The sequence below is a fragment of the Podarcis tiliguerta genome (genome assembly GCF_965153285.1).
Source record: "Podarcis tiliguerta genome assembly, chromosome: 16".
NCBI classification, from domain to species: Eukaryota; Metazoa; Chordata; class Lepidosauria; order Squamata; family Lacertidae; genus Podarcis; species Podarcis tiliguerta.
In genome coordinates, this window is record NC_139549.1 from 33,829,521 (window position 1) to 34,113,331 (window position 283,811).

General features: G+C 45.4%; 1 protein-coding gene and 1 long non-coding RNA gene across 4 annotated transcripts; one reads left to right on the forward strand and one right to left on the reverse strand.

Annotated features, from left to right (window-relative positions):
• Window positions 1-5,861: 5,861 nt before the first annotated feature.
• On the reverse strand, window positions 5,862-36,958 carry LOC310666907. 2 transcript variants are annotated; one of them, XR_014506089.1, is made up of 3 exons: window positions 36,749-36,958; window positions 13,278-13,448; window positions 5,862-6,052 (listed from the first exon to the last, which is right to left on the reverse strand). It is a non-coding gene; the product is annotated as an uncharacterized lncRNA (long non-coding RNA). The 2 variants fall into 2 exon arrangements; XR_014506090.1 differs by lacking the exons at window positions 5,862-6,052; window positions 13,278-13,448 and adding exons at window positions 31,054-31,144; window positions 31,416-31,537 and having other exon boundaries at window positions 36,749-36,908.
• Window positions 36,959-37,043: 85 nt separating this feature from the next.
• GALNT9 (polypeptide N-acetylgalactosaminyltransferase 9) lies at window positions 37,044-234,410 on the forward strand. 2 transcript variants are annotated; one of them, XM_083418303.1, is made up of 11 exons: window positions 37,044-37,927; window positions 77,561-77,741; window positions 111,001-111,167; window positions 112,870-113,044; window positions 122,527-122,724; window positions 132,206-132,323; window positions 202,925-203,110; window positions 208,483-208,620; window positions 213,448-213,543; window positions 231,956-232,123; window positions 233,942-234,410. In XM_083418303.1, the coding sequence occupies exons 1-11, from the start codon at window positions 37,687-37,689 to the stop codon at window positions 234,086-234,088; spliced, it is 1,815 nt and encodes a 604-aa protein (XP_083274429.1). In that variant the 5' UTR covers window positions 37,044-37,686; the 3' UTR covers window positions 234,089-234,410. The 2 variants fall into 2 exon arrangements, with proteins under 2 accessions (XP_083274429.1, XP_083274430.1); XM_083418304.1 differs by lacking the exons at window positions 37,044-37,927; window positions 77,561-77,741; window positions 111,001-111,167 and having other exon boundaries at window positions 112,897-113,060.
• Window positions 234,411-283,811: the final 49,401 nt, after the last annotated feature.

The window sequence follows — 283,811 nt, forward strand, 5'->3', positions numbered from 1 at the left end:
AAGTCATGAAGAGAACCACAGGACGTCCCAATTTACATCGGAGAAATGAATGCGAAATACTGGCAGTGAGCAATGGACAAGGTCGTGGCCGTACCTGAGAGAAGGAGCTTTGAAGGGAGACTGCAGGCGGACATCTGCTGCATTGCAAGTGATGGGGCAGTGGGGAGAGAGAAGAAAATGAGGGAGGAAACATTAGGCCACCTTAGGCGCACCGTGCATTGGAAGTGCTATGAAGATGCTTTGAACAGGAATGGCTTCCCCTCAGGGATTCTGGGAACTGTAGTTGGTTAAGGGGACAGAGAGTTGTTAGGCGGCTTAGGCTTAGGCTTAGGAGTAGCGTAGGGTAGGGTAGGGTGGGGTAGGGTTGAGTTGGGGTAGGGTTAGGGTTCCCTTCTTGTCAGGGAACCCTGGGAATTGTAGCTTGGGTTAAGTTTAAGGCGTAGGGTTAGGCTTAGGCTTAGGCTTAGGCTTAGGCTTAGGAGTAGGGTAGGGGTAGGGGTAGGGTAGGGGTAGGGGTAGGGGTAGGGGGTTAGGGTTAGGGTTCCCTTCTTGTCAGGGAACTCTGGGAATTGTAGCTCTAGTTAAGGGTTAATGTGTAGGGTTAGGGTTCCCTTCTTGTCAGGGAACTTTGGGAATTGTTGCTCTAGTTAAGGCTTAAGGGTTAGCGTTAGAGTTAGAGTTAGTGTCAGGGGTAGGGGAAGGGTTCCCTTCTTTTCAGGGAACTCTGGGAATTGCAGCTCTGGTTAGGGGGTAGGGGTAGAGTTCCCTTTTTGCCAGGGAACTCTGAGAATTGTAGCTCTAGTTAAAGGTTAAGGGTTAGCGTTAGGGTTAGAGTTAGGGTTAGCGTCAGGGGTAGGGGTAGAGTTCCCTTTTTGCCAGGGAACTCTGAGAATTGTAGCTCTTGGAGGGGAACAGGGGGTCTCCTAACAACTCTCTGCACCCTTTTCAAACTATAGCTCCCAGATTCTTTGGGGGAAGAAGCCATGAGTGTTTAAAGCGGCTTCATAGCACATGAAATGGTGTGGGTGTGGCCCTGGCCTCCCTCACCCCACTGGCCCTTATTATTGAGGAATCGAAAAGATTTTCCCATGCAAATCTCTCAGAAACAATGTATTTCATCTGGAAAACTATTTAATAAAGATTACTTTTTATTAAAACCTTTGAATGTGTTTGAATTGTGTTTGAGTACGTCGAGAATAATTTCACTTGGAAGCAATGCCCTTAGATTACAGAATCATGGAAGAGTTAGACCGGACCACGAGGGTCTTCAAGTCCAGCCCCTGCAGGAATCTTTTGCTCTACGTGGGGCTCAAAGGACGGCCCTGAGACTAAGGGTCTTGTGTTCTACTCAATGAGCTATACGGATTGATCTAAATAGCAAACACCGATTATTTATTTTTTACAATTTACAGTGGTGTAAAATAAAGGGTGTAGGAAATGAAATGATTGTTGCCTTTTCATTGTTTAAGGATGTTTTGTTAAGACTTTTGATTCAACACACTTATTTCAATATACAGTTGTACCTTGGTTTTTGAACTTAATCCGTTCCGGAAGTCCGTTCTTAAACCAAAGTGTTCTTAAACCAAGACGTGCTTTCCCATAGCAGCAGGGGACTCAATTTACAAATGGAACACACTCAACAGGAAGTGAAACATGTTCTGCATGCAAGGCAAAGTTCACAAACCAAAACACCTACTTCCGGGTTTGAAGTGTTCTTAATCCAAGTTGTCGTTGGACTATGACTCCGATCATCCCTGGTTCATGTGGTTAAGGATGATAGGAGCTGTAGTCAAGAAACATCTGGAGGGCACCATATTGTCAACCATTGCTGTGTATCCTCATATCCTTCTTCAGATGATAGGGAGGCTGATTACAGAGCTATGGTACACTTGGACAGTGATCACAGAGCATGCAATCAACACTGAGTACATGGCAATTCCCTGCACACATAGTAGGTCTCTGCCCCATAAAAGTTGTATTCTGCATGCATTCCACCATGATCATTTTGGTTTTGCTCCTGTATTGCCCATTCATTCTGTGCCCCTTCCCCTTACAATTTCCACTTTCCATGTTTCTTAGCCCAAACCCTCTCCACGCAGGAACCCTGGAATATGTCTACTTCTCCAGTGATAATATCAGTAGCATCTGATTTATGAAAAATGCATAAGTGTGACTTGGGAACAGCTTGTGCTTTCACACTAAATAAAATGGAAAGACAGAAGAGGGAACTCAAAATGTCTATGAATATATTTGTGTAAACAAATGACTGTCATAAATCTTTTTGCATGATTGCTTTGCTTTGTGGCATATCCCGGGGGGAAGTTCTGCAGGGGGAGAAATGAAAGGAAAAGAAAACCCACAACCTATTTCTAGAATGAGAGAAATGAGAAAAAGAACTGTCTTTGCAGATGTAATTATGCAGTTCATGTAGAACACATTTGTCTGAGGGGAGAGAGGGGAGGATGCAGTTCTCAAGTGTTATTGTGATTGCCACTGGGGCTCATGGGTCCTTTGTCAGTGCCTTGCCCTTTAAGTAAGCCTTGATCCATGCTACTAAGCACCAGTCAGGCAATGGTTCTTGTGGAGGCCATGTTTGGACACTGCCTGGAGGCTCCACCTGTGGGAGCAGGAGCAGGAGCAGGAGCAGGGCAGGGCACTCTCATTCTTCTGCTTGCTGGAAGGGAAGGAGTCTAACTGCAGAGACTCTGCTAGAATGAAGAGTGGGGGGAACACTGAGGTTATAAAATGTCTCAGGAAATGGGAGACACAAAGAACAGGCTGGGATAGCTAGGCCTGAAAATGCAGATCTACCAGACCCTCCAAGTGTCTCTACTTTCCAGGGACAGTCCTGGATTTACAGAAGCCATCCTGGTTTCTTATTTGATCCTGGAATGTCCCACTTTTCCTTAGGGTGTCCCTATTTCCATCAGAGAAATGTTGGAAGGTGTGGTAGGATGTCACTATATTCATCGAAGAAATGTTGGAGTTATGTAACCCCCTGAGCCAAGGAGATAAGTAACTAAACAATCTTTAGAAGACATCTGAAGGCTGCCCTGTAGAGGGAACTTTTTAAAATGTTTAATAATGTTTTTAATATATGTTGAAAGCTGCCCAGAGTAGCTGGGGCAGCCCAGTCGGATGGGCAGAGTATTAAAATTATTGTTGTTGTTGAAATGGACATCACTATTTTCCTTGGAGAAATGTTGGAAGGTATATTATTATTATTATTATTATTATTATTATTATTATTATTTCTACCCTGCCCATCTGGCTGGGTTTCCCCAGCCGCTCTGGGCAGTTTTTAACATAACATTAAAAACAGAATAAAGCTTCAAACATTAAAAACTTCCCAAAACAGGGCTGCTTTCAGATGTCTTCTAAACATCTTTCCAACATCTGAGCGGCTTCCAACAGGAGCTTAAAAATACATCAAAACATCAGTCATTAAAAAACTTCCCTAAACAGGGCTGCATTCAGATGTCTTCTGAACATGAGATAGTTGTTTATCTCTTTGACATCTGGTGGGAGGGCATTCCACAGGGTGGGCGCCGCTACCAAGAAGGCCCTCTGCCTGGTTCCCTGTAACCTCACTTCTCGCAGTGAGGAAACCACCAGAAGGCCCTCAAAGCTGGACCTCAGTGTCTGAGTTGAATGATGGGGGTGGAGATGCTCCTTCAAGTATACTGAGCCAAGGCTGTTCAGGGCTTTAAAGGTCAGCACCATCACTTTGAACTGTGCTCAGAAATATGCTGGGAGCCAATGTAGGTCTTTCAGGACCGATTATATATGGTCTCGGCGGCCACTCTCAGTCACCAGTCTAGCTGCCGCAGTTTCCGGGTCACCATAATCCAGATACTCTGTTTGGCAGTCATATGGATAATTAATTCTGCTTTCTGCATTACGAATCTGGAAATTAATCCAGAAGAATGGCAAATCAGACTGGAGACGGGGCTCTCCATTGATCAACAGGTATTATTTTGTCTTCCTTCTTTGAGACAAGAATTCTTTCACAGCCCTACCTTGAACCCAAGACCTTCTTCATGCAAAACACATGTTCTGCCACTGATCCATGGATCCCAGTATCTAAAAGAAGGAGATGTATCACTCAAGTGGTATTCTGCAACCAGCTGCAAGTATGCTCCTTAATGGCTGAGAGGGGGCAGTAAATGAAAACTGTGACAGAGCTATTCATTAAATGCACAGCAGTTGCTTACCTCAAAATTTTTGCCGGCGCATATTTTCTGTTGCTCATCTCTCATGCTGCTTGGGACAGAGAGCTAATTACTGTTGACTCAGTTCCTGAGCTCAGCAAACTGATGAAGTCAGAAACTCTGCCATAAGCAAAGGGTTCTTCCCCCTCGTCCTCTACTTAAATGCTTATGTCATGTGATTTAGATTTTGTTGCAAGCATCAACATACTCGGACCTCCATTCTAACTTGGAGAGAGGGAGGAACCGGCTTCAGTTCACATTTAAAGGTGAATCTGCTTTATCTGCACTTCCGGAAATGATATGTGAATCAAAATTCATACTCCTCTGAGTTTTGCAGCACAATTCTACAGCCAAGTCATCTATGGTGAAGTGTGTATGAAAAGGCATATATTACTGGAAATAGCATACAATGCGGAATGTATTTGACAAAGCTATATAAAAATTGTGTATATTAGGAGAAATTTGGACAACAATGAAGACCTCCCCCAGGCCCATTGAGTCCTGCATTCTGTCCTTGCAGTGGCCAACCAGATGTCTATTTAGCACCCACTAGGGACACTGGTGGTGCTGTGGGTTAAACCACAGAGCCTAGGACTTGCCGATCAGAAGGTTGGTGGTTCAAATCCCCACGACGGTGTGAGCTCCCGTTGCTCGGTCCCTGCTCCTGCCAACCTAGCAGTTCGAAAGCATGCCAAAGTGCAAGTAGATAAATAGGTACTGCTCCGGCGGGAAGGTAAATGGCGTTTCTGTGCACTGCTCTGGTTCGTAAGAAGCGGCTTAGTCATGCTGGCCACATGACCCGGAAGCTGTACCCCGGCTCCCTCGGCCAATAAAGCGAGATGAGCGCTGCAACCCCAAAGTCGGCCACGACTAGACCTAATGGCCAGGAGTCCTTTACTTAACAAGACATGGGTGCAAAAGTTCTCACTCATGTTCCTCAGTGGCTGGCATTCAGAGGTATACTGTCTTTAATACTGGAGACAGCACACGGACATTGTGATTACTAACCACTGAAAGCCTTATCCTCCATGAATGTCTAATATCTAATCCCCTTGTCAGCGATTCCACATATTGTGGAAGCAAATGCAATCATTTAATTGCACCCAGTGTGAAGAAGTGTTTCCTTTTGTCTCTTTGCACACTTCCACTCTTCGGCTTCAGAGGATGAACCTGGGTTCAGTTGTTATGACGGAGGAAGAAAAACTTCTGTCTTACCCTCTTTTCCCACACTTTGTATATATTTGTACATCTATATCATGTTCCTCTCATACTCACTTTTTGTTGCTCCACGTAATTTGTTGTACATGAGCCGAGGTGTTGGAGGGGGTGCCAAGCATTGGGCACATATTTACACATGTGGTGGGCATGCCCAGGAGTCCAAGTCTTTTAGAAGACAGTGTAATATTCCTGTTGGTTAATATTATTAAGTACTCACACATACACATAACTAGCACTTCTCAACCTCTTTATGGAAGATGAGTCTATTTCATATAATAGAGAATTAATGGGATATGTACTCAGTGCTGCTAGACCTACCACTGTGAAATTTTTGAGAGACATGACAGGTGCCACTGTAGACTACTGGCCTGCAGAGATGCGGGCTATTGCACTGTTAGAAACATTGGTACACAAACTGAGAGTCACAAGAGGTCAAAGTAAAAATGATAACTTTATTTCAATCCAATATGATTTTGTAACCTATGTGAACACCCAGGAACATGATCATTCTCCACCTGTGGCTTTCAAATAGATTTGGCTGATTTGACATGCTTATCCTTGTCCTTTGTTTTATTGTCTTTGTGCCTCCTAGGTGGTTTTCTATCTTGGTGGGCCCAAGTGTTCTGTAAGACAAGCAAAGAAACAAACTGATTAATCCAAGATGTCAAAACATTATTCGTCATTATACTTACCTGAATAGACCCGGTCTTCCATTTTTCTGTATTCTTTGTAACTTCACTCAAAGCTCTGTTCTATTATCTTATATTGATCGATTGTTTGCTTTATATTTGCTGTACAGCTAAAACTCAATAAAACTTGTTATAAAAAAAGCCTCAAATGTTGTAACTTGGTAAGGTGTTGGATGTGTTTGACAGGTAGTAGATACTAGATACTGGCAGTTTTTCAAGGTTATACTGAGTTTAACTGAGAAAGTTAATTCTGAAAAGATAATGATTCTAGAAGTGAGTTTCTACGATCTCTTTGGAAATGTGCAGGTGGTACCTAAAGTTTGAATGCATTTTCCTGGCATGGGAATGAGCAATTCAAAATTAAGATTTATGAACTGGAATCCTGAAACCAGTTTCCAGAACCTCCTTTGTGTTGTTCTCCTGCATTCTCATTGTTTGAGTAAGGCCCAGACCACTCAACCATCACTTACTCTCTTTTGCCTTAGAAAACATCTGAATCTGTGACTAGGGCTAAACCCACAACTTATTTACAGGAAGGCACTGTCTAACGCAGAGAAATGCTGGAGATGTATTGCTAGAAATGCCTCACTGAGAAACATATTGCGTGGACAGGTGGAGTCCCCAGATCCCGAGCGGTCCCCCCCCCCCCCGTCATGTGGACTCAAGACAATGTGCTATGGGATTAAATTGGCCACAACTTTATTAAATTTCAAATGTGGGTAGACCTTGGCTCAGGCATTGGACGTTCTCCCTCCCCAGTCCTCAGCCGGGGACCTAGGGAGCATCAGGGTTATCCAGCGTGTGGGGGGGGGGGGATGGGCCTGCTCTGGAGAACATATGTTCAAGCAGAGATAGCCGCCCCCATTACGCCGCCGCTGCAGGGGAGACCAATGACGACCTTTCGCCGTACGATCAAAGCCTCCCTTCAGAAACCCCTTTAACGGGGAGCCCTGGTATCGCCGCCGCAAAGAGGAAGATGGACTAAAGGATTCCGCCCAAGGCCTGATACCGCCAAAGTTGTGACGTTTTGCTACGGGAAAGGCAAAACCTGCCAATGCAGGGAAATTCCTTTCCAGCCCTTTAACAGCGACCTTAACGTAGCAGCACCCGCATACCTGTGAAGAAAAGTTAACCTGCAAAACCTGTGAAGTAAAGTTAACCTGCAAAATAAGACAGTAACTGAGGGTGGGTAGGGTGGGAGAAGCTCTGGAGCCAAGTCAGGATTCCCAGGTAAGATCCTCCCTCTATTGTGTGGGCAGGTAATCCCTCCCCTACCTGGCCTGGTCTCCTTGGCAACCCTTCCCCCAGGTGGGATTGGACAACTGACTGGGGTAGGCAGAGACCTCCAGGTATCCCACCTGAGGGAAGGCGAAGCCAAGCCTATGCTGATGGAGACACTCCAGATCCAGGGGCTGCGCGCGTCCATGCAAAGGGCGCCCCCCGTTTTATGAGGGGAGCAGTCATTGTGGGCATGTCCAGTGATGGAGTCATTTTGGTCAAGTTCATTATTCATATACCGGTAATTTTCTATTGGCAAACTCCTTAAAATCTGAGGATCACGAGAGTATAAGATTCTAGTCCTTATGACTGTTAATATGAGAGAAAGAAAGATGCTGGAAAAGGTGTAGGCAATACTGAATAGGATGTAAATTTTGATATGGAGCTTCAGTATCCTGAAAAAATTCCTTGCTCCTCCCCAAGACCAGCAATTCCAGAATAGATTGTGCAAAATTATTACAAGCGTATAACAGATACCCAACTGGAGAAAATGTGCATTTGTACAATTTGCCTGATATACACAACTGAAGAATCTGTCTTTTGGGGAGTGGGGTGGGGGTGGAATATGGATTACCTGTGTGTATCCACACATCCATTCAAAGGTACACAGAGCCTGTGTACCCCTATCAGTACAAAAATTTGATGAGGCTCGAGTACCCAGCCTAGGCACTCAACATTCAAACTGCACCTTTCCATTCCATGTTTATTTCCAGATTTATGAGCCATATTTGTAAATTCTAGTTACATGATACATTTTATGTGCATAGAAAAGAATGTATACACTTGCCTGAGAGTAGGACCCAGTAATGCACACTTCTGAGTAGGTTCACACTGTCAGTGCCAAACGAGAAGCAAGGCTGCTTGTGTGGTCTACAGAATGGTGTCTGAAATGCCTCCTGGAAACAACTGCTAAATATCAGGGCCGGCCCTAACATTAGGCAGTGAAAGGCCATTGCTTCGGGTGGCAGATGCTAAGGGGGAATAGTGGCAGCCCTCTGAAACCTGAGCCTCATGGTCATGCCCAACTGTTGGAGGATAGAGATGTTGCGTCACATGATCTGCGCCCGCCTCCTGTAGTAACTACTCTGCTACCTTCATGTGCAGTAGAGCAGGCAACTTAAACCTTTTCAGACCCAGGAGACCCTTTTAATCCAAACATGTGTTGTTGGACCCATTTGTTAATATTTACTATATATTTGCACTGTGGCAATGCTCTTGTTCTGACCCACTTTGGATCAGGCCACAGCCCATTAGTAGGTCCCAACCCACTAGTTGAAGGCCAGTGTGGTAGAGGATAACACCAGTCAACCACCAATCTAGTTGGCTTGTGTATATGAAACAACACTGTATAGTCAGAGACCTCCTAACTAATGAACTAAAAAAAAAAAAGGAAAAAGGTAGAGAAATGTTTTTAGCATCCGAGAAGGAGTGTGTCCCTGACTCTATGTAATCACCGGCTCTAATCAAGGGAAGTGTTGATTTAATAAACCTTTTGCCTCCACTTCTTTCTCCAATTATGTCTCTGTGTTTGATGACCAGTAGCCAGCTCTGCGTCAGTTGATATTTAGAAAGAACTTTCAATCAAGCATTCATTCCTGGGCAGTGGCAAATAAATTTACCAAGCGACTGATGCTCCATCTCCTCAACCTTATTATTATGATAAATATTGTCATCAATTATTCCAGCATGGACAGCCCTCAAGGAAATGGTCACAAGCAGAGAACTTGTGGGTGCATGGAATAACAATGATATGTACTGGGGGGGGGGGGGGTTGAGTCGTGTATTCATTGGCACCATTTTGCAATTAAGCTAATTCATATGCTTTTTGAATTAGGCTGTGACTTGGGGGGAATTAGCACAGTAATGGCAGTACATAGCGATGCTCTCATAAGCCAGTATTTTACATGACACAGGTCCAGGTTTAACATGTATGGAACATCAGGAGCAGCTGATCATGAACTGAAGCTCAATTGGAACAGGAAGGTCTCTTACACTCCTTTCTGTCCAGGAGACAATGGCTAGTCTTGGTAGGCAGAGCCAATCTGTGGCCTAAAGGTACTTCACTAATCAGCTGTCTCCTGAAGTTCAGTTCTTCACCACGTGGGATAGTTGCACCCAGAAGTTTCTGGCTGTTCAGTGAATGTCTGTACAGTGGTACCTTGGTTTGCAACCGTAATCCATTCCGGAGGTCCGATTGTAAACCAAAACAGGTTGTAACCCAAGGTGTGCTTTTGCCAATAGGGCCTCCCCCCAAAAAAATTGGTTGTAATCCAAAAAAAGGGACACACACTTCTGGGTTTGACGTGGTCGTAATCCAAAATGGTTGTAATCCAAAGTGGTTGCAAACCAAGGTACCCTGTATAGCAATTAGTCATTTATTTGCCCACTTTCATAACACTGGAACATGGAGTCAACAAAAGGGACACTTCTCCATACCGAAATATCTCCCTGGATGTATCAGGATTCTTCCACTGAATTCTGTTCAGCTATGTGTGCACTTGGTTGCAGCTCTCTGTTCTTTCCATTCCGTCATGTCTTTTCTACACATCTGTGTTAGTGGTACATGTAGCAGTTATAGGAAATCTGTATACCTGAAGGAGCGTCTCCACCCCCATCATTGAGCCCGGACACTGAGATCCAGCGCTGAGGGCCTTCTGCCAGTTCCCTCATTGCGAGAAGTGAGGTTACAGAGAACCAGACCAGAGGGCCTTCTTGGAAGTGGCGCCCGCCCTGTGGAACGCCCTCCCTTCAGATGTGAAGGAAATAAGCAGCTATCTTCTTTTTAAAAGACATCTGAAGGCAGCCCTGTTTAGGGAAGTTTTTAATATTTAATGCTGTATTGTTTTTAACACTTGATTGGAAGCCGCCCAGAGTGGCTGGGGAAACTCAGCCAGATTATTATTATTATTAATCTGTGATGATTCTGTGGGAATAGGGCATCCGAAATACTACGCAAAGGGTTAATGCTGTAGCATAGAATCTTGTGATGTCACATACTGATGCAGGGGTGTGGTTTTTTTGCAGTTAGTTCAGTTATCAATTTTTGTGCGTGTTTTAACTGCGACAGCAGTAAGTGTGCTGCACTATGCTGCTGCCTGCCTCAGAGCCAGTCTGTAAATATTAGCTAGTCTCAGACATAAATTCATGTAAATATGTTCCAGTAACGTAAGTATCACCTACTTCTCTTGAACATTCAATCTACAAGAGCAAGTACAGCAAGTAAAAGCCATATGTTATTTTTAAACTTTAAAGGCAAGTGTTGCATGAGTGATTTTTCTAGGGGGGAAAGAAGACTATTTAAAAGGGTCAAATGATTTGGGGCAACTTCTGCACATCTCTGTAAAGTATAACCAGTGCCGGATTTACGTATAAGCTAAATAAGCTATAGCTTAGGGCCCCACTCTCTAGGGGCCCCCAAAAAAATTTAAAGGAAAAAACCCCTGGATGTACATTTCCAAAATATGAGATAAAAAACAAATAAAACCTACATACAGCAACAGTGGCAAATGGCTTTAGATATCTATTAGGCCCATAAATTACTATATAGAATATATTCAACACAAAAAACAGTGACAATTTGTTGTTGACAAAGGACAGCTGGACATATAAAGGGCCCCATTACCTTCAGTAGCTTAGGGCCTCGTCAAACCTAAATCTGGCCCTGAGTATAACTACGACAGATTCTAGACTCCAATCCCCATTAACCCCAGCCAGCATGGCCAGCAGTCAGAATTGACGGGAGCAGCAGTCCAGTAAAATTTGGAGGGTCACAAGTTTCCTGTCCCTGCACTGAAGAAAGAGGACAGAGTCTGCAAGGCTATAGGACTGAGGAATCAAAACCATCCAAGGTTGAACCTTTATCACATCTTCAAAAGCAATATGGAACACTTGGTATTCATTCAATGGTTTGGTTTAATATATTTCTGTTAAAGCTAAATTGAGTCAATCAGTGACACAGAGGGCATGTCACAAGTCATGTAGGGATGGTGGCATATATTCGTTCATGTCTCTGAATAATAGCACATCATGAGCACCCTCTCTTCCAAGCTTGGCTTGCCCAGTGGTTTCCTGACCATGGATGAGAGCCTCAGCATGACAGCTCTTGAGCCTCCAGCCAATCTGCAGGTGTATGTACTTATGGGGTGAGATACATGAGATACATTAACAGACTAACACTTGGAATCTCAGCCATGCCATACTGTCAGCAGGTCATAGCTCCATTGTGATGGCAGAACTGCACTGGAGCTTTGTTTACTAAACCTATGGGATGATCAATTGAAAGGTTTCAGATCTCAGGAACTCTTGACATAGATGCTGGTGACTGCCCAAACATCAGTTTTCCCAAAATGGAAAACTTTACCGTATTTATGACTTTTGCTTTGGTAAAAAAATATGTGAAGTTTTGCTGTTGAAATGGAACACTCAGGATGAAATGGTGAAATCAGCTATGATTAAATGGGCACAAGATGTTGGACATAATATAATGATGGCTGACTGGGAACAGTTATGGACCAATTTACGGCATGTAATGCCCTAAGAGAAAACCTAATGAAAATGATTTATAGGTAGTACATGACACCAGTCAAGCTTGAAAAAAATTATCATCTGCCCGACAATAAATGTTGGAAATGTAAAGAGACTGAAGGTACATTCTTTCACCTTTGGTGGACATGCCCAAGGATTAAGACATTCTTGGAGATGATTTATAATGAAATGAAAACGGTATTCAAATATACCTTTCTGAAGAAACCAGAGGCCTTTCTCCTGGGCATGGTTGGCCAATTGGTGCTAAAGAAGGATAGAACTTTCTTTATGTATGCAACAACAGCAGCAAGAATACTTATCGGGAAGTATTGGAAGACACAAGATTTACCCACCCGGGAAGAATGGCAGATGAAGTTGATAGACTACATGGAACTGGCGGAAATGACTGGCAGAATCCAAGACCAGGGAGAGGAGTCGGTGGAAGAAGACTGGAAAAAGTTTAAAGATTATTTACAGAAATATTGTAAAATTAATGAATGTTAAAAGAGTTTTGGAATGAAGTTATATGGCTTTAGTAGAAATGTTATAAGGATTTAAATATAAATAGATTAATGGAATTTTAAAGGTAAAATAAGGTTAGAATGTGTTAGGATAATTATAGGATAGATAACAGAGGAAGATGGAAAGGAATTGCTGAAACATTTGACAGAAGTGGAATACAAAAAGGGAGGTGTGAGGAGGTCGGTAAAATAAGTGAATGAAAGATAAGATATTGAAATTGTTTGAGTGTTTTAAATTAGTTTTGTTTGGTTTTGTAAGTTTAATGTGTTTAGTGTTATGTATTGTCTTTATATTGTATTGTATTTTTTTTTCTCACTGTTTTTATTTGGTTTTGTAGTGTTTAAATTGTTCAAAAAGCAATAAACATTATTTTAAAAAAAAGAGAGAGAAGAAAAAAATATGTGAAGTTTAGCATTAGCTGTGGGGAGGGAACCGCTCTCATAAATCATATGTTGCCAAAGGTTTGGAGGACCCTAAAAGAGGATGTTGGTGGGATTTCTCTTATATGCAACAGACACACAGGACTCCCTTTTCACAGTACAATGTGTAACTTGGTTTTCCTAATGATCTTAAATACGCCACCAAACTAGTCAACTTTTGTTTTCTTTCTTTCTTTCTTTCTTTCTTTCTTTCTTTCAACACATACACACACACACACACACACACTCAGGGGTGGGAGACTTTAGGACTAGTGTCAAATGTGGTCCTTGTTTCATTGAAATGCCAATTTATTGCAACCAAACTGCAGATGTTTTGATTAATAACATCCCCATGGACATTGAAAATGAATAAATAAAAGAATGATAGAATTTGAAAGAACCAAAGACCCTCTTACCTGTGGGCTTACCTGTGGGTTACCTGTGTGATCTACGTAATTGGCAAATTCCAATTCTCTTTAGAATACTTCTGGCTGTCAGTTTCAGCAGCCTAAAGAAAGCTGCTCTCTCTTTCAAAATAGTGGCATTGAAGTGATCACCAGCAAATGTGGATGTAAAGAATGAAGGCCCTGTGTGTTATAAACCAGACAGATTACTTCCTTACCCTTTCGGTGTTCTGAGATATACGTTTGGACAGCTACTTGGGGAAAGTAACCAAACACAAAGGCAAACAGCTTTTGAAATATACGAAGCAGAGCCTTCAACATTTTACCTGGATCAAAGCCGTTCTCAAAAGGGAATTGGCGTGGCGAAGAACAAGCATTCCGGTGCATCAGGCTGATCATCCCTGACAACTTATTAGGAAACACAAAGCAGGGAGGATGGAAACAGTTCATAAGACTGATATGTTTTGTTAGCCTACAAATAAAAAGGCTGTCTAGCAGCTGAAAGGGATGGGATCACAGGCAAATGTGTAGTTTACCGAAGCAGGTGTCATCAGCCCGTTGACTCAATCAGAATCTGAGATGGTATGGCGGCCCCAAACTGATCAGGAGGAAGCAGCAGCAGCAGCAGGTGGAGGTCTGGAAGGCTGGAACCCAAGGCTGGAGGAGGTGTCAGAGAAGGAGAAGCTCTCTACTCTGCCCCTCCAGTGGAGCATAGAGCCTCATTGGGGAGTTGGGAGGACTATGACCAGCCAGATGGAGGGGCTGAACAGGAGGCAGCTGCCATGAAGCTGGTGGCAAGGCACCAAACACAGCCTTGCCACCGAGAAACAGGTGCCACCTTCATAGCTGGGATCAGAACACATCCAGCCTGACAGTGCATGTGCACATGCAGCAGATTGGTAGGGTGAGAGAGCCCCATGACCTTGCTCACCTTGTCTTGTCTTGAAGAGCTTGGTGGGAGGATGTGTCAGCTGTTGGGTGACTTCATAAAATCGGTCCAGGTGTGACCCTTTTGCCTTGCTCTTGTACTTTGGAATCTTGACTTCTGGATCTTCTGCTTGCTGCTGCGCCCTGTTCAGTGGTACCTCTGGTTACATACTTAATTCATTCCGGAGGCCCATTCTTAACCTGAAACTGTTCTTAACCTGAAGCATCACTTTAACTAATGGGGCCTCCTGCTGCTGCTGTGCCGCCGGAGCACGATTTCTGTTCTCATCCTGAAGCAAAGTTCTTAACCCAAGGTACTATTTCTGGATTAGCAGAGTCTGTAACCTGAAGCGTATGTAACCTGAAGCGTATGTAACCCAAGGTACCACTGTACTGCTGTTAGGCCAAATAAATATCTCCTCCTTACTCTTAAGGAAGATCTACTGTTGTGGTGTTTGGGGACGGGAGTCTGGCAGCAGGGAAAATAATAATGATTTGTTGACTAATCTGAGGGCCCCACTTTATAGGCAGGGATAACAGGGAAGAGCCTTGTGGTGCCTTAAAAGTAACTCATTTGTTAAGTCATAAATCTACATGGGTCAGAGCCCACTTCATCAGATATTTAGAGTTTAATCTTGAGTTCACATGGATGTAAAGCGGGGGGATGCTCTTTTAAATGCTGTGGCACCCACAACCACCAGTTTTTGTTCAGTCACATACCCTATGCCAGATATTTTGCATTATGCCACACACATCACAGCAGTCATTTTGTGGACCCCCCAAATTCAAAACTCCAGGAATTGAAATAAGAATTTTGGTGATTGTTTGGTTGCATATTTTGGTGATTGTTTGGTTGTATATTTTAATTACAGAATTTGCATTTGAGCATTTTAATAAGATTAATCTATTGTGTGTCTTAGTTGTGCATTTTAATTGTGGATTTTTACATCCAAATGTGTGTGTTACTGGTTTTTATACTTGCCATCTACGTAAAAGCCTGTTTTGACATTAAGTGGTATATACATTAATCAATAACAATAACTCCAACAACATCCCAAAATTTCTGTTTGGGCATTTCTGCTGCGAGCTGCGCAGAAATGGAACATTTAATGCTAGGCTTTTGATAGTGACAATGTGCTGGCAATAGGAAATTGTAGTTATTAACTGAGCACAGGAACATGGACAGCTTTAAGGCTAAGCCCTTTCACCTTTTTTGTCTTGCTAAGAAGTCATGCTTTCTGGTAACATATGAGCATGCCAGGGGAGGAAACAAGAGTGAATAATACTTTCTATTAAAATATGGCAGTGTAATATGATAAAACACATTGAGCCATTATTCAAGGCAAAACCCTCAGAAAAATAGCTCTCTCCATTTGTTTTCAGTGCTAAACAATTGAATCCATCCTGAATCAGGTACTTAAAGTCAGCGCTGCTATAAATCAATGAAGAAGAGAATTAAGTTTCAATTGACTTTCCTGACCTTGAACATCAAACAGGAACTACTTGAAAAATGGAGGCATTTGGCAATCTAAAATTCAAATGTGCTGCAATCAATAGATGTTTTTTTTTTCCCCCCAGGCAAAAGGATGTTTGGAGCCCTTTGGTTGCCTAACCGTATTAGTCTTTGAAAGCTGGGTTGTGGTTTTGTTGTTTTTTAGCAAGGGAGTTGGACCAGCTGCTCAGTTGCAACTCTGTGAGTAGCAAGAGACAATATTTGCCTGGGAATGAGCAACACACGTACGCACACACACACATTCAAGTTTCTAAAAGCAAAGCTGTTCTTTTGCTATTTCTGGTGCTTGCTCATCAATATAGAGGGGAGCAGGGAGAACAAAGCTTGGAACTCGTGGGCTTCGTAAATACAGGTGTGGTAGCAATAGCTGATGTCAATGGAATAGATGTCACAGGCCAGATGTCACCAAACTTTTTTGACCAGTGAGCACATTCGTAATTTGAAGAGGTGGCCGGGGGTGCCAGTCACAAAATAGCTGCTAATGGGAGGCAGTTGACATAACACAAAGTGGCTGCCATGGGGAGACAGTAAAGTGTAGTGTCAGGATAGGACCTGGGAGACCAAGGTTCAAATCCCCACATGGCCATTGAAATATACTCAGAGTCACAAAGTGATTTCATGCTCTTTATCCAGCTCATAGTGGTGAGGAGGAATGAATGAATGTCCCCTCAAAGTATCTGCTTTATATACATTATTTACACAATGGGCTGCACATGATTGGCTAATTCCGGAAATTCTACTGTAAGCCAATCAGGTTGTGGATTCACTTCTATCTGGAGCATGATTGGGTGGTTCCTGCCAACCAATCATACTGCTGCATTGTTCTAGGACCAATCAGACTGCTGCATTCTGAATCCTATTGTTCTAGGACCAATCAGACTGCTGCATTTTGGATCCTATTGTTCTAGGACCAATCAGACTGCTGCAGTTTGGATCCTATTCAGCTCAGTACATAACAGCCATGAAGCTCACTGGGTGGCCTGGGCCAGGCACTGCCTCACGGGGTTTTTTTTAGAAATTTAAATGGTTAGGAGGAGAACTGTGCATGCCACTTTGAGCTCCTTGAAGGAACACAACAACAATAGCCACCCCTTGCAACCTATTAAGAAGTCAGACAAGGTTATTATTATTATTATTATTATTATTATTATTATTATTATTTACATCCCGCCCATCTGGCTGAGTTTCCCCAGCCATTCTGGGCAGCTTCCAATCAAGTGTTAAAAACAATACAGCATTAAATATTAAAAACCTCCCTAAACAGGGCTGCCTTCAGATGTCTTTTAAAGATAGGATAGCTGCTTATTTCCTTCACATCTGAAGGGAGGGCATTCCACAGGTTCATATGGGTTCATATGCAGCCACCCATTAGGAGCTGAGTAGGAATTCCGAGAAGGCCCTCTGGTCTGGTTCTCTGTAACCTCACTTCTCACAATGAGGGAACCGCCAGAAGGCCCTTGGCGCAGGATCTCAGTGTCCGGGCTGAACGATGGGGGTGGGGACGCTCCTTCAGGTATACAGGACCGAGGCCGGTTAGGGCTTTAAAGGTCAGCACCAACACTTTGAATTGTGCTCGGAAATGTACTGGGAGCCAATGCAGATCTCTCAGAACCGGTGTTATGTAGTCCCGGTGGCCACTCCCAGTCACTAAAAAAGTCTACTCTAAAAAGTAGAATTTAAGGGATTGTACCCGACTGCTTCTCTGGAAGCACTTAAAACATGTCTTGCTATGAAACCTCAGCTGCTAGAACCAAGCAAGTACCTAGCAAAACTGATTTGCAAATGATAATCATTTTTTCATAGTTCTGAGTGCTCGACAGCTACAGCATGCCAGCAGAACATGCAAGCCCATAGCTCCTTTGACTGGAGAAGCTTACATTAAACTGTGCCACTAGAACCAAGCAGAATGTCTCAACAGCTTTTCAAATTTTAATAAATTTTGATAGCTTGACCTTCTGGAGAGCTTCCCCTTGCAAGCAGATCACGCAAACCCATAGCTGTTTCAGTAGGAGATGGTTAAACTTTAGCTTTTATTAGTTTATATCACTGACAGTCTGGCCTTCCTCCATGGAGCTCAAGATCCATACAAAGTAAGGGTTGTATCCAACTAAATTCTACTCGGCATGGAAACCTACCCCAAAATTCCTACTCAGCTCCTAATGGGTGGCTGCATATGAACCCAAAATGTTTCATAGAAGGAAGGAAGGCTTAAATGTGCATCTGCCCTCCTCCACAGCATCTAGAAGAGAAAACCTGGGGAAAGACTGCAGCTCAGTGGAACAGCGTCTGCCTTGCATGCAAAAAGTCCCAGATTCAATCCCTGGCATCTCTTCGGAAAGACTTCTTTTCTGAAGTGCTGGAAAGCCACTGCCAGACATTATAGACAACACTGAGCTAGATGAACTAATGGTCTGGTTCAGTATCAGGTGGTTTCTTGTGTTCCTGCACTTAGGGGCAGGGTTATAGCTCAGTGGCAGAGCAGCTTCATGTAGTTACTATTGGCAAAACCTATTTGGTGTTTCGCAACTTTCTGACTAGTTGCAGGACCTTAGCCAGACCTAGCAGAGTAAATGCAGAATCCACAGAATCAATTGGCGACTTGGCTGCAGACAGGATAGACGAAGAAGGAACCAGGAACTTGTAGTTAGGTGTTTATTATATGCAGTGGACTATTTACAGGAACAGAACACGGATCTTTAGCTAGCTCTCTCATACACGACTCACAACTCGTACACTGACACACAGAACTCTGACCCTCTGAACTAACACATTCCAGTTAGTAGGCCATTAATTATCACTCCCTTGAGAGAGCTTGACCAATCAGGGAGCTGCCTCCATGCTTCTGTTATCACCAGGCAGACTTACTCCTTCACATGACCTTTTGGTTGTCTGACAAACCTTAATTGCCTCTGTGTGAGTAGCTGCACGTACACAGTTTCCCAACAGTTACAATCTTTGGCATCCCCAGTTAGGGCTGAGCGGGTTCCCTGTCTGACACCTTGGAGAGCCTCTGCTAGTCAGTGCAGACAGCATTGAGCTAGATGGACTATTAGTCCAACTCAGTATCAGGCAGCTTCTGGTGTCTCTATAATCCCAATCAATCACTGGGAGAGTAGCAGCCAAACCAATTCATCAGTTCACTAGTGCAACTCTGATTATTATTCTTTTTCAAAATGTGAGCCTCATGAATGAAATATTGAAATATTGACCCATATCTTTTTGGATCAGGATATGGTGGTGGACCAGGAACTCTGGGGACAGGGAAGAAACCTCATGTAGATATTATATATTTTCTTAATGGCTTGCATTGCAATAAAATAGTGGTAGACCATGGTAGTTGTTGCTCTCTGTAGCTCCTGTCTGTCGGATCTGCTTGACATAATTTTCTACTTCCAAGTTGTTGCCATCTCCCTGCCTGCTACGTATGCATGTGTGTATATATAGAAACAAAAAATTCTTTTTTCTTTGGTTTGGTTTTCCTCCTGCATTCTTCATTTCCACCCAGTCCTGGAAGGTTTGTTCCCTTTTCTAATCAAGTGAGTTGCTACCCTGAAAAACAAGAGTAATGGGGTGCCACAAGGCTTTTGTCTGGAGATTTTTCATACTTGTGAAAAGAGCATCATAAATAACTTACTAGAGCCAATTGGGATGTGGCTGGTTCACCACCCCTGGGTTAAAGGGTTTCTTCCTTGGCTGCAATCCAAGTGTGAGGCAGTGTGGTGCAGTGGTTAGAGTGTCAGAGTAGGACCAGGGAGAGCAGAGTTCAAATTCCCACCTGGCCATGAAGCTCACTGGGTGACCCTCGGCCAATCACTGCGTCCCAGCCTAACCTACCTTGCGGGGTGGATGTGGGGATTAAATGAGGACAAGAACGATGTATACTGCCTTGAGCAGCTTGGAGGAAAAGGTGAAAAATAAATGCTTAACAAATAATAAAACCTTTGAGCCATACTGGGATGGGTGGGATAGACTGGGCAGAGGTGTCACTCTGTCAGCACAGAACTCTCCATTCCACCAGCTCAACATGCAGCCACAAGTGCTACTGGCAGGATCTCTGTGGGTGGCAGCTTGCATAAAACCACCAAACAGTGTCTTCCACACGCAAGGAGGGGCTTGAAACAGCCTGGGACCTGCTGGATCCCCAGCTGGTCTCATTGCCATCTCATGATGGTGCCAGGACCTTTTCAGGCTAACACAGTAATCTGCCTGCCCTTTTGTCCTGGCCAGTGTGATAGGCAGGACTTTGGACGTGGCAGCGACCACAACAACCATTAAGTCCATCCACTCCCTGGTGTGTTTGGGTTCTGGATAAATCCAATGCACAGCTGTAATCATGGCATCTTGCAGGAACAAAATCCATCACATAACTCCGAGGTATTTGAAGAAGTACTTTGTCAAGAAGTAACGGGCTAGCAACTGACCTCAGGGGCCAGGCGCCTGGTATGAAGATACATCTTCCAGATGTTGATGTGATGCTGCATCCACCCCTGACAGCTGTGTGGACAAACATGGGGAAATGCAAGAATATCATCTGCCCATTTTCAGAAGAAGAGCATGTCCATTACGGTTTGCTTACTGAACTCCCTATCTATATTGATTATTTGCAAATTGTTTTGAGATCTTCCAATATCTCCCAATGCTGAAATCTGATGTGAGAGTGGGCCCTATGGGGCGGGGTGGGGAAAACAGGCCACATTATCCTGCATGGATATTTGATCTCTCCCATCTATGTTATGGGAGCTGCTTTAGTGCCATCAAACACTCTTACTCAAGAAGCAAACAGAATCAGTGCTGTTTGTTCACTGATCATGTATCAATTTACAGTGCTGTTGCATGCAATTAATGGCAATTAAATGATGTTAAAGAGGATTGAGCTAGTGCTAAATCTATTTCCTTCCAATTATCTTAGCATCATGGTCCATAATACTGGTGTCTCTGTTACCCCCCCCCTCCCCTGAATAAGACATTTATTGTAATCAGCTGCATGGCATTAAGCTTTCCCAAGGTAAATATTGTTTTCAGATCCTCATTTCCTTTAGCAGCAAGAAGCAGAGACAGCATGTGTTGTGGCTAGAGTGGCAGATTAGGAGTTGGGATAACTCAGTTGGCAGAGCATGAGACACTTAATACCAGGGCCATGGGTTCAAGCTCAATGTTGAGTGAAAGATTCCTGCATTGCAAGAGGTTGGACTAGATGACTCTAGGGGTCCCTTCCAACTCTACAATTCTATGATTCCATGATTCCTCAGTCATGCTTGCAGAACGCAGCTGGGAAGATGAGGACAACAGTAGAGTTCATTGCTATTGGCCCTGGCACCACCTACTGTTGATCTTCCAGCAAACTGCCCTACCAGTCCTAATGGCCACCAGCCACCATTAGGTGAGTCCCCCCATAATTGAACGTAATTGCCTTTGCCCCTCTCCCTGCAAGTTGCTAACCAGCTGCAAAGTACAACTTTTTCTCTCTTTTACTTGCTGAGAAACATCATTTTTATTTAGATTTGCACTGAGCAATTGAGTTAGTGGAGTAGTAAAACTGGGAACAGCACTGGGCTTTATAAGAAGTGCCAGTGAATTATTAATAATAATAATAATAATAATAATAATAATAATAATAATAATAATTTATTTATACCCCACCCATCTGGCTGGGCTTCCCCAGCCACTCTGGGTGGCTTCCCAAAAAATATTAAAATACTGTAATACATTAACCCTAACATTAAATGCTTCTCTAAACAGGACTGCCTTCAGATGTCTTCTAAAAGTCTGGTAGTTGTTGTTCTCTTTGACATCTGGTGGGAGGGCATTCCACAGAGCAGGTGCCACTACCGAGAAGGCCCTCTGCCTGGTTCCCTGTAACTTGGCTTCTCGCAGTGAGGGAACTGCCAGAAGGCCCTCGGTGCAGGACCTCAGTGTCCGGGTAAAACGATGGGGGTGGAGACGCTCCTTCAGATATACTGGACTGAGGCCGTTTAGGGCTTTAAAGGTCAGCACCAACACCTTGAATTGTGCTCGGAAACGTACTGGGAGCCAATGTAGGCCTTTCAAGACTGGTGTTATATGGTCTTGGTGGCCGCTCCCAGTCACCAGTCTGGCTGCCACGTTCTGGATTAGTTGTAGTTTCCGGGTCACCTTCAAAGGTAGCCCCACATAGAGTGCATTGCAGTAGTCCAAGTGGGAGATAACCAGAGCATGCACCACTCAGATAGGGTCTCAGCCTGCGTACCAGATGGAGCTGGTAAACAGCTGCCCTGGACACGGATTTGACTTGTGCCTCCATGGACAGCTGTGAGTCCAAAATGACTCCCAGGCTGCGCACCTGGTCCTTCAGGGGCACAGTTACCCCATTCAGGACCAGGGAATCCTCCACATTCAGGACCAGGGAATCCTCCACACCTACTCATCTTTATTTGAGGATGAGTATTTTTCTATCTCATAGGAGGGACTTCAGCACAATGGTGGAAAGCACATTTTGCATACAGAAAACTCCATGTTCAATCTCCAGCTTAAAAGGACCTCAGGTAGCTGTGCTAGAAAAGAATCCCACCTGAGACCATGGAAGTCCACTGTTGGTTACCGCAGGTAGGTAGATCTGATGTGGTTTAAAAGTAGCTCCATATGAGAGATGTTTGAGCTTTTGAAGCTGGTAGTGCAGGGGCACATTGTTGCTTGGGAAAACTGATGCTGCTTTTAAAAATAGCACTGTCTGCCTACTTGCATGATACCTCTTATTCAGCTTGTATGTTTGTGCACTTGGGACAGAGAGGAATCCCCATATAGTGTGAATTATGCATGGAAGATTCCTTGGGTTAGATGTGGATGCTCTTCTATATACTGTATTGTATTTTTAGTTCTGTGGGTCCCATGCTCACCTCTGCCTCCTCCACATACGTTTATAATTGCTCTTATGGGTTTGGCATAAAGGTGATGCACTGAATGAAATTTAGAAGTGATGAGAGAGGTTTGCCACACAACTAAGGTAAAGATAAAGGTACCCCTGCCCGTACGGGCCAGTCTTGCCAGACGCTAGGATTGTGCGCCCATCTCACTCAAGAGGCCAGGGGCCAGCGCTGTCCGCAGACACTTCCGGGTCACGTGGCCAGCGTGACAAGCTGCATCTGGCGAGCCAGCGCAGCACACGGAACGCCGTTTACCTTCCCGCTGGTAAGCGGTCCCTATTTATCTACTTGCACCCGGGGGTGCTTTCGAACTGCTAGGTTGGCAGGCACTGGGACCGAACGACGGGAGCACACCCCGCCGCAGGGATTCGAACCGCCGACCTTTCGATCGGCAAGTCCTAGGTGCTGAGGCTTTAACCCACAGCGCCACCCGCGTCCTGCCACACAACTGGTACTACTTAAATGTTACATTTTCTATTCATTTGCTTCTGTTTCTTGTTTTTTGGTGGTTAGGCTCAGGGAAAGGGCCAATGCTCAGTGGTACAGCAGCTGCTTTGAATGCAAAAGCTCCCAAGTTCAATCCCCAGCATCTCCAGGTAGGGCTGGGAGTGAGCCCACATGAAATTGATGAGAGCCATTGCTAGTCAGTATAGACAATAGATGGTCTGAATCAGTAGAAGGCCACTTCCTATGTCCATATGGCATAGAGACAGATAGTAGAAATACACTGCATGATTAATTCTCCTAAGAAAGAAAGACCTTGTGGAAGACACTCAGAAACACTTGAAGAAATGAGAAGCACGGTGAAATACTTTCAATTAGCATTTGATGGGGACATGATTTGATTTCATGTTGGCTGCCCCATAGCATAATGGAACATCAGCTCTGTGTGCTAAAGCAATAAGATGTTGGTGGTGTGGATTATGATGATTTAAGTTTATTAGTCACTTGACACATCAAAAGTCTCTAAGCTGTGATCCCTGCATTGCAGGGGTTTGGACTAGATGACTCTTAGGGAACCTCCCAACTCCACAATTCTGTGATTCTATGTGACTTAAAAAAAAATTAAGAGCAGAAAGCATGGCATAAAATGGGAAAACACAATGCACAAAAGCCATACAATAACCTATAAACCAAGCAAAATAAAATAGCAGCAAAACTTCAGCAGCAAAACAACAAACCACCGATAGGCAGGAAATCATCCTCATCCATCAAATGCCTGAGAGCAGAGAGATGAAGTTTTGTTGTTGTTGTTTAGTCGTTCAGTCGTGTCCGACTCTTCGTGACCCCATGGACCAGAGCACGCCAGGCACTCCTGTCTTCCACTGCCACCCGCAGTTTGGTCAGATTCATGTTTGTAGCTTCGAGAACACTATCCAACCATCTTGTCCTCTGTCATCCCCTTCTCCTTGTGCCCTCCATCTTTCCCAACATCAGGGTCTTTTCCAGTGAGTCTTCTCTTCTCATGAGGTGGCCAAAGTATTGGAGCCTCAGCTTCACGATCTGTCCTTCCAGTGAGCACTCAGGGCTGATTTCCTTAAGAATGGATGCATTTGATCTTCTTGCAGTCCATGGGACTCTCAAGAGTTTCCTCCCACCACTGAAAGAGTGTTAATGATGGTGTCAGGTGTACCTCACTGGGAAGAACATTCCACAAGGATGAGCTGTAACTAAAAAGACCTTCTCCCTTGTTTCAAGCCTCTGAATCTCCCTCAGAGGTGGAACTTGGAAGTACTCCTCCGCTGAAGATGGAAGGGTCTGAGTAGGTTCATATTCAGAGAGGTGCTCTGAAAGCTGTTGAGATCAAGAAAGTAGAGAAGGCATATTTGCTCTATATAGTTTCAGGAGTTTAAACAATGTGAAAGAGAAGGAACCATACCTCAGTGCAGGGGTCAGCAAACATTTTCTTTTCTTCCCAAGTGAATTTTTATTGTTTTCCTTACATATTCTTTTCCAACAAATTGTAATAACACCATACATTCCCTTTGACTCTGCTGAGTCGCGACCCCCCCCCCAACTGGTATATTTATCCTCTTTCCATCGCACACATCATTCTCATATTAGTACTATTATACATTGGAGGTATTATGTCAATCCTGCTAGTGTCTTGACCTCTTTACAATTCTTCTTTAAATATTCAATAAATTTACTCCAGTTATTTTGGTATCTTTGATCTCCCTGGTCCCGGATCCTCCCTGACAGTTTGGCAAGTTCTGCATATTCTGTCAACTTCGCCTGCCACTCCTGAATAGTTGGTATATCTTGTACTTTCCATCTTTGGGCCAGAAGGGTTCTCGCAGCAGCTGTAGCATCCATGAACAAATTTTGATCTTCCATTTTAATTTCTGTTCCTATTAAGCCTAATAGACACGCTTCCGGTCTTTTGGGGAAAGTATATCTAAATATTTTTTTGAGTTCATTATAAATTGATTCCCAATTTTTTTTTACCTTATCACAGGTCCACCACATATGGAAATAGTCCCCATCTGCCTTTTTACATTTCCAACATTTCCTTTCTTTTTTCCTATACATTTTAGCTAATTTTACTGGCGTCAAATGCCATCTATACATCATTTTTAGCAAGTTTTCCTTTAGAGTCATGCATCCTGTAAATCTCGAACCCTCCTTCCATAATCTTTTCCACGCATCCAATTCAATGTTATGCCCAATATCAATTGCACATTTTATCATTGATTCCTTTACTTCTTCGTCTTTTGTATACCATTCTAGCAATAAACTATACATTCTTGATAAAATTTTATCTTTACAGTCTATTAACTTGATTTGGAATTTCGATTTTTTATCTTCGAACCCATTTCTCTTTTTATCTTCCTTTAATAAGTCACTGATCTGGTGGTATTGCAGCCACCCTGTTAACATCTTTTCAATTTGGTCATATGGTTTGAGCTTTATCCCTTGGTCTGTTTTCCTAGTAATATCCTCATATGTTACTCTTTCCCCTTCCATGTTTACTTTTTTTGTTGTCAACACCTCAACTGGTGATATCCACCTCGGTGTCTTTCTTTCCAGGAGGTTTTTATTCCAATCCCATACTTCATATAAAGATTTCCTAATCACATGGTTTAGAAAACCTTTATGTACCTTTACTTTGTTGTACCATAGGTATGAATGCCAACCGTATCTATTGTTGTGGCCCTCTAGATCTAATAGGTCAGTGTTTTCTAAAGTCAGCCAATCTTTTAACCATACCAAGCACGAAGCTTCATAATATAAAGTCAGGTCTGGTAAATCAAAACCTCCTCTCTCTTTCTTATCTACTAGTATCTTCATTTTTATCCTTGGCCTTTTCCCCTGCCAGACAAATTTTGCTTTTTTTTTTTTGCCAATCCTAAAATTGTCTTATCCCTTTTACCACTGGTATTGCTTGAAATAGAAATAACAATCTAGGTAGTATATTCATTTTTATCACAGAGATTCTGCCTAATAATGACAATTTTAGTCTGCTCCATATATCCATATCTTTCTTAATTTCTTTCCATACCACCTCATAGTTGTCCTTGTACAGGTTTATATTTTTTGTTGTCATCCAAATTCCTAAATATTTTATTTTTTTAGCTATCGCAATTCCTGAGTCTACTTGTAATTCTTCCATCTCTTCTTTCTTCAGATTTTTTGCTAGCATTTTCGTCTTGTTTTTGTTGAGTTTAAACCCTGATACCTTCCCAAACTCTTCCATTCTTTTTATTGCCTCTTTCACACTTTGTCTTGGTTCTTCCAACATTAAGACTAGATCATCTGCGAAGGCTCTTAATTTAAATTCTTTTCGTCCCACCTTAATGCCTCTGACTTCTGATGATTCTCTTAGCTTCTTGTTCAAGACCTCTAGGAGTGTAATAAATAGCAAGGGAGACAAAGGACATCCCTGCCTAGTACCTTTAGTTATCTCAAAGTTATCTGATATGTTGTTATTAATTATTAACTTTGCTTTTTGGTCCGAATAGATCATGTCAATACCTCTCAAAAAAAATTCACCAATTCCTAATACTGTTAAGTTTTCTTTCATGAAATGCCAAGAAACATTGTCAAATGCTTTTTCCGCGTCTATAAACATTAGTACTGCCTGTTTCTCATTTCTGACTTCAAGGTATTCAATTATATTTATCAGGTTTCTTACGTTGTCCCTTAGTTGCCTCCCCGGCAGAAAGCCTGTTTGGTCTTTGTGTATCTCCTTATTTAACACCATTTTTAGTCTATTCGCTAGTATATCCGCAAATAGCTTATAGTCGTTATTCAATAACGAAATTGGTCTGAAATTTTTTACATCTAATATATCCACATCTTTCTTCGGGATCAGTGTAATATAGGCTTCTTTCCAGGTGTTTGGCATCCTTCCTTCTCTTAAGACTTTATTCATTACTTCACTTAGAACAGGTGTCAGGTATTGCGATAGTGTTTTATAATACTTTGCTGAGATACCATCCGGTCCTGGAGCCTTCCCTATTTCATTTTTTTCATTGCCTTCGTGACCTCTTGTTCTGTTATCTCCTGGTTAAGCATTCTTTTTTCTTCTTCTGAGATTTGATGCAATTTATGGTCATGGATATACTTTTCTATTCTCTTATTGTCTTCTTTATCTTTCCAATAAAGATCTCTATAGAATCTCTGAAATACTTGCCTAATTTCTTTTGGGTCCTCAATCATTTTATCCCCATCTTTTATTTTACAAATTGTGTTCTGTTTTTGTCTTGCTTTTATTTGTCACGCCAAGAATCTCCCAACTTTGTTGGCCGACTCAAAATTTTTTTGTCTCATGGCTTTTATTTTCCATTCGATCTCCTGTCCTGTCAGCAAACATTTTCAGCAGGGGGCCAATCCACTGTCCCTCAGACCTTGTGGGGGGCCAGACTATATTTTGGGGGAAAAATATGAATGAATTCCTATGCCCCACAAATAACCCGGAGATGCATTTTAAATAAAAGGACACATTCTCCTCATGTAAAAACTTGCTGATTCCTGGATCGTCCGTGGGCTGAAATGAGAAGGCAGTTGGGCTGGATCCAGCCCCCAGGCCTTAGTTTGCCTACCCATGCCTCAGTGGATAGTAGTTCAGCTCACTGGTTCAGCATGCAGAAGATGTATCAGGTTCAACCCCTGACTTGTTTTCGAATAGCAGACATTGGAAAGACCATTGCCTGAAGCCCTGGAGAACTGTTGCCAGAGCAGATGGAGAGTTGACTGTATCAGCATCCATGTCACTTCCAGCTCTCTGATTCCTTCCAAATCTATGATTCTGTAGACCAGGGATAACCTATGTGGTGACCTCCAGATGTTGTTGGAAAACAACACCTCTCATCCCTGCCCATTGGCCATCCTGCCTGAGCCTGATGAGAACTGGAAACGAACATCTGAAAGGTTCAACTTCTAGGCTGCCTGTGCTAGAGACATCAAAATGGAGCTACATGAACACATAGTCTGTCAATCTCCCATGGTCTGCTGATTTGTCTTCCCCCAGTTGTCAGTGGCACTCATCTATACCTGTGCCTGAATCTTAGTCTTTTCAATTTCATTTGGTACTTCCTCAGTTGACCAATGAGGTACTGTAAGGAAGAGACATCAGTGGTGGTCCTTACCAAGGTACTGGGGCCCCAGCATGCCCAAGGATGCCAGGTTCTGGAGAGACATGCCCTTTAGGTTTCCATCTCTTTTCTATTCCATGATGGGCGCTACCTTCAGAATCACTTGCAAAACCTTCACCATTAGCTGGTATGGATTCTCTATTTTCAGGTTGTGTCTAGGCATGATACTGCTAGGTTCTTGAATTAGGAGCATTGCCGGCATATTAGGTTCAGAAGAAATAAAAGATTTAGTCCATCTGCTTGTTTCATCTCTCCCTCGCAATCTCTTCTTTGTTATACTCTCGGTTTCACAGTCCATCAGGTTCCAGTGAGTTAAACCCAGATTCTTGCAGTGTGCCCTCTTGCCCTCTTCCACCTCCAAAAACAGCTTCCCTTTACTTGCAGCCTAAGGAAAAGCTGAGCAATTTGGTGTGAGAGACAATTACCTTGGCTGTTTGAAAAGTTCTCCCTAACCTTTTGTCACAAGTTGAGTAACCTCAGCCTTTCACCCACTGCTGCTTTCTGCATTTGCTTCTGCCAGGGGACCTCATTAATTGTATTGAACAATGCATGCTAACAGGCAGTAATGCTTTCTCTTTCTTCCAGAAGCTTGTTTGCTAAACAGCAATTGAAATGTCTCTTTTAAGTATATTTAATGCCTATCAAAAGTGCCACATTGATTGTCTTGTGAGAGCTGTTAATTCACATGGGACCTGATTCCGTTAGTTCCTAGACTGGCAAAAGCTCTATGAAGTGAAGTGAATGGGTGGGTGGGTGCATGTGATTCTCAAGCAAATGGTTATTAGCCAATGTTACTTCTACCCAGAATAGACCTACTGATATTAATGCACATGATTAACTTAGTTCCATTAATTTTAACGGGTCCACTCTAAAAAGGACTAGCATTGGACACAATCCAAAGTCTCCAACTTGCTCACATGTTATGAAATGAGCAAGAGCATGCTTACTCTATTACATATGGTAGGAGTTGATATCAAAGAACCTTGTGACATCATATGGACTAGCAAACTTATTGTGACATAACCTTTCATGGTCTGGAGTCCACAGGGGAATCTAGACCATGAAAGCTTGTGGTATAATAAAACTGTTAGAGCAGCATCCAAACAAATAAAATGCTAATTGGTCAGAGGAATAACTTCATGAGCAATATATTACAACCCTTATATTACAACCCTTATTATCACCCATCTGTCAATACCTCACAGGCCAATGGATGCTCTCTTCTGTGGAGAAAGGATGGGGAAAGTATTTGTATCTTTACTATATTTCCTATGTATACATGCAGTGTTCGAAACTCCCATTGTTCTAGATACATTCTACAACACGGAATTTCATTAGCATGAGCATTTTCTGAGCTCTGGGTACACTGCTGTGCCTAAGATTTCTGAATAAACTGCAAAGTGGAAGGAAAGGGGGACCTTTTACTGCCTCCCCACTTCCAGCTACTCTCTGAAGACTGGAGAAGAGACCCTCTTAAGAATATTAGGGGGGTAGGCAGGGGAAGGACTAGACCATGTGAAAAATGAACATAATATTTTAGCTGCAGTTCATTCATTTTCAGCTTTGTTTCCTTGTTATTAAATAAAACTTGCCTAGACATTCCGTTGTTGCGCCCATTTAGCTCCTAGCTTTCCTATCTCAGTTTCTACATGTATCTATCACTGCACCATTTTATTTGACTATTTCTCATGATTATCAAGGCAGAGGTGAAGGAAGGACAGGCAGGAATAAAAAGGAGGGGACTCAAGTCTATAGTAAATGTCTTGTTATTTATTACATTTATTAGATGCATTCTCTCACTGCAGGGAACTCAAGGCATCTTTACAAAAACTAAAACTAAATAAAACTGATCCAATCATTAAAGCCGGGGTGGAGGTGGGGTTGAAAAGAGACCCCACCACTCCCCAAAATTTAATAAAGGTAAAGGGACCCCTGACCATTAGGTCCAGTCGTGACCAACTCTGGGGTTGCGGTGCTCATCTCGCTTTACTGGCCAAGGGAGCCGGCGTACAGCTTCCGGGTCATGTGGCCAGCATGACTAAGCCCTTTCTGGTGAACCAGAGCAGTGCACAGAAACACTGTTTACCTTCCCGCCAGAGCGGTACCTATTTATCTACTTGCAGTTTGATGTGCTTTCGAACTGCTAGGTTGGCAGGACCAAAATTTAATACTCAACTGTTAAATCCTGTTTTAAGTAGACCTCTGTTGAGGAGCACAATTTCCTCTTGGATGTTGTATACGGGGGGTGGGTTGCCTGCTCTAAAATTCACCTCCATCACTGCAGTGTTTAATGAATCCAAAGAGACAAATCCCAACTTTAAATTTCACTACAGTCACAGCTGTAAAAACTTAAAGTCCCTTACTTGACACATTTCCATTGATCTCAGAGAAATTCTCAGGAGAAAATTGGTTCTGGATTAAGGCCCTGGAATTAAAATGAGCACTTGGTGGGTACTGAAGAGCTCTCTATGTGACAGACAGCTGAGAAAGTGGTCTACATATGCCAACACCCAAATCTCTCTCCCCCCCCAACCATCAATAATTATTTCCAGACTCTCTTCCTATGCGGATAGGTTGAGGAGCTGCAACGGGCATTCATCTGTCTCAAGAGACAACTGAATGTGCCTCCCGGGGTGAAACAATGGAGAACTACAGTACCTGCTGTTGCTGCAAAGACCAGTAACTCATAACTGCTGCCTCTCATGTTGTTTTTGCTGCATTTAGCAGTCCCAAAGTGCAAGCCAGGGCAAAGTGTATGGAGGTCCTGGGTTGTCCAGAAGACAAGACCCCCTCTCAGTCTCACTGATCTGGTCCAAAGAAAAGCAGAGCAATGCATTTGGCACCAGCTTGGCTGCAGGAAAGATTCTTACAAGGCGCTATTCAACCATCTTATGGACTCCACTCTGGATTTCTATAGGGTTTACTCCTTCTCCCAAAGATGTCCTGCAAGGCAGTGGGTACAGATTTTTTCCTTCAGGTTTACTCCCGAAGGCTTTACATGAATGAGTATAGCTGCAAGGCAGTAGAGGTTTAGGTTCATGATATTCCTTCTTCTAAGTGGGCAACCTTCCCAAGTTGATGAGTCTCATCTACCCATCCCATCCCTCTACCGCACATCCAGAAACCACCTTCTTGACCATTAGACCCACTATTAGTCTCATCTACTCAGTCTGCCAGGGCCTGTCTTCACATGCAGGGCAAGTCCCTAACTCACCAAGGATTTGAGAACCCATCAGCTACCCTCACCTGGTTTAGGCAGCCGGTCTAAGCCATTTCCCAGGGTGTGGTCACTGTCGCATGCTGACAGCTCCCAGGAATCACAGCTCTCACCTGAAGCTGTAGTAGAGATAATAGAATTCAGTTACTGAAAAGCCATCTACTTCCTCTGCCACTAACCCAGTGCTTTATTATCTACTTAAGGATTTTCCATGACATGATTGCTTTCTTCACTTATTTCTATTTTACTTTATTGTTATTCATTTTATTTATATCACACCCTTTTATCCAAGGAGCTCAAGGTCACATACACAGCTCTCTCTTCTCTTCTCTTCTCTTCTCTTCTCTTCTCTTCTCTTCTCTTCTCTCCTCTCCTCTCCTCTCCTCTCCTCTCCTCTTCTCTTTTTAATCTTCCAAATGGCCTTGTGAAGTAGGCTTTGTTTGAGAGACAGTGGCTGACCCAAGGTCAACTAATGAGCTTCATGGCAAAGTGGGGATTTGAACTCACATCTCCCAGATCTCATTTGGAGGGTGGGCAGGGAAGCAACAACAACCCCAAACCTTTCAGTGCAATAGAAACTGATGGCTGCAATCTTTAACTCACCTACCTGGGAGTAAGCCCCACTGAATTCCATAGGACTTACGTCTAAGAGAAATGATCAGGGTTAGAACAGTACAGCCAAACCTTCTCACTGAAAGGCTACCTTACGTTTAAAAAAATCAGGCAAGGAAGGTTTATGTGAGGTGCCAGTGGCTTGATTTGAATTAATTTTAAAATTTTATAATGAATGATTTTAGAGTGTTGTTTGTGTTGTACTTTTGTACTGTTTTATTGTTGTTAGTCGCCCTGAGCCCGGCTTCGGCTGGGTAGGGCGGGATATAAATAAAAATTATTATTATTATTATTATTATTATTATTATTATTAGTATTAGTATTACATGCAACACCCCCTGTATCTGCCATCTAAAATGCTCTGCTAAAGAAAGACCCTTGATATTGATTGGATAAACAGGTCCTTCTTGTTGCTCCTGGCAAGGAAGAGTACAAGCTATCAGGCTCTTAACTGTACCACCTACCAGCAGATGTTGCTGTAATATTTTGAATGATTGAAAGGCATCAAATAAATAAAAGACCCTGGAGGATTCATTCAAGATATTTTCTGGTATTTAATGAATGCGTTTCCAGCAAAATGCTTTGTAAAAGCATTAGTATTGTGACTAGGGTGGGGAAATGCCCACAGATGTTTATGCATACTAGAAAGATATCCATCCTATATATCAGGAATGGGCAACCTGTGGCCCTGCAGATGTTGCTTGAGGACAAAGCTCATCATCTATGACTACGGGCCATGCTGGCTGGGGTTGAAGGGAGTTTGAGTCCCACAATATCTGGAGGGCTGCAAGTTGTCCACCCTCATTATATACTAATAAACTCATTTTCAGAATATGAGTCCTTATACAAACAAAACGGCACCACATATACAGGAGGGAAGGATCAGCAAGCCCAGGGTACCAAAAGTTGCAGAAAGGTACAGACCCAACAGCAATGCTGAAAAAAAGTGAATTCCATGCTAATAATAATAATAATAATAATAATAATAATAATAATAATTTATTACTTATACGCCGCCTATTTGGCTGGGTTTACAACATCTGGGTGGCTTCCAACAGGAGATTAAAAATACATCAAAACATCAGTCATTAAAAAACTTCCATAAACAGGGCTGCCTTCAGATGTCTTCTGAACATCAGGTAGTTGTTTATCTCTTTGACATCTGGTGGGAGGGCATTCAACAGGGCGGGTGCCACTACCGAGAAGGCCCTCTGCCTGGTTCCCTGTAACCTCACTTCTCACAGTGAGGGAACCACCAGAAGGCCCTCGGAGTTGGACCTCCGTGTCCGGGCTGAACGATGGAGGTGGAGACACTCCTTTGGGTATACTAAAGGTAAAGGTACCCCTGCCCGTATGGGCCAGTCTTGACAGACTCTAGGGTTGTGCGCCCATCTCACTCAAAGAGGCCGGGGGCCAGCGCTGTCCGAAGACACTTCCAGGTCACGTGGCCAGTGTGACATCGCTGCTCTGGCAAGCCAGAGCCACACACAGAAACGCCGTTTACCTTCCCGCTAGTAAGCGGTCCCTATTTATCTACTTGCACCCGAGAGTGCTTTCGAACTGCTAGGTTGGCAGGCGCTGGGACCGAACAACGGGAGCGCACCCCGCCGCGGGGATTCGAACCGCCAACCTTTTGATCAGCAAGCCCTAGGCGCTGAGGCTTTAACCCACAGCGCCACCCGCGTCCCCTTGGGTATACTGGGCTGAGGCCATTTAGGGCTTTTAGGGCTAGAGATCATTAGAAAAGAAATCCAAAATGAAACTGCCAGTATCTTAATGCTGTTATACAAACTGATGGTGTCACACACTTGGAGGACTGTGTAACAACAGTTCTGGTCAGCTCAGATCAAAAAGGATATTGTAGAATTGGAAAAGGTTCAGGAAAGGGTGACAAAAATGATCAATGGAATGAATCCTGTTGGAGGAACGATGACAGCGTTTGAGACTTTACCATTACAAGAACAGGCAAGTAAGAGGGGCCAGATAAATGTATAAAAAATTGTGCATGGTATGGAAAAAAGGGACAGAGAAAAGTTTTTCTCCCTCTCTTATAACACTTCAACTCAGGAACATCCAATGAAGTTAAATGATGGGAGATTCAAGAAAGACCAAAAATAGGATTACTACTCCACACTGAGCTTAGTTAAACTACGGAAATTGCTCTCCCAAGAGGTATTGATTGCCACCAACTTGGATGACTTTAAAAGAGCGTTAGACAAAATCATGGTGGATAGCGCTATCAATGGCTGTTAGCTAGGAGCCAGCAATCAGGGCTGAATAATAAGACAGCAATCCTAACCCCAATTACATGGGAGAAAGCCCCACTGATTTCAATGAGACTTGCTTTTGAGCAGATATGGTTAGGATTGCAGCCTTCGAAAGAATCAACGGACAAGCAAGGTAATGGAGCAAGCCAGATACTAGGCTCAAAGGATACTGGCATTCTTGAAATTCAAGCAATGCTTAACTGTTAGAAGACGCCTTCTCATAATCCTTCATGTCTAGCTGAGTCAATTAGCTCTGAGACTTAGGGTTCTAAAGCTCCTAGCTTGGACTGCTATAGTTCCTACCACCCTCTTAAAACAGCCTGAAATAAGATAGGGAGAAAAGAGGATTGTGAAAGAAGGCAAAAGATGACCAGTGGTATGACCATTGCAATTCACCCCAAAGCGATTATGTATTTTTACATTCTTTTTCAAGTAAAATAACACAAAGTCCAGTGTCACCAGGAATTTGCCACTAATTAATATATATCGTACCATTCAGTTCATCTGGCAAGATGCCAGATGCCACCTAGTGCTTTGAAATTTAATATTCTATTATCATCAAGTTTCATGTATGAAAGCCTATATAGAATGGATGAAAGCCTACATAGAATGGCTTCAGCTATTATTTATTTATTTATATATTGCTTGTTGCTTTATCTTGCCCAAAGCAGCCCAAAGTGACTTACAACCACCATAGTAGACCACCATAAGGCAATGGAAATCTTACATTCCTTGTCCCAGGTGACCAATAAGCGTATAGTGCATGGGTAGGGAAACTAAGGCCTGGGGGCCAGATCCGGCCCAATTGCCTTATAAATCCAGCCCATGGACTGTCCGGAAATCAGCATGTTTTTACATGATTAAAATGTGTCCTTTTATTTAAAATGCATCTCTGGGTTATTTGTGGGGCCTGCCTGGTGTTTTTACATGAGTAGAATGTGTGCTTTTATTAAAGATGCATCTCTGGGTTATTTGTGGGGCATAGGAATTCGTTCACCCCCCCAAAAAAAAATATAGTCTGGCCCCCACAAGGTCTGAGGGACAGTGGATCGGCCCCCTGCTGAAAAAGTTTGCTGACTCCTGTGGCAAGAAGAGAGAAGTGGGATGGGCCAGTTGTTGATGGACTGGTGCTAGATCAGGGCATTGTAGCTCTTCACAAAGCATATTTGGCAAGCAGCTGCTTTTGGGGGGTAATATGGAGCAGCCTTAGTAGCTGTGCTGCCTGCTTTAGAAGTCTGCTTGATTCTAATACATACTAACTGCACAGTTGTAAACAAACAAAAGCTAAAATAGCATAAGTCTCCAGTGTGCTCTCTCATCCAAATTCCACTGGCACTGCTCCAAGATTTCTCACTGCTCAGGGAAGCAGTGAGAAATCTTGAATAGATGCAGTTGTTTACTCTCATGTCAAACAAGAATTTCACAAGTTGGCATTTGTGTCATAACTGCAGCCCCCCCTCCCCCAAAGCACCCAATCATTACCTTAGCAGCTTGCCAGAAGTAGCCAACTCCATCGGCATAGAGAGCAGTCATGGATGACACCTGGAGGGCACCATGTTGCCTATCGCTGAGCCAAGCAGTGCATACTCCCCCCTCCCAACTCGCTTCAAGTAACTCTTTTTCTTATATTGTAAGCATTGCTTTTATTCTAGTTCTGTGTCAATAAAAATGCACAGGGTGTATTCATTGCCTATTTAAAATATTTGTATACCATTTTTTTTTGGGTGAACCTCATGAAGCACTTTACTTAAGAATACTAAAACTGTAAGTAGGAACGTGTGGTGTAGTGGTTAGAGTGTCAGACCAGGACCTGGAAGATCAGGGTTTGAATCCCCTCTTGGCCCGCAGAGCTCACTGGGTGACCTTGACTCAATCAATACCTCTCAGCCTATCCTAGTTCACAGGGTTGTTGCAAGGATAAAATGGAGAGGAAAGAGCCATGTGTGCCACATTGAGCTCTTGGAAGAAAGGTGGGGTATAAATGCTAATAATAATAATAATAATAATAATAATGTGATTATATAGCAAGGACAAATCTGCCCCGCCCCCAGATCAAGTAAAACAATAGAAATACTTAATTAACTGGCCAATCATGTCAGTTCTGCCCCCCCCCCAAAAAAAAATCCTGGCTATGCCCATGATAGTGGTCAAACCTAACAAATGCATATTCTTGCTATTTAGCAGGAGAAAGGGCTAACACCGCAGAGCTGTATTACTCACTGGCAGAGACTTCTCCCTCCCTAACCCCAGCTGCGGGGAGGGAGGAAGACACCTTGTGCATGTTCAGAGGCACTGTGTTCCGACTTCACAACTTTTGAAGTAGTGATTTTTAAAAGGGGGCCTCCTCACCAGTGAATCGAAGAGCTGGCCTCGCTTCACCCTCTTCCCTCAATGGCTTTGCTCCCTTCCAAACCCAGCGCTTTGGAAGAAACTTCCCAACCAACCACCTACCCGAGAAAGGCATTTTCAAGCAAGACGCTCTAGCTGAAGCGAACAGTGAGCCTGCTCAGCTCAGCCTCCCCTCCTGTGCTGGGATAGGTGTCCCAGACGGGCTTCCTCGGCTGGTGGAAGACGAGCGAGTGAAGCGAACAGGCAGCTCGATTATGTGAATGTAGATGAGTTTTTCATCTCCTCGGTCCTCGCCCTCCCTTTCTCTCTCTCTCTCCCCCCCCCCCCAACCAAGAAAGCACGTGACTTCGCACCGGCGCTCTGCGAGAGGGAGAAACGATGCAATTGCGAAACGCACACACACACAAGGAAGGAGGCTGCGATCAAGTGCGACGCCTTTTCTCTTGCTCCAACGTTCCCTCCTAACATCCTTTTTCTCTCTGGATGTATGTCTCGCTTCTTTCTTGCTGCACGAGCCGGGCTGGCCTTGTGAGGAGGGCTGCTTGGAAAGCCTGGATCGCGCGCGCGCCCGCCCGCTTGGTCGTGTCCTTTACTGTCTGTACGACCCCCCTCCATCTCCATCCCTATCCCCTGCCCCCATCGCGAGAGCCTCCCTGCAACCTCCCTTCCAGAGCCGCGAAGAAGGGTCCTCTCTTTGCCCGCAAAGCCGCCGCCAGAGAGTAGATAGGAAGGTGACTTGAGTCCTACCAGCTGCTGCTTGCAAGAGGAGGAAGCGGAGAGCGCCGTGGTGCTGAAAGGACAGCTCCTTCTTCAGCATCGCCTTGGCTCTAGACATCCGCCGGTCTCTCTCCTCCCTGCCTCTTTCTAATCAAGGATAGGGGAGAAAGAGGGTAGGGCGGGGGACTTGCCCAGACCTCCCTCCCTCCCTCAGCTCTCCCCCCCACCTTCTGCAGGCAGGTGCTTCTGCCTTAGATGCTGCTGCAGCTCCGAGGGCACCGGCGACCATGCCTTGATGCCAGCCACCCTCCGCAGCGGTGTCCATGGCGGTGGCAAGGAAAATAAAAACTTTGTTGACTGTGAATATTTTGGTCTTTGTGGGGATCATCCTCTTCTCGGTCTACTGCAGGATCCAGGATCGTTCCCAGGAGTTGGTGCAGATTGTCAGGAGCGCCGACCGGCGGATGAGGAGCCGGAATACCAAGGTGGGAGCCCTCCTAGACAGAGAGTCCATCCTGCAGCGGCTGGACCACCTGGAGGAAGTTGTGTACAACCAGCTCAATGGTAAGCCGGCAGGAGGATGAGCACAAGTGTCTGGGGGTGGTGGGAGGGTTCATAAAGGGCTTTGGGGGTGGATTTAAAAGTACAACCTGATACTCAGCTAGCTCTCTGTGTGTGTTTGTGTGTTTTTATCATGCAATGGTTAGACCACGTGGAGTTTTCTAAGGCTTGGACAAATCACATGATGCCCCTGTTGAACAGGTCAGTGGAATACCCACAAGCCTCACAGGTACAGGAGGTGTGTTTAAGATAGAGGAGTTGCTGGAAAAGGGGACAATATAGGATATTTTGATTCAAGCATCTTCTGAGTACTGCCTCTTGAATGTAAAGCTAGGGTAACTCTGGGGCTCTGCTTAGGCAGCTAGGGTAACTCTGGGGCTATAGAACTTGAGCACGAAGTGGGCATATATCACATACTCATAGTTTAGGGTCCTTTGTTCTTCTTTATACCTAATAGCAGCCATGATTTATTGCATTTATTGAAGGGTCTAACAATGTCGATAGATAATGGCCAATAATTTTACAATCTCTGTAAGTTTCAAGTAGATCTGCATTTTGTGTAGGCCAATGGTGAGACAAGTGGATTTCTTTATTTTCATAAAAACTGCTTGTTTGCTTGCTTTTTTTTTTAACCACTTCAAACAAACCTCAGAGAATCATAGAATTGTGGAGTTGGAAGGTACCCCAATGGTCATCTAGTCCAACCTCCTGCAATGCAGGAATCACTGCTAAAGAATCCCAGACAGATGATGGCAAACCAACCTCTATTTATGGACTCTTCTTCACTGGAGGTTTTTAACTTTCTGAAACAGCCTGTTTCACTGTGGAGCAGCTCTTGCTTTCAGAAAGTTACTTCTAATGTTTAGTTGGAATCTCCTTTCTTGTAATTTCAAAGCAGTTCGAAACAAAGTGGTTTACAAAAAGTCTGTGTTCAAGACTCACTTGTGCCACATAATCATAGTTTGCTACTGCAGTACATGAACTGCTATTCCTCATCTGTAAAAATGGGATTGCGTGTCCCCACCTGCATGCATATCACTTGAATTCTTATCACATGTTTATGCAACACTTAGGACTGGTTCAGACATGCATCACTTCATCTCACCATGCTCAGGCAGTGAATTATAAACTGACTGTGGGAGTGACAGCCATGGTAGTACCAAAAATTATGGTGGGCAGTGTAAGGCATGATGGGGAACATGGAGAACCTCCAGATGTTGGTAGGCTACAACTTCCATAACCCCTGACAATTGAACATGCTAATGGGGGATGATGGCATTTGGAGTTCTGCAACATCTGGAAGGTCACTTGTTCTCCAACCCTAATGCAAGGGATGATGCCGTGGACCCAGCCCACAGCCCATTGGGAAAGAGAGGCTTCACTCCCCCAGTTATGGGGATGTGCTCCCATGGAACTGGAAGGTTCCACAAAGAGTTGTAGTCTAGTTGTTGCCATAACATGTGGGTGGCCTCACATCACCAGAGAGCTAAGAAGCTCCATATGGTTGGTTGACTCTAAGGGTGCATGTAAGAGTAGGGATGTGGTTGATTAAGGAGAAATATTAGGGGGCTCTGTTTGGGGTACAGAAGCAGACCCAAGAGGGAGGCAGAGGAGGATCCCAGTCTGGTTCAAGCCACTTTTCTCAGTCCAAGGCAAACTTTGAAGTGCTTGGTGGTTGCTATCCTAACTGCATACTGACTTCACTGGGCAGTGTGATACAAATGTTCCGTCTGTGGCTATTGACCTGTGCTGACTCATTCACATAATCAAATTATGTATTGGTTCCACAAGATGTGAAGAAATACCAGTCATGAAAGGCTCACAGATGATGGTGTAAACCATCTCTCTTGTAATCAAAGCCAACATGAAAGTTCTGGCTATGCTGTTTGATCTCTGATGTCCAGTGATGGCTCACCTCTTGATAGAAGTCACCTCTTGATACTGGAGTCACTTATTGTGATGAACATCAGCAGGCATGAGCCAGCCATACTGACCTCTCTATTGGCACTGCAAACACAGTACACATTGTAAAGCACTTTGCAAGATTAAAAATGTGATAGAAAATATAGTAGCAGTAAAAGGTTGCATTGTTATGTTGAAGGTGGATGTTTAACATCCTTTGTACTCTTCTTTGAGTGCCATTTCTGTATCACTTCTGCTACCATTGTTCCTAGTCCTCATGAAGGGCAGAGACCAATTTTATTTTATGAAAGTATACAACAGCTTTTTATTAATCCTACTTGCTGTCCCCCCAAGTTTGGGTTTGTTTTTGGTTTTTTTAAAAAAAGATCTCATTAGTTGTAGAGATGAGAAAATGTTTATTTATGGGTTAGAAACAAGATGACTAATAAAACCTGTTTATGTTACACCCCATCTTCCCTGTCCCTGATGCCTCACAAGTGCATTCTGATTTTACAGATATTCATAAGCAGCTAAATATGAACCCCTAAGGGAGTTACAGCATACAGTAATGAAATTTTGCAACAATTTGGGAGGAAGGAATGTGTTAGATGTAATGTTTTGCCTCAACTCATGTTTAGCGACCAATAAAGCTACATAGGGGACACATGCTGGCCACATGACCCGGAAGCTGTCTGCAGACAAATGCCGGCTCCCTCGGCCCATAGAGCGAGATGAGCGCAGCAACCCCAGAGTCAGTCACGACTGGACCTAATGGTCAGGGGTCCCTTTACCTTTACCTTTTAAAGCTGCATAGATAAGATTAAGGGCACATTTGTCATATGCAGAAAGTTGATTTCCAGTGCAATACTAAATGGAGTTGGGCAGGGTATGTGTTTCAAAGATCACCCATCTCTTCAAGAATCCTGCATGCTTATGGTGGGTGGCAGACTTATCACATTTTCCCTACATGGGGGTACTCTTCCCCCACCCTTAGTTTCAATGGGGAGAAACTTTGCAGCAGATGCTGGCTGGCATAGAGGGAAAGCCTGATCCTCAATGAACGAAAGTGCGGTTTTCATTCTTCTGTGGGCCTAATACCAGCTACCACTAGTGAAACAACTACCAGTGGTAGCACTATGCCTGTGGAACTTAATAACAGACATGCAGTACCCCTGCTGAAGCACTTCTTCAGTGGAAGAGAGGCACCTCTGCTCAGACCTAAATCCCTCCAGCTGCTGGATCTGTGGGATAGGATTTCTCTGGCCAACAGGTGTCATTTCAACTTTCAAAAGCAATGAAAGTGAAATGGTTAAAATCAATGGTTATATTTCTGACGTTTTTGCATAACGCAGTGCTTTGCTTGCTGGTATATTTCACAGTGAAGTTGCACTGTGACGCCTTTGCATGAGGAGGCTGTGCAACAAAGTTTGTTGAAACTTTGGTGATTTTTTAAAGACATGGATCAGGCCCTCCAGTGCGTGAAGAGGGTACTCATGGAATGATCCATTACTGCTGGTGGTTTCTCTTTTTCTAAGACCCAAAATGAGAACTTTGCAAATAATATTTGGAGGAGGAAGGTGTCCACTCTCTAGGTCAAGACGTAGAATATGGATGGGAATTCTGTGGCCCTCTAGATGTTACTGGACCGATTTGTCCCAGCCTGCTTGGTCAATGATCACTGATGAATGTCTGAAGGGCCACAGGTCCCCCAGCCCTGATGTAGAACATCTAAGTGAAATATTTGTCCATGCTTAGGTGCTCAGAACACTAAGGCACACAGATTTCAATATCTGTAATTATAAATGTGTGGATGAAGAAGGAAGGACTCCCATCAGGTATTAGATAGGCAACCTATGGGATGCTACCTGGGGATTCAGGTTGTGTGTGTGCCAACACACTGCTTTGGTAAAAGACAGGAACTGCTATTGCACCGGACTGCTTACATGAAGCAACTAGAGTAAGTCAGGTGGTACTCATTAAGCCCATCATTGGGTTAGTATTGCTAATAAGGATACTTGGCTCTTGCTGCCCATGAGTTATCTTTGCTTTCCTTTGCTTGCTTCCCACTCAACAAGAACCAGTTGTAACAAGAGGGCAAATGTGGAAAACCCCTTTAAGAAGAACCGTTGACCATAGCACCTTATCTAGCTCCACATACCCTAATTTGTAGCAGCTGGAGGAAAATATTCAGATGTATGCAAGGATCTCTGTGCACCTACTCACACACTTAACATATCTATACCATGCCTTTCATGGAATAATAGCATTAAAAGCTACCTCAAAGGTAATCTAATCCAATACCATGCCAATACAGGAAATCCATGGCTGTAGCATCCCAATTAAAATGTTCACAGCTGGCTACATGAGAGAGAGAGGGAGAGAGAGAGAGGGAGAGGGAGAGAGAGAGATTGTAATAACGATGCAGGACAATAACTACACACAGAGACCATTCTCCATCTGTACAGAAACACACACACACACACCCCTGAGTAAGATGGGAGCCCAAGATGAAGCATCCCAGCTCCAGTGACAAAGAGTCAAGGGAACAAGTGACGAGAGGGAAAGTACCACCTATTTAATTAATTAATTAATTAATTAATGCATCAGTTTAAACTGTGAGGAGACCATAATTAAGGGCATTGTATGCTGGAAGCTAAATCCTGTAAAAACTCAGAGATTAATCCTAGAGGTATTAAGCCTGTAGAAACTTCGTTTCCAGCAGGGAATCTTGATGAGCTACAATAAACCTAGATAAAATCCCAATTTTTATAGAGAGGGTAAAAAAAAGAAAAGAAAAAGAAACCCACTGTCATGCAGTGCAGACGCAGCTAATGGGAGATTCAGATTAGAATTAAAAAGGTAGACTTAAGCTTTTGTGCAAAGCTCAATATAGCCTTCAGTTTCAGCTTAGATGCTATCCTTTTGTTTATATGATTTATAAATGCCCTTTGTTCAAGTGACAGGGTGGCTTAAAACAAAGTATGGAATAATAGAATCATAGAATTGTAGGGTTGAAAGAGACTCTGAGCGTCATCTAGTCCAACCCCCTGCAATGCAGGAATCTCAGCTTACCACTTTACTGAAATCAAGATACAGTATGTCCACAGCATTCCTCCGATCCACCAAACTTGTAACCTCTATCAAATGAAGAAATGAGATTTTTCTAGCATGACTTGTTTTTGAGATACTAGTGCTGGGTCTTAGTAAACATCCTTTTCTAAGTCCTCACAGACCGTTGAATTATCTGTTCTAGGACCTTTTCTGGTATCAACATCAAGCTTTCCTGTCAGTAGTTACCTGTGACTTCTTTTCCTTCTTTTTGAAGGTGGGAACAACATTTGTCTGCCTCCAGTCCATAGGGACCTCACATGATCTCCAGTTGTTCTCAAAGATTATAGACAGAGGCTCTGAGATTACACCTGCAAGCTCCTTTAGTACCTTTGAGTGCAGCTGCTCTTCAGGCCCTGGAGATTTGGATTCATTTAAAGTAACTAGCTGTTCCTATCTTTTTGTATCTTGGGCTTCAGCTCCCTCCTTGTATCATTTATTCTGTTATTACCAGGTTGGGCACTGCTAGACAGAAATACAAAGATTGAATAGAATAAAAAAAAAAAAAAAATTGCCAATAGCAGAATCACTCAGGACACTCCTTCCAGACACCTGTTTCCCTAAAATGTGTCTCAACCAGCTGTCTAGAATTATAGAGAAGTGAAGCCAGACCCACTGCAATAGGGGTGTGTCAAGGCAGAAGTTGGGCGCAGGTCAGAAGTAACTCACAAGGTGTCAATGAAATGAACAGAAGAGCTCAGGCCTAGTGAGCACAGCAACTCTTCCCAGTAGGTCCTACCGCCCCCCCCCCATGAGGCAATTGTGAGGACTGAAGGCTCCCACTTTCTAAGTTTCCTCCTCCCCAGGATCCTTCCCAAGCAGGGTTGCCATATGTCCAGGAATTTTCCCAGACATGTCCTTTTCAGGGAGATGATTAGCTAGCTGGCTAGACAGACAGACAGACAGACAGACAGACAGACAAATACCATATTTTTCTGTGTACAATACTAAGTTTTTTTCCTTTAAAAAATGTCAAAAATTTGGGGGCATCTTATACACGGATACATCTCCCCCCATTTTCTTAAATCTGAGTCCCCCAAAATAGTGGACGTCTTATACATGGGGGCGTCTTATAGACGGAAAAAGATGGTGTGGGTGGGTGGGTGGGTGTAGTGTGGGTGGCTGGCTGTGGTTCAGGCTCTGGCATACCCTCCAACATTTCTCTGATTAAAAAAGGGACACCCCATTCCATAATGATATTTTTACTATTTACACCCCACACATCTTACTGGGTTGCCCCAGCCATATAAAAACATAAATCATTAAACATTAAAAAAAACTTCCCTATACAGGATTGCCTTCAGACAGCTTGGGGGTCAGATAACACCATACCTCCCAACATTTCTCCAATAAAATTAGGGACGTCCTAAGGAAAAGCGGGACATTCTGGGATCAAATCAGAAACTGGGATGGCTTCTCTAATTCAGGGATGTCCCTAGAAAACAGGCATTTGGAGGGTCTGCTCTGGCTCTGGCAACCTGGGCTCTGGCGTGGGGCTCAGGCTTGGTGGCAGCGGAGGGGCTATCGGGTGATTGTCCTAAAAAAACCTCATCTACTTTTTGTGTCCGGATTTTTACCTCTTGAAATATGGCAACCCTATTCCCAAGTAACCTGAGACTTCTTTGCCTTATCTGTCTTTGCTCTACCCCACCCTCTTCATACCTATGCAAGTTCTGAGAGATAGTGGGGAGAGGAACTGGTCACATCAGGAGGAGGAAACTCCACTCATTGTCATCCCACCACCAATCCCCTGGCTCCAAGCCTTTTTCCCTTGCGGAGTACCCCAGCTGGCTCCTTCCACACTCCTCTGCATCTAGCCAGTCCATGACAGCATGCAACTGAGTTAAATGAGTTAAATGCACATTTAAATATGAATTTACCCACTCTGCACTTTCTGAAACAACATACAAATCAAAACTCACCTATCCCTCACAATGTGCACTTCTGTGAATTTTGCAGTGTGTTTCTCCAGCTAAGTAATGTGTACAGAAAAATGCACATACTAAGGTCAAGTGTTTGTGAAAATGCATATATTGGTGAAACTAACTTCAACATATTTAGGGAAAATGCTTGGCCAAAAAAATGCATAGATTAGGCAAAATTGCATACCAGCATAAGTATATTGGGAGAAATTTGCACTAAAATGCTGATTGATATTTATAAAAATATTTTCTCTGTGTGTGTACACACACACACGGACTGTGGAGGCAAAGCATTAACCATTGTGGCTAGTTGCCATCAATTGCCTTCCCCATAAATTTGTCAAATCTTCTTTTAAAGCCACCTAGGTTGGTTGCCCTCACTGCCTCCTTCAGGAGAGTTTTGTAGTTGTGAGAAGTACTTCCTTTTATATGTCCCTGGTTTTTCCAACATTCAGCTTCATTGGGCATCCATGACTTTTAGCATTGAGAGAAAAAGAAAAGCTTTTCACCATGCCTTGCCTATTATGCACTTCTATCATGTCCCTCTTCACTCTCTTTTTCTATAAACTGAAAAGCCCCAAATGCTGGAACCTTTCCTCATAGGAGAATGTTTCCATCCCTTGATCATTTTAGTTGCCCTTTTCTGAATCTTTTCTGAACTCAACAAAATATCTTTTTCGAGCTGAGGAAACCAAAACTGTACACAGTATTCCAAATGCGGCCATATCCTAGTTTTGTATAATGGCATTTTGATACTGGCAGTTTTATTTTAAGTTCTTCCATATGCTCCCTAGCATAGAATTTGTCTTTTCAAGTGCTGCCACACAATTGGTTGACATCTTCATCATGCTATCTACTATGACCCCAAGGTCTCATTCCTGGGCAGCCCACACTCTAGACTTGGCGCCCAAAGTATTCCACTCTTTTTGCTTAGCTCTGTGTGCAATGAGTGCGAAATTATGGCCAAAGTAAGCAAACATTCCTGTCCTCCCTAACACTGTACATATGGGATTAAGCAGACAGATTTTGGATTATTATAATGCCTAATTATGCACCTGTGAAATTTGTCACACTGCTGATGGAAGCATTCACCTCTATTCCATTATTACTTATCCCTGCCAAGAACAAAGGTTTGCTTTTGACCAGCAAGGACCCCGTGTCATTTAATCAAGATGTGATTTGCATTCCTTGGAAATAAGACTGCAATCCTAAAGTGGGGTGGGTGGGATTAACCACAAAGGTGGTCAAGGGCCTTATAACCTGCCGCTGACAAGGTGGAAAGTGAATTAGCCTTTGCACTGAATCAAACTTCTCCCCCATAACCATCTTGAGTGACAAACATACACCCAACAAGATGACTCTTGATGCAATGTCCTATAGCCTCCCCAGAAACAGATTAGGATGGATATTTAAAAAGAAAGTATTATGTACTGAGCTGACGAGGATATTTCAGAAAGGCTCCCCACACACAGTGGAAACCTAAAGGATGTTTACTCAGAAGTAAATCCTAGAGAGTTCATCTGTAATGAGGACCTTTAGATTTGTTGGCTTAATTGACTAGATTTTCCTCACCAGGGTTTTGCATTTAACTGCATAGATAATAATTCAACAGAGGGTGGGGTTTTTTGGTGGCGGCGGCAGCAGCGGTGGGGGTGGGGAGGTTGAATATCTCCAACTCATGCATAATCCTTTTATGCCAAAAGCAATTGAAAGGGTCAGCCAGCAATTTTACTGTAATTGCTTCTCCCCCACTCCCCCCTTTTCACCTCTTCCAGTAATACACAACAATCAATACGCCATGTAATTAGATTTCATTCAATCTGGAAAAGATGAAGAGAGTTTTCATATTCTTGTTATGCACCCACTCCTCACGCCTTCCTGCCGATGGCTTTCTTATTAGACCTTTTTGGCCTATTAGGGGCAGCAGGAGGAAAAGAATAACTTTTTTTAAAAAAAAAAATTCCGGCAGATTATCGCTCTTGCACATCATAATAATTTGATTGTGCTCTCTTTGGGAGGATTAAATACAGATGCATTTTTTGGGGCTTGATGGATGAATCGTAAGTGTGCTGCATAGAGGGAAGGAAGAAGATGCTACATTCCAAGCAAGGCCACTGGGGGCGTCCTTCACAGGCCTCATTTAGCTGTAAGAAGAAAAAGAGGGGAACTTTAATAAGAAGAGCAGAAGGTTCTGGGTTAAATTCCTGGCATCTCTTAATAAAATGAGTTCAGCTAGCAGGGCTAGGACCCTGTGAACAACCCAGTGTGGTGCTCAGTGCAGAATGTAGTGGATTAGGCTCAGGGGTCAAATGTGGCCCTTGAGGCCTCTCTGCCTGGCCCTTGGAATTCTCCCCAGGCCAAATCCCGTTTCTCCAGGCCACAACCCTCACAGTCTGCTCTGCACCCTCCTTGAGTATTTTTGCTTGTTTGGAATGTGTCCTGGAACACTGATAAAGCCTTTTGCTTGCCTAGATGAAGGGTGTGTGTGTGTGTGTGTGTGTAAACAAGCCTACTGTGCAAAGGTAAAAATTGATTGCTCTGCTCACAATTGCCTCTAGCAGTGCCCACCACTGGCACGTGAACCACAAAAAGCCGCCCAGGAGGGAATCAGAAAAAGGTCCCCAAACTCTGGACTAGGTGAACTATGGGTCTGGGACTCATGGACCTCCAAAGCTCCTTTCAGATGGCAATTGGAGTAAACTGTACTGAGCTAGATGAACTATTAGTTTGGCAAAAACTTTGAAGGGTTTGCTCTAAGCAAGACTAGCACTGTATGCTAGTTGACTTCACTGTAACTTGGCTTTAATCATTATCACGTAAAAATATGTACATCAGAGCATCTCATTGGCTACAGAGTATCAAGCTATGTCAGAGTGAGGGCAACACATGGCACTCAATGGAAAGTACCATGGCCATCACAAATAATCTGCTCTGCCCCCTAACTTTATATCCTGCTAACACAACGAATGTCTTTCAGATGTCCGCTTCAACCATTTGCAAAAAAATATATTGCAAATTGGACATTACCCATCACTAGCAATTTTAGGATTCAGGCAGGCAATGTGCTTAACTTGGCCATTGGCCTCCCTTTCTTCCGGTCAGAACGGCTTAAGATAGGGGTCATCAAACTTTTTCAGCAGGGGGCTGGTCCGCTGTCCCTCAGACCTTGTGGGGGGCTGGACTATATTTTTTTTTGGGGGGGGGGGATGAACAAATTCCTATGCCCCACAAATAACCCAGAGATGCATTTTAAATAAAAGGGCACATTCTACTCATGTAAAAACATGCTGATTCCCGAACCATCTGTGGGCCCGATTTAGAAGGCGATTGGGCTGGAGCATAAAAGCCACTCTGATGCCTCAAGCCACTAGCCCATTTTTTCCACAGTAGCCAACCAGATGCCTATGTGAAGCTCGCAAGCAGAACCCGAGGTCAACAACAATCTCTCCACTTGCATTTCCCAGCAGCTGGTATTCAGAGGCATGCTGCATTTTTAAGGTGCACCCTTTCCTAAGCCAGGAACTGAAATCTGAAATTGCCATAATATTCTATATCAGAGGCACAAAGAGGGAAACAGGCACCCCCAATATTAATGCCATGTGCATCAGATTCGTTTTTTGAAAAATGAGACAGAGAAGAGCGGCACTAAAAGCAGGAGAGACGTGTTCCTTGATAAGCATTCCTTTGAAATGCAGGAGAGCTAAACCTTATGCGCAGAAGAGACGGTTCCATCCTGACTGCTGGCTTTGCATTAAGGAGGAACCTGTCACTGCTATGTATTTTGCCTCAATATGCAATAGCATCCCTGTAGCAAAGGGAGACTCACAAGTAACACTTCATTTGTTTGCTGGGACGTACTACTGAATTGATGGGATGTGTGTGGCACTGTGGGTTAAACCACAGAGCCTAGGGCTTGCCGATCAGAAGGTCGGCGGTTCGAAACCCCACAACAGGGTGAGCTCCCGTTGTTTGGTCTCAGGTCTTGCCCACCTAGCAGTTCGAAGGCACACAGTGCAAGTAGATAAATAGGTACTGCTCCGGCGGGAAGGTAAACGGTGTTTCCGTGCGCTGCTCTGGTTCACCAGAAGCAGCTTAGTTATCCTGGCCACATGACCTGGAAGCTGTACACCAACTCCCTTGGCCAATAAAGTGACATGAGCACCGCAACTCCAGAGTCATCCGCAACTGGACCTAACAGTCAGGGGTCCCTTTAGCTTTACTACTGAACTGAGGCAAGCTTGAAGCTTTGAGGAGCTTTGCAGATAATTTGAAGGAAGGTTCCTGAAACCCCACTGGGAGTCTTTACTCAGTCTTACAAAAGTGTTGTGTAAGTACACTTGTGGAATCAGGTCTTTGCACATGGGAAAGTGAGCCACCCTAGGGAAGTGGAGACGTGTTGTTAGGGGCAACACTGGTCTTGCACTTTCACTCTAGACAGTGGATCCCTTAGTTTGTTCAGGAGACAGAATGCCCCGCCTTTTAATTTCTGCCAGGCTTAGACCTGAAATCTGTTTTTAGTTGCAGAGGTCAGAACTGGCATCCTATTCCTGCTAGCACTGAGTTGTGCAGTTTGGATTCCCAATTATTTTTCATTGTATTTATATCTGGTCTTTCTTCCAAGGACCTCAAGGCAGTTTCTCTGTACATACAGCACAATCTGCTCCTTCCTCTTCTTTTAAATTGCTACTACCACATGCTTATTTAATTGCATTTATACCCCACCTTTTTTTCCAAGGAACTCAAGCTGGTGTGCAAGGTTCTCCACCTCCTCATTTAATTCCCGCAACAACTCTGTGAAGTATGTTAGGCTGAGAGGTAGTGGCTAGCCCAAGGTCACCCAGTGAGCTTCATGGCCAAGTGGAGATTTGAACCCTGGTCTCCCAAGTCCTAGTCCAGCACTCTGACCACTACACCAGGCATCAGTGGTTCCATCCAAAGCGGGACCTTGCCTAGGCTTGACCAGAAACAAACATTCATGAGGCCTGGTTATTTATTTCTTTATTTATCAGTCATGTTTATTAGACTTCCCTTTCCACAAAATTTCTAAGGACAGTGAAATACAGTGGTACCCCGCAAGACGAATGCCTCGCAAGACGGAAAACCCGCTAGACGAAAGGGTTTTCCATTTTTCGATGCGCTTCGCAGGACGAATTTCTCTATGGGATTGCTTCGCAAGACGAAAATGTCTTGCGAGTCTTGAGATTTTTTTTCGCTCCCCACCCCCTTTTTCTAAACCGCTAAACCACTAATAGCCTTTTAGCAGCTAATCCGCTAATCCCTTAAACCTTTGATAGTCGCTAATAGCCGCTAAACCGCTAATAGCGCTAATCCGCTAAGCCGCTAATAGGGTTGCTTCGCAAGACGAAAAAACCGTTAGACGAAGAGACTCGCAGAACAAATTAATTTCGTCTTGCGAGGCACCTCTGTACAAATTAAAACATCAGCAGCCATAAAACCACAAAATCACAAGGTCATAAGAATAAACAGGGCAATACATAGCCACAATACCACAACACATTGCAATTAAATTGTTAATCCATGTATGTTGAATGGAACAGATTGTGGCCCCCAAAGGGAGTGCATCCCTTGAGATCAAAACGGTTCCCAGCCCTGCATTATGCAACTTCTACCTGGTTGCAAATGCCCCATTTCTGGCGAGGTTATCTAGGAGGCTGTGACTAGTCAGTTTCAAGTGTGTCTGGAGAAAGCCAATTATCAAACGCACTTCAGTCTGTTTTCAGGACTGACATTGGGACCAAAATTGCCCTGGTCACTCTGACTGATGACCTTCATTGGGCGAAAGACAGATGGAGTGCGGCCTTGTTGATTCTCCTTATTCTCTTAGCAACTTTTGACGTCGTTCTGGACTGGTTCTGTGAATTAGGAGACTGAGGCACTGTGTGGTGGGTGTTCTGTTTCTAAGGGATGACTCAACATGATGGTTATGTTCTGCCTCTACTGTTGGAGACACTTTGCCTTTGGGTATCAGTTGCTGGGAATCACAAGTGGGTAAAATGCTATTGCACTCAGGTTCTGCTTCTTGGCTTCCCAGAGGCATCTAGTTGGCCAGTATGATGAAAGGATGCTGAAATAGACACGGGTGGCGCTGTGGCTTAAACCACAGAGCCTAGGGCTTGCAGATCAGAAGGTCGGTGGTTTGAATCCCCGTGACAGGGTGAGCCCCTGTTGCTCGGTCCCTGCTCCTGCCAACCTAGCAGTTTGAAAGCACATCAAAGTGCAAGTAGATAAATAGGTACTGCTCCAGTGGGAAGGTAAACGGTGTTTCTGTGCCCTGCTCTGGTTTGCCAGAAGCAGCTTAGTCATGCTGACCACATGACCCGGAAGCTGTACCCTCGGCCAGTAAAGCGAGATGAGCGCCACAACCCCAGAGTCATCTGCGACTGGACTTAATGGTCAGGGGTCCCTTTACCTTTACCTTTATGGCTGGATCCAGCAGAGCTAGACTTACATTCCCATCACTGAAGGGAAAGCCTTGTCTGTGTCTAGTTCCTTGTATAGTCCAGTTATGACACCTGGAACTATGACGTACCAATATAAGCACATCTTTGGGGATGATTGTGTTGTTCTCCCTTTACCACTGAGCAGTCAAGATGGCGCTGCACCCTGCCCAAACTGGGATTTGCACCCACCTCAATTTAGAAATCACCCAACCAGGCTCCATTTATCCGGGATTATGGGTAAGGCTTCCTGTCTGGAGCGCTTCAGTTCCAAACAAAGCATGAGTCGCCTCTGTTTGCTATTGGAAAGGAAGCATTGAGATTGATGGCAATAGTTTGTAGCCATTTGCTTATGGAGGTCGCGTGGAAATAGCTATCATCTCCTGAAAGATGAGGCAAATGAATCAAACCGATGCAGCTGCTATTAAGAATGGCTTTGGCCTTAAATATAATAACATTCTGCCTTTTCTGGTTTGATGGAGGAGTTTTAAAAGGTGGCTGTTGTTTTGCTGTATTTTCAATGGTTCAGAGAGTTGCTAGCTGCTGACCCTCCAAGTGTCCCTATTTTCCAGGGACATCCCTGATTTAGGAAAGCCATCCCAGTTTCTGCTTTGATAACCAAATGTCCTGATTTTCCTGAGGATGTCCTTATTTTCATTGGAAAAATATTGGAGGGTATGGAGTTATCAAACTCCTATGCCATTTGAAGGCAATCCTGTACAGTTGTACCTTAGATCTCAAATGTCTTGGCTCCCATACAAATTGGCTCCTGAACGATTGAAACCTGGAAGTGAGTGTTCTAGTTTTCAAATGATTTTCGGAAGCTGAACACCTGGTGTGGCTTCCACGGCTTCCGATTGGCTTCAGGAGACTCCTGCAGCCAATCAGAAGCTGCACTTTGGTTTCCGAACATTTGGGAAGTCAAACGGACTTCCAGAACAGATTCCATTCAACTTCCAAGGTACAATTGTATAGAGAAGTTTTTTTAAAAAAATGTTTAATATTTTATTTTATTTTGATTTTAAATGTGATCCAAATTGTATTTTAAACTAATCATTTGATTTTGTGTTTTTAATGTATTATATATTTGGTATTAGCCACCCTGAGCCCTGTCTTGTCCAGAGGGGTTGGGGTATAAATAATTTTATTATTATCATTATCATTATGTTTTTATATATGTTGGAAGTTGTCCCGAGTGTTGGGGGAACCCAGTCAGATGGGTGGGGTATAAAGAGTAAAATTATCGTTACGGAGGGGATGTCTCTATTTTCATCAGAGAAATGTTGGGGGGACCTGTTTACTTACAAGATCGCTTTACCCCATATGTGCCCACTTAGCCACTTCAATCAGTGGAGATTTGCACAACTGCAGGTGCCACATCAAGCCCGTTCCACATTTGTAAAAGAAACTCGGTTGTTTAGTGAGACAGTGCCTGCACTTTGGAATTCCCTGCCTATTGAAATCAAGCAGACGTTATGCTATACAGTACTTTCTTTTCAGTGTCTGCTAAAATCATTTTTATTTAGACAGGCCTACCCAGATGCTTCGAAAGTTAAGGTAATTTAAATCTGTCTTTCAACTTTCAACTATTGCATGTTTTAAACTAGGGTTGAGAGTTTTTCTTGTTTCATCTTTTTGTAAACCGCTTTGAGGTTTCTTACAATCAAGTGGTCTATAAATTTCAAGAAATAAATTAAAAAATATATCAAAAGTGTTGGGCACCAAATTCTTTGTGATGTAATATATATATATATATATATATATATATATATATATATATATATGTTTTCCATTTAGTAATATACAATCACATCATTATTATCCACTTTAGAGGCCATTGACTTCCTTCCCTCCCACCTCATGGCTTTCAAAATTAACCTTTATATCATTGCATTTTATGTGTTTTCCAATTCTAGTTACACTCATTACACTCATTACAAAACACCTCAAAATTTAAATAAATATTAAAAGGGGGGGGGTTCGCATTACAAGTCTTCAGGCAACCCTGCTAGTGATGTTAATTGCTTACAATAATCCTGTGATGCACTTTATTTAACTTGGAAAAGCACTTTGAGATTGTAGTTCTGGGTGTCTAGGGACGCGAGTGTGCTGTGGTCTAAATCACTGAACCTCTTGGGGTTGCCGATCAGAAGGTTGGCGGTTCGAATCCCAGCGATGGGGTGAGCTCCCGTTTCTCTGTCCCAGCTCCTGTCAACCTAGCACTTTGAAAGCATGCCAGTGCAAGTAGATAAATAGGCACCACTGCGGTGGGAAGGTAATCGGCATTTCTGTGCGCTATGGTTTCCATCACGGTGTCCCATTGCATCAGAAGTAGTTTAGTCATGCTGGCCACATGACCTGGAAAGCTGTCTGTGGACAAACGCCGGCTCCCTCGGCCTGAAAGCGAGATGAGGGCCACAACCCCATAGTCATCTTTGACTGGACATAACTGTCCAGGGGTCCTTTACCTCTACCTCTAGGCACCTGCATTTTGGAATGAGCTTCACTGAATGCAATGAGGCTTACTTCCATGCAAACACGCACAGGATTGTTCTGTGTGAAAACAATCACTTTGTGCAGAACCAGTCTTTGCCTGAGTTGGGTGGAGACAGCCTCATATTTGCCCCAGATTGGGCTGGGCCTTCTGGCATGATCCTCAGAGAAAGGCCAATTGACAGCAATAGGTCTTACTACTGAGTACACTTGTAGAACATTGTGCCATCAGTTGTCTGGAGGAAGAGGCAATTCTGTTGCTTTCTGCCTCTCTCAGAAAGCCACTTGGCAGTCCTTGGCCTTATCAAGGAATACTTGCTAACATTTTGTTCTGAACTGAAGTGTATTTATAGCAAAGAGCAATCCTGATTTTTCTTTTCTTTTGGGGAAAAAGTTTCTTCCTATAAATATGCTTACATGCAGGTTTATTTCAGAGCCTTCCATGAACTCAGTAGGTGGCTCTGCACTGTTAAGAAAGGATTGAATAAATGGAAAAATCCCAAACCCAGAATTGTCTCTCGTTTCTGTAGGCATCCTGGAGTGTTTCTCCATAATAGCCACTTGAAGGGGGAAAGAAAGAAATTAAGGATAAGGAGCCACTAAAGAGCAACCTAAAAAATCAAAGCAGACCTTTTCTGAGTTATGCTTCATTATAATCTACATCAGAAAATCCTAATGAAAGCTGAAGTGAGATATGCCTAGAATAAGAGGTATCCTAGTCCCTTCTTAGGATACCGCAGGATAATTTAGAACAGTGGTTCCTAACCCTTTTTAGGCCATCTCTCTCTGGACTCCATAAACGCATACCTAGTGCCACCTACCCTACCCTGTAAAAACCATCATTCAGAATAGCGTATTGCACAATATACCGTATTTTTTCCTCTATAAGACTCACTTTTTCCCTCCTAAAAAGTAAGGGGAAATGTGTGTGCGTCTTATGGAGCGAATGCAGGCTGCGCAGCTATCCCAGAAGCCAGAACAGCAAGAGGAATCGCTGCTTTCACTGCGCAGCGATTCCTCTTGCTGTTCTGGCTTCTGAGATTCAGAATATTTTTTTCCTTGTTTTTCTCCTCCAAATACTAGGTGCGTCTTGTGGTCTGGTGCATTTTATAGAGCGAAAAATACAGTACTAAGGATGATAAAATAGCACAATAAAATTCAAAACAATAACAAATAATTGCACCTTTACTCAACATCCAATTAAAATTATTTAGCTTAATTGATAAAAAAGATGAACCTGATCCAGTGATCTAAAGCATGACAGTTATTTACACCTCCAGTGCCCCCTGCCCCTGTACGCTTGCCTCTTAGTGCCCCCCAGGTAATCCAACCACCATCCAGGCGGTGGGACCACTCACTTTGGGAACTGTTGATTTATATCAGCAGGGAGGAGTCTGTGACCTTCCAAATGTTGTTGAACTCCAACTCCCATCAGCCCCAAGCAGCATAGCCAATGGTTAAGGATGAATGCAACTGAAGTCCAAAATTTGGAAGACCACCAGTTCCCCTCCCATGGTTTTGTGAGCTTTCCCAGCCCTGGTGCTGTCCAGATGTTGTTGACTTCAACTCTCATCACCCTCAGCAAATATATAGGGAGGGGGTGTGACATGCAGAGAAAGGCTTCAGGTGACAATTTCAGGGTCTGGACAAGTTCATATATGGAAGATGGCCCTGGAGGTATTGGGGCCATGAACCGTGTGAGGCTTTAAAGGTGAAAAACCAACTCTTTGATACAAACTGGCAGCTAATGCAGTTGGGCTAGAACCTTCTTGTTCTAATTAACAGCCTAGGCACCACAGTCTGCATGACTTTGCCTCTTTCCCCCTCTGTTCTTCCTCTAAATGTTCAGAAACTCATTGCTTATTGCTTCTCCATGGGTCGGTCTCTCTCTCTCTCTCTCTCTCTCTCTGTGTGTGTGTGTGTGTGTGTGTGTAGCTTGGGAATCAAAAATCCCAAACATTAGTTGCACGCCTAAGCCAAAGAAATGATCTCATCCATATCACATTGTTCTTACTCCAGCCATCCCCAAATGTGGATTGTTCTCTTCTTCCCTCAAACTAGGCCAAATATGTTGTCTTCTTGCTTAGACTGGGTGGTTTCTTTCTGCAAGGTGCTGGGGTTAATTGGTTGTTTTCATTTGGCTTCCTTCCGCTGTTTTGTGTATTTTATTTGGCAAAAAGGCTTCGCTGCCCTTTTCGAAATTGAGTTTATTTTCTTCCGCCACTCCAATATGCCCGTGGGGTATACAGCTTTGATAAATAAAGATGCATTTTTATTATTATTGTATTAACTCATTTTTCCAGTCAGCTTTGTGTTGCGAATGGAGTGATGTGTCCCTTTCTGAGAGTCTGCTGGAGCAACTACAGTGATAAGGCTGAAAATAAGCCCAGCTGAGATGGAATTGTGCAACCCAGAGATTTAGTGTACCTTGAGATGATGGAAATGTTGCTGTCACTTCTTGAAACCCAGGCGGCAATTCCTGCCTAATCAGCCAAATGTTCAGCAAATCAAGTGATAACAACACAGTGTTGCACTTAGGAAGGAATTCTGCAGGGTCCATCGCTCCGGTGCATTGAATGGGTCCTGCCAATCGTAAACATCCTCTGGGCTGATATGCAAGCTGGGCTCATTCATATGACTGGTGAAATTAGGATGGGAATTCCTTCATCATGCACCAAACCTAGGGATGGAGCAAATACCGTATTTAAAAGCAAATACCGTATTTTTTGCTCTATAAGACTCACTTTTTCCCTCCTAAAAAGTAAGGGGAAATGTGTGTGCGTCTTATGGAGTGAATGCAGGCTGCGCAGCTATCCCAGAAGCCAGAACAGCAAGAGGGATTGCTGCTTTCACTGCACAGCGATCCCTCTTGCTGTTCTGGCTTCTGAGATTCAGAATATTTTTTTTCTTGTTTTCCTCCTCCAAAAATTAGGTGCGTCTTGTGGTCTGGAGCATCTTATAGAGCGAAAAATATGGTAATCTGCTTTGCACATTCTGAAATAAAACGCAAATTGAAACAGAGCCACTCTTTGAAATTCTCACGTCTCTGATTTTTCCCATGCAGTTCTCCAGCGAAGTACCACATACAAAAATGCATACACTAAGGTGAAATGTGCCCAAAAATGCATATATTACTGAAAACAACATACAAAGGTACACAATATTGCAAAATTGTGTTTATTATTCATAAGGCCTTTTTTTGTTTTTAGAAATCTCAAATGTGATGAATTGAACTTAAAACTGGAAAAATAAACTGTGATGGACAGATTCTCCCATCCATAACTAATGCTCAGCTGCTCAAGGACCACAGCCAGTTGCAGCTGTGGTGGTTGATGTTTCAATTCGTCCCCTTGCCATATTTAAGTAGAGGGGATAATGGCTTTTGCACCCACAACCCTGGCTGGGGTGATGGGTTGCCCTATTTTTATCTGGTAAAAGAGACTGGAGGTGTGGATTACGCAAGGACATAATTAGGTTCCTGAGGCTCATGCTGAATGAATTACACCCAATCCTCAATAACCTTCAAATTCCTGACACACAGACCAGCCTCTCTTTAGCTAACAGCATCTTGGGACAAGATGCATAACCTGCATAGAATTTACAAGTCCCCATCTCATTTTAATATGAGTGCAAGTTGAACGATGAGGGCAATTGCCCTAGACTTCACACATGGAGTGAGCCACATCATCATTACATAGAAAACTTCCTTATACTGAATCAGACCACTGGTCCATCTAGCTCAGTATTGTCTACACTGACTATCAGATGCTTTCAAAATGTCATGTCCTCCAGATGTTTTCAACTACAAGCCACCACATTTTTGTTCATTAGCCATGCTGAGTGGGATTGATAGGAGGTGTAATCTAAAATATCTGGAGAGCAGCAGGATTTCATTCCTCTGTCAAAAAGTTGAATGGTGTCAAGGTGGGAGCTTGGAGCCAGTCAGCAATAACTCACAAGACGTCCGTGAAGTTAAGAATTTTATTCAAAGAAATGAAACCGCTCAGGTCTAGTGAGCACATCAACTCTTCTCAGTAAGTCTTGCCCCCCAATGAGGCAGTTGCAAGAAGGACTGAAGGTCCCCACTTTCCCACAACTCTCTAAGTCTCCTCCTCTCCTGGGTCCTTGCCAAGCAGCCTGAGACTTCTCTGCTTGTTCTGTCTTTACTCTGCCCTCTTCAAACCTCTGCAGGTTCTGGGAGACATGGTAGGGGAGCTGGTCACAGCAGGAGGGGGAGACTCCCTGGCTTCTTCAGCCTCTTGGCCACCCTCCTCTCCAGCCTCCACTTCTGCCTCTGATTCTGGACTGCTCTCTGCCATAGCTTCTTCCTGCTCACGGAACCCTGTTGGCTCTTCAGCTTTTGACACCTCGTCCTCCCCATCTGCTCTCTCTTCTCTTTCTGAGCACTCACTGTCGTCCCACCATCAATCTCCTGGCTCTGAGACTTCTTCCCTTGGGGGGGTTCCCTAGCTGGTGCCTCCCGGCACTCCTCTGCACCCAGCCAATCCATGACAGATGAAATGCCATATGCCAGTGGTAGCCAGCACGGTGCCCCACAGATCTTGTTGGAATCCAAAACCCCATTATTGTCAGTCAGTGTAGCCCATGGCCAGGGATGATTGGTTGTCTCTTCTCAGCTGAATGCATTGAATTTGCTTTCTTATTATGTATAGCTGCTATCTTACATCTACCATGTTCCTTTTTTAAGCTGGCTGGTAGTTAGCTGTAAACATGTGCCCAGCTTATCAATGACTCCTAAGTGGTTGTTAGCCCTTTGCACATGCCCCCCAGTTGGTGAATCTTGGGGTTCTACTAAACAAACAAGCAAACAAATCTGAGGTCTTGGATGGCGGTAGACTCTCCTTCATTGGATGCTTTTCAGCAGAGGTTGGATGGTCATCTGTCAATGAGTCTTTAGCTGTGATTCCTGCATTGCAGAGGGTTGGACTAGATGAGTATTTGGGTCCCTTCAAACTCTACAATTCTATTATTCTGTGACTCTTACCCCTGATCTGGGGGCTACTAGTCACAAGAGCTAATGTTGGAAACCACTTCTCCACTTGAACAGGGCTCTGAGATATTAGACCACAGGTGCAGCAATAACTCAATATGGATAGCTCTCATTTTCAAAACCATAAAATGGCTGGTATGTACAAGTCCTAGAATCTCTGACAATAAACAACCAAGGTCTAACTTGCATCACTTGTCAGCAGAGGAGAATAGGCTTCATCCTGCTCCATGAATTTGTGTCCTGTGCCCCCACCTTGTATTAACAGCAGGGAAGATGATAGAGGGAATCAGATAGGCTACCATTGTCTCATACAATCTTCTCATTCCACCTTTCACATCCATTTTTATGTCCAAATGCTTACACAGCATTGCAGTCTCCACCATAAACCCTTTTTGCAGTAAGGAGCATTCAAAGCACACTGACTGCGTACCTAGCTCCCAAATTAATTGATCTGAAAATAATTAAGTAGGCAATTCGTGTGCAGCAGCTACTGCTAATTGTCCCAGAGAGGCCCATTTCACTGTTTTTGTGATCCTTTCCTTGTGGGTGGTATGTTCCTTCTGTCTTCCTATCACAAGGCAACAGAGCGAGCTCACGGGGGTCGTAACTATCACTTCTTTGATTCATTTTTATAGTTTAAATCCCTTGCAGGGCTTTGCAGAAAATATCAGCGTCCAAATATTATCTGTAAGAGTAAGTAAGCCAACAGCAGACCACTTTCCTCATGACAGATATGGAGCTTTTGGGATGGCCTGATCTACTGATTCCAGCCCATTGCAGGTTGGCTGGTGCTCAAATCATAGACTGGTTGAGAAGAAAGGCTCATAGCTCAGTGGCAGAGCATCTGCCTTGTATGCAGAAGGTTCCAGTTGCAATCCCTGGCATCTCCAGTACATCCCCAGTCCGAAACCCTGGTGAGCTGCTGCCAGACAGTGTAGACAATACTTACTCAAGACTATTGGCCCATCTAGCTCTATATTCTATTAAGGCAGTTTCCTATGTTCCTTAATCAAGTGCTAACATGGATGCACCTATCCATTCTTAAGGAAATCAGCCCTGAGTGCTCACTGGAAGGACAGATCGTGAAGCTAAGGCTCCAATACTTTGGCCACCTCATGAGAAGAGAAGACTCCCTGGAAAAGACCCTGGAAAGATTGAGGGCACAAGAAGAAGGGGACGACAGAGGATGGGATGGTTGGACAGTGTTCTCGAAGCTACAAACATGAGTCTAACCAAACTGCGGGAGGCAGTGGAAGACAGGAGTGCCTGGAGTGCTCTGGTCCATGGGGTCACGAAGAGTTGGACACGACTATACGACTAAACAACAACATGGATACATATTTGGGGAAGGGCTACAGCTCAGTGGGGGCACAGGTGGAGCTGTGGGTTAAACCACAGAGCTTAGGACTTGCCGATCAGAAGGTCGGCGGTTCACATCCCCGCATCGGGGTGAGCTGCCATTGCTCGGTCCCTGCTCCTGCCAACCTAGCAGTTCGAAAGCATGTCACAGTGCAAGTAGATAAATAGGTACCGCTCTGGCGGGAAGGTAAACGGCGTTTCCATGCACTGCTCTGGTTCGCCAGAAGCGGCTTAGTAATGCTGGCCACATGACCCAGAAGCTGTACGCTGGCTCCCTTGGCCAATAAAGCGAGATGAGTGCTGCAACCCCAGTCGGCCACGACTGGACCTAATGGTCAGGGGTACCCTTTACAGGTCCGTGGCAGAGCTAGGGTTGCCATATCTTGAAGAGCAAAAAAAGAGGACAGCCTGAGCCACTGCCAGTCCGAACTAGGGAAAAAGGTGTATGGGCATGGGCGCACAGGGCCACTGCTGCTGCGCCCACACATCTCTTACCCAGCTCAGGCTGGCAGTGGCTGCAGCATGCAGTGAAGCCCAAGTCCAAGCCCCAGACATTTCCTTTAAAATGTAAAAATCCACCCGGATGGGCATGTTGACCCTCAAAAAGAGGATATGTCCAGGTTTTACCAGACATATGGCAACCCTAGGTTATTTGCACACAGAAGACCCCACCTTTGACCCTCGCCATTTTTCCATGCTGACAATACTGAGCAAGTTGGACCATTGGTCTGACTCAGTATCAGGCAGTTTCCTCTGTTCCTTTGTTAGAAGCCTGGCTTCATTAGAGAGCCAGTGTGGTGTAGTGGTTAAGAGTGGTGGACTCATAATCTGGTGAACCGGGTTCGCATCCCCGCTCCTCCACATGCAGCTGCTGGGTGACCTTGGGCTAGTCACACTTCTTTGAAGTCTCTCAGCCCCACTCACCTCACAGAGTGTTTGTTGTGGGGGAGGAAGGGAAAGGAGAATGTTAGCCGCTTTGAGACTCCTTAGGGTAATGATAAAGTGGGATATCAAATCCAAACTCCTCCTCCTCCTCCTCTTCTTGGCTGCCCCCCCCCATGCTTAGGGGTGTGTAACAAGAACACCAAAAGGGGGGTGGGTGGAGTAGAGTTAGGGTAGCTGCCCCTCACATTTTTCACTTATTCTTATTGCAGTGCCTGAAGTGGGCTAATGTTTCTGTATAAAGTGATGGCCATTGCATTCCCTCCCCTAAATGTCAAAGCCAATTAATCTTTATACAAACGATAAGCAAGAAAGGAGAAATGAAAATGTTCCAGGCTTTGTTGCTCCTTTTAAATAAAACACTGTGCCACTTTCTTGCTGACACTTTCCTTTCCTGCTTATTCTCCTTCTGTGCTATTGCAAGACCAAACTATCTTCTTTAGTTCTCCAGTTTTATTGTGACTCCAAAATGTGATCATGCTCAATTTTCTCTTTATTACTCATATTACTCTCAATTATTGTTGTTTATTAGTATTAGACCCAACTGATGCATTCTACCAGAAAAAGGATTTCTGCTTGTGCCATGCTCTGATTCTGCCCCAGAGAGTTGAAAGAGCTCCTAGAACAGATTTAGGGGCTGCATGGGGGGAAGAGGCAGGATCACTGGTGGAAGAAGAGGAGTGTGGGGGGAGCACACCGCCCCCAGCAGCGCAATCCCGGTGGGGTGCCATTGTGGCCTTATAATGGGAGTGGAGAAATTCCAGCTTAGGGCTAAATCTGACTCACCAGACTCTTCTCAAGCCATGCCTCCTTCTCAAGCCACACCAGTTACTGAACTTGGTCCATCCCCTCCTCAGCTGAATTTGAATGTTTGGAAAGTGTCCTTGAACTGCAACGATGCTTGTCTTTTGCCTGGATGAAACCTGGAGTGGTATCTGTATGTAGGTAGAAACATGTGACCTTTCCATGACTGGAGCATAGCCTCCTGTGCAAAGGTAAGAGTGACGCCCCTTGCTCCACCACCTTCTTCCTCCATCGATGGCATGTGGCCCTCGGAAGGCTGCCTTCTAGGGAATGTGGCCTCTGGACTGACAAAGGTCCCCCATCTCTGCCTTCCTCTGAAGGTGGGGTATGGATTTAACCTCAGCAAGAAAGCACTCAATGGACATTTCTCTCCATCCTGCTCCAGTGCCTTGCCTGCTATCGCATCGTCTCTCCTTGCAGTAAATTAAATCATATTCCGATTTAAAAGAGAGAGAGAGAGGATGAATAGTAGAGAAAGGGATGTCAGCCCAGCCTGCACAGGAACAGATAAGGCCCAGTGAATGTGTGCAGGAGTGCGATAGCGGAATAAAGGTGAGGGAATAAGGGATGGGGAGCATGGGGAGGGAGCAAGAAGTAGGAACGGAAAGATGAAAGTTCTGTCTGAAGATCCCCGGCTTCAAAACAGCAAAACTCTGCAAGGAGACAGAGTGCACAAATGTATTTTCCTTGATCTGCACAAACCTACAAGTGTAAAGTATAGAGACTGTCAGGGAAATGAGGGTGTGGGCACGACTTCGAATGATTGGAGAGGGAGACAGTGTGCAGGTATGATGGGGCTGAAAACAAATCCTGGCGCAGAGAGACGCTCCAGATTTAGGAACGCAGTAGAAAAGGCTTGTGTCATATTTAGGGGATGTCTCACTCCAGGAGCCAAGGATCAGGATTGTTGAGCATCTGCTGAGGGCCACACTCTGGAAATGTGACAAATGCTTGGGAGTCGTAGCTGTGTGAATCGTAGCTACAGCTCCTTGGACTTTGGGGGGGAAGTAATGTGCTTCAATTGTGTGTTGGAAGTTCTTTAAATGTATGGATGTGTCCCTAGCTGGTTCTGTCTTTGGCTCTTATTCCATCTACCATTGGGCTCCCTGCCGTCTGCCCTACCAGTCTCAACGAGTGTGGCGATCACACACAGGGCCCCCGGACGTTTGATGGTCTATTGACCCTGTGCCACCACTGTGTTTGCTTTCTTCGCTGCCACCACCCCGCTTCTCACGGGGACACACAGAGTCCAGACAGTTGTTAACATTAACAAATAATCAAGTTTATTTTTAAATGCAGGAACAAGCGTATGGTTTCAGTTTATTTTTCTCTTGTCACTTTCTTAATCTTAGTTCCTAACAACTCCAAACTGATTATTCCAACTATCTATCTGACTCAACCTAATAATTCCTCTCACTCTCTCACAATACAACTCGACCAACCCACTGCCAGTTCCTCCCTCTTCCTTCTCCAACTCCCAAACCTCAACTCCCAACTCCCAAACCTCAACTGACTCTCAAACAGCTCCCACTGTAACTTTTACTCCTCCATTGCATTCTTACTGGCCAATCACATCACACCCATTTTAACCCTTTCCTTATGACCCATCCTAGGAGGCAAACGCCACAACGAGCATCAGTTACCACTGGATGAAGCCATAGTTCTCATCCAAGTGCCAACACTTCTGAGCTGGGGGAATAGACAGGTGAAAAAACTATGGTGACAAACACAAGGTTGATTGACATGTTGTATGCACCATCAGGAGGGTTGTAGTAGCAGCTCCTGCAGTCACATCAGCAGCTTGCATTTAATGCATGGGGCTTCCCCAAAGAGTCCTGGGAACTATAGTTTGCACCTCGCAGAACTAGAGTTCCCAGCACCCTTAAGTTACAATTTCAATGATACTTTGGGGGAAAGCCATGTGCTTTAAATATGCTTTGAATGTATGGTGTGGATGTAGTGTGTTGCTGCTCCTCCATATATAGGTTGTAGCATCCCTTGTGCCCATTAATTTATTTTATTGCATTTAAATTCCACCAATTCCACCTGTTCCTCCAAGGAGCTCAAGGTGTTGTATATGGCTCTCCCCCTCATCATTTTATCCCCACCACAAACCTGTGAGGTAGGATAAGCTGAGAGGCAGTGACTGGCCCAAGGTCACCCCATGAGCTTCATGGCCGTGAGGATTTGAACCATGGTTTCCCAGGTCCCTAGTCTGACACGCTATAGGGACGCGGGTGGCGCTGTGGGTTAAACCACTGAGCCTAGGGCTTGCCGGTCAGAAGGTCGGCAGTTCAAATCCCCGCGACGGGGTGAGCTCCTGTTGTTTGGTCCCTGCTCCTGCCAACCTAGCAGTTCAAAAGCACGTCAAAGTGCAAGTAGATAAATAGGTACTGCTCCAGCAGGAAGGTAAACGGCATTTCCGTGCGCTGCTCTGGTTTGCTAGAAGTGGCTTAGTCATGCTGGCCACATGACCCGGAAGCTGTACGCTGGCTCCCTTGGCCAATAAAGCGAGATGAGCGCTGCAACCCCAGAGTCGGTCACGACTGGACCTAATGGTCAGGGGTCCCTTTACCTTTACCTTTACCTTTAGTCTAACACGCTAACCACTACACAACAGTGTCTGTCACACTAGCTATGGGCTGATTTGTGGATTTAGCATGCATACACAGCAAGCAAGCCCATTACAATAGTCACTTCATCAAGTCCGTGAGCTGGCTTCGCAGTGAGGTATGTTTAAAGTTGCCGCTGAGACTGAACCTTCACACCAAGTTCAAACTGAATTTGGAAGTTCCTCGTTAGCCTAAACGTTTTGAGGGATTTCAGCAGAAGTGGGGAGAGTTTGGGTCAAACGAGTGACATCCCTTGGAGCTTTTATATGCAATTATGTTGTCACAGGATACTTCCCCCCCCCCCTTCGCTAGAGACAAAATCAAAACATATATGATGGTGAGGTTCCTGAAGTTCAAAGAAAGCCAGCGAAAAGTTGAAGGATGCTAGCAAATTTTCCTTAGGAGACTTTCACATATCCCTAAGTGCTTTCTACACGTAGTTCTTCACACAGCACATTCCAGATTCATATAATGTGCTGCCACAAATGTAGTGAGGGCAACAGTTTTGGGTAGCTTTAAAAGGGGGAGGGGACAAATACACGAAGGAGAGGTTTATTATAGGGATGGATGGAGCTGTCAATTTTGGTTTCTCGCAGTTTCTCATTCTTCTAGCCTTAAGCTCAGTTCTCTACATTTCCACATCAGTTTACTTTTTTAAAAAAGTCCTCATGGAAATTTACCAACATACCATCCTTCATCCGGGCAAGCAAGAGACATGATCACAAATCAAGACATTCCCAGTCCAGGGCGAGGGACCCTCAAGGAGTGTGAGAAGCAGGGCTGGGGAAGGCTGTGGCCTGGGACAAGTCTTTATGGCTTGATGGAGAGGTCGGAGGGCTGCCTTTGGCCCTGGGCACTGAGGTTCCATAGCCTAGTTAAAGCCAGGGCTTTTTTTCAGCTGGAACTCGCTGGAACTCAGTTCTGGCACCTCTTGGGTGAGCACCATTGCCATTTTAAGAGAACGAGGGAGGTGTTCATTATGAATTGCAGCACCTCTTTTTCTAGAAAAATAGCACCGATTAAAGCCAACCTACTACTGTGAAAGATCAGCAAGCTCAAATCACAGTGTATTTGGTTGTTTCCTTCTTATTTTAGTTTCTTTACAAGTTTGGAGGCTGCTGTCAGAATGCCTAGCTGCCTGGCTTCATCTAATAATGAGGGGCAATGAAATATTTTGCTTCGGGGTGCAAGCTGTTTACCTGTAGGGTTCAAAGAGATATGTTCTTTCCATCCACCACAAGCCTCTCTGTTTAATTGGCCCAGGCTCTTCACACTGCTTTTGCTTGGCACTGGAAGCCTCGGGTATCAGCCACTGCCAGAGGTCAAATAGGAGACTGATGGCATTCTGAATCTTCGTTTCCTTGCGGGGAGGGGAGGGAACCTGGTTGCCTAGCAGCACAGATGAGTACCACAGCATCACTTGTCTCCTCTCAATGTTGAGGCCATCACCAAATCCAGAATCTTCTGGCTGTTTCCTTGCCCCCTTCCTGATCTGCAGAAAACTATGAATTATAAACACTCTCCTGATTCATATGAGAGGTGGGTGTCTCAAAATGAAGAAAGGGAAGTATTGGCATGAATTATTCAATTTTGTTGAAAACAGATATAGAATTTTCTATAGGTTTTTTTAAAGAAAAAAATGTGAGCTTATGACAGACTGATGACAATAAAAGAGAAATGCTATATAAAAACCTTTAACAAATGCAGTATTATCTACTAGGGATGTGGTTGCACCCACAATCCAATTCAGAGCCCATTCCAATGCTTTGGAATGGCCCTGATCCGATCCAGAATTATCCAGGGCCAGCCCTACCTGGATCTGTGCCCCAAATCTTATTCAGGAGTCTTGTATTGCATTTAATTAGAGTTTAAAATGTCCTCCCCTTCTCCTCCTCAGTGCAAGGCCACCCCCTTTTGACAATCCCAGATCAATTCAAGTAGACCCAATTTGATCCAGGCCTCAACCCATTCCAGCCAAATCCCAGGTTGACCCAAATTGGCCAAATTCAGTTTGGGATCTGGGGTTGAGCTGGTATGCACTATTATCTACCCCATAGAAATACAACACAGATGGGGAAAAGAGCTGATAGCCTAGCCTTCTCATAATAACTGATACCCTCTAGGTGTGGCCAGAAGAGGATACAATACACCTGCGTTTCACAGAAGGCAGTCATATATTACAAGGGCTATCCAGCCCACATCCAGTTTAGAGAACATTAAGAAGAGAGATTTGAGACCTGGGAGTTGCCCACCAAGAGTGAGTGACTGCACAGCGGACTAAGCAGGCACACGGGTCACTGGGTCACAGCCTACCCTACTATAGTGAGATCTGCATTGAATTCCTGTTAAAATTTAGACTGGGTGCTTCTAAAATTGCATCTCTACAAGAGATGGGGAGCCTGTGGCCCTCTAGATGCTGTTGGACTACCATTCTCATTCGCTCCACCCACCATGTCCAATAGTCAGGGACAATAGAAGTTGTAGCCTAATGGGATCTAGAGGACCACAGGTCCCCCATAATGATCTACAGTGCAGTGATACCTCTAGTTATCAACTTAATTCATTCTGGAGGTCTGTTCCTAACCTGAAACCGTTCTTAACTAGAGGCGTGCTTTCACTAATGGGGGCCTCTCGTTGCTGCTGCGCCACCGGCGCACGATTTCCATTCTCATCCTGGTGCAAAGTTCTCAACTCGAGGTAACTCTTCCAGGTTAGCAGAGTTTGTAACCTGAAGCGTTTGTAACCTGCGGCGTTTGTAACTCAAGGTACCACTGTATATATAAACATTAACCTAAGCAACTGTGATGTGTTTCCTCTTTTTTAATGATGTGTAATTGGCTCCCCAATGCCGAGGTCTCAAAAATCCTTAGTTGGTTTCTGGTGCCAGCCTTCATATGAAGGTAGTATGACCTATAAGGAGTTGCCAGCTCCTTTGCAAATGGAGACTTTCATCCTACCTCCCCTACCTATCTGTTGTTGACCTTCATGATCTTCTGATATTTGTTTATCTTCTTCCAAATTATCTCTTGTAATTAGAATCCTTCTCCTCATCTCTAGGGGCCGCAGGCTTCAAATGAGGATTGCTTAAAAGCAATTACATTTTGATATTGGAGATCTGTACACATAAATGTTGTATCATTTCCAATTAAAAATAGTAATGAATTTTGTCCACAGAGACAGCGGACTGAGCGGAGCTATTGTTTCTGTTGGTTCCACCGGGATATAACAAGAATGCACAAACATCTGTGTTGTGTGTGCACATGCATGCACGCACACACACACACACACACATGCCATTGTGTGTGGGTGCTGTTTCACCTTTGGACACAGTTTGAGTCAGAGTTCCAAACCAGAAACTGCCTTTGAACTGAGTCATAGGAAAGGTCTCTGAGCATGTGCAGAATAGGGATGGATAAGGATGAGGGAGACATTCACTTTGGTTCACCTTTTAATGCCAATGCTAATTAAATTGCACTGCCTCAAACAACATGTGAACCAAAGCACAGCTTTCCTTCAAAATTTGCACAGCTACAAATTTTCCAATGAAGTTCTCCAACCCCAAAAGGTGTGTAAAAATACTTACGTTGGTGGAAAGTGAGCATACAATGCATACATTAGTGAACATAATATACAAAAAAATCTTATAGTAGTAAAGTTTTATGCAAAAATATGTATATTCAGCAAAATGGTATACAAGCATGTATATATTTGGAGAAATGTGCAGTAAAATGGGGGGGGGGGAGTGCAAGATGATGTGGAAATGTCAGGAGCTGAACTTCAGACTGGAAAGATCAGGAACGAAAGTGGGGGATGAAATCCACAAATGTGTATGACTCCAGGGATGGTGGATTAGTCAATTTCCAATCTGTTTCAGTTTCTCATGTGTTCAATTATGTGCCCACTCCATCCTGTTTTATGCATTTTTTTAAAAAAGCACCCCCAAAATAGATTTAAATTTTACTCATTTTCTCCTAAGTTCTTCATTTCTGTTTGCTGTTGTTTTAGCCCAGGTGAACTTCCTCTTTCTGATGGCCTTGCTTTGCTAGTCATGGTCCTCTGGTCTTGGTCCTCTGGCTGGGGGTTGAGAGGCTCCTCCATCATTCGGCTCCTCCATGATAATATGACAGCAACAATCACAGATAACAATGGCTCTCAAAGTGAACCATTTACAGTGGGATCAGTTGTTAAACAGGGTTGTGTTATTACCCCAACTCTTTTCATTATTTTCATTGTCATGATCCTACACTTTGTCGAAGGGAAACTCCCCACTGGGGTAGAAATCATATATCGAACAGATGGAAAGCTCTTCAATCTGAGCAGCCTGAAAACAAAGAGTAAGGTTACTGTAACTTCCATCATAGAGCTTCAGTATGCTGATTACAACGTATTGTGTGCATGCTCAGAGGATGACCTCCAAACCATCTTAAATACCTTCGCAGAAGCTTACAAAAAGCTTGGCTTGTCACTCAACATCCAAAAAACCAAAGTGCTGCACCAACAAGTACAAAATAACCCTTTTGCAGTGCCACAAATCCAACTCAATGGTGTAACATTGGAAAATGTTGATCACTTCTCCTACCTAGGCAGTTATCTTTCTACAAGGGTCAACAATGATGCTGAAATCCAGCATCTCCTGAGCTCTGAGAGTGTGGCTTTCTCCCAATTGAAGTGCAGAGTGTTTGAGGACTGGGACATTTGCAGGGAAATCAAAATGCTTGTTTACAAAGCTATTGTACTACCAACCTTACTCTATGCTTGTGAAACATGGACCACTTACAAACGCCATCTCCAGCTTCTCGAAAGATTCCATCAACAGTGTCTCCAAAAAATCTTACACATCACTTGAGAAGACAGGCAAACTAATATCAGTGTACTGGGTGAAGCAAAGATCACCAATGTTGAAGCAATGATTCTCCAACATCAACTTCATTGAACGGGTCATGTTGTGCAGATGCCTGATTATTGTCTTCCAAAGCAACTACTCTATTCCGAACTTAAAAATGGAAAGTGTAATGCTGGTGGTCAACAAAAGAGGTTTAAAGACTGTCTCAAGACAGTCTTATCTAAAAAAATATAGTATAAACACCGACAGCTGGGAAACACTGGCCTGCGAGCGCTGCAGTTAGAGAACAGCCTTTACCAAAAGTGTCATGGGCTTTGAAGACATTCAAACTCAGAATGCAAGGGAGAAACATGCTAAGAAGAAGGCACGCTTGGCAAATCCACACTGTGATCAACTCCCGCCCGGGAACCAATGTCCCCACTGTGGAAGGATGTGTGGGTCCAGAACTGGCCTCCACAGTCACTTACGGACTCATTGTTAAAACCGTGTTTATGGAAGACAATCTTACTCGGCTACGAGTGATTGCCAGAGAAAGAAGAGAAGAGAGACCAGAGTCTTACTCCTTTCACCTTTGCAACCCCACCACAACTGGCATATGGAGCATCAGTTTCCAACTCTGTTTCCAACTCTGTCTATTGGATGCAGCCAGGTTGGTCTCTCCCCGTTGCCATGCTGCTTTCTTCAAGGGAGATGTGCAGCCTCCTAACAACCCCCCATTCCCTGGCCAGTGTCCTTCGCTCTCTGCAGTTGCAGGGCAAGTGTAGAACTTTGTTCATTTTCTAAGACTCTGTAATATTCTTCTACCATCAAGGCTCATAAATCCTGCACAAACTCTCTGCTTAATGAAGAAAAAAAAGAGGTCCAGAACTACGGAGACGCTCCGTAAAATTATTGCTTTGGAGGCCATCCAAAAAATTCTCTTGTCCCTCAGACAGAAGAAAGAGAAAAAAAGGTCACAGAATGCATTACTGGCTCAGCATGCCAATACTGAAAGTATGCAAAATGAAAACCTTTGGCAAGCACATATACTGTACTCAACGGCATCCAGGCAAAATGACGTTATTTCAGCTTCGAGATTGCTACCTATTTTACAAGAGGAGGTCATATTGAACGTACAAATGAAGATGGAAATGCTTCCGGCTTATGACTCAGCCTAAATATTAAGCAAAGACGTGATTGTGAGATTTGGAATTGTACATTTGTTCAGTTTGGAACTAGCACTGAGCCCAAATCCCCTCCACACACAAGAACTGTGCCACCCTGTGAATAGGTTTGGTGATCCAGGAACTGCATGGAGAGCAGACAAGTAAGTACCTTTTTTAACAGGAAAGAAAAATCTATACTTGGAAATTTACGTTCAAATATGCCCTTCATCAAAATGATTAGGACAGCAAATATGGAGGATAATACTATTAACTGTTTATTAATATTGGCAACAACAGCAACTAACAACAAGAAGAATAAAGCTTGTTAAATTGCTTATTGCTCCAGAAGGTCTCCAAGCGACTCACAACATATTTAAGAATCTGGTGGATCAGGCCAGTGCCACAGCTAGCAAAGGAACACACTCTAAGCATCTCCAGTCCTCTTGACTGGAGGCCCAGTTGAACTTTACTGAAAGATGTGCAAGTTCATTTGATTTTATGCTGGCTGGATTCAATATTGCAATGTTTGTTAGTTTCCTTTGGCTAGCTATTGATTGGTGCTTCCATGCTTCTTCCTGACAACTTCAAACATCCAGCAGCACAGTGGCAGCCTGATGAACCATAGAGAAAGGACCATAGTTCTGTGGTAGAATATCTGCCTTGCATGCAGCAGGTCCCAGGTTCAATCCCTGGTGTATCCAGATATGGCTTGGAAACCCTGTAGAGGTGCTGCCAGTCAGAGTAGTACTGAGCTCATGAAGCTGTGGTCTGACTCAGTAATAAGGCAGCTTCCAGTTTGCCTATGAACAATGAAAACAGTTTTGAGTTCAGATTGGATCGGTGGGTGTTATTTTCCTTAAGAAAGATCAGATTAGTAGTGAGCAGCTAAAACACCAGATTTTGCAGAAAGCCAAATGCAATCCTTATAATTATGTATGGCTAAGGTGGGCCACTTAGTTTCCTCTCTCCTAGGAAAAATGATAAGCTGCTTTTCACCCTCTGTAGTCTCCGTGTTCATTGTGCTACAGCTTTGTTCTCTTCTTGGCAGAGCCACTGTTGTTCTGTGAATACAGTGGTGCCTCGGGTTACAGACACTTCAGGTTACAGACGCTTCAAGTTACAGATTCCGCTAACCTAGAAATAGTACCTCGGGTTAAGAACTTTGCTTCAGGATGAGAACAGAAATCGTGTGGCGGTGGTGTGGTGGCAGCCGGAGGCCCCATTAGCTAAAGTGGTACCTCAGGTTAAGAACAATTTCAGGTTAAGAACGGACCTCCAGAATGAATTAAGTTCTTAACCTGAGGTACCACTATAGTTCTTTGCAGTTAAATATACACTTTTGTTCCTGCTTTGTTACAAAGGGGGGAACAATTCCTGTTCTGTCTGTGGTTCAGATTAAATAAGTTGATTTATGGGTGACTGTTTTATAGACAACAGAACATTCTGGACATTTTGTCCTCTCTTACGTTTGAGAGGTATAGAGAATGGAGACCAAGATGATCAAGGGTATGGAAGTCAAGCCTTATGAGGAACAGTTCAGGGAGTTGGGTATGTTCAGCCTGGAGAAAAGAAGACTGAGAGGTGATATGATAGACACTTTCAGCTCCACAGGGTAGGATGTGAACCAATGAATACAAATCACAAGAAAGGGGATTCTAGTTAAACATTAGGAAGACATTTCTGGTGGTAAGAGCTGTTTGGCAGTAGATTACAAAATATGGTGGAATCTCTTTCATTGGAGGTTTCTAAAGAGAGGCTGGATGGCCACGCATCAGGGATTCTTTAGCTGTGTGATGGCCTGGGACTCGGGCTCGGACTCAGAACCAGAGGAGTCTCAGTCTGCACCAGATCCTTTGCCTCAGGCATCATCTGAACCAAGTCTGGGGCTTGATCCTGAAGAGTTCCAGTCTGCACAGGTTCCCCTGCAACAAACACCAGCTGGGCCGAGTCAGGGGCCTGAGCCTGCCCTGGCTCCAGATGTGTGGATTACCTCGTTGCCTTCAGCTGGGCCATCACTTACAGCTGCTCCACTACTGCTTTGGTCAGGGGAGGCTGAGGCTGCCTCTGGGTCTAGTCACCCACCATTGTCTCCCAAGCTGCAGAGACTAAGGTCTGAGAGAAGGAGAGAACTGAGTACTTGCAGGAGGAGTGCTCGCCTTTGGGCGAAACAGGGAGGTGACTCGCCGGGGGATCAGGACCGGCCATTACCCCGACAAAGATAAAAGCCTGTCAGACCCCGCCCCAGGTTGCGAGAGCAACATTGCTGTATGCCAGATCTTGCCTGAGATCCTGTACCTGTCCTTGCCTGGTTTCCTGCCTCTTGTCTTGCCTTGGCCCTGTCAAACTGACTCCTAGTAGAACCTTTGGATTCTGGACCGGTCCTGGACTGCGTTTCATGGGTTACCCCCGGGCCCAGCACAAGCTGCAATTCTGTGCTAGATGACCCTTATGGTACCTTCTGACTCTGCGATTCTGTAATTCTAGGATTCTATGACTCCCTTCTCTGAAACACTGGAGAACTCTATGATTCTGTGAATCTAATTGAACATGCAAGTCTTGATCAGTGAAGCAGTGCACCCGCAAAGTGTGCGACACCCCCCACCCCAATAACTTTTGCTGCTATTATTAATACTGCTTTTCATTTCTTCTCTTTGATCTCAAAATGCATCCAGCATTTCGCCTGGGGAGGAGACACATACTACAGCACTAATATTGTTTTTAAGTGACAACAGCCCGCCTATCAAGCATTTGGGAAGCACTGCAGAAAGCTTCCCAAACACTGGGGAATAAGTGGTTTCTGCAGAAACTGGCTGTGCTTGTGTGTTCCAGCCACTTCTCATACTATGCCCCACATAGGACATCAGAGGTCAGGCAGGTGGGTATGGTTTGGAGAAAAACAGCCTTGCGGGCCAGATTGGGGCCTGTGCTGTGCCAAATCTGGCCTGCAGCCTGAAGATTCCCCACCTCCAGTTCTAAGCCTGATGGACCAATGGTATGACATGGCATAAGAACACACCCTCCAAAGGTCCCTGTTTTCCAGGGATGTCCCTGATTTAGAGAAGCCGTCCCAGTTTCTGATTTGATCCCAGAATGTCCCACTTTTCCTTAGGACGTACCTATTTTCATTGGAGAAATGTTGGAGGTTATGAAGTTATTCGACTCCCGAGCTGTATGAAGGCAATCCTGTATAGGGAAGGGTTTTTTTAATGTTCAATGTTTTATTATGTTTTTATATATGTTGGAAGCTACCCGTAGTGCCTGGGGCAACTCAGTAAGATGTGTGGGGTATAAATAGTAAAATTATCATTGTGGAATGGGGTGTCCCTATTTTCATGGGAGAAATGTTGGAGGGCATTTTAAAAAGCATTCAGTGCTCCAGTGCATCCACTTCAAGATTTGGTCCCATCCACTACTGGGTTCAGGCCCACCAGCAAGTGCCCCCCCCCCATAGATCACCCCAGAGAGAATGTGGTCCTTATCAGAGAAAAGGTTCCCCTTTCTTCTAAGCATATTGTGCACTCCCTCGCAATGTGTGCTGAATTGAAAGCACCGTGATGCAGAATCACTGCTGGCAACAGCTTCACGTTTAGTGGCTTTTCTGAATTGTGTCGTGGTGGCGGCAGCGGGCAAGAGAAAGAGAAAGCATCAAATCTCTTTTTAATTGTTCTTCACCCATCAGCAATGCTCACTTTTGGTGTTGGTTACAGAATACAGAAGCGCCTGGCTGGTGCTTGTGCCCGCTCGACAACCCCGGCTAGTTGATTATGGATGCTGTAAGCAAGCTCCAATGTTTCATAGGGAAAGAGGCCATTTCAGTGCAGTTCAAGTGGATTAGGGCTGGCTAGTGGCAATTTCCTAGAAATGAGGAAAGTAATGCAAGGAAACCAGAATGTGCGTCATGAGTATGGCTGCATTTTTTTAAAATGAGAGAGAGAGAGAGAATGCCTATTTTTTTCCAGCCGGTGGAAGAAAATAGAAATGATAGTATTAAGCTCAGGATAGCAAGGAGGCAAGAAAAGAGGTTTGTGTGTGGATTGCACTGCAGAGGAAGGCAAGAAAATCTTGAACAAGGAGGTCTAAAGTTTCAGGAGATGTTCCCTCCCCACCCTCCTCCTGTCCAGCTTATCAGGCTTGTCCTGGCTCAGAAAGAACATTTGGTGTTTAATCAATTAATCCAAGGTGAGGGGAGCCAGCAAGCCAGATTGATACCTCCTCCCACCACTCCCAAGCCAAGTTTGACAGAAGAGTGGAACCACCCACCTGGCAATCACCTGAGGCCACAATCATACCAGGTGACCCTTTCATTTGCCCACAGCAGCCTCCAGACCCTATTTTGGAAGTGGTTTCTGAAGTCATCTTCAAGAGCCTGACTCAAAATGCTGTTTTTGAAAACACTACTTTGAAAAGAGCTTTGCAGTCATGGGCAAATGGCTGGCAGAGGAAGGATGATATAGATGGGTTGTTTTCTAGAGACCTGGGGGAGGACTCCAGTTGGGTGTAGATCTTCAGGAGGGTCTAAGCCTGTGGTGCTTTTTCACCTCAGCCATCCCTGCTTTGAGAGCCACAAGCCCTTCCTCCCTCCCCACAGCCACTCGAACCTATATCGGATATTTCCATGGTGTCTATTGCAGTGCCCACCCCTGCTTCTCCAGATGTAGGTGTTCTACCTGCCATGCCTGCCTTGCAGAGAGCAAAGACACCCCCGTCACCTAAGCCCCAGAGGTGCCAAAAGAGGTGTGAAAAGGTGGAGCGGAATTCACCTTCTATAGCAATCTAATGCTTGGCTAAGGAGGGCACTTGCTGCACTAAGTTGAGCCCATCCCTGAACCATTTAAATAGGATACCAAGGGGTGAAGCCATGTTGGATGAACATATAAGCTAGATCACCTGCCATGCCTTTGTGTTTCTGTGCCTTGGATCAACTCTGTTACCTGCTGTCCCTCCAGCCAGCTATTCACATAGGTATTGCACTGATGTAAGTGTTAATGCCTTTGGAAACATCCTCATTTGAGTTATTGTTCTTGAACAACTGGGAACCAGGACGTACAATGTCAGCGGTAGAGCAGGCAGTTCAGGCCGGACTGGAATGGTCTCACAGGCCAAATGGGGAGGCCTAGTGGAACTAATATGGCTTCCAAGCCAGAGGCTCCTCACCCCCAAATGAGTCGGAAATTGCCAGAAAATGTACCAACACTAATGTTTAATTTTATTGGATCTGATCTAGAAGATGTGGGCCTACTAGTAAACAATAGCAAATCATCTGCCTACAGAACCTTTTAAAATCCCATTTGTTCACATGCAAAAAATAAAATAAAAATGGATTTCCCTGTTTTGCGTAATGGCACATGCCAATAGCTCCAAATGTAAATCAAAGCAGAAATATGACAGTCTCATTTCCCTCCTATTTAATGTTACAATTTATGAGTCACTTTTCCATCAAAGGTACTCAAAGCATCATCAAAAAGTTTACTAGAAGCCTATGATAAAAATGACAAAAGAACAGCAGTAACAATCAAAATCATGAAAAATTGATCTTCAAATGAAGGGGACAGAATCACAACAAATCCCTAAAACATTATTATAGAAAACCTGACAGATGTTTGCTAAGTAGTTGTGATGCATGCTAGAAATGTGAGGAAAATAGAGCAGATTGTACACATGTATGGTGGACATGTAAAAAAACCTGAGGTTTCTAGGGTAGGTGGAATCATTAAACGTATACAGGAAATGATTATTATATGGAGGGGGGGCATCCAGCCTGAGGGTCAACTTTGGACCAGTATAGATCCCAATATGGTCTGTGTGGCCATTTCCACCACCAAACCACAAACCACCATATGTGACATTAGGCAGAGCTGCTTTGGCAGCAAAGCTAAGTACCATGTGGGGAACTAAATCATGCAGCCGATCCCTGCAGACAGTAGTTTTGCCAGTCCTGTGCTTGGCACTGTCTAGCACAGAGCTGGCAGAGTCCTGCGCTGCAGATTCTGAGCAGCTGGCTGCTGGGCACTTGGGAAGCACTGCACAAGAGACCCAGATGGGTGGATGGGACAGCAACTGTCAATCATCTCGCATAATATTGAGAGATAGGTTGTCCCACTGTTATGTCTTGAGTGTGGATCACAGAACAATAGGCAAGTAGGATTTTAAAATGCAGTAATTTGATTGGCCCGTAGGAGCTGTCCAATCCGGCTCCAAGAGGGGAGTTTGAATTAGCCTCTCAGGTGTGACTGATGGTGTCAATAAAGTATATATAGCCTGGGATCTGGGCGGGACATCACTGATTCACTCCTACAGGATGATTGACTGTTTATACTATGAGTTGAAATAAACACAAGATAACCTCTCCACTGAGTTTATTTCACCCACCTATCTGTCCAGATAGACCCATGGGGGCTAGGGAGAGATAAGGATCTGGTCTGTGAGACCCAAAGTTTCCCCCTTCCCTGTTATATAACAATAAGTCATTTCATGAATCCTTTTGGGCCTATCTTAAAGAAAGCATGCCATTAGATTTCATTGGATCATGTTCACTGCAGCCACATTCTTTTGGGTTAATTTCGTTTTAAAAACCACAATGCATAAAGCACTGTGCATGCACATTTTGCCACATATTTCACTTCATATGTATCTTCTGAAAGGGGGAAGAAATCTTGAGAAGAAATCTTGATGTACTGTGGTTCCTACAAAGTGCAGGGTCACTCACTCATGTCAGTAAAACACTACACAGAATCCAACCCTGAAGTACTTTTACGGGGTTTTCAGAAACTTTACCCAGATCTGTGAATTACTAATATAATATTTATTTTCTTACCACATCTTTATCCTGTAAATGTTGAGTGTTTTATGGCATAGGCTGACTGAAAAGATGTTCAAAGAGGGGTGGGGAATAACCCTTTCCCCCAGGTATAAAAGTGAGAAAAGAGTTAAATCTTCATTCAGAAGATTAAAACGAAAAATCTGCCAAGATGTTTAGGAACTACTGGGATCCGTGTTAACTAAGATGCATCTAATGATTGCCTATATCTTCTCTGCAGGTCTAGCCAAGCCAATGGGATTAGTTGAAGGCCCTGGAGGCTTGGGCCAAGGGGGGATGGCTGCTACCCTGAGAGACGATAGTCATGAATCTGAAACAAAGTATGAAGAATATGGTTATAATGCCCAGCTAAGTGATCGGATTTCACTGGACAGGTCTATTCCTGACTACAGACCAAAAAAGTAAGTACACTTTTATTAGTGGACATGATTCTGTTTTCTTTACTCACATTGGAAAGCTCCTAAAGGTTTGTCTAAGTGTTAGTGTAAAGGTAGCCTAGATCAATGTTTCCCAACCTTTGGTCTCTAGCTGTTTTCAGACTACAATTCCCATCACCCGTGACCACTGATCTTGATCGCTAGGGATGATGGGAGTTGTAGTCCAAAAAGAGCTGTAGACCAAAGGTTGGGAAACACTGGCCTAGATGGTGCCCTCTTCATATAATTAGACTCCAGCTCCCATCAGCCCCAACCAGCATGGCCAATGATCAGAGATGATGGGAGTTGTAGTCCAACAATATCTGGGTGGCTCTAATTTGGCCATCCTTGAAGCTAGCAGATGATGTCCAACTAGCTAAGCAACTAGAAAGGTCAGGTTATAGGACAATGGAAACCTGAACCAGATGTCTACTGGTAACTTACCTGTGTGTGTCACCATTTGGAAATTCAGTCTTCTCAAATGATAACTAATATGAAAGGCAGCATGTCTCCTACTACCAGATGCTAGGAAATAACAGCAGGAAGGGGCTATTGCACCCATGTCCTGCCTATAGGGTTCCTCAAAGGATCTGGTTGGCTGCAGTGGGAAACAGAATGCTGAACTAGATGGGCATTAGCTCTGATCCAGTAGGGCTCTTCTTTTGTTCTTTTGCTCTTCTCTCCTGTCTGCCAAGAAGCTAACCTGAATGTGGGAAGCTAACCTGAATTGTGGGAAGCTAACCTGAATGTAGGCCTGGAGAGTGTAATTCTCCTGTCCCCTCAGTTAGGGCTGCCATACATCCAGAATTTCCTGGACATATCCAGGATTCGTCCATAGAAAATGGTGTCCAGGAAAACCTGGCTGAATAGCAGCCTTTATCAAAAATGTTGATTTTTTTTTTTTTAACTTCTGAAAAAGTGCTGGAACAGAAGGAAATGAAGGAATGAGAATCTTTCGGTTCTGCTGTACACATTGGTGGCATATATGCACACATGGCCTTTTGGAAATGAGAAGCTCTTTTATCTCGTCTGATTGGCTGAGGGAAGGGTGATGCTGGGCAGCTGGCTGACTTGGGATGATGGTCTGCTTCTCCACTGAAACTGACAAGGTAGCAGGAGAGCCTTGTCAGTTTCAATTTGTTCAGATTCCTTTTAAAAAACATTTGTATCTAACCCTGAGACATATGTGGGCTGGAGGTTGGAAGGATCAAATGACTCATCTTTAATTGTACTTCTGAGAAAAGAAATATAACGAAAGAACTATATAGCCAGGATCTTTATTCAAGCCAACTTTGGCTTTTTGCTTTAAAGTAAGGCTACATCCACATTATGCATTGAAAGCACTCCAATACTACTTTCGGAATCATGGCTTCCCACAAAAGAAATCCTGGGAGTTGTATTTTGGTAAGAATGCTGAGCATTGTTAAGAGATCCTTATTCATTCTCCGAGAGCTACAATTCCTAAAGTTCCCTGGGAAGAGGGATTGGTCATTAATCTGCTCTGGGAATTGTAACTCTCTCGAGGGAATAGGGTCTCCTAACAAAGCTCAGCATGCTCAATCAACTATATTTCCCAGAATTCTTTGGGGGTAAGCCATAAAGTGACTTTTATCTTAATGATTTATTTCAAAAAAAAAAAATATTCTGCTTGATTGTTTAAAAAAAAACACCCCCAAGAGAATAAAACAATAATATTATCAGTAAAGGTAAAGGTAATGAGACCATTAGGTCCAGTCGTGACCGACTCTGGGATTGCGGTGCTCATCTCGCTTTATTGGCCGAGGGAGCCAGCGTACAGCTTCCGGGTCATGCGGCCAGCATGACTAAGCCACTTCTGGCGAACCAGAGCAGTGCACAGAAATGCTGTTTACCTTCCCGCCAGAGCGGTTCCTATTTATCTACTTGCACTTTGACGTACTTTCAAACTGCTAGGTTGGCAGGAGCAGGGACCGAGCAACAGGAGCTCACCCTGTTGCGGTGATTCGAACCACCGACCTTCTGATCGGCAAGTCCTAGGCTCTGTGGTTTAACTCACAGTGCCACCCACGTCCCTTAATATTATCAGTAGAAACAGTCAAAAACAACTATTTAAAACATAAAAAAATAAAACCAGCAAATTAGAACATACTTCAACAGTCTACATGTTGGGGTAGAATTGTCTAAACCGGTGGTTCCCAACTGGTGATCCAAGGACCCCAGGGGGGTCCACATAACACACCCAGGGAGTCCACGGCACTATTCACATAACAAAAATCACCATAGACATATCATATACATTTTTCAAAAGTAGGGGGTCCACAGCTTGGCTTTTGAAAAACAGGGGTTCTGCAGTACTTAGCTAATTGGGAACCACTGATCTAAACAAAGAAAAAATTCTAGCAGTTGCTGCCTGATGTTCAAACAGCGTAGCAGAAAGACTCTCCTCCCAGAAGGGAGGGGAGTGGTTGTGGACGGGAGCCGCAACCCCGCCCACGCAGGGGCGGGAGCCCCTGCTTCTTCCGGCTCACCTGGCCGGTGCCTCACGCCCAGGAGGCGGCTCCCACCTGGAGCCGCCCGTAGAGGGGGAGGGCTTGACCTTAGTATATATGCTGGGGCCGGCCCCCTCCTCAGCCTCTTTCTACGTCGCTGCTTCGAGAGTCATCAGCTAGGAGTCATCACAGCCATCACAGGGAAGAGCCACGAGGTTTGGAGTTGGGGGGTCTGTGTGTGTGGAGGCTTGCCTTTTAACTTTAGGAGGCTTGCGTGCGCTCATTGCTTTACTGCTTTTAAAAATCCAGGTTTGCCTTGCTGTGTCCTCCTTTTTTCCATGTAAAAACCTACTTTTAACCTTCCATTTCCCCCCTCTCCTTGATTTGTTTGTGCGGTCTAAGTGCGAATTACCTTTCTTAAGCTGCAGCTTGCTCCCTTGCCCAGCACATGCCCCCGGTGAGGTCTGAGTGTGAGTGTGGCTCCATCTTTCTTTTTCCCTTGTCTCCTCGCGTGTCTTCCCTGCCTCTGCTTGGTAGCTGAGCTGTGCGTCTTATTTTAATTTTTGGCCAGGGTGCTTGTACATTTCCCCTCTATTGCCCTTGCCTGTTCAATCGCATGGCTGGTCCGGGTGACTGCATGGTGCTGATAATGCCAAGGTTGCAAGTTTGATCCCTGTATGGGACAGCTGAATATTTCTGCATTGCCTGGGTTGGACTAGATGATCCTCAGGGTTCCTTTTCCTGTTCCTCTCTAATTTTAAGTTGTGTGTGTGTGCTTGCAGCGTGTGTTGGTGCCTGCCGTTTATTGATTTATTACTCTTCTAGCGTGGGTTTAATTAATTTACCCTGCCATCCCTTCCATTGGTACCACTTAAATCGGGAGCCCCCTGTAAATTTTAAAGGCGGCCGGGGCTTGGGAAAGACTGTGCGCTTAAACCTCACCCCTCTTGGTTTCTCTAAGCCACCCCCCCCCCTCGCTTGATGTTTGGGGGATAGAAATAAGGCAGGGCTTGGGGTGGACAATTCAGGGTTTCTGATCGGGGAACCATTCCTCAGCACTGCACGTTCATACGTTTAGAACCTTTGAAGGTGTGCCTTTGCCTGGTTCTTGTCATTGGCTTCACTTGCCAGTACAGGCTCCCTAAAGAAAACCACTTTTAAACAACAACAACAACAACAACAAAGGTTACGGCTTATGGTACCTTAATGAAAAGTCCAGGTTAATACACTGTTTATATTTCCACTCATTTTGGCTCACTGTACAGGATAGCTATTTTTCCTTTTCTTCAAAAAGATTTTCCTTGCCCGGCATGTTCATTTTCCCTCCACCCCTCCTCCCTCCCAACTCTCCCCCCCCCCCCACTTTCCTTCTCTGCCCTCCACCCCTCCTCCCTCCCTACACCCCTCCCCTTGCAGGAGATACATTGGTCTTTGGACTTTCCTCTGCTTCTTGCCTGAGTAATCACAGTTGCCAGACAGGTTTTTCAACTGCTGGGGCAGGCTTGATTGCTCTCTGAGTGACCAGCATTTTGGGAGGCATTGTCTTTATGCACCTGGCAGTTCAGCAGCTCTAGTTGCATTGTCAGTTTAACTAACCAGCAGTTTGACCAATTACAGTCTTTTGTCTGTTTAAGCACCCTTATTTCCCTCAACTGGTCTCGAGCCACCTTGTGGGCAAAGATTTACTTTTCTTTGTTGGGCAAAGTTTCCTTTGTTTGATAAAGTTTCTCCAGCATGGCCGCTGGTGTGGAATCTTATTGATTTCCTTTGTCTTATTTTGGCTGCAGCTTTTGAGCATCTCCTTGTGAGCAGTTATTTTCAATTCTGTTTGATTACTTGGCATTAGGCCTATAGGTTTTTTCGCCTACCTCGTAGCAATCGTCACAACTTTTGTGGTATTGGTGGGTAGGTTAGGCATTGGATTTGGGTGTTATGCTGTGTGGGAAGGCTAGGTGTGGCCATCGCCTACGCCTTCGATTTGGGTATTCCGTTAAAGGAATCCGGCGGTCGTGTATTCTGTCCGATGCCTGCTTGGCTGGAGGCCATGGCACGACCCCGGTGACATCAGGGGTGAGCCTATAGTTGGATAGGCATCAACTGGCTCCGCCTACCCTACTGATGATTCAACCCCTCTGCTGTGGTCATCCAATGCCTAAGCCAATACCTTTGCATTGCAGTAACCAATAAAGTTGTGGCCTTTTCCATGCCCATAAACCTTATACCACGCGTCCTTGTGTGTTTATTTCCACCTCACGGGGGTTGGGGGTCCTCGAACCACAACATTTATCTGATGAACATAGGGACGTCCTATTCAATAATAATAATAATAATAATAATATACCCCCACACATCTGACTAGGTTTCCCCAGCCACTATGGGAGCTTACAGCACATATAAAACCCTAGTAAAATGTTGTACAGGGGTACCTGTACAACAGGTTACAGACTTCAGGTTACAGACTCGTACCTTGGGTTAAGAACTTTGCTTCAGGATGAGAACAGAAATCATGCGGCAGCAGGAGGCCCCATTAGCTAAAGTGGTATTCAGGTTAAGAACAGTTTCAGGTTAAGAACGGACCTCCAGAATGAATTAAGTTCTTAACCCGAGGTACCACTGTACATTAAAAACTTCCAGATACAGGGCTGACTTCATATGTCTTCTAAAAGTTGTGTAGTTCTTTATCTCCTTGACGTCTGATGGGAGGATGTTCCACAGGGAGAGCAATGTCAGCCCCTGAACTGAATCCTCCACTAGCCTTGACAGCAACGTTCATCAACCTGGAGTCCTCCAGATAGTGTGGGCTACAACTAGGGCTGCCATATTTCAAAAAGTGAAAATTCAGACGTATGGCAACCCTAATACAACTCCAATCAGCCCCAGCCAGCATCATGGTGTGATGCTAAGGCTGATGGAAGTTGTAGCCTACAACAGCCATGCTAGCTGGGCTGCCTTGCAATTTAAGCATGCTATCTGCTCAGATTTTGACATGTTGCCTTTTTCTTCCTGGCTACCTGCAGCTGGAGTGATCTCTCCAGAAAGCCTTGCAGAGCGTGCTTTATTTAACCTTTTCTCCCCCCACTTAATAAGGCACTTTATTTAAACTTTCAGCTGTGCTTGGGAAATCCCCAAAGGTGGTTTTTTGGGGGATTATTATTAGAAATTAATTAAGTATTCTTTTCAGTCTTGCCTATGGAGAACAGTTGAGCAGTGTCACATTCCTTGGGCTGCATTAAGACGTTTACCGATTGTTATTATGATGACAGGGGAGGACGGACATCTCCTTTGGAGGATATTGGAAGGATCTCCTTTGGAGGATTTTGAAAGCCACTTAATGAAGGAAGTCCTTAAATGGTGTCAGCGTTAAACACAGTTTGCCATACTGGTCAAAGAAGAGATGCATGAAAAATGTGGCACTTTGGTATAAGTTAGTTTATCAATGCATGTGCAAGGCAGTCATGGAGAAAATCCCATAAAAAATTGGTATAGTTAAAGGGCCCTAAAGTCACATCCATGCTATAGAGTGAGATGAGCGCCGCAACCCCAGAGTCGTTCACGACTGGACCTAATGGTCAGGGGTAAGGCAGTGGCATAGCGTGGGGGTGCAGGGGGGGCCGGCCGCACCGGGCGCAACATCTGTGGGGGCGCGTTCACTCGCAGCTCTCTGCCCCTACCTCGAGTGCTAAAATCCATGGGTTAGGGGGCGCAAATTACTTGCCTTGCCCCGGGTGCTGACAACCCATGCTACGGCACTGGGGTAAGGTAAAGGCAAAGGGACCCCTGACCATTAGGTCCAGTCGTGACTGACTATGGGGTTGCGGTGCTCATCTCGCTTTATTGGCAGAAGGAAGCCAGCGTACAGCTTCTGGGTCATGTGGCCAGCATGACTATGCAGCTTCTGGCGAACCAGAGCAGCGCACGGAAATGCCGTTTACCTTCCCACCAGAGTGGTACCTATTTATCTACTTGCACTTTGACCTGCTTTTGAACTGCTAGGTTGGCAGGAGAATGGTCAGGGGTTCCTTTACCTTTATACATTTAAAGCAGGGTCATAACACTTTTAACAGCCATGGCTTTCCCCAAAGAACCTTGGGGATTGTGGTTGGCTAAGGTTGCTGAGAGTGCTTAGGAAATCCCTATTCCCTTCATAGAGCTACATTTCCTAGGGTTCCTAGAGGTTGGGGACTGTGGTTCTGTGAGGGGAATGGTGTGTGTGTGTGTGTGTGTGTGTGTCTCCTAACAAATGCTCAGCACCCTTAATAAACCATAGCTCCCAGGATTCTTGTGTGGAAGCCATGACTGTGTTAGGACACTGCTTTAAATGTATAGCGCAGATGGCACTGAGGTGTTGCCCTTGTCTAATCCATCAGGAAATAGGGTGGAGTGGGGAAATCTGGAATTAGCTGGCTCTTCCTGTCATTGGTTCCAGCTCCACCTTTCTGTGGCTTCCCTGCTTTCTGCCCTACCAGTCCTAATGAGCACCGGCCGCCACTGGTTGCGAGGAGGCAACACAGTGACACCTGCCTAATTCTTAGAATCATAGAATCATAGAGTTGGAAGAGACCACAAGGGCCATCGAGTCCAACCCCCTGCCAAGCAGGAAACACCATCAGAGCACTCCTGACGTATGGTTGTCAAGCCTCTGCTTAAAGACCTCCAAAGAAGGAGACTCCACTCCTTGGCAGCAAATTCCACTGTCAAACAGCTCTTACTGTCAGGAAGTTCTTCCTAATGTTTAGATGGAATCTTCTTTCTTGTAGTTTGGATCCATTGCTCCATGTCCGCTTCTCTGGAGCAGCAGAAAACAACCTTTCTCCCTCCTCTATGTGACATCCTTTTATATATTTGAACATGGCTATCATATCACCCCTTAACCTCCTCTTCTCCAGGCTAAACATGCCCAGCTCCCTTAGCCATTCCTCATAAGGCATCGTTTCCAGGCCTTTGGCCATTTTGGTTGCCCTTCTCTGGACACGTTCCAGTTTGTCAGTGTCCTTCTTGAACTGTGGTGCCCAGAACTCTTGAGGAGTCCTTCCCTTCTAACTGGTTCTAACCAGTTTCCTCAGCAGCTGCATCCATCAGAGGTGGGTCACTGTAACCCAGTAGTTAGCTTACAAGATTCAAAAGCTGGCCTTGACACAGGTGGAGCTTTGCTTCTCAATGTCCCATGATTAATTCAGAAGTCCTGCTAGATATGTACCATTAGCTCTGAGCTAATTTTGATGCCACCCCAACAGTTTCTCTCTCTCTTGCTCTCTTTCCCCATTAGATACATTATTGATTCCCCTTTGTTTAGCCCTAGCCTAGTTTTCTAATTAAGCAGCAAGTTTAATTATACCACAAACGTATGTGGCGTAGATCCTGATTATTAACCGCAGCCCTTGGGATAACAGAATGAGCAAACTGAAATTAAATAGAACTGTAAAAATTAGTGACCTTATCTCTATATCTGTAAGCCTCTGCTACATTCAAATGCTCCAGAGCCCTGCACCTTGCCTGCCTCGTTGAAACAGTTCCGTCACATCTATGAATTGTTTGAGCAAATGCTGGTTGCTGTCGGCTCTAATGAGTGTAGGTTTAAGGATATGTCAGGTTCAAGCTGCCGGGGAAAGCCAAGGAGCACTGAAATAGTTCATCATGCCATTCTCTCTAAAAATATGCTACCATTTCTCCTGCCCTTGCTCAAGAAAGCATGGCGGCTGAAATGGGGGTGTCTGGACTTGCTTGCCAGTGCAAACTCAGGCAGGGCCAGCCCTACCATCAGGTAGAGTGAGGCGACTGCCTCAGGTTTTAGCTCCTTGACCATACCTTCTGTTGGAGAAGAGAGCTGTTGTCTCGTGTACCACCTATTCCACCTTTATAACTAGTCTGCTGGTCTCCCTCAGGGGCAGTACAGTGCCCCAGCGCTAGTACTGAAGTAGTATTCAGCAGCCAGTCCAGTCTATGTGGAATGGGTGAGATTTTGTCCTTTGCCTCAAGCTGCAAAATGTCTTGGGCTGAGCAATGGCCCCAGGTGACCAAATACCAGGGCCCCCCCCCCAAATAGGGTGACCCAGTTCCTCATTGCCAAAAAGGTAAAGGTAAAGGGACCCCTGACCGTTAGGTCCAGTCGTGGCCGACTCTGGGGTTGCGGTGCTCATCTCTCTTTATTGGCCGAGGGAGCCAGTGTACAGCTTCCGGGTCATGTGGCCAGCATAACTAAGCCGCTTCTGGAGAACCAGAGCAGTGCATGGAAACACCATTTACCTTCTCGCCAAAGCGGTATCTATTTATCTACTTGCACTTTGATGTGCTTTCGAACTGCTAGGTTGGCAGGAGCAGGGACCGAGCAACGGGAGCTCACCCTGTTGCAGGGATTCGAACCGCCAACCTTCTGATGGCAAGTCCTAGGCTCTGTGGTTTAACCCACAGCACCACCCGCGTGCCAAAAAGGAGAAGACAACAAATGTGGATAGAACTTGCATATACTAATACACTCAGAGACACACACACAGAGAGACATATAAAATAAAGAATATAGGAAGTTGCCTCATATTGAGTAAGATTGTTGTTCCAGCTAGCTTAGCACTCTCCATGTCGACTGGAAGCTGCTGTCCAGGATTTCAGACAAAGGTCTCTCCCGGTCCTACCTGGAGATGTCAAAGGCTGAACCTAGGAACTTCTGCATGCAAAGCAGATGCTTTTCCACTGAACGGTCTGGATATATGTCCATTGTTGCATTTTCACATGGAAATTATCAATATGTTTCACCTGCCCTGTCCCTATGTTGAAGCACAGCCAGGATGGTGGATAGTCACTCAGAAATGTAGTTAATAATAATTTTTAAAAGCCCTATAAGGAGACGCTGAGGCTGGAAGCAGCAACCTTAACAGATGAGACCTTTAAAGACCTTAGCCCCTCCTTCCCTCTCTTGATGTTTCAGGAGATGGTATCTCACAAAAAGATGGTGGGGAAAGATAACTCCTCCTCTCTCCCACCCTCCGAGCCTCTATACCTCCAGGCAGTGGCGTAGCGTGGGGGATGCAGGGGGGGCCAGCCGCACCGAGCGCAACATCTGGGGGCGCGCGCTTGCACTCGCAGCTCTCTGCCCCTACCTGGCTCACTCACTCTCTCTCACTGCAGTGCTGGCTGTGCGAATCCGATCCAAGCCGCCGAGTCGCCGCCCACTGTGGAGGGGAGGGTGCCAGGCGTGCGGTGTGGTGCGGAGAGAGAGTGAGGGACTATCTGGGGGAGGGACAGTGCAGCGGGGGGGGGGCGCAAATTACTTGCCTTGCCCCGGGTTAGGGGGCGCAAATTACTTGCCTAGCCCCGGGTGCTGACAACCCACGCTACACCACTGCCTCCAGGCAAAGTTGCCCTGCACGCAGGGAGTGATTGGAACAAGACTTGCATCATCTGGGGAAATTCTACTTGTGGCACTGCGCCCTGCAGAGTATCATAGGGCAGCGGCTCAGATAAAGGCATTTTCTGCTGATGTTTGTACTGCGAGATACTTCCCCCTCTGCTGTAGATGAAGGAGCAACCACCAGCAGCCTCAGACATCTTGTGAAGACTTACCTTTCTGTCCAGGCTTTCCTTGACCCATAAGACTGCACCCTGTTTTACATGTTTGAATTTCTGTTTTGTTCGTTCTTCTACCCTTTTGTGTCATTTTTATATTGTCATGTTAGTGGTTTCTAGATTTCTAGGATTTTTGTTTTAGGACATATTGCTTGTTTTTAGACAGTTGCACCCGGTGCTTTTGTTCTGGGGGGCAGCATAGGGGTACACATACCTCTAAACATTTTGTCAATCTAAGTTTGGCCTCATTTGGGGACAGTGTTTCAACATGAGTAGGAAAATGAGAGTACCCCTAAATTTTTCTTTAGAAAAAAAAGCACTGGTTGCACAGCTTAGAGATTTTTGAAATATTAAGCAGTATATAAAGGTAAAGGTAAAGGGACCCCTGACCATTAGGTCCAGTCGTGGCTGACTCTGCGGTTGTGGCGCTCATCTTGCTTTATTGGCTGAGGGAGCCGGCATACAGCTCCCAGTCATGTGGCCAACATGACTAAGCCACTTCTGGCAAACCAGAGCAGCGCACGGAAACGCCGTTTACCTTCCCACCGGAGCGGTACCTATTTATCTACTTGCACTTTGACGTGCTTTCGAAGTGCTAGGTTGGCAGGAGCAGGGACCGAGCAACAGGAGCTCACCCCGTTGCGGGGATTCGAACCACCGACCTTCTAATCAGCAAGTCCTAGGCTCTGTGGTTTAACCCACAGCACCACCCGCGTCCCATAAGCAGTATATAAGGTGCTTTTAAAAAATAAGTAAAATAAAACAAGTGAAATAGAAGCTGCATTTATTTCAGTTTTTCTTTCAAAAACAAGCTTTTTAATAGTAATGAGCACAAAATTTTGCTACACACACACAACACACCATAGCCTAGCAGACTACTAGTTTTGTTTTACTTAACTTGCAAGTGCCATAGGCAGAAAGGTATGGAGAGGTCTTGTCAGCCATAAGCATTCATTCCAACTTGAGATGAACCTGTTGCATCACATGCATTTGATAACAGAAAGCAAGAGGCTACCTGTGGTCGATTTTCATGCTGCAGAAGCCTTTCAGCCAATAAAATGTTATTTTAAAAAGGAAAGCCAAATCAACAAATGTATAAGGCTATATTAAACTGACAGCTGTCCTAGGAAATTTGCACAGACAAGAGTTAGCTTGCAAATTCTAGTGTGCAAATTCTTTGAGAGTCTACCACTTCATCAGCTTTAAGTTGATGTTAATTGTATATGAAAGCGTAAATTTAAAAAGAAAAAAACTAAGTGAAAGACCAGGGGGTAGGAAATGACAGAAGGGTGCAATCCCATGATGATTTGAATGATTGGCTATGAAATCTTGATAAACAATGATAAATTCCTCAGGAATGTAGCAGGGTAGCAATGAGAAGAGACGAAAGAGTCATTCTCTTCTCATGGAGTAATCAGGTGACAAGACTTCCTGGGACTAAACCATTTCATGGAGGATGCCAGGTTGGCAACCCATGGTTTAGGGCCTCTTTCCTCAACTGGATGTCTTCCAGTTGTTTTGAAGTACAGCAACCATCACATGTGATTTTTGGCCATGCCAATTGGGGATGATGGGACATGGAGCCCAAATCATCTGGAGAGCATCAGGTTGGGGAAGCTTGGTTGGGAGTGTTGGGCTAGGGACTAAGAAGACCCATTTTAAGGGCCAACCCAGCTATGAAGTTTGGGTGATGTCAGGCAACTGCCATCGGAGTGGGAGATGGAGAGGAGGCTCCCGGACGATGGTGGGGAGGGTCCTAGTAGGAGGAGGGATAGCCCTTCCGCTGTGGAAGGTAATTAGCGTAACACCAGTGGAGAAGGGGAGGAGATAGAGGAATCGGAGAGGTGGCTCCAGGACTCTTCGCAGGAGACCAGCGGAGAGGGCACGAGTGCTCCTTTGCCCACACCCACCTTGCGCAGAAAGCTTTCGCGCAGGCAACGGGGGAGGAGACTGGGCGTCAAACAGCTTTTATGTTGGAAGCGGTTTAAGAAACGCCCACTGACGGATTCTGCCAGCGACTGAGGCAGCCATGGAATAGAGGCTGTCCTGACAGAAAGGGTTCAACCATGCAACCTAGCCATGAGTAAAGGCAACCTACGCACAAGCAATCCCTAGAACCATTACAGGTGAGTCATATTCTCTTAGCCTAGCTAAACTCACAGAGGTGTTATGAGGATAGAAATGGGTATGGTGTCCTCCTGAGCTCCCTGGAGGAAGGATGAAGTAAAAATGGATGATACAATCTTGATTCTGAGCCATTGACTGCTTCCTGGGTACCGCAAAAATGGTGGTATTTTATAGCTCAGCTTATTGTGGTTCTTTCGTGAACATTTCTGACTGTTGTCCCCTATCAGTTCCAGAAGGAGAAAAGGCTCTCCTGTAAATTTTGAAACTGTCATGTTATTGTTATGCTCCACTGTGCCACATCAAAGGATGATCGAGGTAATAGGATGTGGCTGGCTATGAATTCCATTTCCATCCCCTCTGTAATTTTTCGATAAGTACATCCCTATTAGGCTAAATTCCTTAGCCCATCCTCACCTTCAAAATGTTTCCTTTAATCGTCACAGGATTTGGTTCCACCTGCCACAAGTCAGCTAGCTGCCTTTCTCTCTTTGGTTGTTATTTTATGTCACCTTCAGTTTTGATATAAGTTGTTGCTGCTGCTTTTACTACTGCTAGTGCTATTACTACAAAAGGGGCTTCATGGATAACATAAGAAATGCCCTGCTGGATCAGATCAATCTGATGTAGCCCAGTACCCTGCTTTCCAGTGTGACCAGTCAGATGCCTCCAGGAAGTTCACAAGCAGGGCAGAAGACAACTGCAACCACAACTCTTGCAACCACCACTGAACTGAAGGCCCCATTTAGACATTATTGTTAATAGCAATAAAGAGACCTATTTTTTCTGTGAATTTGTGATTACCAAACATTAATTGTGCATGTAACGAGTAGAGAACCTATGCTGTGTTGAATAGCATAGATGACAGAATGGACCTTTGTTGGGACCCTTATAGCTTAAAGCAATAGGACTAAGCAGCAGTACAGTGGTACCTCTGGTTGCAAATGGGATCCGTTCCGGAGGCCCATTCGCAACATGAAAAGCCCGCAACTTGAAGCGCCGTATCTGAGCAGGTGCGTGACATGATTTGGCAGTTGTGTGCATGCACGAAGCGGGATTTAGCACTACTGCACATGTGTGAGCAGCGAAACCCGGAAGTAACCCTTTCCAGTACTTCCGGGTCGCCGCGGGACACAACCTGAAAAAACGTAACATGAAGCAAATGTAACATGAGGTATGACTGTACAACTAGTACCACTATCTGTTAAGGGCCCTGCAGGTAGGAGCGGAGGGGACAGAACTCACTGGTAGAGCATCTGCTTTGCATGGAGAAGGCCCTAGATTCACTCTCTGGCATCTCTAGGTAGGGTTAGGAGATCTGTGTTCAATCCCAGAGATACACTGTCAATATAGACAAACTGGAATGTGTGCAGAGGAGGGCAACCAATAAGATAAAGGGTCTGGGAACCAAGTTTTATGAGGCCTGGTTGAGGGACATGGGTATGTTTAGCCTGGAGAAGAGAAGATGTGTAGAATGCTGACAATGTCCTGACCCAGGATGTTGTTCTTCATCAGGCAGAACTCCATGTAGGCTTGAGTAAAATGGTTGATTAGACTCTGTGGGTGTGTGCTGTCAAGGCTGTGCCATCTGCAAGCAACATCTCCAACCAAACTTTGGTCTTGGCGTGGAGACATGCCAGGTTGAACAGACCTCTGTCACTCCTTGAATGGGTGTACACACCATCTTCAGTTGAGCTGAAGGCATGTGAGAGCACAAGAATGAAACATATACCAAAGAGAGTAGGGACAAGAACACAGCCCTGCTTCATGCTGCTCTTTATAAGGAAGGTGTCCAAGGATGGGCAAACTTGATGGTGCCACACATGTTTTCATGGAAGAACGTGATCATTTTGTGGAGCTTAGGAGGGCATCCTATCATATTGAGCAGAGTGAAGAGTCCGTTTTGGCTGATGAGGTCAAAGGCCTGGGTCAGGTCAGCGTACAAGGGGCATCTCTGCTTTTGGCATTTCTGCAGCTGACGCAGTGAGAAGAACATGTGGGCTGAGCTCTAAAGCCACATTGTGAGTTGGTATAGACCCTGTCTGCAAGTGACTGTAATCTGTTGAGAACTACATAGGCAAAGGCTTTCCCCACGGCACTCAGCAGGGAGATTCCACAGTAGTTGTCACAGTCATGACCAGGGGTCAGCAACTTTTTTCAGCTGTGGGCCAGTCCACCATCCCTCAGACCATGTGGTGGGCTGGACTATTTTTTTTGGGGGGGGGAGGGAATGAACAAATTCCTATGCCCCACAAATAACCCAGAGATGCATTTTAAATAAAATAACATATTCTACTCATGTAAAAACACCAGGCAGGCCCCATAAATAACCCAGAGGTGCATTTTAAATAAAAGGACACATTCTACTCATGTAAAAACACACTGATTCCCAGACCATCCACAGGCCCCTGATTGAGAAGGCGATTGGGCCGCATCCGGCCCCTGGGCCTTAGGTTGTCTACGCTTGGCCATGACTGTCACCTTTGTTCTTGTAGACGATCACAATGCTGGTGTTACACATTTCTTGTGGCATGAATCCTTGTTGCCAACACTGCAAGAGGAGGCTGTGGAGGTGTGACATGAGGGAGGAATTGAATCCAGCTTTCAGCACTTCTGTTGGGATTCCATCCTGTCTTGAGTTGATGGCATTCTTCAGCTCATCAAGGGAGGGAGGGAGATGCAGTTATTAAAAGAGTACGGATAAAGATGGGTGTGAAATATTCGTAATATTTAACCCTTTTTCAGGGGAGTTTTATTTAACTTACAAAGGAAACATTCACAATAAGCTTTGGAACCCTTCATACTTTGGCTCCTCCTGCAGAGGCATAGGTAGCCATCAGGTTTAACCACCTAATTGGAGTCTACAGATAGCTGACTCCCCCCAGATGCTACAGGCAGTGTGCTGCAAACTTCTGACTACCACGTAACTCCCTGTCATCAGAATTCACCTCAGGCCTTGCTGTAATTGACTGATGGGAGACTGTATTTCAGAACATCTTCTATTTTTCGGGAAAGCTGGATGAAGTTCATACATCATCATAATCTATTCTTGGTCTGCCTTGTTATGAAGGGCATGACTGGACAACACTAATGGCCAGAGAATGGCTTTTTAATTTTCTCAGGTAACAGAGATGAAATTTAAAATGCAAATGTTATTTTAAGTGCCTGCTATAATTATCAGCTGGGAAATGGCTCTTTATATTAGTCTTAAAAATGCCTGCATGCATGAAGGCGTTTGCTATTGTACCCTGCAGCTTCAATTAGCTTTAATTTATGCCGAGGTAGCAAGCAAGCATGCCCTTAGAGATCCTGTCCCACAAACTACTGAAAAGAGTCCTTGGCTATATAAAAAAATAACAATGAAGGAGCTACTTAAGAGATCAAGTAGGACTCTTTGTTGCCATTGGGGACATATGTAAGACGCCCTCTCATAACTGGTCAGTTGTTTAGCATGCAGTGGGTGAAATTCTATCAGCTTGATTCAGAGTAAGATGGGTATATTTACAATTAGGGATGGATCAGCATATATATTATTTATCATTTATTAGTTTATATATAGCTTACATGCCAAAATGTCTTCTAAATGGCTTACTGATATAAAATTATAGAATCGCAGCATTGGAAGGAAACCTGGGAGTCATCTATTTTTTTTAAATAATATTTTATTAAGATTTTCACAAAATAACAGAAAAAAGAAAAAAATAGAAAAAATAGAAAAAATAAGAAACAATTAAAAACAATTCCATCTTTCAGAACATATCTTACATTTGCTTGTTTCTCGGACTTCCCCACACCTCCCCTCTTTGTATTCCAATTCAGTTGTTTATTCAGCAAATCTTTTCCCTCTTTACCTTTATCTTAATTATGATCTTAATTTGTTTTAACTTTAACTTTCCATCTGTTAACATTCCATTTTTGCATATTCTTTCATAACATTGTTGCTAAAAACCCCTTAACCTCAATCCAACATCATAGAATCATAGAATCATAGAGTTGGAAGAGACCACAAGGGTCATCGAGTCCAACCCCCTGCCAAGCAGGAAACACCATCAGAGCACTCCTGACATATGGTTGTCAAGCCTCTGCTTAGAGACCTCCAAAGAAGGAGACTCCACCACACTCCTTGGCAGCAAATTCCACTGTCGAACAGCTCTTACTGTCAGGAAGTTCTTCCTAATGTTTAGGTGGAATCTTCTTTCTTGTAGTTTGGATCCATTGCTCCGTGTCCGCTTCTCTGGAGCAGCAGAAAACAACCTTTCTCCCTCCTCTATGTGACAACTGCAACTAATCCAGAATACATCATTCTATCATTCATTAATTTTGCAATGTTTCTGTAGATAATCTTTAAATTTCTTCCAATCTTCTTCCACCAACTCTTCTCCCTGGTAAACCTGGGAGTCATCTAGTCCAACTTCCAACAATGCAGGAATCTTAGTTCAATCATCCAGGGCAGATGACCATCCAGCCTCTGCTTAAAAACCCCCAAGGAAGGAGAGTCCACAACCTTCTGAGGGAGACCATTCCATGGTTGAACAGCTTTTACTGTCAGAAAGTTCTTACCGATGTTCAGTGAGAATCTCCTTTCTTGAATCCATTGGTTTGATGTTTGAAGATGGCTATCATTTCTCCTCCCAGTCACCTATTTTCCAGGCTAAACATATCCAACTCCCTCAATTGTTGAATTATAAAATTATAAAATCCATCCATGTGTAAAACAGAAATAAAATGATCCTATCAAAGCACTACAAAAACATACATGATTAAAATATGCAATACAATAAGTATACCAATTAAAACAATGAACAAGGGGGAAATTCAGGGAGTGCTTGCCTGAATTCAGGGAGTGCTGGTGTGTGTCCAGGGCAACTGTCTACCAGCACCGTCTGGTATGCCGGCTGAGACCCTACCTGCCCACACACTGTCTTGCCAGAGTGGTACATGCTCTAGTTATCTCCTACTTGGACTACTGCAATGCGCTCTACGTGGGTCTACATTTGAAGGTGACTTGGAAACTGCAACTAATCCAGAATACAGCAGCTGTGGATGGACCTGGGACCTTCTGCATACAAATCGGATACTGTAGCACTGGGCAATGGCTCTTCTCAGAAGGTTCGCAACCATCAAGGACTGGCTGATTGAGAAGGAGGCTCAGACAATAAAATGCTTCCATACCCTGTTAAAGCATCTGGTTTGGGCCATCTGGCCCAATAAATGCATTGGAAAGCCTACTAAAATGTATGTTTTTTTGGGGGGGTGATACATGTGCAATGCATACAAAATGCATATAAAACATGTATAATTTAAATGCAATTTTGAATGCAATCTCTTTTTAAAAGGAGGTGTGGAGGAGGAAAAAACCCAAGATGCAGTCGACTTAAGACTGATCACATGTGAAATTGACACTGACTGGAAATAGACTGAGCCACCCATCCCTTCTCAGTCTGCAATGCAGAGAAGCATTATGAGTTGGACAAATTTGTAGACTGAACCAGATAATTGCAAACCTAGGCATTGTCGCTAGAGATAAGTGTTCAGAGGAGATTGTTAACAACCAAATGGACTCTGTAGTAGTCAATGCATTTGTGAAATAATCAGGAGCTGTCAGAGTCTATCTGGCTTTATCTCAGCTCTTGGGCTGTGGGGGGGGGGTGTATAAAGACGGCTAAGTCCAGTCAAAAGCGACTATGGGGTTGCGGCACTCATCTATGTATACTGTAACCATGTCTAGAGGAATGGCTCTTAATAGTTATTTATCTCTTCTTATTATTTATTAAATTTCTATACAATGGTACCTCGGGTTATGAACGTAATTCGTTCTGGAGGTCCGCTCTTAACCTGAAACTGTTCTTAACCTGAGGTACCACTTTAGCTAATGGGGCCTCCCCCTGTCGCCACACAATTTCTGTTCTCATCCTGAAGCAAAGTTCTTAACCTGAGGTACTATTTCTGGGTTAGCGGAGCCTGTAACCTGAAGCATCTGTAACCTGAAGCGTCTGTAACCCGAGGTACCAGTGTACTGCCTTTCTCCTGATGATCACAGGATGGTTTGCACCCTACTTTATAGCCCTTAGAGGCTCTCAGCAAGATTGCTTGCTGAAGATTCTCATTATAAAGACTACAGTCAGGTCTACCATCAAGAAGAGACATAACACAATGTCCCTGTGAATCTAGCAGAGTACCACGCATCCATATACATAGTTTAGATGGCAACAGTCAGGCCATGGTGGGGAAGTAAGGGTGACCCATTTGATACACTGCTTGGGGTTGTGGGTTTGGTTTGGTTTTCCATCTTGAAAGCAGCACTGTGTCCAAATTGTCTCCTACATTTTCCTACATTTTCCATTGCTTAGTGAGAAAAGAACTTGAATGAGAAGATAGTCAGATAAAATTTTGGTGACATTCTCATGAGTGGCGTGAAGGCTCATGTTGTTCCCAGCTCTTTTTGGTAAACAAAAGAAATGAGGTGCCAGTACTCATGTCTTGATAAAAGTGTCATGGACGCCAGCACAAAATGACTGCAATGGGAAGCGCAAATATACCACAACCACCCACACACAAGAGCACTGGTTGAGCCTTACTTTCAGGGTAGCTAAGAGGTGTTTTTCAATCACCTTTATTTCATGCTACAAAACATCCCTCTGGTGATCTGTGGTCTGCATACTTTATAGGTTCAAGCCCTTCCATGAAACCTCACCATATCCTCAGCTGGGTATTCCCTTAAGTACAGGATGGTGGAAATCTGTTCATTGCTGCCTTCACATGTAAAATATTATTGCTTTTTAACAAATCAACAAAGCTAGGAGGAAGAACTTCCCTTAAAAACAAGACGAGTGAGCACACTGATCTCATGCACTGGGAAGCCAGACTCCCTTGTTTCCCAGGCTTTGGGTAGAGCTCAGGGGAAGTCATCGGTAGATAGCTTAAGCCATGGGGCTGCCAGATCATGAAGTGGAAATAGCCAGGGAGGTGTCAGAGTGGTGTTGAAATGATGAATGCAGCGGTGGCTAGCCCTTGGACCTCCATATGCAGTTGGAGTACAACTCCCACCATCTCTGAGCATTGGTTGGGGCTGCTGGAAGTTGGAGTCTCAACAACATCTGGAAGGCTACAGTCAGACCCTCCAAGTGTCCCTTTTTCCAGAGACAGTCCTGGATTTACAGAAGCTGTCCTGGTTTCTGATTTGATCCTGGAATGTCGTGCTTTTGTCCCTATTTTCATCAGATAAATGTTGGAGGGTATGCCACAGGTTAGACACCCTGGCTGAATAGAAATGGAAACGTACACACAACACCCAAAACCACCTCACAACCAGAAAGCAAGCTTTGCTTCGCCCACTAAAATGCTGAATACGTTCTAAAGGTCCATGAGAGTGTGAAGAAGAATCGAAGCCATTTCAGCAAGGGATACACCTTTTTTTGAGAAATTGGAAGATAGTTTTCAGCACTGCGGTACTTGAAACCAGCAATTGCTGATACCAAATTTAAAAGCAGACTGTGGTGTGTTTACATTCAGCAAAGCATCTCTCTGCTGGCCAGCTTAAGACAACGCCAATATGCTGCAATTTTAACTACTACAACTGGTTTGAAGGTGCTCTTTTTTGAATCTTAGCTTTACTTCAAAGATAGCAGCCCTAACTCGCAGTTTTAAGAAATACCTTCCAGTTTTAAAAAGTGTAAATTTAATTGATGTAGTGAAAACTGTTTGGAAACTTCAGCTGCTGCAGAATTTGGCAGCCAGGTTGCTCACGGGGTTAGACTGTTTGAGCATATTACACTGATTCTGGTCCGACTGCACTGGCTGCCAGTTAATTTCTGGGCCCAATTCAAAGTGCTGGTTTTGACCTGTAAAGCCCTAAACAACTCGGGACCACAATACCTCAAGGACCACCTCTCGCCATATGAACTGACCCAGACCCTGAAATCATCATCCACGTGTCTCCTCCAAGATAGGTCTGGAGGGTGACAACACAATAATTCTTTTCTGTGGTCCGCTAGGTCAGAGCTACTGGAACATGGAGAAGGACACGTCAGCACCAGTCATTTCAGCAAACACTAGAGTGAATCCCTTAATGTGGTTCTGGAAGCCAATTTCAAAACAGGTGTTCATAGAATTGTAGAGTTGGAAGGGAACAAAAGAGACATCTAGTCCAAGAAATGCAGGAATCACAGATTAAAGGGGTTCTAAGAGTTCTAAATGTCCAGCTTTTCCTAACCTTTTACGCTACATATGTTTTGGACTACTGTTGGCCATGCTGATACAAATTCTACACCAACAACTTCTGAAAAGCACATCTATAGTACAACTAGGTGGCTTGCTATGCATTGGATTCCTTTCCTATAAGACTTGGCCTCAGCTTTCCTTGAACTATTCAGCTTAGCAAGAGGGAGCAACCTGAGGAGTAAATTATACATAACTCCTGAACATCAAGGCACCTAAAATATTAATTTCTTCACACTGTAACAGCATCAGCTGAACAAGCAAAGACTAGGGGGTAATTTTGCTCAGTCCACTTTCTTGTTTGTTTAGTTTTGTTGGTGACAGGTAAGGCTTTTGTTCTCCCCTGAAAGCTCCAGTAACTTACTTGCAAAAGCTGGAAATTTAGCTGGAGCTAGCGGAGGCTGGTTAGGGACGCGAGTGGCGCTGTGGGTAAAACCATACGCTGTGGGTATGGTCGGCAGTTCGAATCTCCACGGCGGGGTGAGCTCCCGTCTTTCGGTCCCAGCTCCTGCCCACCTAGCAGTTCGAAAGCACCCCTAAGTGCAAGTAGATAAATAGATACCGCTTTATAGCGGGAAGGTAAACGCCGTTTCCGTGTGCTGCGCTGGTGCTCGCTCACCAGAGCAGCTTCGTCACGCTGGCCATGTGACCCGGACGTGTCTCCGGACAGCGCTGGCCCCCGGCCTCTTAAGTGAGATGGACGCACAACCCTAGAGTCGGACACGACTGGCCCGTATGGGCAGGGGTACCTTTACCTTTACCTTTAGTGGAGGCTGGTTAAGCAGCCCCAATGGGGCACTGGCCCCTGAACCTCAGTCTGTGAGAAATGGCAAGAGGATGCAGTGCCTGCAAAGGAGGAGTGGCAGATGAAACTGATGGAGTATATAGAATTAGCAAGTTTGATGAGTAAAATGAGAGAACAAGAAGTGACAACATTTAAAGAGGACCTGAAATTATTTGTAGATTATTAAAAAAAACCAACCAATTGTAAGAATGTTAAAACACTATCTGGTCTGCAGTAAGCTTAGTAGTTTGAAATTGTAATGAGGAAAATTTGGATGTAAGAATGATTAGGAAAAGCAGAATATGCAATGGAAGGAAACTATGGAAGGTTGGAAGGGAAGTTGAGCAAAAGAAATTATTTGGTGAAATAATTGAAATGTACAGTGTTATTGTTTGTGGTTTTTCTGTCTTTTTCTCTTTTTTCTCCGATTGTATTTTGAAATGTGTGTGTGTAGATAGATAGATAGATGATAGATAGATAGAGATGATAGATAGATGATAGATAGATAGATATAGATAGATAGATAGATGATAGATATAGATAGATAGATAGATAGATAGATAGATAGATAGATGATAGATAGATAGATAGATAGATAGATAGATATAGATAGATAGATATAGATAGATGACAGATAGATGATAGATGATAGATGATAGATAGATAGATAGATAGATAGATAGATGATAGATAGATAGATAGATGATAGATAGATAGATGATAGATAGATATAGATAGATAGATGATAGATAGATATAGATGATATAGATGATAGATGATAGATGATAGATGATAGATAGATAGATGATATACTGTATTTTTCGCTCTATAGGACGCACTTTTTCCCCTTCAAAAATGAAGGGGAAATGTGTGTGCGTCCTATGGAGCGAAGACGCCATAGCCCCGCGACCCTCCCCCGGCTGGAGAGGTGACGCGCGGCTATGGCAGGAGCCTCTCCGCTGCGCGGCTTTCCGCTGCTCCCCGACCTGCTCTTTGGGGCTGGTGGTGGGTTTCCCCCCGCCAGCCCCAAAGAGCAGGTCAAAAGGAACCTGAAGCCTGGAGAGTGAGAGGGGTCGGTGCGCACCGACCCCTCTCACTCTCCAGGCTTCCAAGGTAGGCGCCTGAAGGCGACTGAACACACATTAAAAAGCACCTTGTTTTAGAGGGAGAAACAAGAGGGGGGAAATTCTCCCCGTCTCTGCGCAGCACCGCCTGCCGCTTCGCTGAAGGGGCACTGGGCAGAGAGAGGGAGATTTTTTTTTCTTGTTCTCCCCCTTCTAAAACAAGGTGCATCCTATTGTCCGGTGTGTCCTATAGTGCGAAAAATACGGTAGATAGATAGATATAGATGATAGATAGATAAATATAGATAGATAGATGATGATAGATGATAGATAGATGATAGATAGATGATGATAGATAGATGATAGATAGATAGATAGATATAGATAGATAGATAGATAGATAGATAGATAGATAGATAGATAGATATAGATGATAGATAGATAGATAGATAGATAGATAGATAGATAGATAGATAGATATAGATAGATAGATAGATAGATAGATAGATGATAGATAGATAGATAGATAGATGATAGATGATAGATAGATAGATAGATAGATAGATAGATAGATGATAGATAGATAGATGATAGATAGATAGATAGATGATAGATAGATAGATAGATGATAGATAGATAGATAGATAGATGATAGATAGATAGATGATAGATAGATAGTTTTTTCTGGGGGATGCAGGGGTACACATACCCCTAAGCATTTTGTGAATCTAAGTTTGGCCTCATTGAGGGGCAGTATTTCAATATGAGTAGGAAAATGAGAGTACCCCTCAACATTATTGCACACGCAGACTGCCCCCAGCTAGTCTCCAGCTGCCTGCCTTGTTACTTACAACTAGTCAGGGGGTGACTGCCTGTTACTGAATCTGGCTCCACCTACTGTTGGTCCTCCTGCCTTTCCAAATGAGCACCCAGTGACTGGAACTAGCTGGCGCTGACTAAGTGGGTTCAAAATGTCTGGAGAGCACCAGTGTGGGAAAGGCTGGGCTAGGCAGATGCCCCAATTCTGCAGTGCTAGATTTGATCACAGATTGAAGATAGTCCCCTGTGAAATATGCAAGAGACCATTAAAACGGAAACTGCTTGTCAAGGGCTCTTAAGCTACTTTTACAGAGTAGAAGCCAGTTAGGGGAAGTCAAGAGTGGCAAATAATTGAATTCTCTCCCCGGCTCCTGCTCTCCCTAACACGTTGCTGCATGAGCTCCTGACAAGAGAGCCTTAATGAAATCCCTAATGGAATTTTTTTCCAGCACTCAAATCACCCAAAGTGAGAGAGAGGTTCCTTGTTTAAGAACATCACCATTCTATATGGCACAATGCATGTTCCTTATAATATTGCTTACCAGACCAACCCTAAGGTATTAGAGCAGATCACAAAGCCAATAAACAAAAGCCAATTATACTGTAATGTAGTAATCGATGCGGCAGAAGGAGAGGGGAGATAGCGAGGCCCACTGTATCGGCTCTGCATCAGAGGTGGAGCTAAGTCAGTCCATTCCATTGGCTTCCCCCCTTCCTACAACTGCCTCCATTGCAACAAGATGATATGATCCTCACAGGAATGTCATATAGGAAACAGGAGGCATTTGAGTCAAAGGAGACAAGAGCCATATTTATACCATGCATTTAAAGTGCTATGATTCCACTTTATACAATCATGGCTTCCCCCAAAGAATCCTGGGAATTGCAATTTGGTTAAGGGTGCTGAGAGTCACTAGAAAACTCTCATTCCCCTCATGGAGCTACAATTCTCAGAATGGTTTAACAATCAATCCCTCTTCAAAGGAAACCGTGAGAATTGTAGCTCCAGGAGTTGAATAGGAGTCTCCTGAGGACTCTCAGCACTCTTAACAAACTACAGCTCCCATAATTCTTTGAGGGAAGCCATGATTGTTTAAAGTGGTATCATAGTGCTTTCAAGATTGGGTGTGAATGTAGCCATACAGTGGATTATTGGTGCACTCAATGGAGATATTTGCAAGGGTGTCATAATAAAGCTAGGCAGAGGAAGGAAGTTGCTTGTGTTTTCTGGTCAGACTTGCAGCTTTTCCGTGAAAAAAGAAGTTGAGATTCCATTTACGGAAGACTCCTGCAGCAACACTTGAGTGTATTGGCTTGAGTGTATTGTCAGTGCAGGGATCCAAACATGTTGGCACCCTCATCACCAGATCTCTGGCAATTCACCATCAGCCAATGTAGAGCCTTGAGAAGAAGAAGAAGAAGAAGAAGAAGAAGAAGAAGAAGAAGAAGAAGAAGAAGAGTAGTAGTAGTAGTAGTAGTAGTAGTTTGGATTTCATATCCCGCTTTATCACTACCTGAAGGAGTCTCAAAGTGGCTAACATTCTCCTTTCCCTTCCTCCCCCACAACAAACACTCTGTGAGGTGAACTGGGGAGGCAACAGGTCTATTCTGAACCAAAGGCTCATTTTTATTTTATTTTTAAATTTATTACCTAGGAATTGCATCTTCCAGAAGTTCTCAGTTCATAGTCTGACTGAGGATATGGGAGATAAATTTGGTTTGCATTTAAAGACTTCAGAGAAGTGTGACTGGCCAAAGGTCATCCAGCAGCTGCATGTGGAGGAGCGGAGGCGCAAACCCGGTTCCCCAGATTACGAGTCTATCGCTCTAAACCACTACACCACACTGGCTCTCCCATTTCCCTCAGTGATGAACTGGGGAGGCAACAGGTCTATTCTGAGCCAAAGGCTCATTTTTATTTTATTTTTTAATTTATTACCTAGGAATTGCATCTTCCAGAAGTTCTCAGTTCATAGTCTGACTAAGGATATGGGAGATAAATTTAGTTTGCATTTAAAGGTGAACCTACCTAATTCACACATTCTGTCACATAGAGAAACTGAAATACACCCACCCCTTAAAACATGCACTTCTCTGGATTTTGAAATGCAATTCTTCAGCCAAGGAATGTGTACAAAAGTACACATTCTGGGATAAAGTGCAGAACTATGCATGTATTCATAGGAACAAAGTATACAAATGTTAAGACTTACAAATCACATGCAAACAGATATATATTAAGAGAAATTCACACTAAAATGTTGAAATTTCATGAGGGCTTTTTAAAAAAATTCACAAACTGATGTGAAAATGTGAAGTTGATTTAAGACTGGAATAAAACCAAAAGCGACCGAACCCCACATCCCTAATTCTGATTGGGGCAGCTGCTGAAATTTGTTCTATTTGATATGTGGGTTGGTAAGAGAATTGCCTTGGGCCTAATGTTGGGGTTTCTTCTGCCTCACCCCATTTTTAAGCTGAGTTTGGTGTGTGTGTGTGTGTCTACTACACATTTCACAATGGGACTGAACTCTGAGGCTCCTGCACCAACACAGCTGTAGGGCAGGGATGGCGAACCTGTGGTCCTCTAGATGTTGCTGGGCTACAGCTCCCATCATTCCTGACCATTGGCCATGTTGGCTGGGGCTGATGGGAGTCTATTCCCAGCAACCGGTATCAGGGTCATACTGCCTCCAACGAAGAGGCCCATCCTGGCTAGTAGTTCTCCCTGCTTAGAAGTAAAGAACATGAGGAGAGCCTGCTGAAACAGGCCAATGGCAAATCTTGTCCATTTTACCACATGCTTGGTCCATTTCCCATGAAAACTTGTTTCTTCTCCCTCCCTCCCTCTCTCTCTCTCACTCTCAACTTACTGCATGGATGGAACATTTTTTCCCCTAAATCCTTCTTGCTCTAGCACAGCAGGTACACTGAAAGTTCATCCAGGAGCTTGTAGGCAGCCTTTGTGTCCTTAGCTCGCTTCCAAGGAGATGTGTTCCCTTCCTTCCTCTTCACATCAACCCAGTGCATCTTGCCTCATTAGTGCTTCATCATGCCAGTTTGTTATTTTGCTTCTTTAGTGTGCGCCCCCCCCCAGTAGGATCGGGGAGGAAAAGGGTTCATTACTTGGTAGGGGGAAAGGCCACATAATATAGTCATTAGCATTTTCCCCAGAAGCAAGAACCAAATTCTAATTAGGTTTATTAGGAAACAAATGGAGAACAGAAGGGTTGCCTGCAAGATCCAGCAGCCAAAGAACTTATAGACTATGCAGTCAGCAAGTGCCTTTTTGTCTGGGGTGGGGGGTAGGGGGTAGGATCAGAGACCAAGGATTTGAATCTTGCCCTCACCAGAGATGGGGGACAAATTTGATTCACTTTGCATTTCAATGAGAACTGCCCTAATGTGCACTTCCGCAAACTGTACAAAAACCGAAACACAGTCTGCCTTCAAAATTCACACGTTTCTGAATTCTGCGGTGCAGCTCTCCAGCAAAGTAATGTGTACAAAAATACATTATGGTAGGCTAAAGTCTAGGGACGCGGGTGGCGCTGTGGGTTAAACCACAGAGCCTAGGACTTGCTGATCAGAAGGTCAGTGGTTCGAATCCCCACGATGGGGTGAGCTCCCGTTGCTCGGTCCCTGCTCCTGCGAACCTATCAGTTCAAAAGCACGTCAAAGTGCAAGTAGATAAATAGGTACCGCTCCAGTGGGAAGGTAAACAGCATTTCCGTGTGCTGCTCTGGTTTGCCAGAAGCGGCTTAGTCATGCTGGCCACATGACCTGGAAGCTGTACGTCGGCTCCCTCGGCCAATAAAGCGAGATGAGCGCCGCAACCCCAGAGTTGGTCACGACTGGACCTAATGGTCAGGGGTCCCTTTACCTTTACTAAGATAAAGTCTGCACAAAAAAATGTATATGTTAGTGAAAATAGCAGGCACCTAAAGGGTGAATTTGCCCTCTGGACCAGACATTCCTTATCCCTGCTCTGAAACATCACCCCATGTAGTAGCTAGGATCACAGATACCGGTGATGCAATAAGTATGGGGGAATGAGTGGAAAGGCAGTGGAGTTTTTGAAAACTATGCAGCAAAATCCTGATCATTCAGGGTTCCCAAGACTCAGGAAGCTTCAACTAAATATGCAGAGGAAGCTGCCTTATCTAGAGTCAGACCGTTGGTCCACTTAGCTCAGCATTGTCCACACTGACTGACAGCAGCTCTCCAGAATTTCAGACAGAGTTCTCTCCCAGTCCTACCTGGAGACGCCAGGGAGCGAACCTGGGACCTTCTGCACATAAAGCAAGATGCTCTACCACTGAGCTATGGCCCTTCTCCAATAGAATCCCCTGACCCAACCTTCCTGCTGAATGCGGGAAGGCCAAAGATGGTTGCAAGAATATATTGGGGTGTGGTTAGTACACATGAGCCTTCAACAGGTTGAACATTTCAGTATCTGAACAGTGCTAAAGTTAAACAGTGCAATCCTAGGCATGTTTACTCAATGGCTGCCATATGTTTAGGATTTCAAAGGCAGAATTGACGTTCAGGGGAAATTTCTGAAAGGCGGCGCTTTTTGCCCTGGATCTTAGGCAATACTGAATATCAGTTGCTGGATATCAACTGCTGGAATCCAATGAGAGGGGAGACTGCTCTTGTGCTTGAATCCTGCTTGTGGGCTTCCCAAACGCATCTTGTTGGTCACTGTGAGAACAGGATGCTAAACTGCAGTGGCGTAGCATGGGTTGTCAGCACCCGGGGCAAGGCAAGTAATTTGCGCCCCCTAACCCGGGGCAAGGCAAGAAATTTGCGCCCCCCCCCCACTGCACTGTCCCTCCCCCAGATAGTCCCTCGCTCTCTCTCCGCTCCGCACCGCACGCCTGGCACCCTCCCCTCCACAGTGGGCAGCGACCCGGCGGCTCGGATCGGATTCGCACAGCCAGCACTGCAGTGAGAGAGAGTGAGTGAGCCAGGTATGGGCAGAGAGCTGCGAGTGCAAGCGCGCGCCCCCCCAGATGTTGCGCCCGGTGCGGCCGGCCCCCCCTGCAACCCCACGCTACACCACTGCTAAACTGTAAGGGCCATTGGCCTGATCCTGATGGCTCCTCCTCCTGCTCCTCCTCCTCTTCTTCTTAGTTGATATTATGTATTTTTTATTATATAATGGATTACATTCAACCCTCGTTGTACTCGGAGTATAATAATTGAAATTGATAGGGAACTAACTTAGGCCCATTAATTTTAGTGTCTTTACTCTGAATAAACCTTGTTTGAATGCAGCTCTTATACAGGCCCAAAAGTAGATAAACTTTCCATACATACATACAGTGGTACCGCAGTGTCAGGGAACTGCCATCGGAGCAGGAGGAGGTGAGAGGGCTCCCGGATGATGGTGGAGAGGGCCCCAGTAGGAGGAGGGATAGCCCATACGCTGGGGAAGGAAATCAGTGTAACACCAGTGGAAAAGGGGAGGAGATAGAGGAATCGGAGAGGTGGCTCCAGGACTCTTCGCAGGAGACCAGCGGAGAGGGGACAAGTGCTCCTTTGCCCACACCCACCTTGCGCAGAACACTTTCGCGCAGGCAACGGGGGAGGAGACTGGGCGTTAAGCAGCTTTTATGTTGGAAGCGGTTTAAGAAACGCCCACTGACGGATTCTGCCAGCGACTGAGGCAGCCACGGAATAGAGGCTGTCCGGTCAGAAAGGGTTCAACCATGCAGCCTAGCCAGGAGTAAAGGCAACTTACGCACAAGCAATCCCTAGAACCATTACACTCAGGTTAAGAACTTTGCTTCAGGATGAGAACAGAAATCGCGCGGCGGCAGTGGGGGGCCCCATTAGCTAAAGTGGTACCTCAGGTTAAGAACAGTTTCAGGTTAAGAACGGACCTCCAGAACGAATTAAGTTCTTAACCCAAGGTGCCACTGTACATAGATACATACATGATTGTTTTTCGTTTCTGATATTTTGAATGATCAGAATTTGAGTCAAGAACACACAAAGTGGATTCTAAAGCAGCACACCTACTTTTGGGCTACCGTCTGTGTGTGAGTATTGCTCATTATTTTAAACTGTAAGTTGCTGAGAGGTATGATTGCAGTAGGTGACTCACAAATCAAATCAAACACACAGTGAATAGTGTTTAGGAACCATTCCTAATTCTGCCCTCACTCCCACTCTCATCAAGGTTTATTTTTTATAAAGCACTGGAATATGTTTTAGCAGGCTAATAATGTGCAGTGGACCTTTTTAGTACATAGCCAGCAGTAACCCATTGGGACTGGTAGGGTGGAAGGTGGGGACGCCAACAGTAGATGGCTCCAGAGTCATTGATAGGTGGAGCCAACAACTTCTAGAGAGCCAGTGTGGTGTAGTGGTTAAGAGTGGTGGACTCGTAATCTGGTGAACTGGGTTCGCGTCCCCACTCCTCCACATGCAGCTGCTGGGTGACCTTGGGCTAGTCACACTTCTTTGAAGTCTCTCAGCCTCACTCACCTCACAGAGTGTTTGTTGTGGGGGAGGAAGGGAAAGGAGAATGTTAGCCGCTTTGAGACTCCTTAGGGTAGTGATAAAGTGGGATATCAATTCCAAACTCTTCTTCTTCTTCTGCCCATCCTTCACCCTGCTGAGTTCTACAGAGGAGGAAGTTGACATATGCACACTCCCCGGTCAAGTTGTAAGTAAGAAGGCAGGCAAGTGGGGGCTGGCTGAGGGCAGACTGAGGTTGATGGGGCACTGCCCCATTTACCCTAATGTGCTGCCCCACTGAGAGGTAGGTTGCCCACAGGACTTTAAATTGTCACAAGGACATTGGGATGGGTAATAGGTTCCACCAACCTTTTGATACAGTACAGCTCAGACTGGGCCAGAAAATGGATTGCTCCAGCATTTTCACCTTCTCCATCACGTATCACCAGGGGTTATCTGGTAGCCAGGCACATCCTGTGACCCCCACACCCAGAGATGAATGGCTAACGGTTAAAAAAAGTATGATCATTACGTTGAAGTGATGAGCCAGGAGGTCATTGAGTTTGACAAGAGCAAGGAAAGTCATTTCCTGTGGTATCATTAGCTGTATTTTAGAGAACAGGCCCCGTAATTGCTATGGTAATTGGACCCTGGATCTGCCTGTGAGAGCACGTTGGTTATTTTTATCATTAATTTCTATGCAAAGGAGAGAGTTGGCATTTCACTTTCATTGCAAGGTGCTCTGCAGAAGACTGAACTGTGGGTTGATACCTGCAGCAGCTGGGGTTAATTCTCAGGTTCCTGCATGGTTTGAATATCCAAAAATGTTTAGACAGTGCCCAGAGTAATACTCAGCCATTATCACAATTGTAGTGGCTGGGGGAAAATGTATATCCTGGTTCAAATAGGATGGGGGGCCTAACCTGTTGCTCTCCAGGTAGTTTCATACTATAGCTCCCATCATCCCTGGCTATTGCCCATATTGGCTGGAGCTTATGGTACTTATTAATTAATCAAATAATTAAATCTATATCCCACTCTACCTCTCAAAGGAGACAACCAATTAAATTAAATTAAAACTATTAAAAAATATTTTAAACAATTCAAATACAGATGCAAACTGAGAGAGAACTCCACTTGTTGAATGGGAAACGTCTCTAAATTAGGCACCTAAAAGACAAGTGAGATGGCACCTGCCTAATATTTAATGGGAGGGAATTCCACCACAGTAATGACCCAATTTCTGTGTTGTGAGGAACTGACTTCCTGATAAGATGTAGGAGGTCCTCGCCTGCAGAGCGCAGTGGTCAATTGGGTGCATAAGGAGTGAGATGATATTTCAGTTGTTCATTGTTGAGTAACATCTTGGAGTAAAGTTAAAGTAAAGGATGCCTGGACAGTTAAGTCTAGTCAAAGGCGACAATGGGGTTGTAGCGCTCATCTCGCTTCAGGCCAAGGGAGCCGGTGTTTGTCCACAGTCAGCTTTCCTGGTCATGTGACCAGCATGACTAAACCACTTCTGGCACAATGGAACACTGTGACGGAAACCAGAGCACACGGAAATGCCATTTACATTCCTGCCACAGTGGTACCTATTTATCTACTTTCACTGGTGTGCACTGCTAGGTTGGCAGGAGCTGGGACAGAGCAATGGGACCTCACCCCATCGCGGGGATTTGAACCGCCGACCTTCTGATCGGCAAGCCCAAGAGGCTCAGTGGTTTAGACCACAGCGCCACCCTAATACCTTGGAGGCCACAGACTAGTCCCCCATCACCCAGAAAAAGAAGCATCGCTGGGTGATCCTATACACACAAGATGGAGGGGAGATAAGTGACCAATGCATATGGGTGAACCATTTCCAAAAAATTACAAAGCCCTGAACACCTTATGTCCAGGGTCCCTCAGGGGCTCCTTAAACCCTTAAATCTCAGATTGATCACTAAGATAATCTGCAGAAGCATTGCTAGTTGTTCTCCAACTTGGTGAGGCTCTTAATGACAAGAAGAAACTGTGTCTATAGTATCATCACCTCAGTCCTATGCAATACTCTGTCAATAGACATTCAGCAGGTGCCTTCTTTGCCAACTTTTTTTTTTAAAAAAATGTTTTGATTGAAATATTTTCATGCATAGCAAAGGTACATATAATGTCTCTATTTTCAATTCACAGAGTCCTTTCTATAGGTCAGTTACATTCAGTGTGAGACACTGTAGGGAGAGAGAAGGGGGAGATAATGTCTTTTCATTATTTGGCATAGTGTATGTGCAGAGTTTCTGTGTCAGCATCACGTGGAGAGGTTCTTTCTTTCTTTATTAATTTATTCATTAATGTTGGTGGTGCGAGAGGATGGAGAGCCCAGAGCATGGTTGGTTGCGTTCAGTTGATTGCAGTGAGTTTTGCTTGGGGGTGGTTGTTGGGTCAATTCGTATATATGTTGGGGGTTCAGGTCATTGTCTTGTTGGAATGCATATGGAATAAAGGGGAGCCACACCAGGATGAAGACACCCTCTTCCGTTTGTCTCTGTGCTAATTTCAGTTTGCTGCTTAGCTTTTCTAGTAGGGTTGCTCCCCATACAGTTTAAATGCCTGCTGAATACTTCTCTATTCTGCCAGGGCCATGCAGACAATTAAGAATGCACCCTTCCTCAGTGGTTAATAGATGTCTGCTCTTAACTTTCTGTAATTGTTTTTATTGTACATTTTTATATTCCGTTGGTGTAAACCAGGGGTCAGCAAACTTTTTCAGCAGGGGGCCGGTCCACTGTCCCTCAGACCTTGTGGGGGGCCGGACTCTTCGGTAGATTTATTGCTTTATTGTTCGGCATCCAGCACGCTCCCCCCTGCGAGCAATTAGCAATTAGCAAAGTTGCACAGCGGTCGTGTGTGTCGAAAGAGCAGTCCCAAACGTTTCTTCTGTCCTAAAATCTCTTTATTGGCACAAAAGTAGTGTATTTACAAAGTCCAACTTCCATCTGATTCAAGCTGCATCTTCTCCCTCTGCTTGCAGCGACGCAACAAACTGCTTTCGATTTCCACACAGCTCACAGCATTCCAAGCTGCTTTCGTCACGTCCTGGCTTACTTCCTTTGCAAGCCCGTCCCCTCAGTCTCGAGGCATAGAAGGTTAACCCTTCACTACACCCAACACGGACTATATTTTGAAGAAGAAGAAAAAAATGATACAAGAGCACCACGAGCCCCTGTGGCTGCTTGCCTGTGTCTTGCGAGCAGGAGGGGCTGGCGGAAGCGGCGGAGTGATGATGAGTGGCGTGTGAAAGAGCTCTAGAGAGGGGATGCTTAAAATGGTGGCCGCTCGAGCGCTGCTGCTGCTGCTGCTGCTGGCACCAACAAAGCCCAGCCCCCTTCCTTCTCTAGGCAGGGTGGGAAGAAGACAGGAGGAGGGAGGGAGGAGGCGCCACCACTGCTGTGTGAGGGAGAGCGACAGAGAGGGGAAGAACACACACACTGGTGATCCACATGGTGATTCCCGGACCGTCCATGGGCCGGATCCAGAAGGCAATGGGGCCTGATCTGGCCTGCGGACCTTAGTTTGCCAACCCATGGTGGAAACCACTTTGATATTGGTTTTATGACATAACGGTATGCAAATGTTTTTATAAATACATAAAATTGGGTCCCTGCATTTAAATGGAGAAAAGCTTAATGAAAGCTAAGGTGTGGTTTCTGTTGTTCTTTTTTAAATGCTCGGTATATCTTAGTCTTTGTTTTTATTCTCTCCAGGTGCAAACAGATGTCCTATCCCGATGACCTGCCCCAGATCTCGGTGGTCTTTATTTTTGTAAATGAGGCTCTATCTGTCATCTTGCGCTCAGTACACAGTGTTGTGAATCACACCCCATCCCACTTGCTCAAGGAGATTATCTTGGTGGATGACAACAGTGACAATGGTGAATATTCAAAACACCTGTTTGTTTGTTTGTTTGTTTGTTTGTTTGTTTGTGTTTGTTTTCTGTTTCTTACTAATGTAATGCATGTTTGGATTGTCCATAATGGGGGAAAAGCTGTTGAGGAAAAATGATTCATATATACTTATGAGTAGCTTGTTTTCCCACTATGGGGAAATAATGTGCTAATTGTATGCTGTGCAATGCCACAGCTTAGTGGCAGAGTGTATGCAAAAGGTCCCAGATTCAAATTCTGGTATCTTCAGGCAAGACTAAAACTCTTGTCTGAAACCCTTGAGAACTGCTGCCAGACCGTGTAAACAACACTGGACTAGATGAACCAATGGCAGCTTCCCATGTGCCACAGAGCTGTGGCCCTTTGCCTGCAAACATATGGGTTCTGCACTGCATTTGCACCACAACTGATCCTGTTCTCCCCAACGTTGCCCTAACTGTCAAGTTCCTAATTATATTTGTGCTTTCACATGACATAAAAGAGATATGTAGCAGAAGCTTAGTGCTGATTTCTGTGTCATTTGCTTCGGGGGGGGGGGAAGTATCCAATTGCAAATAACACGAAAATTAGTGCTAAACTTGTGCTTATTCTGCTTCAATGGAGGCGGCAAGTATGGACACCAAAAAGAATGAAGATATAGAGGTATTGTTTCCGTTGAAGGAGAACTTGTGATCCAATTTTGGGGTGCAATATGTATATTTACTGTGGGGTGCACTTTAAGCTTAGAAACATAGGAAATGGCCTTGTACTGAGTCAGACCACTGGTCTATCTAGCTCAGTAACAACTATACTGACCAGTTTCCAGCAGGGGTCTTTTCCAGCCCTACATGGAAATGCTGGGAATTGAACACGCGACCTTCTGTATTCGAAGTCAGATGTCCTACCACTGAGTTATGGCTCTTCCCAAGGGAATCTTTCTTAAGCTTTGGTCAGTGTGACCAACTTATTACAATTTAATGCACAGAAACTCATTATTTCTCATGATCTGGAATAGTAATACCAATAATAATTAATAATAATATTCAAATGGCCCAATCCATTTCATTTTCAGCTACCTAACATAGCAAATGCACAATAAAATAGAGTAACCCCAATACACTATCCAACTAAATCCTATTCAGAATAGACCCACTGAAATTAATGAACTTAAGTGAATCAAGTCCATTAATTTCAATGTGTCTACTCCAGGTAGCACAATCATTGAATACTACCCTCTGTTTCTGAAGTAATTTTTAAATGGTGGGGCAGACAGAAGGTGCTAAGTACTGAGTAATTTGGCATGATTGAATTGTCCTCATTCAGGTCTTCAGAAATGTTTGTTGCTGTTGCTGTTGTTGCTGTTGTTGTTGTTGTTGTTTAGTCGTTTAGTCATGTCCGACTCTTCATGATCCCATGGACCAGAGCACACCAGGCACTCCTGTCTTCCACTGCCTCCCGCAGTTTAGTCAAGCTCATGCTGGTAGCCTCAAGAACACTGTCCAACCATCTCGTCCTCTGTCGTCCCCTTGTGCCCTCCATCTTACCCAACATCAGGGTCTTTTCCGGGGAGTCTTCTCTTCTCATGAGGTGGCCAAAGTATCGGAGCCTTCAGCTTCAGAAATGTTTACTCCTAGTTAAATGAGATTCTGTTGAATTGAAACAGAATGTGCTTCTCAACTCCCAAATCTCCTTGTCTCTTTGTTTTTACAGTTGAGCTGAAGTTTAATTTGGACCAGTATGTCCACAAGAGATACCCAGGGCTGGTGAAAATAGTTCGTAATAACAAACGAGAAGGGCTGATCCGAGCCAGAATCCAAGGTTGGAAGGCAGCAACATCACCAGTGGTTGGGTTTTTTGATGCTCACGTCGAGTTCAACACCGGCTGGTAAGGTCTATGATAGGTAGGACATGGGCAGGGGAGATGGCATAATGGACAAGTTGGGGCGGGCATGCTAAGCCATGGAAACTGAGAAAAATCTGAAGCCTGTACTCTGTATTCGAAGTGCTGTGTTTTTTTTACTAATGTAGCTGAGTCATAGGAAAGGTTATCAGAGAAAGAGAATTCTCTCTTAACCCACCAGTGGCAACCCATTCGTCCTTCACTCATCTAGGACAAGGATTGTAGGCTAGCTAATTTAAGTATTAAATATTAACAGTTAATGTATCTCAGGTGTAAGCTTCAAGGTTGTGCTTTGTGATAGAATGGATGCTTGAATCGGGCAATTGGTAAAAAGCTAAAAGGACGGCTGCTTTAACTGGCAATCGATAAAAGACCTTGAGAAGTTGCTGAGACACTTTTATTACCATGCCTGCGAAGGTGGTGGAGTTTGAAATGCTGTCTGCAGACTGCTAAAACTCTGTCTCATGACAACTTCATTCCAGTTACTGAAACTTAGGCTTGAACTGCACATTCCACAGAGTCCCAAGTTTCCTTCCTTCCTTCCTTCCTTCCTTCCTTCCTTCCTTCCTTCCTTCCTTCCTTCCTTCCTGTTGGTTTAACCCAACACAGCCTGGGTCACTCTGCAACTAGCCACAATGGCTATGTTGTGCCACCACAATGCTTCTAAATACCAGTAGCAAGAAATAACAGAAGGAGAGAGGGCTCTTCTGCACATCAGGAGGTGCAGCCAGTTGACATAGTCCTGCTTCTGATAGCTCTATTGGTTAGATGTGGTGCTAACAATGTCAAGGTTGCAGGTTCGATCCCCATACAGTGGTACCTTGGTTCTCAAACTTTTTCCATTCTGGGAGTCCATTCAACTCCCGAAACCATTCAAAAACTAAGGCGTGGCTTCTGATTGGCTGCAGGAGCTTCCTGCACTCAAGCGGAAGCTGTGTGGGACGTTCGGCTTCTGAAAAATGCTCGCAAAGTGGAACACGTACTTCTGGGTTTGCGGCGTTCAGGAGCCGATTTGTTCAGAAGCCAAGCCGTTCGAGTACCAAGGTTCCACCGTATGTGCATCTTCCTGCATTGTTGGGGACTAGATGATCCTTAGGGTCCCTTCCAGCTCTGGATTCTATGAATGCTTCTCCCTGGTATTAAACCTGTGCATAGAGGAATGCATGAAAGGGGCTACTGCTTATTTCCCTGATCTAGTGCCCTCCAGATGTTTTGGCTACTCCTCCCCATCAGCCCCAGCCAGCATGGCCAATGGTCAAGGATGATGGGAGTTCTAATCCTGAATTGAGGAAGTCTGGAATCAAATTGAGACATTCGCAAAGTTAAACTGGGAGAGATGGGAGAGCAAACCTGGGAATGGCACTGGAATGGTGACTGGGAGGAGGGGGAAGCCCACTCATCCTTAAAAGACAGATATATAAGACAAAATGAGTAGACAAGAGTATTTAGCTTTGGAATCTGAAGGAGGTAGGCTTCAGTGTGTCTCCAACCAACCATTTACTTCAAGTCACATTAATGTCCCTGCAGGGAGCGCCAATGAAGTTGAAAAGAATCTAACTGGTTGAATACCCAGAAATAGTCATTATGAGGCTGGGGAGGCCCTTACCCCCCCCCCCATTCACCCGCAAAAAAAGAATGCTGCCATTTCAAACACTGTTGTCCAGATTCCTCCAGAGAATTAATTTTCAATCAAAAGATTTTGGGCCATTAGGCTAATAATGGAATGTAGGAGAATGAGGTTTAATGGTGTCTCTCTTAGCCTGAGCAATTCCCCTACTTAAGTTACTCAATGAGGGAAATGAGATTGAAAATATTCAGAGCATAAGAGATGTTGTTCTGGGTCAGACCAAAGACATATGTCCCAACAGTCCAGAGATACCTGGGATTTATCACAAATCAATAATTGTCAAGGAAATGCTGGCTTTTGGCCCAAAGTTTTGTTTCTATTGTTTAATTAAATGCTACCTGCCACAAGTTTTCTCGTGATCAGCCAGTCCTCACTACCTTTGCATGGCCCTCTGATTTCAAGAACAGCTCAGCCTTTGTGTGGGTGCCCCATGTGGTGAAGCTCTGAATTGCAGGGGGCAGCTTCCCTAGTTGACTGCCTTCAGGTCCTGGACTGATTGTCTCCACCCACACAGGGTGGCCATCGGATCCTTCGGCACAGAAAGGAGTATCATAATGCTTCCTGGTCAGATTGAGCCTTGCAAAAGGACTTCTCAGGCTCTGTTGTGTTCCTGCACTCTCAGTAATGGTTTTGCCCCAAGTTCTAGCTTGCTCCTTGGTCCTGATGTGATAAAGATTTAGATGTGATTCTGCTGTGAGTCTGAGCATGGGCCAGGATGAGGAGGAGACAGGACACTTTGACAGGAACCCCGAGACCATGATATTACTGATTATTACCTGCATTTATATCCAACTTTTCTATGTAGCTCAATGTGGAATATATGATTCTCTCCTATTTCATTCTCACAAGATAGCCTCAGATAGCCTGCAAAATAGTTGCATTTTCCAAGGAAGCTTGGGAATGGAACACCCTGGAGACAAGCGGGAATGCCTCTCTGGAGTTATGCTCATCAGAAGACGCTTGGAGTTTTGGGGGCTTGCAGGGGCACCCCAGGGCATTTTCTAACAATAATGTGCCCCAACTGAACTCTGGACCCTCTACCAATCACCACTAGATTTGGTTCCCACTAATGTGCCAGGAAGAACGATAGAACCCAGATAATTGCATTAACATTTTGCCTATGGATGTCATTGGACCATAATTCCTGTCAACCCTAAGGACTGGCCATGCTGGCTGGGACTGATGGGAGCTGGAGTTAAACAGGTAAAAGGTTCTCCATTAATGACATAAAGCTTTCTTTGTTTCCTGGAAGCTGCTGATGGATCAGCTCCATTGACCAGCTCCTAGGTCTACCTTCCCCCTTGACTGCTTCAGCACTTGGAGCTTGGACTTCTTGTTGCTGAAGCTGTTGGACAGCTCCTCTACTGGTCCAGTGTCCTATGTAAAAGTTCTTCATAGGGCTTTCTGGGCTTGATTGGACCACTCCCCTGCTTCACCCAGCAGGATAAGGATAGGGAATTCTGCTTCCTATGCTGTCAGGGGAAATTGCTGCTGGAGACCCCTCCTTACTTCTCCTCCACGTGGAGAGAACATTGGAACTGGCTTCAAGTCAGAGATTTTTAGTGCTTTGAGCATCAGATGGAAATCAGGTTACATGTGGCCTCTTTAAATTCTCCACTTTATTCGCACGCAGAGAAACCAAATTTCCCAGGGAGTGGGGATAAATGGTTTCTCTGGAATTCTCTGGAAGACCTCTGATATTTCTTTCTTATAAAAGTATTTTCCATGTATATTTGTACCCTGTGGGGTCATGGCAGAACAGCTGACTTTGGCATGGCACAGGTGCTGCTCCTCTCCTCAAAGGCTTTGATTGTGTCATCGTTTCCCGTGTGTTTCCATTTTAGTATTCTTTCCAGATGGAAAATAAAAGTGGTGACATGATCTCATTCTTTCACAAACCCGGGGGAATCTTCGCTTGCCATTTCTGTATCTGTGAAATTTCACAGTTCAGGCTTCCAAGAAAGTGGAAATGGAAGTTTTCAAACATAGCTCATCATTGGGAACGGTTTAGCTCTTTAGTTTGAAACCAGAAGTACTTGGTGTCCAGTGCGATAATTGATGTTCTAATGGAGGGGTGGGGAACCTCACACCTGGAGATTGAATGGTGTCTTCCAAGCTTGTCTGGTCCTCAGAACTCCCTCACATCTGCTTTCATTTCCTTGCTTGACAACCTCCTTGGTTGTTGTAGTTTACATATTTATTGTTACATTACTACTTAGAACCAGTGCGGTGTAATGGTTAGAGTGTCAGAGTACGACCTGGGAGACCAGGGTTTGAACACCCACTAAGCCATGAAGCTTAATGGGTGACCTTTGACCAGTCACTGCTTCTCAGCCTAACTTACCTCACAGGGTTGTTGTGAAGATAAAATGGGGATACACCACCTTTAGCTCCTTGGTGGAAAAGATAGTATATAAATGTAAGAAATGCCTTATATCCCACTGCTCCTCTATGAAGCTCAAGGTGACATTCAGAGTTCTCCCTTCCTTATCCTGAGAGGTAGGTTAGACTGAGGGACAGTGGGTTGCATCTATTGTTAGTCCAATTGAAATTAATAATCACAGCTAGTTTGGTGCTATTGCTTGCAATTCACCTAGTCAAAGTGGGACTAGGAGACTGGCCCAAGTTCACCCATCAAGCTCCATGGCTGAGTGGGGACGTAAACACTGATCTCCTAGGTCCTAGTCCAGCACCCTAACCCTTATGTCATCCTCTCATTGCTGAATTCCATAGCTATCTGGGGACAGTGTTGGGAGGACACTCACACCACATTGTTAAGACTTTATTTGGAAGTGGGCATGATTCCCTGATCGTCGCCAGCCGCCCCCACTGCCCACTTCAGAAGGACTACTAAAGCACAAGCAGCCCTACTGATATCGTCATTGTTCTCCCATAAGGAAATCTGATCTCTCTTGTACAGGAAGCTGCATAACTCAAGCAAGATGATTTATGGAGTTGCTATGGAGCTATGGAAAGTATGTGCAGGAGGAGGACAAACTAGCGGCCTTAGAGAGCCGTAGTCAGCTGTAATAAGGAAATGGGGGTGGTTTGGCAGTATCCAACATGACAGCTCCACCAGGCCTCTGCAAGGGATCCTTTGATAAAAGATTTTAGGCATCTCCTTTTTGAAACAGGCATCATGGCGCAACTGCTTTTGAGGAAAGGGTGTTGCATTAATTTCTCATGGTACCCAAGTGAGCTCCACGCTGGGTATTGCTTTATGTTAATCAAATTTCTACAAAAGAGGACACAAATGCCCGACAAGCAAAGAATCCCCAACACTGTGAGAGTAAGCTAGGCTTTCCAGCCATTCATAATTTTACAGTCTGTTCATATACTGGGAGCTCTCACCCTAATACTATTGTTGTTGCTTATTAAATTGATAAAACAGCCTTTGCCCAAAGATCACAGGGCAGTTTACAACAGAAGAAATAGGCAGGAGGAAGTTACTATGAGTGGCATTGGACTGTGTGCAATGTCACAAGAGGTCTCTGCCATGATTGTCTAGACTGCCCTCCTATCACAGAGGTGAGGGACAGGCCAAAGGGAGATGTTCTGGCTGCCTTTGTCTGAGCTGTAGAGCAGCAGCTCATGCAGGAGGTCCCAGGTTCAAATCCTGGCATCTCCAGGTAGCTCTTGAAATGTCCTTTGTCTGAAACCCTGGGTAGTCACTGCCAGCCAGTGTAAACAACACTGAGCTCAGTGGACCAATGATCTGGCTTGATATATGGAAGCTTCCTATGTTCCTGTAATATTGACCATCCATGTGTATTCATATCTAGCAGGGAATTTTTTTAAAAAAACAACAACAAAGTGCTATGGGATGTACTGATGAACCCTTTTCCATTCCATATCAGTTTCACATACAGTTAATTGTAGGTCCATTCCATCATTATTTTTTGCTAACTGAAAAAAACCACACGTTATGTATATATTCTCTCCCTAAAATATGCATTCTGTGTCCTTCTCAAATGCATTTCCCCATAAAATATGCATTTTTCTTGTTAAATATGAATTTTTGGGTATGCTTTCCAAAACCAAGACTGCATCACAAAACTCAGAGAGAAGCACATCAGCCAGCTGGTAGCTGCGTTCTTGTCTGCATTTGAGTTCAGGACCGTCTAAGTAGATCAGTTTGCTTTAAAATGTGAACTGAACCAATTTATCCTCTATCCCACAGTATTACGATCTGTGATGTAGCCATCCCTCCTAAATGGGTTGTCCGCACTAGAAGAAGACACTTGTCACAATGACTTATTGCATGCAATGCTATTTACCTTCAAGACTCTCTGATCTGTATTGCTACAATGACAATACAAAGACCCCCTCTTCTTTCAGTGACAGCCCCCTGAGGGCTGTTCCCTGAGGTGGTTGTCACTTGGCAATGAAATACCCCAAGGTGACCCCCCCCCACTTCACCCTCCAATAACAAGTGAATCACAGCCGCCAAGTCCTTCTCTGCCAGGTAAACAAATTAACAGTGTGTCACTAATGACGCCTACATCTGTTGCTTGGTATTCAGATGCTTGACATAGCAGGCCGAAAGAAAGCAACGTGTGTGTGTGTGTGTGTGTTGCAGACAGCAATTGTTATTTAGGTCTGCTTGGATTATTCCCAATTGACTAATGGAGACACAAAAACCTGCTGATGGAACCAGGAGAAATGACAGTTGTGGCATTGCCATGTAAGTGTGCTTTGTGTGTGTGTGTGTGTGTGTGTGTGTGAGAGAGAGAGAGAGAGAGAGAGAGAGTTTTTACCTCTCCACATTTCCATAGATGCCTGCAGCACAACAAGCCATTTCTGCTTGAGAAGTAGGGAGAAATTGCGCCTCTTAGCTGAATTGTGTTTTGATTTCTTGGAGAATATCCAGCTCTTCTCCTTGGAATCCCCTGTCATCCTCCAACAACCAGCTTTCTCATAAATTTAATCTTGTCTAAATAGCACAAGCTGGTTGTTGTTGTTGTTTAAAAAGAAGGTCTCCTTCTCTAGGCCATGTGGGTAAGATTAAGATTCCACAAACTGGCACCTTTTGACTAATGCACTACGGAGAGAGAAGAGAAGATAGAAGAGAAGAGAGAGCATTGAACAGATGTCTCTTATCTATACCATGGTGGGGGTGGAGCAGTTTGGCCCTTGAGTGTTTTGATTTGAACAATATGTTGCATGTGCTCATGCAGATGTTTGTGCTCTGACTGCTCCTATTTGTTAGGGACAATTCCTCTTTGCTATTACTGGACTCTGGTAAATTGCTTTCCTATGTTTTTGCTTTTGCCTTTTGGGCATGCCTTGTTCAAACATGGTTAGTACAAGCTGCTAGAATTGTCATCCATTATCTTCCACACTTCCTCCAAGATGCTCATACATGGTCCTCCCCCCCCCCCATCCTTGTAAAGTAAGTTAGGCTAAGCAATTGTGACCAGCCTCAGATTGTCCAATGAGTTTCATGGATGAATGGGATTTGAACCTGGATAAGAATGTAAGAAGGACCCTGCTGGTTCACACCAAAAACCTATCTAGTCCAGCATCATGTTTCCCTCACTGGCCTCTGGGAAGCCCACAAGAAGGATAGAGGGACAACAGTTCATTCCCGCTGCTGTTTCCCAGCTACTGACATTCAGAGATATGTCTGGTCTGCTTGGTCCTAGCCCAACACTCTAACCATTATTCCACACTGCCTCTCTTTAAGAGTTGCCATCCAGCAACATTTAACTGCATCCGCAGTCCTCTGGAAGTTACATCTCTGAGTGGTGGTGGTGGTTGGGTGGGTTCATCTTGCCTTTAGAACACCTGTTGAAGTTGACCCTTGGTGGTGGTGAGGAGAGACATTGCCTGATCAATATTCAACAAACTGCATATCAGGTGATACACAAGGGTTCAATCCTGCTTTTTCAGGGTGCAGGAGCAGGAGCAGGAGCTGGCTGATGTGCCCATATCAAGAAGGATTGAATTCCCTGCTCATCTGCTGAGGAACTGAGGTTCAATCTTGCTTCCTGCAAGGCTCAGGAATGGGGACTGGTTTGCATGCCTGAACCAAGTAGGACTGAACTTTCTGCATATTAGCTCATGAATGGGGGTTCAGCCCTACTTCCTGCAGAGTTTGAGTGTACCAGCCCGTCCCCACCACCATGCGTTAACTGATGCATGAGGAGGTTAACCCTGCTTTCTGCCACCATGAATATATGGGTCCCACACCTAACATCACATATTACATCAGGTGTGGGACAGCTGAGCATGGTTTTGTTCTTGCAGGCAAAATGGGGAGGCATGGGAGGCCATGTTTGACCCATAGGCTAGACCTGCCCCATCCTTGATGTAAACACTAAATTAGTATGCAGTGCACCACTTGCCATTTCACTCATCGGACATATTGGTATATTTACTGTGGTTGGTTATGTCTTCTTAGACAATTTGTTGTAGCAGTTTTCCCTGCTGAATTCTTTAACCAAAATAATAAACACCATGTTGGCTTTTCAGACCAGGGGAGGGCAGGCATTTGCAGAGTATGTGAAGATAGCAAGTGACAGGCAAGAGCAGAGCCTTCAGCAATGCATTATGTTCTGAAGGTTCAGATAGTGATCTTCCCTACAAGGGCAGAAGTGGTGCAAGGTGAATGTATCCTGTTTTCTTCTTTGAAATGCTGGAGGATAAGTACAGGTGCATTCCTTAAGTTAATGACTTGATACACCAGGAACCAGAGACTCTTCTACATATCATATAGGAAGCTGCCTTGCCCACCTGTCTGATCTACCCAAACCAAGCATGGCTTGGAGCACGAAAGGGAAACCTGTGGTCTTCCAGATGATGTTGGCCCCAGCCAGTACAATGATCAAGGATGCTGGAAGTTGTAGTCCAGCCACATCTAGATGGCTATTGGCTCTTGATATGATGGGATGCATAGCCTACTGCCCCTCCCCATGCACCCTATAGGTGTTTGTTGGCCATGCAGCACCTCGTTGCAAATGAATGAAAGGGTTCAGGGGTGCTGTTTCAAATCTCAGTGGTGGGATGGGTTGAGATTCTTACAAAGTCCTAAAGCAGGGGTGGTGGACCTGTAGTCCTTCCAACATGGCTGAGCTCCATCATCTGACCACTGGCCATGAGGCTTGGGACTGATGGGAGTTGGTGGCAGTAGTGCTTCTGAATCCCAATTGCTGGAAACCACAGAAGGATAGCCTACTCTTGCACTCGTATTCTGCTTGTGAATTTCCCACAGTCATTGGGTTGGCCACTGTGAGTACAGGATGCTGGACTAGATGGGTCATTGGCCTGATCATAGAAGGTTCTTCCTATGTTCTTATGAGTTGGTGTCCAACATGTTCCTCAAGGTCTCTTCCAATTGTACAATTGATTCTATGAACATCTGAATATCTACAGGTTCCCTGCTCATGTCCAACAGCCCTGTTCATGGATATATTCAAGATTGATTTGTTCGCTTATTTTTTTAAGAAATAATAGTTGACTTCAAGAGAACATAAGAAGAGGCTGCTGGATAAGGTAAGGATAATCAAGTCCAGCATCTTGTTCCACAGCAGCCAACCAGATGCCCAGGGGAAGGCAGCTAGTAGGTTCTGAGCACAACCTCTCTCTCCCCACTTGTGATTCCCAGCAATAGGTGTTTTGAGGCATAGTGTCTTCAAAAGTAGAGGAAGAACAAAGCCGCTGATATCCTTTTTGCTCCATGAATTTGTCTAATCCTCTTGTAAAGCCTTCCAAGTTGGTGGCCATCAATATTCCATATGGGGGTGAATTGGGAGCATTAATTTCGGTTCTATTTATTCTCAACAAAATACTCTTCTTAAAAAGAAAAAGAAAAACAGGAACAAATATTGTTTGTTTACAGGGTGGAGCCGGCACTTACCCGCATCAAAGAAGACAGGAAACGGATCATCCTTCCAGCTATTGACAACATAAAGTACAACACGTTTGAAGTGCAGCAATACGCCAATGCAGCTCATGGCTACAACTGGGGGCTCTGGTGTATGTACATAATCCCACCGCAAGACTGGCTGGACAAGGGGGACGAGTCTGCACCCATCAGGTGACTTTCTGCAATTTCATACCATTGCTGCTTTACTGCTGAAAGTTCCTTAATCCCAAGGGCTGATCTTGGTGACCACTTCCCACAAAAACAACACTGCATGCCATGAGAGGGGGTGTTGTGTGCCTTGAGGAATTTAAGCCACCCCATCAGATGCATCAACCACACACCACTGTTCTGAGTTGGCCGAGTCCTTGTGCTACTTTCAGAGCTGGTGTCAGCGCAGCATTCTGTCTAGGCATTATTGGGATAGCTGGGTCCAGTTACTGGTTGGAACCCTTTCGTATGCAGAGTGAGAGGCATTTTTGCTAGTGAATCTTGGTTAAAGAATCGTAGAATCATAGAATTGTAGAGTTGGAAGGGACACTGAGGACCATCTGACCCAATGCCTAAAGGGATCGAACCTGCAACCTTGCCGTTATCAGCACTACACTCTAACCAACTGAGCGAAAGAGTAGACTTGTTGCAATCCCACATTACATGCTTGCAGAGTAAGAAAACAATGAAGTAGTTTATAGTAGGAAATACATACGTTGGATAGAAAAGTTTCTAACCTAACTAGCCAATCTGGAGAAGAACAAAGGCAGCCATACTAGCTCCAAGTTGACCTCTCATAGTAAGGTCCAAGAGAAAAGTGTGAGAGGAGCAGGAAGCTGTAAAAGAATGCAACCATATCAGTCTAATAGCAGATACAGAGGTCAGCTCAAGACGTTAAAAGTACAGGTACAAGGATAGTCTAGGAATCTGGATGCCCCAAATTCTATCTGCCTTAACCCATGCAAAATCTCTCTTGTCCAAGCTGACTTGCACCCAGACTTCCAGCAGGCATTACTGGGTTCCTACTCCTTCAGAAGGGATGTGGGTGGCGCTATGGGTTAAACCACAGAGCCTAGGACTTGCCGATCAGAAGGTCGCGGTTCGAATCCCCGCAACAGGGTGAGCTCCCATTGCTCAGTCCCAGCTCCTGCCAACCTAGCAGTTTCAAAGCACGTCAAAGTGCAAGTAGATAAATAGGTACCGCTCTAGTGGGAAGGTAAACGGTGTTTCTGTGCGCTGCTCTGGTTTGCCAGAAGCGGCTTAGTCATGCTGGCCACATGACCCGGAAGCTGTACGCCGGCTCCCTCGGCCAATAAAGCGAGATGAGCGCTGCAACCCCAGACTCGGCCACGACTGGACCTAATGATCCCTTTACCTTTACCTATTGAGGTGTGTATTCCTTCAGAAGGCCCATCACTGACCCCTAGGGCCCCTTGGTTGTGATCCTCATAGGAACCTAGGAAGCTGCCTTAGGCTAAGCCCATCCAGTGGTCCCCGTAGCTCAGTATCACCCACACTGACGTTAAGAAACTGCCTCATACTGAGTCAGGCCAGTGGTCCAGCTAGCTCAGTGTTTTCCACACTGACTGGCAGTGGCTTTCCAAGGTATCAGACCATGGACATTCACAGTCCCACCTGGAGGTGCCATGGATTGAACCTGGGACCTTCTGCATGGAAGACAGATGATCTACCACTGAGCTATGGCCCTTCCCTCTCATATTCGCTACTCCTACCGCCTGATCACTTGCCCTCTCCATGCAGTAAGAAGACTCAGGAACTGGAGCTGCTTCCTCCACCTGTCCTGCCTTCTTTTGAGCAGCTGTGTGGCTTAGGGACAGAGGAAGGAAGGAAGGAAGGAAGGAAGGAAGGAAGGAAGGAAGGAAGGAAATAAGCACCAATGATGAGTATGTGGGCTCACACAGAATGGAGCCCCACTGACGGCATCTTCCTCACGTACCCCACAAAAAGCAACCTTTCTTCTGCGACCTTTCTGCTGGCCACTCTGTCCCACTCACATCTTGGCTGGGAAGTCAATAGGGCTAGAGAAGAAATCCATACAGGTTTTTTTGCTTTTTAGTGTGCATCTACCTAATTTGTACTCCCTGAAGCAATATGTGGACCAAAATGCAGCTATGCACATATATATGTTCATCTCAAGGGGTAAAGCAGCCTGGGGGAGGAGATCCAGAAGGAAAGCAGTGGCTGTGGAAATGGGTGAAGCTCCTCCCCTCCTGACAGCTGTTTTTCTCTTTCAAAGGCCCTCCCCCTGATTCATAGTTTGCAAATTCAGGAGCTGCAGACGTTTCATACCACCCTCCCTCCCTCTCTGTGTGTGTTCTCACGCGCATGGTTCCCTCCTCCTTTCCCCATTAGAGGCAACCCCACGCCTGAGCAAAGGTTCATAAATGATGCAAATTGGGCTTTAGCCTTACTTTTCCTCTTATCGCTGCGAAACAGAGGGACGCGACAGCATTCATTTTATTTATCTTCAAGCGGTGCACGTCTGTTATCGGGGACCTCCTGCTCTTTGTGAAGCCTCAATATGCAGGCAGGTAATTGCTCAGGAAATCTGAATGTCCCTTGATAAACCTGGCCAGCTTTTCTCCTTCCCCTTTCAAAGAGCAGCCACTATTTCATTGTCACTGTGGAGATACATCTATGCACTGGGAATGTTTTGCTATTGATTCCAGTGGCCAGGGAAGCAGAGACTACACCAACTTAATCTTTGGTTTCTTTCTCTCTCTCTCTCTCTCTGTCACACACACACACACACACACACACACACAGACACACACACACACACACACACACACACACACACACACCCCTCTTCTCTTCTGAATAGCTCCTGCTTACTGTTGGGATTCTGTGTTGCCACAGACCACGTATTATTTTCCATTTTACCTGTACCTCCATTATCCACACTCCTCCCTTTATTGCCTTCTCTTTTACATTGCAGGCTTCTTGGGATGGAGGGTTGCATTTGTTCTGTACATCACCATGCACATTGGCAGATGGTGCTGATGATTGATAAAGTTTGTGAAGTTGGGCTGAGATGAAATCCCCATATTCACAAACTGTGAATTGAAGTAGCAACGGGGAGGCATTTCAGTGATTTGTGTGCGTGTGTGGATAGTGAAAGTCAGCAACATTTTCAAGGGATATATGCCGTTTAGTGGTGTTTTTCCCCTACCACCTCTTTTGGTTTGGCCACCACCAGCATTAAGACCTTCCCATTCTGTGATTACATGGCCCTTGGAACATGCTTACATCATGCGGTAGCAACATGCTGAAAAGCACAGGGTGGGCAGGGGCAGGGAGCTGTGACTCCACTGTGCCACTTGTGGAACAGCAAAAACTTTTTGAAAAAGAAGTCAAATGAGGTAATAAAAACAATCATTTTATTATTTATACACCACCTATCTGACTGTGTTCTCCCAGCCACTCAGGGCTGCTTCCAGCAAAATATAAAAACATAATAAACCACCAAACATTAAAAACTTCCCGATACAGGGCTGCCTTCAGATGTCTTCTAAAAGTTGTGTAGTTCTTTATCTTCTTGACATCCGATGGGAGGGTGCCACTGCCGAGAAGGCGCTGTCACTACTTTTGCCTCCAAGTAGTAACTCCCCCCCACAAAAAAACCCATCCCCTTTTCATTCCTCACTGCGAAACGTCAAGCCAGAAGTTCACAAAGCCATAGGATCTGGGAGTGAAGCTAAGCAGGCAGAGCCCCATGATGTGCTGGATTCCTTGTTCACACTCCCTGCCACGCAGAGATGGCAGACTTTGGCACTCAGTGGCATAAGACTTGAAGAACATAAAAAAGCCTGCTGAATCAAGCCAACAGCCCATCTAGGCGTGTTTGCATAGTGGCCAACCGCATGCCTGTGGCCAACCTGACTGCAACAGCAACTCTTCCCACCTGTGATTCCTAGCAACAGGCATTCAGGGGCAAACAGTGGTACCTCGGGTTAAGTACTTAATTCGTTCCGGAGGTCCATTCTTAACCTGAATCACCACTTTAGCTAATGGGGCCTCCCGCTGCCGCTGCACCACCGGAGCACGATTTCTGTTCTCATCCTGAAGCAAAGTTCTTAACCTGAAGCACTATTTCTGGGTTAGCGGAGTCTGTAACCTGAAGCGTATGTAACCCAAGGTACCACTGCACTGCCTCCGATAGGAAAGATAGAACATGACCACCATAGTCTGCATAGTCTGCACCATGTTTTGCAAATCTTGATGATTGGTTGATTCAAGGCTATGCACTTGCAAGCCTCAACAATCAGCTGCTAGTTGCGTGGTGAGTTCCCGCCTCCCCCAGTAGAAATAACGACACGTGACACCATTGATTAAGGTTAATGGGCTAAAATTGGCCACAACTTTATTGGTTACAGGTAAGAGCGGCTTAGGCGTTGGTCCCATCTGACTATCCGGCTTCAGCCTGTTTGCTTGAAGACCGGGAAGGGTTAACACCAGCAGGGGGAGCCCTGCTGATGCACATCAACTAGGCACTCCCCCAGGGTCACCGCTCGGGGGGGCGCTTTAGGCCCTGGCCTCCATAGGCTTCGGACGAGACCACGCCCCCCCCCCCCCGGGAATCCTTTACCGGACTACCCTTCAATATTTGGGGGAGGTGATGGCACTCCTCCCCCCCCAACACATCTACATAACAATACCCCTACCAATGCCTAACCACCAAGACCAAAGGAATTGTGACGATTTGCTACAAGGTAGGCGAAAAACCAAATGGCCAGTGCCAATTTGCCAAGTGGAAAAAATTCCTAACAGTAGTCATTGATAGTCTGCACCATGTTTTGCAAATCCTGATGATTGGTTGATTCAAGGCCATGCACTTGCAAGCCGCAACAATCAGCTGCTAGTCGGCAGTTCCCAAGTGCTGGGACTTTGCCGGCTCCACAGTCCACCTTTCACCCTAGCTGCATCTTTAGCTGCCCCACACCTGATATCATACACCATAAATGGTTTACCCAAAGCAGCCTCAGAGGCTAGACAGGGAGGCCTAATTGTCCATCGGGCTGCTTCCCTCCCCACTCACCTGCTCTGCCTATTGATGGACTGCTCTGTTGCATTCCATTATCAACACCTCCTGGAGCCATTAGTCACCTGTCTCCAGTCAGGCTCGCCTCTGCCTTGAATTTTTATCTCCTTATCCCAGCAGTAGTGGCCTGTTAAAACAACCCATACGTTTCTCGCCGATTGCTTAATGTACCATAGAACGAGGCAGGTGATGCTCCATCAAGGTGCCACACGCAAGTATTCCGCCATCTCCGCAAAGTGTGTTTTGACATTCTCTAATTTATCGAAATGAGTTTGCAGTGAAACACGCCGTCTTTCTGCCCAGCCTCTTGCAAGCTCTCCCTGCTTCAATGGCCTGAGAAAACTCAGTTGTTGTTTTTTTGGTGCATATTAAGTCTTTGTTGACGTCTCGTCGACTCTCTTGACATCCTTTTGACTTCAGTGGTGTGGGTGTGGATTTGTGTCACTTTGATTCTAATCAGAAGTTACTTCTCTCCCCTCCTCCTCCTCTGTAAAGACATCTGGGAAATAAAATCATACCGGTGTTTGAGCAGCAAAAGAGACAGATGGCAGGCCAATTTCCCCCCTCCTCCCGGATTGTCAGATTAGATTAAGGCATTAGGGGAGACAAGATCTGTCAGAATAGATCACACCTATGATCCATCTATTCCCACGCCCTGTCTGTCAAGAGCAAGGTGTGCTGGTTTCTTCACACTCAAGAACTAATAAAGACCAAGTATATTATCCCATTGAGGACATTATCAGACCCTCAAAGTTTCCCTATTTCCCAGGGACAGTCCTGGATTTATAGAAACTGTCTTGGTTTCTGATTTGATCCCAGAATGTCCCACCTTTCCTTAGGGTGTTTCTATTTTCATTGGAGAAATATTGTGGGAAGATGCAAAGTCACCAATAGCACAAGGGCAACTCTAGCTCACCACTTTTGTCTTTGCCACGTTGGACAGCAGCATTCCCACTGCTCCAGAGGATCTCAAGCTGTGCTCACTGAAGAACATCTTAAAGTAATTTACACAGATTGACTGCACAATCTCTCCCCCGCCCCAGTACAACAATATCCATTTGCAGTGTAGCACTTGGAAAGCTCCAGCCCTGCCAAAACCAAAAGCCATTTCATTGTTCCAGCGTTAGAAGTCCCCTTGCTGATACACTTCTTGATAATGCTCTGCACCCATCGGCCAGCCCATCAGATTATCCAAAAGCAGTTTGGCCAGCATTAATCACCTTTCCCCCTCTCTCTTTCATTCTCTCGCTCCCTGTCTCTGTCTTCCTCTCACTACTAGCTGGATGAGAAAGAGTGATTATAAACAAAATAGATTCTGTTTGATTGATTATGGCTGTGCAGGTAGACACTTCTGACTTCCCTCTCACCCTTGACAATGACGACTCAGACATGTTTTCCTAGACCTCTTGGGATGTGGGAGCAATTTGATCCAGACTGAACATGGGGCCATGTGAATGCAAAGCAGATGCTGCACCACTGAGCTGCAGCCCTTCCTTGTATGCCCAGGCACCACGAATCCACCTCCATCAGGACATATTGGTAAATCCAATGTTTTGGGGGGTTAAAAATAGGCCACAACAACAATGCCAAGGTGAGTTTGACTTGGCATTGGGTAGCCAAATTAGGGAGTGCTATAGCCCTCACCACTGGCAGAGGAACGGAGGTGCAGGGGGAGCACACCGCCCCCGGCGGCACAATCTTGGTGGGGTGTTATTGCGGCTGCCCCCCCCCCATGCTGGGCATCATGCCCCCACAGGCGGCGCACCATGCCCCGGGGATGCGTGCCAGCCACGCCCTCCCCTGCTCTCTGCCCCCCCCCCGAAGCTTGAAGCTTCGCCAGTGGCCCTCAGCTCCCATGTGGATCTATGGAGAGAAGCACGTCCCTGTTGATCCCTTTCATGGGATATCCCACCACCAAGGAGGGGAAAGCAGAAGCTCACAATTCCTGCTTGGCCAAAGACTAGGAACAACAACAACTTCTTCTTCTTTATGTCATTATGTCAATAATGGTCAATAGTCAATAATGAGGCAGGGAGACACACCTTGTCAGGAAAGGCATTTTGCAAATGGGGATTATCATCCACAACTGCTGCAGCAGCAGCAGATACCCCAGATTGCAGGGTGACAGTCCTCAGCCCAGTGAATGCTGTGTTTAAGTCCCACTGAAATCAGAAGAACAAGATAACCATGACTCCCAAAATGATTTAGCCAAAATGATTTAGGCTTGGCTTGGAGCAGGGGTAATGATGAGAGGCAAAACCCTTGCCAGCATGCCCAGTTGTCAGGGTTGAAAAGAGGGATACTCTACCACATCTGGAGGGCCACGGGTTTCTATCCTTGTCTTCCAGCCTTGGGCAGCAATTCTGTAAATACTTATCTGTGAGTAAGTCCCATTGAATTATTGAAGTATTGCTGGTTTTCTTTCGTGCTCCATTTTCAAGCAGGAGCAACACCAGGCGTCAGATATAAACACACAAGATGAGCCAGATTGCAGCATCCTTTTGTATCCATTGAAGTTTATTTCAGAACTTTGCTTGATCATTATTATTTTTATTGTCATTACAAGCCACAATAGACTTGGTCTCTGATTCAATTTATCAGTCCTCCGTGCATTTTTTATTATTATTAAACACAAGGCAAATTGATTAGAATGTTTGCTGCATGTTGGTAAAATATTACTTCCCTGGTAAGAAAGCTGCTGTTCTTTTCTTTCTTTCTTTCCTTCTTTTTATTTTTAAAGGCGGTAATAAAGTTCCATTAGGGGAAGTTTTACAACCGACATCTAATAAAGGAATGAATTGAATCATTGCTTGAATAAAGGGGTAATGGGGCTCTAATGCTCTCATTGTTTTTGGACGAAGGCTGGCTGTTTACAAGGGCTGTGTTGGCATTTTCGTAGTTCTCTTTTGGAGCCTCTCTCTTCAGAGTAGGGATAGAGAAGAAATTAAATTCTGTTTGAGTTCAAGGGCTGATGTACCTATGTAACTTGTGCTTTCCAAAACAATACACAAACCAAATCACAGTCAGGGTCTCAGGTAGCTATCCTCTCCTGTCACCTGCTATCTGTCTGTTCTTTTTCAAAAAAGCTAAGGATGCTAAAGATTGCACCCAGGACCTTCTATATGCTAAACATGTCCTCTTAGAGAGCCAGCATGGTGTAGTGGCTAAGAGCGGTGGACTCGTAATCTGGTGAACCGGGTTTGCTTCCCCACTCCTCCACATGCAGCTGCTGGGTGACCTTGGGTTAGTCACACTTCTCTGAAGTCTCTCAGCCTCACTCACCTCACAGAGTGTTTGTTGTGGGGGAGGAAGGGAAAGGAGAATGTTAGCCGCTTTGAGACTCCTTCGGGTAGTGATAAAGCGGGATATCAAATCCAAACTACTCTTCTTCTTCTTCTTCTTCTTCTTCTTCTTCTTCTTCTCTTCTTCTTCTCAGCAATGCTCTCTCCCCAACTGTATCACAGTGGCTTGTATTTGGATAGAGAGGCTGTAGCCTCTGAAGGAGCTGCCAGGACCTTCTAATCTAAACCATGGGTAGGCAAACTAAGGCCCAGGGGCTCGATCTGGCCTAATCGCCTTCTAAATCCAGTCCGTGAATGGTCTGGGAATCAGCATGTTTTTACATGAGTAGAATGTGTCCTTTTATTTAAAATGCATCTCTGGGTTATTTGTGGGGCCTGCCTGGTGTTTTTACCTGAGTAGAATGTGTGTTTTTATTTAAAATGCATCTCTGGGTTATTTGTGGAGCATAGGAATTTGTTCATTTCCCCCCTTCAAAATATAGTCTGCCCCCCCCCCCCCAAAGTCTGAGGGACAGTGGACCATCCCCCTGCTGAAAAAGTTTGCTGACGCCTGTCCTAAACTCACTTACATTGTAGCAAGTCAATTTAACTTCCTTCTGAATAGACATGGGAAGGACTGCACTGTTTTCACATTGCAATGGAATATAGGAAGCTGCCATCTAGCTCAGTGCCATTGTCTAAACTAGTTGGCAGCAGCTCTCTATGCAGGTTGTCTTTCCCAGCCCTGGATTGAACTTGAGACCTCCTGCTTACAAAGCAGATTATCTACTCCTGAGCCATAGCCCTTTCAGATCTAGAGTTAGGTTTTTGCGAACTCACATTGACTGGGGGGGTGGGGGGTGGATGGATGGATGATGCATGGATATGAAGTTCATTTTGACATCACATGGTGTGACGTGGGTTTGTGTGAATATGCCCCTCCTTTCTTAGAACGGGCCTTTTCTGTGGTGGCTCCCCGATTGTGGAATGCTCTCCCCAGAGAGGCTTGTCTGGCGCCTTCATTACATGTCTTTAGAAGCCAGGCAAAAATTTTCCTCTTTACCCAGGCCTATGGCTATTAATCAATAGCCTGTGAAAGTGTCGAGGGGAGGTAAAAACATAGTAAGAAGTATATTGTTTTATCATTGATGTTCTGTAATGTGTTTTCAATGTTGTACATCGCTCTGGGATCTTTTGATAAAGGGCTGTATATAAATTGCATAAATTGTTGTTGTTGCTGTTGCTGCTGCTGCTGCTCTTCCAGAGGTGCATTGTTTGAACCCTTTGTCCTTCGTTTGTCCTTGTTTCCCCTCATCAACAGGACACCAGCCATGATTGGTTGTTCGTTTGTGGTGGACAGAGAGTACTTTGGTGAGATCGGCCTTCTTGACCCTGGAATGGAAGTTTATGGGGGAGAAAACATTGAACTTGGTATGAGGGTGAGTGACACATTATTGGCTTTGTGGACTGTAGATCAAGTAGGGCTTGAAGAGATAAGAGCTCTCGGCTTAATGATTTAGCCTTGCTTGGATGAGGCCTTTCGGTGTTAACTCATTATTTGAGCCCGCTTGACCATTGACTGTTTCAATTGCTTTATGGTGGCAATCGCAAGCACAGCATGAAGCTAGGGAGTAAATGGGACTGGAGTCAGGGGGGATCAGTTCCAAATAAATCTGTCTAGAAACAGACTGTGAGACATCAGAGTGGTCGTGGGTTTCAACTGAGAAAGCCAAGATCCCATTTACTGATCACCTGTAAAACTCACTTGGGCAAGTCACTATCTCTACCTTGCAAGGAATGTTGTGAGGTTAGAGCAGAACAGCTCTGTGTGCTTCCCTGAGCTCCTTGGAATGATAATTAGGGACCAAACATAACAAGGAGGTGCCAGACAGAGGCTCCATGCACCTAAAATGGGAAATATAGATTGGTTCACATGATACTGCCAGAAATGGGTCAGGGGGCAGACACTGAACAAGAGGCAAGAGCCGGAATCATCAGCTGACCTTACAACCCAGAAATCAAAAGTCAGTAAATCCTGTTGCTATCCAGGCAATGTCTCAGCTATTAACAAAGAACTATTATAGTTACTTGGGGTCAAGAGGAGTTCAGTGACTAGTCTGTGTCAGCGGAGTCTTTCAGGATCTCAGGAACTGTTGTCCAGGATATGTTCCCTCCTAGCTTTCCATACGATGGCAGCCGCACAACAGCTGGCTGGAATATCACCAGCCTGGCTGGAATATCATCAACTCTATGAGACATTTAAACAGTATAAGAGGAATGGATTTGCTATCGAACCCTCTAAATTTGAGAAGGAAATAGTGAATAATAATACGAAGATAATATCAAAGATGTACCGACGACTCCTTGACTAGGAAGTCAAGGAGGAGGAGGTTAAGGCAGTTATGATTAGATGTGCTCAAGATATTGGACACCCTATGATGCTGAATGAATGGGAAAACTTCTGGAAAACAACTATGAAGTTTACGGCTTGTTATAACATTAAAGAAAACATGTTAAAGATGCAATATAGGTGGTATCTAACCCCATCAAAGCTCTCAAAGATGTACAAAAACATAGCAAACAACTGTTGGAAGTGTGGGGAAAGTAATGGAGACATGTATCATATGTGGTGGACATGTAGAAAGATTATAGAATTTTGGTGTCTTGTTTTTGATGAGCTGAAAAAAAAATCTTTGGGTTAACCTTTCTAAAAAAAAAAAGCCACTCCAGTTTCTACCCAAGGAACCTCCTGATAGCAGCTGGTGGGGAAATGAAGAGGCTACCGCTGCCATCCCCATTGCTTCTCCTCTGGCCCAACCCAATGAAGAAGCAGGCTGGCTGGAAGTGATGTGATGACAGTGAAGCGAGAGGATTCCCCAGATGCTCCCAGCATCTGCATAAACATCAGGATGCAGCAGCAGCAGTGAGGAAAGGTCCCAAGGCTCTAGGAACAGAGACTGGGAATGGATTGGTAGAGGCTTTGCAGTATGAGGAAAGAATGAGAAGAAAGGAAAGGAAAACAGTGAAGAAAATAGGTCATAAAACAGAAGGATTCCAATGAAGGAGGAAGGTGCAGAGAAGGATATGGAACCATGTCTGGGTTGGTAAGCACAGTGGTGAGCCAGGAAAGGGAAAGACCGAGACAGAGAAAGAAGTGTAAGGTTATAGGGAAGGAACCAATATACTACAGAAAACTGTGTGGTCTTTTGGCAGGCGGTGTTACACTATGAAAAAGAAAGATATCTAAACTCAAGTGGTAAATTTCCCACCAGCGGTCTCTGACAGGAAGAGACAACCTGGGGCTCTAAGAATCCTGAGAACCTCACGTAGCACTTTTCTGACAGCTCCTTTCTTAATGTGGGGGGTGAGGGGGGCCTGCATTCCCTACAGCGGAAATGAACGGGATGCTTTGCGTGCAGATGCGTGTGCAACTCTGCAGTTCTCCCCCCGGTCCTACTTGCACCGAGAGAATTACTTCTAGATGGGCAGCTACCTTGAGGTGTGCATGACTGTAGATGCCTGGCACAGCAGCCAACGGCTGATACATAATTAGTGAGCAAAAGCCAAGCCCTGGAGCCCTGGAAGATGCAACTGTGCTGAAAAGTAGACGTTGAGCAGAGGGCTGTTCCAGAGGGACTGGTTCTGGGCTCTAGCAGCATCATAGAAACAGTTGGGGCAAATGCCTCTGGAGAATGTGGCTGGATGCATCTGACTCTCAAATTGCTGCCAGAGAGTCGGAGCAGCTAAATTTGGCGCCTGTCAGCTTTCATCCAACTCCCTGGCGTAGACCGGGCTTAGCATATTCAAGATTGCTTGCTGTGACTTTTTTTCTCAGAGCTGCTGCTAAATGTCTCCTTGAAGGTAGCAGGATGATGTATCAGTGGTCAGCACTTTTAAAGAAGTAGGCTGTGGCACATTAAACCAGGCATAGGCAAATTCCAGCCCTCCAGATGTTTGGGACTACAATTCCCATCATCCCTAGCTAACAGGACCAGTGGTCAGGGATGATGGGAATTGTAGTCCCAAACATCTGGGGGGGGCGGAGTTTGCCTATGCCTGCATTAAACGATAGGTTATGTTTTGGTACTTAGGGCTGGGCAGCAGGTGGGTATGAACCCCCCAGGTTTTTGGGGGAGGGACATGGGCAGGATGCATGCTATGGTGGGGTTCTACTCCCCTTTGCCACTGTTGGTGCTGCTCATCAGCTTGATAGCCTTTCTCAGCCTAATCAGTTCTACTTCCCAGAGTGCTGGTTCTCCTAGGTCTTCCAATATGAGAGAGAGAGAGGGGGGGGGACTAGAGGGCTTTTGAGATTATCACCAATGTGGTATGGACTTTAGCAGATGCCTGATAGTGATGACCCCTAACAGCAATCTGGAATCAGGAGCCCTAAGTTAGGTCTTGGCTGACTATAGCTAGGGAAGAGGACCTATAGCATTCAGCCTGATTTAAGTTGGCCCACAAAGGTGGATTGGAAGAGGGAGCTTCATAGATGTAGTTTTTGTGGGAATGTTCAGGGATGCAGGAGAAGATATATTGTTTGATTATATCCTTTCCAACTTGTGTTAATAAGTTCCACAATTTAGCAGAGTAACATTCCCCTTTTTAAACTTATACAGCGGATGCATTTGCTCAGACTCGCAAAAGCCTCTATAATAAATTTCCTTTTGGTCATTCCCCATTCAGTCCCTCATAAAAAGATAACACATGACACAGTCTTCTATAAAAGTATAAAAAGAGTTTACTCACACATTCTGTTCACAATTGGATCCCAGAAGGCAGACTTAGCTTAATATACCTGGAAACTGTCCCATAAGGAGACAGCGCCTTTGTCTTCTCTTGACTGGAAGCCAAGAGAGCATCTTAGGCTAAGCAGATGTTGCTTCTTCGATGAATGTAGTCAGAAAGAAAGAGATGGCGGCCAGTCCTATGCTTTTGTTACCTGCACAGGTGAGGCCACGCCCACCTCTAGTCACATGCAGAGGAAGTCTGTTCCAGCTTAGGAGAAACAGGAAGTTCCAACTGGCTGGTCCAGACATCCCCTTTTATGTCCACTCCAGGGATGTTGTACTTGTTTCACATCCCACAGTTTTCATAGAGTTAGAAGGGGCCACAAGGGCCATCTAGTCCAACCCCCTGTAATGCGGGAAACTTTTTGCCCAATGTGGGGCTTGAACCTGTGACCTTGAGATTAAAAGTATTGTGCTGTATACCAATAGTAGGGAACCTCAGGCCCCCGAGGGTCAAATGCAGCCCACCAAACGTCTCCATGTGGCCCTCAGGTCTTCATCCAGGATGCCGCCTGAACCTCAAAGGTTTGCCACTGGGTGAACTGTACACCTACCCAGCAGATCCTGGCACAAGGGCAGACACTCCAAAAATCTGATGCGGAGAATTTCAGAAGCATCCCCAATTTCGTTAGTCCCATTGTGGCTGCAAACTGCAATGCTAGTATTAAAGACTAGGATGGTTTCAGTACTGAACATGGGTGAATCTATTGCCAGTCTTGTGAGGTGAATCTGGTCTGGGATCCATTGGATTCTGAGCCAGACTCACTGGTGTAGCTTGGCAACTTTGGGCATGACCTGTATTCAACTGCTCTGCCACCTGGGTGCTGGTTCAGAGAGAGGACCCAGGTGTCCTGCTTCCCCAGCTTCCAGCTTCTGTTTCAGCCACTGTGAGGATGTGCAGTTGCTCTGCCACCCTGAAGAGCCCTACAGGCGTGTGTGGGTTGGGATTGCAATTTATTCCTCCCTTTAATCTGAAGGCTGCATTTCTCAGGTTCTCATGCAAGAATAGTTCAGAGCTAAAATATCACGGGGAGTGGAGAAGAGAAAGCAAAGGCTGATAGGAGCTAAAAATTATTAGCAAATGCTTAATAATGCTTGAAAATGCCTTTCCTAATTAACATTATTTTCCTGCTGAAGAGAAAACAGAAGGCTTCTGCTTGGTTTTGTTATGTCTGACAAACCTTTGTTGAAATAATTTTAATCAACTGGAATCAGAGAATCCTGTCTAATTAATGAGACTGATCTGATTAGAATATTGCCTGGTGACCCTCCAAAATCCTTTTTAAACATTAACATTTATTTCAGATAAGCTTTTTTTGTTGTTTTCCAGCTGTCAGGACAGTATGTGTCTGCAGGTGCATAGGGAAGCATGCTCAGTTGCAGAGCACATGGCGAAGATCCCAAATGCATTCCCTGATAAGGATCCAGTTTTAAGTTGCTAGCCCTTTGTAAATTTAGTCTCATGAATTAGAAGAACATTTCTAACTTTCTGAATACAAAGCTCTACCACCTACACCCCAAAACCTAGATTTCCAGTTGAAATTAAACTGAGGAAGAAGAACCAACCAATTTGACCAATGCATGGAGGCTGAGGCTATCAGTGACTACTAGCCATGAAGGCTATCTTGTGTCATGTATTCTACTTAATATTGACCCAGAGCTGAACTCCAACGTTATAAATATCAGAGTAAAAATGTAAACATGTTGCAGGATTCCCCCCCAAAATACACCAGAGGCAATTGTATTTCACCCAGCAGAGCTTTACTGCTTGTTGTTGTTTAGTCGTTTAGTCATGTCCAACTCTTCGTGATCCCATGGACCAGAGCACACCAGGCACTCCTGTCTTCCACTGCCTCCCGCAGTTTGGTCAAACTCATGCTGGTAGCTTCAAGAACACTGTCCAACTATCTCGTCCTCTGTCATCCCCTTCTCCTTGTGCCCTCCATCTTTCTCAACATCAGGGTCTTTTCTAGTGAGTCTTCTCTTCTCATGAGGTGGCCAAAGTATTGGAGCATCAGCTTCAGGATCTGTCCTTCCGGTGAACACTCAGGGCTGATTTCCTTAAGAATGGATAGGTTTGATCTTCTTGCAATCCATGGGCCTCTCAAGAGTCTCCTCCAGCACCATAATTCAAAAGCATCAATTCTTCGGCGATCAGCCTTCTTTATGGTCCATCTCTCACTTCCATACATCACTAAACAGTTCTCACTTCCATACAGCACAGTAGCTTTACTGCTGCTGAAGGCAAATGAGCATAATGGTCACAAATCCGCTGCATTCAGGATTGGCACTGTCCATAAGAAATCCAGCTGCACAGAGAAATGCAAACTGATGTGTTGTTCCTCCACAGCTGAAGACAGTATGCCTCTGAATGCCAGTTACTAGCTATTCATCATGGGGAGAATGTTGTTGTCCTCACGTCCAGCTTGCAGGCTTCCCACAGGCATCTGGTTGGCTACCATGAGAACCGCAAGCTAGACTAGATGGGCCACTGGTCTGATCCAGCAGGATTCTTCTTATGTTCTTGTGCCACTCAGTGCCAAAAGCTGCCGTCTCTGATTGCTGAGTGAGAGCCAGGAGTGGGACACTCTACATGCGAAACATGTGCTCTGCGACTGCACCATGGCCCTTCAGTCTTTCGTGCCTGAGCTTGTCCAAAGGCAAGCAGAACTGGAGAGGGTTAAAGAGACAGAAATCAATAGCTCTAACAAACTGTGGATTATTTACTCCCCTGACTCATTAAAAATAACCAGAGTGCCTGACAAGCCTTATATAAGTCCCCTTATTAGCGGAAGCTACAGATGCCCTTGATTGTTTAGAAAAGGGAGCGTACAAACATTAAAAGCATACTTTATGATTTGACCTAATAGAAAGAGTTTATGAGCCATCTTTTTATGGTGCGGCTGTTAATCATCCTAGTAAAGTGCTCTTTCCATCAGCTGGAGTGTGCCAGCCATCAGGAGCAATGAGCTGCATTCCCCCCCCCCTTTACTCCTCCTGATCTTTGGCTCCTCTCCAAGGAGGAAGGAGAAGACCAGCCCATGAGGGTCAATAAACAGTGGAACTGGCTGCACACCTGGAAGACCAGGGATCAAGGGCCCAGAGACAAAAGTAGAGTTCCAGCGAAATGATGGGGGTGCTTGAGGTCATGGTGGGGAAACTGTGACCCTCAAAAGAAAGACACTGTCTCTTTTCTGCACCAGCCATGTGTCTAATGAAAGGTGGGGGACCTGTGGCCCTCCGGATCTCATAGAATCATAGAGTTGGAAGAGACCACAAGGGCCATCGAGTCCAACCCCCTGCAGAGCAGGAAACACCATCAGAGCACTCCTGACATATGGTTGTCAAGCCTCTGCTTAAAGACCTCCAAAGAAGGAGACTCCACCACACTCCTTGGCAGCAAATTCCACTGTCGAACAGCTCTTACTGTCAGGAAGTTCTTCCTAATGTTTAGGTGGAATCTTCTTTCTTGCAGTTTGGATCCATTGCTCCGTGTCCGCTTCTCTGGAGCAGCAGAAAACAACCTTTCTCCCTCCTCTATATGACATCCTTTTATATATTTGATATCTCATTGAATGCCAACTCCCCAGGGATGCCACAATATCTGGAGAGACGCAGGTTCCCCTATCCTGTAGTAAAGCAAGAACAAGGAACCAGGCTTGATTCTATTCATCTGAAATATACATATACGTATGTCTGCATGAAGTCTATGTGCAAAGGGGGCTGCAGAATAGGATGAAGGTGAAAATGTGGGTGCAATTCAGGGCTGATGAAGAGAAGAGAGAAGTGGCTTCAGAAATGGGGTTAGGAAGGTGGAAAGTGAGTGTAGTTGTTGCAACAGGGAACCTCTGTGGGGTGAATGTGAGGGGAGTGGCAAGCAGAGTGAGCAGGGGCACAGCCCCTTGTGTGTGTGTTTGTGTGTTTGTGTAGACTGGCTTGGCTTTGTTCTTGGTTTGGTTTTCCTGCTTTAGAATAAAGAGATTTCATGCTCCTTTGAACAGTCGTTGCTTTATTATTATTATCATTAGTCCCCCTTTCTGCCACGATCTTTTATAAGAGTCTCACTGTTTACCTATGCTGAATTTAAACTCTGAACTCTCCCTTTTGTTGCATTAGCTGATAACGTAGTAGTTTCTGAAAGCCTCAGCGTGAACTCAGATCAATCCCATCTATTTAAAAGAAAGGTCACTGTCTCCTATTATGTTTTAAAGGCATACAAGTCACTTCTGTGTTTGTAAAAATGTGCAGACACTTGGCCCGCATGACTAATGCACCCATCTGGCTCTTCCACAGGCTGGTGAACTGCAATGCTGGACGGCAAGCATCTCTGAATGTCACAAATCTGTATCCAAGCCCAATATAGTCTTCCCAACCGTGGGACCCAGATTAGGAAGGGCTGTAGCTCAGTGCTGGAGCTTCTGCTCTGCACACCAAAGGTCCCAGAATCAACTCCAGGTATCCACTGGTAGGGCTGTCTCAAGATCCTGGACAGCTCCTGTCTGTCAGTGCAGACAATACTGAGTTCCATGGAACAATGACCTGACTCAGTATAAGTCAGCTTCCTATTTTCCTACATCATCCCTGACCATTGCTCATACTGGATAGTGCTCATGGGGGTTGTAGTTCAACAACATCTGATGACCCATGCCTGGCAAAGACTGGTCTAAACCACTAGGAACCTCTTGCAGCCTCACGCTGTACCTTCTTGGCTCCATCCAACAATGTCCTTTGTTCTCCTTTAAAGTTGTTGTCAAAGATGGGGAAGCTGTGGCCCTCTAGACATTGTTGAATTCTACCTCCCATCAGTCCCAGCCAACATGACTAGTGGGGGGGGGTGATGGGTGCCCTGAAATTTCTGGAGAGCCATGCACAACATTTCAAAATACAATTTCATAAGGTAGTACAGCTTGTGGGGTAAATTGTAAGCCTTGTGTGACCAGACGTTGTTGGAATCCAGTTTCCATCAGTCCCAGGCAGCATGACCAATGGTGAGGGATGATGGGAGCTGAGGTTCAGAAACATCTGGAGAGCACCACTTTGGCTAATCCTATTTTAGGGACGGACAGGCCACCACAAACCCATTTCTCCAAACTTTCTTGTCTCCCCCTGACAGTTGCCTAATAAGGACCAGACATTCTCTGGCAGCGAATTACACTTGTGAGCCTAAAGATGGGGGAGAAATTTGTCTTTAATGTGACCCTGCCTAATTTGCAGCTTCTTATAATTTTTTTCAAAGGATGGTGTAGCTCCAAAGTATGGAGTTTTTGTTGTTTAAGCACAAATGCTAGCCCCACAGAACTTTCTGGGTTGTCTATAGGAACAGGTGAGGTCACATAGTTATCTGACCTCCCAGGAAGTGTGGCTGGGAGAGAAGCTGGCATGTAGAGACCTTTGCCCTGTTGGAAGCAGATACTGTGTTTGTACTTAAAGGCAGAAGAGGCTAGTTGTGCTGGTCCCGGAGGGGGGGTACCGTGCGGCGTGGTCTGAGTCCAGTCCTAGGTCGAGGGTATGGAGGCTGTCCGTCAGGGGCGAAGTGAGGTCCAAAGCGAGGAGTCGGGCGTAGTCAGGAACTCTGGCAGGGGAGCAGATCAGGGTGCCGGCAGGAACAGGTTACCAATGATGTTGCTCCCGCAACCTGGGACTGGGCGGGCTGGCCTTTATCTCCTCTGAGGCATAGGGCGGCCCCAGTCCACAGGTGACTCGCCTCTCCTGCCCTGAAGGCGAGCACTCCTCCCGCGAGAACTTAGTTCCCTCTGTCTCTCTGCCCTGAGCCCCTGCAGCTCCGGAGAGGCTGGAGGGTTAATGGACCCAGGGGCAACCTCACCTTCCCCTGATAGGGCTGAGAGAGGTGCACCTGCAGGCAATGGGTCCTCAATCACCTCCGGAGCCAGAGCGGATTCAGCTGGTGTCTGCTCCTGAGGATCCGGCACAGGAGCCCTTCAGGCTCAGGCCCCAGCCCCTGCTCAGCCGGCCCTGGAGGCGGGGACTCCTGTTCAGGCTGGGATTCCTCAGGTTCAGCCTCTGAATCCGATTCCCAGGCCATCACACTAGTCCATTAGTGCAAAGAGGGCACTGCCCTAGCAACCTCCGCCTGCCTCCGCCTGGCTGCCTTCTTGCTTACAACTAGGTCAGGGACGGCACTGACTGTCAATCTCCCATCTCCTCTCCTCTTTTCTCGGTTCAATCCTGTCCCCATTTCACAGAATCGCATTCGCACTTCCTCACCATCAAAAGCAGTTTTGTGTATTTGCCAACACGTCTGGGAAAGTGTTAAAAGCAGGGGGAGAAAATATCTGAGGGGGTCCCATTTGCCTGGCCTCAGCTTCATTTAGAGGGACAGGTCTATTTAAAGTTTCCCTAGAGTGTCATGTTTTGATATGTGAAAGAGATTAATGAAAGGAGGATGAATGGAGAAGCCACGGAGGCGGATGATGTGTGCCGAGTTCTAAGCAGAGTGAACATCGCAGGCAAAGGCAGCTTAAGGTGGATTTCCCTTAAAATTTAATATAATGCAAATTTTATTATATGGTCACAAACCCCGGTGAAAGCAGAACAATTTCTGACATACACAGAGTTGAAGTATAATGGGCTATATCTAATGTTTGCTGTTTCATAGTACAAGAGCCCTTGCACTAGTAGATGGCAGAGATTACGTGTATCTGAAGAAGTGTGCATGCACACAAAAGCTCATACCAATAACAATCTTAGTTGGTCTCTAAGGTGCTACTGGAAGGATTCTTTTATTATTATTATTTTATTTTGCACCAGCCATTCCTTGTTCATACAAGCAAGAGGTAATGTCAGAGTTCAAGGACACATTCCAGCCAAGCAAAAGCACTCAACTGGTGAGGAATGTACTCTGGTGAGGGATATGGTCTATGGAGGGTCCTGAGGGCCAGAGGGAAAGCCCTGGGGGGATGCAATTGGCCTTGGGCATGTGGTTCCCAAACCCTGATTGCAAAGGTTCAGTCTCCAGATCTTTACCCACAAATGATATTGGGTAGCACAGCCTTCGCTCCGTAGACTTGGTGAGCCACTTTGTCCCAGAGTAAGTCTAAGCTAGAATGACCCATGATAGATAAAACAGGGATCATGTATCATGCACAGATGACTGATCAGTATGGTCCTCCTTGCCCAAGACTTCCTCCCACCTCCCCCAATGGACTTGCCTGCTTTTTTAAATGTGACTTCCAAATCCAGCGCCCTCTTAACAATTTACTGCACCTGTCAGGGCTAATTTATTAATGGGACCCGTCAGTAATCAGAAAGCTTGTGGTGTGGCAAAGGCTGATATTTGTTCATATTTTTAAAGTCCCGTTTGACCTTGAACAGCTGCTAACTGGAGTAAACACGCTCTGAGAGGGCTCAGGGAGCGTGGCTAATAAGAGGGACTCAACAACATACTGACCCTCCAAGTGCCCCTGTTTTCCAAGGACAGTCTCAGATTTACAGAAGCCATCCCAGTTTCTGATTTGATCCCGGAATGTCCCACTTTCCCTTAGGATGTCCCTATTTTCATAGGAGAAATGTTGGAGGGTATGGAGTTATGTGACCCCTGAGGCAAGGAGATAAGTGACTATACAACCTTTAGAAGACATCTGAAGGCAGCTTTGTATGGGGAATTATTATTTTTACATATTTAATGTTTTATTTTATATATATATATGTTGGAAGATGCCCAGGGTGGCTGGATCCACTCAGTTAGATGGGTGGGGTAATAATAATAATGATAATATTAATAATAATATTAATAATAATAATACTAATAATAGGACATCCCTGTTTTCATTGGAGAAATGTTGAAGGGTATGCGTGGCACATTGCCAGCAGCCACGAAATTAAAAGATGCCTGCTTCTTGGGAGAAAAGCAATGACAAACCTAGACAGCATCTTAAAAAGCAGAGACATCACCTTGCCAACAAAGGTCCTATAGTAAAAGCTATGGTTTTCCCAGTAGTGATGTATGGAAGTGAAAGCTGGACCATAAAGAAGGCTGATCGCCGAAGAATTGATGCTTTTGAATTATGGTGCTGGAGGAAACTCTTGAGAGTCCCATGGACTGCAAGAAGATCAAATGCATCCATTCTTAAGGAAATCAGCCCTGAGTGCTCACTGGAAGGACAGATCCTGAAGCTGAGGCTCCAATACTTTGACCACCTCATGAGAAGAGAAGACTCCCTGGAAAAGACCCTGATGTTGGGAAAGATGGAGGGCAGAAGGAGAAGGGGATGACAGAGGACGAGATGGTTGGACAGTGTTCTTGAAGCTACCAGCATGAGTTTGACCAAACTGCAGGAGGCAGTGGAAGATAGAAGTGCCTGGTGTGCTCTGGTCCATGGGGTCACGAAGAGTCGGACACGACCAAACGACTAAACAACAACAACAACATGCATGGCACAGTGTCGGTCACACAAGCAGGGCAGAGAAAAGGAGGTATTTTTTCACCCAGCACATAGTTATATTCACTCCCACAAGGGGTAGTGGTGGCCACCAACTTGGTTGGGGTTAAAAACAGGATTCATGAAGGATTGGGCTATCCAGGGATGACAGGAAACAGGGAATTATGCTCACATGTGTTGGGGGTGTAAATATGTACATTTATTATTATTATTATTATTATTATTTTGAGAAGAGTGTTTAAGGAGGTAACAGAAACCCCTGGGTTAAAGCTGACCAAAAGTCCAGAGGTAGCATTATTGTCAATTTACAATGGGGTGGAAGGTTCACAGGCTATGAAGGACTTGCACCCAAATTTATTGACAGCTGCACAAATTATTACAGCTAGGAAGTGGAAGGGGCAAACAGAATATAAAATGGAAGAATGGTATAAAGAGGTGTGGGATAAAGCTATTAATGATAAATTTACATGTGCCATTGAGGAAAGACAGTGAATATGCAGGAGAAATGATTTTGCGGAGATATGAAGGGTGTTTGTAGAATTTGTACTGTTAAAATGGGAAGGGGGTCAAACCATTGCAAGAGGTGTTGAAATTTTGGGAGGTTGGATAGTTATAATGGAATGTTCTAGGAGGGATGGGGTGCACATTTTTATTCTTCTGTATTTATTTATTTATTTATTTATTTATTTATTTATTTATGATTATTACTTTGTAAAAAATAAATAAAAAAGAATGTATAAAATATAAATAAATGTATAATTTATGTATAAATGTATAAAATGTAAATAAAAGAATGAATAATAATAATAATAATAATAATAATAATAATAATGGATATCCACAGTGGTTATGTTCTGCCTCCACTGTCAGAGGCAGTAAGCTTCCAGGAATACCAAGGTAGGTGAATGCTATTGTTCCCTCCCTGTGAGAAGTGAGGTTACAGGGATCCAGGCAGAGGGCCTTCTCAGCAGTAGCACCCACCCTGTGGAACTAAGATGTCAAGGAAATAAGCAATTATCTGACTTTTGGAAGACATCTGAAGGCAACCCTGTTTAGGGATTTTTTTATGTTTGATGTTTTATTGTTTTTTTTATATATTCTGTTGGGAACCACCCAGAGTGGCTGGGGAAACCCAGCCAGATGGGCAGGGTATAAATAATAAATTGTTGTTGTTGTTGTTGTTGTTGTTGTTGTTGTTGTTACCCCTTAGCGGCTCATCCAGACTGATTCCTGGCTAGGCTACATGTGAGTAAGATGGGACTTTGACCTGATCTAGCAGGGCTCGTTTAGGTCCTAACATTCAGTAATTAATTGATACAGGACTCTGTATCAGGGCAAACACAGACGTATTTTCTATGCCAAACCTGCAAAGGAGTTGGTTCCCCAGGCGCAGACACATTGCGACAAGATGTTTACAGGGCAATTGGAGACTATTTCAGAGCTGATGTTTGTGAGAGCCTCGAGAAACCGTGCTGCTAAGCTTGCTAAAGTTGTTAAAGTAACCAGATAAGAGCAAGGAATTAGGCTTCTCGAGAACAGCAAGCTTTTTGCCTGCTAGCCAAATGGGATCTTGGGGGATTTACGCCTACGGGTCAGAGAGCCTACACAGACTTCAGCCAAAGTGGCAGCAAAGATTACTGAGGGATTTTTCTGCGCACAGCATACTTGGGGAAAGTGTTCCTCATTTCTTTTATGCACAGCTCCACTCTTGGTCTCAGAGACTGAAAAGCAATACATTCCAGAACATGTTCCTAAAGGCTGGTGTGGTGCAGTGCAGTGGTTAAAGGAAGGAGCTATGAGTCTGACTCAAATAGGTAAATGGTAAAGGTACCCCTGCCCATACGGGCCAGTCTTGCCAGACTCTAGGGTTGTGCGCTCATCTCACTCTAAAGGCCGGGAGCCAGCGCTGTCTGAAGGCACTTCCAGGTCATGTGGCCAGCGTGACAAGCTGCATCTGGCGAGCCAGCGCAGCACACGGAACGCCGTTTACCTTCCCACTGGTAAGCGGTCCCTATTTATCTACTTGCACCCGAGGGTGCTTTCGAACTGCTAGGTTGGCAGGCGCTGGGACCGAACGACGGGAGCGCACCCTGCCGCGGGGATTCGAACCACCGACCTTTCGATTGGCAAGTCCTAGGTGCTGAGGCTTTAACCCACAGCGCCCCCCGTGTCCCTCCCTGACTCAAATATACAGCTGCAAATAAAACATTTAAATGTGTTGTAAAGTGCAATATACAAATGTGACACTAGATGGCTACGCCAAATTCAATGTATTTTTCAAAACATTTTTTTAAAAAGCTTTTTCACAGCATTTCTTTATATGTGTGTAGATTCCACCTTGATATCCCCTGTTCAAATTGTAGCTCACCTATGAGCTTCCTGGGTGGCCTCTGACAAGGAACTTAGGCTGTGTTCATACAATGCATTTAAAGCACATAAGTTTTCCCAAAGAATCCTGGGAACTGTAGTTTAAGGATGCTGGGGATTTCAGCTCTGTGAAGGATATACAGTGGTACCCCGCAAGACGAATGCCTCGCAAGACGGAAAACCCGCTAGACGAAAGGGTTTTCCGTTTTTCGATGCGCTTCGCAGGACGAATTTCCCTATGGGCTTGCTTCGCAAGACGAAAATGTCTTGCGAGTCTTGAGATTTTTTTTCGCTCCCCACCCCCTTTTTCTAAGCTGCTAAACCGCTAATAGCCTTTTAGCAGCTAATCCGCTAATCCACTAAGCCTTTAATAGCTGCTAATAGCCGCTAAAACGCTAATAGCGCTAATCCGCTAAGCCGCTAATAGGGTTGCTTCGCAAGACGAAAAAACCGCTAGACGAAGAGACTCGCAGAACAAATTAATTTCGTCTTGCGAGGCACCACTGTACTACTGTGAAAGATGCTATAAATGTGCTTTAAATGTGTGGCACCCATGCAGCCTTAAATTGTTATCCAGGCTTGCTTGGCACCCGTGTGTAGCATCTTCAGGCCCCTACTGGGGCCCCAAAGTGTGGCAGCGCCTACCCCAATGCAATTCAGCCAACAGCCCCATTACCCCACACACAGTGCGTCAGATGTGCATTTCTGGAAAGCAAAATGGAGGCTGCACTCTAAGGAGCTTTGCTGATGCTTAGCAAAAAGAAGAAGAAGATTGTGCAATGTTGCAAGGTCAGCCCATCTTAAGAGGGGTCATCCACATGGAAGCAGGCAACCTCTTTAGCAAATATTCAAGTTCTAAAGTGGGGGGGGGCAGCTTCTAAATGTTGTCTGACTACAATTCCCAACACCCTCAAACAGGGAGGGAGGGACAGATTTGCTTCAGTTCAAATTTAAAGGTAGACTTATTCAGTCTGCACTTCCCAAAATGCAATGTGATCTGAAATGCAGCCTTCCCTGAAATTCATACTTCTCTGAATTTTGCAGTGCAGTTTTCCAGCCAAATAACATGCCCATAAAAAGATAGAGTAGGACCATGTGTATATAAATTTGTATCTTGGAAAAAATATCAAAAATGCATTATATTAAAGGTAATTGAAAAAACGAGAAGAAAAAGTGCACATTTCTATACAGTGGACATTTCTATATAGTGGTATCTTAATGTTCAGCAGAAACAACAACAACAACAACAATAATAACAATTCCTATACTGCCCTTTATCCAAATATCATAGGACAGGGGTACCTCTGGTTAAGTACTTAATTCGTTCCGGAGGTCCGTACTTAACCTGAAACTGTTCTTAACCTGAAGCAACACTTTAGCTAATGGGGCCTGCTGCTGCTGCCGCACCGCCAGAGCACAGAGCAGAGAACTTCTGTTCTCATCCTGAAGCAAAGTTCTTAACCTGAAGCACTATTTCTGGGTTAGCAAAGTCTGCAACCTGAAGCGTATGTAACCTGAAGCGTATGTAACCCGAGGTACCACTGTGTTTTAGTCAAAATTCACACTGAAATGCTGAGGAATTTTCATGAGAAGTTTTTTTAAAAAACAAAACAAAACAATAACCACAAAGTGATCTGGAAATTCAAAGAAGTGAAAAATGAAAAACTGAGATTGATCGACAGAGTTGTACATCCCTACGCTTAACCATCAGCTGGCTGGGGCTGAAGATAGTTTGAGTCCAACAACATGCTGAGGGCCACAGGTTCTCTATCCTTGAATTCAAAATTAATATCCCACAAATTAATCTTTCTTCTGAAAGCTGTGCTGTGCAAGGCCTTAACAAGCTCCTTGCAAGAGTCCCTGCTTCTTTAGGCCATGGCAATAAGGCTACGTGCCAGTTCTGCAAAAGTGACTCCAGGGAGCAACATAAATGAAAGCCAGACTTTTAAGAGGAAATGTAGGCAGCCTGCTACATATAATTAAAATGCCCCAAGAGGATTGCTCTAAGCCTTATTCGGCACTTGTGTATCACCAAGGCTGTCACGTCCACCCAAAAGAAATATTAATCCAGGTGTGATCAACAAGATCAAATGAATACAACTGCCCTCAGCAACCACCTCTAAACAACTCTTACCAAGAAATATTGTATTTTTATTTGGGGGGGGGGGGAATTATTGTTTTTTTCACAAAAATTTAAACACACAAACAGATAAACAAACACATAAACAACTAAACAAACATAAATCATAGCCTTTTTAAGCCTTAATCTAATTAACATTGTTAAGTGACTTCCTCGTATCCCCCTGGTTGGATTTCAATGGATATCATTATAACGGTTTTCCAATTCAGTATTCTTATAAAATTTACTTAATCACTTAACATCTTCCTTTCTAACCAATTCAGTATTAAACATATTGATTCATCACTTATATACATATATAAATCCTAAGCCTATTCATAGAATCATAGAATCATAGAATCATAGAGTTGGAGGAGACCACAAGGGCCATCGAGTCCAACCCCCTGCCAAGCAGGAAATACCATCAGAGCACTCCTGACATATGGTTGTCAAGCCTCTGCTTAAAGACCTCCAAAGAAGGAGACTCCACCACACTCCTTGGCAGCAAATTCCACTGTCGAACAGCTCTTACTGTCAGGAAGTTCTTCCTAATGTTTAGGTGGAATCTTCTTTCTTGTAGTTTGGATCCATTGCTCCGTGTCCGCTTCTCTGGAACAGCAGAAAACAACCTTTCTCCCTCCTCTATGTGACATCCTTATTTCAGTATTTGCAAGTTTTTTACAATTAATTTATCTTAACATATTTAACTAAATAATCGTTGAATTTCATCCATTCTTCCTGATACTCCTCCTCCTTCTGGTCACAGACACTTCCAGTCAGGTCGGCTAGCTCCGAAAAATCCATCATCTTCATCTGCCATTCTTCCATTGTTGGTACTTCCTGTGTTTTCCAATTCTTAGCTAGTAAAATTCGAGCAGCAGTTGTGGCATACAAAAATAATTTAACATCTTTTGGGGGCAATTCCATACCTGTTACTTACCAAGAAATATTGTAAGTCAGATAACTTTATTTTAAAGTGCCTCTTGGTGCTAGGGATGTCAGAGAAGTCCAATGGAAACAGAGAGAGGGAAGGTGGAAATTGCTGGCGTTCTTATTTGTCCCATACCTCAAGCAGACAGGAATCCCGCTCATATGGACTGTATTCATTATTGCTGTTGCCTTCAGTCTGCAGCTGATAAGTAATTGATTAAGTTTCTTCCACTCATTTGCACTGTGTTTCCTTTGCATTGAAATGATTGGTGTGGAATAACTTAATAATGGCAGAATAACTTTTGAATTATGGTGCTGGAGGAGACTCTTGAGAGTCCCATGGACTGCAAGAAGATCAAACCTATCCATTCTGAAGGAAATCAGCTCTGAGTGCTCACCGGAAGGATAGATCGTGAAGCTGAGGCTCCAATACTTTGGCCACCTCATGAGAAGAGAAGACTCCCTGGGAAAGACCCTAATGTTGGGAAAGATGGAGGGCACAAGGAGAAGGGGACGACAGAGGACGAGATGGTTGGACAGTGTTCTCGAAGCTACCAGCATGAATTTGACCAAACTGCGGGAGACAGTGGAAGACAGAAGTGCCTGGCGTGCTCTGGTCCATGGGGTCATGAAGAGTCGGACACGACTGAACGACTAAACAACAACAACAACAACTTAATATCAATGCAGCTTAGGCAATTTCGCCGTGAGAGACAGTGAGACAAATAACATCTTTTTTTGTCAGAAGACAAACAGCAGAAGAACGGAAACAGTGGTGCGTGTGATGAGAACAGGGTGGAATAGAAAACAATCCCTTCTTACATCTCTACTTGACACCAAGGAAGCAAGAAGCCCAGTTTAGCTGCTTGGTCCCTAGAATCTGCTTTTTGCTAACTCTTGAAATTGGTCCAAATGCTTTTTCAGATTACTATAATCACAATGCATACATTTAAATAGCATACATTTATGTATGAAAATGTGTTTAATATGTGCATTTAAATAGTTTATAAATGTGAATTTTCATACAGTTAAAATGAAAAGCCTGCACATCAATGTAGGATCAGGAGAGAAGAGGCATGAGTGAATTGTATGCAAAACTGATGCAAATCAGAAAGATTCTGACTGAATCCCACTGGGCCATATCCAATATACGCTGTCCACTAGAGTCTTGGCTCCGGTGCTTGGCAGGTTGCAGATCAAAGGAGTTAGGTGAAACTGTTGCAGTGGTGGAAGCTTATTGCACAACAGCTAGTTCTTGTGCAATCCGTAGCACAACACTATTCAGTAATGTACTTGTGTTTTCATGTGCACAATATTTCACCAGTGCAACAAGTATACTGCTGTGACCTAACTTTAAGGCCAAACCATAGCTGTCAACCATCCCTTATTTGGCGGGAAAGTCCCTTATCCCAGTGCCGTGTCCCGCTGTTGTCCCTTATTGATGATGTCCCTTAAATTTCCCGGGTTTCAAAGGAAGCAGCTCCTCTCCCTCCCTCCCTGCCGGCCAGGGAGGAGGGAGGCTCCAACTGTGTTGCTTGGCTGCGTTGCTCACCCAATAAGGAGTCTAAGAACGGCTGGGGGGGTGGAGCTTGCATGCCTTGTGCCAATCAAATCGGCTGCGTTGCCTGGGGACTCACCTTTGCTCAGCGCTTCCCAGCGGAGAGGGGATGGTGGTTTCCCTTGCTGCATCCCCTTTGCCAGGTTGCTGTGCTGTGGGAACCACCGCTTGAGGCTTCGTTTGATTGCTGGCTGGGCTTTCTGCCTTTGGCTCGGAGGGGCTCAGAAGCTGAACATACCTGTGCTCTGAAAATCCCTTATTTTGGCTGCTGATCCCTTATTTTCGAGGCTACTAGTCCTTTATTTTCAAATCTGTAAGTTGACAGCTATGGGCCAAACTGGGCGCAAGGGCTGTGTTACGCGCTGTGATTTTGCCCTTGTAACATTGCTTTTCTAAAATGCTATTGCTAATAATATTAATAGTGGTAGTAGTAGTAATAGCAACATTTTCTTAACTCAGTTTAAGTTCAGTGGTGTGTGGAGCTATATCTTCAAGGGGCTGAAGCAAGAGTTGGCCAACTTTGACACATTTACCAAAGCCTCAATCCACTATAAAACAGAGAGAGAAAACATGGAAGAAGGTTCATTCAGAATATAGGATTGTATTAAATCTTAGTCATACTCAGATTAGACCTGTTGAAATAATTTAACTTAGGCTCATTCATTTCAGCAGGTCTACTCTGAGTAGAACTTATTTGACTACAACTCATAACAACAACAACAACAACAACAACAACAACAACAACAACAATAATTCCTATACTGCCCTTTATCCAAATATCACAGGACAGGGGTACCTCTGGTTAAGAACTTAATTCGTTCTGGAGGTCTGTTCTTAACCTGAAACTGTTCTTAACCTGAAGCACCACTTTAGCTAATGGGGCCTCCTGCTGCCGCCCCACCGCCGGAGCACAATTTCTGTTCTCATCCTGAAGCAAAGTTCTTAACCTGAAGCACTATTTCTGGGTTAGTGGAGTCTGTAACCTGAAGCATCTGTAACCTGAAGCGTCTGTAACCCGAGGTACCACTGTATGTTTACAATATAAAAACACAAAAATACATACCATGATAAAAAGCAAAAACAATAACCCCCACCACACACACATTTATTAAAAACAAACAAATAAACCTGCTGATTGAGAATTTGTTGGTGTTAATTTGAAAACTGGGAAGAAGATGAGCCCCTCAACCTGGACCAGGATCAGGAGCGGCAGCGAGTGCTCATCTGTATTTTGCTGCTTCTGCCCTTTTCTTGCCTCCAACCTTGGAGTGCTGAGCCAACTCTCCAAAGGGAATCAAGATAAGCAAGTGCAGCAGAAAATGATTTCTGTCTGTGCTAACTCACAGGACCCAGCTGGTAAACAAATTATTTGGTTGTGGCTTCCGCCGGTCTCATCTCTCTTCTTCACCTTCTGCCTTGTACCTGCAGATTGTGATGGTAATTGATGGCTTGGGGCAAAGAAGGGTAATTGGGCAGAAGCATATAAGGTCAAAAAGGTGGTGTGTTGTGTTCTTTCCCAATAAGGATTTACGCGGTGTCCTTCATGCTGCAGGTTTAGAATCTGCCAACTAGGTGTTTTTAAAAAGTTTTTAGAGCTACGTTGTGGAGAGGGGAGGAGGGCAAACAGGATCAGGTGTGGATATGGTTGCTGAGTAGCAACAGCTCTTCAGAATCTTTCTCTGAGAAAACTTGGCTCAGTCTGATTAGAGCCTTGGAGCACACTTGACAGAGAGTTCAGTTCTTTCTTTCTTTTGTATTTCCCCTCCTTCCTCCATTAACCAGCGAACATGCCTAAAACACTGCAAACAATTGCTGCTATTATTACTATTATTGAGTTGTTAATTTTTGAATTACCAAACGGAATCCAGGAAATTGGGGTGGTCCCTTGTAAAGAGGCAGCTGAAGCAAGAGGGGAGAATCTGTGGCCCTCCAAATGTTACTGGACTCTGAATCTCATGATTTCGACTGGGTGCCAATAGTGGCTGGTGCCCATTAGGACTGGTAGGGTGGAAGGCATGGAGGCCAGCAGTAGGTGGTGCCAGAGGGAATGACAGGTGGAGCCAACTAATTCTAGTTTTGCCACTTCCTACAAGTGAAACGCTGGTATAAAATCATAGTTTTATAGATTCATAGAAATGTAGTGTTAGAAGGGACCCTGAGATTCATCGAGTCCAGTCATAGGCAAACTCGGCCCTCCAGATGTTTTGAGACTACAATTCCCATCATCCCTGACCACTGGTCCTGTTAGCTAGGGATGATGGGAGTTGTAGTCCCAAAACATCTGGAGGGCAAAGTTTGCCTATGCCTGATCTAGTCCAACCCCCTACATCGCAGGAATCCCAACTAAAGCATTCAAGGCTGGTGGCCATCCAACCTCTGCTGAAAAACATCCATGGAATGAGAGTTCACCACTTCCTGAGGGAGACCATTCTACTGTTGAACAGCTCTTACTGCGAGAAAGTCCTTCCTAATGTTTAGTCGGGATCTCTTTTCTTATAACTTGAATCCATTGTTTGGGTCTTGGTCTCCAGAGCATGAGAAACAAGCTTGCTGCATCCTCCATGTGAGAGCCCTTTAGATATTTGAAGATGGCTATCCTATTTCCTCTCAGTCGCCTCTTCTCCAGGCTAAACACAACCAACTCCCTCAACTGTTCCTCATTGTGATGGCCTGGGACTTGGGCTCAGACTTGGAACCAGAGGAGTCTCAGTCCGCACCGGATCCTTTGCCTCAGGCATCATCTGAACCAAGTCTGGGGCTTGATCCTGAAGAGTCCCAGTCTGCACAGGTTCCCCTGTAACAAACACCAGCTGGCCTGAGTCAGGGGCCTGAGCCTGCCCTGGCTCCAGATGCGGGGATTACCTCATTGCCTTCAGTTGGGCAATCACTTACAGCTGCACCACTACCGGTTTGGTCAGGGGAGACTGAGGCGGCCCCTGGGTCTAGTAACCCACCGACATCTCCCAAGCTGCAGAGACTAAGGTCTGAGAGAAGGAGAGACCTGAGTACTTGCAGGAGTGCTTGCCTTTGGGAGAAACAGGGAGGTGCGTCACTGGGGGATCGGGACCGGCCGTTACCCTGACAAAGATAAAAGGCTGTCAGACCCCACCCCAGGTTGCAGGAGCAACATTGCTGTATGCCAGACCCCGCATCTGTCCTTGCCTGGTTTCCTGCCTCGTGTCCTGCCTTGACCCTATCAGACTAACTCCTAGCAGAACCTACAGATTCTGGACCGGACCTGGACCGTGCTTTTCGGGTTACCCCCGGGCCCAGCACACTCATAAAGCTTGGTTTCTAGACCAGTGATCCTCTTGGCCGCCCACATTTCAGCTTGTTGATATCCTTCTTAAATTTTGGTGTCCAGAACTGGACATAGTATTCCAGGTGTGATCTGAGGCAGAATGGAGCAGTATTGTTACTTCCCTTGATCCGGACACTATACATCTGTTGATTATTTCAGTTCATCCACTGTTTCAGAAAGTGCATCTTTGATAGGGTCGCTTTTGAATACAAACTGAATCAAAACTCTCCCCCATCCCTAATGAGGGAGAAACGTATAACATGTCAAAAGCAACAGCAAGCTGCATATTCTTTAGCACAAAGTCACATGGTTTGTCTTTTCTTTGCTTGGCTCTGAAGAGGGTTTTTTAAAAAAAAGTCACCTGCTTTATTTCTTTCTGGCCTTTATCAAGCCTAATAGGCTCTCCTGATTCATTTTCACTTAATTGGCTCTAAGACGTTACCTCATTATTACTAGTGCTGCTGGCATTCATGCAATCCTGGAAAGGTAAATTGGCTCAAAAGGAAGGGGGGGGAGCCAGCGAATTACTCTTTTAATTAGCGTGAATTGATCAGAAAGGTTACACCAGTGGCTCACATTTAAGTACAAATCACATACAATCCACTCTTTTGGAACTTGTCTGCAGTAAGAGGGCCAGGGAAAGGAGGGGAAATAGATCCAGGTAAAGCAAAGAAATTGCCGATAGGGTTCAATTCGCATATAAAGGTGAACCTGCCAGATTCGTAATTTATGGAACAACACCAGAACCGATACATGACCACCCTTTGAAATTTACCCTTTGTCTAATTTTTGCAATGCAATTCTGCAACCAAGTATAATGTCTACAGAATTGCATATCACTCAGGAAAAGTGTGCACAAAATGCATGAATTAGTGTACATAGAAATGCATTACATTAGGGTAAATTGCTTTGCAAAAATGTGTATATTAGCCAAAATTGCATACAACAATGTGTCAATTTGGAGAAATTTGTGCTAAAATGTTGGTGGAATTTTCAGGCGGATTTTTTTTAAAATTCACATCAGTGGATGAAGCTATGCAAGTGTAGGAAGACCTAGTAGTCATCCCAGAATCTTCCACTCTGGGGTGCTAACTTCTCTTCAGTGGAGACTGCCAAACTGTAAACTTGCAGAACAGTGAATGGGAAAAGCAAAAATTCAAATAATGACAGAACAAACTGAATGATTTCTTAATGCATGGGTTCCATATAATTTAGAATTCAATAATACAAGAAGAAACTCAGGGGTCCTTCAGCTGACACACCCATTGGGCATTTAGCCTTCTTTTCTCACACAAAGCTCACATAGAGGTTAGATTGTGCCCAGCCTTTACTGAGCATTCGTTGTGACGGTTGTGCTGGCACAAGGTATGCATCTCAACCTATATGCATGTTCAGTACTCATTCCTATGCACACTCCCAAGAGGTTTATGATCTGTCAAGCTTTGTGCTACTCAACCATTGAAAAACTGTATACTAAGGGAGAAGGAAGGGGGTCTTTTTATCCCTTTGTATCATTGTCTATTTTCTACAAGTTCCTGTCTGTTTGCTATTTTGTTCACTTTGCCCAGTTTGTGGTTGAAAGGGCATGGCTCTAGTGACAAATGACTAACTAGTTTCCTGAATCATGACTTTCCTTTTGGAGGAAGATTCTACTGTCTGTAGAAAATGCCGTTCTTTCCTACCGGAGATGGTAATTAAGCTTTGCTGAATTAGTGTGCTGATCATTACATTAGGTATTAAGAGGTCAGGGCATTTATTCATGCCTCCCAGGAGACATTTAAGATAAGGGCAAGTGCCAGGGATAAAATAGGTCATAATGGGGGGTGTTTTTATACCAAGCTGTGCCAACTTCACTAATGCCATTATCTACAGAAATAAGCCATGGGAAAAGTTCAAATTGACATACACCATTACAATACAATCAGATCTATTGTGGAGAAGGCTTTCAATAACTGCTAACCACAATGACTATGTTCTGCCTCCACAATCAGAGGCCATAATGCTTCTGTATACCAGTTACAGGAAACTGGAAGAGGTGGGTAACCATTGTGCTTGGATCCTGCTTGCAAGTTTCCCACAGGGTTCTGGGTAGCCACTGTGAGGACAGGATGGTGGATTAAGTGGGCCACCGACCTAATCCAGCAAAGCCTCTCCTCCTTCGGGAGGGGAGGGATTGTGTGCGGGAACCAATTCCCGCACTACGCAGGGGGCGTTCCGGCCCCTGCCCTGCCCTCGTTGCTGGCTCACCACGCCTCCCAGATGGGCACCCAATCGGGTGGCAGCTCAGGGGAGTGGTAAAGGTAAAGGTAAAGGTACCCCTGCCCATACGGGCCAGTCTTGACAGACTCTAGGGTTGTGCGCTCATCTCACTCTAGAGGCCAGGAGCCAGCGTTGTCCACAGACACTTCCGGGTCACGTGGCCAGCGTGACAAGCTGCATCTGCTGAGCCAGAGCCGCACACGGAAACACCGTTTACCTTCCCGCTGGTAAGCGGTCCCTATTTATCTACTTGCACCCGGGGGTGCTTTGGAACTGCTAGGTTGGCAGGCGCTGGGACCGAGCAACGGGAGCACACCCCGCCACGGGGATTCGAACCGCCGACCATGCGATCGGCAAGTCCTAGGCGCTGAGGTTTTACCCACAGCACCACCCGCGTCCCTTCAGGGGAGTGGTATAGCCACTCAAATGCAGCCGCACCAGCTCTCCCCTCCATTGCACTGCCGATACTTTCATCTCGCATTTTCCAGCGCATTTCCCCATCACTTTCTTGACTGCAAAAAGTCTGTTCATTTTTTAAAAAAACCAAAACTTAAGTGCAGTAGGGGGACAGAGGGCTTTAATCCACTTTAACCATACAGACCTAAATTTCTGTGTTTGAATCACTTCTGCAAAATACAGGCTGGAGGCAACTCCAGATGAGAGGTAGTTGTCAAAATATGTTTTGCTTGTGCTCCTTTGTCGCTTTCAAGCCACACTGAAAAGCAGCCCTCAGTCAGAATTAAAAGAGAAGTGCCTGCGAAATTTCATCAAGCGGTCTTGTGTCTGTGCAAAGCCATGTGTGCCCTTGTATAGCACAGAGGCGATAAATCTATATTATGCCTGCTCACACACCGGTATTTATCTTTGTTGTTCAGCGCACCTACATTAGCTGGAGAATTCATTAGCGGAATGACATAGTCATGCAGCAGGATTTATGAATTAGTGTTTCGCCTGAAGGGATGCCATTGATTCCGGGCAGTGCTCTGGGATACTCATACTTGCCACTGGTTTCAGCTGCCATGCTACAGCCTGCATCAAAGAGCAGCTCAAAACCAATTCTGAGTTTGCAGCCCTTGGGCGGTCTTATCAGATGTGTAGGAAACCCACATGTTGAAAGGAAAGAGGATGAGAGAGGGAGTCAGCTCCGGGGATATGGTGAAGGTAGGGGCAGGATTTGTCTCCTCTTATCCTCAGCAAGCTCATTATGAGCACAACATAGTCTAAACCATGGGTAGGCAAACTAAGGCCCAGGGGCTGGATCCGGCCCAATCGCCTTCTCAATCCGGCCCGCGGACGGTCCGGGAATCAGCGTGTTTTTACATGAATAGAATGTGTCCTTTTATTTAAAATGCATCTCTGGGTTATTTGTGGGGCCTGCCTGGTGTTTTTACATGAGTAGAATGTGTGCTTTTATTTAAAATGCATCTCTGGGTTATTTGTGAGGCCTGCCTGGTGTTTTTACATGAGTAGAATGTGTGCTTTTATTAAAGATGCATCTCTGGGTTATTTGTGGGGCATAGGAATTCGTTCACTAAAAAGGTAAAGGTAAAGGTACCCCTGCCCGTACGGGCCAGTCGTGTCCGACTCTAGGGTTGTGTGCCCATCTCACTCAAAGAGGCCGGGGGCCAGTGCTGTCCGAAGACACTTCCGGGTCACGTGGCCAGCGTGACATCGCTGCTCTGGCGAGCCAGAGCCACACACGGAAACGCCATTTACCTTCCCACTAGTAAGCGGTCCCTATTTATCTACTTGCACCCGGGAGTGCTTTCGAACTGCTAGGTTGGCAGGCAATTCGTTCACTACTTTTTTTCAAAATATAGTCGGCCCCCAAAAGGTCTGAGGGACAGAAAAAGTTTGCTGACCCCTGCTAAACCTTTTGAAAGCACACAGGCAGCTCTTTTTAGAGGTTGATGTAGCCCCAACCTTCCTTTGTCTGCCTGTACTATCACAAAACCACCACAGGATGGGTGGGGATAGCCTAATCAGATGCCAGGCACCTCTCTCATTCAGAGATCAGCATAATCCTTGGAGAGCAGAGATGGGGCAGATAGTCAACTTGGTTCACCTTTAAAGACATACTTGCCAGATCCACAGTTCCCAGCATAATATATAAACTGAAACACGGCCAGTGTCAGAGCACACAGTCCTGAGTGGAGAAATAGTCTGTCCTGAGACAAAAACCACCACCACCAACAACAACACTCAGTCCCTTTAGGTCGGGGGGGGGGTGTCAAGATAAATGAGAATAGCTAGCCTTACATAGTTGTAAAACTGTGGTGGGCAACATTTTAAACAAATAATGCAGACCTAAATTGGGAATCTGGGCCATGGACGTTGTTAGACTACAACTCCCATCATCCCTGCCCATTGTCTAGTGGGGGCCAACTGCCCTGCCAACATCAGCCAGCCCCCAGCTCCCAGCCTTCTTCTCACAAGGAGTGTCTAGAGGGCTTTCATTGGTATCAGTGAAGATGCCAAAGAAGAAAGGGCTTCGTTCACTCCTGCCAATGTGCACTCACTTTTTTGCAATCCAAACAATTAGCACTACTCTACTAGTGGTTGATCCCAGCAGACTGAGTTACCTTTCCATTTATTGTGTTGTTAGGAAAGAATGTGTGCTGAACATCGATAAATAGCCACTAACTTAAAAAAAATAATAACATGCTGGTTTCCAGCCAGAAATGATTAGATTAGCATATTTTAATTAGGCCTTTCTATTTGGCAAGTTTTAATTCAGGAGAAAGTATATTTACACTCTAATTTAATATATTTACATGTGTTTAGGAAAGACATAAATTTGGAACAACAGCACTTGCATGAGAATTCCAAACATCAATTTGTGTGTATGTGTGTGTGTGAAGAAATATAACTTTCCTCACCTGGGAATCAACTGCAATTTGGTGGCAGGTTTATAGTCTAGTGCAGAGATGGGGAACATGACCCCCCCCCCCAGGTTTGATAGGTTCTAATTCCCATCAGCCCCAGCCAGCATAGCCAAAAATCAGGGATTATGAGGTTTGGGATCCAAAAGTACTGGTCTAGATCTATTTGGAATTACATTCTAGATCCCACAGAAACCAGTCACCTCCCCCTCCAAAGAACAGAAGAATATCCCTACTGGATCAAGGCCAAAAATCCATCTAGTCTAGCATCCTATTATCACAGTTGCCAACGAGACAGACATGGGAAGCGCACATGAAAGGCAACATGATACCGTATTATTTATTATCATTATAAGTAATAACTCCAGCACTAGAGCTTGAGGGCATCCAATGAAGCTACATATTTAAAGATTCGGGAAAATATTTATTCATACAGCACCTAGTTAAACTATGGAACATGCTCCTACAGGGGGCAATGATGGCTTCCAATTTGTATGGCTTTACAAGAGGATTAGATAAATTCATGGAGGATAAGGCAATCAGCAGCTACTAGACATCGCAGCTATGCTCTTCTTGCATGGCCATTGTGCTCCCAATGACCCAGTCCTGCTGCACACCCTGAGTTGAGGCTGGGCATTTGCACCGAGGAGTCATGTCTCCTCACAGAGGTTTCGCAAACAATTCAGAAGCCTGAATGACCAGGGATCCAAATCACATGGTGCAGCAGGTTCGTCGTGGCAGATAGTTGCCCTCCAGGGCCGGCCCATCCATGAGGCGAGGTGAGGTGATTGCTTCAGGCAGCTGATGTAGCCTCCAAGGAGCACCAGTGCCCAGTGTTGCCCACTCCTCTCCAATCTCCTTTTACTCCCCTGCTGCCTTCAACATGGGTGAGGGCTGTAGAAGAGAAGGAGAAGGCTGTGCCTGCAGAAGAGAAGGGGTCAACAGGTGGGTTGCATTCTTCATTTTGCCTCAAGCAGTGAAATGTCCCAGCCTGGCCCCTGTTACCCTCCAAGGCATGAAGTAAGAAAGTCACTGTGGTGTAAGGATAAGACTAGGAACCAGGAGACCAGAGTTCAAATTATGACTGCCATGAACATCACTGGATAAGCATGGACCAGTCAATGAGTCTTCCAGATGGGCATTTTGCTTTGTGATGCTTCTGAATACCAGTTGCTGGAAACTGGGGGAGAGGAGAGTGCTTTTTGTGTTCTGGTCCTGCTTGCAGGTTTCCCACAGGCATCTAGTGGCCACTGGAAAAACAGGATGCTGGACCAAATGGGCTGGTCCTCAGGAGACTCTTCTTAAAATGAATAAGTTTAGCAAGGCTAGCTGATGGGAGTGTGATGAAGTGGTAAGAGCCAGTGCTTGTCCTCTCATTCTTCACCCACATGCAAAAGGAAACATCAACTGTCCTCTACCAGCACCCATTCCATCAAGCGTGTTTATCAGAACAGCCGATGAAGACAAAGGACAAAACGTCTGGCTGCATACATTAAAAATACTCTTGCTTTGTTATTCACAGTGGCATATATATTATTTTGGTGATTAACCTGATCCCAAAACAGATCCAGAACACGAGCTTGCTTGAAGTGCCATTTGATGCTTTTATAACTATCTATATCGAGATGAGCAGACTTTCTCTTCCCCAATTAGCGCGTGCTGCTTTGGCATATATAAATAGAATGAGACACTTGCGCAGGTGGCTTCCTTGTTCATCTGCAGGCATTGATTTTTAGCAACCAGATTTTGTTCGTGATGCTAACATATTGGCATGTTCAGTCGGAAGCGATACCCTCATCCTCTTCTTAAAAGCCTTTAAACTTGTCCTTATTAACTTACCAATAGGATAAGTCATGAGAGGGATGCGGGTGGCACTGTGAGTTAAACCACAGAGCCTAGGACTTGCCGATCAGAAGGTCGGCGGTTAGAATCCCCGCAACAGGGTGAGCTCCCGTTGCTCAGTCCCTGCTCCTGCCAACCTAGCACTTCGAAAGCACGTCAAAGTGCAAGTAGATAAATAGGTACCGCTCCAGCAGGAAGGTAAACAGTGTTTCCGTGCACTGCTCTGGTTCACCAGAAGCGGCTTAGTCATGCTGGCCACATGACCCAGAAGCTGTGCACCAGCTCCCTTGGCCAATAAAGCGAGATGAGTGCCGCAACCCCAGAGTCGGCCACGACTGGACCTAATGGTCAGGGGTCCCTTTACCTTTACCTAGGATAGGTCATGCATCCATGTACCTCTCTTGATGGTATCTGGGCCAGGCCCACCTATGAGACTGGGTGAGACAGCTGCCTCAGGCAGGCTGGGGACACCTGGGAGAGGCAGCAGATCTGCCCACCCCCCAAGGAGCACATGGCCTGCCACCACTTGCACTTGTCACACACTGTCTCCATCATCTTCTCCAGCACAACATAACCCCTGCTGCCTGCTCCTCTCCACCTTCTTTTTTTCTCCACCTCCAGCACACCAGGGCTTTCCAGGCCACTTCCAGTCATCTCAGGAGCAGCAGGCGAGGAAGAGGTAGCAATCATTGGCAGGGCTGGGTGCAGAGGAGGAGAAGGCAGAGGCAGCCTGGGCTAGCCCTGTTCAGCCCTACCAAGACCTGGGACATAGGGTCCCCTCTGAGGTGGAGCACAGGGAGTAGAACACCCCCACAAAACCTTGCACTGCTGCTGAAAAGCTCTCAGATCTGGATATTGTCATCTCATACCCAGGAACAGATGAGATAGAGAACCTGGGAGGAACTTCAGGGCTTCCAGCAAAGTACTTAGCTAGCCACACACAAGACAACTCAGCTGGACTGGGAAAGAAGAAGCACTTTGCCAAATCAGGCAAAACTGGAATTCAAGATTTCCAGCAGTGACCTCACTGCCACTTACCAGGAGGGAGTAAGGAAGGGGCAAGGTTTTGGGGGTGTCAGCTTAGGGCAGACACACCAGTGAAGCCGATCTATTGTTCCCAGGAACATACCTGCACTTCAGTGACCTCCATGCCACCTTCTGGTAGGGAGTAGCAACACTAATCCTGGAAAGGCGACGTTGCACCTTGGCCCCACAAGGTGAGCTGCTTCTGGAGGAAGCACATGTAGGCACCTGTCCCAACAGTACAGTGGTACCTCGGGTTACATATGCTTCAGGTTACAGACTCCACCAACCCAGAAATAGTACCTTGGGTACCAGAAATAGTACCTTTGCTTCAGGATGAGAACAGAAAATGTGCTCCGGCTGCGCGGCAGCAGCAGGAGGCCCCATTAGCTAACGTGGTGCTTCAGGTTAAGAACAGTTTCAGGTTAAGAATGAACCTTCGGAATGAATTAAGTACTTAACCCGAGGTACCACTGTACTGGCCACCTCACCTCAAAAAGTATCTTGTGGAGTTGGAAAGGGTTCAAGCAAGGGCAGCCAAAATCATCAAGGGGGTGGAGCAGCTCTTCTATGGTTGAAAGATGGCAGTGCTTGGGGCCTTATAGTTCAGGGGAAAGGTGAGTCAGAGGTGACAGGATGGAAGTTTATACAATTGGACAGATAAGTTTATAAAAGTGGATAGAGAATCAGTTTTTCTCCCTCTCTCCTAAAACTAGAATTTGCGGGCATCCAAAACGTTGGGATGTTGGAAGATTCAGGACAGATAAAATAAAGGAATTTGCCACATAATTAAACAATGGAACTCAGGCCCCCAAGCAGGCAGTGATAGGCACCACCTTGGATGGCTTTAAAAGACAGATAAATGGAGGAGAGGGCTGTTGATGTCTATTGGCCATGATGACTATGCTCTGTTTCCACAGTTGGAAGCAGCAATGGTCCTGGATACCAGTTGCTGGAAACTGCAGGAGGAGACAGGGCTCTTGTGAATGAATCCTGTTTGCATGTTTCCTGCAGGCAACTGGCTGGCCACTGTGGGGACAGGCTAGACCAGATGTGCCATTGGCTCTTCTTGCATTCTTAACTCTTGAGGATGCTCTCAGTCTGAACATTTTCACTGCTGAAGCAACAACACATTGGGAGCTTCAGGGCTTCTGGAACCAGGGAAGTAAACAGACGTCACGTTCTTCATTTAGTGCTGGCTGTGTTGTGTGCCTGGACTCAGAGTCCACAGATTTCCCAGGCCTAGAGATTCTCTGGTTTTGATCTGTGATGGTGACTCATTCAGATATGCATACTTGATACGGCAGCCATTCTGTGATGAATATGAGCAGGTGGATTCTGATGGGCAGCTACATGGCCAGGGCTGCGGTATAATCACAGGGCTAGAGCAGCTGTTAGCTGAATGGAAGCACTAAAAAATATAGCCATGGGATTCTCAGAACCTCTTTGATCCACTGGAATGCTTTGAATCCCTTTGAATTCCGGCTAATATACCTCCGATGAGGTGAATCCTGGCAGCCACATGATGCTGTAAAATTCTAATTCTATACTAAGCCTTCAGGGCTTCCCCCTCCACTCCCCATCATACTTTCCCTGTTTTGCCATCGTACAAATTCTGGCTCCAATTCTATTTTTTTTCCCTTCACCTCCAGCTTAAATTATACATTACTCTTTATAAAATCCCCATACTGCCTTGAATAAGTAAAAATAGTGGAAGGGTTTGGAATCGTTAAAAGCAATGATTTTCTCACATTACCATTAAAAAGTAATTTTAGGATCTCCATTATCAGTGGAGTGCTGGCTTTCCAAATGTTTTAAAAAAGAGAAAAAACCTCATTGAAACTGCCTTTCGTATGAAGGAAGCTGAGAGAGCGAGAGAGAGAGAGAGAGAGAGAGAGAGGTTTTCCTTTTCCTGCAGCCTGCAATTCTTTCCTGTGGAATGGAAGGGCTTTGACTAGTGGAGTTCCCTGGTTGCTGGAGGCAGGATGAGTTTTAGAACAGTGGTGGAGCATATGCCCGCACTGCCCATGGTGGGCACACTCCCGAGGGGGGAGGGGCGCGGAGGGTGCCCTCCCAGGCACGGGATAGCTGCTTGGGTGCACAGAGCGGCACACACACACTGCAGCTGGGGGCAGAGCAAGCCGCCAATGGCAGATATTCAGCCCGCAGCCCGCCCGCAACTCCCAAGTCTCCCCCAGCTGTCAAAACGAAGGAGGAAGGGGGGAATACTGCCAGCAAAGCGGCGCAGCTCCCCCCTTCCCCTGACGGCTCAGGGTAGGCTGGGGAGTCGCGGACAGGTGGCACGCCAAATGTCACCCCCCTCAGGGCACCTGGGGTGGTCCGCCCCCACCACACCCCCTTGCTCCGCCCCTGCTTTCAGACCCTCCAAGTGTCTCTACCTTCCTGGGACAGTCCCGGCTTTAGAGAAGCCATCCCTGTTTCTGATTTGATCCTGGAATGTCCTGCTTTTCCTTAGGACGTCTGTATTTTCACCGGAGAAATGTTGGAGAGCAGGGAATTATGCGACCCACAAGCCAAGGAGATAAGCAATGATACAACCTTTAGAAGACATCTGAAGGCAGCCCTGTATGGGGAAGATCAATGCTTTATTATGTTTTTATAGATGTTGGAAGCCATTATTATTATTATTATTATTATTATTATTATTATTATGGAATAGGATGTTCCTATTTTCATTGGAGGAATGTTGGAGGGTATGTTCTCTGACCTGTGCTACTTACTCCTTTCCTGACTCACCTGCCCTTCTCTTTCAGGGTCTAAACTGGTGGTTCTGGGAAGGGGGGGAAAGATGTTCATGACCCAAAGACAGGAAGAAACCTTGGTATGCCATCCAAATGACCCAGGACTGGGGCATCAAGGTGGCTCCCTTGCCATTTGCCTGAAAACCAAATGGGGGTACTTGGAGCTGTACCCATTGTGGGAGGCTAAATTTTGTCCCTTCATCAGAAGCTCATGTTAAGTGAGACCTTTGGTTCAGCTAGCTTAGTAGTGTCTACACTGACAGGCAGCACATCTCCAGGGTTTTAGGGAGGGTTCTCTCCAAGTCCTACCTGGAGATCCTGGGGGTTGAACCTTGCACCTTCTGCATGCTGAACAAATGCTGTACCACTGGCCCACAGTGCTACCTCTGGTAAGAACCTGCCTCATACTGAGTCAGGCCTTTGGTCCAGCTAGTTCAGCATTGTCAACACCGGCTGGCAGCAGCTCAACTGTGTTTCAAAGAAAACACAGTTCCTCGCCACCAATGTGTAAATGGTGCTATGCCACTTCTGAGGGGGAAACAGGAACAGATAGATTCAGATATACGTTGACAGTTCCTATGTGTAACTTACAAAGGAACTTCCACTGAGTCGATGGGACTTCTCCTCAGGGGCCTACAGATTTCTGGCTCCCCCCCCCCCTTTGCTTTCACAAATGTGCTTCAAGAACAAGAGCTTTTTGTTCTCAAACCTTAGGAAATCGAAACTGCGGAGGGAGGGGGGAATGGTAATGAGGAGGACACTGACAAACCAATTAGTCCTAATGGGAATCGTTCTCTGAAGAATTTCCCTATGCAGCAGCTGGACATCTCTCACAGCATTGCCTTTTTACAAAAGGCAGGCCACGAGGGCTGCATTTCATTTCGTCTTCTTCTATCAGCCCTGTCACATGTATTTCTCTGGCTTTGTCTTTCTGAGCAGCAGTCGCTAGATTTGCGCACACACACAAACATACATATAGGGAAGACTGACAGGTAATATGCTAGCCGTATTCAAATATCTGAAGGGCTGTCTCATGGAAGATGGAGCAAGCTTGTTTTCTGCTGCTCCAGAGGGCAGGACCCAAACCTACAGTTTCAAATTACAAGAAATGAGATTCTGGCTAAGCATTAGAAGAACGTTTGGGGGACAAGAGCTGTTCAACAGTAGAATGGACTACCTCAGTGGTGGACTCTCTATTGGATATTTTTTTAAGAGAGGTTGGGTGGACATCTGTCAAGGGGTTCTTTAGCTGTGATCCCTGTATTAAAGGTCCAGTCGTGACCGACTCTGGGGTTGCGGTGCTCATCTCGCTCTATAGGCCGAGGGAGCCAGCGTACAGCCTCCGGGTCATGTGGCCAGCATGACAAAGCCGCTTCTGATGAACCAGAGCAGCGCACGGAAACGCCGTTTACCTTCCCACCGTAGTGGTACCTATTTATCTACTTGCACTTGATGTGCTTTCAAACTGCTAGATTGGCAGGAGCTGGGACCAAGCAACGGGAGCTCACCCCGTCGTGGGGATTCGAACCGCCAACCTTCCGATTGGCAAGCCCTAGGCTCTGTGGTTTAACCCACAGCACCACCCGCGTCCCGATCCCTGTATTGCAGGGGGTTAAATCAGATGACCCTTATGGTCCCTTCCAACTCTATATTCTTAGATTCTATATGTTAGGGCTGTGCACTGGACTTAGCCTGAGCCAAATTGGGCATATTCAAAGGGACTTCAGCATCAGATCAGGTAGGTACAAACAACCTAGGATCACTATGGTTCAGACTGGATGGCCCAGAGCAGTCCATGACTGTCAGGGGAAAACCCGCTCTTTAGTGCTGATTCGAAACAAACAGCAATTTGGGTTTCCTCTGAATTGACATTTGTCCAGATTTAGCATGAAAGTATGTGTTTTCCCTGGGAAAGGAGCAGGGCCAGGGGAAACCACATAGACCCATGCCTGGAAAGTGGGAGTCAAACAGAAAACTACTTGGACCCATGCTTTCTAGGCACGAGACAGGCAGAACTGTGGACAAGCCCTCAGTGTATGTGGTATAAACAGTCAAATGCTGGAGCTAAGAAGGTTCTCCTACCCCTGTGATATAGCAACAATGGGGAAAGGAGGGGTTAATCTCTTCTTTGTAAGGAGGACAGTTGTGGGCCTTCCTGAGTTCTGGAGTCTCTCCAGCTATCCAAGGATGCTGAGTCTTCATGCTGGCCTTGGCTATAACAAAGGGGAAGAAAGGAGGGGAGTGTGTCATCTTGGCAAAGGTGGCTGGTGGGTGGGATGGCTTCTCTTCCTGCCCTTAGGTTTTGTTGTGTTTGGCACAGGAACATGCAATGCATTGGCCAGTGCAGCCCACCTCAAAGCTGTCACTTCTACTTGCCAGGTTTCCAGAACACCCACCTGTCAGTGCTGAACATGGTGTGATTTGGGGTGGGTAGGAGACATGCAATCCTCACAGTGAGGTTTAGCTCCTTCCATGAGCCCAGTTTCAAAAAGATGCTCATCGAATACAATGCAAGTGTTCTGTCTTCTTTGAGCCTCTCTCCAGAGTTCCAGATAGAGCACAAAAGATGGCTTGCATGCTGTCAACAAAAGCAAAAGCCACACTCTCCACAGCACTCTCCCTACTTGTGCACCCCAGCAACTGACATTCAGAGGCCTGTTATGTCTAACATTTCTCCCAGAGCAGGATTCCAGTTGCCTCTGTGCTAGATCAAAACTAGGACTGGACACAAAGTAAGCAGGCAGATTTCAATGTAGCCCCAAACAAAATGTGCAGTTGCATTCTACCATAAGGGGCAGAAACTTGCAGATCCTGGTTTAGCTTAAACTAATGAGCATTGTACATGTTACGTTTGCGTCAGGATGTGCATTTTCAGGTTGCATCCCGCGGCGACCCGGAAGTAATGGAATGGGTTACTTCCGGGTTTCACCACTCACACATGCGCAGACGTGCAAAATGATGTCATGTGCATGTGCAGAAGCTGTGAATCGCGGCACACACAGATGCACAGATGCGGGTAGTGTGCTGTTCAGGTTGCGAACGGGCCTCCGGAACGGATCCCGTTCGCAACCAGAGGTACCACTGTATATAACTATAGAAGTAAGCTAACCTAATTCAATAGCTTTAAACGGAACAGAAGACAGAACAATACCACTACAAAAACAGAACAATAGATTGCAGAACATTGCCATGTTTCAGATGATGCTCCTTTCTCCAAGAGTGTGGACCTGAGACTTGATCTTCAAACATCACAAGGACCCCACCCCATCTCTCACTTGAAGTAGTGCACACACTCCCACCCTGGCTTTCATTCAGAGGGAACTTATACCCAACATTATTGTGGGCTCCCACCCCACAAAAGTGAGATGTAGATCTTTCTGGACTCTAATTCCCATTAGCCCCAGCCAGGGTGATGAAAGTTGTAGTCCAGCCACATCTGAAGCACACCATGTTGTTGGTCCTGAGATAAGGCAAGCAACACAGATAATGGAGCACGCCTGTATCTGCCAAAGGAAAGTTCCTAGAACCGAAATCTCAGTTGCGGGAGTGGAAGAGTCTGCTGACCTTCAGAAGGTTGTAGGTCACCATCAATGCATAAGTACACAAGAAGAACTCTTCTGGATCAGGCCAAAGTCCCTCCTGATCTCACAGTGACCAGTCAGATGCCCATGACAAGACCACAAGCACCCATCACACTAGTGATTTCCACATGCTTGAAGTGGAGTAGACAGTGTTGTCTATCTGGGTTCCACCATAACCAGCAGCCTCTCCATTGATGCTGAGCTGAACAAGCATATTGGCAAGGTAGCCTACAGCAATGGCTCCCCTCTCCAAAAAGGTACGGGAGAATGTGATGTTGACTTCCAATGACAAGATGAAGGTCTACCAGGTTTGCGTGTTGACCATGCTGCTTTATGGAAGTAAGTCACTGGCAATTTACAACAGCCAAGAGTGATGCCTCAACACCTTCCACATGCGCTGCATCTGGAAGATTTTGGGCATCACGAAGCAGGACAGAGTCTCAAACAAAGATGTGCTTTCCCAAGCCCACATTCCCAACATGTTCACATGTTCACATTCCCAACATATTCACATGTGGTTAAATCCACAGAATGGAAGATAGCAGGATCCCCAAGGACATGCTCTATGGGGAGCTGGCTTCAGGCACCAGGCCAGTTGGCAGACCAACTCTGCATTAAAAGGTTTCTGCACGTGTGACATGAAGGTTGGCAAGACCAAGCTCACTATGTGGGAATTCCCTGCAGATGACTGCAGTGCCTGGAGACAGGCAGTCCGGCCATGCATCCATAGCAGTGACCAGAAGAGGAATGACCACTGGGAGGAACGCAGAGAGAAGGAACGCCATGGTACGTACATCTGCAGCAACACAACTGGATGCCTTCCTCTGCCCCAGCTGCAACAAAACATGTCTCTCCTACTTCGTTTCTCTAGCCACAGCAGGCGCTGTAACCTTCCAACAGCTTGACTTCACCCTCAATGTCACACTCCTCCAATGTCTCCTAAGACAGATGAGTACCAACCAGGTAGTCAGAAGCATATTGGCTGTAACAGTGAAGGGGAATGAAGCTCTCATTTCCTTCCCACATCCTTCACAAGCTCCATCAGCAAGAAAAGGCTGTGGGTAAATATGCTTGCTTAAATTCTGTTGTTCCTTTAAGCACCAACAACTCAGACTTGGAGCAGCTAAGTTACGATGGAACAGTTCAGACTTCCTTTGGGAACAGCTCTCTTTTTACAGTGTGTACTCTGTACTTAAATTGAAGACTAAGAATAGAGACTGGCTCCATAAGTCTCCAAGGGAAGATAGATGCAGCTTGCAGTGGTGGAAATCTTCCCTTTCTATGAATCATAGTGGCTCACCTGCCATCTGCCATGAAATAGAGGCTTCCTTTCCTACCTAGTAATTTTTCTTGATTTGAGCTAATTGGGTTTTAGGGTTAAGGAGATTGTGTAGAGTTAAGGTAAATGGAAAACAGGGGATGCACAGGATGACTATAATGTGCGTACAGATGGGGAATGGAAGAGAAATTTGATTTTGTTTGCATTTTAATGAGAAATGACTGAATTCAAACTATGCGAAACAGTATACAAACTGAAACACAACTATCCTTTGAAATCTGTACTTCTCTGAATTTTGCAATGCAGTTCTCCAATGAAACTATACATTCAGAAATGCATCTCTTGGGGGAATTGTGTGTGTGTGTGTGTGAGAGAGAGAGAGAGAGAGAGAGAGAGAATTACATACAAAATTGATAATATTGGGGACACTTACTTGCAGAAATGTGTATATTAGTCAAAACTGCATAAAAATTATGTATGTTAGGGGGAATTTGCAGTAAATGTTGATGAACTGTAATAAAAATTATTTTTTAAAAAAAGGCTTGCTGAAGAAATGTGGAGAATTAAATTTAAGATATGAGAAAGAAATTGAGAGCCCCCAAAATGGACAGATTTGCCTATCTCTAACACAGACACACTATTAAGTGTCTTACTTACCAGTTATGGTGGCTATTATTACCTCCAGGATCAGAAGTGGTGCACCTCTGAATACCAGTTGAGATGAAGATCATGAGCAGGAGAGGGCTGTGGTGTTCATTTCTCATCTGTGGGATTCCCAGTGGCACATGATTGGTCACCATGGAAAATCAAAGGCTGGACCAGATGGACCTTTGGTGTGACCCAACAGGGTTCTTTATGTATTTGTATTGTCTAGAGACATTAAATTCTCTGCCTTTTCTATGTAAGGGAGGTTTCTCCTGGACCAGGGAAGGGGGAATACTTTCACCTCCAGAGGTGTATTCCTTTCTGGGCAGCTCCCAGGGGTCACATGCTAGGGATGTGTGGGGCCAGAGGCAAAAGTAGCTAAAACAATGACCTCAGTGAGAAAGGGGGCAGGTGGGAGAAAAGGGGTGCAGCAAAAGGGAGAGAGAAGGTGGTGGCAGAAAGAGGAAGGGGAAAGGAGTAGCTCCGCCCACCGCTGTTATGTGGTCCATGACAGATCACTCCTTGTCAGGCTTTAGGGAATTGGCTTCCTCCCCCCCCCCCCCCGCCCCTCGCCACCCCCCATGGCAGCAAATAAGCTGAGCAAAGGAAAAGTAGTCTTCTTACCACTTAGAAACAAAGAGCACATCACCTAGGAATGGTGGTGCTCCCAATTAAGTTCACTCTCCCTTCCATCCCTATTAATCTACATCACTTCTACGTCTTGTAATATGAGTTTGGAGCAGCTGTGTTTTCTGTTCTGCCCCTTTCTGAGCTCTCCAGGACTTTGGGGGAGGTGGGTGGATACTACCCAGAGACTGTGAGTCTGTTAATTCTTTCTCTTCTAGCGTTTCTTCTGCTAGCTGTTCCCCATCCAGTATTTCCCAGCTTCTGCCTTCTGAACTAGGCCCCTCTGCAAACCACTGTTCGAAATCTATACTGTCCTCCTGCTCCTGGGAAGATTCAGGGCCAGGGGGAGGGGGCGGCTCCCACCATTCTTCATCAGTGCAGCCCTCCTCAGCACAGTCCCTGACACTCCTAAGGAAATATGGTTCTCAACAGATGAACAAGATTCAACAGACTATTATCAAGGTGATGCACACTAAAGATAAGCAAAAACAGTTAGAAACAAAAACCAGCAAATACATTTTAAACAAAACTGGAAACATACGAAACAGATACTTGTGGTAAAGATGCATTTATCCAGCTGGGAATATTGTCCACCTCCGTACCAGAAAGATATGGCTTTCCCTGTGACAAGCAAGCTGTGCTGGAAAAGAAATCAGTTAGAAACCCGGGGTTTGCTTCAAGAGTGTTGACCTCCCCATTCTTTACAGCCAGGAGGGCTGGGAGAGGCAACATATGAAATGGAGAGACTCACAAAAACACCCTTGTGTAGATAGCAGTAAGCTATATTTCTCCTCCACGAGAAACGATGGGCATAAGCAATGAGGGTGCTGCAAACTGCTTTTTACGACGCACACATACCATTTCGTGGGATGCCTTCCCTTTAATTGGCCAATTCACCCTGGGGGCCTGTTGTGATGGGAGAAATAGGGTGCAAAAAGTAGGCATAAACTTTAAAAAGTGAAGAGTTGGGGGGAAAGGGTTGTATTGTTTTAGGTCCATAGGGAGTAAAATTGTCAACAGACGCCATAACTTCATCCCCTTCAGTGCATCTCTCTCTTGGAAACTGAGACTTGGAGAGAGGAAGGAAGTATTTAATGGCAACCGTTACTCTTTGACAAATAAAACAGATAATACTACTCTGTTCTCTCCCTCCCAACTTCTTTTCTAGCCTTCTATTGGGCTATGGTTGGGCTGTATTGGTGGAACTAAAATGAGAGCAGCAGTCCAGGGACATGCAATGCCACCGTGCCTTAAGTGAACGTTCTCTCCAGTTTATCCGAGCTAGTCATAGCTGAGCCACTTCAGAGTTAGCAACGGAAGCTTCTAAACCCAGCTGGAATGGGAGCCACAGAAGGCTTAAGAACATAAGAAAATAAAGAACTGCCTTTCCAGATCAAAAGCACAATTCATTTCCATGGAAATGAAGGTGAACGGTAATCCCTTCTTGTGAATCACTACCATTCTGGTACACTGAGATACACTGATGCTGACCACGGAAGCTCCATTGAGCTCTCATGCCTCAAATTAACCCAGGGTTTAATTCTGAAGTCTGCATTTAGGCCAGGCCAGAGCTCAAATCCCCACATAGTCATGAAGTTTGCCTGGGTAATCATGGGCCAGTTGCAGTCTTTCAGCCTGGCCTACCTTGAGGGTCATTATGAGAATAATATGGAGAGGGGGAGAACCATGCACTCCGTTTTAAGCTCTGTGAGGAAAAGGTGAGATATACTGTAAATATGATAGATAGATAACATTAGTCCCTGTTAGAATTCCTGCTCCGTGATTGCAGTCATGGGATTGTTGTCTTTCACATGACGGTATATGTTTTGAGTCCACAGAGTGAGAAGTGACAAAGACAGGATGTTTGTGTTACTGTGTTCCGTGAAGTGGGACTATTGCCCTTTGTTCTTTTTCTCTTTGCTGTCTGATGCTAGAGAGAGAGGGAGCAATGTCGCAGTGCTCTCTGTGTGTTTATATGTAAATAAAGTAGATTAGCCAAAATGCTGAGTTGCTGAGGTCTGTTATGCATGATGCGCAAACTCTGTGGATCCCTAAGTGTGCCGGTGTCGGTTGGCATCAGTCACTGTGATGTTCAGGCTGAAGGAAGCTTTTGAAGCTCCCGAACGATTGACCAGGAGGCAGAGAAGATAGATGCAGCTTGCAGTGGTGGAAATCTTCCCTTTCTATGAATCATAGTGGCTCACCTGCCATCTGCCATGAAATAGATGCTTCCTTTCCTACCTAGTAATTTTTCTTGGTTTGAGCTAATTGGGTTTTAGGGTTAAGGAGATTGTGTAGAGTTAAGGTAAATGGAAAACAGGGGATGCACTGGATGACTATAATGTGCATACAGATGGGGAATGGAAGAGAAATTTGATTTTGTTTGCATTTTAATGAGAAATGACTGAATTCAAACTATGCGAAACAGTATACAAACTGAAACACAACTATCCTTTGAAATCTGTACTTCTCTGAATTTTGCAATGCAGTTCTCCAATGAAACTATACATTCAGAAATGCATCTCTTGGGGGAAGTGTGTGTGTGTGTGTGTGTGTGTGTGTGAGAGAGAGAGAGAGAGAGAGAGAGAGAGAATTACATACAAAATTGATAATATTGGGGACACTTACTTGCAAAAATGTGTATATTAGTCAAAACCGCATAAAAATTATGTATGTTAGGGGGAATTTGCAGTAAATGTTGATGAACTGTAATAAAAATTATTTTTTTAAAAAAGGCTTGCTGAAGAAATGTGGAGAATTAAATTTAAGATATGAGAAAGAAATTGAGAGTCCCCAAATTGAGAGATTTGCCTATCTCTAACACAGACACACTATTAAGTGTCTTACTTACCAGTTATGGTGGCTATTATTACCTCCAGGATCAGAAGTGGTGCACCTCTGAATACCAGTTGAGATGAAGATCATGAGCAGGAGAGGGCTGTGGTGTTCATTTCTCATCTGTGGGATTCCCAGTGGCACATGATTGGTCACCATGGAAAATCAAAGGCTGGACCAGATGGACCTTTGGTGTGACCCAACAGGGTTCTTTATGTATTTGTATTGTCTAGAGACATTAAATTCTCTGCCTTTTCTATGTAAGGGAGGTTTCTCCTGGACCAGGGAAGGGGGAATACTTTCACCTCCAGAGGTGTATTCCCTTCAGGGCAGCTCCCAGGGGTCACATGCTAGGGATGTGTGGGGCCAGAGGCAAAGGTAGCTAAAACAATGACCTCAGTGAGAAAGGGGGCAGGTGGGAGAAAAGGGGTGCCGCAAAAGGGAGAGAGAAGGTGGTGGCAGAAAGAGGAAGGGGAAAGGAGTAGCTCCGCCCACCGCTGTTATGTGGTCCATGACAGATCACTCCTTGTCAGGCTTCAGGGAATTGGCTACCTCCCCCCCCCCCGCCACCCCCCATGGCAGTAAATAAGCTGAGCAAAGGAAAAGTAGTCTTCTTACCACTTAAAAACAAAGAACACATCACCTAGGAATGGTGGTGCTCCCAATTAAATTCACTCCCCCTTCCATCCCTATTAATCTACATCACTTCTACGTCTTGTAATATGAGTTTGGAGCAGCTGTGTTTTCTGTTCTGCCCCTTTCTGAGCTCTCCGGGACTTTGGGGGAGGTGGGTGGATACTACCCAGAGACTGTGAGTCTGTTAACTCTTTCTCTTCTAGTGTTTCTTCTGCTAGCTGTTCCCCATCCAGTATTTCCCAGCTTCTGCCTTCTGAACTAGGCCCCTCTGCAAACCACTGTTCCAAATCTATACTGTCCTCCTGCTCCTGGGAAGATTCAGGGCCAGGGGGAGGGGGCGGCTCCCACCATTCTTCATCAGTGCAGCCCTCCTCAGCACGGTCCCTGACACTCCTAAGGAAATGTGGTTCTCAACAGATGAACAAGATTCAGCAGACTATTATCAAGGTGATGCACACTAAAGATAAGCAAAAACAGTTAGAAACAAAAACCAGCAAATACATTTTAAACAAAACTGGAAACATACGAAACAGATACTTGTGGTAAAGATGCATTTATCCAGCTGGGAATATTGTTTACCTCCGTACCAGAAAGATATGGCTTTCCCTGTGACAAGCAAGCTGTGCTGGAAAAGAAATCAGTTAGAAACCCGGGGTTTGCTTCAAGAGTGTTGACCTCCCCATTCTTTATAGCCGGGAGGGCTGGGAGAGGCAACATATGAAATGGAGAGCCTCACAAAAACACCCTTGTGTAGATAGCAGTAAGCTATATTTCTCCTCCACGAGAAACGATGGGCATAAGCAATGAGGGTGCTGCGAACTGCTTTTTACGACGCACACATACCATTTCGTGGGATGCCTTCCCTTTAATTGGCCAATTCACCCTGGGGGCCTGTTGTGATGGGAGAAATAGGGTGCAAAAAGCAGGCATAAACTTTAAAAAGTGAAGAATTGGGGGGGAAGGGTTGTATAGTTTTAGGTCCATAGGGAGTAAAATTGTCAACAGACGCCATAACTTCATCCCCTTCAGCGCATCTCTCTCTTAGGACCCTGGAAACTGAGTCTTGGAGAGGGGAAGGAAGTATTTAATGGCAACCGTTACTCTTTGACAAATAAAACAGATAATACTACTCTGTTCTCTCCCTCCCAACTTCTTTTCTAGCCTTCTATTGGGCTATGGTTGAGCTGTATTGGTGGAACTAAAATGAGAGCAGCAGTACAGGGACATGCAATGCCACCGTGCCTTAAGTGAACGTTCTCTCCAGTTTATCCGAACTAGTCATAGCTGAGCCCCTTCAGAGTTAGCAACGGAAGCTTCTAAACCCAGCTGGAATGGGAGCCACAGAAGGCTTAAGAACATAAGAAAATAAAGAACTGCCTTTCCAGATCAAAAGCACAATTCATTTCCATGGAAATAAAGGTGAACGGTAATCCCTTCTTGTGAATCACTACCATTCTGGTACACAGAGATACACTGATGCTGCCCACGGAAGCTCCATTTAGCTCTCATGCCTCAAATTAACCCAGGGTTTAATTCTGAAGTCTGCATTTAGGCCAGGCCAGAGCTCAAATCCCCACATAGTCATGAAGTTTGCCTGGGTAATCATGGGCCAGCTGCAGTCTTTCAGCCTGGCCTACCTTGAGGGTCATTATGAGAATAATATGGAGAGGGGGAGAACCATGCACTCCGTTTTAAGCTCTGTGAGGAAAAGGTGAGATATACTGTAAATATGATAGATAGATAACATTAGTCCCTGTTAGAATTCCTGCTCCGTGATTGCAGTCATGGGATTGTTGTCTTTCACATGACGGTATATGTTTTGAGTCCACAGAGTGAGAAGTGACAAAGACAGGATGTTTGTGTTACTGTGTTCCATGAAGCGGGACTATTGTCCTTTATTCTCTTTCTCTTTGCTGTCTGATGCTAGAGAGAGGGGGGGAGCCATGTCACAGTGCTCTCTGTGTGTTTATATGTAAATAAAGTAGATTAGCCAAAATGCTGAGTTGCTGAGGTCTGTTATGCATGGTGCGCAAACTCTGCGGATCCCTAAGTGTGCCGGTGTCGGTTGGCATCAGTCACTGTGATGTTCAGGCTGAAGGAAGCTTTTGAAGCTCCCGAACGATTGACCAGGAGGCAGAGAACATGCCAGTCGGGCATGTGTCTCTACCAGGGTCCTACTCAAGTGTAGGCTGAGCTCCTGACAGTCCCCAGGGTTTAAAACAATTTATAATCAGAAGAATAGGGTGCACACACAGCTGTGCAATGAAGGATCCAGAGGCTCCTCTTTGTGGAGAGAATTCTACAGCCTAGGGGCTGCCACAGAGAACACTCTGCCCTGGGCATTTCATGAATTTAAAGATGTAGTCCATGATTTTCAGCAGTGGCGTAGTGTGGGTTGTCAGCACCCGGGGCAAGGCAAGTAATTTGCACCCCCTAACCCGTGGATTTGCGCCCCCTAACCCGTGGATTTGCGCCCCCTAAGCCGTGGATTTGCGCCCCCTAACCCTATCCCCCAGATGTTGCACCTGGTGCGGCCGGCCCCCCCTGCACCCCCCACGCTACGCCACTGATTTTCAGGGTCTTCCATTCACACATTCAGCTGCGAGGTGACAATGCATCAAGCTGTAAAAATATGGGCACTTGTGAACCAGGCTAGAACTGAGCAAAACTTCTATCCCATGTTCCTTTTTAATACATTTAAAAGGTAAAGGGATCCCTGACCATTAGGTCCAGTCATGGCCAACTCTGGGGTTGCGGCACTCATCTCGCTCTATAGGCCGAGGGAGCTCGCGTTTGGCCGCAGACAGCTTCCGGGTTATGTGGCCAGCATGACTAAGCTGCTTCTGGCAAACCAGAGCAGCACACGGAAATGTCGTTTACCTTCCCGCCAGAGTGATACCTGTTTATCTACTTGCACTTTTGACATGCTTTCGAACTGCTAGGTTGGCAGGAGCAGGGACCGAACAACGGGAGCTCACCCCGTTGCGGGGATTCGAACCGCCGACCTTCTGATCGGCAAGTCCTAGGCTCTGTGGTTTAACCCACAGTGCCACCCGCATCCCTTTTTAACACATTTAGGAGCAGCTAAATTGAAAAATACTTTCATTAATACCATCTTTGGGCTAGAAACAAATTCAGGCTGGGACCTTGGATATCCCCAGCAGTCTCAAATATTAGCAATTAATGCCAGTTGTGTAGCATTTCTTTGCTAATAGGAAGCTATTACTTTAATGCCCTTTGTTTAGGAGGTATTAGCATAAGTAGATCAGCATGGTAGAATTTGCATTTCAAAAGACCATCATGGAACAAAGCAGGATCTCATACACCTCATGCAAATCCCTCAGCCCCAAATGTCTATATCTGTATCTAGCTAGAGATGGATGGTTGGTTAAACAGACAGACCATTGTTTCTTCTGAATGAATCCCTTACTGCACAAAGGCTTTTCTGACTCTCCCTCTTAAAGATCAAATTTTTAAAAGCAACCCAGGAATTTGTGTACTTGATGCCCAGAGAAGGTGGGTGGAAAGAATAACGGAGGCATTACAGTCATTTGAGAAGGACCCCACATGATCATCTTAATAACCAATGTTTCACTTGAGGGGGGAATTTAAGTCACTTTTACTCAGAGTGAAATTAACAAAGGTAACCGAGTTAAGTCCATTAAGTAAACCTTAGTTGAATACCACCCAGTTTTTTATAGATATGGTTCCCTGGTGGCGCTCACTCTTGGCCAAGTAAGATTGTCTTCCATGAACATGGTCTTAACAGTGAGTCCGTAAATGACTATGGAGGCCAATTCTGGATCCACACATCCTTCCACAATGGGGACATAGGTTTCCAGGTGGAAGTTGATCATGGTGAGGGTTTGCCAAGTGTGCCTTCCTCTTAGCATGTTTCTCCCTTTCATCCTGTGTTCAAGCATCTTCAAAGCCCATGACACCTTTGGTAAAGGCTGTTCTCCAATTGGAGAGTGTTTCCCAGTCGTTGGTGTTTATACCAGTCTCATCAAACCACTCCTGGTGTTTCTTGGTTTGGTATCCAATAGTTTGTTCACAGGCTGCAAAAATGGATGTTTTTGGCTTGGTCCAGTGTTCCTTGATGTTATCAGGGCTCCCCGAAAGCAGATGGTCCTTAAGAGTTGTTTGGAAACAATCCCGTTTAATAGGATCTTCAAGGGCTTGAGTGTTCATTTTGCACCTTGGTTTCCTTCCTTGAAGCCTGTGTTGAGGTATAATCTTGATAGTAATAATAATAATAATAATAATAATTCATTATTTGTACCCCGCCCATCTGGCTGGGTTTCCCCAGCCACTCTGGGCGGCTTCCAACAAAGATGAAAAATACACAAAAATGTCACATATTAAAAACTTCCCTGAACAGGGCTGCCTTCAGATGTCTTCTGAATGTCAGGTAGTTGTTTATTGCTTTGACATCTGATGGGAGGGCGTTCCACAGGGCGGGTGCCACTACCGAGAAGGCCCTCTGCCTGGTTCCCTGTAACTTGGCCTCTCGCAGTGAGGGAACCGCCAGAAGGCCCTCGGAGCTGGACCTCAGTGTCCGGGCAGAACGATGGAGGTGGAGACACTCCTTCAGATATACTGGACCGAGGCCGTTTAGGGCTTTAAAGGTCAGCACCAACACTTTGAATTGTGCTCGGAAACGTACTGGGAGCCAATGTAGGTCTTTCAAGACCGGTGTTATATGGTCCCGGCGGCCGCTCCCAGTCACCAGTCTAGCTGCCGCATTCTGGATTAGTTGTAGTTTTCGGGTCACCTTCAAAGGTAGCCCCACGTAGAGCGCATTGCAGTAGTCCAAGCGGGAGATAACCAGAGCATGCACCACTCTGGCGAGACAGTCTGCAGGCAGATAGGTACCAGATGGAGTGTATTAATCAGTTAGCCATCACAGAGTGTATTAATCGGTGATCTGTCCAGCAGTTGTTGGCATTCGTCATAGTTCTGGTAAGGAGCACATCATGGCGATCTTCAGCTTGGACAATTACATACTCTAAGAGGTGCCAGTGGTTCAACCAAGGGGGCCTCCATGATGTTTTAAATTTATTTTTGTGTGGAAAGATTGTGTTGGCAATGACAAGGTTGTGAGCTGCGCATATAGTCAAAAGTAAGGTTCTGTTCTGGTTGCTGTTGCCAATTCCTTCTTTCCCATCTGTCCATCTGCCTCAGTATTGTCTATGCTGACCAGCAGAAGTTCTCCACGGTTTCAGACATGGAGTCCAAACCCTACCAGGAAATGCCAGGGATTGAACTTGGTACATTATGCATGCAGTGCAGGTGCTCTGCCACTGAACTCCTGTCATGCCCTGAGGACCTCTCATTTAGCCCCCACCTCTCTCTCTCTCTCTGACACACACTTTAAGCTTTCTTTTTCTTTTTTTAATATATTTTTATTAGTTTTAACATATCATTTTCAACAATTATAAAACATACTTTTATATCTTATACAATTTTTTTTACTTCCATCAATCACATCTGAAAAATTTCCAATCTTTTCCACTTAATTTACATTTCTTAGTTTCACTATTGCATTTAAGTATCATAACTAATGTCTCTCTTCTTTATCTTCTTTGCAATATTTCATATATTCCTCCTTACAAAACTTCTTGTAGTCCTACTAGCGTAATTTGTTGATTACAGTTGCTCTTCAAATAGTTCATTTATTTCTTCTAATCTTCTGTGAATCTCTGGTCCCGCAGGTTTCGAATCCTTCTTGTCATCTTATCCAATTCTGCGTAGTCTTAAGCTTTCTTTTTCATCCTGAAAGTTAATCTTCTTTCAAGTGGAATCTCTGTAAACATACAAAAGTTGCTGCATATTGGGTCACACCATTACTCACCCCATCTAGATTGCTATTCTCTATGGCAGTAGTGAAGAACTTCAGATCTGCAGCCTGTAATGACCCTTCAGGCTTTCTTATCTAGCCCTTGAGACTCTCCCTAGCGACACCCCATCTCTCCAGGCTAGAGGCCTCAATGTGTCCTCGAACTCTCTGCTTGCCTGGGTGGAGGATAGAGAGGGGTGGGTGAGAATGTGTATAGAAACTAGTCTACTGTGCAAAAGTCAAATGTACATTCATTGATCCTCCCACTTTTGCCTCTGGCACCACCCAGTTGTGTGACCTTTTGAAGGTTGCCAGATGTTGGCCTTCAAGAAATTGAGGGCAACTGGCATGTGGTTCTCAAAGCATTCCCAGCAGGGAACATGGCCTCCAACTGGAAAAATGTTCCCTACTCCAGCCTTACTCCTGAAGGAGAAATACAGACTTTTTTTTCTTTTTAAGCCACCCTATAGATACTATCCCTTTAAACTTAGAAATAAACTCTAGCACCGAATTTCACTTGGCTGTTGCTCCCTATTGCCACTTGAAAGCTTGCTTTGGTTTGTTTGTTTTTGGTTTGTTTGGGGCTCCCCCCCCCTTTTTGGGGGGCTTTTTTTAGGATCAGATCTATAGCTTGCAGAATGGCTGGCCAGAATTGCAGCAACATGAAGCAGTGGAAAAGCAGCCTTTATATCCGCCAGCAGTACAGAAGTAGATTTTCTGGTTTAAGTGAGATGTGTGTTTCTTTATCCCTTACTGAGATGGCTAGATGTAACTGGCAGGCGGAATTTATTTTTCCTCGTTCTTGTCCTTTGGTTGGGGCAGCAGGTGGGCAAGGAAATAAAAGAAGCTACAGAAACTGTCACATCAGGAAGCTGTAACCCAGGAGGTGCTGGACATCTATCTAATGCACAAAGCCTTTGAGACTTTTCTATGGCAACTGTTGACTTTCAACCATCACATTGCTGTCAGGACCTTAGGGTAGAACTAGATGTGATGCCCCTTACTTGGGTGGCTGGAAGAGAGAGACGGGGTTGCAGAAACAACTTGGCATTTGTTCCTCCGCCCACTTCTGGCCTCTGGCCCTGCCTACTTCTTCCCCCAGAATGTTGCTCAGATTGGAGTGCAGCCCTCTGTCCAAAAAGGGTTCCTCACTCCTGGTCTAAACTGGCTGGTAGCAACTCCAGGGTTTCCCCTGGAGATGCTGGGGATTAGAAATATAGGAGAGGATGAGAACCTGTGTGGTGTAGTGGTTAGAGTGCTGGACTAGGACCAAGTAGACCAGGGTTCAACTCCCCATTCATCCATGAAGCTCACCAAGTGTCCTTGAACTCTCAGCCCAACCTACCTCACATGGTTATTGTGAGGATAAAATGGGGCGGAGAACAATGTATGTCACCTTGAGGTCCATGAATGAAAAGTGGGATATAAATGTAATAAATAAACAGGTAAACAAAGAGGGATCTGCATGCAAATCATCTGCCCGTCCATTGAGTTCCAGCCCTTCTCCAACAAGGAAGACACAGGGCACATCAGCCCAATCTGGGGGCCACAGATCAGGGCCATGGGGCAGATTGAGTGGGGGCTCTGCTCTGCTCAGAAATTTCCACCCTGATTTAATCTGCTGGCAGCTGTTCTCTTTGCTGACAAAGAAGCTACATTTTGCACAACATTAAAGCCCCTTCTCCTCCCAGTTGCTCCCTGCAACAGCTGATGGGTAGGAAGGGATCTAGAGGTCAGGATGAAGCCCAGCTGCAGGAGGTAGCTTCACTTAACACTGCTGTAGAGAACTGCGGCCTCAGTTGTCTTCTCAGAGGAGGATCTCATCCTGCTCATAAAAAAAGCACATTAATTTCATCTCTGGACATCCTCTGGTCAGAGAGGCCATGTTCTTAGTAAAAATTCTACAAAATGGGAGTTTATGGAGATCGGATTAACAGTTAAGGTATATGGGTCATTTTTTTTAATATCACTTTAAACCTTATCTCCTTCTCCCTCCCATTGTGCCAGACTATTAATTTACCTGATTTATCTCTCCGCTCATAAAACCTCGTTCTGCAGAGAGATGAAGATTGCTGAGCACAGGTTTCTCCGGGAAATATTTCAATTTTGGCATGATTAAGTGTTCTTCTTTTGTAAGAAGGTTAACAAAAGTCCTTGCCCTTTCTCAATGACATGACTTCTAATTTTTTTCCCCATGGCAGATCTTTTTTCTTAAAAAAATCCTCCCAGTTTCAAAAGAATCCCTGTAAATAATAATAATGATGATGAAGATCCAAGCAGGAACCAGGAACTTCTATCAAGTGATTATACCATTCAGTTTAAGCATCCTTAGGGTCTTAGTAGCTTAACATGAGTCAATGAGGCTAATGCAATTCTAGGCTGCATCAACAGAGAAATAGTGTCCAGATCAAGGGAAATAATAGTACCCCTCTCTATTCTGCCTTGATCAGACCCCACCTGGAGTGCTGTGTTCAATTCAGAGCACAAGAAGGGTATTGACAAGCTGGAACGTGTGCAGAAGAAGTGACCAAGATGAGTTGAGTATGTCTAGCCTGGAAAACAGAAGGCTGAGAGGTGAAATGATAACCATCTTCAAATATCTCAAGGGCTCTCACATGGAAGATGGAGCAAGCTTGCCTTCTCCTGCTCCAGAGGGGGAGGAGCCAAACTAATGGATTCAAATTACAAGAAAGGATATTCCAACTTAACATTAAAAGGTAAAGATAAAGGACAGTCACAGATGACTCTGGGGTTGCAGCACTCATCTCGCTTTACAGGCCGAGGGAGCTGGCGTTTGTCGGCAGAAAGTTTTTTTCCAGGTCATGTGGCCAGCATGACTAAGCCACTTCTTGCAAAACCAAAGCAGCGCACAGAAATGCCTTCCCGCCGGAGCAGTTCCTATTTATCTACTTGCACTTTGACGTGCTTTCGAACTGCTAGGTTGGCAGGAGCAGGGACCGAGCAATGGGAGCTCACCCCGTCGCAGGGATTCGAACCGCCGACCTTCTGATCGGCAAGTCCTAGGTTCTGTGGTTTAACCCACAGCGCCATAAGGAAGCCCAAATAATTATTGCTTGGTATACTTAACAGGTTTTATTGGCACGTTATCAGCACCAGCCTATCAGAGGCCAGCTGCAGCAGTCACTCAGAACAATTCCCTGTGTGAGTGCCCCATGGTGAACCATCTCTGGATCTGCTGCTGCAGTTAGGTAATAGTTTAGTCCAAGGAGATGTGGAGTTTTTTCTATCTAGCATTGCTTCAGTACCCGTCTGTTTTTAGAATAATTTTTATAGCTCATGAAACAATATTGTGCAATCAGATGGTTCCCATAAACAAAACTGTGAGTAACTCTGTAAGAACTATAAATAATTCAACAAACTCCACATTAGTTTGGGCATAAAGTAAATTTTTGCTTGGATAGCTCAAGAAGTGGCTAGTTAAAACGCATGAAAGAGATGACTGCCAAACAGGGCTGGCCCAAGGTGTTTTAGCACCTGAAGTAAACCACAAAATGGCACCCCTCTGCCCACCAGGGAGCAAGGGGTGAGTGACAACCTACATTGGCAACAAGGAGATGAATCAAATCAGCCTTACCCAACAGCTGAAGTGAGAATCATAGGCCACTGTGGAAGGGAACTGGGCTTGCTCTGGATCGCGCTGGGTGAGAGCAGAACCCAGGAGACCCCAGGGGGCGGCTCCTACCACCTCCTCCCATTCACCAAGAGGCCACTGTAGATGCGGCTGTTGCTGCAGTGGCAGAGCCAGGCTTCAAGGAGTGTGTCACAGCCATCGCTGCCACAGTGGCAGGAGCAGTAGGTGGCACATTCCTTGGAGGCCAGATCTGCCACCCCTGTGGATCCAGCTGCCCAAGGCAGTTTACTCACCTTGCCTTGCTGACAAAGGCCCAAGGCCCCAAACTCCCGTGGCAATGAATTGATGGGTAAATTTGCCCACCGAGTAAATTTGCACTTGTGATTCAACATACCATGAACGTTGGGAACCCCTGATTTATGCCAGTCCCAACAGTTCCTAGTTTCCCCCCACATCCACTTACCTGGGAGTAAGTGCCATTGAATCCATTGGGGCTTACTTCTGAGTAGACATGTTTGGGTTTGTGTTGTTAGTCACATGCATGAATTTGCCTTCCAGGATGGAAGTGGCTTCTGCAGTGGGTAGCTTGGTTTTGCATCTTGAGTCCTAAAATAAAATATCACTGGTTTTCCTTCAGTAGTCATGCTAAATTAAGGTTACCAGACGTCCCTGTTTTCCGGGGACAGTTCCCGGATTTACACATCAGTCCCCTGACAAAATCCTATCATTCCTACTGAAGTTGAAAAGTGTCCCTGGATTCATTGGAAAAAATCTGGTAAATTTACGCTAAATGTCTGTTGCTCTGCGAATTGCTATTATGGGATTAATAATGTGCTTTATTAGTGCTACTAAGTATAGCAGTTCGAAAGCACGTCAAAGTGCAAGTAGATAAATAGGTACTGCTCCGGCGGGAAGGTAAACAGTGTTTCCGTGCACTGCTCTGGTTCGCCAGAAGTGGCTTAGTCATGCTGGCCACATGACCCGGAAGCTGTACGCCGACTCCCTCGGCCAATAAAGCGAGATGAGTGCCGCAATCCCAGAGTCATCCGCGACTGGACCTAATGGTCAGGGGTCCCTTTACCTTTACCTAAGTATAAATCAGAATTGAATATGTGAAAATGGGTGCCATGATAGAGTCTGGGAACTGAAGACCACTTCTCTAAGCAGCATCTACACCATGTGTTACATACAGCAGTTCTAGAGCTATGATTGTTGTTCTTCCAATCTTCATCCAACGTCTCGGGTTGTCAGTCCTTACTGTCCATTCCATCTAGTCCATCAACCTGGTAATCTTCTATCCGAGGCTCTTAAGTCTCTTCCATGTCCCTTCTGCAGATCTTCTTCTTCTTGTTTATACCTGCACTTTTCCTTGTCTTTTGTTGGTCTCTTTCTTGATTTCTTTCCTTTCTCATTGAGGAGTAGGTCTCTGAGAGATTCCAGCTATGTTTGTTGTTCTTCTGTAGCAGTCTCTTAGTCACCTGCAGATAAGGATGGAAAGATCTGTCTTTTCAGTTCCCTCACTTTCTCATTTTCCCAATCTTTTGTCCTCCACATTTGCAGATATACCTATACCTATACCTGAACCTATACCTATGTTGGGGGCAAGAATCCTCGTGAAAATTCACCAGCACTCTTAAGTGTGAATTTCTCCTAAACAGACATGTTTTTGTTATATATATACACACACACACACACACACACACACACACACACACACACACATACCTTGATTGTAAAACCTCAAAGCAGTTTATGAAAGATAAAACAAGAAAATCAAGAAAAATCACAACAATGCTTTAAAGCAAACAAAAGTTAAAACACTAAAACAGGTTTAAATTACCTCAACTTTCCAAACATCTAGGTAGGCTGGTCTTAACAAGAATGTTTTTGGGAGGTGCTGAAAAGAGTTCAGTAATGGTGCTTGCCTGATATCAATAAGCACGCGGTTCCAAACGATCAAATCCTTTACAAATGCAGAATAGAATTTTTATATGCTGTTTTGACCAATGTACACATTTTTGCAAGGGATTTTACCTTTTACAATGCATCTTTGTATGTTATTTTCCCCACCATCTTCAATTGTATGTATGCATGTGATAGATTCAGCTTTATATGCTTGCGGCATCAAATTTCTCCTCCATCCCTGCCTGCAGATTTATCAAATATTACTGGAACTACTGCAGATGGTCTGACATATGTGTTAAAATATTACATGAATATGGCAAGTTTGGAGCAGCAACATTGTCATATTTATTTATTTTAGATGATTTATATACCACAGCAAAGCAAACAGAGAAGAATACCAAAAAATGCAATAAAACCACGACCCTTTAAAGACACAAAGCAGCAATCACGAGTGGTATTTTTCTAGAAAAAAGAGGTGCCAGACCTCACCCTTGTTCTCTTATAATGCCAAGGGTGCCCACCTGAGAGGTGCCAGAACTGAGTTCCAGTGAGTTCCTGCTGGAAAAAAGCGTTGCGTGTGTAGGTCCCCAGGCCACCCCTCAAATAACTTCACACATAACACGTAATTTAGTTTTGGTTTTTGGGCACTATTTTGGCCACAACTTTATTAAAATACAAAATCAGTGAGTGGTTGTTTAGACATTGGTTATGACTATCTGTCCCCCCGCCTGGGACAGAACTGGCATCCCGAGGTCCGATCGGTAGCCAGTAGAAGAGAAAGTCAAACTGGGGGGTCACCTGAGCTAAGCGTCGGACCCACGCCGCTCTCCCCAGCAGCTCCCCGAAAGCTTGCCTGCCCGGTCCTATAACAAGGATTCCCATAACAGGGATTGGGCGGCCCTGGTCCCATAACAGGGATTCCCATAACAGGGATTGGGCGGCCCTAGGTCCCATAACAGGGATTCCCATAACAGGGATTGGGCGGCCCTGGTCCCATAACAGGGATTGGACGAAATCATGGCAAGCCCCAGGATTCCTTTAACGGAATTCCCTTCATCGCAATAGGAGGGGCAGGCACCGCCTGTTCAGCCCCCTCCACCACCAGCATATTATAACCAATGCCTAACCGCAACCTTACAAGTTGTGACGAATTGCAGAGTAGTAGGCAAAAACCAAATGGCACAGCCAATCACCAAATGGCAAAATTCCTACTAGGCCCCTGCGCCAAGGCAGACGACCCCCATGACAGGCAAAGCAAGGTCAACCGGAAAAGAGGGCGGGTGGGCGGGTGATCCGATGCACTCTGCAAAGAGAAAGAGAAACCAGAGTGCACCAATATTTAAAGACTATGGTCCCACCCACTCAATTTGCAACATACAATTTGCCCCAGCAACCCGGTTATCCAATCACAGATGCCAGGCAATAACTATTAACCAGCCTGGCAAAAAGAGGCCTGGCCCGGTGGCCCACACCGCAACACGTGCTCTCATTTATTGGAGAACACGCTTTGCGTGTGTAGGTCCCCAGGCCACCCCTCAAATAACTTCACACATAACACGTAATTTAGTTTTGGTTTTTGGGCACTATTTTGGCCACAACTTTATTAAAATACAAAATCAGTGAGTGGTTGTTTAGACATTGGTTATGACTATCTGTCCCCCCGCCTGGGACAGAACTGGCATCCCGAGGTCCGATCGGTAGCCAGTAGAAGAGAAAGTCAAACTGGGGGGTCACCTGAGCTAAGCGTCGGACCCACGCCGCTCTCCCCAGCAGCTCCCCGAAAGCTTGCCTGCCCGGTCCTATAACAAGGATTCCCATAACAGGGATTGGGCGGCCCTGGTCCCATAACAGGGATTCCCATAACAGGGATTGGGCGGCCCTAGGTCCCATAACAGGGATTCCCATAACAGGGATTGGGCGGCCCTGGTCCCATAACAGGGATTGGACGAAATCATGGCAAGCCCCAGGATTCCTTTAACGGAATTCCCTTCATCGCAATAGGAGGGGCAGGCACCGCCTGTTCAGCCCCCTCCACCACCAGCATATTATAACCAATGCCTAACCGCCACAAGAGCTCTAACGCTCACCGCCAACCACTCACAAACCCAACCAGGAACCCAATTTAGTAGCCACCACATCCAGCCAAACATCATTCCCCAAATCGGAGAGGTGCACTATATCTGCCCGGTAAAGGGCCTCAGCCTTAAAATTAATGTCTGGGTGCGAAATCACCAAACCACCCAGCTCCAATACCTTCACGCAAACAGCAGAGTTAATGCGCTTCCTGGCCCTTTCAGCGGCCTCCGGGCGGGAACACCGCGCCAGGTTTGCCTCTGCAACCAGTGAGACCAAATTATTCTCACTGAAGGTAATAAGGCTGCCAATGCCTACAAATCCCTTTTGGATTGAGGTGTGCAAAGCAAGGCAATCAATAGTTGCCACATCATTTTTCCCCAGCTGCACCACTATGGCCATAGGGTGGGGAGGTCTGAGAGCAGCCGGTGACCAATCATCGGCATAAACTCTCCCCATGACATTCCGCGTCTGGAAAACCATGACACTTGCACGTGCTGTGGGAGGCCAAGACACGCTCCCCTTGCAGACTGCCTCGCTCTGCTGCCAGCCCAATGAACGATGCTGTGTCCCACTATCCAGACACGGACCAGCGTGGGATCTACAAGGGTTGAAACAACAAGCATTAGTACCAAACTCAGCATTTTGTTTCGCACATAACCCTTGAAAGCATACGATTTCCATCTCCCCAAATCCTTGATCCTGGTGGCTGAGAAGCCCCAATGGGCTGCCATAGTCGCTGTACCTATGCGAAAGGAATGAGGAGCGAAACCAGAGGCCGAGATCCCACAAGCAGAGATGGCCTTACGTATGACTTATGTGAACTGGTGTCGCGCCAAAGGGTGACCATTTTATTGCATGAGTAGGGGGCTGTCCTCAGGAGGTCTCAAGGCCAAGTACTTCCTTGCATCCTTGACCGGGAACGGGCCCACCTCCCCAGTCACTGGGAGGTGGACAACCTCCCCCCGACCCAGCTGGTCAGTTTGTGGAGTTGCGCACTACAAGTCTCAACTCCCAAAGGGAAACACATATATTCCGAAGGAGCAACGCACGAGAACCAGCAACTTCTAGAATCGAGCCAGCCCCCAGGGGAACGAAAAGTGCAGTCCTGTGAAGGCTGGAGCCTTTACCAACCTTCCGAGATCCTGCGCACGACACACTTTTAGAAGAGTCTCTGAAAAATTAAAGCTTTACTCCAGCAGACATTGCAGCGGACTGAATTCTGATAGTTTTAACAGTGCATCCGATCTGCAGCAGGTGGGCGAATTACTGCAGGTCCTGCTCAGAGAATGGAGGCAAGTTCCTCTGAATGGCCGAGGACTGCCAGCTAAACGATAAGAAATCAGTCCAGGCCTCCTCATAAGACCTGAAAGCAGAAGGGGAAATGTAAGCTACTCCTCCTCTTAATTATCAATTGTTGCCAAAGCGCCACAGGAGCTCCAGAAAATCCGGCTATAGCTGGGCGTCCAGAGCCCAGGATCTGAAGCTCTCCAACTGAAAACGGGATACAGTGACAGTGAGAACAATAGATGATCCCGTAATAAAACGAGCAGAAACACAATATTAAACCCTAAGCAGTGCAGCTGGAAAGCACATAAAAGGGGGGCGGAGACTGCCGAAGCATGAGGACCATTTTGCCAGGACCCTCACACTGCCTGGTTATCAGACCAAGACAGACCTGACGGTCCCTGTACTCCTCAGTCCAGATGTGCGCTGACACTACAATGGGGAAAACTCAAGAAAAGTTAGGTCACATGTGATTGCCTTGCCCTGCCAGGCTCAAAGCCACTGTACAGGATGATGAAGGGACCCTGGGCCATGAGACCACCCGGCCAAGCAGGAATGGAAGGGGCAGCCTGGAACAACCACCCTGCATGCCAATTTTATTTTATTTTATTTTATTTTTAAACTGACCTAGCAATGATAGAATCTGACAAAGCAACATTTGCTATCAGAGGAAGTATTACAAGAATAACGTCCTTCACAGCAAACAGCTTTTCCACAGGCAAGCAGAGGTATGAGCAACGGTATCCAGCTAGCCCCCAAATACGTTAAAGGGGCAGTGGAGCCACTGACCTATCCACTGGGAACACCCAGCTCCTCAGGAAATAAAAGGGGCGTACAGTAAGCCTTAGCAGAGGCTGATGTCACATGAACCAGCCAGTAAGATATTCCAAATAATGGTACCCCCAGTTAAACGAGTCTTGACTCGCAATGTTCAATCCAGAAAGACGCTAAAGGACTTGAGTGCTGCACAGCCTATAGCGCAACCCATTGGCATCACCTTATAAATGTAAGGACCATCCAATTAAAGCCCAACTACTTATAATCTAGAGGGTGAACTGGCAGCAGCCTAACAGCCAATTCAATATCGCATAATGTCAACCAGGCCCTCATCCAATTTGTTGGTAAGCTCAACTGCCTGATCCAAAGATGCATATTTCACGGAACAATTCCAGAGAGTCATTCACTGAGGTGCCTATGGGATGCGATAAATTATAAGGGGGATTATATGGGGCTTTCTTAGGGACGATCCCTAAAGGGGATAAATGAAAATAGGAATAGCAGGAGAATCAAGGGGATACCTCCATGCGTCCCAATGAAAGCTGCTTCCAACCTTCTTACTTGCTACCACAGGTAGCTCTCTGACTGGCTTAGAGTTGCTGTGTTCTGAGCCACTGGCTGAAAAGCCAGAGGAATCCCAAACCTTGGGAAAACCCTTCCCACAAGCACAAAACCACTGACCCATCTAGATAACCTTTTAGCCAGGCTTTCAAGGAAGATATTTTTATGGAAATATGGGTGAGAGGTATCGAGTTATTGCTTGCTAGTCGCCAGCCCCCACTTGGGCAGAATGCCCTGCCTTAAGTTGCCACCATGATGTGTAGATTTACAGGGCCAACGCCAGCCAGAAACCCTAAAAAGTCCCAACAAAGCTGCTGCCGGGCCAGCTTCCTGCATACAGCTTAAGGTTCTATTGCTCAGGGAATTTCCATTTGAAATGTGGAGCTGCGCAAGTGGTCCACATGTCCCCGTCCCTGCGATCCTAGCAAGCTGAGGGGATAATGGCAGCCCTGCATCTAACGTTCCCATAGTGAATTGCAACTTAAAGAATAGTGGGGTGGAAGGGACCCTGAGGATGATCTAGTCCACTCTCCCACAAAATAATAATAATAATAATAATAATAATAATAATAATAATAATGGTGATGATTATCTATTTGTACCCCGCCCATCTGGCTGGGCTTGCTCAGCCACTCTGGGCAGCTTCCAACAAAAGATTAAAATACAGTAATGCAGCAAACATTAAAGGTTTCCCTAAACAGGGCTGCCTTAGATGTCTTCTAAAAGTCTGGTAGTAGACATCTAATGGATTACCGGCACCATACGCTGACCAGCTGAGCTATCCAGGATGGTCCCTAGAGACCCAGGTTTGACATACCTGCAAGGAGGTGTAAGCATCATCCCTGCTCCCCTTTTCCCTGCTCCTGGATCGCCACCTCTGAAGACGCTTCCTTCTGGAAGAAGGCACCTAGGGCATCAGCAAGTCAACCTCTGCAGGAGAAGCAATCTCTGGAGGCATCTGCAAAGGCTCTGTCATAATCAGCAAAAAACTAAATGTGAGGAACTGGTGAAACCAATGCTTTGTGCACCACATGGGGAAGCTATTCAGGCCGGAAACGCTGCCAGAGGCCAACAAATTCTAGGGCCAAGCGGGCCAAGCCCTAAGATCACCTGCTAGGCCAGACATAAATGTTTCCAATGAGTTAACAAACTCGAGGCAGCCCACCGCCTGTCCAGGTACCCCTGCTTGCCCTATTAGAGGGAAGCACGCCCTCAAGAAACCCGAACTTCTTTTTGGGAGCAATATCACAAGTGGGCCGAACTACCAAGCAACAGAATAGTCCAAAAGGAGCAGCTTGTTATGTTATGTGATAAGAATGGCTAAGTGGGGCATATGAACCCTGTCTCCCAGGTCCTAGTCCTGCGCTCTAGCCACTAAGCCACAATGGCTCGTCTCTAAAATGGCAGTTGCCGCTATAAGGGCAAACAAACTTGAAGAAAATAAACTTGTTCAGAAACAGCATAGTTAAAGAGCATACACAGAGTGCTCACTGGAGGCATGGAGAGCCTCTGGCTCCACTCTGTCTGCCTAAGATATACATTAGCCACAAGTGAGCCTGCAAACAGATAAATTCTTATGGAGAAAGTGAGTCACATGCCACAGAGACTAACAATTGCTGTATTGCTAACTGTAGCAGGCTTAGGCTTGAATGATATGTGCAGGCCGAGAAGGCCGTGAAGGCCTCCCAGCTTCTGCTCTCTGCCTTTTTTGTCTCATTGCAATATTAAAGGAACTCAATATAGTGCTCCTGCCCAAGGCTAAATTAAAACTCGGCCAACAGCACTGCAATCACCCAAAATAAAGCCAACCTATGAGGATACTATAAACAAAAGTGATTCCAGGTAAGCTGGGAATTTACTGTACTGCTAACTGTAGCAGGCTTAGGCTTGAATGATATGTGCAGGCCGAGAAGGCCGTGAAGGCCTCCATGCTTCTGCCCTCTGCCTTTATTGTCTCATTGCAATATTAAAGGAACTCAATATAGTGCTCCTGCCCAAGGCTAAATTAAAACTCGGCCAACAGCACTGCATGCAACCAAAATAAAGCCAACCTTTGGGGATACTATAAACGAAGTGATTCTAGCTAGGCTGAGAACAGCCCTGACTAGCCCCACAATTAAACAGGCAAAAATGGGGGAAACCTCTTTGCAAAAGAAAGCCCCTAATGGGGGCTCTCTCCCTATTGGGAAAGGCAAGCCCAGGAGGATTATGCACAGGCAGTGCTCACAGGTACAGGGAGAATCTTCCCACAGGGCAGGGAAAGGGGTGGGGTGGGAAATCAAACAGGAAAAAAGGGGAATTAAATTAATTAAGGGACTAGAGAGGGGAATTAAATTAATTAAGGGACTAGAGAGGATTAAAAAGAAGGGGGGAAATAAAGAAATGTAACCAGACAATGAGAAGATTGCTCCTGATCCGATGCACTCTGCAAAGAGAAAGAGAAACCAGAGTGCACCAATATTTAAAGACTATGGTCCCACCCACTCAATTTGCAACATACAATTTGCCCCAGCAACCCGGTTATCCAATCACAGATGCCAGGCAATAACTATTAACCAGTCTGGCAAAAAGAGGCCTGGCCCGGTGGCCCACACCGCAACACGTGCTCTCATTTATTGGAGAACACGCTTTGGCAATCACTAAACAGGAGTTGCTAATGACGGCAACACGAATCAGGTCTCTTCACCTCCAAAATCCATCTTAAAAAATGCAGGTATCATAAGGACCACAGACTGCAGACTTGAGATTTCAGCTTTTTGTGGTTTGGACACTGCTTTTCCCCAATGTCTGCTTTTCTGTATTTTGTTTTTTTTTTTTATAAATGTTTTATTAAGTTTTTTACACAGAAAATAAAACAAAAAACAACAGAAAAAACAAAAAAAACAAAATTACAAAAATGCAGAACAACAGAAAACATCAACAGGAAAAAACAATAATAAAAACAATTCCATCTTCATAATATTTCTTGCATTTACTTATTTCTCCGACTTCCCCACACCTCCCTCACTGTATTCCAAATCATATATTTAATCAGCAGATCCCTTCCCTCTGTCTTAATTTATCTTTGTCTTAATTTTGGTATCTTAATATAACTTAATCTCCTTAATATCTTAAAATATTAAATCTTTTAATTTTTCAACTTTTTACTAATAACCTTTTGCATTCAATCTGATGTCATTCTAACATTCATTAATCTTATAATATTTCTGTAGATAATCTCTAAATTTCTTCCAGTCTTCTTCCACCGTCTCTTCTCCCTGGTCTGCTTTTCTGTATTTTGGGGTTGTAGACCTGTCAGCACAAAATTCAAAGTAGTGCAATTTTTCCAAAGATAGCTGCATTTCAATTTGGGTATTCTTTCAGGAAGTCTGAATTAGGTGGCAGCTGTTCAGCAGTGGAATGGACTCCCTTAGAAGGTGCTGGACATGAGGCATTTAAGCAGAGGTTGGATGGCCATCTGTCAGGGATGTTTTAGCTGAGATTCCTGCAGTGCAGGGGGCTAGACCAGTTGACCCTATGCTTCTAGGTTTGCATTTAATTTTATGCAATTTCTCCAATGTCACATCTTTATGAACATAAACTGAAAGATGCTTGAACAATTTCCATGAGAACATTAAATATAAAAAAGAAATTGTGGAAACATGGCAAATGTCTGTGTGCTGAATGTTCACACTTTTGCTCCTTCCAAGATGAACAAAATCCACAATGCTTTTTGCAGGCTGCTTCCCCATTCCAGCTTAAATGCATGCAATTCTTTGGGTCAGTATCGCATCTCGTCAGACACCAGCCAGGACCATTTCCCATTATCTCGAAAGCAAGCATACGGAGGCACTTCTGGAGCCTGGAGAGTTTTTTTAAAAAATGGTTATTTCCTCCTTCTATTTCTCGTTTTGATTCATGCGAGCTATATTCAGCTTTGCAACCCAGCCTGTTTGATGCCCTCTCTCAACAGAGGATATTCCAGGAATTCACAAGAAGCAATTATAATTGCTTGGTGGGTTCTTTTGTTTCAAACAAGAATAGAATAAAAGGGAGGGAGGAGCCTCCATGAAGGGTGGTGTAAGAGATAAGTTGTGCAAGCAGCATAAATCTAAATGAGTTTGCATATCCATCCACATAACCTATTTTATTATCAAAGCCTCTTGGGTACAGAGAGTTCCATTTGTGAGTGGATGAAAGACGTGGGATCCCTAATCAGGTAGATTTAAACATGAACCTTGGGCTTGGGATGAAGGTCTTTTGAACTCTGCCCATTCATAAGAACATAGGAAACCCACATGCCAAGTCAAACCATTGGGCCCATCTCTCTCAATATTGTCTACCCTGACTGTCAGCGGTTCTCCAGGATTTCAAACTAGGGTGTCTCGTAGTCCTACCTGGAGATGCTGGCGATCAAACCTGGGACCTTCCATATGCAAGGCACGTGATCTACCACAGAACGATGGCCCTCCCCCTAACAAGAAGCTGCCTTGTCCATCAAGACCAGCCTTTCTCAAACTTGGGTTTCCAAATGTTGTTGGACAATGTTACCAGAACAAGGGAGGCCTAGCTTATGTCTGTGCCCCCTCCGAGGTACCCAACTAAATGGTTACTAGGTTCCTTTGTCAGAGCTAAGAAAAAAAGGGTAAGGCAGACAGGCAAAGAAAAAGCAAAGCGAGTTGTTAAGCCTTTGATTGTCTCTTTATTGGTTGCAACTAAGGTTCAATCTCCCTGCAAGTGAAGAAAAAGGAATGCTTGGAAAATGTATGCATAGTCTTTTATGTATGCAGAAGTGGGACATCCACTACCTTGCAAACATCAGTGTCATGATGGAGAAATGTCAGAAATACATCAGATGCCAAGTGGGGATACAATGGGTCAGACAGGTCAAGGTGTGTCACATTCCATGAGTATTAGAGAATTTGCATAGTTCCAGACAGAGTTTTATATAAAGCATTGGAACTGATAACTGATTTCAGGATTTACACTGATATTGATATTGAATTCCCATGTGTTGTTGGACTACTACTCCCAACACCCCTGACTGCTGCCCCTGCTGACTATGGATGATGGGAGTTGTAGTCCAGCAACATCTGGGAACCCAAGGTTGAGAAAGGCTGATCTAGGCTATTGGTTCATCTAGCCCAGTATTGTTGACTGTAGACTCTGGCGGGCTGTGGTTCTGTGTGTTTTCCCAGCCCTACCTTGAGACACCAGGGGGAAAGAAGTCCTCACCACCACCAGCTTTCCAAAAACAAATAAGTAGGTTTCTGCCAAACCAGAAATAGGATGCTTAGTTTTGACAAGCTGTTGAGCGACACCTGAAGGAGATAAATGGGGAAAGGGAAGGGAGAAGAGTGGGATGTTCTGTTTCAGGGGCCAATAAATAGCAGACTGAAACCCTGAAGAGGAATTGTCCATCCCTTCTGAACGCAATATGCTTCGTGCTCTGTGTCCACAATTTGCATATTCGGTTTGAAGAAAACCCAAATCAGAAGTCTCCTTAGGCTATTGGAAATGTGCTACCAGGGAAAATTAAACCCAGTACCATGTAGTGGAAATATAAGACATCCTATCTCAAGCTTGCAGGTATGGTCCAAAGCTAACCTTTCAGAGCCACAATGCTATGAATTGCAAACAGTATTGCTCAAAGCTATAATCCTGCACTGGGGTGACTGTGTGCAGCAGGGGGTTGCTTGATCTGCCTGCAACTCTGTTAAGAGTCAAGCTTTGCCAAGTTGATTGGGCTAATTAGCAGCTGCATGGTTCAGGTAATGCAACAACACTCATGTTTCTACCACCACCATCATCAGGTTTGTTTATTGACATCAAAAGGACAATATTTATATTGGGAGTTAACAGCAGAAATTGCTCTCCCTACTGGCACAGTGTTTGGTCCTCGGCTAGCCCAACATCTGATACATTATCAAATTGTCCTGATAAATCAGTGCCCAGAGTTGCCAGCCAATTGATTCAGCGGAATCTGGAGTGAATTTTCAGACCCCTTCCCAAGGCAAAATGCAATATTTTCCGGGAAGTTAATGGTGGCACCCATCGCGCAATGGCTGCTCCAAGTGTAGCTTCCTCTTCTTCTGAGTGAAGAACAACATTAAGGCAACTGCACTTGTTTTATTTATTATTTGTTTTATTATGCAGTTTTATATTGCCTTTCACTCCGGAGAGTACCAGAGTGATTTAAAGCAAAACAATACATCACAGATCTAGAAAACAGATCTGTAAAGACAAGGCAGAGAAATATCAGTTTTCAATTACAGCAACCAGGGTACTAAGAACCAGTAGTAGTGTCCAGATTATGGAAAGTAATACTACCACATACATCAGTCTTACCTATTATTATTATTATTATTATTATTATTATTATTATTATTTCATTTCTATACCACTTGCATTGCAAAATGGCTTCTAAACCATTTGCAAGTATAAAATCGATTATAAGGTATCCACATATAATTAAAATGCACAATACAACAAAAGCATCCTTAATGAAAATATGCAGTAAAACAGGTCCATTAAAGGTATGACTATTAAAACAATTAAAAGAGCAATTGAAACAATTAGATCAGAAAGTTCAGAGGAATGTTTTCCTATTCAGATGCCTTTTCAAGAATCAGCTCCAACCACAATGTTCATCTGTATGCATAAAGGCTTCCAGGACGCTATTGAACCCCACATGATCTGGTTGAAAGCCAGTGAATGAACAGCTGTACATGCATAGGCATCCTTTTTCAGACATTTTGTCAGAATTCACAATACTGAACTAGGTGGACCAATTGTCTGAATTCAGTATAAGGCAGTTTCCTATAATCCCAAACCAAAAGCAGAAACAAAGTCTCTTAATTTTTGAGTATGCCAGGACGTCCGCTGTAGTGTTTTCTTTTAATCTCTCCTGCTGGTTTGTTTGTTTTTTTAGCTTTAAAAATGAAAAAATACTGTACTGTCACTGTTTCATGGCCTTTATTGTTCTCTGCTCTGAGACTTCTGAACTGGGGAGTGCACTGTCCATATTTAAAACAAATCAAATACCCTGCACGACAGAAGACATTTTGCCCCAGGAAAGAAAAACCAACTGGGGACCAGATCAATGGTTCAGATCTCTCTGCCCACTGTTTTATATAGTAAAAGCCTCCTTTCCAGGCCTTATTGATCATAACTCATGGTGGATTCTTGTAACCCATCATCAACCAATCTATATATTTGCCCTGAATGGAGGACAGCAGATGGGGCAAAGCAGGGGAGAAACATCAATGGCTACAGACATCGCATCATTGAGCACATCTGTGCCCACTGCTAAGCAACACTCACTTTGTCCGACAAGAAAAGCATTCTCCACCCTATGGCAGTCATATTTTCTTTCTCTCTCCACCAAAGCCAGGTGTCTGCTGAGAATTTATCTTCAGTAAACAACAATTTTGTCTCTTGCATTTATAGACGAGTCGGACCATTTCCTTTTACACAGTGCTTTAGTGCTTTTTTAGTTTCAACATATTGCATAACCATCCATCTTGGGAGGGAAATAAATCTGCCTCATATAACATTTGAAGAAGTACGTGGACATGAACTGCAGCAAACAGAATTAAAATAGGCAGGATATTTATAGGATCAGCTATGGTCCTTAATTTGTAAATAAGAAATAATCCACATGCTATTGTCTTAATGAAGAAAGGGTAATGAAGGCTCGGTGTGCCTGTACTGACTTCTCCATTTCAACAGCTGCTACAGGCAGCGGTGCTTGAAGAGGCTCCTTGTAGTTAGTACCTCACTTTCTGCTTCTAGTAAGAACGCATATATGCACACACACTTAAAAAAAGGAAAAAACCTCCCCCCTTGTAGCATTTCCTAGCTTTTCCTTGCTACAATAAAGAAAGACATTACTGCACCTAGCTATGTATTGTTATGAGTTGTGGGGTAGGAGGTATGGCCAAGACCCTCCTAACACCTTGGCTCCTTTCTCAGTATTGGAACAGCCAGGACAGCTTCCTGGTGAGGTAATCGGTCATTAAGGGAACAAATGAATGGACTCTGTGCAAGATGACAAATGGGTACAGCCACCTCCCCCAACTCACAGGTAGTTGGAAAGACAAAGCCAGAGTTGAAAGCAGAGAGTTGGAGTGGTGTGAGCTAGAAACAGAGCAGGAAGCTGGGAACTGAGAGAGACAGAGCAATGTTTGATTTCTGTTTGAATCTAAGGCTGCAGCGGGGGGGGGGGGGAGGAGCAAAGCCCTCTTGTGGTGTTAATGCTGGGAACCCCTCCATCATAGGCTCAGGTATATATGTGTGTTTTCTTGATTTGATTGTTTTATCTTTTTGTAAGCCATGTGTTGTTGTTGTTGTTGTTGTTGTTGTTGTTGTTTTGTTTTGTTTTGTTTTGTTTTGTTTACAATCAGGCAGTATATAAATTTTATGAAATAATAAATAATAAGATGGCTGAGCCCTTTTGTAGCAGCAGCACCGGGTACAGCCTGATTATTAACATCACCTATGCTGCAAGATGACTTAAAGGGGGGGGCAGCCTTCTCCAGTAATCTGCTTCTGCAACAGTGGGTAGGGCCATGGGCTAGGTGGCAGCTGCCCTCCCCCCCCCCCCCATAAATAAAACTGCTTAACTGGAAGTAGAAATTGTGGGAAGATTTTGACAGATTTTTCTGAGCTCTTGGAGTCAAAAGAAAATAATTCTAAACAACTGTTGTTGAGACATTTCGTTCCAAGTCTGCTAGACAAAGCCAAACAGAGGGTGATGACAGCTGGGTGTCCTGACACACACACACACCCCACAACATAAATCCTGCTACACCCATGGGGTAGGTGTAGAGAGAGGTGTAGAGAGCCAGTGTGGTGTAGTGGTTAAGAGCGGTAGTCTCCTAATCTGGGGGACCGGGTTCGCGTCTCTGCTCCTCCACATGCAGCTGCTGGGTGACCTTGGGCCAGTCACATTTCTTTGAAGTCTCTCAGCCCCACTCACCTCACAGAGTGTTTGTTGTGGGGGAGGAAGGGAAAGAAGAATGTTAGCCGCTTTGAGACTCCTTAAAGGGAGTGAAAGGCGGGATATCAAATCCAAACTCTTCTTCTTCTTCTAGGGCACTGGTCCTGGAGGCGAATCTGATAAGAGTGCTTCTGGAGCTGTTCCTATGTTCCCCGCCCCTTCATGTTCCAAATTCTTACCCCCATCAGGCAGCGATCTGACTCCTGGTCCCTGACACTAGCAAGCTTTCCATTTAAACTTGGATCAGCTCCTCTTAAGTTTGCAGTGGAACCCGGAGCATGGCCAATGCACTGACATTTATTTGGTTTTTGACATTTTTCATTCAGCTGATTAAAACAAACCCTTTTCTTTCTGCACCCCGATGCTCATTCCTTTTGCCACAGAAATTCTGGACCTACGTCTGTCCAGATTTATGTGCCCACCACCACCACCACCTCCAATATGTCTTCCGTTAATCAAATGCAAATTTGCGGAGCTGGTGATTTAGCATGCAACTGCTAGGGGATGGCAATGGGGGAATAAATATCGTTTAGCAAAATAAATTTGAAAAAGCAGTGTAGCATTTTGTTCGGCCATTTGTGAAATAGTTTTTCTTTGTCACCAAAGATGTGAAGGATGCAGGGGGAGATGGGGGTGGCTGGTCACAGTGCAGAACTTGCTGGTAAATGAGATGTGTGTTTCTGGCAGGGGGAGAGTTTGGGACCTGGTGAAATGCTGTGTTGGCTGCAGTGTGTAAACACTCCCTGCACTCCTCCCTAGGCTGGAAGGGGTCTAGTTTAACCTCCGGTTTGCTGCTAAAACTGAATGATGCATGTCGAAAAAGTGTGTCACCAACATGAAAAGTTTGGAAAGCTGTGGGTTAAAGCTGATGTCTGCAGCTTCCATGAACTCATTACTGTTGTGAGATTTGGTAGGTGAACTAAGAGTTTGTATGGACCCTGAGTAAGAAACCAGAGGCTGAGAGGGAGTGTGTGTCAGAAGGAAAATGAATTGACATTGATTTATAAATATTAATACCTTTGTATTAGTGTAACACGTTTATATGTAACTGTGTGTCTTTATAATATTTTGTTTAAGTTGCCTGCTGTGGCTTCAGTTTTTTGTACACTGCTTAAAGACATTTTAAAGATATTAAGAGGTATAGAAATTAAACAAGTTGTTGTTGTTATTTCTAACTTGGGTGGGCCTGACAGATCCTGGTGGACAGATCCTGTGGGTTGTATCCACAGTTAGTCAGGAAATACTACAAGTTATTATTATGCACAGACTCTCTTTGGACGCTTTGAAATGTCGTCTTCCTGTATGAAATTATTTTTTTAAATGATTTTTTTTCTGCTGATCATACTTCTGCTTGCCTGTCAAAATGTGCCCATTGATGTGCCAAATTACCCATTCAGACTCATCACCCTTACTATGTAACCAGCATTACAAATGTTAAATTAAAAAAAAGTTAAATAGAAAAAAAAGGTTTTGCAGCTCTGCGATTCCACATTGTGCTCTGCTGTAGCTGAAGGATGCTATTGCATTGTTCAGGGCTGTCTTAACCATACGTACTGGAGTGCAGGGCACCCGGGCATCAGGCTTTCAAGGGCACCAGGCCGAGAGTCTGGGCTCGAGAGCCCGTCCATCGGTTGGAGAGCCGCAGCAGGCTCTTCTGCTGCAAGCAGCTCTGTGTCGCAAGTTCAGGGGCGACCGAGCCAGCGAGACGCTGAGGCAGCTGGCTGGCTCCACCCTCCTGCACACCTGAGACTGGGCAACCTGGGGGGAGGGCCGGGTGGATCTTTGCACCCCGGCACTGCATATGCTTAAGACAGCCCTGGCCATGTTCTGTATGAGGAGCAAGTCTGTCCATGAAGGGGGAAATGTGCCTGAGGATTTACTCCACTAATAACTTGTTTGCCCAATTTATGAGGACTTAAGAGCAGCTTGTTCAAAGATTTAAATCACACAGCTGACGGATCGATTGAACACTTGATTAACTTCTTATTAGGAGACAGTTTCCCCTTACATTTCTGAAATGGTGACCTGTTTTGCCTTTAGAGCAGACATTTTAAGGATACAATTTCAGCATACACTCTGCCGCTGTTCTGAGTGCCAGTTTGAAAGGTCTGTAGGGCTGTATTTGGTCCTCCTGACTTGGTTTCCCACAGTTGGCAAGAGCATGAAAGGATGTATCCGGAGGATGCTGCAGTCATGTGCCCACAACCTGCTTTGCAGAACACAACCAGGAAACGTTGTGTGGAGTGTGGATTTGAACCCAGCTTGCAAAAGACTATCCCTCTTAACTACTATCGCCACACTGGCTCTCATTTCATATACTGTGAGACAGGGCAAGGGAACACTTTTCAGCTCCTGGGAGCCACTTGCCACCACTAGCCAAGGGTGAAAGTTGGTAAAGAAATGAGTTTTTCCTTTGTAGACCAGGTTAGTTCCTACACACATTCAGCAACCCCTCTCTATCCTCCATCCAGACAAGCAAGATTTACAGGCAATCTCCGTTTTAGGCACAACTGATATGTGTGCAATCGTGCGCACAGGATCGAACCCAGAAGTGACCCGGAAATGTCATAAAAGACATCACTCAAAGGGGTGGGGACAGAACTTTCAATTATATGCGATTTCATGACCCAGAACACAACCCCCCATGCAGGGCCTTCTCAGTGGTGGCGCCCGCCCTGTGGCATGCCCTCCCACCAGATGTCAAAGAAATAAACAACTATCTGACTTTTAGAAGACACCTGAAGGTAGCCCTTCAGGGAAGTTTTTAATGTCTGATGTGTTATCATGTTTTTAATATTCTGTTGGGAGCCACCCAGAGTGGCTGGGGAAACCCAGCCCCAGATAGGCAGGGTATAAATATAGTATTACTATTATTATTATTATTACTACTATTATTATTACTATTATTATTACTATTATTATCATCATCATCATCAGGCTTACCTGTATTATCAGAGTTCAAGGGCATAATCCAGCCAGGCAAAATCACTCGAGAACTAATGAGGCATGTATTCTGGTGAGAAGGGATATTGCTGGGAATCAGATATGAACTGGGGTGGTTGCCAAGGGTCTGGAGCCCCACATTTGAAACCCTGGCTGAGATTCCACTGCCTTCACCACGCCGCTTCGCCGGCTCCCGTCTTGCCACCTTAGTTCATTCCTCCCTCCCTTTGTTCTTTGCATCATCCCAGGTCTGGCAGTGTGGTGGAAGCATGGAGGTGCTGCCTTGCTCCCGAGTCGCCCACATCGAGCGCACCAAGAAACCTTACAACAACGACATTGACTACTATGCAAAGCGCAACGCACTGCGTGCTGCTGAAGTCTGGATGGACGACTTCAAGTCACATGTTTACATGGCGTGGAACATACCAATGACGGTAAGGGCAGGCTGAGAAGGCTCTCAAAGAGACATTGTAGAGTTGTGGACGGTTGTTGGTACACACACACACACACACACACACACACATATCCTGGAAGTTGTAGTTTGATGAGGGACCTGAGAATATTCAGTCTTCTCTGCACAACATCCTTGCATCTATTGCCCTGTAATTGCCATAGCCGCTGCCAGTGGCGTAGCGTGGGGGGTGCAGGAGGGGCTGGCCGCACCGGGCGCAACATCTGGGGGGGGGCGCTCGCACTCGCAGCTCTCTGCCCCTACCTGGCTCACTCACTCTCTCTCACTGCAGTGCTGGCTGTGCAAATCCGATCCGAGCCGCCGGGTCGCCGCCCACTGTGGGGGGGGTGCCAGGCATGCGGTGCGGTGCGGAGAGAGAGCGAGGGACTATCTGGGGGAGGGACAGTGCAGCGGGGGGCGCAAATTACTTGCCTTGCCCCGGGTTAGGGGGCGCAAATTACTTGCCTTGCCCCGGGTGCTGACAACCCACGCAACGCCACTGGCCGCTGCCCCCTTGCTGAGGATCACTTGGGCCATGTGGAACTAGAACTAGCTCCCTTTTAAAAATGAACTTTCCAAGCTCTGGTTCCCATGTTGCTGGACTGCAGCCTCCCTGATCATTGGCCTTGCTCGCTGGGGCTGATTGATGTACAGTCCAAGGAAACCTGCGGCAGTGTGGAGCATTATCTGGAGTGTCAGGTAAAATGTGAAGTGGCTCTTATGAAGAAAAGGAACTCTGCACATGCTCAGAATGCCATCCCCCCATAAAGGGAGTGATGATTTACCACACCCTCCTTCCCAAGGAGAAGGGGAGAGATGGTTTAGCCAGGGAAGGAATGTGGTTGAGCATGTGGGCAGTGTTGCCCAATAGGCAGAGACTGAAGCCAGCTCTGCCCCACACTCTTCTCTCTTCTTCTGTTGATACCCACCACCATTCCCTTGGCAGTGTGGGCATTGCTAGTGGCCCTTTCTTTGGGGACTGAGTAGGAGTCTTTGAGGGAGTCATTGGTTGGCTCTGGGTCTCCTCTTTTTTGTCTTCTCCACACTGTTGGGCGTCACCTGTGTGACCGGAGGGCCATTGGGTGGTGAGTCCCCCCCCAGTGGAAATAATGACACAATGCAGGTTAATGGGCTAAATAAGGCCACAACTTTATTGGTTACAGATGATGAGCAGTATTGGCTTAGGCATTGGTTCTAACAGACTATATCCAACTTCAGCCCATCTGCTTGAAGTCCAGGAAGGGTTAACCACCAGTAGGGGGAGTCCTGCTGATGCCCATCAACTAGGAACTCCCTTGGAGTCACCAATAGGGGGCATGCCTTAGGCCCTCACCTCCCTAGGCTTCAGACAGGGCCACGCCCCCTGGAATCCTTTATCGGACTACCCTTCAATATGCAGGGCAGGTGATGGCACTACCTCCCCTCTTCCATCTACAGAACAATACCGGGTGGTACTGTGGGTTAAACCACAGAGCCTAGGACTTGCCGATCAGAAGGTCGGCAGTTCGAATCCCCACAATGGGGTGAGCTCCTGTTGGTTGGTCCCTGTTCCTGCCGACCTAGCAGTTAGAAAGCACATCAAAGTGCAAGTAGATAAATAGGTACCACTCCGGTGGGAGGGTAAACGGCATTTCTGTGTGCTGCTCTGGTTTGCCAGAAGTGGCTTAGTCATGCTGGCCACATGACCCGGAAGCTGTACGCCGGCTCCCTTGGCCAGTAAAGCGAGATGAGCACCGCAACCCCAGAGACGGCAACGACTGGACCTAATGGTCAGGGGTCCCTTTACCTTTAACCCCCAATACCAAGAAAGTTGTGATGATTTGCTATGAGGTAGGCAAAAACCAAGTGGCTGGTGCCAATTTGCCAAATGGAAAAATTCCTACCATGCCCCTCAACGGCAACCAACCAAGGTCATAGCAAGGTCAAGGAAAAGAAAACCTTATAGGGCGGTAGGGTGGGAAAAGTAGGAACAGCTGGCAGGGGGGAAAGAGGGAGATCCCCAGCTGTGTCCTGCCTTAAATAGGGCAGGCCACGCCCCCAGAGCCAGCTGATTGGCTGGCCAGGGGACGGCGCGGCCGGGAATCCCCCAATCGTGCGGGGCTGGCCTCCAGCCGCCGTGCACATGAAGCCCCCAACTCCACCTCCTCCAAAGGGCGGAAGTGGCTTTCCTTAATCTGGCTCTATTGACATTTTGTCTGGGCAGGTGAACAGGTTTAAGTAAGGCCTGTGTTAATATATGAGGCAATTTGGGTTGGGTTGGTCATGCACATTGGGGTGAAGGTTGGCCAATGGAGCCACGCTGCGCATGTCTAAGTCATACCAATGGCAGGAATCTAAACAAATCTTGCTATTTACAGTGTGTGTCTGTAAACTTGCCCAGTAGATGGGACAGGTTGAATCCCCATTCCCTTTATTGCTATTCACCTGCCCAGGTGTGTATTACTTGGTTAATTTGCCAATCCCCTAGTCTGTTATCTTTTAATAGATATAATCTGTTTACCCATAACATTTTTTTTATCGCGAGTCTTCTTTCTCTTGTGATGGCAAAATCATTTTCCCTCCGTTGTCCTGTCTGATTCAGGATACAGGTGCCAGGCGTTGCACCAAAACTAGGCTTGAGATGTTTACAAATGGCCCTTGCGGCAAGCACTTAAGTGTGATGAAAACCTTCGCTCTTTGCTTCTCTTCCATTACTTTCATATGATCATTTTCTCCAATGAGCTATAAAGCAGGCCTTTAGGGAAAGAAAAATAAAGGCACATTGCTTTATCAGACATAAACCAGCCTTCCAGAAAAGAAAATGGTTTTTAAACATCACAAAAATAACCACCATTTCCTTTCCTTTGGAACACAACTGCTTTGCAATGGTGGATTCACAGTGGCTTTTAAATTGTCTATTGATCCGTCTATCACTCCCTCTAATATTGAATTCAGGTGCTGAGCGCTGACAAAAAATAGCCAAAATGGGGGCAGTGAAAAACAAGAGGCAGGTTCTGTATCAGCATACTTGGGGGACCCTAAAGTACAAAAAAATACCCCAAGTCTTTAATACTATGTTCACACACACACACACACAAATATTAACTTTTTAGCATATAAATTCCAACAATCATTTAACATAACTTCTTATCTTATACAATATTTTTAGACTTCTGTCAACAACCTCTGAGGATTTCCCGTTCTTTATCACTTGTTCTGCATTTCTTAATTTCTCTATTACTTTTAATTGTCCTTAACTAATAATTCTTCTCAAAGTCTTTCTTGCAATATTTCACAAAGTCCTTCTTACAGAACTTCCTGCAGTCCTACTAGCGTAGTTACTTTATTACTATGTTCAGTAGCCAAATGTGTTGAGGATCAGCTGGAAAAGAAAACTGAAAAATATGAGGGAATGGGAGACAGACTGATTGATATATATTTGATTGATATATATTTGAACATGATAGCCATGTTCAAATATATAAAAGGATGTCACATAGAGGAGGGAGGAAGGTTGTTTTCTGCTGCTCCAGAGAAGCGGACACGGAGCAATGGATCCAAACTACAAGAAAGAAGATTCCACCTAAACATTAGGAAGAACTTCCTGACAGTAAGAGCTGTTTGACAGTGGAATTTGCTGCCAAAGAGTGTGGTGGAGTCTCCTTCTTTGGAGGTCTTTAAGCAGAGGCTTGACAACCATATGTCAGGAGTGCTCTGATGGTGTTTCCTGCTTGGCAGGGGGTTGGACTTGATGGCTCTTGTGGTCTCTTCCAACTCTATGATTCTATGATTGATTGATTGATTGATTGATTGTGTAGTCCTTCATCCGAAGGGCAGCTCACAGCATAAAACTACAAAATTAAAGCACATTATTATTAGTGGAAATTATTCAAAGTGACATAAGGCACAATAGAAATACTGAAACAAATTATGACAAACACCATCAATAACAACCTAAAGAAACCCCTACACAAGTGAAAAACAAGTCTCAAATACTTTAAAATTGTTCAACTATCCATTGGTCCTCAAGCAGGGGGTGAATTGAGGCATGGAGGTTATGAGTGATTTGGAAAAAGAGTGAGCGATACTTTGGCCCCAGATATGTGAAAGACCAGAGGGTGGTCTTTCCTTCCACACTACCTCTTGGTAGTTTCACCTCCCTCAGAAGTTTGTGAGGGGGTGGCCTAGAAAAGGACATTCTCTGTGGCAGCTCCTAGGTTGTGGGACTCCCCTGCCTGTCACACCTGAGACAGATGTATTTTTTCAGGCTCCACTTTGACTGTAATTTGTTTTACACTATTTTTAATACCGAACTTTTTAAATTGCTGTAACCTGCCCAAACACCTTATGATAGAGGACATAATATTATGTATTCTCTGTTTTTTTATATTGTGATTTTATGTTGTGAAGCAACCTGAGATCTACAGGCGTAGGGTATAGGGCAGTATACAAATTTAATTAATTAATTATTACTGGCACAACAACAACAACAACAACAAATAAATGATGGGGCAAATGGAGATATTGGGCTGAAACTCTCCCTCCCAAGTATCTCCATTCCCCTTTGTGATGCTTCATGATTCTTTCAATATACAGAACCAACAAGACACACCTGGGGCGAATCTACCCTGGTCGGTTATAACCTTAAAAATGCATTATAAAAACGTGGCACCAGAGGGCACTGCAGAGCAACCCGTCCACAATGGGAAATTGCATTGAGAGCTATATAGTATAACTTTTTAAAAATAGCCTTTAACAGCGTTTTTACAAAGCAATGTAGATCTAGCCCTAGAGCCCCTCATCCAGGGCTTCCCCCATTCATTGCAATGGAGGGGGTATCACGATGCATACAGTTCAAAAAGAGCTGCTCTCTCCACTGAAATGAATCGAGGGAGCATGATCTCACATGGGAACGCCATATGCTCACTGGAGCATACATATGCAGGTATATACATGCGTTTTTTTGAACTCAGTACAAATCTGTTTACAAGGCATTCTTTTAACAAACTGGCATCTATCCTTCACCTAATTCTGTACAGTTTGCCTGCTTGTTTCTTGACTGCAGACAGTAAATTGAATGCTGTGGTAGCCAAACTTTGACATTCTCCTTCTCCACCCCCACTTCAGATCATCTTCTTTTCTGTTACCAAAGGTTCATTAATATTTATTCCCTGTTCTCAAGGACAGTTGTAGACTGAGTAGCTACTTACACGGCAAGGGGGAGGGGAGTTTGAGAGAGAGAGACAGGGAGAAATCCGCTTGTAAACAAAATGAATAATGAGCATTTTTCAAATAATGAAATTGACTGGAAAATGGCCTAATAGGATTTCTGTGTTTATATGCTCCTGTTGGCCTGTGGGTTTTTTTGTTTTGCAGAACCCCGGAGTTGACTTCGGGGATGTTTCCGAAAGAATTGCTTTGCGGCAACGTCTTCAGTGCCGAAGTTTTAAGTGGTACTTGGAGAATGTCTACCCTGAGATGAGAATTTACAACAATACCATCACTTACGGGGAGGTAATGTATGGTGCTAAATGTCTGTCACATCTCTGCATTACTGTTCCATTTCCCCAGTTCGGGAGGGCTTTTGTACTGGAATGTGGACCAAAGACAGATGTTGTTTCAGCAGTGAAGCTCATCTAAGATCTGGAGGTTTTGCTCTTTCAGGGCTCTCAGCCAGGCCTTGATTTGGGCAGGTGCCTGTATGTGTGTCCCCTTCCTCATGACTAGTCTCATGCATAATAATAATAATATTTTTTTATTTATACCCCACCCTCCCTGGCCAGAGCCAGGCTCAGGTTGGCTAACACCAGTAAAATTACAATAAAAAATAAAATAAATAAAAAACCAATTTAAAATACAGGTTAAAATATAATTTAAAATGCAGCCTCATTTTAATAGTAGCCCATAGATCTAAACCATAAGGGGAGGAAAACATAAGGGTCAGACTGAGTCCAAACCAAAGGCCAGGCGGAACAGCTCTGTCTTGCAGGCCCTGTGGAAAGATGTCAAGTCCCGCAGGGCCCTGGTCTCTTGTGACAGAGTGTTCCACCAAGTCGCCAATGGCTACTAAAGTTAATGGGTTGCATAACATGGTTTGCTAAGTTAGGCTCCATCTGCACTAAACATTTAAATCTGCATTGCATCACTTTAAATAGCCATGGGTTTCCCCGTAAGAATCCTGTTCCTCTCATAATTTTCAGAGTGGTTTAGAAATCAATCCTTCGTTTCGGAGTATGGAAAATGCTGCCCGCTCTTTCTCTAAGTGAGGCTCTCAGGTATCTTCCTCCAAGCCTCTTCATAGGCAAAAGAGGTCCTTAAGGGGCCCAGTGGTGGAGCAAGCTGATTGGGCACCTGTGGCGGTGTTCGTGCCCTGTGCCCAGGGGCGGGGCCAGGCACCCACAGGGCGGGCAAGCCTGGGCAGGACGTTCTGCAGGGCCTTCGAAGAGCCTGCCTGCCTCTTCCCACACAGCTGCCCTACAGCTGAGGGGGAAGCGGAGGGCAGACCTTTTGGGGCAGCGTGGAGCCTGTGGGCCATAGCTGTCAACTTACAGATCTGAAAATAAGGGACCAGCAGCCTCGAAAATAAGGGATCAGCAGCCAAAATAAAGGATTTTCAGAGCACAGGTATGTTCAGCTTCTGAGCCCCTCCGAGCCAAAGGCAGAAAGCCCAGCCAGCAGCCAAATGAAGCCTCAAGTGGTGGTTCCCACAGCACAGCAACCCGGCAAAGGGGATGTAGCAAGGGAAACCACCGTCACCTCTCCGCTGGGAAGCGCTGAGCAAAGGTGAGTCCCCAGGCAACGCAGCCGATTTGATCAGCACAAGGCATGCAGGCTCCACCCCCCAGTCGTTCTTAGACTTCTTATTGGGTGAGCAACGCAGCCAAGCAACACAGTTGGAGCCTCCCTCCTTCCTGGCCGGCAGGGAGGGAGGTAGAAGAGCTGCTTCCTTTGAAACCCAGGAAATTTAAGGGACATCATCAATAAGGGACAGCAGTGGGACATGGCGCTGGGATAAGGGACTTTCCCGCCAAATAAGGGACGGTTGACAGCTATGCTGTGGGCACCCAAGCCACCACATCACTCCAAGGAGAGATGTGTTGCTCGGGCACGCTGCCGCGGTGAGCGCCACCCACTATTTTGTCACCCTCCTCAGTGGTGACACCCGGAGTGGCCTGCCCCCACCGCCCCCCTTCCTCTGCCCCTGAAGGGGCCTACCTGAGAACCTTGCAGTATCTGATAAGAAAGAACCAGGGATCACCTCTCCCAGGAGGGGAGGGAAGAGTGTTTAAAAAGCTGAGCAGGGATGCAAGTAGGACAATATTTCAAATCCCATATTGCAGGTGGAACAGGGTGGCAAGGCAGAGATTGAAATGGTTTCCTTAAGGCAGGCTCATGAGCTTGTGTCAGATTTGGATCAGAGATGTTCAGTCAGTAGAGCATGAGACTCTTCATCTCAGGATTGTGGGTTCAAGCGCCATGTTGGGTAAAAGATTCCTGCATCACAGGGGGTTAGATTAGATGACCCTTGTGGCCCCCTTCCAACTCTATGAAATTCTATGTAATCTATGTACTGGTTTGGACTATATCACAGGTAGTAAGATTTCAGAATAAATTACGAATGAATTTCTCATTGCTGGCCCACAGCTTTGTGGCTTATTTGACAATCTCCAGTCTCCAGACTGAGACTCCAGAGGCTGAAGGAACTAAATATGTTGAGGGGGACATAAAACATATTGAAAGGGTTGTAAAAATATATTTCCTCCCAACTGAAGTCACTTTTTTTTTTAAAGGATGAGTTGTAAAATGCCTGTCGTCGCCTTATACCTGGGTAGCACGCTTGTTGTAAACTGACTCTGCTACCGCTTAACAGTTGGCATTCTTTAATTGGCAGCAGCTTGGGAAGGCAGGTTGGGTGGCCTTGTGGCATGCTGTGCTGTCAGACAATATTTATATTGTGGCTCAGAGCAGAAGGGGGTGGAAAGCTTCAAGGATGCCATGGCTTTCCCCAGCAAAAGTTTTTTAAAGGTGAGGAAACTGGTTAGGAGACCCTGCCCCCCCCCAAACTCCACAGTTTCCTGGAAGAGGCATAATGATAATGATAATAATAATAAATAATAATAATAATAATAATAATGTGGTGCCTCGCAAGACGAAAAGAATCCGTTCCGTGAGTCTCTTCGTCCAGCGGTTTTTTCGTCTTGCGAAGCAAGCCCATTAGCGGATTAGCGCTATTAGCGGTTTAGCGGCTATTAGCGGCTATTAAAGGCTTAAGGGATTAGCTGCTAAAAGGCTATTAGCAGCTTAGTGCCTTAGAAAAAGGGGGTGGGGAGCGGGGAAAAAACCTCAGGAATCGCAAGACATTTTCGTCTTGCGAAGCGAGCCCATAGAGAAATTCGTCCTGCGAAGCACCTCCAAAATGGAAAACCCTTTCGTCTAGCGGGTTTTCCGTCTTGCGAGGCATTCGTCTTGCGGGGCACCACTGTAATAATAATAATAATAATAATTTATTTATACCCTGCCCATCTGGCTGGGTTTCTTCAGCCACTCTGGGAGGCTTCCATCAAAGTATTAAAATACAGTGGTCTGTTAAACATTAAAAGCTTCCCTAAACAGGGCTGCCTTCAGATGTCTTCTAGAAGTCTGGTAGTTGTTCTTCTCTTTGACATCTGGTGGGAGGGCGTTCCACAGGGTACCTCTCCATAGCTGAACATAGACCCCATCTGCACTGTACATTTGAAGAAGTATTGTATCACTTTAAATAGCCGTGACTTCTTCACAAAGCCTTGTGGGAAGTGTAGTTCATTAAGGTTGCTGAGAGAACCCCTAGTCAACTCCCAGAGAAACAATTCCCAAAGTTCTCTGAGAAGAGGGATTGATTGTAAAACCACTCTGGGAATTGTAGCCCTGTGAGGGGGAACAGGGGTCTCTCAGCGCTGTGGTGACTAATAGACAGTCAAATAGGAATGTGTCTAGTCCTCTTTTAAAGCCATCCAAGTTGGTGGCCACCCCTGCCCTTTGTGGAAGCAAGTTCCAAGTTTGTGCCCATCACTACATCGAAGGCAAGTGTCCTTTAGGCACTGCTTGCTGGCTTCCTAGAAGCATGTGGTTGTCCATGATGGCAAGCAAGATGCTGGACCAGATGAATCATTGGTCTGAACCAGCAAGTCTCCTCTGACATTCCTCTGTAGAGGGATCTCGTGCTTATCTTTAGGTGGCAATCAGGGAGTGTGATGGATTTCAACCAATAGATGGGATCCAGATTTCTCATCAGGGTTATTCAGAGCAGGTTGGGACTGGGCTGTTTACGATGCGTATTCCTAATTCATCATCTTTCATGCCGTACTTCGCAAATAAATGTCTAGTCCAAGTCATCAGAATATATGTGTGTGTTCTGCCTGTAAGGACAATTCGTGTCTGCTTTCGCAGAAGAACAAGTTGGCTACACAGCCCCTAACTGATACGCAAAAGAAGGATTAATGGGGTGTCAGGAGAAGTGAATGAATGTGTTTTTCTTCCCTCACAGAAGCTCCCTGGTGGTTAGCATCCTATTTACTTTGCTTAAAAACAAGTTTAAGCTGCTCCAGAACAGGGAAGGGCTGTGGCTCAGTGGTAGAGCATCTGTTTTGCACTCAGAAGGTTCTAGGTTCAACCCCGGACATCCCCAGCCAGGGATAGGAATGTCCCCTGCCTGAAACTCTGCTTCTCAAGATATTGCAAGCTTTCTGTGGAGATTTGTGAAAACACATAAGACGGCTGGGAGATGTAGGTGCTCGAACCAGGACCGACCCCCTGCCCTCCACTAAGGCTTTGGGTTAGAGAATTCCCCTACACCAAGGCCAACTTATATGGTACCCTCCAGATAAGTGTTGGTTGGTAATCACCGAGACTGGTAAGGTAGAAGGCTGGGAGCTCAACAGTAGGTGGAGCCAGAACCCATGAGATGTGGAGCCAACTAATGGTAGTTCTAGCCCCATGCTCCTCCTTGTTCTGTTCTAGAATAGAAGGGCAATGTTGAGACCAAAGAAGAAGAAGCTGACAGGCATTGCCAGCCCCTGGATTGGTTTTAAGTGAGAAGGCAGGTGGGAGGGCTGGCTGAAGGCACACATTGGTTGGTGGACCAGTACCCCATTTGCTCAAATGAAGCAGCATTCACTGTTCCTGATTTTGTTGCACTTCAATTCCCATCACCCTATTCTGGCCAGGGTTGGTGATTGTTGGAATCCATCATCACCTGGAAGTTCCCCATCCCAGAGCTAGGATCATATAAGACATCCATCAGAACATCACAATATTGGTTAAATTTCTCTTTTCCCCTCCCTCCTCCCCTGATGTTGATTTCAGGTTCGCAACAGCAAAGCCAGTGGCTTCTGTTTGGACCAGGGTGCAGAAGACGATGACAAAGCCATTCTCTACCCGTGTCACGGCATGTCCTCCCAGGTAGATGAGATCATATGTTATTACATTTCTTCCGTGGCAAATTTGATTTTGTTTGCATTTTAAGGAGAAACTACCTGATTCATACTTCTTGAACCGATACCTGAACTGAAGCACCGCCATCCTTTGCAATTTGCATGCCTCCAAAATTTGCATGGAGGCAGAGCTCAGCTATTGTGACTAGTAGCTGTTGATAGCTTTATCCTCCATGAGTTTGTCCAACCCTCTTTTAATGCCATCCAAGTTGCCTCCTGTGGGAGTGAGTTCCACAGTTTAATTATTTTTCTTTTCTCTGCCCTGAATCCTCCAACATTCAGCTTCATTGAATGCCCACGAGTTCTCATGTTATGAGGGGGGAACACCCTTAATGTTATGTTAAAGAAGTGGCCCGCCAAACCCCAATCTCTCCTGAGTGGTAAAAAGGTTAAGGGACCCCTGACCATTAGGTCCAGTCGTGGCCGACTCTGGGGTTGCGGTGCTCATCTCGCTTTATTGGCCGAGGGAGCCGGCATACAGCTTCCGGGTCATGTGGCCAGCATGACTAAGCCGCTTCTGGCAAACCAGAGCAGCACACGGAAATGCCGTTTACCTTCCCGCCAGAGTGGTACCTATTCATCTACTTGCACTTTGACGTGCTTTCGAACTGCTAGGTTGGCAGGAGCTGGGACTGAGCAACGGGAGCTCACCCCGTCATGGGGATTTGAACCGCCGACCTTCTGATCGGCAAGTCCTAGGTTCTGTGGTTTAACCCACAGCGCCACCCCAATCTCTGCTGAGTAGTAGCAAGACATAAAAATGCATGTTATTAGGGGGAATGGCATACAAATATGTGTATATCATCATCATCATCATCAAATCTTTTTATTGGCATCACATACAAACATCCAAAACAAATCAATGCAAAATTACCACTTCCCCTGTGGCCCAAAACATTTGCTAAAAGAAAGGAGGCAGGGCAGTCTATCGTCACAGCTCTAGGTCTCCAGGGAAATCAGACGTCTGCAGTGTATTTCAACGACAAAAAACCAAATAGAGATATTTAGCCACCAACTTGGTGAGCTCCTGATCATTCCCCAGTAATAGAAAATGTATGACCTCCGACTCTGGTTTCCATTTGGGGATACAGAGTTGATCTAGAAATTGCTGGCGGAGATCAGCGTATAGTTGACAATTAAAAACCATATGTGTAAGGGTTTCCACCAGGTGGTCTTCACACGGGCAAGTTCTTTCTCCTTCCACCCTGCCTGAGAACCTTCCCCAAAGAAGGTTGAACCTGGATTAAACCTGGCCAGCGAAAATGCCCTTCTTTCTTGAGGGTTAAACAGAAATTCAAGGTAATTGTGGTTAGTTTCATGTGCCCAAGAAAGTTGAAAATAAAGAGGGGAACATGTGTACATGTCAGGGACTGAACTGAGGGGGACAGGACTGAGGAGGAACCTCCTCCTGAGCTTCCCAGAGAAGAGGAAGGCAGTACTGAATTACAGCAGTGGTTTGAGGAAGATCACAGCTCAGAAGAGAACAGAAGAGCTGGGAGGTGTTGGGAGAAGAGAAGGGGGAGACAGAGGCAGAGCAGCCAGCTGACACATTATCACTGGAGAGCATTTCTAACCCTCCTTCTCCCAGAACCGGGCATGCATTGAAAGTGGAAGAGCAAAGGACTCAGAGACTATGAGCCCCTGGCAGCCGCCATAAGGGGAAGTGCTGTTGCTAGGAAAGGAGGGGGAAAGGAGCTCAGTTAGAGAAATACCATTTTAGGAAAGGCTGCATTCCTTCGTCGTTCTCTGTGAATTATTGAATAAATTGCTTGGTAATAACTCTTATCGTTTCTCTGATTCTGGGCTGTCCTGTGGGAGGGAGCTGATTCCCCAAAGACTGACAGTATACTAGGATACGTTCTCACTAAAACGCTGGTGAGTTTTCATGAGGGCTTTTTAAAAAGACATTACAAACTTGTGTGGAAATGTGGAGAAGTGAATGTAAGACTTGAAAAATATTCATCTGAGAGTGAACATAACTGACATATTTGCCCATCCATAAGTACAACTAGATTACAAATGATGAGATACATTTCAGGGAAGGGACGGGAAGGGTGGAAGACCATCTGTTTTGCATGCAGAAAGTCCCAGATTCATTCCCTGGCGTCTCCAGACAGGGCTGAAAAAGACTCCTTGTCGGAAACTCTAGAATCATAGAATTAAAGTTAGAAGGGACCCCAGGGGTCATCTAGTCCAGCCCTCTGCAATGCAGGAATCTCAACTAAAACACCTCTGGCAGATGAACATTCAATCTCTGCTTAAAAACCTCCAAGGAAGAAGAGTCCACAACCTCCCAAGGGAAACCGTTCCACTGTCAAACAACTCTTACTGTCAGAAAGTTTTTCTGTATGTTTCGTCTGAATTTCCCTTCTTGCAACTTGAAGCCATTGGTTCGAGTCCTACCCTCCAAAGCAGGAGAAATCAAAATTATTCCCTCTTCCATGTGACAACCTTTAAGATATTTGAAGATGGCTATCATATCTCCTCTCAGCCTCCTCTTTTCCAGGCTAAACATACCCAGCTCCTTCAAGAGCTCCTCATAAGGCTTAGTTTCCAGATCCTTGATCATCTTGGTTGCCCTCCGTTGCACAAGTTGCACAGATGGAGAATCAATGCCAGTCAGAGTAGGCAATACAGTGGTACCTCGGCTTACATACGCTTCAGGTTACATACACTTCAGGTTACAGACTCCGCTAACCCATAAATAGTACCTTGGGTTAAGAACTTTGCTTCAGGATGAGAACAGAAATCATGCTCTGGTGGCGCGACGGCCGCGGGAAGACCCATTAGTTAAAGTGGTCCTTCAGGTTAAGAACAATTTCAGGTTAAGAACGGACCTGCGGAACGAATTAAGTACTTAACCCAAGGTACCACTGCATTGAGTTAGACGGACCCAGTGTTCTGATTCAGTATGAGGCCACTTCCTACATCCCTTCCTGTGTTTCTAGGCACCAGGGGGTCCGGGGGCAGGGTGGAGAGGTGTGGTCAGTATTGCTTCCAAGTTTGGGAGGGCCCTTTGACAAGAGACCCTCTGTGACCCCACCCTCAGTGAATCTTCCCCCTCACTGCAGCAGATCTAAAGAGCTCTTGTCAGTGGCCCACACTGAGGAGCGGGTCCTCAGCAGATACACAGGCATGCCAACCCTTGATGCCAGCCCTGGGCATTGGGCATTCTTTCTTCAAGCCTATTGAGATGCTCTGCATAAGCTTGAGCCTCATAGTTCTGCGGAGATTTGAACCAAGGTGTCCTGAGTCTATATCCTACACCTTAATATTTCCATATACTATTGTTGTACTGCGTATTTTGGGTCGATGGACCGCAATAAAATCGTGTGTGTGCCTGTGTTATTAATTCCACCACACTGGTTTTCAGTTCGTCTCTTGCAAAAAAAAGAAGCAAGCAAAAAAACCCCAACAACCATTTGATATATTAAATGGATTTTTATGTTACAGGAACTGTATGACACATTTTCTGTGCAAAGAAAATGCTAATGGGATGCATAGTTGTGCTGTTTCCATGTGCAGTCAAAACATTTCAGCTATTCCTCTGCCAACAACTTACACATATACACTTTGTACTTCCAGCTCACAATTAACATGCATTCATGGATTTTATACACATTTTCTTTTTAAGGCATGTGGGGCTCCAGCTGAGGGATAGACTGAGTTTGCTAACGCAGCACTCCATCTCCCTGAATGGACCAGCCTCCACTGCCTAGAAGGGTGGTGGGATCGATGTCTTATAGCAGAGGTTGGACAGCCACCTGTTGGGGGTGCTAACTCTGGTTTTCCTGCATTGAACAGGAAGTTGCACTGGGTGGCCTACCAGGACCTTCCCAACTCTATGATACTATGTATTCACCTTCTCCCATATCCCACCAATCCCAAGGCTGTCAATCCATCTCTCTTCTGCAGGGGCAAACAAAGGCATAGTGACACCCAGGGCAGGGCATCCCTATGTAGGGCGCATGTGTGGCATCGCTACGTAAGACGCATGCACCCTACAAAGCGATGCCGCACATGCGCTGTACATAGCGGTTTGCCAGCGGCGCCGCTCCAGCGCCATACGGACAGTGGTGGGATCCTCTGCTTGTGGCTGCAGCCATGAACAGAATCCTCCGTTTGCAGTTGTAGTGGCGACAGAGGGATCCCACCGCTGTCCGTACGGCGCTCGAGCGGCGCCAGCGGCAAACTGCTATGTACAGCGCATGTGCACCATCATTATGTACAGCACATGCGTGCAACGCTGCACATGAACTATACATAGTGGTTTGCCTCCGGCGCCTGGATCCTCTGCTCACGGCTACAGCCGCGAACAGAGGATCCTCCACATGCGGCTGCGCAATGGCTGCTCGCGCAACCACGAGCCCCGCGGGGTGCCTTCTTGTCACCCCCCCCCAGACATGGTGCCCGGGGGCCACCACCACCCCTGTCCTCCCCCCCCCCCCCCCCGTTGTGACGCCACTGCTCTTCTGCACCCTGTGCAATTCACGTCTTTAGTCATGGCCACATCCAATCCTTTAAACTTTGACTCAGTATTAAATACACAGTTTTAATCTTCTCAGGACCCATAGGGATTTCTGCCCATATATTCATATTTCTAGGCTTGAATTTTGAATCATCTCTTTAATTATTATTATTTTTTCATTCTAAACCATTCCTCTGCATTTTGCCCTAACCATTCAAAGACGATGATGATTATTTTATTCCGTGTGCCTTGAGGTTTTAAAAGAAAATCTCTTCTGATCATGCTTCTATTGCTATTCCTTACTTTTTAATGAAAATCAGATATCATTTAAATCCCAGATGGTCCCCCTCCCCACATAACCCTCCTCCCACAATGCCATTTTAGCCCTTTCTGATGTGTCTTCCAAATTGGAACGGCATTAATGAATTGTCACTCATGCGTTCATGCATAAATAATTCTGACCTTATCACCCACCAAACAATTACCTGAAGTTTAGCTGTACATGTTATTGGTTTGGACTGCGGGTGTCAGCTTGAACATTAATATTACAGGAAAATTGTGTGTGTGTGTGTTCCCTTTTTAATTGTTGCAGCTGAACCAACTGGGTGCTCTGTTGTCACTGTCACAACATCCATCTTGGATGGGCTTGTGGCACGTTCCGCAGCAAATTTGGCCTTTGGTAAATCGGGGGTGGGGAGAAACAGAAAGAGAGAGAAGAGAAGAGAGAAACAGAAAAGAGCCACTTAATTAGATTCAAGTAAGGTTTTCGTGCAGAGCCCTATTTAGCAAGATGCTGACACAAGTTCACCTGGCTTTTAATTACGTTGGCCATTTTCCTGTTGGCCAAACAAAGGGGGCCGTCCACATCCTCCAAGAACCTGCCTTGTACAAAAGGAACACGATGAGGGGAAATGGTTCTGGCTGCCCTATATTTTTCTGACAATCTCTTGGCCCAATGGTATTGTTGTGTGCCACCCCAATCTCCAAGTGGAATTCCCAGAGTTCTAGGCACTTACCCAGGGTTAGTGTTTCCTTTGGAGAATGAGGCACAGAGGAGACTGTGGTGTCTTTGTGATGTGTGGTTTATTCACACATATATACAGCCTGAGCCTATGATGGAAGGGTTTGCAGCATTAACACTCCAATAGGGTCTTCTCCCTTAGATTTAAGCAGAAATCAGCCATCCTTTTTTCTTTGCCTTTCTAACCTGCTTTCTCCCCCTTTCTCTCCCATCACACACAGCTCTGCCCTAAGATCACATCAGGAGGAAACTAGCCTGTTAGTATTATAGGGATTAGAATTCTGGCACCCACCAAGTCATAACACTATTTATTGATGTGTTAGTCTTATTGAATTATGTATAATCTGCAATGCACACACACACACACACACACACACACACACACAGAATCATCCAACAACAATAGCAACATCAATAAAGACAGGTTGGTTAAAAGGGGGGAGTGTCACATTCCAAGGTCCTGTCTGAACTGTTCAGGGTTTTTTTAAAAAAGGGGTATCAAGTTCTATTGGCAGGGAGTTCCACAGGGCAGAGAGTGCCTCATTAAAAACTCAGTCCATGGTAAAGGATGACTGAACCCCAAGGATGTGGGCAACCACCAAGTTTCCCATTGGAAGTTCTCAGCAACTGAGGTGGAGCATAAGGAAGCAGGTGGTACTTTGGGTCACATCCTATATTAGCGCTGCTCAGAGTAGACCCTTGAAATTAATGGGCATGATAAACTTAGGTCTATTTGTTGTAACGGATCTACTCCAAGCACATCTTAGTTAACCACAACCCTTTGTGAATTAAAAAATGACATTGAACCCGGCCTGGAGGCAAATTGGCAATAACTATAACAGCAACAGTCACCTTCAAAGCATCTTGTCTTAGAATTATAGAGTTGGAAGGAAACTCCAAGGATTATCTTAGTCTCACACTCTTCCTTACACTTTATCTTCCAGAGAATGTCCCTCTGGGCTTTAATTTTCTCTCTCCTCCCCCCCCCCCCGCCCTCCATACCAGAAAAGCTGGATGAAATATCATACGCATGTGAGCCAAGACACCTTGTCATGGTCCGGTCCATGGGCGATCAAAGTCCCGGCTGAGGATGTTGGGACTGGGGGCAAGATGGCAGGGTGGGAGCAGAAATGAGAGTCCAGAAGCCAGGAGTCCAGAAGCCAAGAGTTTGAGGGTCAGAGAGCTGGGAGTCAAGAAGCCAAGGGTCCAAGGGTCATGAAGCAAGGAGTCATGAAGTCAAGGGTCTGAGGATCAGGAAACAAGAAGCCAAAGGCAAGAAGCGTGTTGCTGTGGCAATGAGCCAAAGGGAAATGCTGACCTTATATCCCTTCCCGGCTCTTGCCACCAGGTGCTGTGGGTTACCAATTGGCCACATCTGTGCCTTGCCTCTTCAGAACAAACTTAGGAAGGCCCCAGTCCTGCAAAACCCTGGTGGTCACAAGGCCTGGCTCCTGCACGCACTCCTGACACACCTGGTTAATTAGGATAGTCTGGTAATGGGACTGTCAGCTGAATCCAAGGGTGCTAAATTTGCTTCACGATAGCAGCCGATGCCTTCAGGAGGTGCTGTGATCTGTGGGCACTGTCCCCTGTGGTGAGCCACTGAATTGCACATGGCAGCTTCTCAGTGAAGTACCTTCAGGCCTTGAACTGCCTCTACCCACCCAGGTTGGCTTCTGGATCATCCTGGTCCTGACTCTTGGTTTTGTCCCCTGGCTGCTGGTTTCCAGCTCCTGGGGTTCCTGAGGCTGCTGCGCATGTACAGAGCATGGCAAACCACCTATTGATTGAATGAAGGCAGGCGGAAGTTTGCTTAGCACTTTCAAACCAGCTTCAGGTTGGCGTGAGAAATGTTTCAGTGCCAGGTGGGACCGCGTCTGTGCTTGAAGGATGAGGGATGGGTTTTTAATGTTTGATGCTTTATTACATTTGATATATCCTGTAAGTGGCTGGGGAAACCCAGCCAGATGGGTGGGGTATAAATAATAAAATTATTATTACGACGGTGATGATTATTTGCGTCTCTGCTTAACATCGTCGGCTGCTAGCTGTCAGACCTCTTCACACTCTCTGCCTGAGCATCCTTGAGAGAGGCTGGTGCAGCTGCAGCCCTCACACCAAATTAATTTTGCAAATTGTGGTGAAATGAGAGAAGCTTTTTCGGCTTTGTGAACGTTAATTAACTCGGCTACATAAGAATGATCCCAGCCCTTTGCTATCTGCAAAATGTTCCGCCGAGATAAAATAATAATAAAAAGCACCGCATCTTCATGGTGGGGGTTCACCATTTCTTCCTAAATATGATTTGCAAATTATTATTTTTAAACCCTAATGGTAAAGAACACCTCTGCTGCGTGGTCAAGATAGTTCTCAGAGGGAAAAGTTTTGTCTGCCAGGATGGGGGACTGTGGCCCTACATGTTCTGTGGGACTACAGATCCCATCATCTCTGACCATTCATAGTGTTGGTTGGGGCTGATGGGAGTTAGAGCCCTTCATCATCTGGAGAGCCAGCAGATCCCCAAACGGCCATGTTTCCTGATTTGAAAAAGTCCCGTTTCATTATTAACCTCAAGATATCTTTCCCTTTGATTTAACTGAAGTGTGAGAACATGGGGTGGTGGGCTTCCAAGTGCCTGAGATTGGTAGGATCAGGCTGACTAATTTTGTTTTTAAGGAAAGTCCTTCCTTAAAAAAAATAAAAAACAAAAACCCTTTGAAATATACTCAGAGTCGCAAAGTGATTTCATGCTCTTTATTCAGCTCATAGTGGTGAGGAGGAATGAATGAATGTCCCCTCAAAGTATCTGCTTTATATACATTATTTACACAATGGGCTGCACATGATTGGCTAATTCTGGAATTCTACTGTAAGCCAATCAGGTTGTGGATTCACTTATATCTGGAGCATGATTGGGTGGCTCCTGCCAACCAATCAGACTGCTGCATTGTTCTAGGACCAATCAGACTGATGCATTCTGAATCCTATTGTTCTAGGACCAATCAGACTGCTGCAATTTGGATCCTATTGTTCTAGGACCAATCAGACTGCTGCAGTTTGGATCCTATTCAACTCAGTACATAACACCCCTCCCCTCTAAGTTCCAGTCCTGCCCGGGAGGTCGCATTCATAGTCCTCGAGGTACACCGGCGGCCTACGTGTGCGTTGCGGCCTGTGGTGTTCCCTGGTCCGGGGTTCAGGTTCTGGCTCGTGTTCCAAGGATGCTGGCTGTGATGGGCCTGTTTGGTCTGGCGCAACCGGCTCACTCCGTCGTGGTTCTGGTTCCGGTGTCCTTTCGGCCTCGTGGGTCCTCTCTGTATTTACTGATTCTGCCTCTCCTGCTGGCCCCTCCTCTCTGGGCCTCACTGCCGCTCTGTTCCCTTGGGACTCCTCTGGCCTTTCCTCCTCCTGGTTTTCTCCCGGGAATCGTCGCCGTATCTGGTTGCAGTGGCGGCGCCAGCATTGCCCTCCATCCGTTAGCACCTCATATGACACGGGGCCAGTGACCCTGGTGACTGTGGCGGGTACCCATGCTGGGCCTGCCCCAAAATTCTTTGCGTACACTGGTTCCTGAGCCTCGAAGGTCCGGGGGTTCCTGCCTTCCCCCACCACTACCTCATCCTGAGCTCTATCGGGGTGAAGGCGGTCCAATCTGATTGCAAGGCGCCGACCCATTAGTAGTTCAGCGGGGCTCCGGCCAGTCGTTGAGCTGGGGGTGCTGTGCTGTGCTAGGAGGAATGTGGCAAGGCGGTACTCCCAATCCCCTTGTGTCATGCGGCGAAGGGTGTCCTTGGTGGTCCGCACCATGCGTTCTGCTTGGCCATTGGTGGCAGGGTGGAATGGCGCCGAACGGATGTGGCGGATGGCGTTCTGCGCTGTGAAGGTTTGGAATTCTCCTGATGTAAATGCAGTCCCGTTGTCTGAGACGAGAGTGTCAGGGAGCCCGTGGGTTGCAAACAGCCTGCGTAGTACCCGGATGGCTGCGGATGTAGAAGTGGACGGTACCAGTGCGACTTCCAGCCATTTGGTGTAGGAGTCCACCACTATGAAGAATGTTTTCCCCTGAAAGGGGCCAGCGAAGTCCACATGCAGGCGTGACCATGGTGCTCGGGCAGACTCCCAGGACTGGACTGGGGCCCTTGGGGGATCTGGTCGGGATTCTTGGCAGGCCTGGCAGTGTTTGACCCAGGCCTCTATCTCTCCGTCGATCCCCGGCCACCACACATAACTCCTGGCCAGGGCCTTCATTCTTACTACCCCTGGGTGTGTCTCGTGTAGGGCTGTGAGGACCCTTTTGTGGAGGGGCTGGGGAACAACGACCCTGCTTCCCCATAACAGGCACCCCTTGTGGGCCGACAGTTCATGTTTGCGGGTTGTGTAGCCAGCGAATTCTGGCCCAGGGCTGTTGCTGGGCCATCCCCTCCACACCCAGTCCAGGACCCGGGAGATGACCCTGTCTTTCTTGGAATGGTGTGCAACTTCTTGTGCCTGAATGGGGCGGTCGGGAAGCAACTCCAGGCTCATAACCTCTTGTGCAGGTGCTGGGTCAGGGCCTGTTTCCGGTAGTGGTAGCCTGCTGAGGGCGTCCGCATGGCCCATCACCTTCCCAGGGCGGTGAATCAGTGCATACTGGTAGCTGGCAAGGAAAATTGACCACCTGAGGACGCGAGGAGATAGCACTTGGGGGGTCTGCTTTTCGGGGGCAAACAAGCCAAGCAGCGGCTTGTGGTCAGTCACCACGGTGAAGGGCCGCCCATACAAGAAATCATGGAATTTTTTTACTCCCTTCACGATTGCCAGACCCTCCTTGTCGATTTGCGAGTAGTTCCGCTCGGTTGCGCTGAGTGTCTGGGAAAAGTATGCTACTGGTACCTCTCTTCCATCCGGGAGTTGGTGTCCCAGGACAGCGCCAATGCCATAGGGTGAGGCGTCGCATGCTAGCACCACCGGCAGCCTCTCATCGAAGTGTGCCAAGACCGAGTTTGAGACAAGCAAGTCCTTGACTGCCTGGAATGCAGCCTCCTGGCGCTGGCCCCACACCCAAGGTGCCCGCTTGTCCAGAAGTCTGTGTAGGGGCTCCGCTACCGCCGCTTTGTGGGGAAGGAAGGAATGGTAAAAGTTCAATAGTCCCAAAAAGGCCTGAAGTTCAGTCTTGTTCTTGGGCGCTGGGGCATCACAAATGGCCCGTACCTTGTCCCCAGTCGGGTGGACCCCTTCTGCGTCCACCATAAATCCCAGAAAGTCCACCTGAGGCACTCCTAGTAGACATTTTTCCCGCTTCACCTTGAGACCCGCCGTCTGGAAACGGTGCAGAACGGTGCGGAGGCGGTCCTCAAACTCCTCTGGTGTGGGCCCGGCAATCAACACATCATCGAAGAAGGGGGTGACGCCAGGAATTCCTTTAAGGAGAGAGTCCATTAGGTTCTGGAATATGCCTGGTGCCACACTGACACCGAATTGCAGCCACTTTACCCGGAACGCTCCTCTGTGCGTCACAATCGTCTGTGCCTCTGCTGTGGCCTCATCTACTGGCAGCTGTTGATATGCTTGGGCCAAGTCCAGCTTGCCAAAAATTTTCGACCCAGCCAGGGTGGCAAGGACATGGCTGACCACTGGCACTGGGTATGCATGGGCCGTGAGGGCCTTGTTTATGGTACATTTGTAGTCTGCGCAGATGAGGACCGAACCATTAGGCTTGACGGGTGTGACGATTGGGGTTTCCCAGGGGGCATTAGGCACCGGCTCCAGCACTCCTTGCTCTACGAGCCGGTCCAATTCCTCGTCAATACGGGGTTTCAGGGCGAACGGGACCCGGCGGGCCTTGAGCCTGACCGGTCGTACTGCGTGGTCAAGCTGTAGAGCAATGGGGGGGCCCGTATACTGTCCCAATTTCCCATCAAAAACCCCCGGAAATTCCTTGCATATGGCGTCCACGTCCACTTGTAAACTAGTGTTGTTCGCCCCGGTGACGGCTAGCCCCAGTGGTCCAAACCATGCCAATCCCAGTAAGCTAATGTAGGGGCCCTTGACCACAAGCAAGTCCAGTTGCCGCGTCCGCCCTCGGTATTGCACCCTGAAGGTGCCCACCCCCATTGTGGGGACCTTACGTTTCTGGAAGTCCCGGAGGGTGAATGGGGCCGGCCTGAGTTTGGGACCCCCAGTAGGACACAGTTTCTTTAAGGTCCTTGCCGAGATTATGGATAGATTTGAAACCGTGTCAAGCTCCATGCGGCATGGGGCCCCTCTATCTGTACCTCTACATAAATTTTCTCTACGTTGGGGTGGGGCAACTGGTATACCTGGAAGTCCGTGAGCTCCGTTGAGTTGCCTTGGTGTGTTGGGCCCCGGGACCTGGGGCTCTTGGATTGGTCATCTGATGCCTGGCGTCGGGTGGGCCGAGCCCGACACACCCGGGCGATGTGTCCCGATTTTCTGCACTGCCTGCACTCTGCGTTGCGGAAACGGCAGGTCCTCCTCTCGTGACTATCTCCACAGCTTGCGCAGTTCCCTCCTTCTCGTCGAGGCAGCTGTGGTATGTGGGCTGCTTGCGTGCGCTGCTGTACTCGGTGCACCTCCTCCCTGTTGGATCCTGAGTCGTCGGTGAGGTCTTCGTGGTGGACCCTCGGTTGGGACGGCTGGCTCGGCCGTGCCTCTTGCGTCGACCTCTCGGCAGCTTCCGTTGCCAGGGCCTCCTCCAGAGCGACCTGGAACGTTAGGTTCTTCTTAGCGTAGAGGCGTCGTTGCAGCTTCTCATCCCTCAGGCCACCGACGAGGCGGTCACGAAGCATGTTCTCCAGCTCTGAGAAGTTGCAGAACCGGGCGGCTTGGCGGAGAGAGGTCACAAACCCAGTTATGGTTTCCCCAGGGGCTTGCCGCTTTGCGTAGAAGGCATTTCGACGAGCTACCACTGAGGGCTGTGGCGAAAAGTGCCCCTTCAGCTGTTCCATTATTGTTTTGTATGGAACTGTAGCAACGTCTTCAGGCGCAAGGAGAGCCCGGGCGATTTCAAACGTCTCCTCTCCGCAGACACTGAAGAATATTGCCCTCTTCTTGGCATCTTCTTCCTCGGTGACCCCTTTGGCTTCTAGGAGGAAGGTGAAACGGGAGGCGTACGCTTCCCAGTCTCCAGATGCTGGGTTGAACGGCGAGAAGCTGCTGTTGGTTGCCATTCTGAGTTCCTTGTGTCCCGGAGCTGAAGCCTGGATACACGGTGCGAGGCAGCGGTGCGGCAGGTGGCGGTGCTGCGGTGCTGTGTGTGGCAGTCAGCTCAGCGGGATCCCACCTTCGTCGCCAGTGAAATATACTCAGAGTCGCAAAGTGATTTCATGCTCTTTATTCAGCTCATAGTGGTGAGGAGGAATGAATGAATGTCCCCTCAAAGTATCTGCTTTATATACATTATTTACACAATGGGCTGCACATGATTGGCTAATTCTGGAATTCTACTGTAAGCCAATCAGGTTGTGGATTCACTTATATCTGGAGCATGATTGGGTGGCTCCTGCCAACCAATCAGACTGCTGCATTGTTCTAGGACCAATCAGACTGATGCATTCTGAATCCTATTGTTCTAGGACCAATCAGACTGCTGCAATTTGGATCCTATTGTTCTAGGACCAATCAGACTGCTGCAGTTTGGATCCTATTCAACTCAGTACATAACACCCTTTCTGCACTGATTTTGTGAAAATTAAGTCTTTGCTCTAAATAATAACAACAATAAAAATGAGCAGTTCTTAGGAGCACATTGGACAGCCTTCCTGACTTCTCATACTTATGGGACAGGACAGCCAAGGATGTAATGGGTTTTTCATGTTAAATGAAAAACAAAAGCAGAAAATCCTGCATCCCAGACACAAGATTTTCACAGAATTTTTCTACCCTTTCAGTAATTTTCAAATCCAATTTCTTTTCTCATGACTAGAAGAGAGAGAGAGAGAAGAAAAAACCAAAATAAATTTTCAGCACAGCACTAGTAGCAAGTGTGAACGCTCTGTACAACAGAGGAGGGAACAGCTCAGTGATAGAGTACGTACCAGGTCTCGGGCTCAATCACTGGAATCTCCAAAAAGAGCTAGAAAATAATCCTGTCCTCAAAACCTGGAGAACTATTGTCGGTCTGTGTAGATAATAGTGTTAAGAGGGGTTTGTGGAGGCAGCGGGAAGCAGTCTGGACGGTGTCCTTGGATCCATTCCAGGCCTGTGATTCTGTATCCAGTGAGGGTTAGAATCCAGTAGAGGAGGTTGCTGAACTAGTCAGACAAGTTTCTTTATAAGACAATGAGTTTAGCTGGCCACTGAAGTGCTCTCATCCTCATCTCAAAGAATGCGCTAGGTTGCAATAGCTGCAGCTAAGTGATGGAGAACAATAGGCCAAATAGTGGCTGGACTGAAAAGTTGTGTTTGCGTTGTGTGTGTGTGTGTGTGTGAGAGAGAGAGAGAGAGAGAGAGAGAGAGTTCAGGAAGCTGCTGTAGCTAATAGGAAGCCGTGCCTTGGTTTTCGAATGGTTTCAGGAGTTAAACCGACTCCCGGAAGAGATTAAGTTCAAGAACCAAGGTTTCACTGCACTGCACTGGACTTTGGGGTTCCTCTGGTAACCTAACAGAGAATCCAGCTCTGCAGGCATGCTAATGCTGTGTGCTCCTCCATCCCATGCTCAGATTGTATACATGAGCAAATAAAGCCAATATTCTAATTTTTCGAGTTTCACCTGTACATGTGTAAATAAAGCCACATATGCTAAAGACACCACAGTCTCCGCTGACCTCCGTTTTCAAGGAAACCAAGCCTTGACTAAGTTCCTGGGACCCCTGGAATCTCTCACTGCCCGGAGATTGGGGTGGCGTGTAAACAATACTTGGCAGCATGGACCCCTGGTTTGACTCTGTAGAAGGCAGCTACCTATCTTCCTAAAAAGAATAAGAAAGAATAGCATGGGTAGCTTATTGCATCAGTTCCCCTTAGGAAACAGAACTAGAAAACCCAGAGCTCCAGGCTTGGTGGGGTTTATAAACACTCTTAGGGGAAGTTCTAGCGGTTTTGAGAAATGCTGCCTTCGTGGTATAATAATAATAATAATAATAATAATAATAATAATAATAATAATAATAATAATTTATTATTTGTACCCCGCCCATCTGGCTGGGTTTCCCCAGCCACTCTGGGCGGCTTCCAACAAAGATGAAAAATACACTAAAATGTCACATATTAAAAACTTCCCTGAACAGGGCTGCCTTCAGATGTCTTCTGAATGTCAGGTAGTTGTTTATCGCTTTGACATCTGATGGGAGGGCGTTCCACAGGGCGGGTGCCACTACCGAGAAGGCCCTCTGCCTGGTTCCCTGTAACTTGGCTCTCGCAGTGAGGGAACCGCCAGAAGGCCCTCGGAGCTGGACCTCAGTGTCCGGGCAGAACGATGGGGGTGGAGACGCTCCTTCAGATATACTGGATATACCACCAGCTCCCCTCTTACTTGCTTTCACAACCCTGCACCCCCCCCCCCCCGCAGTAAGACCCCACTACAATCAGTACATTAAGGGGGGAAATCCTTGCATCCCCCCCCCCCAGCACATTCAATTTTCTTCCCTCCTGGTGCCTTGCATTTGCTCCGCAGATGGCTTCTTTATTAAGAACAGCTTCCGACATGCAATCTAGTCATTTAAAAAAGGAGAACAAAGAGTGAATTCCAAAGGGCATTCTACTCCTACAGGAAAGATTAGCATATTATGTGCTGGTTGTGTTAAGCCATTACTGCTCGCAAGCAGCGGTACGCATGAACTTTCTTTCCCTCCCCTCCCCCTCCCTTTTCTTCCGTTCTTTTCTTTTCAAAGAGCCCTAAAGTAACAGATGCCATTTATGGGACCTCTGCATATTTATAGGCAGGGCTGTTTTCCCTCCATGTTAAAATGAATGCAGAATCCCCCACTGAAAGCCATCATGGAAAGATGGGGAGGACAGGGCTGTCTTAAGCATATATGGCGCATGGTGCAAAGCTCCCTCCAGTGCCCCCCTCCCCCATTTCCCAGAGTTTTTTTAAGGAGGACGGTGCTGCCAGCGGGGCTGGCGGAGGCGGGCAGCGGCTGGAGGGCGGCTCCTCCGGTGGGGAAGAGGTGGAGGCTAGACATGGCACCTCCCGGCTCAGCTGGCTGCTTCGTGCCACAGTGGCCATGGCAGACGGAGGCTCCGGGCACGGCGCTGCTTCGGAGCGGCATGGCAGAGGCGGGCGAGGGTGGCAAGCTGATGCCGGGAGGCATCACGTTCAGCCCTCACCACTTCCCTGGCACCCTCCAAAACTTGGTGCCCTGGCGCCCCACGCCACGAGCGTCTATGGGTAAGACGCCCCTGGGCGGGGAAGCAGTCAAGCATCTGCTCTGCATGCAGAAGATTCAGAGAGATTTGAAACATGACAGTCACCGCCAGTCAGGGTAGTCTTCAACCTTTTCAGACCCAGGATTCACTTTTAACCCAAACATGCGTTTGGGGGACCCATCTCTTTTCTTTTCTTTTCTTTTCTTTTCTTTCTTTTCTGTTTTTCTTTTCATGATATTTATTAAATTTTCCACTTTAACGATCCAATAAAAACCACTTTTAATCATCCCTAATTATAATACATTTTGAATTATGATGCTGGAGGAGACTCTTGAGAGTCCCATGGACCGCAAGAAGATCAAACCTATCCATTCTTAAGGAAATCAGCCCTGAGTGCTCATTGGAAGGACAGATTGTGAAGCTGAGGCTCCAATACTTTGGCCACCTCATGAGAAGAGAAGACTCCCTGGAAAAGACCCTGATGCTGGGAAAGATGGAGGGCACAAGGAGAAGGGGACGACAGAGGACGAGATGGTTGGACAGCGTTCTCAAAGCTACAAACAGGAGTTTGACCAAACTGCGGGAGGCAGCGGAAGGCAGGAGTGCCTGGCGTGCTCTGGTCCATGGGGTCACGAAGAGTCGGACATGACTAAACAAATAAACAACAACAATTATAATACAACAAAACAGCCGAATAATCATGCCAAATTATATATCTTTGGGTGACTATTCTGATGTCTCCGTAAAAAACACCGTAGCTCCCATTGTAAATTCTTTTTATCATTCCATTAAAGGTCTTTGCCGGAATGATAGTCGAAATTTCACACAGTCAGTTTTGTAGTTGAACCATAATGTCAGGGAACTGCCATTAGAACAGGGGCGGGAAACAGAGGAGCAGTTCTGTTACAGGGAGCCTCCAAAAATCTTGCGAAGCTGTTCTTCTTCCGGTGATGAGGAAAACCACACCTCCAGTGGGGAAGAGGTGAAAGGACCAGAGGACGCTGGTAGGAGCCTCAGCACCACTCCTGGCAAAGCTGGCCAGGAGGGAAGCACGTCCATTCCGTCGCCCACCCTGCGCAGAAGTCTAAAGCGCAAAGAGGGAAGGAAAAGGCTGGGCGTAATGAGACTTTTATGCTGGGGGAGGTCCAGGAAACAAGCACTCCCGGATTCTGCTAGCGATTGAGGCAGACATGAACTTTAGGGTTCTGCACTGTAAATAGTTTTGCACCTAAATAAAGCCTGTAAAAGACAGGTTGGAGTCCCGCCTGGTTACTCGTGAGGAACCACCTAAGCCGTCTGACACATAACGATAATGATAACAAGATTGGGGGACCCACTTCTTAATCTTTTACCATATATGTGCAAGTTGATAGTGCTCCTATTGTGACCCATCTTGCTTCAGACCATCATCTGCTGGTGGATACAAAGGAGAGTCCAGCAGTCAACAGGATTGAACTCTCTGCCATCCAGCTGGTGAGTGGGACAGGGGTGCTATCTCACCCTCAGGATTGTGGGTGCCTTCCTCTGCATCTGAGGCACACACACACACACACACACACACACACTGGAAAAGGCTGCCTTGCTGGCTGGCTGCATAGGGCAGAGCTGAACTTCTCTCTCGCAGGGAGTGCCACTGACACCTGCCAGCTTTCCTCATGGGCTTTGTGGGTCCCAGCCCCCACAATTATATTATTGTGGGTGCCCAGGCACCCACGGCCCCTTGCGGTTGGCTCCTATTGAGTAGACGGTTTAATCCTGTTTCCCCAGTGCATTCCCTGCCTCCAAAAGTCAAGGGAGAGCATAGCCAACACAGCTCGTACCTAGCCATTGAGAGTCTTATCATCCATGAATTTACCTAATCCTTTTGTGGGTTGTTGTTGTTGTTGTTTAGTCGTGTCCGACTCTTCGTGACCGTCTGGACCAGAGCACGCCAGGCACTCCTGTCTTCCACTGCCTCCCGCAGTTTGGTCAAACTCATGCTTCTAGAACACTGTCCAACCATCTAGTCCTCTGTCGTCCCCTTCTCCTAGTGCCCTCCATTTTTCCCAACATCAGGGTCTTTTCCAGGGAGTCTTCTCTTCTCATGAGGTGGCCAAAGTATTGGCGCCTCAGCTTCAGGATCTGTCCTTCCAGTGAGCACTCAGGGCTGATTTCCTTAAGAATGGATTCGTTTGATCTTCTTGCAGTCCATGGGACTCTCAAGAGTCTCCTCCAGCACCATAATTCAAAAGCATCAATTCTTCGGCAATCAGCCTTCTTTATGGTCCAGTTCTCACTTCCATCTTTTGTGGGTACCAATTCCATAGTTTAACGACACACTTTATGAAGAAGTCCTTTCTTTTCCCTTTCCTGACTCTTCCAACAGTCAGTTTTGTTGATGTCCTCGACAGCGAGCATTAAGAGAGAGGGAGATAAACTAGTCTCTCTGTCTACTCACACATCTGGGGGTTAAGGGAAAGCTTTATACTAATGCAAAGAGTCTCAATTGCAAGGCAAGCTTGACCTTTACCACGGCTTTGCTTTTTCAGAAATGCCTCATGGCTTACTTGACTGCAGCCTTCTCTGTTTTAATTTGGTTCCAGCTTGTTCGTTACAGCTCTGAAGGACTTCTGCAGCTGGGCCCTTTGGGGTCTACTGCATTTCTGCCTGACTCCAAATGTCTTGTCGATGATGGGAAAGGAAGGACCCCCACTCTGAAGAAATGTGAAGACACCTTGAGGCCGGCACAGAGGCTGTGGGATTTTACACAGGTATTGTAGCCAGCTGTGCATGCAAGCAGGGCCTGTCGCAAAATATTACAGTGTTTTGTGTTTGTGTTCGGGATTCTCAGTTTTCTGTTCCATCTCCCTTTCCCTGGGTTTGTAACTTGCCCTCATCAGGGACAGACTTCAGCAATCTTTTGTAATATGGCATCCTAATGTGAGGCCAAGAGTTGGCGCTGCCAAATGGACCTTCTCAGTCATGGATCTTCTCAATTTTGCGCCCCCTCAGCTCAGTGGCCTGTGCAGCAGAACTGCCCGCATCTCCCTAAATCTGGCACTGCACCCATGTTCCGAAAAAGTTTTTGTTTTGTGTTGTTGCCAAAGGCAGCCTTTCTTTTGAATTCAAAGTCAAAAATATTCACTTGTGAGTGAAGACTTTGGGCTTTCATGTTTGCACAACTGCTGGGAATTACAAACTGGGAGTGTTGCTGTTGCACTTACGTCTTGTTTTCAGGCATCCCATAATAATAATAATAATAATAATAATAATAATAATAATAATTGTTGTTGTTGTTTAGTCGTTTAGTCGTGTCCAACTCTTCGTGACCCCATGGACCAGAGCACGCCAGGCACTTCTGTCCTCCACTGCCTCCCGTAGTTTGATCAATAATAATAATAATAATAATAATAATAATAATATATTATTATTATTATTTATACCCCGCTCATCTGTCAACTGAGTTGGCTACTGTGTAAACATGTGGCTGAACTAGATGGACTTTAGCTTGATAGATTATCATGGCTCTTCGATTCCTAGCTGATATTGACAGGCTTGAAAGCAAATTAACTAGATATTTAATAGCAGACTTTTAAACATATTCCAGCAAGTTGTTCAATGGATTTAAGGGTAGACTGTATCCTCCAATGCCTTTAATTTTTCTCCTTTGCCATTTCTCTCTTTTTTTCCTATAATTTTTATAAAATCTTCTGTTTTACATTTTAGAATATTCATTTAAGCAACCTTAAAATATCATTGACTTCCCTTCTTCTCTTTCCATGGTTCATTTTGCATAACATAAATCCCTGCATATTTTATATAAACTAAACCATTCAGTATTCCATTATGTTTACATATGTTCTTCTTGTTCTCTTATTCTATATATTAAGCCCCCAACCTATGCATATTCTATGGGCTTAAGTTGCCATTCTTCTTTAGTTGAGACTTCCCTCATTTTCCATTTTTGGGCTAACAAAACACAGGCTGCAGTAGTGGCATACATAAATAACCTTTTTTGACACCTGGGAATTTCTGTCTGAATTATCCGCAACAAAAAGATTCTGTTTTGTTTTATTTTTTTGAGAAGTACTTGTAAACATTTTTTTTTCAATTCATTATGAATTATTTCCCTAACCCTCTGCCATTTCTCTAATGACTTGATTTGTTTCCCCAAGTCCACCAGATATCAGTATTTGTTTGTTTGTTTATTATTGCAAAGGAACTACATCGAAACAAAGCATACATAAAAATACAATAATACATAAAATACAACAACAAATAAAGCAAAGAATAAAAGCAAAGATGAAGAAAGAAAGAAAGAAAGAAAGAAAGAAAGAAAGAAAGAAAGAAGAAGAAATAATGAAAGTGAAGAGAGAAAGTAGAAAAGAAATAGAAAATAGAAGAATGGTTAAAGAAAAAATACTTTAGAAAAACCATTAACACCTTTTTTACATAAATAAAACCAGCCAGATGGGCGGGGTACAAATAAATTAGTATTATTAGTATTATTAGTATTATTAGTATTATTAGTATTATTTATATTTTCTGGTTTATGTCTTATTGTGTATTCGTTTCTCTCACCCCTACAGAATGGCCCAATCATCAGCCGAGACACTGGCCGGTGTCTAGAAGTAGAGATGTCCAAGGATGCCAATTTTGGGCTCCGATTAGTCGTACAAAGATGCTCGGGGCAGAAATGGATGATCAGAAACTGGATCAAGCATGGCCGGCATTGATTCAGAGCTGGGAAGAGGCTTACTCTTCTGGAGTCCTTTGACCAGTACGTGGGCGCCCCTCCAAGAGAGTCAGGTTAAAGAGGACTATTGTGATGAGAAGAAGTCAGCTCATTGAAGGAGAAGGTTTACTGCTGGGCACATGTTGTTTTATTTTTTTAAAGAAAGGAAAGGTGGAGACTGGCATTCCACCTAAGGCCACGAAAGTGATACACCTGTACCTAGACCGTATCATTTCAGACTAGGGCTTATAGGCGCACATGATACAATCACCTCTCCATTAAGGAAAATAAATCCCTGCATATAGAAAACCAGCTTGTCAGGGGGGAAACTCATCTCTTTGATATGCTCTTTTCTAAGTTCACTAAGTTCTAAGTTCCTATGGAAGAACTTTCAATCACGTGAGTCTGAAGTTTCATAGTCAAAGGTTTACCACCTTGGTGAGAGCTGAGCCTATCCTCTAACAATGGATGCCCCAGAAAGACTTCTGCAAGCTTTCTGCTTTTTTGGAACTCAGTCGGAGAAGAACCACGGAAGCCAGACTTTGCGTCCACTTTCTGGGAGGAAACAGGAGGGCAGCCATATTTGGGTCAGGTTTGCAGGACAGATCAGTCTCGTGCCTCACTGAAGAAGGTCCCTGGGGCAGAAGGATCTGTTAGCTTTAAGTTGCTGACTGATGCACAACTCTTATGGTGAACAGAACCGTGTGCCTTTTCTACTGTACTTCCTATCCAAGCGGACTGGGGGAATCCCACCTCTTCAGCATGTCTGAGTAACTATTCTGAACAATAACATCGACGACGATGGCGAAATACTCTGTAAATAAATTACACTGCAAAAGAAAAGAAAAGAAAAGAAAATCGAATGTTTCCAGAGTGTTTGCCTTGGAGTCTCAGTTTAATTGTTCTTAATTATTCTGGGGGGGGGGGAGGGAGAGTGGGAACAGATGGGGCATTTTTAGAACAGTGGGGCTGGTCCATTCATCTGGAAGCAAATTCTTGGGGGGGGGGGAATCCACTAGTCTCAGATTTGTGCTTTTTAAACACCTGCATTTTTTGTATTGAATAGCACAAAGGGCAGGCCCAATGCTTTCACAAGGCATACTGCAATAGCTGCCAGTGCTCAGTGAGGCCACACCCAAAATGTCTGCCCTGGGCGCCATTTTTAATTTACTGCCGCCACCACCACCCCACCCAGTGAGCAACTTCTCTTTCGTTCCCACAGTCCTGAATATGAAGGTCACACTCACACCATATGTTTAAAACACTATTATACCACTTTGTTTAATAATTAAGAATGCCTTTTTCCATAATAGTTGGCTGATTTCGATTTCTAACTCCTTTATATTTTTAACTGTATGGTTTTATATATAATTACTGGAAACCACACTGATATTATATAATGAACAAACAATACTCACAGACAATCCTCGGATTGTTAAGGGTGCTGGGAACTGTAGCTCTGTGAGAACAGCACTCTTAACAAACTACAGCTCCCAGGATCCTCCGTAATGGTTAAAATGGCATTTATAGTGTGAATGCAACCCAAGTCATTGTAGAGTATGGTACAAGATACTGGTGCCATGTTTGGTAGTAGAAACCATCTTTCTGCTTCCTCCTCTCACAATGCTTCAGAATAAATCAACTTCCAGGGCTTCAGGGTGGGAATCCAAAAAGGTATTGTGGGGTGTTAGAAGACACTTTAAAACGAAGGGCAGGCCAGGCCTCAGAAGTGGGAGAGGACCCACCAATAGGTTGCATTTTTGCCACAGGTCCTCTCATCCCCAGAGCCAGGAAAAGATGGGTGTTCGAAGTGGGAAACTTTATAAGGCTATGTGCAGCATGGGTAGGCAAACTAAGGCCCGGGGGCCAGATCTGGCCCAGTCACCTTCTAAATCCAGCCCGCGGACGGTCCGAGAATCAGCATGTTTTTATATGAGTAGAATGTGTGCTTTTATTTAAAATGCATTTCTGAGTTATTTGTGGGGCATGGTTATTCGTTCATTATTTTTTTCAAAATATAGTCTGCTCCTCCCACAACGTCTGAGGGACAGTGGACCCCGCTGAAAAAGTATGTTGACCCCTGATGTGTAGCCTTATAAAAATAAGCTTAAATTGGACAATCTTACCATGTCGGGAAGGTGAGCCAGCATTCAGTTTGCAGACTAATTCTGTTCTCGTTCAAACCACAGCTCTGAAACCAATTTAGGTTTACATCGCAGCTAGGGAACCTGCTCTGAATCTTTCCTCTCCCCCCCCCCCCTTTTCATTTTTAAAAATAGAATGTCTTTGTCTTTATGTAGTGCCAACAGGGCAGCAGAGAAAACAAAGGTGACCTGTTAGTCAACAGACTCTCTGTTTTATCGTCACAACTACACCATAAGGTAATTCAGGCTGAAAAAGAGCAGCGAGCCCCAAGCCATGCGATGATCTTTCCAGCTGAGTTATTTGACCTCGTCTCCCAAGTCAACTCTAGCCACAACACCACATTTAGCGCGCACACTTACTGTCTTAACAGTCCAATATCTAAACCAGGGATGGAGAGACTGTGACCCCTTCAGATGTTGTTGGACTCCAATTCCCATCATCCCCAGCCAGCCTGTCCAGTTGTCATAGATGATGGGAGCTGGAGTCCAACGAGGTCTTGAGGACCATGAGCTCTGGATTCATGGTTTAATGATTGTTGATTGATTCTTTCCAGATACACACCTTTGTATGATCTAGTAGTTGTTCATAGAAGCCCATTCCTACCCCAAGGTAATGTTGGAGTGCATCAGTAATATGCCAAAATTAAGGAACACGAGAAGTTTTCTTCTACCAAGGCTCTCAAAATTGGTCCACACAGCTCAATATTGTCTACAGTGACTGGCAGTATCACCCCAGGGTTTTACACTGGAGATATTTACCATCCTACCTGGAGATGCTGAGGACTAAAACTGGGACCTTCCTGCAGGTGCATAGCATGGTGGGAGTCAGCTGATGGACACATTTTGGGTGCATTTTGGGGGAGGGGTAAGCAGTGATTGGGCACAGTGGGCTCCATTTGTCCTTCACCCTCACCCCACCCCAGGGGCAGGTGGGCACACACACAAACCCACCCCGGGCACTATCAAAACACGCTCTGTTGCTGCCTTCTGGGTGCAAGTGCTCTACCACTACGATTCAGCCCTTACTCTGTGTGGTTTTAGAATCTTCCACAATAGAGTCCCTGAAAGTCCTGTGGGGAAGAGGGCTCTCCAGTGAGGTGGGATGATCAAAGAATTATGCACAAAGGGCAATAAGTGATATATGGAGTTTGTTGTGTGGAACAGTTGGAGGACGAGGCAGAAGGGCCTAGCTCAGCGGTACAGCACACACCTTGCATGCAGAAATCTCAAATGCCAGCATCTCCAAGTAAAGTTGGGAGTGTCCCCTGCCTGAAACCCTGGAGAGAGCTGTTGCCAGTCTGTGTAAACAATACTGACCTAGATGGATCTGACACAGTATAAGGCAGTTTCCTATGGCCCAGAATAATCTGGAGGGCAGAGGCACTGTTATTTTACCTTTGATAGCAGAATCACCCAAATAACACAGGGGGAGTCCAGAGAGAAAAGAAACTGATAATATATGACCAGTAATCTGAACATGTGACGCGGGTGGCGCTGTGGGTAAAACCTCAGTGCCTAGGACTTGCCAATCGCTTGGTCGGCGGTTCGAATCCCCGCGGCGGGGTGCGCTCCCGTCGTTCGGTCCCAGGGCCTGCTAACCTAGCAGTTCGAAAGCACCTCCGGGTGCAAGTAGATAAATAGGGACCGCTTACCAGCGGGAAGGTAAACGGCGTTCCGTGTGCTGCGCTGGCTCGCCAGATGCAGCTTGTCACGCTGGCCACGTGACCCAGAAGTGTCTGCGGACAGCGCTGGCTCCTGGCCTCTAGAGTGAGATGAGCGCACAACCCTAGAGTCTGGCAAGACTGGCCCGTACGGGCAGGGGTACCTTTACCTTTTTAATCTGAACAAAAACTACATATGGTGCAGGGAGAGATAAACAGAGAGGCTTAGGAAGAGCAGGGAGACATATAATGACTTAAGGGGGGGGGGCAAGAGGCAAAAGTGGGTGGACCAATGAATAAGAATTGCAGCTCTGTATTACACTCACATACCTTTCTCCATCCTCCAGCAGAGCAAACAACCACATCATTGCAAAGGATGCTGCAAAGCATAACTTCCTGAGTCATTATGAAAGCATTTTAACCAGGTGTGGCAGAAACCGGGCTTTGGCACTCCTCCTAGCAGTTTTACAGTATTAAAAACAAAGGAAGATGCATAATAGCTCTCTCTATAACCCATAAAGGAACGCAGGTGGTGCTGTGGTCTAAACCACTGAGCCTCTCGGGCTTGCCGATCAGAAGGTCTGCAGTTCGAATCCCCATGATGGGGTGAGCTCCCATTGCTCGGTCCCAGCTCCTGCCAACCTAGCAGTTCGAAAGCACACCAGTGCAAGTAGATAAATAGGTACCGCTCCGACGGGAAGGTAAATGGCATTTCCGTGCACTGCTCTGGTTTTGGTGTTCCATTGCTCCAGGAGCGGCTTGGTCATGCTGGCCACATGACCTGGAAAAACTGTCTGTGGACAAACACCAGCTCCCTTGGCCTGTAAAGCAAGCAGTGGCGAAGCTGCATGCTTCGCTACCGGGGGCAGAGAGCAGGCGGGGAGTGGTGCACTGCCCACAGGGATGTGACTTGCATTCTGGGGGCATGGCATGTCGCCTGTGGGGACGTGGCACCCGGTGCGTGGGGGGGTAGTGCATGTCCAGGGGGGCACCGTGATGGCACCCTACTGGAATAGTGCTGCCGGGGGTGGTCCACTCCCTCCGTACCCCCATTCCTCCGCCAGTGAAAGCGAGATGAGCACTGCAACCCCAGAGTCATCTGCGACGGGACTTAAATGTCAGGGGCCCTTATATCCCATAATTACTCTAGAATTATTCTATGGCTGGGGTGGGTGGGAGTGTTGCGGGGGGACTGCCTTGTGTGGGTTTTCCGAGGATTTCCCCAGCATCAGCAGAGGCTGGTCCACTGGAGCACTGCTCCACAAACCTCATCTGGTCCTCACCTGCCTGCCTTCCTATTTATTGCCAGTCCAGGGGCTGGCATTGGCTTGTCAGCTTCCTCCTCCTTCCTCCTTCCTCCTTCCTCCTTCCTCCTTCCTCCTTCCTCCTTCCTCCTTCCTCCTCTCCGTGTTGCCCTTGTAGAACTCAGCAGTGGGGCAGAGGATGAGGAGAAAAGTATTCATTGCCTCTGCCTCTCATTGGTTCTGACTTCATTGTTGGCTTCTCCTTGCCTTCTGTCTCACCAGACCCAACTGTTGCTGCCCAGAATTATCCTTCAGAAAGCACCAAGATAATAAAGGGTCTGGAAATCAAGCCTTATGAGGCATGGTTGAGGGAGTCGGCTATGTTTAGCCTGGAGAAGAGGTGATGTGATAGCCATCTTCAAAGATCTGAAGCATCTTTCCTACTGCTCCACAGGGTAGCAAATGACAATAACAGAGGTTCCGATTAAACTTCAGGAAAAGCTTTCTGGTGGCAAGAGCTGTTAGACAAGATAGCCTCAGAAGGTGGTGAACTCTTCATCATCAGAGCTGTTTAGGTAGAACTTGGACGGCCATCTGTAGGGGGTTCTTTAGCTGTGATTCCTCCATTTCAGGGGGTTGGATTAGATGACCTTAGAAGTACCTTCCAATTCCACGATTCTATGAATTGGGCATAACGTACTTTAAGACAGCTGCAGATTGAAACAGCATGGGATGGGACAGGATAATGACACAATCACCTCCCTGCTGTGGGGCTTCTGATTTTAAATTTGATACTGATTTGATATTGCTTTGCACCAGTCCTTTCCCCCCTGACAAGAGATGAGAGGTTCCAGGCACAGGAGATTTAAGTTATCTGCATAATATTCCTTTATTTCTTTATGTGAGAGCAGGGCACAGTAGAAGCAAAGGTCTATTTATTGAGCGTATAGCCAACCTTTATTCCACTTGACAGCATGTGGAGTTTTTCCACTCACTTCAATGTTATCCGCATGTGAGATTGGCTAGACTGAGAGATAGGGGCTCATCAAGTGAGCTTTGCCAACGAAGCCCTCTTTTCACATCCCATCCAACATCAACACCCAGGCTCCTAGGTCTCCAAAGCAGCAGGGTAGGAACATCACAACTCTCTAGGATGCTTTCGCACTTCAGTCTCCTGTTCTTAAGTCTCCATCAGATGCTATCCAAATTCAAACTTCCTCAGAACTTATGCTCTCCCTTTCCCACTCTTTCCAAAGGCTGAGGAGAGATTCCATCATATAAAGGGAACCATTCCAAGTCATTCAATGTCAGGGACTGGTTGGACCAGTCCCGGATTTACATATAAGCTAAACAAGCTATAGCTTAGGGCCCCAATCTCTTGGGGACCCCCCCCCCAAAAAAAATATTAAAGGAGAAAAAACAACCAGATGTACATTTCCAAAATATAAGATAAAAAACAAATAAAATAAAATGTACATTTAGAGCTTAATAATTATTTCAATATTAATATACTTCTTTTTAATTGTTATTTCACTATTAATATACTTCTTTTTAATTGTATTTCAGTTCAACAATTACTTTGATAAAATATGTATTTTGTTATGTGTCAATGGCTTTAGATACCTATGAGGTCCATAAATTACCATATAGCATATATTCAACACAAAAAACAGCGACAATTTGTTATTGAAAAAGGACAGCTGGACATACAAAGGGCTCCATTAACTTCAGTAGCTTAGGGCCTCATCACACCTAAATCTGGCCCTGGGTTGGATGAAGAGAAATGGTTGGAGGAACCCTCAAGGGAAGAAGGCTCAGAGCTTGGGGAGTGGTAGTGCGTCAGAATGAGAAAAATGGAAAGGGGAGGTGTCAAAAGCTTAGTGAGATCTGGCAGAAAGAAGTCCGGAATCAGAGGCAGAAGATGAAGCTGGTGAGCAGGAGGTGGAGGCAGAGATGAGTCAGGTCGGTGAAGAGTCATGGGTGTTTCCCCCTCCTGCTGCAACAAAATCTCCTCCCAACCCCATCTTCCAGAACCAGGAGAGGGCTGGAACGGTCAGAGCAGTGGCAGATTCATAATCAATGTGGTCAAGCTCATTAGTCCACAATTTCTTTCAGACAATCTGTTTATGGAGGAATGGTGGAGACCACCTCCCCATCCTCAGGGGTGAACGAAGGCTAACCAACATCCAGGACGGGGCAAACTGCCGGCTGCAAACATGCTGTGAGGCTACGTATGATGCATGCGTGGCGTCGCTACATAGGGCGAATGTGCAGCGTCACTATGTACAATGCATGTGTGCGACGCTGCACATGAGTTATACATAGTGGTTTGCCGCCGGCACCCCTCGAACACCGTACGGACGGTGGCAAGATCCTCTGCTCATGGCTGCAGCCGCGAACGGAGGATCTACCACATGCTGTGGCGGTGCGATGGCTGCTTGCACTGCCACGTTCGGGGGGCGAGCACCCCAAAGGATGCCTTCTTGTCACTCCCCTCCAGAGATGACACCTGGGGCGCACCACCCCCTGCCCCCCTTGAGACGCCAGTGCCCATCCTGACCCTTCCAGGGAGGAGGAAGAGGAAGACAAAATAGATTTACAACAGGGGTTTGAGGGAGGTTGCAGCTGAGAGGCAGATGTGGGGGGAAAGTTGGGAAATCATGGGAGAGCCAGAGCAACACCTGGCTGACGTGTTGTCATTAGAAAGCATCCCAGACCCTCCATCTCCCAGAACCCGGCGAGCCTTAAAAGTAGGAGAGCAAAGAGCTTGAAGACAGAGGGCACATAGCAGCACCCCTAGAGGAGATGATGAAAATGATGAATGAGGGACTGGGAGAGATTGGGGGGTGGAGATTCATTCAGCACAACGCCATTATCCAAGAGGCTGGGTTCTATAACCTCTCTCTGTAAAGACTGAAATAAAAAAGGACTGTGAGAAACTTTTCCTTGTCGTTATATTTTCCTGGGCAACCAGCCAGGAACCACTGACAGCACCATGACACCCATCACTTTCCTTATCACAAAAAGTCTGATTTGGGCAGGAGGGCAGCTTTGTTGTTCAAGGACTCCAAGTCAACTTTAATTGCACAACCGAGCTTGCCATACTGCGACTGAATTCCACTTAAAAATAGCAAGTCAAGAAGCAGTCTGTGTTCCCAATTTCTTCCAAAGTGAGGAATTGTGGCTAACAAGTTTGGAGCAAACCAGGATATTGAACTTGTTCCTAAAGTGGTAGCCATAGCTTCTCTGTCTGGATGAAATGAAAAACTATGCCATCAGAATATGCAAAAAGATGTCGGGGGGGGGGGGATGTCATGGTTCTATTTTGTTTGGGAACCAATTTTCAAAAATGTAAGTTCACAGAAATCTTTGTGATGGCGACTATAAAATCTGATCTGCAAAAGTGTTGATAGGTTTGACAGATTGTAAACAAAGAAAATCGGTGACCTTTCTTTGCAAAATGGCAGCCCAATTTATAAGAAATAAATTGGCAACCTTTATTTTTGGGATTCAGCACAGTTTTCTTTCATCAGAAACACCCAGCTGCTCTAAATACCATCACCTCCCTCAATTCTGGCAAAGTGGTTAACTCCAGCAATCCTAACATAAATGGGTTGTAGCCAGCGAGGTTTTACTCTGAGACCACCTGCTGGAATGAAAGAGCCCCAGTTAGTCATGCTCATTAATTTTGATGACTCTGAGCACTGGAGGCAACCCTATGTATCGAACAGAAGTTGCATAAACTGCCCTTCAACAAAACTGAGTCTGAGGCTAGTCTTTCTTCTCCTCCTCCCCTTATCTGATCCGATCTCTGCAAGACATCAAGGGAGAACTGTTTCCTCCCCACCCCAGGAGTAGATTCTCTTGAGAAATGAGTGAGAAGCCAGCAGATGTTTCTTGATGCTAAAATTTAGGATGGGTGGGTTTTATGATTCCCTTTCTGGCATCACATCTCCAAATCAGTCCTGCTTTCCAGCTGCCGGTCACAGCACTTAGATTTCATTTGCTCTCTCTTACTATAATTCATCTCACTCTCTTTATATCCATTTGTGCAATCAAAATTATACACGGTGTTTTTGTTTTTTTGCAAACCTGCCACGGGAGGGAAACGGGAGATTGGCAATAGCTTTTTTGTTAAGAACAAAAAGTCAAAAAGAGATAGCAGTTGCCGTTGTTTTCTAGATTTTGGTGGCAAATCTCATATCTGCGTTGTCAATTGTTACTGAGTTGGCAACACAGACAATGTGGGATGAATGAATGAATCTTTATTTGCGTCAGCCATCGGCCATAGCAATAAAACAACAATACACTATACAAAGAATAGAAATAAAAAGTCAATTATATAAAACACATTTCAGGGTTTTGAATCAATAGTCAAATAGTGGATCTTATTCTGATTTTCCAGCTAAAAACCTTGCAACCTTTGCTGTCACCTGCTCATCTGCCAAGAGAAAGGACACTGTGGCAGTGGCTGGGTGACCCAGAATGGACAATACAGTCATACATTGGGTTGAAGTAGCTTCAGGTTAAGCATTTTCGGGTTGCGCTCCACGGCGACCTGGAAGTAACGGAGTGTATGCTACAACAGCAGCAAGAATACTCATCGCGAAGTATTGGAAGACACAAGAACTACCCACTTTTTAAGAATGGCAGATGAAGGTGATGGACTATATGGAATTACCGGAAATGACCGGCAGAATCCGAAACCAGGGAGAAGACTTGGTGGAGGAAGATTGGAAGAAACTTAAAGACTATTTACAGAAATATTATAAAATTAATGGATGTTAGAATGATGTTGGATTGAGGTTAAGGGTTTTTTAGTAACAATGGTAGGAAGGAATATGTAAAAACGGAATGTCAATAGGTGAAAACTCAAAGGTATAATATATTAAGATCAAGATAAGGATAAAGTAAAGAGGGAAAGGATTTGCTGAATAAACAAATTGAATTGGAATACAAAGAGGGGAGGTGTGGGGAGGTCCGGGAAACAAGCAAATGCAAGATATGTTATGAAAAATTGAATTGTTTTTAATTGTTTTTTTTTATTAATTTTGTATTTTTCTTTTTTTTGTGACGTTATGGAAAATCTTAATAAAATATTATTTTTTAAAAATGGAAGTAACGGAGTGTGTTACTTTCACCGCTCGCGCATACGCAGACACTCAAAATAACATCACACGCATGCACGGAAGTGGCGAAACGTGGCACGCACAGACGCGCAGTCACATGTTACGTTCTACTCAGGATGAGAACCGGGCTCCAGAACGGATCCCATTCACATCCAGAGGTACCACTGAAAAAGAGGGATGATATCTTCATTCCTCAAGTCTTTATAAAGAGTGCAAGCCAGCAGGGCATGCACCACCGATTCGGTACTGCCATCTGCACAGGAACATAAGCGTTTTTTGTGTGGAATCTGTTGGAATCATTTCTCAAGTACAGCCAAGGGGCAAAAGACAATGTGGAAAAGGATGATGGACCCAGAATGTATTGCTGCTGAGCATCCTGGGAAATGGCGCTTCCAAGGCCTCTCAAGGCAATTCATTGAGCCAGGAGCCTCAGGAAATTTGATTTCTCAGGTTCCCAAGTAGCAGTTTTGAGCAGCACCTGCTCCTTAAGAGTGTAAGGAAAACCCTTCTGGATCACAGTGGCCAACTAGATGCCTGTGGGATGCTCAGAAACAGAACCTGATGCAACAGCACTCTCCCCAGTTTCTGCTAATGAGTGGGAAACCTTTTCCTTGACCTCCATGGCAACCCAAGGAAGGATATTCCCATTTATCTCAAAATGCATATTCCATGTCCACCCAGGGGTTGATCTCCTGCTGAGCTTCAAACATTTGTTCGCAGAGAACAGCTTCATTTGCTAAGACTTGAACAATTTTTGCAGTGAGCCAGCAAACTATTCCGCCTCCCCCCTTTCTGCTGCACTTGCCAAACCATCTGATTTTTCTGAGAACTCATTTTGCTGAGGCTCAGCAATCAGACGCACTGGAGCCAATATTCAGTCTGGTGCCGAGCAAAAGTGTCGTGAGGATTTAATTACCTGAGCACACACGCTTATTCTGCATATGGTGGATTTTAAAGAGAAGCATGGGCTCTTCCTCTGGGGATGAAAAACTCCAGCAGTTTCACTCCACCTTATTAAAGTTCCATCTAATGTTGATGGCAAAATAGTTTCAAATTAGATTTCCAGCTGAGAGTAGAGATCTGAGGCATCCATTTTTTAGACTATTTGGGGATAGTAGAATAATAATAATAATAATAACCCACAGAGATGAGGATTGGTTTGACCTTCTCTAAGGGCACAGACTCGAGAATGTGTACCTCGGTTCCATAATTCCCTTAACATGTGGAAGGCTTTTTTGTATAGTAGACAAAGAACAAGTTTGCTTGCGCTGCATTTCAAAGCAAACCAACCAAATTTGCACTTTCCCAATTTATAAGTAGATTGGAAGACAGTGAACTGGATTGCAAATTTACACACCCACCCCCCAAAAAAGTGTCAATCTGGTGTGGGAAATGATGCGGCGCGGCAGCAGGGGGAGGCCCCATTAGCTAAAGTGGTGCTTCAGGTTAAGAACAGTTTCAGGTTAAGAACGGACCTCTGGAATGAATTAAGTACTTAACCCAAGGAACCATTGTATATTTTTCTGGTATTTGGCAGCTCTTCTCCAATTACACCTAAAAGAAAAGCTTCTGGTTTCTTAACAAAGGTTATTTTCAACATTTTTTTCAATTCATTATACAGTGGTACCTCAGGTTAAGAACTTAATTCGTTCTGGATGTCCGTTCTTAACCTGAGATACCACTTTGCTAATGGGGCCTCCCCCTGCTGCCACGCCACCGCCACACAATTTCTGTTCTCATCCTGAAGCAAAGTTCTTAAACTGAGGTACTATTTCTGGGTTAGCAGAGTCTGTAACCTGAAGCGTCTGTAACCTGAAGCATCTGTAACCCAAGTTACCACTGTAAATCATTTCCCAGAATGCTTTTGCAATCTCATTGATGAGATTTTTTCACTGGGACACTTTGAAAGTCTGATGTATGTATGTATGTATGTATGTATGCATGCATGTATATCTGGTCCTCATGACTCTCCATAGAGAAAGTCTCCAATCCAGACCTATAACCAGCTCTGCTTTACACCCTCCTTGATTTTTTTGGACCAGCTGGAATGTGTCCTTGAACTATCATTCCTCTTGCTTGCCTGGATGGAAGAAGAGGAGGAGGAGGAGGAATTTGGATTTGATGCCCGGTTTTATCACTACCCGAAGGAGTCTCAAAGCAGCTAACTTTCTCCTTTCCCTTCCTCCCCCACAACAAACACCCTGTAAGGTGAGTGAGGCTAAGAGACTTCAGAGAAGTGTGACTGGCCCAAGGTCACCCAGCAGCTGCATGTGGAGGAGCGGAGACACGAACACGGTTCACCAGATCAGGAGTCCACCGCTTTTAACCACTCTCATGGAGGACAGAGAGGGGTGGGTGGGTTGTACAAACTAGCTACTGCACTTCCAACTTTTGCTTCTGGCCCCAACCAAAAAGGAATGTGGCCCTCTGAATAAAAGTTCTTCCCTTCTGTCCTTGTTTCTGTTCATTTCCACTGTATTAGCAAGATACTCCTTTTTGCCTCGGCAACTGTGGCTGGAACTCATTAAGAGATGCTTTCTGTCTATGGATGTCAAGAGGCTGGCACTCAACTGGACATACATATGTGTGCATTCAGTTAAAATTTATTCCAGCTCTGCTTGCCTCTGGCCCTTCAGGAAGTCAGTGGGTTTTTTGGGGGGAGGGGGTTGTTTTGTGAGCAGAACCATCAAAGATCACCTCTTTGGTCTTTATAATGTTAATTTTGGGTCCAGAAAGGTGAGGAACTGAGGAAGAAGTTCAGTGAACAGAATAATATAATCTCAACATGCATATCCAACCTCTGAGCTGGGACGCTGCTTATGTTTTAATAATGCCTTCCTGTTGTAGATAACATTCTAAATGCCATGTAGCTTCTGAATATTGATTTGTTTGCTTTAGAAATTGCTTTCCTCCTCCTTGGAGAACATTGTTAGAAAGACTCAGCCATGACTGGAATGGCCAAAGACAGATTCTGATTAAATTAACTGATGCTAAATTAATTCTTTTTCCCTGTGTTAGAATTTACTTTTTCAGGGAACTTGCTTCCTCCACAGGGAGTTATGAGGCCTGAAATATAGCCCATGGTTAGTAGGGCTCTTAATTGGCCTGATTCAAACCTTCTCAGATAAACATTTTGACCACATTTTTAGGAGTGGCAGGAAAGAAAAATGACAGGGAGGACCTGGCATTGAGTGGTACTTCCATTGTGGCGGACCTAACTTATTTTATTTATCGGTATTTAATACCAGCGAAAAACAATGTAAGAGGCTTCTCTTCTCCTCTTTCCCTCTTGCTTCAAACCATTTTGGCTCTGGCTTTCCCTTTGCGGAAACTATCTCCCTCCATCTGTGAATTCATCACCACCACTTATTCAATTGATTAGTTGTTGGACGCATCACTTACAAAAAATTTTAAAATATGAAGCATGACATAAAATCAGAAGAAAAAGTACAATGTGATACAAAAAATAACAATGCAATAACCTCTGAAACCCAATAAAAGCGCAGCAAAAATGTACCATTCACCATCTCACCATGCAACTGAGGATGGAAGAAGGGAATCTTTGAGTTAAACTTCACCTGCTCCAGGAGAAAAGCCACAGGAGGATGCTGGCAAAACAGGGCAAGAGCCTGTGGTGAGCTGGAGGTGGTCCATATCAAGTTCAAGTCACTGCAGGAAAGGTTTAGGGCTGCAGGTGGCCAGGCCTAAAGACCCTGGATTATGGTCTTAAGGCACATGAGGACCACCATGTTACTGAAGCTTAATACCAAGCTCATCCATGTGCATGGTAAAGGTGTTCACCTCAGAATCTGTGGAGTGGAATGGGGGGACTTTAGTCAAGAAACTGCGGTCTGTCTCATGACTAAAGTAGAAGAAGAGAAGAAGAGTTTGGATTTGATATCCTGCTTTATCACCACCCGAAGGAGTCTCAAAGCGGCTAACATTCTCCTTTCCCTTCCTCCCCCACAACAAACACTCTGTGAGGTGAGTGAGGCTGAGAGACTTCAGAGAAGTGTGACTGGCCCAAGGTCACCAAGCAGCTGCATGTGGAGGAGCAGGGAAACGAACCCGGTTCACCACATTACGAGACTACCTCTCTTAACCACTACACCACACTGGCTCTCGAATGTCTGTCTTGAGAGCAGAAGCATTCTTCTGTCCAGAGTGTGATCAAGCTAAGACAATACAGTCCTACCTTGGATCTCAAACGCCTTGGCTCCTGAACAATTGAAACCTGGAAGTTAGTGTTCCGGTTTTCGAACGATTTTCAGAAGCTGAATGTCCAACATGGCTTATGTGGCTTCTGATTGGCTGCAGGATGCTCCTGCAGCCAACTGGAAGCTGTGCCTTGGTTTTCGAACGGTTCCGGGAATCGGTTCTGGGAATCCCAGAGCGCATTCTGTTTGAGAACCAAGGTTTGACTGAACTCCAAATACATACGGTTCAGCAGTCTTCTGAAATTGGCATTTTGTATCAATTTTCTTGGAAAATGTGCCTTTTTGTACACCTTTCTTTAAACCCTGGAGCTGCATTGCAAAATTTGGGAGAAGTGTACCTTCCAATGGTTCGCTGTATTCCATTATCTCTGCATTGTATCCAACGTTGCTCCTCTTTTAAGAGTAGACCCACTGAAATTAATGAACCTGACAAACTTAGGTCCATTAATTCCAATGGATCTGCTCCAAGCAGGACTTAGCTTGGGTACAACCCTCTACAACTCCTGGAATTGCAAATTAAGTCGTTTGCTCTAAAACTGTTACAGAAAATCACCAAAGTACAATAGAACTTCCTTTGCATGTCTGACCCCTTGGCAAGTTTGCTGATGGGATTAGACTTTCCTTGGACAACAATCAGCTCAGCAATTGTCACCTCTGGGAACTTCCTGGAGTCCCTTTCAAGGGGGAAATAGCTTTGGAATGGAGGAAACTGGCAAAGGAGTTGATTTTATATTATTTTTAAAGCTAGGTAACTTCCCTGAGCTGTCAAGTTGAAAGTATACATTCAGGCATAATATTTGTAACATTTAACTTTAAAGATGTGCCCCCCCCCATAATTTCCGTAACAAAAACACAGATTCCCCCCCTCCGTTCCTAGTTGGCATATACAGTGGTACCTCGGGTTAAGTACCGTATTTTTTGCTCTATAAGACTCACTTTTTCCTTCTTAAAAAGTAAGGGGAAATGTGTGTGCGTCTTATGGAGCGAATGCAGGCTGCGCAGCTATCCCAGAAGCCAGAACAGCAAGAGGGATCGCTGCTTTCACTGCGCAGCGATCCCTCTTGCTGTTCTGGCTTCTGAGATTCAGAATTTTTTTTTTCTTGTTTTCCTCCTCCAAAAACTAGGTGCGTCTTGTGGTCTGGTGCGTCTTATAGAGCGAAAAATACGGTACTTAATTCGTTCCGGAGGTCCGTTCTTAACCTGAAGCACCACTTTAGCTAATGGGGCCTCCTGCTGCCACCGCGCTGCCGGAGCACGATTTCTGTTCTTATCCTGAAGCAAAGTTCTTAACCTGAACCACTATTTCTGTGTTAGGGGAGTCTGTAACCTGAAGTGTATGTAACCCCGAGGTACCACTGTACGTGAGTTTGAAGTTTGTCTCCATTTTTAATTCAGAAGGAAAAATGTGCCTGAAGCAAAGGCAGATCTAGGGGAGCGCAACCAGTTTGGTCGCACTGGGTGCGGAGCTTCTGGGCACCACAGCAGGTGCTACAACAAGAATGTCCGACAGAAGGCGAAAGGCAGGGTGTGTGTGTCAGATTTTGACGTTGCACAGGGGGCCACTGAAATTTGAGAAGCCAAGATCCACCGCTGCCTGAGGGATCAGCAATTCAAAAAACACTGTTGCAGATGTTTGCTGGTAGAGCACACTTTTTAACAGCCAAACCAAACAGCACTTAATGAACAACAGAGAGAGAAGGAGAGGCAGACTTTCATTGTGGAGTGGAAGGGAAATGGAATAATTTCATTTTGAGATTTAGGAGTTCCTTTGCTTCAGTCCCTCATTCATAACAATAGCAAAACTGGGTTGAAGAAATCTTCTGATCATATATATTCTCTCCCCCCCCCCCTTGGGAAGAATTATAAAGCCGAAATGTCTATTCTTTCCCATCTCCATATTTTATTTTTAATGCTAGAGTAGCTTCTGATACTCGGCTATGCAAAACACAATGGCTTTATGATTCCATGATGGCACTTTCTTCTGATTACCACCCTGAAGAAGGAGCTGACAATCTCCCTTCGCTCAGAAGCCAAAGTACAATCTCAGGTCTCCTTTCTGAATAAAAGAGACATCGTCACTCTTCTTCACTGCAGTCAAATCAAAGGGAGATTGGAGCCTGAGAATGTAAGAAGTTAACAATGGTGTGTTTCAGAAGCTTCCCAGCAACAGCATGGACCTTGTTTCATGTGTCATTCTTTGAACACCTCTGCTTCCCCCATGCCCCCAACCCTTCCCCCCCCCCTTTTTTTTCTTTTTGCAGATCCCACACATGGTCACCTAAAAGCAGCATCCATTCAGCACCGGTGACCAGAGTGTCTGAACAGAAAACCTTATGAGAAAAAGACAGTTTTGAATGGCAGGCAAGCTTGTGAAAGAAAAAGGACAGTGGCCCTGCTAGCTGGGGAAAGAGCCTCATTTACAGTATATCTTGTTAATAGGCAGCCACAAGATGTGCAGTTTTGTTGTTGTCGTTTAGTCGTGTCCGACTCTTCGTGACCCCATAGACCAGAGCACGCCAGGCACTCCTGTCTTCCACTGCTTCCCAGTGCAGTTAAAGGTAAAGGGACCCTTGACCATTAGGTCCAGTCATGACTGACTCTGGGGTTGCGGTGCTCATCTTGCTTTATTGGCTGAGGGAGCCGGCGTACAGCTTCCGGGTCATGTGGCCAGCATGACTAAGCTGCTTCTGACGAACCAGTGCAGTGCACGGAAATGCCGTTTACCTTCCCGCCAGAGCGGTACCTATTTATCTACTTGCACTTTGACGTGCTTTTGAACTACTAGGTTGGCAGGAGCAGGGACCGAGCAACGGGAGCTCACTCCATCGTGGGGATTCGAACTGCCAACCTTCTGATCGGCAATTTCTAGGCCACCCGCGTCCCGGTGCAGTTAGGGGCTTATAAATAGATCACCCATCTATTGAGCATTCATCCTGAGTTGCTTGCAGCAAGCATATGTGAGGGTTAGATTAAATCCAGTCATTATTGAGCATTTGTTCTGAATTGTTTACAGGGTGGTTTTACAACAATGAGCATTCTGATTTGATTGTGCTGTGTTTGCAAGTCCTCCTGTTAGTCATTTGTTCCTCCCACACTTTTCAATGCACTTCCTGGTCACGTTCCAAAGCCTCTGTCAGCAAACAGCAATCCCTCTCTCTCTCTCTCTCTCTCTCTCTCTCACACACACACACACACACACACACACACACACAACATAGCTGGGGAACTCCAATCCAAAAGTTATTCCTTGAAGGGTAGGCCTTATCTTCACAAGAGGGGCGGGTTAGCAGAAGATAAATCTCAATCTACTAATAGAGATCTCTGGGCAATTTGCTTCAGGTCAGGTCAAACTTTTAGCACTTATGGTCAAAGGCTTCGTAAAAATTCAGACAGGCTCAAAGGTAACATGACAAATTACACTTGCAACCCAACTACTAAAAATACTAGGTCTATAAAACACAATAGCTATAAACCGGAAAGAGGGATTTTGGCGGGGAGGAGCAATAAAAGAAATGATTTCTTTTTGGGGAAAAAAGCAATAAAACACAGAATAAAGTTATTCACAATAAAAAGCAATAAAACAAAAAAAATTAAAAAGCAATAAAGTGAAAAATAAAATTATCATCATGACAATGAATTTATCTTTGGAAGCACTTTTGCATAGATTCTTGCAGAAGCCAAAGCAAAAGGAGATAACTTACAAAAACGCCAGCAGCTGACACTAGATTTATATTTTCTGCAATGTTGTGTGTGTGTGTAATCTCAATAAAACAGTATCTGGAAATTTGAAGACAAGGTTCCAAATCCAAAGGACAAAATGAAATTTAATGTGTGGAATTTGCAGTAGATCAGCAAATGACTTCTGTTGTCTAGCAATAAGCAACAATGATAAGTTTGCTGGAAAAGAATGTTTGGGGGGGCAAAGTCTGGAGCAGGTTTTTGTGTTTAAGGACTTATTGGCTTGGTTCTGGTGCTGATCACAAATTCCCAAGCCGAACAAGTGCTCAGAGCAGAGGCGCCAGGTTGCCCTGAAGATTGAGGGGGCCTATTTGTGAGGTCATGTGCATGATGTCACAATGTCTGGAGAAGGCAGAGCATTCTGGAGGAGCCAAATGTTGAAGCTGCGACACACATGACATCACGTGTGCATGACCCATGCCAGGCCCCCTCAACAGTGAGGGGGCCAGCCCCTTTCCAACACATATTGAGAGGGCGGAAGATACCTGGTGCACCTGGCTCAGAGGCACACTGTTCCTTACTGTACATCTAACTGAATGGGACACTATTTTACACCTGGAAATGGTTGGTGGACTAGGTTGGCTTGAATCCAAAGCAAAGTAGATCCCACAAGCCCAAGATCTGCTAACCTCTGCTGTACATGGAGGAGGAGGAGGAGGAGTAGACTGGGTATTGTGTGTATGGGGTGTTGGGGGAGGGGTAGCACCTCTGGTGGGGGACACATCAGGCTCCTTCTGAGGGAGTTTTTCCACCTTTGGTCCCCACCCAGCACTCAGTTATTACCTGTGGCTCCTAGAAGCTGTCAGCATGTGACAGCAGCCACACCCTAGGAAATAGCTTTGAGTGGGTGGCTAAACCAGGTGAGGGTAGCCAATGGGTCTCAAGCATTCAGTGAGTTAGGGGTTTCTTTGGCATGCAATGACAGGCTCTGGTGGATTGAGCAAACGAGAGACCCATAGTGCCCAACATTGAAGAAGGCAGTTCCTGTGCATTCTGTAGAGGGAAGTGAGGGACAGATGGCACTCGTCAACCTGGGAAGGTAGCCCATCTAAGACAAGGAAAGCTCTGATCCTAAACCTCTACTGCCTTTTGGGATATCTTCTGGAGAAGAAAGGGCCAAGGAGTTAACCCAACACAAATCCAGAGTAGAGTCCCTAAGAAGGTTGGATGGCGCCCTGTATGCCTCCTTCCAGCAACTCCTGCAGCCAAGCTGGGGCCAAATGTATTGCTCTGCTTTCCTCTGGACCACATCAGTGAATCATAGAATCATAGAGTTGGAAGAGACCACAAGGGCCATCGAGTCCAACCCCCTGCCAAGCTGGAAACACCATCAGAGCACTCCTGACATATGGTTCTCAAGCCTCTGCTTAAAGACCTCCAAAGAAGGAGACTCCACCACACTCCTTGGCAGCAAATTCCACTGTCGAACAGCTCTTACTGTCAGGAATTTCTTCCTAATGTTTAGGTGGAATCTTCTTTCTTGTAGTTTGGATCCATTGCTCCGTGTCCGCTTCTCTGGAGCAGCAGAAAACAACCTTTCTCCCTCCTCTATGTGACATCCTTTTATATATTTGAACATGGCTATCATATCACCCCTTAACCTCCTCTTCTCCAGGCTAAACATGCCCAGCTCCCTTAGCCGTTCCTCATAAGGCATCGTTTCCAGGCCTTTGACCATTTTGGTTGCCCTCCTCTGGACACGTTCCAGTTTGTCAGTGTCCTTCTTGAACTGTGGTGCCCAGAACTGGACACAGTACTCCAGGTGAGGTCTGACCAGAGCAGAATACAGTGGCATTATTACTTCCCTTGAAGGTGAGAGAGATGCTGTATTATCATCTGGGCAACCCAATACCTCCATACACACTACCCGGGCTTGAGCCCCAGTTCTGGGAGCTAACACCCAGTGCCACTTCCTAGATGAGTGGAATGTTGAAAGGCAGACAGGTGGGGATTGGCTCAAGGCAACAACAACAACAACAATAATAATAATTTATATGTGGTCCATCTAACTGGGTCGCCTGAGGTTGGTGGGGCATTAGCCCTGCACACACATCAACTTTCGTGCTATTTGATGGCAACCTGAGATCTCTCCTGGCACTCCTTGTAGTCAATCCAGTGAGATCCTTTCAAAATGTGCTGCTGCATCAAATACCAACACAATTACAAAAGACCAACAAAATGCCGGCGGCAAATCATCTTTCCAGGATGGTTTATATAGCTGTGACAACTTGATATATTGGCTGCGCAGGCAGGGGGTTTTCCATATCCCACCAGCGGAGAGAATTATGCCTTGCAATCTGCCCCAGCACTGGCCTCTCCAGGGCTCCCAGCTCCAAGGCACTTACATGTTTCTGTTCGACTCATTTACAAGCAAAACTCAGAAATCCCCGCCTATAGACAAGCTTCTTATAGAGCTTTCCGAGAGCATATTGACAGAGCAAAGACTGGATCCAAATCCCTAATCCTGCTAGCAAGCCAACTTTTATATTTTCTCTGCAAGATGAAACCTTATGATCCCTGCCAACAAAATCAATAGCATTATAGATTTCTTTGTTGGGGCAGCGGGAGTGGACCAGAATGTAGAGTTACTCCTAATTCTTAAATAAAAAACCCCTGGCTGTTAGGATCTAGCTATTTTCCGCACTGGTTGTACAAGCCAATCTGGATTTTATGAGAGCCTTCACATGATACAATAAAACTCTGCCAATTTGTTCCACCACCTCAATACTCTTCACTGCAGAGAGTAAACAGAGCATTGATGGATTGTGTTTCAAGCTACACTACTCACAGACATATTGTAGTTCCTTTCCACAAAAGTCCGTAAAATATCTAACCTGCTTTCCAAATAGGTGGAGTATTTGAGAGGGATGCCTCCCGCTTCCTGATCCATGTCCCTGTGAAAAAACCGTGCTAATTGGCACCTTTTCTGAAACGGCTGGTTAAAAGTATAAGTTAGACTCATAGAGGGGACCTTGAGAGACATCTGGTTTGGGGAACCTGAGGCCTCTCTGTATAGCCCTCTATATAGTCCTAGGCTAAGCATGTCACCTCCTCAGCCTCCCTCCCCAGGCCGCACCCAACCCTTCTTCATACCCTCTGTGGGTGTTTTCACCTAGCTAGAACATGTCCTTGAACTCTGTTCATTCCTCTTGGCTGCCTGGTTGGAAGCTAGAGAAGGGTGTGTAGAAACCAGCCTACTGAGCAAAGGTCAACTTTACATATACTGTGCCACTCACTTCTGCCTGTGGCCACACACACCACTGGAAGGTGGCTGTGTGGAAGGTGGCCTTCAGGCTGAAAAAAAGTTCTCCACCCTGATCTAATTCTACCCAATAACTCAGTGTAGGACAGGGAGCTGTCCAGCTGCTGGTTGAAGACCTTCAGCTGCACTTGAACCCATGGAGCTTACATGATGCCACATCGAGCAATTGTGAGCTGCTACTTTCCAGTGCAATTTCCTTTCACTTTCTGTTTGGGGCTTTAGGAGGGTGGGAGAGCGTGTGTGTGTGTGTGTGTGATTGTTTGCACAATAGCCCAGATCCACTGTAATTGTGCAACTTGAATTTGCTGGTACGCAACTGAATGCCACCCACACAATCTCAAGGTTCTTGTATAATCCAGACAGTGGACAAAAATGTGACGCTATTCACCTCTAGAGTCCTTCAAGATCACTGGAAAATTTGGAGCTATCTCTTAATAGTACAGTCCTGTGCATGTCTATTCACAAATAAGTCCCATTGCATTCTATACCCCACATAAGTTGGTGGCATTATTATTATTATTATTGTTGTTGTTGTTGTTATTATTATTATTATTATTATTATTATTATTATTATTATTATTACAATTTATTACCCTCTCTTCACTCCATGGTCCCAGGGCAGGTTACAACAAATAATAATAATAATAATAATAATAATAATAATAATAATAATAAATTTTATTTCTATCCCGCCCTCCCCAGCCAAGACCAGGCTCAGGGCAGCTAACAACCAATAATAAAAACAAGTTGATTAAAATACAACTTAAAATACGAGATTAAAATACAACATTAAAACATTAAAATGCCGCCTCTTCACAGGAGGAGAAAGGAAAAAAGAAAGAGGGGGCGGGAATCAAATTGATTCTAAGCCGAAGGCCAGGCGGAACAACTCTGTCTTACAGGCCCTGCGGAAAGAAATCAGATCCTGCAGGCCCTGGTCTCATGAGACAGAGCGTTCCACCAGGCCGGAGCCAGTGTCGAAAAGGTCCTGGCTCTGGTTGAGGCTAATCTAACTTCCTTAGGGCCTGGGACCTCTAGGGTGTTGCTATTTATGGACCTTGAGGTCCTCCATGGGGCATACCAGGAGAGGCGGACCCGTAGGTACGAGGGTCCTAGGCCGTTAATTAAAACACAAATGTTAAAAACAATTATAAAAAGCTTGTAATTATAGGAAAAGAGTGGGTCGTAAAATATACATCTCAAGTGCCTAAAGCTAGGATTAAGAGAGGTGTCTTGGGTTTTAGCCGAAGATCTGCCTTGAGAAGTGAGGGGGAGATACGGATCTTATACCAGTTTTTTCCATCCGGGGCCGTAAAGAATACATTGCAAGATGATTGAGATGTCAGCTTGTTACAAAATGTGTCAACATGATTTTAAACCTGAGTTTAAATGCTGTCACATTTATTGACAGTGAGAAAAATAGCTTCGGTGTGCAGTTTTCAAGAGCAAGACCCCCCCCCACACACACACACACCTGATGTACAGATTTAAGCACTTCAGCAACAGAGGCTGTCTGACAAAAGGAATAAGGAGAGAGTACAAAGTTCAATGGTCCAGTGTTTTGACTTTAGCAGCCAGATTCTTATAATCATCTGTCAGTGTAATAAGCCAAGAAATGAATGAGCTTTGCACCACTGAACACGTTCCCTTCTCTCACACCTGAAGTCTCCAATTAAGCTTCGTTTCCTACTTCACTGGGACTGGGCAGGGGTGCCATCTAGGGAGGAGCCAGGGGGCTGAGCCCCTCCCAAAAAAATTCAAGGAGGGGGCCAGGAGGTCCCCATTGGGCCTGTCAGGAGCTCATCCTGCACTCATGTAGGACCCTGGCAGAGACACATGCCTGACTGGCATGTTCTCTCCCTCCTGGTCGATCGTTTGGGAGCTTCAAAAGCTTTCTTCAGCCCGAACATCACAGCGACCGATGCCAACAGATATCAGCACACTTAGGGATCCGCAGCTTGGGTAACAGACCTTAGCAAATCAGCATTTTGGCTAATCTACTTTATTTACATATAAACACACAGAGAGCACGGCAACATGGCTCCCTCTCTCTCTAGCATCAGACAGCAAAGAGAAAAAGAACAAAGGGCAATAGTCCCACTTCACGGACTGCCCAGGGCAGAGCATTCTCTGTGGCAGCCCCTAAGCTGTAGAATTCTCTCCACAAAGAGGAGCCTCTGGATCCTTCATTGCACAGCTGTGTGTGCACCCTATTCTTCTGATTATAAATTGTTTTAAACCCTGGGGACTGTCAGGAGCTCAGCCTACACTTGAGTAGGACCCTGGTAGAGACACATGCCCGAGTGGCATGTTCTCTGCCTCCTGGTCAATCGTTCGGGAGCTTCAAAAGCTTTCTTCAGCCCGAACATCACAGCGACCGATGCCAACTGACAAAGGCACACTTAGGGATCCGCAGAGTTTGCGCATCATGCATAACAGACCTCAGCAACTCAGCATTTTGGCTAATCTACTTTATTTACATATAAACACACAGAGAGCACTGTGATATGGCTCCCTCTCTCTCTAGCATCAGACAGCAAAGAGAAAAAGAACAAAGAACATCAGTCCCACTTCACAGATCACAGTAACAGAAACATCCTGTCTCCGTCACTTCCCGCTTTGTGGAGTCAAAACACACACCGTCATGTGATAGACAAAAATCCCATGACTGCAATCATGGAGCAGGAATGCTAACAGGGCCTACCCGCAGCCATGGTGGGCCCTACTGAGGCATCTGATCAAAGATCTGTATTTTAAATTGAGCTTAAAAATATATTTTCAGATGCTTGCTCCAGGCTAGGCAGTAAAAGTTGCTGAATGCCTTGGCAGAGGTTTAGCCTTGGCAGATGTTTATTTTTCTGAACAGGGCCCCTCATTGATTTGTTGCAGTACTTCAAAGTTGTAAAAAGGAGCAAAAGCTGGGAACAAAGGTCATACAAATTACAGAATACAATCCAAGCTGCAAAAACATTAATTAGAGTTGGTAATTACTCAAACTCAGCCATATCTTCCCAAGGTTTAAGATATCCTGAGAAGGTTAAAGGGGCAAAGAGCTAATAGCAACAACAGCTGGCGGGGGGTGTAAATTGAAGGGGTTGCTTTAGAAACTGTTTTTTTATTAAGTTCTTTTTCTTCTAAAAATCTATGTGTGATATATGACATGTATTGACTTTAGTGTAATTATGCAAAATCTAGAAAGTAAGAAATGTTAGATTCTTATGTTAGATTCTTATTTCATTGATGGTGTGTGAGAAGGTGAACCCAAGACCTCTGTTTATATGACAAGATTTAAAACCATGAGCCATCTGTTTTAGCCATTTGTCCCGGTTGCCAAGGGCAGAAGAGCCAAGAGCAGAAGAGCAAAGGGCATAGGGTGATCTGATAATTAAGATGCCTTGTCAAGGCAAATGTAAGATATATGATAGAAGGAAATATAGCTCTTTGTCTCCCATAAAAGGTAATAGGAAATGGGTGTATCTTTTATGATTGGTTCTATGAGACAGCCAATAGGAATTTCAACCAGGCTGATTGGACAGAGGCAGCCAAAGGAGGAGTAAGGAGACTGGGCTGAGGGAATATAAGTGCTGGCCACCAGGGCTGGGGTGTGCAGAGCTTTTGGTAAATATACCACTGTGCCAATCATTTATTTGTCTGACAAATAAATTATTATTTTAATTTCTCTATTGCTGCGTTGAATATTTCATTCCAGCTAAGCGTTAACCACAAGCAGGGTGCTACACTACCAGAAGTTCCTGTGGCTACAGTGGGCCCTGCTGGTAGGCCCTGTCAGGCCTTTCCATGGCCATGAAGGGCCCCGCCAGAACTCCTTCTGCCATGTGATATCATGCGTGGTGGGCCCCACCCCCAGTTGAGTGGTACTCGACAAATGTGGGACTGGGAAATTATGGCTACCAGCTTTTGAACAACCCAGGATCTTTCAGCATGTTGGAGGCAGCAATGCTTTTAAATTCTAGTTGCTGGAAACCACAAGATAGGAGAGTGCCCTTGTGCTCATGTTCTGCTCCCTAACTTCCCACAGTTATCAGTTTGCTCACTGTGAGAGCAGCCACTTCTTGTGTTCTTCTTCAGATAGTGGCATCTCATATTCTGTAGCCACTTTTGCAAGGATTACAGAGAAGGCTCATAAACAAAAGAAAGCCATTTCCTTACCCCCCCCCCACTATGACAACAGTTCACAAATTCTTACAAAGTTTCTGACAGCACTGTCTCTCATTTTGTCCAAATTGGGTAATGATGGCTACCAGCTTTTGAAAAAGTCAGGATCGTAAAACAAGTTCAAGCTGTGGTTTAAGATACTGACTTGTTTCAAAATGATTAGCCATAGTTTAGTAGTTTCGAAGAAATGGGAGATGTGGTCCGTTGGAGACTTCCACCTTGCATACAGGTGTGCTGCGAAGAGAGGGAAACCAAAATGAACAAGAAGATGGAGTGACAGCCCCCCCCCCCAACTGCTTCATGAGGAAAGGTTGCAGCATTTGGGACCTTTTACTGTGGAGAAAATGTGAATAAGGTTGGGCACTGTTTAGGCTTGCCATACGCCAGGAAAATTCCTGACATGTCCTGGTTTTGGGGTGTAAAAATGGCATGGGGGCTGTCAGGGAACTGCCATCAGTGCCGGAGGGAGAGAGCAAATCCAGAGGGATTCCGGAGAGCGTCCCGGGATTGGGAGAGGCAGCCCATCTTCTGGGGAAGAGAATCAGCGTAGCACCAGTGGAGAAGGGGGGCAGATGGGGGAAGCGGCGAGGCGGTCCCATGACTCCTTGCCGGGGACCAGCGGGGAGAGTAGAGGTCCTCCGCTGCCTACGCCCTCCTTGCGCAGAAGGCTTTCGCGCAGAGATAGTAGAAGAAGACTAGGCGTCAAAGAGCTTCTTTGCTGGAAGAAGTTTAAGAAACGTCCACTGACGGATTCTGCCAGCGATTGAGACAGCCACAGGTGAGTGGCTATCTGGACAGAAAAGGTTCACTCAGGCAATCCAGCCAGGTGTTTGCACCGGCTTACGCACGAGCAACCCCTAGAACCATTACAGGGGCAATTGGCAAAATGTCAGGGAAAACCTGGATGTATGACTCAGAAAACTTAAAATCACTATTTTGGGGTTAGATTTCCCCCCAAAAGCTCCAAACGTTTGGTGGGTTTCTAAAATAAAAAATAATTTTTTGTGGTTTCCTAAAAAAGAGCCCAACAATTTTGATATGGCAACCCCAGCACTGTTGTCCTTTGGGAGGAGACTGGCAAAGTAGATGCTAAGCAGTTCCACCATCTCTCTGTCGCCTAACAGCGTTTCTCCAACTTCTCCATGCAGAGGACCTACGACTTCCTTGTTCTTCCTCTTGCTTTGAACCCCTTATTTTCAGAGAGGTGCTTTAATTATCTTTATTAAGTCCAGGATCTAAATTTACCTAGCTGCACCAGTGGTAGAACAGTACAGTAGCCCTGCCAGCCATCCCAGCATGTGAAGCTGCCTCCAAAGTTGCATCACATGGCAGAAAGTCTTCCCCAGCTGGATTTCCGCCTGTCATACACCTTGGGTGCTCTGACAGCAGCCTTCCAGCAACCTGCTTTGCTTGGCTGGGAGTCTCCTCTTTCGCAGTCAGGAGACTTGCCCAAACTAAGGCTCCGATTTGGTCTCTGCTCTCTCCTTCTCCCTCGCATGTTACCGGTCCCTGTGGATATAACTCCAATTAATAAAAAGGCATCTTTATCTAAGCATTATCATAATACAAAGACTCAAGGGGGACACAATTCCTTCATGCTTTTTGCTGATTTAAAGCTCACAATTCTCCTCAGAGCTGGCGGGGGGCCGGGGGGGGGGGCTTTGCTGGGAATGAAAGGGAAAGGGATAAAGGGCATTGTAACATTTCATCGGAACGAGGCCTCACACTTGGCAAAAGCACAATGGAGCTTGTTAAATTTGGAGCGTTTATAAGAGCCTTATTGCTGTTAGATCCCATGGCGGAGCTATCATTTTTTAAAACACACACACACACACACACACACACAGGGTTCACTAGGGCAGAAGCTCTGTGCTCCATAGTTCATTGCTTCTCCGGGAGAATCTGTAGGAAATTAAAACAGGCAAGCTACAGAAAATGACCAGAGAGGTGTTTTATTTCTCTCTCCCCCATTGAGGCTGGCTGAGATAGCTCTATGCTGCCTGTTGTAAACAAAATCTGCCCTTTTCCCCTTATGGGGTATCCAAGAGCCTGTATAGAGTCCTTACGTGGGTTCCCTATTGGTAGGAGAAAATAACAGAGGCCAACCAGAGAATACTGAGAAGCAAAGCGGCTAGTAAGCCTGATCTTTATTGATCTGCTGCAACAGGGTGCTCCCCTCACATGCAGGAAAGGAGGAGGACCCAGAAGCAAGGTCTGCCTGCCCTTATATAGACATTTTAATTTCCCTGCCATGGAGCTCAAGACCACCCCTCCATACATCATACATACATCACAAAAGGGGTGTAACCCAAGACCACCACCCCACAAACTTCATACCTAAAAGGTGGCCTACAACAGAAATTTGAATGTTGTTGTTTTTCCTGTCTGCCCGGTTATCTGATAATGCCTTATCTGATTGCCTTTCCTGGTAGTCTGTCACCATTTGAGATGGTGATTTCCCAATTCCTGAGACAATGGGAAGGTTCCCTCACCCCCCTCCCTCCTTGCAGAAAAAACATTTAGTCGGTTTGGGAGTCAAAATGGTTTCAGGTCAGTCTTCCTGTGCTGATCTATGTACGTGCTATGTACGGTGACCTAGAGAATCAATACTGTGGTACCTTGGTTTAAGAACAGCCCTGTTTATGAACGATTTGGTTTACGAACTCCACAAAACTGGAAGTAGTGTCCCGGTTTGTGAACTTTATCTCAGTGTAAGAACAGAATCCGAATGGTGGAAGGGCACCGGCAGTGGGAGGCCTCATTAGGGAAAGCACACCTCGGTTTAAGAACAGTTTTGGTTTAGGAACGGACTTCCGGAATGGATTAAGTTCGTAAACCAAGGTACCACTGTATTTGGATTTTCTAAGGAGCTTGGTATACTCAGGGTTAAGCAGCTAACTAGACTGGCTCCATGATATTATACTCCTTAACAGGTCTGGAATGCGATCTGAGGCTGGCCCATCCAAGGAGCTCTGAATCCTGGGAATTTGCAAATGGAACAGGTGAAAATGTAACTAGTGATAATTGATGATTCATTATCTGCAATTAACATTTGGTAAACAGGTGTTCAGAGCCATATAAAATGAGGGATGGGAGCAGAGGGATGTTTAGATTCTGGGGTAGTTGGGAATGGAAGTTCACGGAGCATTAAGTCTGTTCAGCTTTTAGGAAAATAATAGAGTTGTCTCCATACACCTGAATGAAAGCGCAAGATGGGTAATGTGGTTAAATGGTCACAACTTTATTAAAGGAACTCACCAACTATCTGCAAGCAAATGCATCCGTAACCTGCCTCTGCACCATGTGGGCATATCTAATCTGAGGTGAGAAAAGGAGCAAGCTCCCTTCCTCTGAGAGCCAGTGTGTTGTAGTGGTTAAGAGTGGTGGACTCATAATCTGGTGAACCAGGTTCGATTCCCCGCTCCTCCACATGCAGCTGCTGGGTGACCTTGGGTTAGTCACACTTCTCTGAAGTCTCTCAGCCTCACTTACCTCACAGAGTGTTTGTTGTTGGGGAGGAAGGCAAAGGAGATGGTTAGCCGCTTTGAGACTCCTTAAAGGTAAAGGTAAAGGGACCCCTGACCATTAGGTACAGTCATGGCCAACTCTGGCATTGCAGTGCTCATCTCGCTTTATTGGCCGAAGGAGCCGGTGTACAGCTTCCAGGTCATGTGGCCAGCATAACAAAGCCACTTCTGGTGAACCAGAGCAGCGCATGGAAATGCCGTTTACCTTCCCGCCGTAGTGGTACCTATTTATCTACTTGCACTCTGACATGCTTTCGAACTGCTAGGTTGGCAGGAACAGGGACCAAGCAACAGGAGCTCACCCCGTCACGGAGATTCAAACCGCTGACCTTCTGATCAGCAAGCCCTAGGCTCTGTGGTTTAACCCACAGCACCACCCGCGTCCTTGGGGACTTGAAACTCCTTAGGGTAGTGATAAAGCGGGATATCAAATCCAAACTCTTCTTCCTCCTCCTCCTCATTTCACAGGGGTGACACAGCTCTGGCTTGAGGTCTGGCACTCATCATTTGATGGCTGCAAGCCTTTCATCACCAACTCACCATAAGGATACCATACTGACAATCCCAGTCTAGACCATTGCGCTCCCATTAGCGTGCTGCCCAACTGTCCCATTTTAAGAGGGGCATCTCAGATTGATCCCAATCCTGGGTGTCTCATTTTGGCTCCCGTGCAGGACCAAAAAAACAGGTGGTTGTTGGTTCTATGCCTTGGCGGATGTCAGTTGGCTCACGCCAGAGCTCAGGACTCCAAAATGGAAGCAAAGGCTAATTACCTCGTCCTTGAATGTCACAACTCTTCTTCCTCTTTCCATCACAGCACTTCCACAAGCCAGCATCTGGAAATATATTTGAAGTGTCACTGCTGCCGGCAGGCAAAGCTGGGAGGGGGAGGGAGGGCAAGCGACATGAGCAAAGGAGTCCAAAGGTGGGAGGGGTGGGGAGCGCTGAGATTGGGTGGGAAGGTGGACAAAGGAGCGTGGAGATGTGTGGAAATGTTCAGGGATGCAGGAGAGGATATATTGTTTGATTATCTCCTTTCCAACTTGTGTTAACAAGCTCTACAATTTAGCAGAGTAACATTCCCCTTCTTAAACTTGCACAGCAGATGCGTTTGCTCAGGCTCGCTAAAGCCTCTAAAATAAGTTACCTGGTAATTTCCCCTTTAGTCCCTCATAAAAGAAGTAGACACGACACAGTCTTCTATAAAAGTATAAAAAGAGTTTACTCACTCGCTCATTCTGTTCACGGATGGACCCCAGAAGGCAGACTTAAGTCACAAAAGTAATATACCTGGAAACTATCCCATAAGGCTAAGCAGATGTTGCTTCTTTGACGAATGTAGTCAGAGAGAGAGAGATGGCGGCCAGTCCTATGCTTTTGTTACCTGCACAGGTGAGTCCATGCCCACATCTGGTCACATGTAGAGGAAGTCTGTCCCAGTCTAGGAGGAAACAGGAAGTTCCAACTGGCTGGTCCAGACATCCCCTTTTTATGTCCACTCTAGGGATGTTGTACTTGACTGCTCTGTGTTTCACATCTCACAATATGGAGTAGACAGAATGGGGGAGCAGCCCACTTTTCCCTCCTGGAATATCGGAGCAAATGCACTGGTGGGTCAGCAACATGCAACTAGGTCATATCCCAGTCTCAAGTGTCTGCACAGCACTGGGGTGCTCTCATTGGAGAGGCCTCCAACTCACTCTTGAATTTCCACTTAGAAACTAGGGAAGATTAGTTTGGCAATTGTATGTTTTGTTATTTGATGTTATTATGACAAAAAATTAAACTTAATAATAATAATTATTATTTTTTTGAAGACTTTCTCCTAGATTTGAACACATTTGCTAATTTTAGGTAATTTGAAGACTGTGATTTATTTATCTGTGCTAGCTGTAGCCTCCAGACCATCTTCAAGAGCAGCCCCACATATAGTACAATTCAGTTGTCAAAATGGGACAACTACTTTTTTTCCTTCTTCTTTTTTTTTTGCATTATCTGGTATATGTTGGTTAGGTCCTTCCTACAGCCACTCACACCTTTAATCCATGCTTGGTCAAAATCTGACCCCAATTTTTCTCAGTATTTCAAAGCCATTCAATGGTGGTGGGTTTGTTTGTATGTATGAGTTGTTGTGGACTCTGTTGTAAATAAATTATTAATTTTAAAAAAATCTAAAATCTAAAAAGGAAAGGAAAAAGGAAAGGAAATAAAACAAAAGTGGGGTTTTCATGTTGGGGGGGGAGGGGCGGAACTCAGTCCCAGCAACTGCTGCCTTGAAGGACGACACTGAGTAGCTGAGCTCCATCGTGATTTGTTTGTATAGCAATAAATCTGAAATAATTGACTGCTGGAGTTGTCTCGCATCTGTGGGAGAGACCAAGCCATTACAATGCCACAGGGAGTACCAACATGACGCACACATGCCATGGTGATGTTGGTCTGCCCTGGGCACCCACTGTCACGGGGGCAAGGTGGCACTCCTGCCCACAACAACCCCCCTGGAATGATAAGGCCAAGAGAGAGTGGCTGGTCCAAGGCCACTCAGTGAGCTTGGCTTCTAAGTTGGGGAACTGAGGGCCTAACTATCATGAGGGGCTAAGGCTATATCTTTATTAGCCTGATGATTAATGTGGACCTGATTTCCACTTTTCACACTACAGTACATTCCTCTTAAGTCTAGCACATCAAGCATATGATTGAATAATATCCACTGTATCTGAGGATGGGAACAGAACTGACATCAAACAAAACACAGTAATCCAAATGGAACAATAAATAAAAGGGGGGAAATCAAACTTGAATTAATAGCTGATACTAATGAATGAATAAGCTTACAGCCTGAAGTCATGAAAAGGCCATTAAGTTTTGCAAAGCATCTATCCATCAAAAGAAAAATATATACATACAGCAGCATCATAAAGATAATAAATTGTCAGATGATATTCTATCAAGCATCATTGTAAATACATTTTCATCTTTGGGGAGCCTTTTGCTTGTCAGGAGACTCAGCATGTGTGTGTGCAAGCAGGGGAAGGAACATAATTTCTAAAACAAGTCACATAGCGCCCAGATCAAGGAAAGTAATAAAGGTAAAGGTAAAGGTACCCCTGCCCGTACGGGCCAGTCTTGACAGACTCTAGGGTTGTGCGCCCATCTCACTCAAGAGGCCAGGGGCCAGCGCTGTCCGAAGACATTTCCGGGTCACGTGGCCAGCGTGACATCGCTGCTCTGGCGAGCCAGAGCCGCACACGGAAACGCCGTTTACCTTCCCGCTAGTAAGCGGTCCCTATTTATCTACTTGCACCCGGGAGTGCTTTCGAACTGCTAGGTTGGCAGGCGCTGGGACTGAACAGCGGGAGCGCACCCCACCGCGGGGATTCGAACCGCCAACCTCTTGATCGGCAAGCCCTAGGCGCTGAGGCTTTAACCCACAGCGCCACCCGCATCCCAAGGAAAGTAATACTAGCACTCTATTCTGCTTTAGTCAGGAATACTGTGTTCAAATCTGGGCCCCACAATTTAAGAAGGATGCTGACAAGCTGGAACGTGTGCAGAGGAGGACAAGAAGATGATCAAGGGTTTGGAAACTAAGCCTTATGAGGAGCGCTTGAAGGAGCTGGATATGTTTAGCCTGGAAAAGAGGAGACTGAGAGGAGATATGATGTTGTTGTTTAGTCGTTTAGTCGTGTCCGACTCTTCATGACCCCATGGACCAGAGCATGCCAGGCACTCCTGTCTTCCACTGCCTCCCGCAGTTTGGTCAAACACATGCTGGTAGCTTCGAGAACACTATCCAACCATCTCATCCTCTCTCGTCTCCTTCTCCTTGTGCCCTCCATCTTTCCCAACATCAGGGTCTTTTCCAGGGAGTCTTCTCTTCTCATGAGGTGGCCAAAGTATTGGAGCCTCAGCTTGGAAAAGAGGAGACTGGGAGGAGATGTGATAGCTATCTTCAAATATCTTAAGGGCTGTCACATGGTGGAGGGGGCATGCTTGTTTTCTCCTGCTCTGGAGGGTAGGACTCGAACCCATGGCTTCAAGTTGCAAGAAAGGAGATTCCGACTAAACATTCGGAAAACCTTTCTGACACTAAGAGCTGTTCAGCAGTGCAACTGTCTCCCACGAGAAGTGGTGCACTCTCTTTCTTTGGTGGTTTTTAAGCAGAGATTGGATGGCCATCTGTCATGGATGCTTTAGCTCAGATTCCTGCATTGCACGGAGTTAGACTAGATGACCCTTGGGGTCCCTTCCAATGCTAAGATTCCATGATTCTATGATTCTTTGGTATCTGGCTTCTCATCTCCTATTTCCCATTTCCCTTTTTCGCACTTGAGCTGTTCAAGTTAATGTGCTGACTATATTTGTTGAAACAGAGACTGTGTCTTCTGTCTATTTTTTTTAAAAAAATCATATTTATTAAATGTTTAATAGTTACAAAAAGAAAAAGAATAAAAAAGAAAAGAAGAAACAATAAAAAAATTAACAGACAATACATCAAAAAGAAAAAGAAAAAACAATACCACAGAACAACAAGAAAAAACTAAAACATTTAAAAACACATCCAAATTTCATTTCTTTATCTTTCATATGTTTGTTTCCTCGACTTCCTCGCGCCTCCCTTTTTTGTATTCTAGTTCAAATTAGCTGGTTCAACAAATCCTTTCCCTCCTCTTCAATTTTTGTTCTATAATTTATCCTAACACAGTTTAACTTTAAATTTTCCACTTTAGCGCATTAACAATTAATTTTTGTATAATTCTTAATAACACTTCTGCTAAAACCATGTAACTTCATTCCAATATTCTTCTAACATTCATTAATTTTGCAATATTTCTGTAAATATACTTTAAATTTTTTCCAATCTTCCTCCATCGACTCTTCTCCCTGGTCTCGGATTCTGCCAGTCATTTCCGCCATTTCCATGTAGTCCATCAGCTTCATTTGCCATTCTTCCCGGGTGGGTAGCTCTTGTGTCTTCCAATACTTTGCGATGAGTATTCTTGCTGCTGTGTCTTATGTCTACTGACATTTGCGCTTTGTATTTAACTTGACTGGCTTCTGGCCCTATTAAAGGCATTGACCACCTGACCATTTATGACAATCCACTGTAGAGCAGCAGCAGGGAAGCAGTGTCCCTCCTTTTGTTATTGGGTTTTGTGAGTGGGGTCCCACATGGGTCCAGTCTGTCTCCAGGGCTGTTTAATATCTCCATGGACAGACAGCATAAAGCATGGCTAGGAAAACTAAGGCCCGGGGGCCAGATCCGGCCCAATTGCCTTCTAAATCCAGCCTGCAGATGGTCCAGGAATCAGCATGTTTTTACATGAGTAGAATGTGTCCTTTTATTTAAAATGCATCTCTGGGTTATTTGTGGGGCATAGGAATTCATTCATTTCCCCCCCAAAAAATACAGTCCGGCCCCCACACGGTCTGAGGGACAGTGGACCGGCCCCCTGCTGAAAAAGTTTGCTGACCCCTGGCATAAAGCATCCTAACCAAGTCCCATGTTTCAGGCTGGTGTTAAAAGTTGGGTCCTCCTAGATCTAAAAAGGTTGATGGTTACTGTACAGCACCACACTGTCTCACTAAAGATACACCTCGATGCATGCAAGTAAGTAACAGCTGAAAGATTTGGATTTTCTGGTAATTAATTTCAGTCCCCTTTTTGGCCCATATGGATGCTGCTGCTTTATACAGTTCTGTGGAAATTAAGAGGGTCCGACACATGCTCTATAAATTGCGATATTCTGGATTAAGAGTTGCCAGATGTCGTTCCCCTTAACAGTATTGCTCTGCTTCAGTTTTTTTAATAGATGCTAGAATTATTCACTGTGAATTATTTCCATTCCAAGCTTGCACCTTCTGTCTTCTGGTGGAAATTTTGGCTAATGAGTTTCTGATCGGGAACATAATTAACTGTTAACTATTCAGCACACCATGCAGATAAATCTTTGTTTTAGCATGCAATATATTTGCAAACTACTGTGCGCTCAGTAGAAGGTCTTTGTTTTGAGACGGCATGCGGGGGAAGAGGAGCTTTCAGACCAAGGGCTGCATTTCCTTCTGGCAACTTCCGGAGGGTCACAGGCCAGTGGCAGGTGGGGCCAGAGCCAAAAGTGGGCGAAACAGCAAATGTGTCTACACAAACTCTAACCCCCATCTCCAGTGCTTTTTTCCCTTAAAAAATGTTTAGGGGTACTCTCATTTGACTCAAGAAAACCACCATTTTATAGTTCAAATCAGAAAAAATAAATACAGTAAATGGACAAAAGTACAAATAACATGCATTACCTCATCATGATGAAAAATAGTAATTTTCCTACTCATATTGAAACATTGCCCCTCAATAAGGGGCAATGAACAGAGTTGTTCCACCTGGCCTTCGGCTTGGAATCAACTTGATCCCCTCTTTCCTTTTCCCTTTCTCCTCCTGTGATGGAACTCCTTTTTGGGGACTTCCCTGGCTTTTTTTCTGGCCCATGTAGGACCAGTCTGGAAAGTTAGCCTTGGTGAAGACTTGACATTTTCATCCCCCCAAAAAAGTTTTTGATTTGAGTTTCCATTGAAATGAGGCTGTATTTTAATGTTTTAATGTTGTATTTTAATCTTGTTTTTAAGTTGTATTTCAATCAATTTGTTTTTACAGTGGTACCTCGCAAGACGAATGCCTCGGAAGATGAAAAACTCGCAAGACGAAAGAGTTTTTCGTTTTCTGAGTTGCTTCGCAAGATGGATTTCCCTATGGGCTTGCTTCGCAAGACGAAAACGTCTTGCGCCTTTTTTAAAAAACCGCCAATGCATTCCTATGGGAAACCGTCAATGCACAGTGGTGCTTCGCAAGACGAAAAAATTTGCAAGATGAAAAAACTCGCAGAACGAATTAATTTCGTCTTGCGAGGCACCACTGTATATCGGGTGTTAGCCGCCCTGAGCCCAGTCTTGGCTGGGGAGGGTGGGGTATAAATAAAAAAAATTATTATTATTTTTATTAGTAGTAGTAGTAGTAAAAACACCATACATCCACATTCCACACTGCTTCACACATTAAACCAGGAATCGGCAAGGTTTACCTCACCTGGGCCGGTTCACTCCAGCAGAGATCCCTCTGTGGGCTGTATTGCGAATGCATGCATGAGCATGCGCGCCCGTGATTTCTGGCATCTGCATCTGCACAGATGCGATTTCCAGCACCACAGAAGCGAGTCCCTGCGCTGCGCTGCACCGGTTTAGCGCAGCGCACAGGAACTTGCCGAGTGGGCGGCTTGGTTCAGGGGCAGCTCATGGGCCTGTTAAACGACTCCCATGGGTCGCTTGTGGCCCATGGGCCTTAGGTTGCCGACCCCTGCATTAAACGCTCGCTTCCGTCTGAGACTCAGGAAACACCATGACAGGAAATGAGGGGCCGCCATCTGGGGCAGCAAAGGAACTGACGATTCACCATGCTATTCAGTGGAACTGACGGTTCACCATGCTATTCAGTGGAACTGACGGTTCACCATGCTAGAGAATAAACTATTTTTAAAAAAATAAAACATAGTTTCTTCTCCCATTAGATTCACAAAATGTTTAGGGGTACAGTGGTACCTCGCAAGACGAATGCCTCGGAAGACGAAAAACTCGCAAGACGAAAGAGTTTTTCATTTTCTGAGTTGCTTCGCAAGACGGATTTCCCTATGGGCTTGCTTCGCAAGACGAAACGTCTTGCGCCTTTTTTTTAAAACCGCCAATGCATTCCTATGGGAAACCGTCAATACACAATGGTGCTTCGCAAGACGAAAAAACTTGTAGAACGAAAAAACTCGCAGAATGAGTTAATTTCGTCTTGCGAGGCACCACTGTATACATATCCCTGCATCCCCCCAGAAAAGGAGCACTGCCCATCTCTATCTTCCACCCAGGAATTATCAGAGTTCCAGGGACACATTAAGGCAGGTTAAAATACTTGAGGAGAGTACAAAATCAGTCTGGTAAGGGGAGCAGCCTGTGGAGAGTCTCAAGGCCCAGAATGGGAGGCCTGGAGGGCCACATTTGACCCCTGGTTTGAGTTCACCCATCCCTGGTATACAGCGCGACCTTTGTATAAGAAGAGCCCTGCAGGATCCGCCCAGATCCAAATGTTGGCAAGCAAACTCTGGACTTCAATGTTTTTCATCCACTGCATATTTAAGTTCAGTGAGAATTTTGCTTATTTGGGAAGGATTACTGCCTGTTGGTGCTCCACCTCAGGGAAAACCTCAAATGCCACTCTGAGCTCCCTGGAAAGAAGAGTGGGGTAACGACAGCATGCAATAAATGTCACTTCCATGGCAACATACTTTATCCATGGTGCTATAGCACAGAACGAGGTTTTTATTTATGAGGTCTTGTTTATTACATTTTTACCCCATCCTTCTAAGTCAGGGGTGGGCCACATGTGACCTACAAGAAGGGCCGGATTTAGGTTTGATGAGGCCCTAAGCTACTGAAGGTAATGGGGCCCTTTATATGTCCAGCTGTCCTTTGTCAACAACAAATTGTCACTGTTTTTTGTCTTGAATATATGCTATATGGTAATTTATGGACCTAATAGGTATCTAAAGCCACTTGCATATGTTGCCATGCAACCAATCCATGCAGAATGTAGGCACCCTATATATAGAAAGGAGTAAACCAGTGATATTTTAGGGAGCAGGCGAGGCCCATTATTTACATCATAGGAGCCTACACAAAACAAAACACTGTTGCTATAAATAGGTTTTATTTTATTTGTATTTTATCTTATATTTTGGAAATGTACACCCAGGATTTGTTTCCTTTAATGTTTTGGGGGGCCCTCTATGCTCTACCTTGTTTAGCTTATATGTAAATCCGGCACTGCCTACAGCCTAATTTTGTGTGGGTAGCAAAGAGGGTGGAAATGCAGGGCATGGGAAAGGATGGCTTCACCCACTTTTGGTTCTACCCAGTGGTTTTTTTGTGGTGGTACATGCCAGTATGAGACGCAGGTGGTGCTGTGGGTTAAACCACAGAGCCTAGGTCTTGCTGATCAGAAGGTCGGCGGTTCGAATCCCCGCGACGGGGTGAGCTCCCATTGCTCGGTCCCTGCTCCTGCCAACCTAGCAGTTTGAAAGCACGTCAAAGTGCAAGTAGATAAATGGGTACCACTCCAGCAGGAAGGTAAACGGCGTTTCTGTGTGCTGCTCTGGTTCGTCAGAAGTGGTTTAGTCATGCTGGCCACATGACCCAGAAGCTGTACGCCGGCTCCCTCAGCCAGTAAAGAGAGATGAGCGCCGCAACCCCAGAGTCGGCCACGACTGGACCTAATGGTCAGGGGTCCCTTTACTCTTTACCTTACATGCCAGTATGCAGTACCGCCACCTCTTTTCCCCCGTCATCATCTTGCCTCCGCCATTTGCATACCCGCTCACCCGCTCACCCCGCACCTTTGCCACTTCCTCTGCTGCCACCAATGCCACTTCCCAAGGCTTCAGAGGCGCTTTGGCACAACCCTGACGATAGCAGATTGTAAAAAGGTCACACCAGAGAGCTTCTGGAAGGCCATGCCTGCAGCCTCAGCAAGTGGAGGAGGAAGAAGCGGCAAAGATACATGGGAGAGAGAGGAAACGGGTGGGCAGGCAAGCAGGGGGGCGCATGGTGCATACCGGCTGTTATGTATTCAGTGGTCTGTGTTTGCCTGAGCTTGAGCCTGGACTAAGGATTCTGAGCTCCTGTGTTCTGATTCGATACATGGTATCCAATCACAGAACATTTCAGGATTTGGGCCTCTGCCATTGACCCTTAAACTCTGAGTCATGATTCGGAGTTTGGAAGTTTAGACAGCCAATCACGTTGGGAGTAGGAGTAGCCCAGTTGCTTTGTCCTTGTTGTCTAGTTGGGTTAGTTCAAGAAAGGTTCTTGCTGTTATCATTGTGTCTTGCCTCGTGGGAACCCACCTACACTTCACCAGCACTTATATTTCTTTGGTGGGGGGGGGGGGACGACACTGGTTCTACCTCTTTTTATCATTCACTTCTATCAAGTTTCTTTCTTTGTCTTAGAACACAGATTGCCAGCCTTTTTGGACCCGTGGGAACATTTCAAATTTTGAGAGAGCGGTGGGGGCACCTGGCACAAAATGGCTGCCATGGTGGGGGGTGTCGTAATCAGTGCTGGATTTACGTATAAGCTAATCAAGCTATAGTTTAGGGCCCCACTCTCTTGGGGAGCCCAAAAAAATTAAAGGGGAAAAAACTGGGTGTACATTTCCAAATTATAAGATAAAAACAAATAAAAACCTACATGTAGCAACAGCGGCAAATGGCACTAGATACCTATTAGGTCCATAAATTACCATATACAGTGGTACCTCGGGTTAAGAACTTAATTCGTTCTGGAGGTCTGTTCTTAACCTGAAACTGTTCTTAACCTGAAGCACCACTTTAGCTAATGGGGCCTACCGCTGCTGCTGCACTGCCGGAGCACGATTTCTGTTCTCATCCTGAAGCAAAGTTCTTAACCCGAGGTAATATTTCTGGGTTAGCAGAGTCTGTAACCTGAAGCGTCTGTAACCTGAGGTACCACTGTAGCATATATTCAACACAAAAAAACAGCAACAATTTGTTGTTGACAAAGGACAGATGGACATATATAGGACCCCATTACCTTCAGTAGCCTATGGCCTCATCAAATCTAAATCCGGCCCTGGTCGTAATACAAAATTAAAGAGACAACAACCCCTGAAAATCTTATGCTTACCCTGGGAAGTGAGATACGTCCTTCTGGTCCTGATTCACACACACACACACACACAGAGAGAGAGAGAGAGAGAGAGAGAGAGAGAGAGAGAGAGTTAGTTGCTGGTTGCTGTGTCTCAGGCAGCATTCTCTTAACGGATATTCTTAACGCAGAATGGATCAGTTTGAGACCAGAGCATGGCAGGCAGCAACAGGAAAAGGTTTATTTAAGGAAACTAAAAATATAACATCAAACCACTGGGCACACATATAAAAAACAAAACAAAAAATCATGTGCTGATTTTAATTAAAGCTCTGCCTCCACTTGGGGTGGAAAACACTCCAGAGTCGGAGGAAAATTACAAGGATTTCAAAGAATGCTAAGCTTGAAAGGTTGCCCTCTGCTTTGTGACACAGTTTCTGGCATTTCTTAGAGCAGCAAATAAAATTCTGATCATTGGTGGAGCTTTGCGGTGTGAAGTGGTCTTTCCGCAGCAGCTTTTTCTAGTCAAGGTTACACATTAGAGGTGATCACCAAGGACAGCTATTTGGGTTGTGAAGCTCGTAGCCTATTCAAGAAACATCAGATGTGCAAATCAGAACATTGCTACCCTTGCCACGTATATCCAATTAAAGCTTTTACCTGAGAGTGCTGAACAACTCTATGCCTAGAGCAGAGATTTTTTTATTTTTTATTTGGTTTTGGTTTTTTTGCAGGATCCTGGAGAGAAACAAATGGTGGCTGAATCGTGACTTGTGTAAGAAATGGGACTAAGAGCCATCACAGCAATCCACCTTGAATTTACCGTTCCAAATTGGATCCCGCAATTCTGTTACAAAGTGTGCTGTTTGCACGCTAGTCAGTGGTTCTCACATGCAAATTTCACACTATCTCTCTCCTCCCCCTCCCCCTCTTTTTCTCTTTGGGGATCTTTTGACAGTGAGAACTGAATGCACTGCAGGATTTGGCACCCCAAGAGTTAACAAGGACAAGATAAACACAGAGTCAATTGTATTGTAGCAAAAGGGAATTAGCATGCCTATTACAAAATATGGGAACAGATGTTAATTGGCATAGACTTAAACCTAGCCAGGAGAAAGGGTTTGGGTAGAGGGATGCTGTCTGCCCACAGCCATGAAGAGAAATTATCCTAAACCATCAGCCTTAACAAAACAAAATCTGCTGTCATTTTAAAAGTACTGACAGAGTAAGGAATGCAGAGGGGAGTTTAGGAGATTCTGCCTGGAGTCATGCTAGTACACTAAAGCATAACAAAGGAAGGGAAATGGAAAAGAATGAGTGATGGCCACCCACTTTGATGGCCATCATAGGAAACAAAGTTCTGGATAAAGTATGGCCTAATTCTGCAGAACTCATCTTATGCTTTTGTGTTCTTAGATGTTGTTGGACTCCCAGTCCAACTCCTATCTACCGCAGCTAGGGGTGCCACCAGGATCCTCTCCAAATGCATGCATTTGAAAGGGTATGTGAAAGGTCACGGATTTAAGCTCTGGGTAGCCATACACAGAGAGATTTACAATTCATGTGTATGCACACCCTCCAACATTTCACCGATGAAAATAGGGATGTCCCATTCAACAACAACAACAACAACATTTATACCCTGCCCTTCTTTTTTAAATCATTTTTATTGATTTTCCAATAAAAAACATCCAATTAATATATCCCATCATAATACTCCAATTAAAATAAAAAAGACCAAATTATAGTCCAAATTATAATTACTAATTTTGGGGATCTCTCCATGGTCTGGATCTCTGCCCTTCTGACTGGGTTGCTCCAGCCACTCTGGGAGCAGTAGCGGAGAAAGGGGGTGCAGTGGGGGCCATCCGCCCTAGGTATCATCCTGAGGGGGGGCATTCAGTGCACCCCCCCGCAACTCCCAATCCTCACCTGACTCCTGATGCTCAAAACGAAGGGGGAAGGCTGGCGGCAAAGCAGCGCAGCTCCCCCCTTCCCCCAATGGCTCAGGGTAGAGTCCCAATCCGCCAGCCTTCCACCTTCATTTTGAGAGTCGGGAGTTGGGGGAGTGTCGCGGGCAGGCGGTGTGCCATTGCCCTGCACTCCCAGCTGGAGGAGGCAGGCAGGAGCTGCGCCACTTTGCCAGCAGCCTTCCCCCCTCAATTTGCGAGTCAAGAGTCGGGGGGAGAGTCTCAGGAGGGTGGTGCGCCATTGCCCTCCGCTCCCGACTGGAGGAGGCAGGCAAGCAGGGGAGAGGATGTGAAGGAGGCACCCCATCCCATCCTTCCCTATATGGGTTTGCCCCTCCCCATGGGTGTTCGCCCCACCCTGGGCACCCCAGGTGCCCAAGAGGCTTCCTCTGCTGTTGTCTGGGGGGCTTCCAACATACATAAGAACATGATAAAACTATACAGAGCTGCCGTCAGATGTCTTCTAAAGGTTGTATAGTTACTTATCTACTTGGCTTAGGAGTCAAAGAAGAAGAAGAGGAGGAGGAGGAGGATGAGTTTGGATTTGATATACCACATTATCACTACCCGAAGGAGTCTCAAAGCGGCTAACATTCTCCTTTCCCTTCCTCCCCCACAACAAACACTCTGTGAGGTGAGTGAGGCTGAGAGACTTCAGAGAAGTGTGACTAGCCCAAGGTCACCCAGCAGCTGCATGTGGAGGAGCGGAGACGCGAACCCGGTTCACCAGATTACGAGTCTACCACTCTTAACCACTACACCACACTGGCTCTCTTAACTCCATACCCTCCCCTCCCACACTTCTCCGATGAAAATAGGGACATCCTAAGGAAAAGCGGAACATTCCGGGATCAAATCAGAAACTGGGGTGGTTTCTGTAAATCCAGGACTGTCCCTGGAAAGTAGGGAAACTTGGAGGGTCTGGTGTGTGTGTGTGTGTGTGTGTCCAATTCCAGATGGGCCGTCCTGTTAGGCTGCAATAGATTGTAATGAATTGCTCTGAAGTCACCAGATAAAAAAAAACTGCCTCCCAAATGCATTGCACCACCCTGACCTGCATTTTGCCAGAACAAAGGGGGCAACCCTAATCGCAGCCGCCATAGTCAATAGGTTGGGAGAATGGGCGTTTTAGTCCTACCCTAGCAGGTAGGTCAAAGGTTACCTGACACAAGGAATCCAAACCCTGACCTGAATCCAGTACCTGCTAGATTAGACAGGCCTTTGGTCTGACCCAGCATGTTCTTAAGTATTATCATTATTACATGCAAAAGGCACGGGTGCCCAACTGCATAAAGGTAAAGGTAAAGGTAAAGGACCCCTGACAGTTAAGTCCAGTTGCAAACGACTCTGGGGTTGGGACGCTCATCTCGCTTTACTGGCTGAGGGAGCCGATGTTTGTCCACAGACAGTTTTTCTGGGTCATGTGGCCAGCATGACTAAGCCGCTTCTGGCGAAACCAGAGCAGCACACAGAAATGTTGTTTACCTTCCCGCTGGAGCGGTACCTATTTTGCAGCAGCTAGACTGGTGACTGGGAGCGGCCGCCGAGACCATATAACACCGGTCTTGAAAGACCTACATTGGCTCCCAGTACGTTTCCGAGCACAACTCAAAGTGTTGGTGCTGACCTTTAAAGCCCTAAACGGCCTCGGTCCAGTATATCTGAAGGAGCGTCTCCACCCCCATCGTTCTGCCTGGACACTGAGGTCCAGCTCCGAGGGCCTTCTGGCGGTTCCCTCACTGCGAGAGGCCAAGTTACAGGGAACCAGGCAGAGGGTCTTCTCGGTAGTGGCGCCCGCCCTGTGGAACGCCCTCCCATCAGATGTCAAAGCGATAAACAACTACCTGACATTCAGAAGACATCTGAAGGCAGCCCTGCTCAGGGAAGTTTTTAATATGTGACATTTTAGTGTATTTTTCATCTTTGTTGGAAGCCGCCCAGAGTGGCTGGGGAAACCCAGCCAGATGGGCGGGGTACAAATAATAAATTATTATTATTATTATTATTATTATTATTAATCTACCTGCACTTTGACGTGCTTTCAAACTGCTAGGTCGGCAGGAGCTGGGACCGAGCAACGGGAGCTCACCCCATCAACGGGAGCTCACCCCATCACGGGATTTGAACTGCCGATCTTCCGATCGGCAAGCCCTAGGCTCAGTGGTTTAGACCTCAGTGCCACCCGCGTCCCACCCAACTGCATAGCAAGAGCTAAAATAGAATGAGACCCCTTAGCTTGAGTCCCTCCTGAGATTTTCCACTGATCCTCCTTTTCTCAGAGGAAGATACTTATACAGTGTGCTGCACCTCTGCGGGAAGCCGCAATCAATAGCTCCATCCAATAAGGCCAACAAGTTATTTACTCATCAGCTCATTAGAGGAGAGGAACAGATTACACTCCTCATAATTTTACATGTTGACAGGGACTGTTTTTGAGGTGTTATGGGGTCATCGGTCCCAGGCTTGGTGGTTTTGTTGTTGTTGTTGTTGTTTGGTATTTTGATAGACGACTTACAATAAATGCCCCTGAAGTTAAGGAACCTAAACTGTTCGTGTTTACAGAAATGCTCTGTTGCAGAAAATTAAATCTCACATTTGCATCAGCATGCTAAAGACCTCCGAGTGCTTTGAACATGAATAGGACCATTTGATTTGCAAGTGGATATTTGCTGTTGGCATCCATCGGTCTCGAGAAACAGAGACTTCACCTCCCAGGAGTGAAGTCAAACTGCTGTGCTAGCAGCACCGCAGTGACCTCCTAGGGGTGCAAGCCTGGGCAGTGTGTCTGGAGGTTCTCAGCTGATGTAGCCCAAAGGAAAGCGGAGCAAAATGTTTGACACCAGCTTGGCTTCAGGAACTGCTGAAACCTCTGGATTGGACAGAGCTGCTATAAAAGTTAAGAGAACCCACATATCTGCTTTTGTTTGGTCCATAGAGTAGTTACTTGCTTCTAGGTCTTCAACAAAGTCCATTGACAGTAAGGCCCCAGAACTGGAAAACAGACTCACAGGTATGATTTTTCCAATCTTTTGTTCAGTTCTTCACAGCAATTCATATACTTTTTTTAAAAGAAAAAATCCTCCTTTCACCAGCATTTTTGTGCCAACTTCTCCTAAACTGTATGCAATTTTCCTTAATGCATACATCGTTACAATGCCATTTTCCCATATAAAATCCTTTTTTTTTGTATGTCAGTAAACGCATTTTACCCCAGCCTACGCATCTCATACACAATGCCTGGCTGAAGAACTGCATCGCAAAATTCAGGGAAGCACGGATTTCAAAGGGTTGCCATTGCTCACAGCGCAACAGGAGTCCAATGCACCCATAATTTTCATTAACAAAATACAGCCAAGGTGATTCAACGTCACTGCCTGTGGAAAATATTAAAGCAAGGCAAGAGTTATTTTTAACTAGGATGGGGTGAGGTTGATTTATATTCTGGGCTTCATTGCTCGGGGTGGGGGGGTGGCAATAAGCAGAGGGGGCACAAAACCTCTTCTCCAGTGACTCGTAAATGACATGCTACTAGGAGAGGTGCAAATGTGTGAAATTAAGATAAATAATGAGAGGGAGAGCAATCAAGGCAAAACCAAGGTCGGGTATGCAAATGAAGCTAATAGGAATCATTGGTGAATATTTGAATATTTAAATATTTCCTCAGTTGTGTCTAGATTAGGAAAGGGTGGGGGGAGGACTTGCTTGAGACAATGCTTTGGAAGTTGGTGTCAGTTGTTAGCTGCAATAGCACTCAAAAATGGACTCTGTAGGTCCATCCCATTCCTATGTCTTCCCCTCCCTATTGACATCACCGCTGCAGCAATAGCCAGTTTGGGGTTCTGCAGAGATGAATTCAGAAACACCATCAACAATGCCATTGGAATATTGGAAGCTTTTTTCCTACCAAGGTGGGCAACCAATCCATCTAGTGTTGAACTCTCCACAATGACTAGCTATGGACCTCTAGGGTTTCAGGGGTGCCAGGACTGACCTTTGAACCTCATGCATTTAAAGCAAGCATGGGAAATGGTTTACAGTCATACCTCGTGTTGCATTTGCTTCAGGTTGAGCATATTTAGGTTGTGTCCTACAGCGACCCAGAAGTACCAGAAAGGGTTACTTCTGGGTTTCGCCACTCGCACATGCGCAGATGCTCAAAATGACATCACGCGCATGCACAGAAGCAGTGAATCATGACCCACACACACATAGATGCGCAGACGTGGCTTGCGTTCTGCTCATGTTATGAACAGGGCTCCAGAACGAATCCTGTTCGCAACCAGAGGTACCACTGTACAGTCCGAGTGCTGCATTTTTTACACTCCTACAAAGAGAGGGTGGGGTGTGTGAGTGTGCATGCAGAGTAGCTTACTGTACATTCTTTGCTCTGCCCACCTTTCCATTTGGTCCCACTCAACAGACAGCATGTGGCCTCAGAAGGTTATGCGGCCCTAGTGCTGGAACAAGTTCCCCAGCACTGCGATATGCGAACCAAAAATCACAAACCTCCCAAATTTGCAAGGCACTTCTCCATTTATTATTGTTGTTATTTAATCCCATATTAGGGGAAGGTGCTCACACAGAAAAAAGTGTGTGCTAGTAAAAATAAGACACAAATGTGTTACTGGAAAATGCTTCCCCCAAAAAATATTACATTAGACAAACACGTCAAAATGCATGCATTGGGAGAAAAATGCATGAAAATGTTTTTGTAGCTTTTTCAAAACAAAAGAAACTGTAGCCTTTTCATGTTGTAAACTGCCTAGCACGTGGTTTGAATGGTGGAAAATTATGTATGCATGCATGCATGAAAAAGAGCCCTTTCTTCAATATCAACTGCCTTGCACACCTATGATTGGCAGGTGAGGCCTTGTTGGTACTGCTGCATTTGGTTCTCCCTGGTTGGCATTGACTTATGACAGGGCCTTTTCAGTGGTGGTTCTCCTTTTGTGGAATGCACTCCCTGGCAAGGTGCACCTGCCTCCCTCATTATTAGCTTTCAGGAGGAATTTGAAGGCATTAATGTTTACCCAGGCATTAAATAGTTGAAAGGTACTGTTGCTGGGAATCCTGACCAGTGGCAGAGGAATGTTTTTGTATTTTTGTTATTGATGTGTTTGCTGCTCTGGACTCCAGCGGGAAGGGTAGGATGCAAATTTAATAATGCAACAAGAAGAAGGAGGAGAAAATGAATGAGAGGCAGCATGGCATAGTGGTTAGAGTGTTGGACTAGAACCTGGGAGACCAAGGTTTGAATCTCCGGTCACCAATGAAGTTCACTGGGAGACCTTGAGCCAGTCACTCCCTTTCAGCGTAACATGCCTCACAGGTTTGTTCTGGGGATTAAATTGGGGGGGGGGTCATGTCTGCCACCTTGAGCTCCTTAGAGAAAAAGGAGGGATATAATCAGGGGCGAATGAAGGTGTCGTGACACCTGGGGCGGGGCATTGCTACTTAGGGCGCATGTGCGGCGTCGCTACGTACGGTGCATGTGCTGTACCTAGCAATGCCGCACATGTGCTGTACATAGCGGTTTGCCAGTGGCGCCACTCCAGGGCCGTATGGATGGTGCCGGGATCCTCTGCTCACATCTGCAGCCATGAAGAAGAAGAAGAAGAAGAGTTTGGATTTGACATCCCACTTTATCACTACCCGAAGGAGTCTCAAAGCAGCTAACATTCTCCTTTCCCTTCCTCCCCCACAACAAACACTCTGTGAGGTGAGTGGGGCTGAGAGACTTCAGAAAAGTGTGACTAGCCCAAGGTCACCCAGCAGCTGCATATGGAGGAGCGAGGAAGCAAACCCGGTTCACCAGATTACGAATCTACCGCTCTTAACCACTACACCACACGGTTGTAGCAGCGACGGAGGGATCCCACCGCCGTCCTTACAGCACTCGAGCGGCGCTGGCGGCAAACCGTTATGTACAGTGCATGTGCAGCATCATTACGTACAGCGCATGCATGCGACGCCGCACATGCGCTGTACATAGAGGTTTGACGCCAGCACCGGAATCCTCTGCTCGCGACTGCAGCAGCGAACAGAGGATCCTCCACATGCAGCTGCGGTGGTGCAATGGCTGCTCATGCCCCCGTGAGCCCCCGCGAGGTGCCTTCTTGTCACGCCCCCAGACATGACACCCAGGGCAAACCGCCCTCACATACCCGCCCCCCATTGCAACGCTACTGGATATAATGCAATAAACAAACCAAAAAATATCTGAAGTCTGGGCAGGCGGGGGGAAGAGAAACTTTTAAAATTGCCTATTCCTAAGTGCCCTGCTAAGGGACGCGGGTGGCGCTGTGGGTAAAAGCCTCAGCGCCTAGGGCTTGCCGATCGAAAGGTCGGCGGTTCGAATCCCCGCGGCGGGGTGCGCTCCCGCTGTTCGGTCCCAGCGCCTGCCAACCTAGCAGTTCGAAAGCACCCCTGGGTGCAAGTAGATAAATAGGGACCGCTTACTAGCGGGAAGGTAAACGGTGTTTCCATGTGCAGCTCTGGCACGCCAGAGCAGCGATGTCACGCTGGCCACGTGACCCGGAAGTGTCTCCAGACAGTGCTGGCCCCCGGCCTCTTGAGTGAGATGGGCGCACAACCCTAGAGTCTGGCAAGACTGGCCCGTACGGGCAGGGGTACCTTTACCTTTAAGTGCCCTGCTTGGAGTAATGATGGATTGGGCCCTGCATTTTGCCAATCCCAAAGCAGACAAAACATGTATTTCGCTTTCTCTTCACAATTGTTCTTGAAAAGAGAGCTCAACAGTGAATTGACAGGCCACCGAAGACAAATATGACGCCTTCTTTTTGGCATTTATTCTATGGGTACCTCTCCTCCAAGAATGCTCCAGCTTCTTTCTAGCAACTGGATTTAATCAGGAAATGAAAGGAAAGGAATATTGGCACACAAAGACACCAGAGTTTGCTAATGACAAATCAAGAATGTGCACCCAACATTAATACAGGAGAAGGACTGAGCCTATGAGGCAGAAGTTATCTGTGAGGAGATGAATAGCTGAACACACAGAGCTATGAAAGAGAATTTATAAAAGAGGAGTTAATGCATTTTCTGCCGGGTCGTGTTTTATCCCTCCCTTCAAAATGATTATTTGAAACTGGAAAATAAAGAACGATAATTAAAAGAAGAAGAAATTATATTTCACAGAATGCGATGAACTGAATTTTTTTCAAAACCGGAGTGAAGGAAATTAAAAGAAGACTAGAACACTGTGCACACAATTCTTTTATTTTTTAATAAAAATATGACAAAAGGCAAAGAGTTATAAATATTGAAGAAAAGGGCAAGTAGGATGGGGAAATGTTAAGAGCGAACAATGTTATCTTTCCGCCTGAATAGGGAATGGTTGTTTGTTTGCACGGAAGAAGCAGTACTGTGAGTTTTCACTAGAATGAATCCATGAATGCCTTTTTAATTTGGGTCCCGTTCCCCCCCACACACACACACACATGCTTTTACACTTGCTTCATGTGGATATTTTTTTTTTTGTAAGAATATTGCTTGCTTTTTTATTGTGCATGCTTACAGAGGTTTTCAAAATATTGAGCAGTTTATAAATACTTATGAATAAGTAAGGTAAAGATAAAGGGACCACTGACCATTAGGTCCAGTTGTGGCCGACTCTCGGGTTGCGGCGCTCATCTTGCTTTATTGGCCGAGGGAGCTGGCGTACAGCTTCTGGGTCATGTGGCCAGCATGACTAAGCCGCTTCTGGAGAACCAGAGCAGCGCACGGAAACGCCATTTACCTTCCCGCCGGAGCGGTACCTATTTATCTACTTGCACTTTGACATGCTTTCGAACTGCTAGGTGGGCAGGAGCAGGGACTGAGCAACAGGAGCTCACCCCATCGCAAGGATTCGAACCTCCGACCTTCTGATCAGCAAGTCCTAGGCTCTGTGGTTTAACCCACAGCACCACCCGCGTCCCATTATGAATAAGTAAGTACAG

Coding starts and splice junctions, on each gene's coding strand:
- GALNT9 (XM_083418303.1), top strand. CDS start 37,687: ATGGCGGTGGCAAGGAAAATAAAAACTTTGTTGACTGTGAATATTTTG. Junction 113,045..122,526: donor GTCGAGTTCAACACCGGCTG/GTAAGGTCTATG, acceptor GTTTGTTTACAG/GGTGGAGCCGGCACTTACCC. Junction 132,324..202,924: donor ACATTGAACTTGGTATGAGG/GTGAGTGACACA, acceptor GCATCATCCCAG/GTCTGGCAGTGTGGTGGAAG.